The 288,358-nt window shown below is 39.7% G+C and overlaps 3 protein-coding genes and 1 long non-coding RNA gene across 15 annotated transcripts; 1 reads left to right on the top strand and 3 right to left on the bottom strand.

The window, feature by feature from the left end:
• Positions 1-36,064: 36,064 nt before the first annotated feature.
• On the bottom strand, positions 36,065-120,330 carry SLC36A4 (solute carrier family 36 member 4). 3 transcript variants are annotated; one of them, XM_083816371.1, is made up of 11 exons: positions 119,136-120,330; positions 105,524-105,647; positions 104,709-104,799; positions 103,427-103,515; positions 102,350-102,445; positions 100,678-100,762; positions 93,370-93,597; positions 92,120-92,218; positions 81,803-81,972; positions 76,290-76,459; positions 36,065-40,246 (listed from the first exon to the last, which is right to left on the bottom strand). In XM_083816371.1, exons 1-11 carry the CDS (start codon positions 119,161-119,163, stop codon positions 39,945-39,947), a joined length of 1,482 nt encoding a protein of 493 aa, XP_083672497.1. In that variant the 5' UTR covers positions 119,164-120,330; the 3' UTR covers positions 36,065-39,944. The 3 variants fall into 3 exon arrangements, with proteins under 3 accessions (XP_083672497.1, XP_083672498.1, XP_083672499.1); XM_083816372.1 differs by lacking the exon at positions 119,136-120,330 and adding an exon at positions 118,603-118,646; XM_083816373.1 differs by lacking the exons at positions 104,709-104,799; positions 105,524-105,647; positions 119,136-120,330 and adding an exon at positions 103,722-103,906.
• Positions 120,331-136,571: 16,241 nt separating this feature from the next.
• Positions 136,572-185,089, bottom strand: LOC310889188. Of its 3 annotated transcripts, XR_014576429.1 has the most exons (15): positions 178,184-185,089; positions 174,602-174,727; positions 173,466-173,588; positions 170,720-170,880; positions 169,886-170,002; positions 169,563-169,793; positions 166,004-166,959; positions 162,812-162,943; positions 160,400-160,499; positions 158,016-158,225; positions 149,246-154,160; positions 148,852-148,953; positions 142,933-148,160; positions 139,094-139,654; positions 136,572-138,327 (listed from the first exon to the last, which is right to left on the bottom strand). It is a non-coding gene; the product is annotated as an uncharacterized lncRNA (long non-coding RNA). The 3 variants fall into 3 exon arrangements; XR_014576431.1 differs by lacking the exons at positions 139,094-139,654; positions 142,933-148,160; positions 170,720-170,880 and having other exon boundaries at positions 169,563-170,002; XR_014576430.1 differs by lacking the exons at positions 139,094-139,654; positions 142,933-148,160; positions 170,720-170,880 and having other exon boundaries at positions 148,852-154,160; positions 169,563-170,002.
• A 237-nt stretch (positions 185,090-185,326) lies between these two features.
• On the top strand, positions 185,327-233,869 carry DEUP1 (deuterosome assembly protein 1). Of its 7 annotated transcripts, none has more exons than XR_014576436.1 (15): positions 185,328-185,390; positions 186,452-186,519; positions 193,996-194,167; positions 195,500-195,595; positions 200,074-200,208; positions 203,121-203,234; positions 205,590-205,802; positions 209,554-209,690; positions 210,316-210,421; positions 211,946-212,143; positions 213,190-213,276; positions 215,271-215,470; positions 221,135-221,432; positions 226,971-227,364; positions 229,247-233,869. XR_014576436.1 is itself a non-coding variant. In XM_083816312.1 (14 exons), the coding sequence occupies exons 1-14, from the start codon at positions 185,352-185,354 to the stop codon at positions 227,139-227,141; spliced, it is 2,031 nt and encodes a 676-aa protein (XP_083672438.1). In that variant the 5' UTR covers positions 185,327-185,351; the 3' UTR covers positions 227,142-233,869. The 7 variants fall into 7 exon arrangements, 5 of the variants coding, with proteins under 5 accessions (XP_083672438.1, XP_083672437.1, XP_083672439.1 ...); XR_014576437.1 differs by having other exon boundaries at positions 226,971-230,912; positions 231,990-233,869; XM_083816312.1 differs by having other exon boundaries at positions 185,327-185,390; positions 186,455-186,519; positions 226,971-233,869.
• Positions 233,870-235,313: 1,444 nt separating this feature from the next.
• On the bottom strand, positions 235,314-262,640 carry SMCO4 (single-pass membrane protein with coiled-coil domains 4). Of its 2 annotated transcripts, XM_083816394.1 has the most exons (5): positions 262,454-262,640; positions 241,131-241,296; positions 238,143-238,205; positions 237,988-238,054; positions 235,314-236,429 (listed from the first exon to the last, which is right to left on the bottom strand). In XM_083816394.1, the coding sequence occupies exons 2-5, from the start codon at positions 241,182-241,184 to the stop codon at positions 236,122-236,124; spliced, it is 492 nt and encodes a 163-aa protein (XP_083672520.1). In that variant the 5' UTR covers positions 241,185-241,296; positions 262,454-262,640; the 3' UTR covers positions 235,314-236,121. The 2 variants fall into 2 exon arrangements, with proteins under 2 accessions (XP_083672520.1, XP_083672521.1); XM_083816395.1 differs by lacking the exons at positions 237,988-238,054; positions 238,143-238,205; positions 241,131-241,296 and having other exon boundaries at positions 262,454-262,631.
• Between the last annotated feature and the right edge of the window lie 25,718 nt (positions 262,641-288,358).

Below are 288,358 nucleotides of genomic sequence, written 5' to 3'. Positions count from 1 at the left end.
AGATCTGCAGAATAAAGACCACCTAGGTGCTTGGAAGGGAGAGAAGGGGAACACAAAAATTTTTTTCAGCTTTAGCAATGACATAGTTTTGTAAGACTAGGGAGAGCCAGGAATATTTAAGAAAGTTGCTCAAGCTTAGCCTATCACTCTTCGTACCCAAGCTACAAGTCCAGCCTTATATATTAAGAGAAATAAGTATGGGAGAGTTATCTGGATTCCAAATGCATGAAAAGGTGTTGTGTATTCTTGGTGCAGTTTTTCCACAGGTGAGATCTGCAAAAAAAAAAAAAAAAAAAATCAGAACTTAGTTGGAAACAATAATTTACTTCCTAAACCCCTGCAGAAAACTGTGATGGGCTGGTTAGTCAATTGAATCCCTATTCTGCTGCTCACACCGGGGTGTGTGCCAATTGTCTTGTTAATTCTGTGTTCTCTCCAGTACTATTTAATTAGGAAAAAAAAAAAAAATGACACTAACACATTCTGAGTGGAGAAAAATAAAGAGTTCTGCAACAGGAGATCTTTTCATCTGGGATTAATGTTTAGGATTTTAGAACTTTCTAGAAGTTTCCAGCATTATCACTGTACACAGGGCACATCTCAAACAGCAAACAGATGGAGTTTATAGTGCTTGTCAACTTTTTAAGACTCTTATTTGTGGAAAGTCAATTAGAAACATTTTATTTTCCATTGCAATGCACAGTAGAAACATTTGCAAATTACCTTTGGAAGATGCAGGTCCCTGTAAGACAGAGCTTTCTTTGGGACCAGTTATCCTAGGATAATTACTTGGTTTGTCCATCTTTTTCCTGTATTTAGCCCAACAATTACCTTGGCAGTATGATATTTTTAAGCCTTTCTTTGGGAAACTTATTGTTGTCTAACTGAATCTGTAACGAAGATATGCTAATATTTAAGCTGCAACAAAGATGTAAGGGGGTTAATGATTTTGTAAGTCTCATTTTAAAAAAACAACTCCTTGTCCTTGATGTACAATGGCATTTTCTAATAAAAAGATATATTTCAAAATGAAAAGAATATATTAGGTTTATCAACCTCACATCAGGACAAATGCATTTTTTTTCAAGAGCCTGATTTAAAACTTAGTGAAGCTGTTAGGAGCACTTCCATTCACATCTCACTTGGCTTTGGTTCACGCTCTCACATACAGCAGCAGAAAGCGATTCTTGTGATGTTTACCACGCATCCGCCAATGGCCGAGCTATTGTCAGCAGTTCACATCTCCCCCTCGTGAGACAGGACATAGGCAACTTCTGTTAGGGAGAAGGAGAATGGGAACAGTCTCAAAGCCTTGTGTTTGTGACTGGAAAGTTTTAAACGCAAGCACTGTTAAGTAATAAGAAATTGGGCTAGGCAAGAAAGTCAAATGCCAAACCCATTTGTCTAGCCATTTTTTGTCTCTAATGCCTACAGCTGGCTTGAGAAGCTTAGATTGGAGAGCAATCTGAAAGTGTAGTGCCCGTGTTTAAGTAAATCACCTTGTGTTCACTTTGTAACTGATAAACAGAAATGAGCACCAGTGTGAAACACTTCAATTCCTCCTAAATTAGACCTCTAGACCGGAAAAGATGAGCCTTGATTTTGAAACATCTTTTACATATCGATTTAAAAAGAGGGCCCAAGGTGACTAGCTTCAGTGTAGACATCTGCACGGCCCATATGGGAAGCTGTGAGGTGTGTTGCATACTTCTGTGTGCTTGAATTTCTTTCAGTTTGTCCTGAAATCCCCTTTAGATTATTCAAAAGCAAATATTTTTCCTGCTTAATTTTCATTATACTATAGCTCAGGTTTATATGGCAAATCAATTTAATAAGGCATAATTAAATCCTTATCTATATCATGATGTATAATTACGTGTATATTATGTACGACAATAAAAAATTACTACAGACTCTTGAGGATTCTAGTGCTTGAGTGTCTCTTGGTAACTTCTGGAAGGGTTGTTGAACAAAAGCACTGCTGGAAAAAAAAAAAAAAAAAAGGAAGCAGAAAAAAGAGGAGGCAGCCAAGTGGAGAAACCCACAGAAATAGCAGAGAGCTGATGGAAGAATACAGCAGTCAGCATGGTATGTGCTGCTATCAGCCACACAACAGCATATTCCACCTTGCTGAATCCGCAGGGTTTTGGCATCTTGGGACACCAGTGCTAGTCAGATTGGAAACTATAACCTCGGTTTCTCCACTGGCAAAACCTACTATACCAAATGCCCTACAAAAATAGGTCTTTGCTGCTCAAAGTCAGCAGAAAGGCACTCAACCACTTCCTGCAAGTCCTAGTTCATGGTACACAACTGTGCCTCATTTCCACTGGTTCTTATTACCTACCAGTGAGATTGGCTCCTGCCAGAAGGACACCCTGAAGATGCCGAGGGCACTGTAGGTTCCCCAGGCCCCCGTTTCAGCTAATCAGATTGGGAGGACATTGGTGCAGCTGATTTGTACAAGCTTCCAAAAGGAGAGTAGTAGAAGCTCTTTTCTTGCAGGTCACAATTCTGCCTCCCTTCTGTTAGCTCCAGATGTTTAGCTACAAACAGAAAAATCTCAGATGATGCACAAGTCAGGTCTGAGACATCTCAAGAGAGACTGCAGCTCATATTATGATGGTTGAGCACAGTTACATTGATAATTGCTTTTTAAAAATTCCCTCTTTAATGTTTCCTTATTTTCAATTTTAGCCATCTTAGTTATTTTTTATTGTGGATTAACTAATTTGAAAAATAAGAATAATTTATCAGAAAGAGATTCATTAGACTCTAACAGAAAATGATCATGCCAGCAAGATTTCATGTCCAAAGACAAGTAAAAATATTGTTAGGGTTATCACTTTGCCAAGAGTAAAGTGCCATTTGATTTAAAAACATGAATTTTTTTAAGAGACATGACTGCAACTTAAAGACATCAATAAACCCTCAAAAATAAAATACAGGTCACCAAAGGCAAATGAAATAATAGTGTTCAAGTATTTCTTATTACTGACTGGATTGGCAACAAAGGCTGTGTTGGCTGTCACAGAATGCTTTTACTGGGAAGAAAATTTGTCACAATGAAGGCTAAAATTTTAGAGACAGAGAGTTTGTATCAGCACGCTGACATCACTAAATCATACCAATCCACACTGTTTGAGAATCACACTTCGTGCTTATCTGACCTCCCTATATGAAATCAGAATTAATTTTGACAGCAATGGTGATTTAAGGAAGAGTTTTTAAAATGTCTTAAGACCAAAAACAAAGAGAGGTTGTTTGGGGGCTCACATAACTCTTAACCTAGGATGGAAAGGCACGCAACACTTTTTTTTAAGCTAATGGTAGGATGTGCAATTCTACTAAAGTTTTGATTAAAAGAGTCCTCTTGGGCAGTAAGAAAGTTGTGTTTTGTTTTGTTTTGTTTTAAATTATGCAGAACAATCACGAAGCTGTTTTTGTTTTGACTCTGCTCACCACACTGTACCAATTTTGTTATTCCTCTGAGCCTCTCATCTCCAGGCTGCAGCCATATGTCACTTGATATTTTGCCTATGAGCCTTCAGCCAGGGGCAATCATTGTCTTGCCTGTCCCCACAGCACCAGGGAGGATAGGGTCACCAATGTCACCCACCTCCCATCACTGGCAGCCTTGAAAATGATGCTTAAGCAAGGGGGATCCACAGCAAGTCTACCTCCTATGTCCACCTGTAGAACTGCTTGCAAAGCACTCCCAGACCCTTCAATGAACTTACAGCCTGATACCAAAAGCCATGACCCATGACTTTGCTGCAGGACACATGCCATGGGTTACTTTTATAAATGCATGAATTCTTACTGAACCTCTCAGAGGCGTATTTTGCTCATGACAGCAACACCCATAACTTTTGCAGAAGTAGCAGTTTGGGCTGACCCATAGTAAGTCCTGCTGAACCCCCAGCACAGGTGGCAGCTCTTTCCTGCATCTATGTTGGGTTAAGTCCACCAGTTCCTGGGCTCTGTGCTGCTGCTTTCATTTTTTTCTAAATGTCTGATACCTGTTGGGAAGGAAAATGTTTCCCTGCTTTCTCTTTAAGGCCAGTTCTTCTTTTTCTTCCTGATCTTCAAGACAAAGGCATCCTATATTTGTTTTCTATTCAGTTTTCCAGTTTCTCATGTTTTTCTTCTCTCAGCAAAATATGACATTTTGCAGTTTTCTGGGCTGGAGAAGTAAAATTGATTTTTGCCAGCAGATCAATTTTATTCTCCATCAAAAGAAATTTTTCAGCTTTCTGACAGATGACAAAGCTACTATACAGAACAAAATGCATTCCACGACGGAGGTAAGCAAAAGCTATAAGATTAAACACAGCTTGGTATATTGCTTTTGTTGAGAATGCTACCTGTGTGCTCACCCTGGCTTCCTGATGGACCCACAGGAGGAAGAAACACCGACAGGGAGGCAGAGAGCAGCTTTAAAGTTAACATTGCATTAAGATGGATGCGAGTTGTTTACCACCTTGCAAGAGTGATTCTTTTTATTTTCTTCTATATATTATAGATGGGATATTTGTGAAGTATTTTATGACAGACAGGGAAAAACTGAGAATGAAATCCTTCCTATGAGTAATGGGGTTTTGCCAAAGGCTTTGCCAAAGACTTCAATTCTACCCAGAGAGTTTCTAGGTAGGTACTTACCTAGGAGTCAGAAAATCTGAATTCAGTTCCTTACTTTACTGCTGATTTTTTGGCTTGATGCTAGTATGCCACTTAAAACTTTATTTTAGAGGCCATCAGTCTTCAGCAGTTTTAAGTAGACCTGCCATTTTGTTCAGGTCCCTGAGAGATAATTCACAATCTTCTGAAAATCCAGCTATTAATACCTGCCCTCTAGTCCATCATCTTTCATAACTCTTTTGATCCCACATTATAAGTGATATGTCTCTTCAGATTACAGGACTTTTTTGTTCCTTGTCTCTATTAGGATGAAAGAACTACACTGAACATTTGTCCACTGTCCATTATTGTATGGGGCCAAGGCTTTGAGTTATTAGGCTTATGATCAACACAGATGGTAAATAATATAAGCTGTGTCAAATTTTTACTGCAGCCAGTGAATACAGCAGCTTTTGTTTACTCAGAGTAAACGTAGAAGTGAGGGAGCATAACAGCTGAAAATGAAATGAAAATGAAAATGAAGAAGAAAGCAAGCTCTTTGGGAAAATCTACCTGAAAAGACCATTGGGACTTTAAGAAAATGTTTTCCTTTGTTTGAAACTTGAATATTCTGGGAGACAGGGGCATGAACAGTCTTTGCTAATAAATGAGGTTGAAGTGATTAAATATTTGTTTTCAGTATCAGTTCTACCTCCTAACATGTAGGACTCTAAACAAAAGGGAAAATAATAGTATGATAAATATGTCATTGGGTTTAAGCACTTATGCTGTGCTTAACTCCAATCTATAGACCTTCCCATTTGTTTAAACAGTTTACTGTCTGTTAATAAATTTTCTCTTGGAGCTCTAGAAAAAAAAAAAGAAAAAAAAATACTTTTTTTTTCTTTTGTTCCCACAAGGAAAAAAGACTCAATAAATGTTCTAATAAATTTTAAAAAATTAATGACTTCATGTGTTAGAACATTGACAAGGAAAGAGGATACTGTTTGGCTGTGGGATTAATAAACAATCTCTGCAAAAAGTAATTGTTACACTAGATCTGGAATTCCACTTCCAGGTTTTGGCTTCTTTATGCTAAAAATTCTCTGACATACAGGCTTGTGTCCATCTGAGGCCACAACAGTGGTTAGTGGACAGGAGGACATGGCATGAAAAGACACACCAAGAGAACTGGGTTTACTTGGCCTTAAAAAGAGAAATCTAACACAGGGGCAGGATACTTCTGTCCAGACTATCTAATAAGAAATACAGAGAAGAAATATCCAGGCTCTTTAGGAGGTTAAGAGTGATAAAACAAGAAGCAACTGACAAGTTGGAGCATGAGAAATTCCAAATAGCTAGACAAAGGAAAAGAGTAAAAATAAAAAGAATGCCTTCCCCATGAGGATGGCCAAACGCTGGAATAGGCTGAGGAGTCTTTATCCCTGGAGATATCCAAAACTCAACCTATCAAGGTAACCAGCCTGAACTGGCCCTGCTTTGAAGACTACCCAGTCTCTGGAAGTCCCTTCCAATTTACGTGGCTCTGTGAATGGACAGGATTTCAAAGGACGGGATCCAAGCACAGGACAGAGGTTGCCGTAACCCTTCAAATACCCAGCCTGCTACTAAAATGCTAGCACTGCTGTGGGAACACTGATATTTTATTCAAGACTTCACACCTCCATAGAAATCACGGGAATGTCAAGGTTGGGTTGGCTATAACTGGGCAGAAAATTAAAATCAGCTTTCTACTGCTCCACGTGTCCCACACTGCTTTCTTCTTGTCACCTACCTCCCTGTAAGCATATTCTAAAGGGGCTATAGGGACATTTCCTCTGACTACAGCTTTTACATGGCAGTGCCACATAGATGTCACCATTTTAAATGCTACCCACAGTGCTACCCACTACTGAACCTCCTGCTACTGGTTCCTTTTTGCTCTACGGCTCTTTTCCTTTCCTTCTGCTCAGCTTTTGGCTCTGGCACAATTATTTTAAAACTCCTTTTGAAAAGTTAGTCTGGAAAATGCTATTCATTTTACTACCGACAGCAGGGTCATACCTTCATAAGCACTGCTGTAGATTACAGAAGGTCACTAACTTTCCTTGATGAAATGCCTCACAATTTTTTAAATGGCTCAAGGAAAAGACTGTCTTGGCTCTTTCCCTCCTCTCTCCAAAATGGTTAAGGCAAACAAACAGATGTGTAGAAAGCCCTGTTCTAGGCCTACTCAAAATTCCACACAAGTGTTGCAGAAAAGTACAAATAACATCTCCTCATTGTATCTGTGAAGGTGCAGAATAAATCATCCATCCAGACACAGAAAGCATTGCATATTTCTGCTACAGAAACCAGACGTGGCTTGTGTGCACCAGCTAAGGACGGGCCTGATCTTCTGAACTTACATTTGCATATCAAGAATGAGTTTCTGATCCTGTGCAGGAAAGAAAATAAAGACATCTTTTATACCACCTCACGTTCAGCCACATACTGCATTCAGTGTGATCTATTCATGCAAGGTCCATATTCACTTTAATCCTATATAAAGGCAATGCTTTTACAAAATTGTTTATGGCCATTCCGTAAACAAAATTATTTTCACAGAACAAAAGCAGTTGCTTTGGTGTCATGCAAGTCTTATGTCAGCCCTGTGGGAGAGGCTGAATGTAACTCTGGCTTAGGTTTGCATGAATGAAGAGCATCCTAATTTGCTGTCTGAGATGCTGGCATGAGCTCTGTGGAAGAATGGTACATCTGAATGTGCAACATGGGCTGACAGGCAGCTGGTAACACCAACAGATAAACTTCCAGGGAAAGAGGTACGGGAGACGCAACAATGCAATCGTCTGTGCAAGCCATCCAAGGATGAAATGGACCACGTCTAAATTAATTGGGCCAGAGAAAAAAGACAACAGGTTGGCAACTGAACATTGCTCAAAGTGATGCAAATTTCAGAAAGAAAAAAAAAAAAAAAAGGTTGCAGTACAGTGCCAATAAATTTAAGTGAGACAACCTATTTCCACTGGACTGCAAAACTGAAAGAGAGAGAAGAAGGTCTAAAGGAGGGTCAGAAATGCTAATGGGGAGGGTTTGTGATAGATCAGAAAGACTGATAATAAGAGAAAGGATGCAGCACCTCTTTTTAGTAAAAAAAAAAAAAATCTTGTACCCTTCTTCACACAAAAACAAAACAAAAAAGCAAACAAACAAAATAAAATTAAAAAAAAACAACAATAGAAACATTATTCACAACAATTGCCACTAGGGCTCCAACTCAGAGCTGTAGCAGAAGGCTGGGAAGGCTTTTGGAAGCCTTTTTTGACATCTCTTTTCAGGGGAATGACTGATTCACGTCTAGGTCTTTAGTCAATATGACAACAAAAAGCTCTGTGACAATTTGCAGCCTTTTCTTCCCTTATCCCCTTATGACCTCAAAGCAACATAAAGTAACAAAACCTAATAACAAAGCAGAAGTACCACTTCTCTCTTGCAGAGCGAATAAGGGCTGATAAGTCTTGTTCCCCTCCAACAGGGGGATGTCTCCAGTGAATGGTTCCCATCTCCATAGATCACCTGCAGGGATAAAGAGTTTAGGACTGGCCCCAGCATCTGGCTCACAGACTGTGATGCCATTCCCACCAAGAGAAGGAGTTCAGACCTTCAGGGAGGGAAACAGCGGTTGTTCTATTGCAGCTGTTCCTTTCCCAAGCAGGTAAAGAAAGAGTACCAGAATACTTGGCATGAATCGACAGCCCCCTGCCTGGTTAGCTGGAGATGTGCGCTCTGCTGCCTGTCCATTAGCACTGCAGAGCAGAAAGGCCCTTACATCAGTGGCTGCAGGCTTTTGGCTAGAGGGAGAAACACATCATGGTTTTTAAATTTGCCTATTCCTGAAGTGTTTCTCATTAAAAAAAAAGGCTGTAGAGAAAATTACTACTCTGTAAAATTTTCTTTTTCAACATATGAGCAAAAAAACAAATGATTTCCTTAATGCACTAATATGATATCAGCAAATAAATATGAGATAAGATCTGAAACAAAGTCTATGCTGCCTAAAAAAAATCTGTGGAACTCTGATGAGAAAATTAGGCAGACAAATGCAAAAAATAAAAATAAATAAATAAATAAGCAATTTTGTTCAGATGCTATATCTAAGCTAATTTGATTTTTATTCCTTTTTACTTTTCTTTCTTTTTCTCCAGTGAATAGTTTTTTCATCGTAACATGGGGCTTTGCCAGGACCTGGTGTTATTAAGTAAAAATCCCTTACATCTGAATAAGTGTTTTACTAAGCTGTTATGTAAAAGCTGGGTAGTATAAATACTGCCCTTACTTTCCTGAAAGGAAGATGGTAAAATGTCTGTAATTAAAAGGATGATAGGTGCCTAGACCCCAAGACAATACAGGATACATTCAGTCTCCCTGAGATGCAGGGATACATTCAAAAGAACTGGTCATCAGGGTATAACTGGGATAGCAAGCACATTTTTCTCCTCTGTGTTACACCTCCCTCTGCTCTGTGAATTCCTCCCAGGGACAGGGATGCTCGGTGGTGCAGGAGCACCTCAGGCCTCTCTCTGCAGGTCTGGCTGGGAGAAGTCACACAAGGCTATAGAGAAAGCCTGCAAAAAAGCCAGAATCCTCATTGCTTTAGAAGTACCAAACTAGATCTGTGACTATACTAAGTGGGAGTCACTTTTGGCTTCTTACATACTCACAACTACTTGAAATGCAGTTCTTGTGCTTTCTTCTCATCTTCTTTTTAACAGTACCTCACTAAGGACCTTTGCAGTGCTATACCCACAAAAAAAAAAAGGGTCTATTTAACCTATGTGCTACAAACCCAGTACCTAATTCTTTAATAGTCTAAGCTCTTTAATAGCATACGTACAAGAGAAGTGAAAAACTTAGGTAGCGATTGCTTGGAGGGTAAGTCTCAAACCTACTCTTCTATGAGGGTAGGAAGCAATCCATCATAAGAGAGAAAGTATGGACTGAAGTACTCTGATTTTAGGGTAGCTTAGGCTGTTTTTCTTTGAGCCTTGCCTATTTTCTACCTGAAAATCGTGTTTGCCACCTGTGCTTGGGACAGCCTTGCTCCCAGGACGAGGATTCAGCAGCCCTTGTAGAAGCCATCAATGACTGCTGAGGCATGGCCCTAGTTTCTGTCACATTTTAAATTAAATGCTAGGAGATCGCTGCAAATAGCGACAACATGCCTTCTGCTGGCTTTACAAAAATCAATGACCATCAAACGCTATTGATTGCATGAAAAGATGCTCTAAAACTGCTTGCTAATTGCCCACTTTTTGTAAACCTCGAGTCACTGCTGGCTCCCTTGCTGCTGCTGCTTTGACAGCAGTCAGCAGCCTGATAGCTGCAGAAGCAGAGCTGAAAATACCACTTGCTTTGTGATGGCACAGTACTCCTTACCCAAATAAATACCATTCATTTTTATTTTCAATAATTTCTGCTACTTGTCTCTAGTTTTGTAATGGAGGTTAAGCATCCCAGATTATAGGCACAACTTCATATACAAAATGCATTGACCACCCAACATGATGTGACAGGGACTCTCTATCCCAGTGTGATGGCTGTCCTCAGTCACACTTCAGGGCTTTCTCTGTTCACCCTCTGAAGAGCAGAGTGATAGAGAGGAACCAAGGAAAGACACAAGCTAGCAAGACCACAGGTACACACAGCTATGAAAACCCAGAGCAGGGCATAGATCAGATGAGAGTAATCCCTGTGCTGTGCTGAAGTTAACAAGCCATACTTCGCCACCACACTATGCCAGTTTCTCTCTTGCACTAAATCTGTTTTACCTAAATCTAGATTTTCAGCCAGCACTTTTAATCTGTGGAGTGAAACACCCGTTCAGTTCGGGGTTCCTCTGGCCAATTTCAGTCAACTGCTTTAGCATGAGGTGCATCAGGGCCCATTTCTCTCTAGGGTGTATAGAGACAGCCTCACATGACCTGTCAGATGTGGGTATCTAGGTCTGGTCAGTGAATTACACTCCCTCAGTTTTTGTATTGATTTAGCAGACTCTGAATGAGAGGTTAACATTTTGTTCTGATAGGGTTAACTAGTTTTGGAGACTTCAGTCCTGAAAAGACACATTGCACTGCAGCATTTCACACCTGAGATGAGCAGCGTCCTTTAGCCATGCCACAAGACCCAGGCCCTTCTGCCAGAAGATGTTTTCTCCCTATTGCACTCATTATAGTTGTATCAAATTCACTGCTCTTTTTGATATATTTTTCCTGAAGTTTCAATTTTCTTTTTTCTTTTTTAATTTCAATTTATTTGCCTCCTCATTCTCGTTATGTTTCCCTTTACCTTTTTCAGAGACATATCTTCATTGAGATCATGTTTTCTGTCCCCATTTTCTTATTGCTTTCATGTAATCTCATTATTTATTGTTTTTATCAACTATCCATTTTTTTTATCTGCTCCTTAAACCTATACTTTTCCAAAAGCCTTGGAATAGAAAAATCAGATTTATTGTTCTTCTTCTACAAATCACCAATTAAGTGTGTCAATATGCATTTCCCTTCTAAACAGAATCATAGACAACACATACACTTAAAGCAGAAAATCCTTTACATTCAGACCATCTCACACAGAAAGGTAAAACCTTTCTGAAAAGTACACACCCCAAAGGGAAAATAAATGACCATTCCTTAACACTCTATCACTTAACTTTTATTTCTTCACTCATAGTCACACTTCCTTCTATTTTTTTTTTTTTTTTTTTTTGGTGATACAGCTCAGCTCAGCAACTCAAAGCTCTTAGAAATCAAACCCACCTTCTTTAGCCTCTCTCCAGTTAAAGCAGTGTTGTGGTTTAACCCAGTAGGTGGATCATCATCACATAGCCATTTGCTCATTCCCCCCAACCCCACAGTGGGATGGGGGAGAGAATCAGGAAAAAAAAAAAAAAAAAAAAAGGTAAAATCTCATGGGTTGAGTTGAGATAGAGACAGTTTAACAGGACAGAAAAGGAAGAGGGGATAATAATAATAATAACAGCATATAGAAATTAAGTGGTGCACGATGTAATTGCTCACCACCCACTGACCAATGTTACCCCCCCTCCCACCCCAAGCAATGGCCCCCTATCCCCCAGCCATCCACCCTATATTTATTGCTGAGCGTGACACCACACAGTGTGGGACATCCCTTTGGCCAGTCGGGGTCAGCTCCTGGCTGTGTCCCCTCCCAGCTCCTTGTGCACCCCCAGGTACCTCGCTGGCAGGGCAGCACCAGGAGCTGAGCAGTCCTTGGCTCTGTGTGAGCACTGCTCTGCAACTGCTAAACATCATTATGTTATCAGCATTATTCTCATCCTAAATCCAAAACACCACACCATACCAGCTACTAGGAAGGAAATTAACTCTATTCCAGCCAAAACCAGGACAAGTACAGAGATCCACCTGATCTAACGCTTGCAAACCAGCTGCAAGACTTTATGAAGCATGGAACTATGTTTCATAACCAGTGGGGTTATAAACAATTATTAGTTCTGTGTATGGGGTACAGAATGCAGGACAACATTGCTCCTGACTAATTAAAGGTAGAGACTTGGACACAGGGCCTGTGGGGAGATCTCCACCCCACAGACTGTGGAAGATCCCCAGGCTAACTTCAGAAAGGTGCATGCATGAGTCAGCAGAGCTCTGCTGCTTCTGGCATACATGCAGACACTGAGTTTTGCCACGAAGATACCCTAGCTCACTTGGCACCACCTCATCTTTCCCTAACCAGGGAGCTGCACTATGCAGTAGAAAATATGGCCTTAAGTTGCGGCCCATTGATGGCATTGATGCGAGAAGAACAAAGAACCTCCTGCTTTTCCAGCAGCTATATCTCTGTCAAAAATGGGCTCAAGTATTTTCTAAAATGATAAAACAATATGTCAAGAGTACTCTTAGATCACTGCTAAAGAAGATCAAGGGCTTTATTATCATCTGTGCATTTATGCACTTGGAGCCTGCTATAGAAAAGCACACAAGTGCCTGTGTCTGGAACTGAGGTCCTGACTAAACCCTCTTGCAGCAACTGCCTTCTCCTGCTGCTGGCTGCACTCTCCTGCAGCTCATTTTCAGCATGTGGGCATTAAATAAATAAATAAATAATAATAATAATAATAATTAATAATAATAATAATAATAGATTAACACTGACAGCCCAAGCTCCCACCCAATCCCAGACAGACTGTTTAGCCCTCTTACCTGGCGAAGCCTCTTCACCTTTTCTTGTGGGTGTTCGCCAAGCACACCTACCCAAGACATCCTACCTAACATTGCCACCCCTCCAGTACGGCACTCTTCATTTCATGCAGCTGCTCAGTATCAGGGCAGGGAGCTGGAAGGAGGAAGGCTTGCTCATGAATCTCACACCTACCTTCAACACGGCCCTGGAGCCCCACTTCACCCCACTACCCATTTGAGCAGCTATGCAAAAGCAAAAAAAAACGCTTTCCTGTTGACCAGCATCTTCCTGTTGTATTTATTTGTAAGACACTGCCTGAACTTTAACTGGAATCCTATGCTTTCTGGACACTGGGTATTTGAATATCAGAAGTCAGTCTGTGATCCAAAGTATTGAGGCACTTCTTTTAAACCCCTGGTAAAATGTAGGTAGGCACCTAAACTGAAGGATGCAATCTCAAAAATCTGTATCAAATTTTAACCAGTGAATTTCCTTAGAAGCTCTGAGTTCACTCTGACAGTCTTGAATCCAGCACAAGGTGTAGAAGTAGTGAAAAATGCTTTCCACTGAAATATTGCTGAGACAGGCCTTCCTTATAAAAACCTTAATCAAATGCAATTGTCGTGTCTTTTTTTTTCTTGGAATCAGCAAGGCAAAATGCTTAGCCTTCACTTCTGCTTTCTACATCTCTCATCATTGTTATCATTGTTGTATTGGCTCTCAATACTGTGTGTTTCTTTTTAAAAATGCACATCTGTACATTAAAAACATAATGTCAAATTTGGCCTGAGGCCAAACCAGCATGGATGAAGATAAGAATAAGAAAAAGAAAAGACTGCTCAGCTGCCAGACCTTGCAGATGGTGTCTGGGAGAGCACATCTCTGCACAGCTGTCACACCAGCTGCTTGTGATAACTTGTCTCATGCTGTCCCAGATCCTTTCCTTCTGGCCTAGTGCTTCACTATTTTCCCAATTCTTTTCTGTGCATTATATTTTCTATTTGTCCATTCACTTCCCTAAGCAGTCTTTTTTTTTTTTTTTTTTTTTTGGTTAATTTCATTTTGTATCATTGATTTCAGGCGATTTCAGGCTATTTTTTCTAATAAAAAAGACCTAGGAATTCCAACCATGTTTCCAATAGTGCCTGCAGCCATTCCTGGGCAAGTGTCATCTGCAAATTCAAATTAACTCCTTAGGCCATTGAAAAAGATGATTAAAATCATGGGGAAACCTTACCTGGAAGTCTTTCAAGTTTCTGGACTCTTGTTAATGTCAACTACAGTTTATCCACCCTATAATAAGATAAGGTGGCTGTATTGCCTTCTGTAATAGGGGAGTGCCAAAATTCTTTCCAAAGCCAGAAGATTTAATTACAATGACTTCCTTCCTGCCCACTAGGCCAGTTACATGGAAAGACAGGAAATTAGCTTCATTTGACTCAAATTGTCATTGACAAAATTGTGTCGTCTCTCTCTTATCTCCCTTCTCACCTCAGAGATTGACAAATTTATAATTTCATTATTTGTACTTTCTGGATTTGTCTTTCTGGATTTGAAATGAGGCTACCTCAAATTTATTCCCCAAATCCTTTTCTCTTTCTCTTTTTTGGCCCTGTCTGCCCTCCACAACTTCTCTGAACTAATCAGTCGAGATTCTGAGATTGCTTCAGCAATCAGCAAACAACAAATTTCACCAGACTGATTTGTCTAGCACATTTTACTGACTGCTTTGGTATGTTTAACCTGTCTCATTACCCTTCCGCCTTCTCTTCTGCTAGTTTGGTTTCTAGTCTTAATTTTGTTTTGTTGATGCCACGTTAAGGATCTAGTCACAATTCATTCTTTTCATGAAAATTGAAGCAAACTAGGTCTTGAAGATTTCAAACTCCATCATAATTTTTCAAATTTGTGCACCTATTTAAAGCTACCGAGACTCTGCAACTCTTGCTCCTGCTTTTGACCCATCCTGTCAGTCTAAGTTTGAATTTGTCTTGTTTTGATTAAGGCTCTCAGGGAAGTGATGACTAAATCTGAGTGACAGCAGCATCAGCTGTTTATTACAGTGCCATTTGACATTCAATCTCTCATCACTAATCAGGCACTCCATCTGTATTAGCATCCTCATTGGAGCTAATGCCATTTACTAACACCTCCATCCAGGTCAAGTTCTTAAGGTTAACTCTGCTGTTGCTTTGCAACAGGTCTTTAAAGTACAAAGAGATATATGCATGGAAAGAGAAATTAAAAATCTATCTTTCAGTACCTGAATGACTTCAGTATCCTGATGGAAAAGACTACCTTATATTAAAATAATAGATTCAGATATTTTAGGGTTTCGCATCAAAATGTTGCATCACCAGTGCTAATATAGCACTGAGATGTCCAGATTCCCCAAAAGATAGATATGATGTAAAAAGCTGAGACAAACAGTAAAAGTAGATTGCATGTGCATACCCTTCTCAAGGTAAAAATGAGCTGCTGTCTTTCAAAGAGGGGAAGTGGTTACTCACAGTAAGAAATCATTGCTCATCAGAAGGAAACAAGTTAGGAATTCCGTGTCTATGTAACTTTTGTTAGATTCATTTTTAAAGGTTAGGAATGTCACCAGGACTTCAATAGACTAAAATTAAGAGAAATCAGAAGATAAAATACATAGCAGAAGTAGCATTCTGTCACAGTGGTCATTTCATACATCCCATATCTAGTTTGGGAGACACAGGCTGAGTTCTTTTGAAAACTGTCCAGAGCAATAAATAAAAATCATTTTCCTTGTAGCTTTGGAAGGACGATCTGCATTTTCCAGCAGCAGACGGCTTTTCCATAGCATAACAATTTATTGGTGAACCTTCAATATCTCCAAAGTTGTTTCAGTAACACTGTTAAGTCCAAAGCAGAAAAATCTAAGGCTTACGAAGTTGTTTCATTCCTCCAAATAACCCATTCCACCAGCCTGACATTTACAACTGTTATTATGACATACAATTATAGTCTTTTTGTTGCATTTATTTTCAATACCATGGTAATCACCTTCTGCAATGCAATTTAGTTTTTGTTTCCAAGGACATTACAGCAGCAACATAGTCATTGCTAATTCTCTGCAAAGGACCTGAATTACAAGCATGCTGGAGCTATGCTTCTTTCCTGAGCGTGCAACATACAGCATTGAGTACTTCTCCTACTGGTACAAAAACAGCTGGCTTTTCTCAGAGACTGCTGCTTCCCTTCCTAGACTAGTCCCTTCCTCTGGAGAGGCAACAAGGGCTGTTTTTGAAGATAGTCATCTTCAAGTCAGTGAAAAGAGTTTAAAAAAGGCACATAGCACCTTTTTTCCTGCTCTTCATGCCAAATAGAGAGAACAAGTGTGGAAAGACTTTTAGAGGGCATCTCTTTATATTCTAAGAGTTGGGAGTAGGAGAGGTGAGATGAATCCTTCATCTCTGATGATTTTTTTCTCTCACCGTTGGCTGCACAAGGGGTCTGGGCATCTTGCTCAAACCTGATGGTTGTTTTCAACTAGGTGAGTTAGGTGAGGGTAAATGCCAAATCTGCTACAGCAATCACCAATGTCAATAGCAGTCTTTCCATTGACTTCTGCTCAGAACTGGTTGGCTGAACTTTGCAAGAATTTGACACTTTCTGAAGAAAGTTTATGAGCAGTGCTAGGAACTGTGGCAGTAGTTAAGGTAACTCATAGAAGTTGTTCAGTGCCTTGCAAGAACAGCTTAGTGTGAGGGTTTAGCAGTAACAGGGAATGGAAACTGTTGAGTTACTCTTCTGACTTGACCTCTCACTCTGCTCTCTCAGTACAAAACTCTTGGAATCATAAATTTAAATATATTTATTTATTAATTTTTACATTGATTAAATGTTCCTTCCCATCAACGAAGGCCTTTGTTCTGTTTTGGTCCTATACATTTGATCAAAATTACACCATCCTAGGCACTTGGCTATTATGTAAATTTTTGTGTATTACGAGCTGTGTACATCGGTCAGGTCTCCCTTTCTCCAATCAGTATTGGTTAAAAGGGAAAAATCATGGTAATAGTATTCCCCTCTAAGCTGTTGGAGTTCAAAAGCTCATTCAGTTAGTCCAGCAATAGTACAGCATTTATTTAAACTGGATACCAGATTAGCTCTTCCTTTTGTAAGATTTGAGGGTCCAGAAATTCCCATTGACATTTCTCAGTTTTGTACAATGCAGAGTAGAATTTTGCTTGCATTTTGTACATCTGCTCACAGTTGTCTGCACTTTCCTTCACTGAATGGAGAGAAACAGACACCTCCACAGACTTGTCTCACCTAGGGGTGGCATTAATGGCTTTTTAAGGGGCCCTTGTCTCTGCTGATAGCAAAGGGAGACTAGTGATTTATTTTCAGATGGCTGCCATTAAACGAGCTGAAATAAATGAGCCCATAAGTGGCTTCCCTTTTCTATATCACTGCCGGGACATTGCTAGACTTTATTGAACATAACTTGACTAACTTGTCCTTGTAATGATCCCAGGCTGCTGCACTTTCTTGTTCCATTCCATTGCCCAGACTGGGGAGAAAATATAATGCCACACGGATTGGTGTACCTTCTCATACTGCTTCTACTACGTGGCTGACAATATCACTGCAGAGCAGGAATGATATTTACCTCAAAAAGGGTATTCATGTGGAACCTACTTATATTAATGACAGACTAGAGTAGAGGGAATATCTGAGACCCTGCTCAAGTTATGAGAAACTGTTAATGCATGACCTGTATCTTTTCCAATTTTTACAAACTGAACATTATATTTCACAAGGGAAAAATTAGGTTGCATTGATAAGAGGACTGCTTGCACCAGTCTTACTAACAGCAACTACAATACAAAAGCAGCAGTTTCCAGCTTTTATACAGCATTATATTTCGTTGAGGCATTTGAAGAGAAATTATTCGAGACAATGGAAAAAAAAAAAAAAAGATGTAGGAAGGTGAATCACATTGGAAAAATAGGAAAAAATGAAAGTGGGAAAAAAGTTTCTCAAGTGTGCTGTGTCACCACCAGTAAGAATTACTTTAATACCTTGTATCAGTGAAATACTATTAACTCCTACTTGGTTGGACATCATGCATGGTGTAGGAGGGAATATTTCAGACAAACTGAATGGCAGCAATTTTTGGAGAAAGAGAATGACTCCCACTACTTTTTTTTTTTTTTTTTTTTTCTGGGAGGGAACTCATTAACATCTTTGCACCTAATTCTTACTGGCAACCAGTTATTGTGCATTTGCACAACTGGAGCCAAACTCCATGACTCTACATGCTGCTAGTCCTGCATAGTCCACTTTTCTAAGACCAACAATAAGTGAACAGACCAGGGAGAGAGTAAATGATTTGGAGAATAGGTCAATGTCACTCCAGTCTTCAAAAAGGACAAGAAGGAGGATCCAGGCAACTACAGGCCAGTCAGCTTCCATCCCTAGAAAGGTGATTGAAGAAGCTTGTTCTGGAGGTCATCTCCAAGCACATGGAGGCTAAGTTGATCAGGAGTAGTCAGCATGGATTCACCAAAGGGAAATTATGCTTAACCAATATGATAGACTTCTATAATAGGATGACTGGCTGGGCAGATATGGGGAGAGCAGTGGAAGTTGTCTACCTTGAATTCAGCAAGGCTTTTGACACTGTCTCCCATAACATCCTCATAGACAAGCTCAAGAAGTGCGGCCTAGATGAAAGGACATCAAGGTGGATTGAGAAACTGGCTGAATGGCTGAGCTCAAGAGGGTTGTGCTCAGTGGCACAGTCTAGATGGAGGTCTCTAGCTAGTGGTGTCCCCCAGGGGTCAGTACAGGGTCCAGTTCTGTTCAACTTACTCATCAGTGACCTGGATGATGGAATAGAGTGCACCCTCAGCAGGTTTGTGGATGACACAAAAATGGGAGGAGTGGCTGACACCCCAGAGAGCTGTGCTGCCATTCAGAAGGAGGGTTGGACTAGATGAGTTTGGAGGTCCCTTCCAACCTCAACCATTCTGTGATTCTGTGATTTGGGAAGTTCTGCCAGAAGCTGTCCCTTGAAAGCATCACACAAACCTTATTGCACTTCACATCTTCTAAAGGGCCTTCAGAGGTTTACTGAGACGTTAGTACACAAATACACAGTACTTCTTTCAGGATAACACCTAAGCTATTTTATGCACTGTATCTTTGAATTGAAAAAAAGAAAATGCTTCCGTCTGAGATGTGATTTTAAAAAATATGTGGATCTCAGGCGGCTCCACCCATTAAGCCCATGATAAAAAGAAAGAAAAAGAAAATCAACAAAATAAGGAGGAAGAAGGGAGGAATGTAGGAATGATTACAACAGTATTTTTGGGAGGTTTTATGAGTACTCTGGTCAGAATATGGGGCAGCTTGGGAGGGATGTATGTGTGCACGTATCTGTGCCTGGAGAAGAGCAGGCTGAGGGGAGGCCTCATGGTGGCCTGCAGCTCCCTCACGAGGGGAGCGGAGGGGCAGGCGCTGAGCTCTGCTCTCTGGGGACAGCGACAGGACCCGAGGGAACGGCATGGAGCTGGGACAGGGGAGGGTCAGGCTGGGTGTTAGGAAAAGGTTCTGCACCCAGAGGGTGGTCGGGCACTGGGACAGGCTCCCCAGGGCAGTGGTCACAGCACTGAGCCTGATGAAGTTCAAGAAGTGTTTGGACAACTTTCTCAGAATAGGGTCTGATTTTTGGGTGGTCCTCTGGGGACCCAGGAGTTGGACTCAATGATCCTTGTGGGTCCCTTCCAACTCTGATATTCTATGATTCTATGATATTATGTTAATACCAAAAGAGAGAAAAAAATATAAACTTGAGAGAGGCCTCACATGATTCTCTTTTCTAGCTGTCTATCAAAGGTCTCCATCTTCTGACTTGTATACTATCCTCTTAACACTGACTGTAATAATGGAAGAAAATACTCCTTCCGGGCTGCTCACACACACAAGGAGAGGAGCAAAGGCAACTGTACTGGTTTATTTATTGTTTGTGTTTCTCTCTCTTTTTTTTTTTTCTTTTTTTTTTTTTTTTTAAACAATTCATTAGAAGGTTGTAAAAAGATCAAATATGTTTACTGTTTTAAGTTACACACTCACTCCTGGTAAAATATTTCATCCCTTTATGAAGCACTCTGCAGTTTTGGGAGGTGGATATTTTGTGTTTCCCCTTTGAAACTTGGTGTGGCTGGTACAGAAATTATGACACCCATTTCTTTCTTCCTGTATTCAGCTTGTGGAAGAGAACAGAGGGAAGATCGCTTCCTTAGTCCTGATGGCCACACTATCGCTGATACGAGCCAAGATGCTGTTGGCCTTCTTGGCCACCTGAGCACACTGCTGGCTCATATTCAGCCAACTATCAACAAATACTCCCAGGTCCCTTTCTGCCAGGCAGCTTTCTAACCACTCATCACCCAGCCCGTAGTGTTGCATGGGGTTGTTGTGCCCCAAGTGCACTTCAGCTCGTTGAACCTCACAGAGTGGGCCTTGACCCATTGATCCAGCCTATCCAGATCCCTCTGCAAAGCCTTCCTACCCTCAAGCAGATCGACACACACACCTAACTTGGTGTTGTCTGCAAACGTACTGAGGGTGCACTTGATCCTGCCATCCAGATCACTGATAAAGATATTACAGAGAACTGGCCCCAGTACTGATCCCAGGGGGACCCACTTGTGACCAGCCTCCCACTAGATTTAACTCCATTCCCCACAACTCTTTGGGGACAGCCACTAAGACAGTAGTCTTCTTGAGTGGCCTGCTCCTTCTTCCAAAGGTCATAAACTCTCTTTTTCTTTCTGAGCTGTAGCCACAGCTCTCTGTTCAGGCAGGCTAGTCTTCTTCCCTGCCAGCTAATCTTTTGATGCATGTATCTTCCTTGGGTCCATTCTTTGTATTTTCTGAGTACTTCAGTAGCTGGATTCAGAACACAGGCACCATCTTTTCATTGCCTAACATCTCACAACATTTACTGGTGCCCTGATACATAGTCTGTCAGCCTCTAACTGCCACAAACCACCTCAGACTGAATCTTTAGCCTTCAGCAGTTTTTAGTTCCATTATTATACTTTCTCCCTTTCCTCCTCCTCCACAATATGTCCACAATAACTTTTACTTCTGCTCTCTCGCTCCAATCTCCATCTTCAGCATCTCTGTCTTCACCCAGCTCCTCTCAGTGTAGGACGTTCAATCACATTAATACACGTTCTTCTTTTCCTTCTGCATCTTAAGGAAGACATTACAACAGAAACTGGCTTATCATCTCGCTCTGCTAAAACTATCACCCTTAGTCCTAACCTTTTATGTTCTTCGTTTCATTTTCAATCCCAGGAGAGCTCACATTCAGTCTTATCTGAATTCTTTTGAGTGTGGGATTTTGAGACACTGTATTTCATGCTCAGTGTTTAATGAAAGGATTTGCCATAACTCAATGGGGTAATAAGCTAGATCAACTGCTTTGTTTTCAATTATTATTACAGAAATCCTGCGGGGAGAAAAAAAAATAATCCAGCAAGATTTACTCTTTATAAACATACTCATTTTCTGCCTCATGCTTCTGGAGACCAAAACATTTTCTCTGTTAGGCTAGTTACCTATTCCTCTATTAGGCTGGAATACTTCCATCAAAGTAAATATCATTATGCCAACTTTGCATGAGAAATTTTATCAAAGTTTCTTCTTCTTTATAGCCAAGAAGTTCTAGATACAATATTCATCTGTGTCAAAGATTCTTTATATGACCTTAACCATTTTTTTCCATTATTTTCCACCTTGACATTTCCTTGTTTTGGAGTTTGGCTACACATTTTGAGACATCTTGGATCTCTTTTGCAAGAATATTGACACTTGTGGTAGATACACAGAAGAACTAACAATTTTTTTAAAATACAAACTTTCCTCCTTCCTGTGTAAACTCACTGTCCTGAAATACAAAACAGCTTTGCTATCATGAAGGTATATTATAAGGAAAAATATGTTACTGTAAATTAAAATCTCAGATAGAGTGCTAGTGAAGAACATACTAGTAGACAGCCTCACAGACATAATTTATTTATTCCTCCCTTCTATTACCCTATTGAAAATTATTATACTTCAGCTGTGGTTATATTACTGTTGTTAACACATGAAATGCCACTTTTCATCATTCTATGTTTTGTCCTTCACAGACTCAGGATGGTCTGTTATCTCAGAATAAATCACTGAAATAAGAAACACGAAGAAGATAACATTTAGGCAACACAAACCTGACTCAAAATACAATCTACCCCTTTGTGCCATGTAGGTCATGTACGACTGCAAAATACACCCACTGTAACAGTTGTGATTTTTAGTTTATACTTGATAGGATAAGAAGCTTGTGTGCTTTTTTCTGGTGCTTTTTCTTCCATTTTAACCAGCTATTGCAGGTCTTCTAAATCCTCGTCTTCAAATCGTCAATTACCCTTGGACTCCAAAAATACAAAAATCTTCCAAACTTGAATCAAATCCAGACTAGATGTGTTTCAGTAAATTAAGCTATAATTGCTTTGATGCAAAACACACCTTTTGGGAGCTGTACATTAATCTCAGAACAAAAGCTCTCTTCTTCATCTGATATTTGCATAAATACTTCAAAAGGTGACCGGACGGATGACCTCAGCTCAGGAAGAAGAAACTACTCTGAACCTTCCAAGCCCCTTCTGAGAGGAGAGTTTTTATCCAGAAGAGCAGATATCCAGAGATGATACACACAGCCATAAACTAAATCAAGTATATGACTTTTAAGCTGCTAAAACAGATGCTAAAAATATATACATATATTTTAAGTTTAATTTTGTCTGTCCATAAAATTTTAATGTTTGTGCCATGGAGTTTACATTTATGAGTTGATACTTCTTGCCATCAAGTCACATTGTGGAATATACTTTATCCCCATGCATCATTTGAAAAATAACCCTAATTCTCAGAAAACCAATCAATTAACATGAAGCCTGCTCTGTAATGAACTAATGTCAAGCCTTCCAGACTTGCCAGCCTCTGGCCTTCCCATCAAGAGCAACGTTCCAAAGGCAGTCCAGCAGTTTGTTCTGCAAACATCACTAGACGTGCAGAGGGCTTTCTAGACTTTGTATCAATCAGCAGAAGAAAGACCACCACCACTCTGTTCTGTCTGTGTGAAATTAATGGCATAAACCAGTCATTTTTACTTCAAAAGCTGCAGCCCAGAGAGTTCTCTGACAAATTTCTCCACATTTCTCTTCTGGTTTTGTGGTAATAAGATCAAAGCCCTGAGACGTTACCAACATGAGTAGTCCTTTTATTTTCAAAACCAGATTAAAAATAATGAGGTGCCTTCATGTTCTTCCAGGCATATTTTTTTTTCTCTGAAAAAACACTTTTCTATTTTATAGAATATCCGTTCCCTCTTTCCAAATGAAAGACTATAAATGCAGATAGACTCTGGAGAGAGATGTGAGAACAATAAAAAAACACCAACTAAACTAATTAGTAAATGAACAATTCACCTTATCCTCTTAGTTGATCACAGCTGGTGTTTGCCATGTGAACAGGTTGCATCATGGAGATCACATCTAAGGAATCCTGATATAACTCAGGTCTGTGCTTAATGACACTCACGGCCTCTTGCTTCCTTCTTTCTTTAGCAAAAGTCCCCATTCATCTCCCAAAACTGAAGAAGCAAAAGATGCCTTAAGCTGTAGCTGCTTACAAGGTCTGGGAGCAGAGCCATTGAACCACCACACTTCATGGGGAAGTGGGCTTGTCAGAGCGGATGATAACCATACCCACACAGGATTCATTTGAGTCCCCTTCCCAGAGTCAGAGTTTTGACAACAATTTAGACTGTCAAATTAGTGATGGCTATGCCCTCTGCCAGACTGATGAATTAGCCAGAAGGTGTCAAGGTTAGTCAAAAGTGATAAGGCAAGCAAACATCCATGTGTGCAACTGTGTAAGTCATTGACTTGGCATAACAGGCTAAAAATCTCAAAATTTGCAGAGGAAAATTTCACCAGAGAGTAAATAGTTCAGCCTATATATAATCTACAGAAAGAGAGCAGAAATCTTACATATTTATGTATCAAAGAAAATGAAGTGATAATCCAGACATGATTATTTCACACCTCCTTGAGGAATGGATGCAAAGCATTCTCTCTGTGACTGATGAACACTGTAGCAAGACACAAAGGTTATGGACTGAAGCTAGGACTATTATGTTGGAAATAAAATGCAGCTTTTAAGCAGTGATAAATAGCTTAAAAACAGCAATTGACATAACACTCAGAGCAGATGCAGTGCTGAGAAGGCAAATTCTCTAACATAGCTTTAAACCAAGAATCATTACTGTTCCCAAGGCCAGCTGTGGGAATTACTGGGTATGCAGGACCTTCCATGTTATGCTAAAAGCTCATTTTGACTGTAGTAAGGCTGTATTTTGGCCTTCACATCTAGAAATACAAAAAACAGAAATACAATTTATTTCTCTCTAAGAGCTCATATTCACAAGGGATTCTGTGTCATTGCACTTGTCTATGTAAACATCCAAGGCTTTAAATGGTGCCAACACAAAGCCAGTTTACCCTACTTTGACCTTACAATGGTTCAAAATTCTCCTGCGGTGGCCATAGTCAAAGGCACTCTGACTACGAACTCAAAGCACTTGGATATCCTCTTCTTTTTCCTACAAGGAACCTAAGGAACAAGGGATATAGGAAATTTATCCAAAGTTCCCCCACAGATCAGTATTGGAGTTGAGGATTAGTCACGTTCTCTGGACTCCTTTTCTGGTAGTATATTGCTGGAAATCCCTTAGACCTTCTCTCCCTAATGGTGGCTCTGGGAGAGCACCAAAGACCTTAATGTCCATGCAGCGATACTCCCTGGTTTTTGGCAGCAGTATCATCCTGTAACACTACCCCAGGGCTGCTTCTCACTGGCTTTCTCACATATACCCCAAAAGTCTCCTGACTTGGGCCTTATTGCAAACAATCCAGAGCTTCTCACTGCCTTGTCAGCATAAAAGTGCTTTAGCTGTCACAGCTGGCGATCAATATTAGACCTGGCACTACTCAACATTTTCAACAACGATCTAAAAGTAAATATCAAATCACTGCAGATAATTTTTGTGAAGTTGATGGTATAAAACAAACAAACAAACAAACAAAAAACACAACAGAGTGGAAAATAGTAGTGGAGACATGGCATCACTCAGAGCAAGCTGGTGTCAGGGAGGTGATTTCATTCAAATGAAAAGCCGTATGGACATTGTGCTGGGCAATCTGCTCTGGGTGTCCCTGCTTTATCAGGGTGTTAGACCAGAAGGCTTCCTCCAAAGGTCCCTTCCAACCTCAGCCATTCTGTGACTCTGTGAGGTAAGTGCAAACCCGTATGTCTGAGAAAAGGAAATGCAACAATGCACCAAAGGGAAACGGCACAATCTGTAAGGGTTAGAGAGGACAGGCAGTTCAATGCGAGCACACACCGCAGATCTGTTGTGAAAAGCTGCATAAATAAAAGATCACAAAAGGTTATTCTTCATCGAGAGACTTAAGAGTTCAATCTGTTTTCAAAAATAATCAATAAACCATTTGATTCAAATGTAGTAATACTGCTCTAGGAGAAAATACAATGTCTTAATTCCTGAATGGCTCTTTAATATAGCAGGGAATAAGAAAGCAAAAACAAAACAACAACAAAAAGATGGCTGAAAGCACAAAGGAGACAAACAAAAATATAAAGCTACTGCCAAAATCCTAGCAGTGAGGGAGACTAAGCTCTTAAACAAAATGCTGCAGGAAATATTGAATTTTCATCCTTTTGATGTTCTCACGTAATAACTGATGCCTTTTTATTTAAGGGCTGAGGTTACTGGGTGTCAAGTAACACTCTGTAATGCATGAGCCTCAGGTATGCTGATCTGATTCATTTTTCATCTCTAAGTTTTATGAATATGTGAATATTGTTGCCTTTACACTTATGTAGCTGCTCCTTTTCTTGTTTCAGTCACTAGCCAAACTGAGAAATCCAATACCTTTTGCCCAGCCTTACTATGAGCAGTGCTTATTTTATTAATATACATCAATTTCTGCTGCAACAGTCAAATTCTACGGTAATGAACAAAAGGCTTAGTTCCTTAATTCTACTCCTGGGCTATACACTTTTCCATATTTTTTTCAAATACCGCTTAAAGTCTACAAAGTATGAAGTGAAATAGTGAAATCAAATAAACAGAAGTTTATTTTGTATATTTATACAGAATTTTCACAAATATATTCCAAAATTTTTGTTGTTGTTTTTTTGTTTGTTTGTTTGTTTTTATATTGCCTGGGAGGCTTTACAGCAGCATGTCATTATCCTGAACTGCCTTATTTCTTGCAGGTATTTGTATGTAAAGGTATTATAATACCAATCAAAATAGACTTAACAGAAGCATTAAAATAAAATAAAATAAAATAAAATAAAATAAAATAAAATAAAATAAAATAAAATAAATAAAATAAAATAAAATAAAATAAAATAAAATAAAATAAATAAAATAAAATAAAATAAAATAAAATAAAATAAAATAAAATAAAATAAAATAAAATAAAATAATAAAATAAATAAAATAAAATAAAAGTTTAAATTTGCAAGCTGAAGGTAATACAGTTATTACAGGGGAATCTGAATATATTTCTCTTTCTCAAGCTCCAGTTAAAGACATGATTTAAAAGGCAGATTTATAGCAGCAGTGCTCAGTGAGGTGCTGGAAGATTCACGATCAGGGAGGTGGAAAAAGAAGGTTTAGCTCAAAAGCAGAATATATTCCCAACAATCAACTCAACCAACCCTAATCAGGAGCAGCTGACAGAAAAAGGTATAGGACGGAATAAGAGCTTCCGATCTTTCAGCTTCCAGATATTTAATCCTAAACTAGTCAAAGTGGGGGTAAATACAAGCAACGTTTAACTGCTGGCACAGTTAAGCTAGATACCTTATGTCCCTTCTCTTTCTTCTTTCAAACAATATTTGGATACACATGTGACATTACTAGTTCATTTGGTGAAAACAGGAAAGAAGGAGATCTGAGGAGGAAAAAACAGCATCTCAGGACCAGAGATTACTAGATCTTGTTGAAGACATGGGATTGCATACAGTCATAAACTTATGTCCAATACTTTCTTCAGCTGGGGCAGGAAAAAGCTCCACAAAAGCCTTCAAATGTCTCCAAGGTGACAGCAGAGTCCAGAAAAATGACCACACTAAACAGAGAAGATCTCTCTGTGGTGAAGTAACGTGAAGTGAGGCATTGCCAAAACACAGTGCAGTGTCCCCAAACAACCTGTGTTCTTGCTAAGAATTAAGCCCTAAAAATAAGATTTAATGTGCAGGCTTTGCATTGGATCTGAAGCAAGAAGCAATCCTGCCTAGGTGGAGAAAACCGAAGAACACAAAACCTCTGCAGAGCACATAGCACAGGTGGAGGGCAGCATAGTAGTGACATCATCGGGCACCCCTGTCTGCACCTAATTTTTGCCGGCACAATCCAGGCCCAGAAACTGTGCTTGTTGGGTACCCCATTTCTTCCTCCATAATTTCTTTCTCCTGTATTTACACCATATTTTTTTTTCACACGGGAACTACTTCTTGCCAGGAACATAAGGCAAAAAAAGCCATCAATGCATCATGGAGCCACCTTTCTGCTAAGGATTTTGTAATATCCTATGTAGACATTATGCTGAAAACACTACAGTTCTGAAGCAGCCGTATCCTAAATAGTTGAATAAACCACAAAGGTGTAGACTTCTTGCCAAACAAGGCCAGGAATAGCCGCACGGAAAGACAGTATTTGAGAACCCAGTGAATGCATCTGCATCTGCAAACAGCTGTTATTCATAGATAATCACAAAATAAAAGAAAATTTAGCTCACCCATAAGTAATAAATTTACTTTGCTCAAAATTAATAGCTTAGGAGGCCATACATATTTATGAGAAAGGAGAAAGGAAAATAGAAAAGAGAACAAGCAAAATTTGTAATTTGTTCTTTGGCAGTAATGGATAATGAACAATATAACTGCTTGTGAGTGTTACCCTTTTCTACCCTTCAGATATTACCTTTCAATTCCAGAGTCTTCTCTCCATGTCTCCCCAGAACAGAAAGCCCACATAGCCAAGAAATGATATATTACATAGACTAGAAGATTTTTCATTCTTCCAGCATTTGACCAATACTTCACGGTGTGGAGTGTCCTGCAATATGCTGCAGGAGAGCCTTCTTGATTTAAAATGTTTTAAAGCACAACTGTACTAAACAAAGCACCTACTTACCCAAGTACCTGTAAGTTAGAAAGACACAGTGCCCTTCTTGCATTACCTCTGTTCATTGCAATAAAATGAGGTGAAAAGTTCTGAGTCCTAGCTGGGATTACGAAGAATAATCAAGCCAGCAGAAGGGAATGTTTGACACATGGAAACATCAGGTGATGGTTCCTCAGGATGATCTAGCTGGAAGTTTTGTTTCCTAATACATGTATTTGCATCTGCCATGTGTGTTGTACAGAGGGAAAGAAAGAGAAAATGACAGACTGAGCTCTGCAGGTATTTGGTCCATATATGCTTGGAGCCCATGGTGTTGTAATGCACTGTTTTTGCAGCACAAGTTGAAGCATTCCCAGACATTTCAAAACTATAGTTAAGCCCGAGCTCTTTATATGGCTGAAGATAACACTGATTATTCATGAGTTAAGTAGACAGTAAGCCCACTTAATTGCTCATGTACTAATTCACAGGGAAAATTTGTTCTAAAAGGAAAAGCCTATAGTTTACAGTAAAGATTGCCTGAAGTGAGCTACACATATCTACATCTATGTATGTAGAGCACTGAACATCTGCCATAATTATGTTCTGGATGATCCCTTCCTAATTAAAACTGTGTCAGCATGAGACAAAATTTTCAAAAGTAACTAGAGGAATTGAACATGTTGCTTGGGTGCCCGACTTGAGATTTTGCAAAAAAAGAGCCTCTGTTTCAGACAGTTCTGGGTAATTGCCCTTTACCCTTGATCTTCTGATAGGAATATATTGTATGATTATTCTTAAGTGTCTTCCTTCAGCAGCAGAGGAGAGAAGGAAGGTGACAGATACTGATAATTCTTAACTACTTAACTGCCACAGTAAGCCAAACCCTCACTGAAGCAAGTACAAATCTGAATCATTTCCTGCAATCACAGCATCCTGGAGATCCATTTTACGGAGGTGCTTTCAAGATAATTCACAGGGAATTAAAGCTGTTTATAGGTGAGAACAGTGACGACTTTAGAGGAGGTACAAATATGAACAACTTTTGCTGGCATTGCAATATCTGTAAGGGTTCATTTCTTATTGAGTTGGACAACATGGCTGTCTCCAGCAGTTCCAAAATTCATACCTCTGTTCTGTACAAAAAAATGAAGAGCATTATAATTCAGGACATTGAGAAAGGTCACCCTGCTGTATTTTAATTAAGAAATGTAGCACTTACAATTTAACAATGGAAAATAGTTCCATATTATGAATAAAACATCTCCAATGTGAAGGTCCAGGACTCTAATAAAACGTTTGACAAGCTTCTTACTAACTACAATATTTCCTCCAAAACAAGAAAATGCCAGCATTTATAAGACAAAAGCATAGTGGCTGTAGATATCATCTGGCATTTCATGCGATAGTCCAAGGCAAGGCATGTTACATAAACAAAATGTAACATGGCAGAAATACGTTTATAAAGAGAAAAGATAATCAGCTGAACTGGCTAAAACTGATGAAAACATAAGATGTGTGCTGAATAGATAGGGAAGGAAATCACAGGAAGAACAAGAGCTTAACTGCTCAATACAGATTTTTGTGGATGAAGCAAGATCCATAAAATGCTTAACAAAAAGGGAAAATGAGTTTGCAGCAGCAAAACTGTGTATTCTGAGGCTGCAAAAGAAAATATAGGTTGGAAAGAAAGGGAGTCCAAAAACAGCTTGTAAACACTTTAGGGAAGCACTGGGGCACCTCCTTATTGTTGTAGGGTATTCTCAGCAGCAAATCAGGTCTTGCAACGTACAGTCGCTATGCACTGTCACCATGCATTTTAACTACATCCAAAAAATGGGATCCAGAAGAGCTTTTCAGCTTCTAGCCCAGGACTTCTCTCTGCTTTCTCAGCTGCATTTTGGCTGTGATATGTGTATTGGGAAGTTCCCCTGCGGCCCGTGGAGAGGCCCCTGGTGGAGCAGGCTGTCCCCCTGCAGCCCACGGGTCCCACACGGAGCAGATCTCCACGCTGCAGCCCGTGGAGGAGCCCCCGGTGGAGCAGGTGGATGTGGCCTGGAGGAGGCTGCGGCCCATGGAGAGCCCCCGCAGGAGCAGGCCCCGGGCCGGAGCTGCAGCCCGTGGAGAGGAGCCCACGCAGGAGCAGGGGGTCTGGGGGGAGCTGCCGCCCGTGGGGGACCCGTGCTGGAGCAGTTTGCTCCTGGGGGATGGACCCCGTGGTACGGAGCCGTGTGGGAGCAGTTCTGGAAGAGCTGCAGCCTGTGGGCAGCCCCCCAGGCTCAGTTCGGGAAGGACGGCATCCCGTGGGAGGGACCCCACGGGGAGCAGGGGCAGAGAGGGACCGTGAAGGAGCGGCGGAGACGAAGCGTCAGGGACTGACCGCAGCCCCCATTCCCTGTTCGAGGGGGAGGTGGAAGAAGGTGGATGGGGGGAAGGTGTTTTTAGTTTGCTTTTAGTTTCTCACTGCTCTAGTCTGTTAGTAATAGGCAATACAGTGTATTAATCTCCCTTATGCTGAGTCTGTTTTGCCAATGACAGTAATTACTGAGTGTTCTCTTTGTCCTTATCTCAACCCTTCAGCCCTTTTCATCATATTTTCTCCCCTTTTTCTTTGAGGAGGGGGAGTGACAGAGTGGTTGTGATGGAGCTCAGCTGCCCAGCTGGGTAAAACCACCACAATATGGCCCATGCCACTCCTATTCTCCTACCTCCCTAGAACCAAATGGTGTGTTTTCCAGTACAGAGGCATGGTCCAGTTTGGTATTCTAAGGAGAGTTTATGGTGAGTGCACCTGAGACACTCCTTGGGCGATTGCTCATCTCTCACGGAGTCCTCAGCTAAAGATCTCCAGGCTGTCTAAGCCAAACTTTTTATTTGTGTCTCAGTTTAGTCTATTTCAGGGCTTGCCAGGATGTTATCTTTCCTGTCCAGTGCCTTATGCAACACTTCAGGACTTGGTAAGACATTTAGTACCCATGCTGTTGGCAAAAATAGCTTAGTTGTGAATACAGGGAAAAGATAATTAGGCATGTATGGGGGGGGGGGGGGGGCGGGGGCGCATATACAAAACTGAGCTTCTGAGCTCTGAAGCAGAAGCCTGCAACTTGATTGCTGCAAGTTGGCCGGATGTAAATCTCGATAACAGATAAGATAACAGAAGAAGGTGAAGACCCTTGCAGGAGAAAGGATCCTGAAAGTGGGGAAAATCCTGAAGATGGAGTAAATGCAGGGAGACAAACACTGGGGAATGCTTCGGGACCTCAGCCATTAATGCCCGAGACTGTGAGCACTGACCAATGAGATGCTGTTCTCATGATTTTTGCAACACCATTGTTAGTATAATCTTTGGCACCACTGTAACAGAAAGGGTACATGTGGTTCAGGACCACAACAACAATTGTATATACCCTGTTTCTTAGATAGCTCCATCAAATGTGAGCACGTTCTCTTATTAGCATCACTGCCAAATGAGTCCTTGAACTTCCTCTGATTCTCATCTTCTAAAATCAGCTGTGCTAACTGAGTTCAACAAAATACACAGAAATTTGAGATTCTGGAAGACATTTAATTCAGATATGGACTTATGATATATAGGTGTTTTGAATGAACAAAGCAGAGCATAAATAACAGCACACAGCAGGATGACAACCAGCATGACAGTTTAAAATTGAGAGCCAGGGACAGAGCAAGCCTTGCATTTTAAATCAGGAAATAGCACTGGATGCAGGCATAGCAGTGACTTGCAAGAAAATTGCTTTGACAGGAAGATAATGTAGAAATTTAATAAATACATATGAAAGATACATATATATATAAGCATATGTAAATTAAAGTCTTAGAACCAGAGACTATCCCAAGTTGGAAGGGACCCACAAGGATCATCAAGTCAACTCCTGGCTCCACACAGCACCACCCAAAAATCAGACCCTGTGTCTGAGAGCACTGTCCAAACACTTCGTGAACTCTGACAGGCTCGGTGCTGTGACCACTGCCCTGGGAAGCCTGTCCCAGTGCCCGACCACCCTCTGGGTGCAGAACCTTTCCTAACACCCATCCTGACCCTCCCCTGTCCCAGCTCCATGCCGTTCCCTCGGGTCCTGTCGCTGTCCCCAGAGAGCAGAGCTCAGCGCCTGCCCCTCCGCTCCCCTCCTGAGGGAGCTGCAGGCCGCCATGAGGCCTCCCCTCAGCCTGCTCTGCTCTGGGCTGAACAAACCAAGGGAACTCAGCTGCTCCTCATACATCTCACCCTCCAGACCCTTCACCATCTTCGTAGCCCTTCTTTGGACACTCTTTAATAGTTTTATGTCTTTCTCATATTGTGGCACCCAAAACTACACACGGTGCTTGAGGTGAGCTTGCACCAGTGCAGAGCAGAGCAGGACAGTTCCTTCCCTTGACCAGCTAGCAACACCGTGCTTGATGCACCCCAGAATATGGTTGGTCCTCCTGGCTGCCAGGGCACAACGTTGACTCATTTTCAACTTGCCATTGTCCAGGATCTCCAGATCCCTTTCTGTGGGGCTGTTCTCCAACCTCTTGTCCCCCAGTCTGTACATACAACCAGTGTTGCCCCATGCGAGGTGCATAATCTGGCAGTTGCTCTTGTTCAGCTTCATGATATTGGTGATTGTCCAGCTTCCTAGTTTTTCAAGATCTCTCCACAAGGCCTCTTTACACTTGGCAGAGTCAACAGCTCCTCCTAATTTAGTGTTGTCTGCAAACTTACTTCGTAAACCTTCAAGTCCTGCGTCCAAGTCATTTATGAAAACATTAAAAAGAACTGGACCTAAAATAGAGCCCTGAGGAGCTGCACCAGTGACAGCTGCACCAAGCTGACAGCTTGATGTGACCCCATTTACCATAACCCTTTCAGCCTGACCCATTAGCCAATTGTTCACCCATCATACTTTGTATCTGTCTAGCTGTATGCTGGACATTTTGTCCAGACGGATACTTTGAGAAATAGTACTGAAAGCTTTACTAAAATCCAAAAAGATTACATCAACTGGCTTCCTTGGTCAACTAGGTGAGTGGCCTTGTCATAAAAGTAAATTAAGTTCTTTAAACAGGACTTTCCCCTAGTGAACCCATGTTGGCTTAACCTTTCATCCAAGCCAACAGTAGTTCAGCAATAACAATAGAAATATGGAACTTTGAAAAGAAGAGAATTCAAGCTAAAAATTAATAAAGTAAGGGATTGCTAATTGACAGTTGAAGCATTGTGCTGGGAAATCACGAAAGTATCTGTGGACTCATGGGACTCAGGCGTGCAAGCGCTCGTCGTATGCAATAACCCTGCAGTGATAGCATATGCACCACCTGCTCTGATAGAAGCTTGGGACAGCAAAGAGCTGACAAGTGAGAGAGAAAAGCAAGTATCTGAATCTGATCCAACTATCCATGCAAATATTTTGAGAAGTCTGAGAGAAGTTATAGAGATGAAAGTAAAGTAGTGCCTGTGTTGTAAAACCTAATGCATACACAGGAAAACCCACATACCGGGTACCCTTTCAAGTGTGGTTTGTAAGACTGATGAGATGAAGGAGGTCAAGCTCTTCCTTGGCAGACTTATTCCCTACATACAGCTGCATTATATTTAATCACTTCACTGACAATAAGTCTGCTGAGGCCAGGCTGATGTCCTCCAGAGCCTGCCCAGTTATGGGAACGGGCTGATCCTCACCCTCATGAACCAAGAGAGTTGCTCCACTAATTTGCATTAACATGAACTCATTAACAGCAATAGTGTCATGGGCTTTGAAGAAGATGGTGTAGCACAAACAGTGCTAAGAGACTACCTAATCCTCACAACAAGTTTATTAACCGTGATGAAGTTTGAAAAGCAGAGAACTGCCCTTGGCTTCCCAGAACTCTGGTTTCTCAGGTATGGCAGTTGGAAACAACAACAAAAACAGTTCTGTTCTGCAAAGCAAATATATTAGATATGAAAGTGGTAAAAGGATCAATAAACTCTGAACATTCCAATGTGTTTTTATGCCAACATTCAATGGAAAAGATATTTTTAAAATATGTTTTATTTGAACTTTGAATCGCTTACAGTACCATTTTGGAAAGCTGCTAGAATGCAGAACAATCAATTTTCCCTAAGCATCTGTGCACCAAGCATTAAAAAAGGCAAATATATATAGGGGTGCTCCCAAAACAACACTTTGTTTCTGTGTGCATGTGCTATAACAGAGCTGAAAGGAGTTAATTGGCTTCAGTAATTTGAATTCATGCCCTCATAAACAGATTAATCAAACCAGGAGTTAAAGATTGTGCTTGCCCTCCTTGCCGAGCACAAGAACAGGTATGTGTGCAGTACCATCACGCTACCCCTGTGTGAGCATTAGAGGAAATTCACTATTGGCATCTGTCCTGGAAAAAATGGGCCGTGCCATGTGTGGGCAAAAGATCCTATGCTTGAATACTCGTATTGATACTTCCTAAGTTCTGTTCAACAATTCTACACTACTTTGTCTATATGCATCAAGCTCATTGCAAGATTAGGGCTTCAAACTGGAGAGAGAGGAAAATTATTAAATGATTTTATTCCTTAACTTCCCTCCAATGTACTACGTTTAGTAAATATTAATTTTCATCTTAATAAATAAATCTTGAAAAAGGAAATCTGCATTCTTGGATTCACTTCATGTTTTACACTTGTGAAGCAGCGGTTTTGTCTCACATATCTGAGACATACAAAATAATACAAAATATGAGTTTATGGCTGTAATGTGCATTTCTTAGTAATTGCTTGTTCTCCACGTCTTAGAGGAGAATAATGGAATTTAGTGTTCTTGATAACTAGTCATCTAGGGCCAATATTTTAAAGAAATAAACAGACACAATTATTGTAAGTGCTTATAAAACTTAACCGAAAACTCAGGCTAAAGTTCTGACTAGTCCTGAACTGAAGTTCTGGACTTTCAGAAGTGGGAGTGTTGCTGAAAGTCAGCTTCTAGAAATACACATCATTAACAGCTAGACCCAAGAGATAATTTGAGCATATGTCTGCTTTTGCTTATCCTTTAGGGAAACTGGGATTCAAATTCTTCCTCACTGCAGGGAGTCTGAAATCCATCTTTCCAGTCTCTCTGCTGGTGTGAAGGGAGCTTCAGAATATTCTAGGTGTCTTACTCATAAAACAGTTGTGGGGATTTTTTGGTGGATGACTCCCAGGGACATTTGTACACAGTTTCTGTCTAAATTGTGTTTATTCAGGCAAGTCGGTAATAGGTTGAATGATTCTGGATGCCTAACTGAACACACCTTTGAAATGCCTTGTATTATAATGGGGAGCATAAGTATATTTGCAAAATGAGAACTGCAAATTTGTGGCTGACAATCGGAGAGCACACGAAAGCTTATACTTCTGATTTTGTTTCCAACCAGTAATTTCAATTTTGGTTAGAAAGTTCAGAACTTTCACATTGATCTCTTCCATACCTAATTATCCAAAACTCAATACTTAAGCAAGGTTAATACTTCAGTGAAGGCCAAGTACATACCCAAGTATGATAAGGGTTTGTCCTATTTTTTTTTTTTTAATTTTAAAAAAAAAGGCTTTTTCTTTGCAGTTTTCAGAAGTGAACTAGAATTTCAGTGGAAACTCCTGTCTGCCTTTCTCCAGTTAGGAATTATCTCATTTACTAAAGCGCTTCTGAAAAGATGCAGAAACGTACATGAAGATGCTAAGTGTGCTTTCATGAACAACCTTGGAGTGGAAGTGGGATTATTAAGGAGTGCCCCTATGACTTTGAAGTGAGATTTATTATCAATGAACCTTCACCTCTTGAGCATGTCTGACAGTCCCATGTCAATTGCTTGCCTTTCCTTGGATAACTTCAAAATAAAAACAAAGGTAAATTTTGCATTAAAGCAGCTATTTCTTCTAGTGATGTAACATGGTGATATCCAGGAAGAGTTACCAGAGGATTATTATTGTTGTCTTTATTGATACAGAAGATTTAATTTACAGAACATTAAGTGAACCCACCCTCTTCCTCGCCCGATATTTGAAGATGAACAGTTACAGACAAGAAAATGATCCAGTTACTTATAGCGCAGCTAATGATTACATTAAAATGGTTAACAATATCATGCTGTAAAATATAAGTGCATGTTCAGTATATAAATACAATAGCTTTCTGTTCCTTGTCAAGAACATAAGCCAATCACATTCTTCAGTTTAATTTACCTTGTGCTAAAGTACATTTCCTTATTAAATATATATTAATGTAAACCATACCCATTAAATCTGGAGTTTCACCCCTTGCATCTTAACTTGAACTTTATATTACAGTACTTTAAAAGCTGATTGAACACTCTTATTATTCAGAAGAGGTTTCTGTCAGATTTCCCATCTTTTAAATCTTTGGCAATGTTTCACAGGAACACTCTTATTATTCAGATGTAGTAGTTCTTCTCTAGTTCTATTAGTGACATTTTAGTTGCATCCAGAGCAAGATATTCTGATTCCTCACTCTTTCTATTTGAAAGAGCAGGCCACACAAAGCCCTGCATGAGTGTTAAAGTAACGAAAATCCTACACTGTAGGAGAAAATCAACATTGTATAAAATATATTAATAAACATTTTAAAGATGCAAAAGATACACCATTAAATATGGCAACAGTGACCCACTGCATAAAAACACTACTTCATACCTGGTCAATCAATGGCAATACATCTGTCTGAAAATCTGCTCCTTGACAGGCTGCTCCCCAGTCAGACATGGTAGTAAGATCTGTAAGGCTTCGTATTTGGGCCAGCTTATCCAAAGTTTGATGGCTCAGATGAGATTCCTCAAACCTATCAAGCTTCTAAACAGGTGGCCTGAATTTCAAAAAACCGCTGCATTCACCTATGCTATAGGGACCCATCTCAGCAAATCTTCACGTCATTATTCCCTTGCACCTGTCAAAAATTACCACCAAACTCTGAGCTGGTCAACTTCTTCTGCACCCAGGCAGAAGGATTTTCTCAGAGGTGTTCACTAGGACACAATCACTGAAGAACAGATGATATGAATGGACTTGACAATCCTTTATTTTCCAAACACACGTGGGTAGACAGATGCAAATCGGGAAAAATAGCTTTAATTTAAATCCTATTGGTCCCATTAAAAATGTTCCATGTAGAAATATTTAGTATCAAGTGAAATACGTTGCACAGAAACACAGTCTATCAGTGTGTAGTGTATGGTTTAGGAACACAGCAGGTTTATTACCAAGCAGACTGAAACATTTATCTTCAATGTGTTTCAAAACAGCTTAAAGACTAAAAAGCCTTGAAGACAAAAAGCTGAAGTTACCTTTTGTCTCTCTGATAATTACCTGTGTTTGCTCCTCAGTGACACTTTCATACAACAGGTTAATACCGTAGCATTAAACCAGCTGAGACTCAGCCCTTCAAAGTGCCTGTGAAGTATTTAACTTTGTCCACGCTAAAATAAAAATAAGAACATTACTCAGAACTATTGCTTGAACAAGGACACGCAGTTCAAACTACAAGCTGTAACAAATCCCTATCAGAAATGCCTTCAGTGGAGATGAAAGTGCTCATATACAGTCACCACATGGTAGATGACTGGAGAAATATTCTGAAGAGAAAATATAAATATAGATATATCTAGCTCTATATTATTTTAGCACTGTAATGCAAAATGGTAGATTACCAAAGGGTAAATTTCTGAGGAATATACAGAAAGCAACCAAAATATTATATATATTCTTATCTTCATTTGTATGAATATAATAAAGAGGTTTTGGCATACCATATGTCTTGGAGGAACATTATAATTAAATATATTCCTTAGAAAAAGGAATTTCTTCATAACAGAAAGGACTATGATAAATACAGTTCTATTATTTTACAAAATATAGAGTGTTTTTAGGAAACAAGACCAAAAATATAGCTTTGGCATTTGGAGTGAAAATCATCTTTGCAGTGTGAGCCAAAAAGTCAAATATGAGCCCTGAAAATCAGGATTCTGGCTGGGGACTCAGCACGCAGGCTTGCTGAACAGACCTCGTTTCTACCCAATTACCAACTTATCAACATGTTCTTTTTTCCTTCCAAAATGGACAAAAGAAGCAAAAATTAGCAAAGGGCATGTTAGATCCCATTTAAGGCAGAACATAAGCATGCAAAAATAATTGTTATATGCTCCAGTAGAAATATAGTTAGTCTACAGACTTAGCAATATGTACATAGCAATATGTAAAGGAAAAAATACCATTTTATACATTTGTACAGTTGAAATTAAGGATAAAGTAATAGTGTAAAAAATGGGTTAGGGCAGCAGTTACCAAAATGTACAAAAATAAACTACTTATATTATCTTTTGTGGTGTTGAATGTTTTTTGCTTCATTAAAGAAAGTAATATTGCTCTAATAAACAACATTTTGTAACATTTCCTTCAAAATCCAAAGGAGATAAATAATTACTTGCTAAAAAAATATCATTTTCACATGTATGCCCTATATCTCATGTAAGCTGTACCTCTCTACACAGTACCAGTAATCGAAAGCAAGTCCTGAGACAATCCACACCTTCAGACAGCCTGCAGGCAGGTGGGGCACTCTAGGGAAAACAGGCTTCAAAGCAGACACCCTCTGTGCCCCCCTGCAACTTACAGTGCTGTGAATTATAAGTTTCTTCACAGATAACCCACAGCTTATATGTGTGAAAGTATGGCGTAAGCTCCATTCTAGAAAGTAATGTTTCATCCTTTTCTTTCTCCAGCAGAAGTTGCCATCATGAAACCCGAAGCTGCTCGGGACAGCCCTACCCCTATGGCTCTGCAGAGCTCCATGGATGCCATTTCCCTGGAGCAAGGGTCTGGCCATGCTGAGCAGCTCATGGTACAGAAACAGATAGTAACAGATCAAGCAAGATGGCAAAACCACTCCTACCTGGCTCTCTTTTGCTCTAATAAAGGATCCAGTCTTTACCTCTAAGCCTTGCCCCTCTGTCAGTCTTGTACATTTTTCAGCTTAAATGTTCAGACTGTCAGCATGAAAAAGTGCCTTTATGCTTACTGTCATGTAACCCACCAACTGAAGTGGTCTGTTACACTAGCCTGTACTAGGAGGGTTTGGTGCTTCCAGTTGCTTAAGAGCTCCCCTTGGAGCCAACGTGAAAAGACTGAGCAAGAGTGCCTGTCATTCTGCACAACGCACCGTGATTCCAGACAAACCAGCTCCCAGGGACCAGAGCTACACAACTGCAACCACCCGGAAGTTTTTCCAAGGCAAACATCAAAGTCCCCAGAATGGAAATAAAAAACACAGGTCTTCATTTCTAAAGCCAGTGTCTCTGGTTCACTGGGGTGCATCCCACTAGAGACAGCCAAGAGAAGGTCCGTGCATCACTGAACTCCCACAGGAGCCCTTAAAACAGAGCAAGAGGGAAAACAGTAGTGCCTAGACTTTGTGTAGAGATATGATGGATGGACTGACTTCCACCTTTTCTGAGGAGGAAAGCATCTTGACTTCCTTAGGAAAATCCTTCCTCTGTTTTGCAAATAATCTAAGATCGTATTACCTTCCTGTATCATTGTATGTATTTTAAATCCTGACACCAATTCAGTTTTTCACTAGATGAGCACAGAAGATTGAGAGCAAAGGGGTTAATTCAGGTAGCAGATCTGAAGTAATGAGAGAAAGAACAAACAACAGAGTGAGAAAGGGCTGCATGCAATTTTTCAAGAATTCACTTAAAATCCACTGTAATTTGTCCCACGTGCAGGTCTGCCATCCATCTTGGATTCTCGTTAAGGAACAAAATAGTTCATGGCATCTGGTTGTTACTTTTAGCCAACCACCAAGTCTGTAGCATTTAAATCAGCAGAGATGCTCTCAGTTGTGTTAGTTAAAACCATGGATGCAGGGTAAATGATTTCTTCAACCGTCACATACGTCCCTGTTAAAAAGCCAACGACTCCAATGACAGCTATGAAAAGGTCTTTGAATATCGTCCACAAACTTAAGTTTTCCTTGTAGAAAGTGAGGATTTCAACCAGAGGTGGCAGAATCAGTGCCAGAGTGCTGCTGCTGACAGCTCCAACGAAAGAAATCACCAGGTCCAGGCGAGGGATCAGAACTGCTACAGCACCTAAAACACAAGAAGAGCAATATTGGCTGCACATTCAACATCCTCATGAAAAACAAAACTGTGACAAATACATAACTTATCATTCACTATTTATCCAGATACAAGTGGTATAGATTATACACACTGCATAGATGTATGTATTTATTTGTGAGTAAGGTACATTTTCATGCCCATGTGAGATACCCAGTTTTAATTTTTAATTTCTGTATGAGCTGACATAGCTCTAAGTTAAAGTTTTCTAGTACTTACATGGTAAATAAACTTGGCCCACTAATTACAGAGAAATATGAAATTGTACAGAGACATTTTTTACTTTTTTATGGTTTTTTTTGTAAGCCAAAAGAATAAAGTTCAGGCAGAACGGTGGAAGGAGATGGTGAATGCTGTTCAGGAGATACTGATAAAAAATACATCACTATTAATAACACGAAATGACATACAGGTCTTCAAAATGGACACAAAACCTACTGGCCACTCGGCAGCCTCAAACATTTCCATCACTTATCTACAGACTTGTCTCTGGAAAACTCTTGGTCTATACAATTGCATTCAATGTAAGAAATGTCACTGTACTAGTTGGTTAGCTGAATGAGAACTTAGTTCTGCCAAGATACAAGTCTGAAAACAAGGCCCACTAAGCCTGGTGGCACGGCATGGCCAGCCTCACCTCCTGAAGCCAGACCCTTCTTGGAAACAGCCCATCCTTACAGGAGGAGCAGAACCACTTCTGGTTTTAACCCCTTTGGCTGGCAACCCTGGGCAAGACACCCTAGTATTAACTTAGATATGCCAGTGAGTCATGTAACGTTTTCATTTCTCTGTTAGAAAATAGATTTCAAAGGCCAGCTGAGCACAGACCCCAGTATGATCGAGAGAAGGAAGCAATTGGAAAGAAAGGGAATGGGGAAAACTGCTGTAAACACCAGAATACCAAAATTAGCATATAATATATTTTGGTTCTTCCGTACCTTCCTTTCTTGACTCTTAAGCCATACCAAAAACATGTTTGGCTTTAGAGCAACTCCTCCACTAACTAAATATTTTGGAAATAACATTTATGGTGATAAGCAAATGGCCTAAGCAGGAAGGAAATCCTCACATAACACGCAAGGATGAAAACTAGAAAGTGTGTATTGGCTTCATAATTTCTCAGGCTGAATTTTCCATTTGCAGAACATCTTTGCTGGGGGCCGATTGCCACTGACTGCCTCAAATTCTGACAAATCTGATTATGAAAGGCAACATAGCCAAATTATGTTATTGCTAATGCTCTCCATTGAGAATATCCAACTTGAGGAAATCTGCACTGGCAAATACGCTCGTGAAAACAGAAACACGGTTTAGCAAATGCCCGTACCGCAGTGCAGTAGCAAATATTTTGGCTCCCGATGTGGTACAACTCATCATCCCACCTATTTTGCTAAGAGCTCTTCCTTTGCTGTACCAAACTTCTCTGCACTTCCAATTTTGAAATGACCATGAGCCGAAGGAGTTCAGTCCTGTCTGGTGAAGATATAATCAAATTCACTTGCACAGCACAACAGCTACCTGCTGCTACCAGGTAGCTGCCACAAGGCATTGTGGCACAAGCCACCATTTGCTACACATTTTAATAAAAACCCTTGCTACAGAGATACCACATAAAAAAGAGGTATGGCTGAAGGTACAAGACCACAGAGGGATAAAGGATTCTCCAACCCATCCTATTTGAAAGAACTACATAATGCACAGATCTGGCAAGAAAACACTGTTAACTTGTTATTGTTTGCCATGACTGTAGTTCATGAACTCTTTGTGATTCCACAGAGATATGAGAGACACAATGAGGCCAGAGGAAGCTTGGGTAGAGACGGAGGTATCCTTTGGGAACCCTTAAGAACACCATGACACTCAAAAATTGATGAGCCAAAATTTTAATCCCACTGTTATGATAGACCTACTCAATGACAAACAGTTTCTTCCACTGCATGAGTATGACACTAACAGACTGGAAACATCAAATGTTTACACATTATCTAGGACAAAGCTGAATAGAATGACAAAGGAATTACATCAAAGTTAACACAATACCCACCTCTATAACTTTTGTGGCCATAATTCTGCTCAGGCCATCACTCTGCTGCACCGATACTTGCACAGCAAAGCACAACAGGTAAGTAACTGAAAACTGCAGTTGAAGTACATTTGCAATGACTCTCAGCTAATGAATATGCTTAATGTGATCTTCTGAGGCATAGGGGAGGGCTACACATTTATTATCTTGCAAATTTGAGTTGCTGGTGTATTCATCAAGCATAGATTTTCAATTTTTGTAATAGACCTCTTTGACGTCTACATGTGTCCAGAATTCAGAAGGTACTGATTAATTTATAGTTGTTTGCTTTGAAACATTCTACTTTATTACAAATAATGAGAATATTTTTCATACTTTTTAACTGGAAAAAAAGACAAACTACAGTTTATAATTGCTTCAGATTATGGAAAGCAAAATGTTGTGTGTTGGTTTGGATCTTGTCAAATGTTTGACTTATATGTATTTGTATGAATCTGGGTATTGCTGTGGGAGGAAGTTTGGAAACATGTTTCAAGGTCCTATGTATTCTCTAACAATCCAAGGGAAATGCAAGTCCTATTTATTATCTACCAAAGAATGTCCTCAACAGTTAAGAATGGGGCCAGTTTCTTCTCCCAGTTTCCAGGAGAAGTATACAAGGGGCATTTCGACAGGCACAGAGCCTGATTTTCCCAGCCATACATAGGTTTCAAAATACCAAGTCAAGAAGAAATTCTGAACATTTATCAACAGTCATGAAACTTTCTGGTTTGGAAGCTCTGGGAATCCCAACTGAAAACAGAAGCCCTACAATATTAATGTCAGACTTGGGTTTTGGCCAACAGTTAAAATGTTGAATGAAAGAAAGCTCTAATGAAAGAGCAAGAGCCATACGAACACAGCATCTCACAAAGATATAAAGGATTTTAACACATTACTTCTACTTTAAACTCTGCTGTCTAATCTCAAAAACTAGTATTAATAAATTCTCTAGCCTGTCTCAATCATGTAGTAACACGTTTGTGTCAGCTGGGGCTTTGGGGGACCCAGGGGAAATATAGCAGAATGTTTCTATTTTCTTAAGGGACATATCAAGCCAGTGGAAAGATAGCATTAAGTTTATTCTGTTCATTTTAAAGCACTTCTTCTTTTACTAATTTCTCTCCCCATTACAGAATCAGTATACTAATAGCCAGACTTGCATGCTGAACTAATTTCAGTGAGATCTCTGTGGGGAACAAAAAGTTTCACCACCTCTTTACTACCGCTTTTCCAAGAGCATTGATATATTAGAAATGGGTGCTTGACATAACATTTTCAGGACAATTGTCCAAAAATAAATTGTCTTAAAAGTATAAAACAAAACTGTTTTTTAACAAGATAGCTGCCTATGATATGTCAAGGAATGAGTCCCTTTCAGGAGGAAAAAAAATGCCTACAATTAAATGTCTGCCAAAGAATTCTGTCTGCAGGCAAAATGGCACTTTAAAATACCAGCCTGAATCCTCCTTACTATTTTAATATCCCAGCCTGTGCTCCCCCCTCATATAAAGAATGCCTTCCTTGAGAGCTCCGCAATGGAAATGAAACTATTTTGATACGTATATACAAAGGAACACAAAACCAAGTAGAAACCTGTTATTAATCTGAAGAGAAACTGTCTAATGCAAATAATTAAAGCTTTTGTGAATAATTTTCAGAGCTTTGCACACACTTAGCAAAAATGTACACATCGGTGGGTGAAGTTTAAGAAAAAAGGATTTAGATAAAGATCCTGGTATTACATAATTGTGAATTAGAATTTTTTTTTTTTTCTGGCTAAAAAAGCTAATTAACATAGAGTTTGAGGTGCTCTTTGTTTTAGCTGTTCTTTGAGACATCAAAAGACTATGAGGCATACAGAAAATGATTTTTTTAAAAACGTTGATTGCATTTTCACCAAAATCATTTTCTTAACACAAGTTCTTTAAATGCATGCTTCTAAACAGCAGTTCAATCTCAAAACCAAAATGAAACAAAACAAAGGAGAAAATGAATTGTAGTTGTACTACAAAGTGTCAAATTCTATTTTCACACTGGAGAGAAAAAAGGAGGCAGCTCACGTGCAGGAGAACCACACACATCGTGTGGTTGGGCTTTGGTCCCTGTAGAGTGAAAAACACGATCATTATCCCTAATGAGAAGGTCCTTCTCATCTAACCTTCCATTTGCCCTCTCACTACAATTCCCTGTTTATGATTGCTTTCCTCATGCTACTTGGAAGCCCTAGAGTCATCCAACAGAGGATGGGTTGAATAACCGTGCCCTTCACAACGAGAGGTAATAAAGGACACTGTCTTGGCAAAGAGCAGAGCCCTAACCACCTGCTCCATTCCAGGGGCTCTATTCCTTCCCCCAGCCCTCCACATTCATATCTCAGAGGTGCGGAATTCATCTTTTAGAGCACTTTGCAGCACAGGCTTCAAAGCTGTTTACAAGAGCGTAGTAACTTATATTCTCTTTATTCCTTATGCAGAAAGAAGCTTAAAGAATGATATCGGAGATAACTGCAGTTTCCAGGACCTGCAAGCAATTTTAAGCAAAATTTAGTGTCACAACAATCACATGCAGGAGGAGGCATAGATTTACAGGGGCAGGGGAGGAGTGGCAGCGATGTGTCTATAAGGCAATTCTTCCCCTGACTCACTTCCTTAGGACCACTTAGAGCAACTTGCTTACACCTAGTAAAATGCCAAAGTAGTAGTAAATACATTTCTCAGCCTCCTCACCCCGTTCACACAGGGGTAATGTCTGCCCTTCATCAGATCTTCAAAGTTTATGTTTTCACTTGAGCACCCCTTTTGGATGCCAGCATGGAAGGCAAACCAGGCCGTGAGGCCCTACGAAATCCCTCGTGCTGCAGTTCGCATGGAACTGCAACACCAAGCGGCCTTCCTGAAGCTAACGTGCAGAGGTGCTTGGCACAGCACACTGAATTATCTGCAAAGGTATTTCAATGTTCAGTGAAGAATAACCCGTGGGCTCACAAACGACACCTGGCTAGACTGCTAGATCTGAGATGTTGCATTTATTCATTGGTCTCTGCAGTAAATTTAGTTCAGCTTTGCTACTGGTACTTACAAATCTCTTCAGATGTACTTTAGCACAACAATTTAAGCAAGTATAATGTGCAGCTAGATTCAACAAATGAGTGTAAAGTATGCAGCAGAATACCAATATTGAGCTCCAAATGGATGATCTGATACAATTACAGTACTGACACTGCTCCCACTGCCGATCAGTCTCTTTCAGGCATCTGATCTTATAGATCCACTAGAAATAAATTTGCTATTAAACTGTCCCCTCTACTTCAGTCTCTTAAAATAAATTGCTACTCTGAGACAGCTGAAGGGCTCCCAGCAGCGCAAGCAAAAATGAATGTTGCTCATTCAAGGACAAGACATGTTTTTGTCATGGGAAGCAGAGGTAAAGAAGAGAGTTGGGAGCAGCAGCAAAGCCTTGAAGAATCACTCATGCTGCTTCCAGTGGTGCTGGAAAGTTGTATTTCCCTCCCCTCACTGCCATCAATCACTCTATATTCCCCATTTTTTTCCTTGGCTACACTATGTATATATCAAGGGGATTTGTGAATCGGGGTCACTGCCCCCCTCCCCGCAGATGGGCTGTGACACATGGCTACTTTGCCGTCTCATGCCAAAAACAAGACCTGGGAAGTTAAAGTCTTTTTGCATAAAAAGCAGCTTTTCTTGCCTTCACCCTTGGAAATAAAAAATTCACTATATACCTCCTGATTACTATATGAACTGAGCAAAAGCTGGTATTTGCTTTCAAGTTTCTGATACCTGTCTTCAGAACCCAGTTTTCAGTGATGATAACAGGACACGTGTGAGACCAAACACATACGATGCCAGAAAGTATGTCCAGAAAGGCTGAATGAGGAGTTCGTACTAAGGATGGCAAAAGAGATCACAGAGATCTCAGGCAGAAAACGTTCACTCTCCTCTTTTTTCTTTCTCCTTCCCCCCAGCTTCAGAGGTATCTGTTCCATTCCAATACAGACTAAAACTCTAGATCAAACCCTTAAAACTTTCATGAAATACAGTTCTTTGTGGTAACCTCTGACACTGAGTAGGATTTGGGAATGACATCATGGGAATGGACACGGCTGTCTTTCCTCATGTAGAGCTTCTGTGGAATTGTTATATCACTTCAGCTGATTTCCACAGGAAAGAAAATGTGTTCACATAGTGCTGTGGATGTCAGCGGTGCTGCAGTAATGAAGCAAATGATCGGATTTTCATGTTGTTTTTAAGTATCCAAATTTGCCTGCTTATTTTGGGGGTATGAAAACTGAGATTTGTTTTGGTACAATCAATAGCCACTGTGCATGAGTGCACTGTATTATTCCTGACATGCAAATAAATAGCTTGTGAATTCACTGCCACATATTAAAACTAAATTCAGAAATTGTGGCCATAAAAAGACAACCATCATACTGACCAATGTATTTTCAAAACAATGCTTTGCAACAGCTGGCATTGCAGGCAAAAGCCAGTTACAGCCTGCTGTGTTGATGGATGAGGATATAGAAAGACCAAGCTGCCAAATGCCCCGGCCTCACAGAGAGAACCACGTGCAGGTTCATCTCACTGTGATCACAGGCTTAGGCAGATGAAGTACTAAATTATGGCTTGCAGGCCATAATGCAGTCGTCTACAGATGTTTTTAATCTTAATTTGTTGGCATTTCACCTCACAAGGTGAAGTTCAGAGAACAGCTTGCTTCATCATGTGGGGAAACCTGGCTGCCAAATGTATAGCTGTCCCCAGACCAGGCATGGCCGTGTGCCTGCAGCTCTGTCCTCCTCCAGAGTTAAGGAAGGATGACCAGATGCTTGAAGGTAGTTGGATCTGGTACCTGAATTTCAGATGGTTGAGGTTTGGTGAGATGAATTACACCTTTATGGTCTCATTTGGAGTTCCCAGTAGGATTTTCAATAATAATACAATGGTAATTCAAAGAAAAATCAAAATTATCATCACCTTACACTCTGATCACCTACCCATTGTAAAACTGGCCAACTGGCACTGCTGTGTTTGAGCAAACACCTCTGAATCAAGCAATCCCTGCACAGGCATGGCCAGAGCAGTACACCTGCATGTTAAGGGCCTTACAATACATCTCTTCTCACTGCACATGCAGCTAATTCATATATTCAAACCTCCAACAGGTAAGGGACTGCACAAAGGACCACCACAGGTTCCTGATCTTAGTAAGGCAAAAGGAGTTTGCTGTTCCCAGACTCTGCCCTTCCGGCACAGAGGCTGTGCAAAGCTGTATAGTTTTGTCATGTAAAGAGAGGTAAGCTTCATTTCTGTTTCACGATAAGTTTCCAGATAGCTGCCTTAAGTGACTCATATTTAGTAATAGTTAGAAATTTCTTCAAGAAAACGGCACGATCTGTTAGGACCTGAATAGAAAATCGCAGTAACAAAAGTCTAACCTAGAACTATTTCATATGCATTTAGGAATATAATTATTCCTTTCTCCATGGAAATACAAACGTTACTCTTCACAGACGTCGGAAGCCTTGGACACATGACCCTTAAGAAATGCACTGGCATCAGAGTAACCTATCAGCATTTATAACTTCCCAAGATTTGTTGCTTCTTTTGGATTTTTTTTATGATTCCTCCCTCCCCTATCTTCAGCATATTCCAGTTACCATCATCAGAACAGAAAACAAACAAACAGAGTTTCCACATGTTCTGTGTGTCTGCTTCGTTGTTTTGTTTTGTGGTTTCTTCGCTGTTTTTGTTTGTTTGCTTTTTAATAATCAGTGTCTAATTCAGGACTACTGACCTTTTAAGTAATTGTATTTCCTCAGTTCAAAATTTCACAGATAGAAATTCTAGCATTAAAACAGAAGAATACAAAAAGATAGAATGTTTCCTACTAAATAAAAGATAAATATATATATATAAATCTTTGAATATGTTAATTATCAACATTCCACTTTAATAGCCACTGTCTTTCTCACAAAATTATCTCTTCTGATTTACTTCAAAAGCCAGGCACAGAAACTCATCCATTTTTTCACAGTATCATCAGTATCTAAGAAGAAAATGCCTACTAAACTAACAATGACAATGACCTATCATGTGACAAACAGCTAACAGGTACAATATCATTGCTATGTCATCTTAATTTAGGTAATTTCTTTTGAAGTCTATATTCACTTAATTATTTGCATGAAAGTGAATATCAAGTATTTAATTTCATTAAAAAATCTAAGGGGTTACTCTGAAAATATTCAGTTATATTACTTAAATGCACCTTAAATACATACACCTATCCTGTAACTGGACCACTTTATTTACACTTGGAAACAAACAAGCAGCAAGGTCACAGAAGCGTAACGTTCTCGTTATCTACATTTTTCCAAAAAAATGTATTTTCCTTTAGCTGTATATTTCGTGAAAGTGAATTGAATGCATCAACACAACATTTTAATACTGAATTATTTCTTTTTATGGCAACTTCCATCATTTCTTATGAAAAACATGTGTTGTGGCTGTTAAATGCCACAACTTTTCAAAGAAAATTATCCATTAACTCAGGTTTGGAACTTAAGAAAAATAGGGAAAAATATAAGTTCACTACGGCTGATGAAAAAAATCCCATTTTACTTTAATGACAAATTCTACAGAATTTATATTGGGGTAGAATTGGTCCTAAGCTAAGCAACAGTATTCAAGATAACTGTTCCTTTATCATTTATTCATTTAAGAAATAGTGCAGGTTTCAAAAACAGTATCATGTTTGTCAAAAAAAAGATTGTTTAAATGAGAATTTTTTTTTTAGGTTTAAAATTTAAACCATCCCTAATTTCCTTATTGTCCCTTCTGCCATAAATTGTCCCGTGATGAGTTAAATATCCTTCCTGAAGAAGGTACTTGTAAGAGCCAGTGATGTGACAGATCTGCATAAGATATGGTCGGGTTGTTCAGAAATAAGGGCTTGTTTGGTGCTCTGTTATCTGAAAAGACAGCAAAGAACCAGAAAGCACCTAGACAGGAAAATGAATATTCTCTTAGTCTCTGAGGAGACAAGGAATGCAACTGGTCTAAAGAAATGGTCAATGAAAGTGATTTTCAATGCTATAAAAGTACCAGAACATAATCTCTCAAACAGCTTCTAAATCCCCCATGGCTTGGGATTGTACCTCCTGGAATTTTGTGTCTCCATAAGCAAAAAGGAAGGCACTGTAGCCCTAGAAATAAAGCTTTAAATCTGTGCTTAGCAAACTTGTTTTTAGCATATTTCACTTGCACAGGTCTGTTTAGTAGCTTTGGGCATACCCCTTCCCCTCTCATGCTCAGCTTCCTTATCTGCAGGATGGCAATAAGAATAGTGAGCTCCTTTGTAAGGCACCCTGACAGTGACAGATAAAAAACAATATGAAAGTAATAAACTTTAATATCACTGCAGTAGCTATTAGAGCTTTAATACCTCCCCTGGAACTCTAATATCAAAGAGAATTACTCGTATTCGTCCATGTGCCTACATGGTATATGAGGAACTGAGCTCCTGTTACGTGAATCAGACACCTCTCTTGGCTATCCTCAGATGCTTTGCATTTGATTTTAGGGATTGTATTTTCCAAACTGTACCATAATGCTCTTGTAATGCTTTTATGTGGACAATGAAACAGCTGTGAGTAAATACGCTTTGTAAAGCAGTATGGACTCCCACAGGATAAAAGGCAATACTAAGATATTACTGTATTACAACGCCATCTTTTAATCTGCAGGTATTGCAATCTCTGCTGCCATCATCCTTGAAAGTATCAATTACACAAAGTAGAAATGGTGCCTGCTGGTGGCATTCCAAATAAAGATGTGAAAACCTGGGAAGTCTAGCGAGCATGCCTTCAGTTATAGCTTATCCGAGATGAGAGTTAAGCATGGTACTGATGTCTAATCATTATCTAACTTCCCACAGGGGAAAAAAAAAATAATAAATTATTTTTCCCCACCTGTTACTGTTGGGTCAATCTTCCTTTTGTTCTCAAAAAATAGGCATCAAAAGGAAGCAAAATTTCAGATGAAATAATTAAATAAACTTAAAATCTGGTAGCATGTTTTTACTTAGTTGCATAATGAAGAAATAAACAGATGATTAAGGACAATAGGACTTTGTTTTTCATCGCGTGAAGTACTGTTACCCAAAAGTTGTGTGATGGTGATACCAAGGGACAGCACCGCTCATTGTGAAGTCCTGGCAAGCTGGGACAAAATCCCAAAAGAGGAGCTGGTGTTCTGCCACACGCAGCCACACGTGTAACTGACCTGAGCACCTACAATCTGGTTTCTCATGGGGATTTGGGATCCTGAATTCAGTCATCTCCATGTTTATGCCCTTTCCAGACTCTGAAAGAAAGATCTATTTTGATAGTGCTTAACGTTTTCCTATATTGCTGAGTCCAGCACAATATCCACGTCTCAGAGAAGTCAAGCTTGCCAGCTCCCATACCCCAGGAGACTGACAATCATCAAGCCAGACTGAGAAAGAAGTATCATCTTCCTTCTTTTTATACGTGTCATGAAAATATGAAATACAAAGGGCATAAAATCGAAGTGATTTCCCAGGTGAGTCCCCTGACGTCCGAGGCTGCGTGTTGGATGCTGACATGGCACTGGCAGATGCAGCACAAATGGAATTACTCTACACACTCATTCATGCAAAACTGTGTGTGTGAGCACCTATACTTGATTCAGCGAGAACTTAAGAGGCTCACACAGAGCTGAACGCTATCCCTGCTGAGAGGATGTGCTGCCTGCACAGGTGAGCCAGCTCAATTACCCTCGTCAATGAAAATTTGCATTTTCCAATATTCTAATATGAATTAGTGTGATTTCAGCTTAAAGACAAGTAACACTTGGTATCTGTTTTTGATGATCAAAGCTCTAACCACTAGAAGTCCCCTAACTATTCACTACAGATAACACACTGAACTTCATAATCCTCCTTCTATCAAAGATATTTTTCATCGTTTTCTTATATTGTATATTGTTATTAAGATGAACATTCCTCTGCCTGAAAAGCATAATGAGTATGCCCTTTCCTCAGTCATGGCACAGTACTTGGAGCACAGCTTCAACCAGTTAATTAAATGACAAAGTCTTATCCATCCCTTCCATTTATGGCATGAATTTATCAAGTACATCCACATGAGCAGATCATACAGTCACTCATGAGCATCTTCCTTTTCAGAGTGAGCTGCAATATTTCAGTAAGTTAGAGAAAGGAAAATCATGTAAAACGAAAATAAAATATTCATGTGAAAAAGTAACACCACAGGGATGTAGTAGGTTAAAACATGCTATACATTTTTTCATAATTTTATTAACAAACAGTAGTTTCATGCTGGTTACTCTGATGTGTTAAAGCAATACAACTTAATTATGACAACAGATCTTCAAAGTCCTAAATCTCCTGCAGGCTACTGAAGACATTATAATTAAGCCACGGAGGATTTCGTTCTCATACGGTTCCATATGGATCTCAAGACTCAAAGTTAATTTTGCTTCTCATTGTACATGGTGGGGGCAGAGGAAATGAAACAAATAAAACTTATACAACTGCTAATTTTGACCTACAGCAGTTCAGAAGAAACAACAAACTACCACCACCAAGCCATTTCCTCTCCAAACCTTTAAAAAACATTAGAAAGACATTTGAAAGCCTGTTGCGAGGATCAGCTTATCAAGCCACTAATCATGAATAACATTGAGGCACCATTAATATTTTAGCTTTTATGCTTATTTGAAGCACCAGCAAAGAAGATGCCTGGAGTGACTAATTCCAACTATGAAAAAAAATTTAAGAAATAATTTGAAAGCAAAGAATTCAAAGCAATGTTTCACTTTTAGTGAAAAGAAAAAGCAGCACTAGGATGCCAGTACACAAAGTGGCAGAAAAGCTGTAGTTTGATGGCCTTGAGTATTTTCTTTATTGCTAATTGTTTTCAATACAAAGTGAAAAAGCTCTCAAATATTTTCAAGATACACTGTTGCTACCTGTATCTTTTACAGTCTTCAAAGGCTTACCTTCTATCTGCCTATAATTTCTGGAAGTTTGAAAGAAAAACTCCACACTTTTGGCATATAAATGCTTTTTCCTTATCTCTAAATTAGGAAATTATTTTGAAAATAAAGGGCTTTTCTCATTAGAAGTCTGCATTCAGGACCTCCTGCTAGTTGCAACTGTCATGCTAAAACCACCCCATCCTTAGCAACAGATGTCATGCTGGGGCTCATTTTAAGAGATTGACAATCAATTTCTGATTATTTTTTTAATTCAGTATTTATTAAATGTGGTATTTTGCTATTCAAATTTTAAATGCTCTCTTGTTAACCTAGCAATACGGATGGGTAAGAAGAGCTTACACCCCTTTTTACATGAACTCACACAAGACTGCAATCAATTTGTGATGCTGATTGGGAATGTGCTTGCTCTGTACAAAGTAGTGTTGCTAAGGGAGGGTAATCACTCTGACCCCCTGCCACTCTTCCATTTGGATAAGACCTTACTTAAATGCCCGTTGTCACTTGACGGATATACAGAATGGCACATGCTTGTAATGCATAGATGAGTGTCAGTTCTTCAGTTAGCTCTGTGTAGAGTCCATTGCAGGCAATTCACTGGACCACACTGCCCCTGCTGGAACTGCAGCTGAGTATCTTGCAGGTCTTCTTATACGTTGGAAAAATAAGTACCACTAAGCTAAAACAAACTGTCAATAATTTGTAAACCAAAGATGAATCTAGGTATGTTGAGCAGAGTCAGCTTCTTCTTGCCTTGCAGTAAATTTGTTCCATGTGCTGAACATCATTGCTTGAAGCATTTCACTCATCCATTAGCTCTACTGTTCATTTTCTTCCACAAGCCTATTGTGAGGACAGCACATCCAAAGAGGAATGAAACCCCATAGACAACAGGTTCTTTACCGGTCCCTTTTCCTCTTTTTTTCCTTGTTTGAATTAGCACTACTCCAAAGCAGAAATGTTTTTTGTATATAAGTGCAAAGACTGGTAGCAACGGTATCTCTTAGCATTTTGCCCCACATTTTATAGATTCCTGAGGGGAAACATAAATAGTTTCCATGGTTTTGGTAGTACATTTCAGTTTCCTTTCCACATAGAATTACTTTGCTCCCCAGTCATATTACTTCCCTTGCTTAGTAGCATGCTTGCTGGGTCTTATTTATAGCATGCATCAGAAAACAACTTGGAATTGTACCTAAGTGACCTTCAAAAGTATATTAAATAACATATTAAGAGTCCCTGCTGAGTTTTGCTATACTTCATTGTCAATTAGTCAGAGGAATTTATTTGAGCAAATACTGGGTGGCTGGTTTTGCTGAATATTTTTCAGCAGACTGACTGGATGCTATTCAGGATGCAGACATAACTTCATAATTAAGGGAAGAAAATATGATAAATCCCAATGCAACGAGGGAACGACATAAAAGTTGTGTTTCCCTTTTCTTAAGCCATTCTTGTAAGGGGATACTGCAAGAACCACAGCTTAACTCAGCAGCACAAGTCAGAAAGGGTAAAGATAGATGAGATAAACCACACCTAGGCAGGGTATTTATCCCTAAAATTCCTGGAATTTTAGGAAACAAATTCTTCAAACTTTTCTGCTATGCAGAGAAAAGATAAAAAAGTATGTTTTCTTTAACAAGACACCTTTTAAAAAGGTAGGCTTATTTCATTTACTGCTCTAAAACAGAGAAATCATCTTATAGACAACAGAACAGGCTCGTTTGTTCATTTGCTGTAAACTGGCTTCTACAAAGAAATGGGCACATTCTGTGAAAATCTATTTTCAGTCAAAGGCAAATGAATTTTTAAGAATTTTTGAAATGTAAACTTCCACCAAAAGGATAACGAAGCAGCTGGGAATGGGTAACAAAGCAGAACAAAACAAAATTTAAAGGAGGACTTCTGTCATGGACAAGTTATCATTTTAGCTGGCTGCTGCTCAAATACTAAACGTAAGGTATTACTATGTAAGACATATCACAATGATATCTTTATATTCAGATTACACTTCTTTCATTGGCTTTTTTTTCCCATTATTATGGTATTTTTATCCTTATTAACGATAGTTTAATTTTCTCCAAATATTAGCATTTCTTCAAAACCTCTGCATTAGAAAACTAAAGTCTTTCATTTTCGTCTTTAATGCCCACACCAAAAACAGTTCAGCACAACTTCCCCCTGAGCCACGTGCTTTAGCTCTGCTAAACATGAGAAAACAAGTTTTTGCCCCAGAATGGCTTTAACTCTTGCTACAATATTTATTTTTTCTAATTAACGACAACTTACTGCTGTACAATTACCAACTTATAACTATGGTAGACTTAAAAAAACCTAACAAACCAAAAAAAAAACCTACAGATCCTATATTTTTTTTCCACACTTTTTTTTTTTTTGTAAACCTATTACTTTCTGTTCTTAGAAAAGCCCAAATATTCAACTCCAAAACCCAGAACACCTCTAGAAGAATGACACAGTGCAGGAGAGCAGTGACCCTGAGAAGTACATACAGGTGACGCAAACTGTGACCTACTGGCCCAGGCTTTAATAAAGGAAATAATGAAGCACACAACTACTCAAAAGCTATGTCAAGGGAAGAGTTCAGAGGTTCTTAATAAAGAAGGCTTGGGTCTCAAGCAGGAACGTCAACAGAAGTTTATGTCAGATACTTATTCAAAGTGACTGAACATCTTATTCTTAGTTGTCACACTGCAAACAAAATTACAACTTTTCAATGGGAAACACAGATAAAAGAGTTACTCTTACAAACTAAATCACTGACAACTTAAATCTTTAAATAGGCCATAAAAGTTGCACTAGGCTTCTAACACAGCAGCCAAATTTCCAAAACCAAGCACATCCACTTAAGCTGCAGGTGGGCAACAATATGTCTTTGACCAGCCAGCTTAAATTCTCAGAAGAAAATTTAAGGGAATGTGATAAAAGCCATGGTTGAATGTCCTCCCTAGGCAATATGCAATCAAAAGAAGATGCAAGGAGAAAAAATCTGAGGGGGGAGTTACAGAGGCAGAAAGATGATGCACCCAGAGAGCCAGTCGAGCACTGAATCATACAGCTCTATTGCAGTTTAAATAGCTTTCTGCTCAAATTTTCCTCAGTGCTAGTAGAGAGGCATTATTTCACTTTTTCATCTGAATTGACACAACTTTTAATACTTACAAACTTCTCACTCTCAGTTCAATGTACTAAATCAAAGAGATACGAAGCTATTTCACTATGAGTAGTTGAAAACAACCGCGCTGACTGATTCTGGTTCTTGGCTGTAATACAGCTTTTCTGGAAGCCCTGAATTAGCTGCAGTAAAAGAAATGGAGATGGAAAGAGGTGAAACAAAAGAAAAAGTAATGATTCTCAGGAAAAGGAAATATCAGAGTAATAATGAATGCAATAGTAAGGTAAGACGCTGTGATGATTAATATTTGGACATCTATAATATTAACTATGGCAGGAGCTTGCCGTGCTAAGTGCCAGATAAAAACACAATTGATTTTATTTCATACAGACTATTTCCTTTCAGCAAATCTCTTGTGCCTTGAGGTGAATGAGAATCTCCCTTTTGACTTCAGAACAATTTGCTTGTAAATAGATATCTGAGAAACATGGAAGGACTGCAAGAAAGAGCCAATTGCATTAGTAATGTTATCATTGGATAAAATCGATGGAGAATCTTTTATAACCAAAATATGCAGGTAAAATAAAATGCCATAGTAGCACTTCAGGACAAAAATAACTGCCTGCTTTAATGCTAAGCATTTTTACATTTTGTTAGGCTTGTACTATAGTGCCAGAAGTAAAAAGGCAGTCTATTCTACATTATTATTCAGCTGCCCATAAAATTGTACATTAAAAATGAAACCTTTGAGAGATGACATTGAAAAGGATCCAAAACAATTACATTTCTCCATCTAAGCAAGCAAAAATCAACTTAAAGAAAATCTTTTCCTGTATAATACTACCATCAAAGATGTTATAAAATAAAACCTATCACAGTCTGAAATTGAGTGGTGTTGCTGGAGACCCATACTTTTAGAAAATACTTACTTTAGTTAAGTATAGAGGAGCAGCCTGAAATGCTTGACAAGGTGTAATCAACACGTTAAGAATGCTTAGTTATGTCTTAACCGTGAGGAATGCAATGTGTGATGTAGCAGTTGCAGGATGGTGGCAATCAAAAACTATGTAAATATCATACCAGTGGAGTATGAGGGAATTGTGTCTTGCTTTCTGAAGATGAATTCCATATTTGATTAGCTGAATTCAGCCCAAAGCTTAATTTACAGTGTTGATTAGATCTCTACCTTATATGATGGAGTCTATACAACTAGCTCGTTTGTAGGCATCCAGATTTCGGTGAGAAGGATACAATTCTGTTTGAAGGTATCTGCCTAGGTTTCCTCCATGGGATGTGGAGAACTAGCTACCTTCTGTAGACCTGTCTTTCCCCATTAACTCTATTCACCTAAGAATCCTGAGGAAACTTAGTGCTAAAATGCAAAACCATTTCATTGTGTGTGTAAAGTAGTGCCAAACTGCTTGTGTGTCTTTGGTCTGGCCAGCTGTCAGTAGAACTTGAATGTATAGAAAGGATCTAGCTGGGATGAAGATGGAGATCAGACCTTGAGAGTAGCTGAATGCCATGTCACTGGTGGGGAATGGTAGAAGGACCTTACTAAGATGAGAAGCTGGCAAATAGTTGGCAGATGAAATTCATTTTAGATAAATGTTAGGTAATGCATCAAGGGGTAGATAATTTAGTAGCACTTACATAGTGCAGGACTTGGAAGTACCCCTTAAAACATGAGAAGGGATCTTGGAGTCATTGTCAACAGGCTTCTGAAACCATACTGGCAACAAAAACTGGGATACTGGCAACAAAAAGGCCAATGAAAATGTCAGGAAACAAGGCACAAGGCATCATTTTGCTGCCATGTAAAACTCGTTTCCCCACAATTCCTGGTGCATTTCTGGTCTCTGTATTTTGAGAAGAATGTTCTGGAGTAAGAGACGGTACAGAAAAGAGCAGATTTCAGCCCAGGTTCAGCTCTGTGATGTTAAGTTTCTTATTAACACATGCTGGCAAATATATCTTACTTTAAAAGATATTCCTTGGCAAAAAAAAAAAAAAAGTCTAATACTTCCGAGGAAAAATAAAGAATATGGCAACTTTTTTCATGGTCCTACTATAATTTTTATCGGCAAGTATGGGAAAAGAAAACTCATTTTCATTTGCTTTTTCATTTTTTGTACAGTGTTTGTTTTTTCTTAAGTAGATGGTTGAATCCCAAGGAAAATACAGGTTAGGTATTAAATGGTCTGTACATGAATACTTTTGAATGCTTTGCTCTTGCAGTGAGAGAGCTGGAATGACAGTAATCACAATAAGAGCAAACACAGAAAATATAGTGAGCAATTGTTTTAATGCAAATAACTGTCATCCCATATAATACAAAATAACAGGGGGTAAGCACAATAGAAATAATTGCTGTGATTAAATATGAACAAAGTGCTTGATAGCAAAATAAAGCAACATTGCTACTGATTTGGTTACCAAAGTGCAGGGTAGCATTTTACATTCGCTAAAGATAATCAATCTTCAAGTTATTTGTAACAAAGGACTGCATATAATAAAACATAATGTAATATGTTTTTGCAAAAAAACTATCATGGTCTCTGGGGCTCTTGGTGCAGCAGGCTGTTGCAGGTTCTTGCATCTAAAAGCCGCAAAACTAGTAACGTTCATGGAGTGAGTTCAAATCAATTCACAATGCTGAGTATTGCCCATCTTACTTGCGGGGATATGGAACTTAACAACAATACTATCCTTAGGCAAACAGGATAGATAATGCTTCTACTTGGTACTCAAGGTGCCATTGTAATGTATACTGTTATACATGATCCTCCCCTTGTGAGTTTAAGCTCAGCCTTAATTCATAAGAGAATAAGTGTTGCACCCATGCACAAGATGATACAGACACCGCCCATGAGAACTTACATGCCAAACAAACTACAAAAGCGCTTTAAGAGAAAGGGGGGAGATCACACAAGTTCAGAGTGGTTTCTGATGCAGTTGATGCCAATGGAGTCTGCTCTGAACCTACAAGAGGAGCTCTATTACACTATACAATACTAAGTATTCTGAAAAATCATATTTTACATGATTAAAATTGGGCACTTACAACCACAGGATATGGTTGTCCTCAGTTTTTGCACTTTAACTCTCACCATTCACTTTGCCTACACTAAATTCCAAATACACATCATAATGTATTTAAAAACTAATGTAAATAGAAAGACCTTGGAAATTATTTAGTTTCCAGACTACATTTGAATGTGAAATGGATAAGATTAGGATTTGCAGCTTGTTAATAAAGCACCATCCACATTATTCCCAAGAAGAGGGAAAAATTCTGTGGAAAACTGTCAAAATTCCAAGAGTGATGAGTATGGTGGAGTCTGAAAGGAAATTAAAAGTAGCTGTGTTAAATAAGGATACCTATGTAGAATCAGAGATGACTGAGTCTACACATGCAACAGAAGTAAAATGTTCACCCAGGTTTGCTTACCAGAAAGACCACAGAAGTCTGGCACAGGGCATGGCTTTTACTAACTCACTTATTGGAAGCTAAGGGCACAGCTATAGTTGCAAGACAGGCAAGCAAGCAGTACATTATCTTATCCATATTCTGCAGTATGTATTACTAAATGCATCATAAACAAAAGGAACAAAAGAGGAATAAAAAATACTATTTTTTAAAACACAACAGTATTATTCTTATTATTCTCCCCTAATACCTCATAAAATTGAGCTGTAAAGGTAGGCCTTTATGCAAGAATTTAATTTATAAATATACTAGCAGATGTCAGGGCTGAGAAGCGATATCTAATTTACATTTTCCTGGGGGCAGCATAAAACCGGTTTGGAACATCTGACAGGACAAAACAGACTTGACGTGAGTCTTAGACACAACAATACAGCAGGGCAACAGTCAGAGTGAATTAGAGTTATCATTATCATAGAGTTATCATCAAGATACGATGAAATTTCTGGAAAGTAGTAACACATCAAACTCACCAGTAATTCTTTTTCACACTATAAATAGGTAACTACACCTGATACTCTTAAGTAATTGTCACCAATAGATGTTCGGTAAGAATTATTTATGCCACTGATTAATTAAGAAATATTTACAATGGGCATTATTTGAGAATATATCTGGAATACATAAGAAAATGGTTTATTCTCAGGACAGAACATGGTGAGAGAGATGCACAGTTCTTACCTACATTTATGTGAGACATGCATCAGCTCAATACTCCCGACAAACACACAGTTATGGGTTAGCAGTACAGTTTTGGTGCTAGACATACTACCCATAAACGAGCTAAGTGGGGCTGGAATGGCTTGACTTTATTGCCTTGAGAACCAGGGCAGCTACACAAGTGAACATGAAGCCAAAATTACAACCCAAATTGATAATGTGGCCATAAACATGGGAGAACATTATTAAAATAGGGAGGTTATTGCACTGTACTGAAAATTGTTTCTGATCTGGCAGATGTGAAAGAGATTGTGTGAGTGTTAAGAAAGAATTCTCTTATAGCCTGCACAGAAAAGGATCCTCTTAAACAAGGAGGGGAAAATGCTTCCTACAATCAGTCTATTTACTTCACCAAAAAGTATAAACTAATTGTAGTCTGCTTGCATTAACAAGTGGGGAAAAAACACTAAAAAAGGATCCCTAAGTCTAGCAGATAAAAGATAAACAGATACAGTGACTACAAGTTGAAGCTCTATAAATGCAAAATAAGCAAAGAACAAATTTTAAATATACAAACAAAACAGTAAGAGTTTTTATCTTTATCATTGAGATTGATATGCTTGACACTTCAACCCTTCTTCCCTGCTGTGAAACAGACCAGATTTACACAGGATGTTGGCTCCTTCTATCAATAATACTAAAAGAGCTATAAAGAGAAAAAGGCCTTTCTAAAACACTTATTGACTCATCGAAATGTGCACAAGAGCCAAAACACGAAGGGCACTGGTCATTTTTTCTCTGTTGAACAACTCTCAACATTGCCAAGCAATTCAGTTTCCAATACTACAATACTACCACATCAGGCTGCTCTGCCCCTGGGAGGCAGGTTATTTATCAGTGCTCCATAGATAATTCAGCACAAAATTGAGTAAGAATTAGACCTAAGACATCCATCTCAACAGAGTCACGAAACTGAATTATTTTAGTTTTCATTCATAACACTTTAACCTCTCCTTAACCTCAGTTAGCTGCCTTCCAATTTTAGCCCAGTAAATATTATTTCAGATTTCTTTAAAAAATTACTTCACTGTACAGACAGGACTTGAATTTAAGCGATAATATCCAAAATGATTACACTTCTTTTCCTAAGAGTATCAAAACTGGAATATGTACTCATGCAATCAAAACTCATTCAAGTCTCTAAGCAGTACATTAATTCTACTGGCCATGTTCAGAGAATATCCAACTTCTAGGTGACAACCTAGAAAGAAGATCAAAATTTTAAATGAGACCTCAAATACAGTTAGCACGTACCATTTTACCTTTAACTGAACAGTAAATTCTTTTAGCCTAGCTTAGATTTCTAAGCACCATGTCTTAAAATTAAACTGTTACCATAGTCTCAGTGGTGCACTTGCAGCAAGTATTTGCAATCGTTTTGCCTCCATATTCCAATAACAAATATATTCTGCAACTATCAAATAGGGATAATTAAAGGAAACACAAACCACGTAACTGTAGCTCTTAGCCAAGCCACCTCAACTTCAGAGCTGTAATATATTCCGTCAAGCTGACTACATGTCACAAAATAATAATAATGGCTCATTCAACGCATTCAAACTAATAATCCTCTGGCTCCCTGTCTGATATTGCAATGAATTATGACATACAATTAAAGTACAGACAAGCATAAAGTAAAGGAAAAGGCATAAGAATAAAGATGAAAAAATAAATTAAACCCAGGAAAGTTACAAAAGGATTCCAGGTACTGTATGAGCAGTAGATTAACACAGAATAGACTGAGTGGCTTTTCCAACAAGCTGCAAAAAATGTAGGTAGAGATCTGAAAGCTTAAGGAGGATGCTATGAAAAAGCCCATAAGCAGTACCAGAAGAGTGAAAAAGCAGTAGTTCACAGAAATACTGCTGAGATATGCGGAAGAACAAAAATGTAGCATCTGAACTTAAACCTGCAAAGACTGATGGATCTAGCAGAGGCTACAAAGGAAGAAGCATGACAAGGAGACAAGATTTCTGCTAACCTACTGCAAGAGAAGCATCATTGGGAACCAAGGAAGAAGAGCTGTCAGTGTGAGATTATGATATAAAAAAAAAAAGTATTTATTCCTAACAAGAAGGCAATCAGACTTTTTGTGACATATCTAAAATCACATCTATACAAAACAAGGGGCTGAAAATTGGCAATGGAAGAACAAAAATCTGAATACGTACCACAATGCATATAATACAATATATAATACATATATATGTGCTAGTTATGATATTGCAGAGTATCGCTTTCATTCTGTGAATGGCTATATTATATTTTAATATGTATTTTTATATATAACACATAAATATATGCATTACATATACATTATATATATATTTGTATATATATATATATATATAAATACACACACACTCCCTAGGCTGTAACTGTTAGAAAAAGACCTAGTAAGTCCCAGCTGCACAAGATGCACTCCTACTAGAAGCAGCTGTCAACAGATTGTACAGGTGGAAGAGTAACCAAAAAGGTAATGAGTAGCTCTGTAGATTTAGCCAGTGATCCTGACCTGCCACACTCACAGAAGTGTCAAAAGGGCAAAAAGATGCACGAAGATCCTCCTCTTCCCTGATCTCAGAAATGGCAGCTGCAGTAAGCAGGCTATATGCAATAATTCTCTGTTAATGAGGCACCATCTCTGTCTATTGAAATACCCTGATTCAGAATATAGTATCACAGAAGTAAGCATCACGTTAATCACATCATTAAGACTTACCCAGAGAAGAAAAAAAAAACGTCCCCAGCCTCCCATTTCTCCGACGCTCCCTTCCCCCAGCATGCATGAGCCATTCTGAAGCACAATTTACATCAGAGGGTCTTTGGATTCAACAAGATATGGTGAAATCCACCTGCTGAAAGCTTGCCAACCATATGCATAGTTAACGCTACTACATCACATAGGTTCCAAATCTACTGCATATATGCAGATCCAACAACCTTTCTAGGATGTAGTACTGTCTGTAGTACACAAGCGTACACTGCTCTAAAGCAATGAATTATCTTCCATATACTTTACTAACCATTTGAAACCATTGGAATGGAGCTACTTACATTAAAAAGAAAAAAAAAAGGCCTAAATGACAAATTCTGAACAAATAAGTCACTTTCTATAACTTCTTCCCTTCTCAGATGTCTTTGTTCAACAATAACTCACTGATTTACTTGACGCTGGTATTAAGTCCATTTTACGGAAATAATTGCATTTGCATAGGAGAACAGCATAGAATATTTTGTTGTTGACAGTCTAATAGTATGATTTAGCATGCTTACAGCACTTTTCATCAGACTTCCAAAAAACAACACACTATAATTCCTCTTTAACGTATAAATTATGAGCTGAGTTTTCCTTATAGGAGATATATGCAGAAGTAGTCCAACATGAAACAAGCTGTCTCACTATTTTCCTCAAAGAAGATTCTGTGCGTTGCCCTAAACCTTCTCATGTATTCCCTCTTTACTCCCCCAAATTGCCTCCCTTGATTTCTCTTCCACATGTCCCCACTGCCACACGCAGAAAAACCTCATGTTTTGTTGGTTGTCCAGAATTAAGCATTTAGGCTGAATTGCTAATGCTGAACATAGCACACAGTATCAAATTCCACTTGTCTTTCCTGCACTGGAAGCACCTGTTTCTCCAGCCTTAAGGCAAATTTTATGAAAAATTTGCATTAATTCATTCATTATTCAGACCAGCATCCTTCTTTCAGAAGTGGCTGAAAAGTTTGAAATTAGACTAACTTTGAGCACAAGGCTGGACTATGTGACTTTCAATGGTCCCTTCTAACCTTAATTTTATCTATTAATCTATGATTTTAAGTGCTGCTTATAAGGGGTACATAGGTGGAACAACTGTATACACTTAATTCCTTAGGAAACCTAACTTTACACCCACTAGTCTTCAATAGCGTGAAATTATGTCTCAAACTAACCAGTGCATACCTGTAGCTAAATCTTATTTGACATATTTTCCTTGAAAAAATATGATTATTTTTTATTAAATTGTTTCACAGAGTGAAGCAAACTAAAATAGAAATAGCTCGTTAGAATTGAGGCAAGTGATTCTACAGCAAATAATTGCTTAACAGTTTATCTGTCCTGAATTCTTCTTTACAATACAAAACAACCTTGGCATTTAATACATCCTTCTACTTCTCCATTATTTTTATAAGCTACTAATAAGCAGGAACATAATATCTGACACTTTAAGTTGAATGCAACTGGCAGGAAGTCATCACCTCTGCAAATCATTCACAAGATTACAAAGTTCAAAATTCAAAAAAAAAAAAAAGCTAAATGGAAAAGAGTTGTGTGATAAGAAAAATTAAGATACCAATTCTAACACGAAAAAAGCTGGTTACCCTCTCAAAACTTAAACACAAGTATTTACAGATCTAGATATACAACTCCTGTCAGTCTTTTACCTCCCACAATTGTCATGTTACTGTAAATATCTTAACTGGTTGTCAAGTTCCACAAAATCATGAAACCAAACAAAAAATCCATCATATGGTCTGAATTCTCATTTTTGGGTGGTGCTGTGTGGAGCCAGGAGTTGGACTCAGTGATCCTTGTGGGTCCCTTCCAACTCGGGATATTCTACGATTCTATAATTCTTCCAAGAATGTTTCCTTTTCTATCCCTGAACAAGTTGAATTTTCTTCTTTATAGCATGTCAAAGAAAGTAGTAAGCTGATACACAGAAATTGTGTAGTGTTTAGAAAAAAGCCACTCCACAGTCATACAAAAGAAACCAAGTGACACCTACAAAATTCTTAAGACATTGTGAAATTAAATGTCTCCAATTTTATTTCAAATTTCAAGGTGGGTAATACCAACAAATATTTCATGGAATCATGGTAATCATAGCATAATTTCTTGTATTTCCAGTGCATAGCATTGTAATGAAAGATTTTATTATCCAGAAAGAGAATATTTATACAAATGTACCAATTCATCTATTAATTGCATTGCAGTGGTACAATAATGCACATGTGCACATGCAACTGAAAAGGACAGCAGACAGCTGAAATAATTCAAGAGAAATAATACATACAGCACACCTTTTCATCTCTAATTTTACACAGGTATTGGATTATACGCAATAAATAACACTTATTTTATATGGAACTTTCACCTCTTCGCCTGTAACGAATTACTCCTTAAAATTCCTTAAAAACATTACCATTACATCTAAAAAACATTATCATTACATCTATACTGATTCAGATGGAAGAGGTTCTTAAAATTCATAACCCTTTGAGCCCAACCCATCAGCCAATTGTTCACCCATTGTGTCATGTTTTGGACATGTATGTTGGACATTTTGTCCAGAAGGATACCGTGAGAGACAATATCAAAAGTTTGGCTGAAATCCTAAAAGATTATATCAACTGGTTTCCTTAATCAACTAGGTGCGTGGCCTTGTCACAGAAGTAAATTAATTTTTTTAAACATGAACTTCCCCTCGTGAACCCATATTGGCTGTGACCAATGGCTGAATCATCTTTCAAGTGTTTTTCCATAACTCCCAGAATAATCTTCTCCACAATTTTACCAGGCACTGAAGTGAGACTGACAGGCCTGTAGCTACCACAGTCTTCTTTCTCAGCCTTCTGGAAAATTGTAACAACATTTGCCAACTTCCAGTCTACTGGGACCTCTCCAGTTTCCCGAGACCATTGAAAAATAATTGAGAGAGGTCTCGTGATGACATCAGCCAGCTCTCTGAGCACCCTGAGTTGAATTCCATTGGGCACCACAGACTTATGTGCATCCAGCTGGAGCAGCAAATCCTGCACAAGTTTGGAACTGGCTGGGAGTTTATTGTTCCCACAGTCACGGTCCTCCAACTCAGGGCTCCAGGGGTCCCAGGGCCCATCATCGGTGTTAAAAGACAGAGGCAAAGAAGGCATTAAACGTCTCCTTATGTTCCTGTTTGTAAACTGACCAACTTCATCAAATAACAGACCAATGTCACCTCTGGTCCTCCTTTTGCTGCTAACACACTTAAACATGCCCTTTTTGTCATCCTCCATGGTACTGGCAAGCTTCAACTCTAACTGAGCTTTGGCCACGTCAACTTTCTCCCTACAGTGGCAAACAGCATCTCTGTAGTCCTCCTGTGCCTTCCTTCCAACATCCATTCACATTTTGTTTCCACCTGAGCTCTAGTAGAAGAACCCTGCTCAGCCAAGCCAGCCTTCTGCCCCACTCACTTGAGTTCCAGTATTTTGGAATTGCCTGTTCCTGGGCTTTTAAGAGGTGGTACTTAAAAAGTGACCAGCACTGATGGACCCCAACACCTTCAAAAGTAGTTTTCCAAGGGGACTTTCCTAACTAGTTCCCTAAGCAGCCTGAAGTCTGCTCTCACCATATCCAGGGTCAAAGTTTTCTTTCTGTCACCAAAGATTTTAAATTTGACTACTTCATGGTCTCTATGGCCAAGATGGTCACCAGTCACCACTTCACCCATGTTTGCTAGCAACAGGAGGGCACCTGTCCTAGTTGGCTCCCTTCATACCTGTACCAAGAAGTTATCCTCAAGGTACTTTAGGAATCTCCTGGACCTGTTTGTACCAGCTGTGTGCTATTCTCAGTTAACATCTGGCAAGCTGAAGTCACCCATAAGGACAAGGACAGTTGATCTAGAGGTATCTCTTAGTTCCTTTAAGAATAAATCGTCGGTGTCATCATCCTGTCTGGGTGGCCTGTAATAGACTCCCACAATGATATCCTCTATATTTGCTTGTCCCTTAATCTTTACACAGAGGCTCCCAACCATGTCACTGCCAACTGCAGGCTCCGTACGGTCCAGCCCCCATCCCATTCAGGGATCTTCTGGGAAGAGTCCAGCGGAGGGCAACAAAGATGAAACGGGGCCTGGAGCATCTTCCCTATGAGGAAAGGCTGAGAGACCTGGGTCTGTTCAGCCTCGAGAAGAGAAGACTGAGAGGGGATCTTACTGATGTTTACAAATATCTTAAGTGTGGGAGAGAGGAGGATTTGGCCAACCTCTTTTCAGTGGTTTGTGGGGACAGGACAAGGGGCAATGGCCACAAAATGGAGCCCAGGAAGTTCTGCACCAACATGCGAAAGAACTTCTTCATGGTGAGGGTGACAGAGCACTGGGACAGGCTGCCCAGGGAGGTTGTGGAGTCTCCTTCTCTGGAGATATTCAAGGACCGTCTGGACGCCTACCTGGGCAGCCTGCTCTAGGGAACCTGCTTTGGCAGGGGGTTGGACCCGATGATCTCTGGAGGTCCCTTCCAACCCCTACAATTCTGTGATTCTCTGATTCTGTGATTACATAGAGCACCGCCCGCCTTCTGACGTGGCTTTCATTTAAGCTCCTTTACTAGAGTCTCTGTGAAATATTACCCTCAAAATCAGCCAAAATGGTACAAAATTTAAGGTACCTGAACCTCAGTGCAGAATTGAAGCACTCAGTATATCTACCAAACAGCATGAAGGCCAGATGAGGCAAATTGTTAATATTAATCAACAGCTCCAGTCAGGAATTTACAGAAAAGCATCTTTTGGAACCCTCTAGTGCTTCAGGCACCCAATCTGCAGGTGGTCTGTTCTTAGACATTTCATCAAAACTGCCCTCTGATAACACGGGGTATCAGTAGGTAGAATGTTCAACTGAAATCCTGTGGAATATATTAAACTTCAAAAGGAGCCTGTTTGCAATTTTCAAGCATACAAGTAAGAATGGACTGCCTAATGTTGTATAATTATGGGTTAATCATTGGTTATGCACACTTTATTCTTCCAGAGAAATGACTTGCTAATGAGTTACCAGTTTACAAAACAGTAACGTGAGTCAACGTATTTTTCACTTCAGTAAGAAATACAGCCTCGAGAACCTTACCAGAAAAGCCTACATAACATGAAAAAGTAATTTAACTTTGCAGAACAGACACAGAATTTATATTTTGATGTGTTGCAGAATAGCTATGATCAGTAATTACTGCAAGTCAAAACACAATACACTCCGTCATTTGCTGAAACACAAAATATGCAAAATATTTAAATACAAAATGTGTGGTTTTGTGCTGATCACTGAATCCAATCTGCTCTTTTCTGATGAAATGCCAAAGCCAGCACAAGGAAGAAGATGGAAGCACTTCATGCCACAGTAGGATGGAGAAAAGAGTAAGATATCCTGTGTTTGTAAGTAGTAAGCTGTTAATTTGACTCATATCATAAAATCATACCATAACAATACTCCTGTTCTTCCCTCCATCTCCCACGCTGTAGAATACCACTCCTCTGATTGTACCTGCATAAAGGTCTGAGTGCCACAATGCACATCAGGTGTAGGAAAAGTTCCAGATTAAAAAGAAAAAAAAATGCAGAGAAAGGGGAAAAAAAATGAGGACGCTTTTAGGCCAGATCAGTTCCCTGAGCTATTTCACAGCATGATCCCATGAGCAATTACGCCAGCAAAGCAACAACACTGCCAATGGATATGCCAACTATAGGTATAAGCAGGGAGGAATCCATACAGTGCACTTGCAGTTAAGGAAATAACTTGTCAATCAGCAGCCTCATGGGTGTTAGCTTTCCTACTGATTCACAAGTTCAGCTCCGTGAGCAAGTAAGTTCACAACCCTTCAAGTCTGCTACAAGTCATTGCAGACGTACATACTGCCTCAAAGCCAATAAGCGATTAACAGTAATGATAAAGCAATGACTCCAAATTATTCATTACCATTCTTCCATGTTCAAGCGTCTCCCAAACTCTGCAGCTCTATACTCCTACATTAGGGATTATTTAGATTTATTTTTTTTTGATGCACAGCAACAGGAAAGAACATCAAACAGATGAATCCTTGAACATCATTTTGAAAACAGAAGGATTAAAAAGTAAATGGGATATCACTTGTGATACTGCTCTTCAACTGTACATGAATGTGGCTTGTTATCACTATCTCCACACTGTGGGACCCTAGCAAGTGAAAAAGTGCAGATAAATATTCAGTAATACTGCATTCAGATCAACAAAGTAAGCATATCATGATATCCTATCACTTTTGGTATTCCGATTAACACAATACACCTTTTCAACTCTGTGTTGTTGCATATCAAAATGGGGGAAGAAAAACATATGTCACTTTCCTGAAAATAATGGGGAGATTTTTGACAATGTCAAGCACCATTACCTGTTGCCTCTGAACTAAGTGCTAGGAAAGGGGTGCTTTTCCACCTGCCTTTTCCCTGATTTCACCCTGTGGAATTCTTGTATCTTACAGAGATTTCAAGTCCTGCTGGACAGATGTGAAACGGGCAAGGAATACATGGAGAAATAGCCACTCCACTCAATGAACGTGACAGAAAATCACTGGCTCCTGTTAAAGAAGGCACCTCATAAATTAAATTCCCTTCTGAATCATACTATGCATATAAACCAATGGGCCAAAATAACAAAGTAATGAATATGTTAAAAAAGTTGAGTTTTGATCGGCAGTTCCTGCTAAAGAACTTTATATATATATATATATATATATATATATATATTTGTTATTAGGACATATCACCATTTCATTTTATTTGTAAACACACAGATGGGAAATATGAAGTGGAACAAAAGACAAAAGTAGGCTCGATGCTTTTTAAAATTATTGCTAGATAAGGAAGACAGGATTGAACTGCCAGTAACTGAGCACGATATTCAGCGTTGTTTCTTCGTCTTCCTGAGAAAGATTCATCACAACAAATGCTGGATACATTTCTCACCTTTCAACAGACCAAAGAAAGAAAGAATCACTTCTTTGGCCCAATTCAACTCATCCAAAAGGAAATATCTAAAATAGATCAAATGAATTGTGTTCTTCCTTGCTTATAAGGAGTCTAGCTAGGATGACCATTTCAGGTGCAGAGGTCTACAGAACAGATGTGAGGCCCTGGCACAGGCTGCCCAGAGAAGCTGTGGATGCCCCATCCCTGGAGGTGTTCAAGGCCAGGTTGGATGGAGCTTTGAGCAACCTGAGATAGTAAATGATGTCCTTGCCCGTGGCAGTGGGGCTGGAACAAGGTGATCTTTAAGGGTCCCTTGCAAGCCAGACCATTTTATTATTTTATGTTAAAAAAGATGACTCTCAACTCATGTCGCACCTTGCACCTTATGCCATGTATCACCTAAAACCTTTAGAGCACAGACCATCACTTAGTTTTATGATGTAGATGGCATCACGGATTTTCAACCTGCACTTCACACTAAGTGTTACTGTAGCTTAAGTAACTAAAGTATTTTAAATTAATATGTATATATAGATCTTAAAATTCTTCCATTTTACTTATGCTTCAGCTACTCTAAATATTTTATTGGCACCATGCCATTAAATGGTGTAACAGATCTGCTGAACATCATGTTATCTTTTGCCTAGCTGTTTTGCACTGAGAACTGCTCTTTTTTAAAACCAAGTGGAGTTAAAATTGGGAAATATTTAGACAAGCACAACTGATAAATTCAACTGAATAATTAATTTATATGCTTAGTAAAATTACACAGCAAGCTCAGGCTAATTTTTTAATGGACAAAGCTCTCTAACAGCTCAGTTTATGCTCAGCTGGATCAGCCATTCAAATTTGTTTCATTTCAAGCTAACAATCAAAACAGCTGACAATTCCACCAATATCTCCACATCCATATTCACATGCAGTATTTCTTCATTGTCATTTTTATAGGTGCACCATGGCTTCTGGAATATAGCCCTAAATTAAGCCATACATACAAATATATATATATATCTTTATTTCTTATATGGATGAAAGATATTCCCTCTCAACTCCAGCTTTACCCATTCTATTTGCTGATGCTCTTCAGCAGCTTTTATCAATTCACAAAAAAAATATTTTACTACTGTCTAGAAATAAATAAATCAAGAGCAACTTATTCTTTAAAAACTAAGTACTGCTTAAATTTTCTTCTCTATTTTATTCCTTCACTTCATGGATTTGCTGCCACCATTGACCAAGGGACCAGCATGAAGCTACGACAAGGGAGGTTCAGGCTCAATGTTAGGAAAAGGTTCTTCACCCAGAGGGTTGTCGGGCACTGGGACAGGCTCCCCAGGGCAGTGATCATGGCACTGAGCCTGAGAGAGTTCAAGAAGCATTTGGACAACGCTCTGAGACATAGGGTCTGATTTTTGGGTGGTGCTGTGTAGAGCCAGGAGTTGGACTCCATGATCTTTGTGGGTCTCTTCCAACTCAGGATATTCTGTAATACTATGACCCAGATGAAAACTGTTTTCTCAATACTTCACTTTCTTGCAATTCTTCCAGCACCTCCAGCAAGCACAGTTTAATCTTTAATACTCTTCCAAGGTAACACAGGATTAAGACTTTGCTAGACATTAGGCAACAAATTTACCTTTACATTCATCAAAAAACATGTATATTTGCTCTATCCTAAATTTATTAATCACAATTGCAACAGAGAGGTATCAAAAGAAGTTAATAAGTTTGATGCTAGTTAGCGTCAATATTGACTAATGCTTGGCAGTTGAAGCAGATGATCTCAAGGTCTCCTATCTGTGAGCTCAGCTTATTTTCAAGTTACTAATACAAGAGAAAGAACTGGTTAGGCTCAACAAAACTTCTCCAGACTGCCCCCTTCCAGAATTACCATGATTTTAGCACCAGGTAAGAATGGAAGAGTAAAATACTTTCATGATACAACAGCAACTCATTTCAAGCCATTCACTACACAGGACTCATATGGGTAGAAGGTTTTTGTCTTGTTCTTCCAGACAAACTGGTCTCTCAAAAGTTACACAGCTCTATGTAGAGATACTAAAAAGAATTACAGAGCTTTTTAAAATTCAGCCAGGATAGTCCAGATTTTTCAGAAACAAACGAAAAGACTTCACACTCATATGGTCAGTCCCAATGTCCAGTAGCAGCAATCCCATCAAGTAAGAAGCTCAGCCAAACCATGGCAAGATTTGGGCAGGGAGCCCAACTTTTATCCAAGCAGATACAGCAAACACAGACCCAAGCTATCTTCGTGATGCATTTTAAAGATGTAAAATCACCAGGAACACTTTCACATTATAAAAATTCCACCGCAGCAAATATTTCAAAGAGAAAAATAAATGAAAAACATTTACACTTCAAGCAAAAATACAAATGAAACGGCAACAGAACCTCCTGAAACTAGATGGGTGCAGTTGTACAATCTGAACACGATCAGATAGATTTTCTGTCCTCTTACGTCTTACAAGAAGTGTCCCTGAACTATCAGGGGTGAGCTGAACTGACTTACCAAAGGACAACAGCTGGCAAGTCTCCAGGCAGGGGCTGCAATGCAGGCAGCTTCTGGAGATCCTTAGGCACATGATGACCTTCCAGGCATGAGGTGAGGGCAATCCACACAACACTGTGCCCTCATATTTGCTCTCAGTGCTCTCCAGTCCTGTGTGGGCTCTCATCCCACTACCTCTGTATTTGTTCTTAATTTCTATCTTCACCCCACTGCAGTGATGCTTAGCCCAGCTTTCAGTCATATTCCTGCCTACCTATCCACACAACCAGCGCCCACCTGCTTTCAACAGCGACCAAATCTAGTTTCCAACTCCACTCAGGACTTTCACCTGAAGTCCAGCTCATCCCTCCAGAGCCTGCCAGTGCACAAGGTGCTCATCTAAGTGAGGAGGTGTACATCTCTTGCAAATGAAATGGAGAGAAGAGTTCAATATCAAATGAAGTGGAAATCTTTAAATTATTTAAATTCAAGAGTATCTGACTTGCATTTTTACCCATGCAATTCTAAAGATACTATTTTCACACTAAACTAAGTTGGAAAAAAGGAGAAAAGCAGTAGGGAACAAAGCCTGCCAAGTCACTTGCACTCACTGTGTCATCATTCAAAAAGCAAAAGAAAGTATTTTAACTAAAGGAAAAGTATGCCTTTGACACTCTCCCAGCAAAAATACTCCTCAGTATTTGCTTTTATCTTGAATAATAGTGTCTGTCTCAAACATGCTTCTAAGAACAGATCTGAAATTTCAGATAGCTACAGCTAAAATTGTTTTTAAATCAATTTATAACTTCCTTTCTGATATGGTTTAAAAAAAAAAAAAAAAGACTTTTATTAAACAGCTTTAATTACCAATTCTGTCTAGAAAGAGAGTCAAGGTGATCTCACTGTTCATCAGGAGCTGCTCAGTTTGCAAGGAGGAAAGAATGACCTGCTCCCAGAGTGACCAATATCCAACCAGCCATGCACTTCCCAGCAGCTGGGTGCATTCCTTCCCTGTCCCAAGCTTGAAGGTTTGGTTCAGATGGGCCACATCAGGGGTGAAGTGTATGTTGCACACTTCAGATAAGGTCTCTTTTGTGAAGCATGAGCAGAGGAAATAGAACAAATGAATCTAAAAACACAAAGCACGTTTGTGACCATCCTCCTCCAGTAGTAGGTGTCACAAAGTGATCAACTAAATAATGAAAAACCATAAGCAAAAGGAAATTTTTTGGATGCACACTGCCTCTCTAGTAATTTGTCAAGTTCTTCCTTTCTTACAAACCTCACCAGACCAAAGAAAAAAACCTTCAGAGTATGATTTTCCCTAGCAAATTTTATGATATACTGCAATAATAAAACCATGACCTCATTGATTTTTATTTGAGAAATTCAGCCCCCTCTCCCCCCTAAAATTAACAATAATGAAAGGCTGACTGATTTTTCAAATCTGCTCTTAAGAGGCTAGTGTGTTATTAGTAACACAGCTGAAGTTTCTCTGTTTAGATATATATATACATATACATATATATTTTTAAGCAGGCAGAGTCCGTTTCATCAGTGCATAACCTCTGAGTGGTCCAGACATTACAACAGCTTCTGTCACCGACATGAGACTGATGTATCACTGAATTCTCTTCTAAAATTCAATTTCAAAGGGTTTTTTGTTTGTTTGTTTTTTAAATACAGAAACACTTCCTGAACCTTTTTAGGAACCATGTTCTGCATTTAGTGAAAGTGAAGCATTATTTAAATCAGTTTTGGTTTAAAACCAGAATTCAATGAAAGTGAAATTCAGTGAAGGATGGGAAGCAGAAGGGGAGTGTACGCATGGGAGCTTACACACAATATTGCTGGTGGAAACAGAATTATAGGCAGTAGCCTGCACAGAATCTGTATGAGCCACTTGGTAAAAAATGAAATGCCAGCTAGGATAAACACAACAGACCCTACAACAGGCTGGTAAATATAAAACATGTAAAAGTAAGTTTTCAGTCGTACATTTCAGTGCCTTGCAGTAAACAATTCAATACTTTCAGATATCCCAGTAACAACTGTAGCAGGTCCATTTTACAGAATGGCATTGCAGATAAGATTCATTGACAAAAATTAGGTCCAATTTTGCATATTTTTTAAACGAAATAAAGATACAGCACCCACATTATATTTAATCATTTTAAAGTATTTATTTTGTCTTCAAAAAAGAAAGACTATTAGCTGCTTCCTTGTAATGAAACAATCAAGTACCTGAAAAAATCACAACGGACAACTGTCTGAAAATAAAAATAAGAAGAGAAAAAGAATAGATGCCTACATACTTCTGGGAGAAAGGGACCCACCACCATCCATGCTTTATTGGATTCTTCCTGTCCCAATTTACCCAACTGTAGTTAATTATACCCAAAGACAACCACTCCATTTCCAAGTCTAGCTCATAAGATTACCCCATGCTTATTTGCTCCTATTTCTTCTCACCTTTCACAGAATCCTCTTCCAGATTTTAAAGTTAATTCATTTTCTTTTTTTTACTTCCTTTTCTTTAAGATTGTTCCCCAGTTTTGCCTTCCCAGATTACCCATTAATAACAGAGCTCAATAATAAACTTGAAAAGAAAAAAAAAAAAACCAACACGAACAAACAAACAAAAAACCTAGGGCTAAATATCATGGAGTCATTCACAATTTTCCCCAAGTCAAATAGACACATGTACTTTTAAACCTATTCACCACACGCTTTGCTTGCACCTCTGAAAGCATCCTTTACCTACAAACTCTCAAAACCTACATCTGTAAACAACTGTTTAGATCTGCAAGTGGTTTAGCTTTTTAAATACATTGTGCTATCTTTATCAGGGAAAGCTGTAAGGGACACATAAAGAGCAATAGGTAATGAGTGGAAGTTGAGGGCTACAGGACACCAAGATATAGTTAAGACCAGGGAGTTTATTGGGGTGGAAAGACACTAAAAAACATTTTGGAGCTTGAAGCATTTTGATCAAGGTGTCTCTCAAGTATTACAGGAGCTATTCATCTATCCTCAATCTTAAAATTTTAAAAGTTCCACTACACACCATGAACACTAAGTATGATATAGGCTATATCTTGCTTCAGGAAATCCGCAGCTCCTTATTCAAGAAAGTTTTCACATTTTTTTAATGTATTTCACATAGCAGATGTGTTTTCAGAGCAACACGTTATTAGAACAATGGCATTTCCCTTTGCTTATTGCAGTAATTAAATTGCACCAACATTAAACAGCTTCTCTCAACAGGCTTGACTTTAAGAAGGTCTCACTGGACGTTCAGGTTCCTTAGACAACAGAATTATTAGATGCTGCCCAGTACATTAACCACTGCTTAGTGTTCACCAAGAGAACAGAATGAAAGCCTGAATTTGCCTTTCCTATCAACATTTTCTCCTCTGAAAAACAAGGTTTAGCATTTTTTGATTAACTGGAGATTTTGGTTCTTTTTGAAGTAAGCATCTGGTTTTAGTAAAAATGGTGGAGTCATGAACTTTTACTGGAAACAATTTTTTATAACACTTCTGAGAAAAGCTTCAAATGTTATTCAGCACTTTTGATGGAAGCTGTAAGAAAGAACTAACTTCCTCCTCAGTTCAGGAAGGTTGACATGAATGAGACCAGGCTCACCATTCAGTGAGCACTGCTGATGACTACTGCTGTCTCCAGTACTTAGACTAGATGTGACAGAAGCACAGATGCAATAGGAAGGATGGGAAGAATAGGGGGCAAAAAAAATTACAGACACCGAGGGCAGAGATGCAAAACTACTTTAGAGCACTATCTATGAAAGTTAAGTGGCCCTCCATGAACTCTGATCAAACATCTATATTTGCCAGGGATATTTAATGGACACAGGGTGGCACACCGTAGGCTTAATCCTGAGGCTGACAAAGCAGAGAAAGGATTTCTCTGTGAGCAGCACGTACTGCAGATCACATAGAGAAATGTTGACATGAAATAGCCATGTGTATTTCTTTGAAAAGTTATTCTAAAAAAAATATTTTCACATTGGCAGCTTATTATTGGCAGAGTGTTGTTGTTGGAAGATACTTGGTTGTCAAATTGTTGGTCTCACCTACTAAGAACGGTGCACTTAAAATATAATACAGCATTAGATTCACATGTTCATGAAAATCAAAACATACTGAATCGTTGAAAAAAAAAATCAGATTTGCTAGCCTCCAGCAAATATGTAACAAAATAAGCAGGCCTCAGCAACACACAAGAGCAAGCTTTTTATGGGTATTCTGTACATACTTACAGGTCGAGCAGACTAATAATGTTCTCACCACAAGTTCACAGGGTAACTTCCACTTCTGCTCCACTTTGGAGGTAACAGCTGGAATGAGGATCTCTGCAGGAACGTAGTACTGGATCGAATAGGTCACAAAAATCCCAAAGGAGTACAGAATTTTTACAGACTGATACAACCTGTTCAAAACATTTACACACATTCAGGTAAGTTGCAAATTCTTCATTAAAAATATCTCTTTTTTTTCCCTTTAAGTAATTTTGTAACGTATGAATTTGAGAATTCATTAATAGTTAAGTAAGTAAACCCTCATACTTTTAATTACATCCAGATTCCTTATCTCCTTAAGGAATCCTTATCAGGATTCCTTATCTAAGGAATCTTATCAGATTCCTTATCTAAGTTCACCATATTTAACAAGCTTTAAGGCCTAACAAAATATATGCATTTTCTCTTCAATGTATTTTTTTCTCTTCATTGTAAGTTTTACCAAAAAAATCTCCACAGTTGTCAAGTTGTCAACTAAATGCACTGGTAAAGTGGCTATAATTTACCTCCCCAGGGCTATTCTTGGTTAATGACAGTGGTTTTTTTCTAAAAGTGTATATCAAAAAAATACACGACAAGTACAATAACTGGACGTTGTAGACAGAGTGTTCCTAAAAAGAATTTTCACGCTGGGGAGAGGACATCTCAGGAAATGTTATTTATTAAGATTTGAAAAAATACCTCCTAAGGCTGGAAAATATCCGTAAATGAAATTTTCTTGCTGTCTACAACCTCCTCTTCAGACTCACTAGATACAGAACACTATTAAATTATCGTGCCATGTCAGAAAAGAGAAATAACAGTGAGGAAGTTTGGCTTAGTATTGTGTCATATATTATGAGCTGGTGGAAGTGTAAGTAATGGCCCTGATATTGAGAGTCAATAATGTAGGAAAAAAACTCTGTTTTGTATCAGAGTATCATCTGTCACAGGATTTCATAGGGTTTATAGCAACACAAAGGGGTACCAAGTTCTACTGTTCCAAGCTGTGCCAAACGTATGCCAGTAGCGGATTGACAGCATATGTTACTACGGAAAAGAAAATTAGTTTGATCAAAGTAAATGTTTTAATTTATTTTTTTTAAATAAAAACCTTCTGAGGTAGCTTATGACCTTGACATTTCTATTCTTGTATTCTAACCTGTCTGTAAACCTAATAACTAATCAGGAGCCTTGCAAGCATTAATAAAATAAACTTGACTGGGAATGGCAAACAACAGCTTATACATATACAGTGAGCCCTAAGCAAGGTAATTACATCTCCTTGATGCAATTAGAGCTTGTTCTAAGCTATAATATGAGGTTCAGCATCAGAAGTGGAAAACTGCAATGTTCTTCCTCCCAAATCTGCATTGCAGTTCTTACAAATCAATGCTTTTATTAAGGAAAGCCCTGATAAAGAATATTTATCACACAGCTCTGGGTAGTAACCATACACAGCTGCCAGCAAGCATATGAACAGATGGGCTTCAAATTCAGAATGACCTTCAAAAACTGGAAAAAATATTTGGAAAAAAAATAGGTTATGATTCCATAAGGAGACGTATAAGTCTTTACACTTAAATTGAAATGAAACCTTCAGAAATAGTGGGTGGGTAACAAACAGCACTGCTGTTATATTTACCTTATTCACAATATCTCATGTTTGTAAGGAAGAATACCCAAAACACACGTGAAGTGTTCAGCACTAAGTAAGCCCTGGTTTGATAAAACTGCACTTAAAAAATATGTAGGTTATTTGAGAACAATAATGTGACTAATTAGAGGTTTAGAGAACATGACCTATTGGGAAAGTTTGTAGATGAGGACTGTGTAGTCTAGAAAAGATAACGCTGATGGAAGTTATAACAAAGATCTTCGGATACTTAAAAGATTGCTGTACAAGGTTGGCACGCTGTCCTCCATGTCCAAACAAAAGAAATAATAGCAGGATTAAACAGCTGCAAGTGAGGCTTAGTTCAGTATTGGAAATGGCCTTCAAAGAGAAGAGAACAGTGAAATGCTGTCACAGATGACTACCTGCGAGGTTACAGTCTCCATCATTCAGCATTTTGACGGATGTGCTAAACACAGTAATGGTTTTGGTATACTGGCATGGTTTTGAGCAAGGAATGCAGCTGAGCTTTAATAGCCCTGATGGCCCAAATTTCTGTGCTTCTCCCCTCACATCTACAGGAGAGTTCGGGTTTTCTTTTGATTTTTGACAATACCAAAAGACTGCTTACAAGAAAAAAAGAATTAATTAGCTGAACAAATACAGAAGTAATTAAAAGTGTATATATGAGGAAAGAAGAAAAATACACTGTATTTTGGCTAACAGGTCCTGAACTATTTGTATGAAAAATTTGACCATCACTGCACAGAGCTCCATAAAGTCCTAAAGGCATATTTAATGGGATTGAAAAAACTACTGCACCATTAAGTCCCCATGTAAAGCAATATAGATAATTTAGGAGCCACTGCTTTTGTAATTCACTTCTTTTTGGTTGCTCAGCAGCGCAGTAATTCAGAGGACAAAACAGAGTGGCCCATTTCTATCAGCCCTGCCTCACTGTCCAGATTCCATAAGCTTGGATGCATATTAGCCAGTTAACAATAAAAAAAAAACTTATCAGCTAACCCCAATTAGCCTTTAATCCTCAGGTTTCACATCACCCCAAAACTTTACAATAATAATAATAATAATAGAAATTCAAAAACAGGATTCAAAGCTTTAAAGCACCGTAGTTCAAAGCAAGTGTCTCCAAGACACAAATTTTTTAGCTCTACAAGGATTCAAATTGTTCAAATTAGGAAATATTTGTTCATATTATTAAATTAACTTCACTGATAATTTGCTACTATATTCCAATCAGGAAAAGATAGCTCCCTTAAAAATGTTAAATCATTTATATGTGCTAGAAGAAGTTAAAAAAAGGTCTGCCTCTCCTAAGTCCACATTTTAGATTTTGTTGAACCTCTTAATGTGAAAATTGGAAACTAGTTCTTCTGCATAATTCTAAGGATATGCAACACCATTACAAATGTATTCCAAACCAGATAAATAACTGGATGCAAGAAAGAAAAAATATTTGATGTAGTAAAATAGAATGTTTTTATAAAGTTGTTGTTGTTAAGGAAAAAAAAAGAGCTGAAAACCACTCTATTTTCATAAAGCCAATTTTCAACGTATTCTAATTAAGACATTATGCTGACCAACAGTTTGTTCTCCAAAACACTTTCTAAATTAGAACTGGAGCAAGTCTCTTATCCCAAGGCTCTGACTTTATTATTTTTGCAGTAGGAGCAGTCCTCTGTTTAAGTTAAACTTAAGGACTTAACTGGTCTAGGGTCTGTATATGCCTTCTGATCAATTCTTTTATGAAAAAAAAAAAAAATAACCAGCAGCAGAATTTTATTTTTATTTATCAGGAAAGACTTATTTGTAGAACAGGGATTGCCCAGCTGGAATGTTAAACACATAAGCCAAATTTCATTGCTTAGCTACATCCCAGGCTCTTTTGTACAATTACTTTCTTGTGAAAACTTGTCTGCTCCTTGCATCTCTTTAGTCCAATCCCGCCATTTACTGGCTTTTTATGTGAGGACCAAATAACAAAATACTGACCTATGGATGACTGGAAATTTGTTTTGATAGCACAGCTAATTGCACGTATTTGCTCAGCAATACTGTTTCAAGTAGACCCTCAGTACCGCAAAGCTATAGATGGCATCGTGCATCATAATCCACGGGTGTACCACTGAGCTGCTTCTCCTAATTCTGGGTGGTGCTCTGGGGTACCATCCAGGGCGAGAGGAAAACAGACTATTTGTTATCTCTACATATGTGCTCTGAGCAACTGCTCTGAGGTTATTAACTTATAATGCCAATTCCCCACCTTACAGAGCACCAGTTTCCATCTCTTTTATTATCTCTTTCTTTGCATTAGGTCTACAAAGGCATCAGGATAAATGTCATCTTATCATCACATCTGCACCGTAGCCAACAGCTCTTTGAAAATTCATATTTGAACTTAGACAGCAGCTAATAAACCTCATCCTGTTTGCATGAGCTCAACAAAATGCAACAGAGAAAGACAGTGAGCGACTTTATTCTACCTTCCTCTTCTTCTCTTTTAGCAGCATATATCATCATTGAATCGTACCATTGAATCATGAGGGTCGGAAAAGACTTCCATGATCATCTGGTCCAACCATCCCCCTACCGCCAATGTCACCCACTAAACCATGTCCCTCAGCACCACGTCCAACCTTTAAAAGGATGGTGTCTCCTTCGAGCCGGAATCGAACCAGCGACCTAAGGATTCCCACGGGTGGTGCCTCTACAGTCCTCCGCTCTACCAGCTGAGCTATCGAAGGGACCTGCCTGCTGCCTTGGGCTTTGACACAGGAATCCAGAGCTACCATTTAAAACAAACTTTCCACTAATTTTATCAATTATGAACAATACCGTGTAATATCATAAATGGAAGTATTTTCCCTTTCAGATGCATCACATAGACATAAAGGGATGCAGTAAGTGTTTGAAGACTTCTGTTTTTTTTTTAATGTATATGTCTGCTGAATTAAAGTTCACAATTGAATATATATCATAAGCAATACGCCTCAAAAAACAGAACAACTCAAACAAAATAAAGCAAAAACCCAACCAACTAAACAAAAAAACAAACGATTAATGGGAATCCTAGCAAACAGAAAAAAAAAACATTAATCTTTCAAGACATTTTATTATCATTTCATGTATTTTTCACTGAAATCAGTCAGGCAATTGAACAAAACTTTTGAAAAATATTAAAACAGCACAGTGACTTTAATACCTACCATATGCATGCATCCATAGATGGATACAGAACAAAAAATGCTAACCAGATGGAAGTCTTTAGCACTTCAGCATGTGACATGTGGAGCTCCCATAGCATTTAAAAAAAAAAAAAGCTAAATAAAAATTATAACCCCAAGACACTGGCAAGTATAAGCTTCATTTTCCTGATAGGAAGCCATTTTAATACATTATACACAAACTTGTGTCTAAACTATGAACCTATTCAGCTTTGATGTCTTCTATTCCAGTTGTTTACCTTCTAAACTCAGTCATTCCTCTAAAAAAAAGGTCACTATATCAGGATATCCACTTTAAAACTAGCTGGTTTCAGAAATATAATATACTGTATATGCAAACTGTAGGTATCATCCTTCTATACCCCGGGAACTAGCTCCTGCTGGAGATGGAATCCTCTGCTACAACAGTCGTTGATCTGATCATGCTCAATTCCTTCTAATGTGCAAGCAATTGCTGACTAGGGTCACTGTTAAGCCTTAGAAGGCACAGAGATAGTATGTACAGTGTAATTTTAAAAGTCTGAGCACCTATCAATTGTAAGCAGGGAAGCAGAGATGCATTGAACAACACTTCACATGCAATCTTTTTTTTTTGCCTTCTAGATTAAGGATTTTAAAGCCACATTCTCACTTACCACTTATCTTGTGGCAGGTTTAAAGTGATGCTGCCTTTGATTTCATCCCCAAAGCGCAGATACCCCAGGGTGGCTAGTGAGATATACAAGGTCATAACTATCCCCATGCCGATGTTCAGTGCCTGTGGGAACCGCGTGGTGTCCTTCATTCTGTTTTCCAATGGCAGTACCTGGAAACAGAGGGAGAGCAGTTACATTTTATGTCCTCACGGTACAGAATAAGAATGTTTTTCTTCTTCCTTTCAAAGTCATTTTCTGAAATTTTAGGGGTTGTTATTAATAAATAAGACTACTCTACAATAATGTTTTACAGCCTGGAAGATCACAGTGTTTTATATACCATATAGAAATGCTCAGTCAATTACTGAAGAGCACCAACCAAGAAATGGTTGGAAAACAGCATCATTTTGAAAATATGAAGCCGTATTCATAGGTTAGGAAAACTAACAAGAGAAAATTATGGTGCCTGGATGAAAACGCATATGCAACGTGAGTACCATTAATTTTTTGCAAAGGATTATGCTCAGAATCCCAGAGTAATTCCCCAGTTTTTATGAGGAAGGTCTGCACTGTCAGTCTCCATCACAGACAAACCTATCACGCAGGTGGTTAACACGCAAGCTGAGCAGTTAGCTCTCCCTGGAGGGGAAGCTGAGCCCATGAACTCCACGAATATGGAACTGTGCTCTTAGTGCTCGTATTCATTTTGCTGACACGGGTGTGGCCAGGCATACTAAGCAGTGCTTTTCCTAAATGTAGCATGGGTGCTCTGAGCCTGAACTGTAGCCAAGAGAGCTTGCTGGGCTTACCATCACTTCAAAGCGAGGAAATAGGCACTGCAACCATTACTGCCTGCAGCCTGTTGGAGAAATTCCTTTCACATATATTATATAGAGTACAGAAAAATGTGTTTAGCAAGCTCCAACAGAACCTTGTAGTCACCAACACAGAATTTCAAGTCAGGGCAGGAAATCCAAGCAACGAGATCAGAGTAAGTGGCAAATAGTGCTGCTGCTCTCACCTTGAGTTTCATCAGTGTAACAGAGCCTTTGATGTCTTAATGAAGACGCAGACTGAAGGTATGCAGACACATGGCTACAAGTATTAAATTTACTGCCAGGTAGGACGGACAGATTCTTTTGTCCTCAGCTGGGATTAGATTGTTTTAACATAACACCTTATTAAGAACCTTGAAGAATGTAAATTCCATGTAATTTCCCCTTAATTTGGAAATTTCCCATTCTTGACTTGCTACAAAACATTCTGAAACAAAGAATCAACGGGTAGCATTTGGGCCTGAACAAGTAATAGATATACTCATTTGGTGCATACACTCTGATGGTTATAAATGCAATTTATAAATATTTTCTGACTAAGTTCTGCCATGTTCTACAGCTTCCAGGAGTCCCAATAAGCATAAATTGTTACAGTAAGACCTTATTCCAAGCTCCATCATCCCTGCAGAGCTTTCATGGTAATTCCTTGCTCAGCTTACAGATATGAGGAGACTCTTAATAAGTTCTCAGGCCCTGAGATTTGATTTCCAGAGTCTTCAGCATTCGTTTCCTATGTTCCTGGCAGAAGGGCACTGAACTCAGACACATATACCAGGCATGAAAAACCTGGGGGTTTCCCACCAGGACTGCTGGCAGGAAAGAGATCCTGAGGATTGTCTGCCCCTCTGAAGGGCAGCAAAAGCAATCTGTAGGAGACTACTAATGGGGAAAAAAAAAATCCTGTGGCTTCACTGTCAGAGGGAGCTCAAATCTAAGACCTTTTACTGGCACCACTGGACTGTTCATTATGATGCCTTCTTTCAGACAAAACAAAAAAAAAAGCCGTGCTGATTTTTTGGCAGGCTACTCATAAAAAAATACAAGAAAGAAAGAAACTGCTTCCTTTTTGGCTACACCTTCAATTAAATAGCACAATATCGTATATTTATGACAAACGCTGGCTATGGCCATTCTAAAGAACATTCAAAGAAAAAAGACATTTACATGACTGAGCAGTCCAAGACAACAGATTTTATTAAATAAGTATGATCAGTAATAACATTTCACATATATATAATGCTTATTGTAGAATATCTTCCACTCCCTGTCCAGAAAACAAGACAGAAGTTCAAGAAGGTGTGACATGAGCTAGGGCTTGTTCTTTCTATACCACTGCTGGGCAGCTGCTGGAGAGATTTCTCATTCTGAATTTCCTTCAGTGCCTGTATAGTCCCAGTTGCAATGACTTCACGTAGCCTAATATTTTTAACTGACAGCCGTAGAGGTAAAGCTCTTTCTAGGGTTTTTTTGCTTTCTTTTGGAACACCAAAGCTGAACACTTTTCTTGTCCTTTTTTCGGGAGCCAGAAATTAATTTCATTCTCATATTATTTTAAATTATTTTCTTAAAAAGCTAAAACCCTAATTAGATGATTGAATGGCTTTGAAAGAACACAAACACACCTCCTGTTTTCTCTATCTGTCCAATACTGGCATCGGAACATATTCTCTCAAGAGAGACGTTGCATTAATTCAGTATCTCACACCGAGACTTCGATGCTGCTCTATGCTATTCAAACAACCACCTCTGCTCTAACAGGCAGCATTATCAGCCTAGTCCAATGCCTTCCACACTCTTCAGACCTATAAAAAATCACCAAATATATTACCATTGCACAACCTAGTGATGTGAAATACTACGTTGAGGGAAAAGTGTGGTGAATAATCTTCCCTCCCAAGCAAGGTCACCAGAGGCAAAACACAGAACCATGAGATCCAGAAAAAGAGTTAAGTTTCAGAGTCTGGGGGATTTATTTTGAGAGGATTTTTCTCTGCTTATGATTTCCATGCTCTGTCTCTTCACGGTCTTTCTCCCCCAGTCCACACTAGTCCTCTGTCATAGCTCTAAACACCTACGAAATTAGTTTTTAAACCAAAACCTATCATTTTCAAAAATTCTTTTTTTCCATCATTTTTCTCTCTCCTCTACTGATAAATTTTCCATCTTTTCCTGTCACCTGTTTCAGTGAGATATTCCTATAATTTCTGAGACATGGGCACATGCTGCTACTATCATCTTCCTTAGACCTTAAGACTTGATTCCTTCAGTAACCATCGACGTTTGGTTTCTGAATTTAACGGAAAGTAAGTTTAGAAGAAATCCATCTCCCCTTAATCCACCAAACGATTAACTCAAAACTACCTGTAATTTACTGGCAAAGCAGCATCAGCTAATCTTTGAAACAACCTGGCTAATCTACCACCACACATCATTTAAAGTATCACCCCTTTCATCTCAAGCTGCTTGCAGTACCTGGAACCACCCCCCAGTAACAACGCTGTCTCCTCATTACTTGCCTTGAATACCCTGGTTACAATTAGACTGCTTTTTAGATGTAAGCTCCAGGGGACTGTCTCATTCTAATTAGAAATCTCTACCATACATTTTTTTTATTACCAGACCCAAAATAACAAGCACAAGATAATTCAGCCTGCAGATAATCAGATTGATTTAATTGTCACTGCCACTGAAAACTAATCTTTTAATGGATAACTCAGTAACAGACGTGTTTAATGTTTAAATATATATGCTCATCTTCTCTTCTTTCACAAATTGCCACTAAAATGACAAGAATGAAGCAATCCTCCTCCTTTATATTTTTTGAATAAGTATTTCAGGTAAAAAGGGATAAGGAGCATGGAAAACAGCTGTGCAGGCTCCAGGACTGAGACAGTTAAAAACTGACAGGACCCCAGCTCAGAAGCCCTAGCAATATAAAGGTTTTTGTGATTCACATCTGACATTTTAACATCATAATCATCAAAAGGAGTAATGATCCTATTCTGAAAAATTAATCCACCTGAAATAGGAGAAGGAAGAGAAGACACTGACCCTTTTTTTTTTTCTCAGAAGAAGAGAAAGCATCATACGCCTCCATTTGAAATGATGGCACAGCACCTTGACATCTGAACTATTTAGCTGTTTTTTTTCCTGTGAAGCACTAAAACAGCTCAAATACAAGTTTAGGAATACACAACACTCAGCTTTCTAGTATAATCTTCAAATGCCTTCATCATTATGACACTTTTCTTTTCTACGTCTTCTATTTCCCTTACAATTTTCTTCTACTGCTCTTGACAAATCTCCTCTCCCAGTGTGCAACTTGTAAGGCATAAAGTTTATAAGAGAGCCAATACTGAAGCGTGACAGTGTTCAACAGTGGATGACTAGGGCTCTTTCGTATTCCAGCAAAACATGTATTAACAAAAAGTTCTGGATTTAGGAACTCTATTCTTCAGGGAACGTTCAAGAAGATTACTGAATTTAGAAGTACTTTGACAAAACCACGTTTTAAGCCATATAGTAAAATCACATACTTTTTTCTTTTTAGCTGTTGTTTATATCATGCTTGATCTGATAAATGTAAATGGTTTCAGGACATGTAATAGATTTAATTTACAAAGTAGATACACTGGCAAAGTATTTAAGAGGTAAACTAGAACTTCATTTTTATTTATTGTTATATATACATGCAAGCACACAAAGCAATGCAAAACACTGTTCAGATGGGGGGGAACGATTACAGCTGGTGAAGTTACGATGAGATCAATTACACAAAAGCTACCAAAATCTAAGACTAAGAAAGCAAACATTTATTCTAATTAGTTGCTTACTCCAGGAAAAGTTACTAAGAGTTTTGTGGCTTCGCAGCTATATTTAAAAGAATAGTCATACAATGAAGACTCATATTTAAATACCAGTTAGATAATTCAATCCACTGCAGATCAGTCCTCACTCATAAGATACTAGAAAGGAGGAAGATACCTTAGCTAAGACAATTACAAATAAGTGCAAAATAGCAGCAGCTCAGAACAATTACTGGAGAATGGGCAGGGAGGATGAAAAAATCTGACAAAAAAAAAAAAAGCAAAATAAGCCACAGAAAATGCTTCTACCTGAAAGTAGTTCTTACGCTGCCTAATTATGTGTGTAAGTCTTTCTCCATCTTTACTGCACACATACTTAACACAGAGGAGTCTTCCATCTGAGACAGGATCACACCCAAACAGAATGAGCTTTTGTGTCTCATGGAAGTCGTGTATCATCACACCACTAAATCTGCTTGCCACGAGCTGGCAAAGCAGAACACGATGGCTTGGCACTCTGTTACTCTTCCTCTCTTCCCATTTCTCAAAAGTCACAGTATCACTCAAGGCCTGAGAAATGTTTAAGGTAAGCAAGCAGTATATTTAAATGCCTTTATTTTCTTATTTGTGCAAATGCATGGGTGTCTTGGGTTTTCTAAAGGAAAAGAAACATTTGAATATTGCATGCATCAGGTATGGGATGCTGCCTAAAAAGCTATATTCTGGAGTCTTCTGTTTCTATTAATCAGATACGCCATAAATGTAAGAAGTATTAATGTTACAGTATGAACAAGATACTGGCTGGAGGCAAACAAATAGTTTTGCAGGGTAAAAGGAAATTCCTCCATACGTATGAGGTGCAGGATATAGGTAAGGAATATTTAACTTGATAAAGATGTGCATTGGGCTTATGTGGCAAGGCTGGCATGGGGAGAGGGGGTGGCCTCTGTGAGCACAGCCCAGCAGCTGCCCCAGGTCAGAGCAGAGCCAGCTCCAGACGGCTCCAAAAGGGACCCGCCGCTGGCCAGAGCTGAGCCATGAACAACGCTGGGTGGGCCTCTGGGAGAGCAGAGTGAAGGAAGGGGAAATCTGCTGTGCTACAGCAGCTGGGAGAGAGGGGTGAGAACTGAGAGAGAAGCAGCCCTGCAGCCCCCAAGGTGAGTGCAGCAGGAGGGCAGGAGGTGCTCCAGGCACGCAGCACAAGTTCCCCTGCGGCCCGTGGAGAGGCCCCTGGTGGAGCAGGCTGTCCCCCTGCAGCCCACGGGTCCCACACGGAGCAGATCTCCACGCTGCAGCCCGTGGAGGAGCCCCCGGTGGAGCAGGTGGATGTGGCCTGGAGGAGGCTGCGGCCCATGGAGAGCCCCCGCAGGAGCAGGCCCCAGGCCTGTCGAAGTCCAAATACTGACATTTTTTAAATGGTAATCCACTTAGTTTTCTCACTTTAAATCTCCTGGTTAGATGGTGCTTAATTGGATTCCAGAGCCTGTCTTCTGGTATACAAACACAACCCTACCTCCTACTGCAAAGCTCTGATATCCAAGTTTAAAAGTGGTTTTAGTAGACGTCTTCAAGAAAAAGGCTAAAATATCAGAAGCCTTACATTACAAACCTGAAATTAATGTTAAGTAACATTTTCTCTCTGCTAGGCTAATCAGTCTGCAGCACTCAACAAGAAAAAAAGAATGCACTGAATCCTATGATTTTACTTAACTGAGCATATTTATATGCAATACAGAAGCCAAATTATACACCTTGTTTAAACTTTATGAATCTAATTTATCCTCCTACCCCCAAAGCTTGTATTAAAATATCACTTCCACGTTTGGATCTGTTTTTATACCTCGAAGAAGAAAGTCAAATGGAATTTCACAGCAAAATATTCATTAATTATAACCATGATTGTGTAGATAAAACATCATGCAAAGTTATCACATGCACACAGTCATGCTACAGACATATCCAAGTCTGAAGCCTCCAGTGTTTTACCCTTCTGAAAAGTATGTCCAAAAGTTTTAACTGCATCTTAGGCCCACTCGGCAGCAAAATCTGAAGCTACTTTTTAATTCAGTCACAAAAATTTCACATTCTTTATAAAAACAGACCTATTCACCAGTGGAATATGAAAGTGGCTCTCAAACATGGTTCTTTAAAAACAACTTTACACATTCTGTGAACACTTTCATTGTATGTATTTCTTGCAGCTCCGGTATTTAAAATGTACGGTTGGTACCCTCTTCTCTTCTGTGGTCTGCATACCAACCCTGTGACTTCTGAGGTAGCTTTATCCAGCACAGGGAACCACAGCCAGAGAGAAGCTAAAGCATAGATGGAAGGCAGCAGGAGAATGTTCTCCCATACCCAGCAGCACATTGTCCTCAAAGAGGTCCACTGAGGGTTAGAACCATAGAATATCCCAAGCTGGAAGGGACCCACAAGGATCATCGAGTCCAACTCTTGGCTCCACGCAGGACCACCCAAAAAATCAGACCCTATGTCTGAGAGTGTAGTCCAAACACTTCTTGAACACCAGCAGGCTCGGTGCCATGACCTCATCCCTGGGCAGCCTGTCCCAGTGCCCGACCACCCTCTGGGTGCAGACCCTTTTCCTAACACCCAGCCTGACCCTCCCCTGTCCCAGCTCCATGCCGTTCCCTCGGGTCCTGTCGCTGTCCCCAGAGAGCAGAGCTCAGCGCCTGCCCCTCCGCTCCCCTCGTGAGGGAGCTGCAGGCCGCCATGAGGCCTCCCCTCAGCCTGCTCTGCTCTGGGCTGAACAAACCAAGTGGCTTCAGCTGCTCGTCATACATCTCCCCCCTCAGACCCTTCACCATCTTCGTAGCCCTCCTTTGGACACACTCTAATGGTTTTATGTCCTTATACTGTGGCACCCAAACCTGCACAAAGTACTTGAGGTGAGGCCGCACCAGTGCAGAGCAGGACAATCCCTTCCCTCAACCGGCTAGCAATGCTGTGCTTGATGCACCCCAGGGTATGGTTGGCCCTCCTGGCTGCCAGGGCACGCTGCTGGCTCATGTTCAGCTTGCTGTCAATTAAAACCCCCAGAGCCCTTTCTGCGGGGCTGCTCTCCAACATCTCGTCCCCCAGTCTGTATGTATAGGTAGGGCTGCCCCTTCCCAGGTGCAGAATCTGACACTTGCTCTTTTTAAACTTTGTATTGTTGGTGATTGCCCAGCTCTCTAATTTGTCTAGATCTCTCTGCAAGGCCTCTCCACCCCCAGCAGAGTCAACAGCTCCTACCAATTTAGCGTCATCCACAAACTTACTTAGTATACCATGACCTGTGTCCAAGTAATTTATGAAAACATTGAAAAGAACTGGCCCTAAAATGAAGCTCTGCAGAAGCCCACTAGTGAATGGCTGACAGCTTGATGTGACCCTCATCTCAAAAAAATCAGTGTTAGAATATTTCCCCTACAGTCTATTATTTGGTTCAAAGAAACCACGCAACCAACCTTTCCACACTGTGTACTGTCATTATGAATTTACAACTATTCTCTTTCTACATTAGCCACTTCCCTGCTACTAACAGCAGAATCAATTAAGTCTCTTTAAAAATAAATCCTCCTAACTGTATTAGCTGAGGTGCAGTATTTTGTACTGCACCATACAGATTATTTATTCCTCTGTTCAAAAGTTATGTATTCCTAGAAGGAAGACCATTCTACATAGAACGACAGTGGTAGAGAAACCACACTGAGGGCATATTTCCTCTCCTGTCAGATTCTACATAAGATAACTGAACTTGCCAAAAAAAAATCTAAATTTCTTTTGCTTCCATATTCATAACATTAAACAATCTGGCTGTTCTCAGATGAATACAGTGAAAACTAGTGTCATGCATGTTTCAAGCCAAGAAAAGAAAAAAAGTTATGGCCTCCGAACTGTTTAAGGCTAATTTATTGCATAACAGGAATCAACCATAATAAAGTTATCTGATAAAACTAAGACATTAAGACTTCTGTTTATAATGCAACGTTCAGGTAACTTCACAGAAGTAAATGTTACTTGCAAGACATTCCAGAATAAAATCTAATATCATGTCTCTAAAATAAAAACCAAGATTAAGGAATCTTGATTGCCTGCAATCAGAAAAGACAATTTAATAAATGTTTTGGGTTGTTTTTTGCTTTTTCCTTTACAGAACAATCCAACCATATGAGTATCAGAAGGCCAGTAATTAAGACAGAGTAACACGTTATCACACATCAACTATACTACAGCAACTGACTATGTGAGTATTCTTAATCCACTGCAAGCTGGAGCAAAATTCATTAGCTTAGATCTCAGTGAAAGAACTTTAAACTAACATTTTTCACTTCACATATGCAAAAGGTCACAAACATGCATACAAATCGCAGTTCAGTCTCTGATGGTAATTTATTGAGCTGTAATAACAAATTACTAATTATATCAATGACCAAGAATTGTATGAAACATTAACTATGTTAAGTGGAAATGTGTTGATTTGCTTTGCTCATCTTTTTTATTTTCATGCTTAAACAATTTTACCAGCACTAAATGAAGTGCTAGCTCTTCAAATACATAAAATCTTTTTCTTTCTTTTTTTTCAAATCTTCACTATGGTGCATGCAACTTGAGTCAGAGCTGACAGTTCCAGAAATGAAAAGATATTTGAAATCTCAAAACATGTTATGCCAATGAAAGATAGTAATCATTTCAGACAAAGTGCATGCTGGTTTGGGTGTATAACATTTTGGGGGGCAGGGGAAGGGTTGCTTTGTTTTGGTTTATTTGTTTGGTTTTGTTGTGTTGCTTTAGCTTTAAGCACATAATAACACCTGCTGAAGTATGTGGTTATATTAGTAAAAAATAAAGTGCATATAGTAATTTCCCAAAAGTTTAAAGACATTATAACCTACCATTCCCAGATGCTTCTTTGGCTGTTTTTAAAATTGTAACGTGAAACAAAAGTGCTAACTAACTTGCAAACTTTGCTACTATGAGATGCAATCAGAAAGTCCTTAGATGCAGTAGGATGTGAATATAAGAGATTAAAAAGAGATTAAAAAAAGATTCATTAAAAAAAAAAAAACACTTTAGGAGTGATAAATAACTGACTTATTTCAGGAAACAATGAGGAACTGAAATTCATTGTCAGAAGTCTATGAATCAAAACAATATTCTGGAATTTCAAGCCTTTTTCTATCACCATTGCTATGAAGCCATCTCTATAGACAAGTTTGAGGCAGAAAGAATAATACTTTTTTTATAAATCACTTCTGTCCTCTGTGATCCCAAAGGAAAAGAAAGATGCTGAATATGTTTCTTTTTTCTTCACTCATCACTTCAGACTGAGCTGCTGAATCATCATAATTACAGAAACATATTATTAGCTGAATAGTGAATTATGATTTTAATCTATTTTAAAACTATTTTTAATCTGTTTCGATGAACTACTGACATCCTTGTAATTGGGAAGGTGCTAAGTGTTCAAGTAGCAATCAGTATTCACTAGAATACCCTTTGACAAGGATGTTCTGTCCTCAACTTTTGCCTTAGATAAAGTAACACATTTCATGACTGGGAGATTAGTGCTTCAACAAGAAAAAACTAAGTATCAACAAACTAAAAACTGCCTATATTTCATCATCTGTCACAAACCCAGGTATTCTGAAGAGTCAATGATAAAGACTTACCACACCGATTCCTTCAAAAGCAAATATTGCTGTCCCAAAAAACAGAGGATATTTCTTCCAGCCAACCACAGGAGGCAGTTTTTGAGGATCTGCTATATCCTAAAGAAATCAAAGCAAAACAGTGCTATTTAAAGAATGTCAGCTGTTCCTACAATTTTAATTGCTGTCTAGGAAAGAAAAATCTGTAGGTGTTGACAACGAAGTATACACTGCTAGTTATACTCCATTGTTTTCCCCACAAGCTTATAGTCCTTTACACGCAACTATAGCTTCCTTCCCACTCACTCACAGACACTTGCAGATGTATTTATTCTAGGTTCTTGTTACTGACATTAGAAGTTTTCATATTTAAAGTGTTACTCTGGCGTATATAAGTGAGCATCAATTAAAATGAAAGACTCAGGCTTAACTTTCTAAAAAATTAGGCTCTCCTAAGAACATGCAATTTTCTTATTCTTCATACTTTACAAGTATTCTTCATAACCATAAGGGATAGTTAAAAAAAAAAAAGTATTTTTAACACAAGCTGAATTCCTGCAGAACAATTAATTGCTCTTCAACTCCCACAATATCTTTTGTGTAACTTCTACCTCCTCCCATAGCCGAGACCTCTAAATAATATCAGTGCAGACCATATATCTAGATACTGTGCATGCAGCAGAGTTTGCCATTTATACTTTTCAAAAGCTGTAAGAATGAAAAAATGTAGAAGTTCCTGGGTGTGATTTTTTTTTCAGCCTTCAGTTCAATTTGTTCTGTTCTGAAATGCCTCCAACTGTTAAAAACAGCAGCAACCCAGAAAACGTAAAAACTATTCAACTTCTCAGGAGATAGAAGTATGCAATATCTATTCTTAAATATGTAAGATAAATCTTTTTTTTTTCCCTGATTGTACTGGAAAAATGCTATAAACAAACATTGTTGTTGAAACTGTTCTTCTGTTGCAATGAAATGACTGGCCACAGATGAAGCCTTTGAACTTCTGGGAGCGACTCCTACTTACTCAAGGATTCAGAGACTTCAAAATTTGTATGCTCCGTATCTTAAGTGCAGTAATATTGCCATTTCTTTCAAAAATACCATAAAGGTCTCTTTAAAGCACGTCTCAAGTATTAAGACATCTCCTTACCTCAAATTAGAAGATAATTCTGACTTTCAGCCATTGTCAATCAGTATGTTTCAGAGACCAACTACCCCAAGCAACCACTAAGACATCACATTAAAACAAATTATAAACTTGCTATACTCACTCTAACAATATACTGGTAAATGATCACAAGGCTGACAGCCATGGACAGATTGGCAAGCAGTGAAAGCAAGGACAGGCTCTTAAGGTCACGAATAAAGACCAGGAGGATCATAAACGGCAGGAAACACAGCATGTACACTCGTAAATCCGTACTCCTTTTCTCAGAAGAATTGCTGGCGGCACTGACATTTATAGAAGCAGACTTGATTTCCAAGAATCCTTCATGGACCTGTAGAAAAATAAATAAATACTGGTAGCACTGAGTGTCTGTACATGGACACACTGCTGTTTCTCTAGGGTGGAATTCACCTCTTCACTTTACCTGCTGAATGTCAGGCATTTTGGTTTATCTATACTCTCAATGCAGGGAGGAAAACAAGGCACTGAGCAAGTGTTTCATCCTTGTGAAATGATGAAATCAGGCCCTAAAAGACCTTGTCTTTAATCCACCGACTAAGGAGGAAATCCACATGATCAGTTTAGATCAGATGCCTGCCTTTTAGAAAGCAAGCGTTCAGTCAAACAAATGTGGGCAAGATGGATTTAGGCCTAAACACTGGAGCGTGAATTTTCCTAAAGTAAGGAATGGGTTCATATGACCAAGTACTATTAATTGTTTGAAGGTTCAGTGCCTAATAACCTTATGCCTTTGCAATCCACATCATGTCAGCATACACACAGAATGATGGTAGAATATTCATCTGTCTTTATTTTAATTCAAATTATTTTATTCTTAACTTCACTTTTCCATTAATCAACTTTAACTCAACTGTAAAAGTTGTGCAAATAATAAAAACAACAATAAAATAAAATAAAAATAAATAAAACATAGAGCTGTATACATTAAATCAATATAAATTCATACTGGTAGATAAATAGTAGTACACAATGTGTAAAAGTATTAAATATCTTGTACATATTATTACCATAATTGCCCATAGTGCAGTTCAGAAGACTGAGCTTGGGACTATTCACAGCTCTCACTGGATCTTTTGGAAGAATGTTAATGTGGTTATAATTGGTTGGGCACTGGGACAGGCTCCCCAGGGCAGTGGTCACAGCACCGAGCCTGCCGGAGTTCAAGAAGCGTTTGGACAACGCTCTCAGACGTAGGGTCTGATTTTTTGGGTGGTCCTTTGGGGACCCAGGAGTTGGACTTAATGATCCTTGTGGGTCCCTTCCAACTCGGGATATTCTCTGGTTCTATGATAACTGCCGAAAACTATTTTAAGCAAACATATTCTGTGCTGTGTGTACACCATGACCAAAACATCAAGAGCTCGTGGTTATTCTGCTTGCTGCAAAATGAAAACAGTTCAGATCCACTTGTTTAAATCTTATGCCTTTTCCCTAGGAAGGTGTACTCTTTTTCCCTTTGATTGTATTAGCCATCTTATAAATCAGTATATGACTGTGTTTAATTTGTTCACACTACAGAAAGCCTTTGGCATGATGAGAAAAGATACCTAGACAGTGGGAAAAAATTGCTTCTTTGCAGTATAAAGTGGTTAAATAAAAATGGGAAATCAATATATATCAAAGCAAGTTAAGATGATATTCTGACCCCTAAATACTGACACCGATTAATTTATGGGCAATTATTTCAATGTGGTTTGCTCTCCAAAATGTCCATTGTTATCTGTGCAAGTGAAAATAACAAGATCATAGATCCTCTTTTAAAAAGTCAAACACATGAAGCTGCTACAATAAAAAGGCCAAGTATTACTATTACATGCAAATTTAAATGTAGTCACAAGAGTCCTGAGCAAACAGCACAATTACCAATACCTTATGACATCTATTTAATTTTATACGTCACAATAACTCAGGGTATTAATTTTCCAGCTTGAGGAAGAAGAGAAGAGGACAAGTTGGAGATACAGTAGGCAACCAAGCGATCATTTGTATTGTGAGACTTCCAGAAGGTAGAGGGAGTTATTTAAAAAGTTCTGTGGTCAGAATTCTATTTGAGTTCAGATCTACTGTGATCTCTACAGCTGCCAGGATGATCACCTCACACCTCCAGGTTGTGTTAAGTAGAGTGGTCATATGTAGCCTTTAAAATTATGTTTTATTTTCACAAAAATACTGAGGAAGGCACTGAGACAGAACATACTATGCCTGCTCATAAGCTCTCCACAACCATCATCAGGTGACAGATGTCTGTAAAAAACAGCTAAAATTATCAAAATGTGACTCCCCTACCCTAGGTTCTTACCTTCCACTTGCATGCTTCAAACATGAGTTATATTCCTATAACAAACTACAACACTGTAGTCCACTTTACAACAGAGTGAACATGGTACCCTTTCTTGCCACACTCTTCCCTGGCCCAGTATTCACCAGGGAAAGGAAATAGAAGTTAAACAAATTCTCTAAAATGTTATTATGTGCAAGAGTCTCATCAGGTCCTGTTTTGTGAAATACAGTTGAAAGGCAGAAGCCAGGGCAAAAACATTCCAGCTGGAAGACCCAAAAAAATAAAAAGGCAATTCTGAACCTGCTCCACTCAGATTTATATTTTGAGTAAACAGATTTGCAGTCACAGCTGTCTTAGTCCCAGTTACAAAAAGCACCTATTTCTGGTATGTTTTTAACTGAAAAGCTCCTCTTCCACACCATTTCTCATTTGAGTCACTTTACCTTGTCATCTCTTATCTAAGAGAAACATTATATTCCTGATATATTCTCCATTACATTATCCAAAAATGGAAGTTTGGATTCAGTGAACCATAGAATAATTCAGGCTAGAAGCGGCCTCATGACATAGTCCAGCTGCTTACCCAAAGCTCCATCAATATGAGGTCAAACCAGGCTGTTTCTCCTGAAAACCTCTAAGAATGGAGACTGCACAACCTCTACGGGCAACCTGTTCCAATACTCTCCTGTCTTAAAGTTTTGCTTTGTCTCAGGTCTGAAATTGCTGTGTTATTTAAGAAACATATAATTGGGAGTTGGAACTAGATGATCTTTAAGAGCCCTTCCAACCCAAGGTGTTCTATGATTTTTGGGGGGGAACAAAAAAAAAGAAAACAAAAAAAACTTTTGAACATTTCAGTTCAACTCTTGACTGGCAAGCCATTTTTATTATGTTCATTATGCACAGGTTTCTATTTTAACCACCGTGTCAGGCAGGGCAGCACCACTTAAGGGTTTAGGCAAGGCCACAGGGAACTTCCACACAGGTGGATTTTGAGGCATGACAGAAGAGTGATTCTGTACATTGGCTCAGAAGAAGTATCTCAGATGATCTTATGGTAGAGCTAAAAAACAGGCAAGAGAGACTGATGAGTGGAAGAAAAGTAAGTCTGAAAGTAAAATACAAAAATTAACCCCCCCAAAATACAATTCTGCCTGTGAGTAGATTGTGTGAGGTATGATGCTAAAGAGCAGCAATGGAAAAATCTAATGAAGATTAAATTATACTCATTTGTTCAGATGCAAGCTAACATTACTATCACTTTTGAAGTATTTTATTAGGTTTAAAAAAGTTTTATCAGGTTGAAAACCATTCTAACAAGTAACAATGTAAAGCAGCAGAAGTGTCTTCAAAAATAAAAAAATAAAAAGCCGTTTCTTATGCTGTTTCTCTCTCCTCTAAAGAAAGCAAAGCAGTCTGAAATACTATCTGAATATCAGACAACTTAGACAAATGTTTTCACTTATTCAATCAATACATCTGTGCTTGAAAAACGCATTCTATAAACAATCATAATTCAGATCCTCCCACTAAAGATCTGAGACATGGAAATGTACATTTGCCATTTAAGAATCACGGCTTCCTCTCTTAACCATAACGGAGAATGTCTTCCTATAAAAGTAATTCTGATTTGTAGAGAACAGTCATTAAATTTTACTGTGCCTGTACTCGCTCTGACTACAAAAGAGACAAAAACCAAGATGTAATAAAGTCTGTGCAGGACTTCATGAGCTGCTACACAGTACTTTTTTCTTTGTGTCACAGAGCTCAGTGTACGTTGAGCAACTTCTAATCTGAATACATTATATGCATTTTGTTCTGTGACTACCATAACTGTACCTGGGAGTTCCACAAACATTTCCCTAAACCACAAGGAAATATCACTACAGTTTCAGAAAGCAAGTAGTGACTACTACTTGCATATTGACTACAAGGACTAGTGTTGCAGACTACAAAGACTAGTGAATTCACAGAGTGACTTCATCAGAAGTCATTTTAGTTATTCAAGCATTAATTCACATGATGGTGTGGTGTCTGAAACAGCTTCCTTTACAGGATTGCTTCACTTAATGTCTCATTTACATACCCCAAGCACAGCATCCACTGCCCTCAGCTGTATCCATGAAGACCACAAATTTTTGTAAATCTGGTTATCAGATTCCTGATATCAGGCACACAGAAAATTGTTTCATTCAAGAACTACATCAGAAGCAACAAAGAATAGTTTCCTTAGTCCCTTCAGCCAAGTCCACTCTTGCCTACATCTCAAACCCTACTCTTTCTGTCATAGTCTGCAAACTTTTCAAATTTTTTATCTAGTAGGATCAAAATAGCAGTCCTGGAGCTGATTGGTTCCTGTAACTCCTTCCTTATTCAACTCAGAGCAACATACAACACAGGGCCCAATCGAGCACCAAAACAGTGTGTAATCAGGTGTATGTTGTATATGGGACTATACTGTAATCCTGTAATTATGAAGGAAAAGGTCAAAGCACGTTTCGCCTTTCATTTAGTTCTGGTATTTCATTATTACTCAACTTTGCAAACTACAAACACTTCCGTGTCTGAGTACGACTGCCTAAGTGGCGGGTTTGGTTTTTTTTAGGGGTGGTTCCCCCTCCCCCTGCTTTTTACAGAATAAAAAAAATTCAGAATTTACAGAATAAAAAAAACTAGAAAAATAAAAATTCCATTATGTAGCATCCTATTGATGGGTCATTCAAAGTGTCAAAGACGTAATAAAGTGCTCCCACACAGCAAGAACATGTTTTCATATTTTAGCTTTACCAGCAAACAATGAGAAAAATATGCATTTTCAGAGAACTCAGCAAATATTCATGAACAAGTAGACAGCTGCCAAGGCTCTTGACTTAAGATCTCCTACTCCTCAGGAAGCAAAAGTCAGGTAATTATGACATGAAAGGGGACCATCTTCTGGGCAGGTTCCTTTGTCCACCCCACTGTGATCCTGCTCCAATCTTGTTGAAGCCAAACTGCAGATCTTTGTGCCAACTTCATTCTTCTCCAATTCTAGTCTTTTTTACCTGTAAGACCCGCCCCCCCCTTTTTTTTTTTTGTAAATAAGACCCCATATCCAGAACTACACAAACCTGAGTTTCTTCGGTGAGCCAGGGAAGTATTCCTTTAGAAAAGCTTACTAACATTATTACCATGATTTTCCTTTATCTTAGTTCTCCACTCCCTCATTCCCTCTGTTCATATGCCTCATCCTTCCACTACCCAAAACAGATTTAAAGCTGTACCAACTCGTGTTCTTTGGTGCCCTCTACGGGACAGATTTGTGCAATATAAGGTTGCCCAGATGGAAAGAACCTCCCTCCCAGAGGAAAGAGCACAGGGCAATGTAAATCAAATACACTTGCAAATAGGACTTCTCTTCTGAATTGCTAATGACTTCAATTCATTCAGAGGGTACATGCCATGGGTTTCTGCAGCTACTGCTTTTGTAGAGGTTGTTTTCTCTGTAAGTTCTGCTCCCTGCTTTCAATTCTTCAAGACAGCAACAGTGGGTTTTCTGAAAAGGTTTCATTTTTTTCCAAAATTGATAAAAGCCAAGGCAAACAAGTCTTTGCTTTTGCTTAAGGTCGAAACATATATATAATGACTAGTTGGTCATATATTTGTTCAATGGGAAAGGTTTCAATTCAAACTTTTATTACAAAGGATGCCATAAAAATTCCTGCTTCAGAAGGCCAGCAAAAGGACATCATATATAAATTAGGATTTTCAGATACTGAGATAGACAATGGGACTGTCATAACCTCCCAGTACACAAATTACAGAGTGTCCAGCTTCTCTACACACAGATTCTTCTCACCTTGATGTTTTTGTAACTTGGAATACTTTTTAAACATAATACAAATACCTCACAGGGAGCAAAAAAAAATGTGCTTACTACATACTAACTGACAATGGGGACACGTCTTCCTCAATAACATAAATTAAGCTATTCAAAGACACCTTTATTCTACCTTTCGGGTAGAAGTCCATATGGATGATTAATGCTTGGCAACATGCCATACCTTATTCCTCACCTGCCTCACTAATTACAGAGACACGTTTTCAGACAAAGATCCATATTCATTCTCAAAACAGAAAAGAACAGCACAGATTATCTTGAGTCAGAAGGGACCCACAAGGATCATCGAGTCCAACTCCTGGCTCCACACACCACCCAAAAATCAGACCGTATCTTTGAGAGCACTGTACAAACACTTCTTGAACACCATCAGGCTCAGTGCCATGACCTCGTCCCTGGGCAGCCTGTCCCAGTGCCCGACCACCCTCTGGGCGCAGAACCTTTTCCTAGCACCCAGCCTGACCCTCCCCTGTCCCAGCTCCATGCCATTCCCTCGGGTCCTGTCGCTGTCCCCAGAGAGCAGAGCTCAGCGCCTGCCCCTCCGCTCCCCTCGTGAGGGAGCTGCAGGCCGCCATGAGGCCTCCCCTCGGCCTGCTCTGCTCTGGGCTGAACAAACCAAGGGACCTCAGCTTCTCCTCATACATCCCCCCCTTTAGACCCTTCACCATCTTTGTAGCCCTCCTTTGGACACTCTCTAATGGTTTTATATCCTTTTTATTCTGTGGCACCCAAAACTGCACACAGTACTCTGGGGGTCCGAGAGACCCATCACTGATGAGTAACTGTGAGACAATTCTGAAAAATGGAAGAGGTTAAACAAGAACACATTCAAAAGAAAGATTCCCATGACACAAAAAGGGTAAAATACTCTCAGAAGGTCAGGGAATAAAAAAGTCAGCAGCAAGTCCTGGCAAAAAGAAATGTTCATTGACAACTGGATCCCAGACCAGTTTCAACCTTGTTTCCTATAATTTCTGCAATTAATTTTTAAGTTCAACAAACAAATGAGAAGGCAATGAAACTATAAGCACTTCCGCAAGATGTGAGTTTAGATCACCTTGCACATTGCTCCCTTTTCCAAGAGCTCTATTGTGTAAATCATGGCAGAACCTATTCTGTGCATCTCTCAGCTTCATGTTTTACAAGTTCTTTTGCACTTTACAAGGAAACAAAAAAGTAAGGAAAAACAAATCTAAAACCGTAACTCTTCATACAATATCTTTACTCACTTGTTTCACATTTTCTGCCAAGAACACAACATAAACACTACAAAATCCCAGCTGCGTTATCACTAGGAAAAAGTCCACAATATACCTGAGGAAGAAAAAATAAACATACGTTATACTTAGGATCCAAACGATTAATCCATTTCTACCTAATACACAATTACAACTCCTTTTCATACTAGTCATAATTTTAGATTAAAATATCACATTAATCTCATGAACACTGGAATGCAAGTTGCTCTCCTGTCAAAATAAGGTGATTGTATGTTTTTTGTTGGTTGGTGTTTTCTTTAAGGTAACAGTAAATAGGTATGAAAGTTTCTCAGAAAAAAGGTATATCACATTTAAAGTGGCATAAAATGAAATTCGAAGACAGCAATGTGGTACAACTATAAACAATGGACATATATACTCAATGTGCAAATAACTTCTGCTGCAATAATTTAGCACTTTAGCATAGCCATTTTCCACTGAGACCAGAGATGAAATGTCTCACACAGTTAAGTTTCAGCAATTCAAGACAAAAAACATTTTCACAGCTAACTGGCTCTATGTGAATGTATCCAAATACACATTCAGACACTGTATCTCTTGGAAAAAAAATTCTGAAGTATGGTTCATACTGTTTTTGAAAAATAATACACATGATGGTGACCTGAAGACGCACCATAATGAAACTCTCTCAATAGTCCAACATACAACAGAGAACTGCCCCAGAGAACAATCTTGCTGCAGCATGATGCCTCGGGAAATAGAATTGTCATTTGTGGCTTATAACTCTTTGGTGCATTACAGTATTTTCATTCTACTTCCCCACAAACAAAAAAATTTCCCTCTAGTACAGCTCCAGTCCATTCCTACGAAGTCATCAGAAAATATCTTAAAATATTAGCTCATCTTTTTCTTATCTGAGACCAAGTGATAGCCACAAACGACACAAGATGCTGTATCCTTGAAAATAACAGGGCAAAAATATTCTCTTCCTCAAGAGAGGGAAAAAAAAAAACACTTTAAAGTTAACATTGAACAACATCTCAGGTTTTCAGTTTCATCACTATGTAGTCATACTGTAAGCTCCATAAACAGCTATACAGCAACGGATGGCAAAAAACACATAATGGTCTTTTTTAAAAGATGGATAAAGCACTTAAGAGCTACAACAAGCTATTAATATCTGCAGGTCATTATTGCAAAAATCTAGTAAATATTTCTCCATGATCTATACTTGGTATTTCAACAAATCAAAGAATGCTTTGTTTCCTTTCAGAAAAAAATAAAGTCATTTGTGTTTGCAGTATCAGTCAGCTTAGAGAGTGAACTCTGATGCAGTGAGATGTGTTTGTAGTAAAAGCTGACAAAAACTTATACTACACAACACAGACTGCACTTCTGGTTATACAACATCTCTTCCTATATTATAGAAGAGAATTCTTTTCTTCACAGCTCCTGTAGACCTGAAAATTGAAGTTCCTGACAGACACACACACTCCCTAGTCCTCCCCAGTGTCACAAGTTGACCCCAGGAAACATTTTTATGCGGTGCTATTTGTTATTTCAAGCACAGAGAATATACTCTGGAAACTAGTAACATCTTAGTAAAAAGTAAATGTCCTAACCATTCCAAGTGTAGACATCAATTTTAATAATTAACTGCAAAACTGGACTGCAAACTTACCTTCCCCAGGAAGATTTTTTCTGAAGAGCAGTCAGAGGCCCCACTTCCATGGCATAACTAACTGTATCACTATACCCCAGCGAGGACTTTTTCAACCTGAAATCAAAGCGCGAAGAAAGAATAGAGTTACTAGAAACTATGAGAGCCTACATCTCTACCCTGAAAATGCTTATACAGGCTTACATGCTTACACAGGCTTACATGCTTACACAGGCTTATACAGAATCATCTGTGACACCATTCCGCAGCTGCTGAATTTTAGAAGTATAGTTTAGGCTTCTTGGGCTTCTTTCTTGGAGGAAGGGCATTTGGAGGGAAGCACTCTATAAGCATGTAAACCACAATTGCTTCCCACTAATTCAACAGTACTAAATCAGGTCTGGTTTGGTTTTTGTTTTGTTTTTTTTTCTTAATAATAGCTTTTCCAGCTACAGGGACACTAACAGCTTCATGTTACTGTTCAGTTCAGCAACTTTATTGCACTTTTAAAGAACTTTTATTGCACTTCTATTGTACGTCTCACTTGAAAGACTATCTAACATTAATCTGCTCACTATTATCATCTTACCACATTCCTTAGCACCACATTTTTTAAGAACCAAGTTGTCACAATCCAAAGAGACAATCACAAAAGACATTAACAGCAATTCTTGGTTGTTTCTGTAGTCCTATAAAGTACTTACAAACTGGCAATTTATAAACTGAATGTTTTTCAAAGCTATGAAGATTCAAAAGTTATGAAGATATAAAAGGACTTAAAGACTGAAGCTAAGCAATTAAAACTGCACTGAGAAAGATCTGATTATTTCCCAGTTACGACAGGGAATAGGACATTGGACAATACAAGTTAAACCAACTTATTTTTGTGTAGAACCAGAAAAGAAATACTTTTTCAATGTATTAACATACTGTTACTCAAACCACAGCTATCATTTGTAGCTGCTCCATAAGAACATGTATTCCTTCTTTGAAGTACAAGATTCTGACCTGAAGCAACTGCTACAGCACTGGGTCATTCTGTAGGCCAAAACTCAGAAAAAAAAATCTCAGCAACAAAATGAGTAGTTCCACATTTACCTCTGACATAGACTGTGGCTGCAACGTACCAAGATGTGCATACAATGGACAGATATAATTCCTATGAACACAAGGCTGATTGGTCCAATCTGGTGTGGAGAAAAAAGGGAGAACAAAGGATATAAGCAACTGAAGTCACGTAAACAGATTTTTTCATGAAAACATTCCGGGGAAAAATCTTTACATGCAAAAGTTTCATATTTTAGCACATACATAAATTATAGGAATTAAAATTTTATGCAACTTTTTTCCCCTCAGAGGAGGACTCACTACAGATTTCTGCTGCATTCCTTACTTCTAATTGATGGCTCGACTGAAGGTTCCTCAAGGGTGATCAAGCAGTAAATAGCAAGTGGACATGCACAACTTCACTCTCAGAGCATCTTCATTAAGATATTTGCCAAAAAATTGTCATGAGAGAAGACCGCACATTTCTAAGCAATGGTTTGGACCATTTCATTGTCATCAACACTGTCATTTTAAAAGCTTCTTTCCATTACATTAGAGCACTTGATGATGTTCAGTATAGTAAAAAAAAAAAAAAAAAAAAAAAAAAAGCCACAATCACTACCCTGACAACTTTTACAAGTTACAGATAATCTTTTGAATTAAATCATTTGTTTTAGAACAGAAGTTAAACCAAAAGTTTTCACAGAAAGTACTTGCTTTTTACATTGTAACTTTCATCCTTAAACTAAACATCCTGTAATAAAGAATTAAATTTATTTAGTCTTAAATTTAAAAATTCATTTAATGAAATTTACATTGCCTTAGGAAATGCTTTGTTTATATCCCTGTATAAACTAGACTGTGCTATATCCTGTTGCCCCAGAAACAAAAGACTGATTTAAAAAGATGACAGTGCATCCTATGACATTATCCAGCTATAGTGACGTCTGGACAAAGATAAAATAAACCCAAAAAAGAATCCCATGTGCCATCATAGGAGTCTGACTGAATCAAAAACTTTCTTTTTTCAGAAAAAAAAGTTTTCCACAGAAAAATGCTCTGGCTAAGCAAAAATACAAAACATTCTATAAAGTCTTCAGAATGACATAGTTAAAAAAGAAAAAAAGGTTTGGTTGTTGTTTTTGTTTTTGTTTTAGTTTGTCTCAACCTTCAGCAATAACTTCACCAGACTGAAAAGAAAAAATATAACACTATTCAAAGTAGGTAGGTACAACCAGCAGGCATCAAGAATTTAGTTTTTCAGGCTCAGTCACATATCTGTATATCTTTCTAGATAACGTTTCTAATCTAAGAAAAACAACTGCATTCTTACCACAATGCCAGCATTTTTTATTGCAAGTGGAAGACCAAGAAGCCCAGTTCCAATGTTTCCTTTGAGGAGGTGGGTAAGTGTTTGTATAAACCTGATGAAAAAAACAGAAAAAGTCCCATTAAAAGCACACCCTCTACAATTCACTAACATACAGCAACAATTTGTGAGCAGTAACTACTTTGAACTGGTCCCGCACATTCAAAGGACATTCTTATTAATCTCTAAATATGAGTTCCATCAAATGGAACGTACAAGTCTGATTGATCTTCATCTCCTTTTCCCAGCTTGTGAAAGGCTACTTTCTGTGCAATTTTATCGTTTTTTTTGCCTCAGAAAGTGTCAAAGTTTCATCAATGCTATTTTAGAATCAATAACATTCAAAACAATTACCAGTTACAAAACACAATTCTGACAGCTACAGCTTTAGCCCCCCCCAAAAAAAACCAACTCTTTCAAATACAACTGTAACAAATAATCTATTTCCAAAGTCTTAAGTTCCTTTATTAAAAAATAAAATCAATCAAACCCCTTTGTAAACAATGCCTGGATTCTGAGCGACCCAATCACTTTATAAATGGTCACCTTGGAATATTTTACAGCCAGTATATTGTCAAGCTTCCAAAAACCAAAGAACCTACTCAAAATGTGCTGTTTTGTGGTAGACGCATGCAAAGCCCTAAATTAGAACTATGCAAAGCCCTACAACACCGTACCATGGTAGCAAGTAACCCCCCTGAGAGTTCAGTAAACTACTCATGAAAAACAAGTTGGAGGCAAGGACTTTTAACAAGCTGATACTTAGGAGTAATACATACGTAATGCCTTCTTCATTTTCAAGTTGGTAATGCTTCTCAACTGGCAGGATGTCATTTTCATGCTCCTCATCTGAGACTTCGTCTGAATTCTGTTCATCAATTAAAGGCTTCATTACTTCCAAATCTATACAACGGAATTAACACAACTTAGTGTTAGAAACAAACGTACAGTTTAGAAGTAAAAGGTGATTTTGAAATAATTTGCCATTTCATGAGATTTATTTGCGTTACTAAATATAAAGCTGATTTAAACACAGTTACAGCACAAGTCTGCACAAGAAATTCTGCCTCGCTTTCCAGGGGCACACATTCACATTATTCAAAACAGGCTGGTTTACGGTCAAACACTAAAGTTTGCCATTAAGGAAAACAACTTTGTATCATCAAAATGTTGATGGTTTAGACCATTTTGCAAGCTAATACAACGTACAGCCAAACGGAAAAGTCATCCAGTGTTAGGAAAGGATGAGATTCATCTTAGGTGCTGTTAGCTGTTTCAATGCTAAGCACTTAGCCTATTACTAGTGGAGAGCAAGGGCACCCCCCAGAGCCATCCCATCCTAAAACTGAGAGGTACAACAGAAGATGTCTCCAAACACTGGTAAGAAAACCAAGATAACTGATTTATACTACATGCTTGAGCTGCAATTTCATGAACTTTTTTAAGTAGCATAAACTGCCACTGCCGTCAACAAATGCAGCCTTGCTATCCAGCTAAATAAAAGAGCTAAGCAACAGCAAGCAATGAACAAAACTGGCTTTCAGGCAAACCTTGCAGCTTTTGCAATTTAATGTTGATTAAATTATAACCATTTTTAAATGACTACAGTTCTGTAAAACAAATCTTGCCAAAACCAAAAAGATTACCTGCCTTCTGCAGTACCCATTCATAAAATCAGTTGAATAAATCTCAACCTCTGCGGTTTTCACACACACAAGAAAATCCTATTCTTACGTGATTTTACGCTGCCTTTTTCTACTTATTTTTAAAAATTACTGAGTATTTCTAAGAATGCAACAGCACATCTTACTAATTTACCGCATTAATTACAGAACTCTGAACACATTAAATAAGCATTAATTATATCAAAACATGCTTCACTTAAGAAAGCAAAAAAAAAGAAACAACACAGTTTGAGTGAACTTTAAATACCTTAGCCATGCTAAGCTTATTCACTTCATAAGAAAAATAGGGATGCTCACTTCACATGCGTGAAATTTTTAACACCAGTGAGACTGCAGAAGCATTTAAAAGAAAGCAGCAGATACAATGCTTATTTGGGGACTCTTTATGCTCAATCTAATAAAATTACTACTTATTGCGGAAACAAGATATGTGCACGAAACCTGATCAGAAATGCAGAACACGCTGAAAATCGGGTGTTCAACAAATCCTTAAGGTCTTTACAAAACCTTAACGATGTCTAACGCAGCAGCAAGGCACTGAATACAGTCATAAGCAATAGGAACTTCAAAGAACAACCACAAAACAAGCATTATATATCCTATAAAACAGAAGAAGGCTTATCCAGTAGATAGATCGAAGTATACTAAAGACAGCAACGGGTCATCTGAATTAAGTTTCGATAAAGCTGAAAGCCAATAATGAAAGCACTTGACAAAAGCAAAAGGTGCCCAGTGGAATACAACGTCAGAGGTCACAGACCCAACTGGCAAGGCCAGTGTAAATCAAGTTTACACTCAGCAATATTCCAATTATACAAATTGAGATAGATTAAATGTTTTGACATGGAACAGAACAAACTAAAAGTGTGCAAAGTCTGTGACAACATGAGATTCAACAATATACAGAAGAAATCATCATTAATTTACTTCTCCTGTTTTGACTTACATTTTGTAGCAGTGTTTGCAAAGTTAAGCAATAGTGACAGCGTGTGCAGCAAGTGAGGTTCCTATCTAGGAGTATGATGGACCCAACAGTGTTGAGATAGAATTGCTTTAATTTTCTTCTTCAAATCAAGCACCCCAGAAAGACAGGGAAGACAAGCCAGGATCACGAGAACGCTTCGCTACTTTGCTTCTTAAAAGAGATATAACTAAGAATTGGTTGGATAAAACCAAAAATGATAAAAGCGTTTGTAAAGCCTTTTTTCACTTTCTTTCTAGCAGCTCCAGATGGCATCAAACTCTGTCATCACCCCTGGGATCTCCTGCAAGAATTTCTTGCTTTTGATCATCTCTTTGGCCCAGCTGAATACCTGCTTTCATCAAGAAGCCTTTGCTGCAACGCCGTCGTCTTGCCGCGTCTCTTTTGCCTCTCCCCCTCCACCGCCTGCCCGTTTTGGGGGTAGCCTCCCTTGGGACTGCTCCTCCAAGCACTGCGGGAAGGGAGGATGCAAACAGCAGCCCCCCAGTGCTGCCCTGCTACATCACTTTAAAGGTGCCTAACAGCCTGTATCGTGCTCCTATACAATACAATTAAAGCAGACGCCTGGAGGAAATCTAGCAAAACTACTGATGGAGAACACTGCTGCTATTGATCACTAGTAATACCAGGATTTGGGTAGTTCTGGTGCAGGTTCCACGTTTCCTAGGAGGATGTGGCAATGCTGAGGATGTGATTCCACAACCAGCGCTGTGGAAAAATGGAGACTGTACACAAATTCACGTGCACATGGCTGACTACACAGGCAGAAATACAAAAAGCACCAGTCTAATCCCGCTCCCCTCTCTGGCTGAGCGGGATGAAGGTCCACTAGTGGGAAATACGTGGTTATTCAACGTGGATCTCTCCCGAATTGGGTTCAGACAGCCTACCCAGCGGCTGCCCCTTCATCCCAGTCTTCCCAGTCACTGATAACCAAGCACAAAAGCCTCCAAGGCACCTGACCCCCAGGCCTCATGGGGGTCTCTCTCTCAAGGAGTTGCCCTTGATCCCCTGATTCTCCAGTAACCAGAGCCTGGAGGTGCTTCTCGTGCACACACATCCAAAAGGTGAGCCTCTGAGCCGCTCCCATTGACATCTTGACTGGCTTCACATCTGGATCAGGGCACTGGAGGTTCTCCTGAGACAGCCCTGGGAGGAGGCTGGACAGGGTGTTTGTTCCTCTGAAGTCCACAATCTGGGTTCCCCACCTCTGTTCCTAGACTGTTGCTAGATGCTCCTCTTCAAACCAACTTCCATTAACGCTTATTTTCTCAGGAACAATGCTGCCACAATCACCCTTCTTGAGGAAACACTTCTAGTCGATAGGAAGCTCACCTGAGTTGTAATTAACTAACAGTATTTTTGTACTTTCAGAAGCCCACTCCTTCGCAGCAATCCTGAAAGAAACACCTCTGGCAACCAAAAGCTAATTTACATCCACTGTGCCTGCCACACTACGGTAAAGGGATCACCCACGAGTAAGGCAGAAGAGCAGCACAAAGCAATGTTTTCATCTTGGTGTTGAGACAACACAAAACTCTTGGATATCCCCTTGCAGCTAGGAACACTTCAATCTGCATGAATTATAGTTGTATTTTTAACCTTTGGCCACACACTGTATTGTATGCCAATTAAAAAAAACAACAAAATATATATATATATATATATATATATATATATATACACACTTATTAGGCTCAGGTATTGTCAAGCATCTTTCAAACCCTTGGTGTAAGCAGCTCTGCCTCTCTACCTTCCAGATGCCAGCACGACTTTCAGGACCAGCAGCACAGCTGAATGTCAGGAACTGCTCGGCCAAGGGAGAAAAGTGAATTTCTCTTCTTCCATTCCAGTCTGACACCGAAACTTCAGAGATGAGCACACACAGAGCTCACCACGTAACTTTCTCTGGGATCCCTCTCAGAAGACTGCAAGTTCTATAAACATCCCATTTCACTTTTCTCCCAATTTACTATTTTTTCTGGTTGCAAACACAGTTACTAAGAACAGATTTAGACATACGCCAGCGTTCCCCTCAGTTTTTAAATGAGAATTTTTCTAAAACAAGCTTTTCCCTCGAAAATTCGTTTGTCCGTGCCTAAAGCAATCTCAGAGTCAATGTTACCACTATCAAAGCTCTGATAATTGCTTAACTGACTGCTAACTGTGGGCCAGCAACCGCTCCACAGAAACATAAAGAAAAAAGCCTTTGCCTTAAAGAGTTTAGAATCTAATTACCTTCAGTCTAGCTAGGATTTTTTTCTTAACCATCATTAACTTTTTGTGTGATGCAGTTATGTAGCTTACTGAAGGATGGTCCAAAAATAAAGAAAAAATCCTTGATTTTTTACATTTTATTTCATCATCAATGTAAAAAAAAAAAAGTCATGATTATTTCAGTACATTCCACAAAAACATAGGAAATATCATACAAAATAAGCCCAAAGCAAGATACACATATTTGCAACAACTGGTAATTTAATTCATACCAGAAACATCTTAAAACATTTTTAAAGTACTGCAGAGTAAGATTTCAGTATCAAAATCTCTATCAACAAGCAATACAAGCAATTCCAGTTCCTTGGGCCCTGCCAAATTGCCTCCCTGGCAGGTCTTAGGTGGTTACGTCCCCCACGATAACCAGGACCTACGAGCAGAAGGCTTCTCCCAGTTGTTTAAAGACAGCTTCATCCACCTCTTCTTCTCTTGGTGGTCTGTAGCGGACACCAACACTTCTGTTCCCGTGGCCGACCTTACCTCTGCTCTTGAGCCTTAAGCTCCTGTGTCCCAGCCACCTTTCTATTCCGCAGGTTTGTTCACAAAACCATCTGTCCCACACCGCCGTTGACTGATATTGACAACGAGCAAAGCTTTTTTAGATGTAAGAATTAAGGGAACAGAAGGAAGATATATGCAGGTCATACAAAATATACTGTCTCCTTTTATTTAAATTCACTGCATTTGCCATGGAAGCCCCAGAAGAACAGGACGACAGATAATCTGTGAAATGGAGGTGCCGACTCTCCAGAATGATTCATCTGTTCTTTGTCTGGGTTACCTTACCTTCATTCAGGACTGGTACTATGGCAGCAACGAGAAGATGGGCGTTCTGAACGAGGCAGGGAGAAAGCTCACACTGTAAAGTTTACATCAATGACCACTCCGAAACATCAGCCTCTCCCAGCTGATGACCCTGTTCCTGCCTCTCCATCCTTCATACCATTCACATTGCCCTCACATACTTAAACGTTTAAGCCTGTTCATGCACCGCCACCCCCAATATAGTAATTCTAAGGGGGGAAAAAAAAATCTTTGCTATTTGGATCTGCAGGAGGTCTGGCCTCTTTACAGAGCCTGCTGCCTTGGATCAGGGATGTTACCAGGAAACTTGTTAGCAAGCAACATCCCTTGGAGTATCACCCACTTCTCCTCTTTTGTGTCGGTACCAAGGAGGTAGCTACAGGAAGCCTGGGGTCTACCTAGAGATTTTGGAGCCATGGGAAGATGACTAAAGGGTTCAGGAGCACAGAGAGGGTTTTCCTCAACCCTCCCGGTAATGGGGAGAGACAGGAAATAAACGGGTGAGCTCAGGTCATCAATGCCTGGCTCCAAGACCAGTGCCTCCATCAGAATTTGGGGTTTTATAATCATGGAAGAGTCTTCAAGACATCAGGCCTGCTGGGGCCCGAGGGGACCCACCTGTCTCAACAGGGAAAGGTTTCTTGGCTCGTAACCTGTCAGGACTGACTGAGAGAGCTTGAAACCAGGATAGATGGAAGGGGATGCCATTAGGAAAAATGAGGTTAAGCCAAGGGCTGGTGCAGCACTGCCTGAGGGTGGCAAGGCTAACAGGAGCATTTATGATGCCCCAGGGAGCGCTGAGGGTTCAGGAGCATGTCCAAAATGCTTGTATACCAACACACACAGTATGAGGAATGAATGGGACGAACTGGAAGCTTTGGTCCTTTCCCAGAGCTATGATACCATTGCTGTCAGTGGGACTTGGTGGGATGAGTCCCACAGCTGGAGTGCTGTTCAGGAGGGACAGGCAGGGCAGGCGAGGTGGAGGTGTCGCGTTGTCCAAAAAGGAGAGATGTGACCGTACAGCCCTTGTCTTGGGGATGATGCAGCAGAGAGCCTCTGGGGCTGAATTTTTGCTATGAATTATTTTCTCATCATACTATTTCCTAATCTTTTCATTAAAAGATTTTCCATATTATTGATCTTCAAGCATGGACAACTTTGACAACATGTTCTCTTTCTCTTGCAGACATTCTCTTCTGGATCCATTAAATTATCTCCAAGTCAAAACAACACAAATACTTCAGGTTTGATTCATAGAATCATACAATATCCCAACTTGGAAGAGATCCACAAGTATCATTAAGTCCAACGCCTGGCTCCAATCAGCACCACCCAAAAATCAGACCCTGTGTCTCAGAGCGCTGTCCAAATGCTTCTTGAACTCTCTCAGGCTCGGTGCCGTGACCACTGCCCTGGGGAGCCTGTCCCAGTGCCCGACCACCCTCTGGGTGCAGAACCTTCTCCTAACACCCAGCCTGACCCTCCCCTATCCCAGCTCCATGCCAGTCCCTAGATTATTTTCACCTTTGTGCACTTCCCTCCAAGCCAACGTATTTCTCCTCAGCTTCAAAAGTACTATTTTTTTCTGAATACTTTTTTTTTTCCTGAATTTGTACTGTATACCCTACAAATGTGTTTAAGATCTGCTCTGTAAGTTCTCCCTATGCCTTTTAGTACACGTTCTGTACTTGAGCCTACTTCTCCAGCCAATCTGCCATTTCAAGATTCTTTGATGAGATTCGAGACCCATCAAACTGCCAACATTCACAGCTGAATTCTCTAAACTACAGCACACAACCTCATAAGCAAAACAAACGACTGTAAGCATGTGGTCTCAGCATATTAGCTTATTCCAACTTTATAGACTGCTTCGAGTTTGCGCTCCTTCATCACTGCAGAGTCTTCCACAGTACACAATCATCTGAACCCAAAAGGAAGGCAACACTGAAATTAATACGGCCCCCAGATTTTAACTACTTGGGGAAAGAACGTGACCATCCTTTCAGGGAAAACGCGGTGTGTAAACATGTGTAAATACGTTTATCATGGTGACTTCAATATTTATTTCCAAATCCTGTGGAGGTATAAACAACAGGTTTTTTTAGAACCTGTTCTCCCGCATTATTGTGCTATTTTATTCACGTCACTTACGCAACAGAACACCCCAATTTCATAGTCCGTCGCATTCTCAAGAGAAGGCTGTGAACTACTGCTGATAACAGAAAAGATACGCATCATAAAAAAAAAATATTTACTTTGAAAACCACATTAAAGTTTTATTTACAAAGTGTCTTGATGCGCAACAAGTTTCACATAAAACTTGAGTCCCAATAGCACGGAACCTGGTTTGCAAGGAGAGGTTGCTCTTCTGCAGTCGCAAGATGCCAAACAAACCAAACTTCTTCTGCATACGTAGCACGTTCTGCTGCATAATACATCACCTACACTCTGCTTTCAGTATACCTCATGCTAAGTTGTCCATCATCACTGAAGAATTATAGAAGATGAAATGAAGGAAGGCTTGAATGTCAATAGAAGTTAACAGAATGATGGGGTGTTAGACATTTCTTTAAACGCGCTTCTTCCAAACACATCCAAACACCAGAAGCCAGCCAACATTCACGTTCCAAGCTGATACATGTCAGAGTAGTATTCTTATGCAGATTTTCTTTACCTGAAGAATATAGCACCAGCTGTTCTAGAGAAAGGAGGAGATTTCACCTTGAACACTGAAAATAGGTTTATTTGACCACAGAAAGAAGACGATATTCTCCCAAATGTCCCACTAAAACAAATGTAAAGCTTTATTAAAATCAAACAAACATCTGTATATGTTTCTTTCCTGCAGATAGTATCTGCTGATGTTCACTTCATACTATTTGCATTGCGTAACTAATTTGGATATTAGTTTGCCACACTGCTGTACTAAACAAAACTTCTTAAATGCTGATTAAACAGATAATCCTAAAAAGAAGAAATAGTTCATCTAACGCATCTCAAAAATAAAACTAGGCTTTCCAAAGCTCCACGGCCACTGGTAGCTGGTCACAAGAACAGGAAGATTGCACACAACTAGAGCACAGTAGGAGGCTTTAACTAATTACCCTCTATGACTGGCCTCCCTTTACCAGAGGCGAGACATTTTAACCCAGTTATTATTATGCAGACATTTATTAGCCTAAGCACATGCCTGGAAACAGAGAATTTTTTCTTAAAAAGAAGTCAAAAGTAACAACTTTGATATTGGCAACGTAGACAACCAAGAAAAATGTTACTATCATTAAATGTCCTTCCCCATAAAACAGACATTGAAGTTGTATGTCCTTTATGCATATAGCTCGTGGGAAGTCTGGAGAAACTGTGTACAGCCACAAAAATCTCTCACATATATTTACATGTGAGAGAGGAAAAAAAAAAAAAGTAAAAATCCAGAACATACAGATTAACCTCTGAAAACAAATTCTCGAGTGGAAGAATCAGATTGTAGAGTAAGCACCCACTAAAACATTGTTTGTAAAACTCACAATTAGAACAATTAGCACTTTCCAATCTACATCTATTTATGTACATTTATGTATATTTTTTGTCTCATGGGACCCATGCATAACCATGATAACAGTACACTGAAGTGTCTTCAACCACCCCTTAGCATACCACTCCTGGGCAACAGATACTGAGAGAACTGCAGTAGATCCAGTCAGTTACTCATCCACGTTCTCAGAAATAGCTAAAATGAGAACTCTCAACATCTGTTTCTTATCTGTACACCCAATCTGACAGTTCATGTCCTATTTTAATATAGTAACTCCTTCGAGAATAAATTCCACTAGAAGAGATTTAAAACCCAGGTAACAGCAAGTAACACCAACTCACATTGTGATGATGACATCTATTACAGGTTTCCCTCGAATATTATGTTACGTAAAGCACTCCAACAATATTTGGCTACTGTTCTAGACAATAAAAACGTTCCTGAATTACTACTTCTCCCCATCATTATTCCTTTATCCCATGGCTAGCATATACCCGGCCCTAAAATATGTGAACCAGTTAACAGTAACAGTAGTGAGACATTATATAAATTTTGAATCATGCAACTTCTAAGCATGGGTTTCGTTTGCTAATAGATTTCAACTGTTGGGTACTGCAGCTGTGTCCCAGCTGCACAATCTGTACTCCCACTGACATCCAGATTTGCATAACATCCAGATTTGCATAACATCCAGATTTAACGGATTCAACCTTGTGGTCCAGAGCATGCCAGCCAAGAAAGCTGAAGGCTTCTCTACCCCATAAAGGAGGTACGTACCCACAAAGTAGAAGAGCAAGTGCTTTGCATCCTTGGATCTAGCCTGAAACTTTCTGTTCTGAGAAGTCCACAGCCATGGACAGAAAACCAGCATGGAATACACACATTCACGTAGGTTTCTTCCTAGAAAGGTCCCGTGTGCATAAATAGGGTATGACACTCCAGCCACAAGAGCAGCACAAGCATGCCATACCTGAATCGGAAGTGAGGCTGGCTGACTGCTGTCTCACAAAGCACACACCTTAGCCTACCTTAGGTCCGTGCTCCACCAAGCTGTCCCAAATGTATACAAACAGCACTATTAAAGATCCAGTCCAGTTACGGTATTCACCAAAAATTTTGTCCAGAGAAGTTGTGGACCATCCCTGGAGGTGTTCAAGGCCAGGTTGGATGAGGCTTACCTGGTCTGGTGGGAGGTGTCCCTGCCCATGGCAGTGGATATAAATGATCTTAAAGGTCCCCTCCAATCCAAACCATTTTATGATTCCATGATTTGCATCATCTTTCATGATTCACCACAATTCAGAATGAGGCAACTCACTCACATGCATGCTTTTGTTTTTACTTAGCCAAAGCACCAAGCGATTTTCAACCCCATCTCTCCATCACCCCATACAAATCTCTCTTCTCCTTGTGCTACCACAAAATTCTTTTCAGACAACATACCCCATCCAGACTGTCTTTACCAGTTACTTGAATATCTGTCATTGTTTCTGCTTTCTTCTGTGAACACCCACCTAAGAAGGATGCTAAAAAAGCTCTACGAGTACCACTACTATCAGTGAGGCGACACAAAATGCTTATCTTCTCCAAGAATTAGCACTGCAACGTTACACTGACTCCTTAATGCACTGGAGAAATCACTGATCCATTACAAATACGTGTCACACTACAATCACACAACGCTCTACCCTCAAAGACGGCTTGTGGAACTTCAGTCACAAGTCAATCACTCGTTATAGAGTGGGGGATTAAATTATAGTGTTTAAATTGTTCTGACCAACATTTCCAGTTTCGTATCTTCAAGTATATTTGACAGCATCTTGCCAACATTTATGGACATACTGACAAAGAAATTGTTGAACTGTAACTAAACGTACTTACTTCTAAAGCTGGCTATAGCATACTCAAGTAACCCTTTGGTTGGAAAGCTCTGCAAGCAAATTAATTTTCACTGAGAACTTCAGCTTTTCTGTACTGCTCAAGCAATTAGCATTTCAAAAATTATCTGAACCTATTATCACCACACAAGACAGAACTAAGCTTGGTCATTTCGGGCTGAAACGGAGACAAAAGGATGAAGCAGTTCGCCACAGCTGCCTCACAAGTTAAAGACAAAGGAAATACTAAAAACAGTCAAATACAATCTGCCATTGTTCCTTCTGAGAAGGTCACCTCCTAAGCAAATTCCTGTCTAAAACCTGTTTTCTAAATCCAATTTAACAATTTGTTTTCTTTTTTTCCTTGAGGGCTTTTGAAGTCAGTACAATCTTACAAAGAACTGGATTTGACATGTAAGTATAAAGTGCTTGGGGGACAGGATATAGCTTATCATCACTTACACCAGCTGGTTTTGCTCCGTTTATGGGAGAAGGAAGACAGATCTTGCTGGAGCAGCACTTTGAATGTGCAAAATGCTTTGCTAAAGCATTAATCAAAGGGGGGCTTGTAGATAATTCAGTTAGTCACAGTTTCTACACAAGAACATGCTAACATGGCCAGAAACAGGGCAGAAGATTCAGTCCCGTGAAAGCTTTATTACCTCTCTCTGTAAGAGGGACACAGACCCAATTTAATTTGCTGTTGCCTTGACTGCTGCACAGAAGTGAAAATTAGACCCACTTAATCTTTATATGAGCCCCAACAGGGTTTTATGCTGGTATTTTCTCGCAGGGTAGAGTGCCATACTCATAACTTACAAGCATGCCTAGAGGTGCTGTCACCTAACCAAACCTGCAGGCTTCTCCTACGGGACAAGATTCGTGACTAAGTCTCTGAGCAGCTGATGCCCTGCAGTGAGCTCCCCTGGTCTTTAACACAGAAAACACACCCACATCAGGCAACAGCCACCATCATGACAAGCACTTGGCTTGCTCAGCAACCCCGTTCAGTTTACAGGTGGTAAATTTATCATCTTAAAGCTGTGGAAGAGGTCTTCGATTCAGCAGTCTGAACCGAGGCTCTAAAAATTTAGTTCCAAAGAAACACTCATTATTTCCAGAATCTGCAGCTGGTTCAGTAAGCAACTCACAACACAACCCTCAGTTAATCCTTTAACCACAAATACGTTCCTCCACTCCCCAAACTTCAGCCTGTGAAGAACCTTCACAACACTTTTTGCAGAAGCCAAACTGTAAAGCACTCTCCAAACACTGGACTCCCATGGGATGTACCCAGTTACTCAGTCATGTGCTCCCACAGCGGACGCAGAAACTCCTGATCAACATGAAGTGACAGTGAACAGAAGTGCCAGGGGCAGGACTGCCTGGATTGGAAGTATTTTGAGTCTATTTCTAGTTCAAGGGGCAGCTAACAGATAATCCCATTCAACCACACACAGATCATCTCCCTCTTATTCTCCACAACTCTAACTCCTACTGGATGCAAGAGAAATAAAAAAAATAAAATAAAAATAAAATAAAATAAATGCATTTTCCGGAACGAAAATTAAAAAGGAAATCTCATCTGTTTTAAAATAAATGTGGGGTTTTTTTAATTGCTATAAAGTACCACTAGATATATTTTCCAGAAAAATACTGTTTCACATTACCTTTCGTTGGCTTTGTTTCTTTGCCATGAACTCTAAAGCTATTGCAATGTTTTATTATGGCAGACTGCAATGTAATAAAGTCAATTTATCCAACTTTATGATAGCATTCGTTTATGACTAAAAGTTATCAACATTAATAAATGTTGAGAAGTCAATAATGTCACTCAGTAAGCAGGAAGAGCTGTCTGCTTTTGCATCATAACCCCCCAAATCCAGAAGACTAATAGAACAAGACACTTGAATTATAAAACCAAAGGTCTTCCTAGCTTGTTATACTTGCTTCTCTCTCAGAGAAACATTTCTACCCCAACCAACAATGGACCATTTATGTGGAAAAAGATTAGTCTTAAATAATCCACTGTCCTGTCCAGAACAAACTACACATTTCTACATGATTAACACACTGCCAATTGCTAATTGACGGTCTGATTGATAGCATGTTCACTGATAGTTTATCAGTAGGAACTTAATTTAAGTCGTCAATACGACAGAACCATGTAAAAAGCTTCTGAAATCTTATCAGGTCTTTATCTGCATTTTTAAACAGGTAAGCCTGTAAAATAAAAATAATCTGGTTCTAGGTATTCCACGACCTCCGGCAGGTCTGTGAACCTGAGCAGCTGACAGGGAAGCTAAAATTTCCTCCTTTCGCTTTAGTCCCTAGGTAGCAATCGCTCGCTGCAAGACGGATCAGCCTGAGGGAACATAAAATCCGGTCAGCCTCCTGCTTCCACCAGCAGCCCTGGACAGGAGGAACTCTTCGGATTACAGTGAAACACTTGAGGCGAGACCCCCACTCCAGCCAAAACTCAGCAATACCGGGCACTAAACCAGCTCCATCGACGAACATACAAGTAAAGAGGTGAACATACAGGTACCCACGCACACTGAGAGTAGGTCTGAGGAGCAGTCTGCAAGAAATACAGCTAAAATACCCACACACGGACACACGAGACACGGATTTTGCCATGAAAAATTAAAGCAGTGAACGGAAAGGGTTTCCATAAACTTTTAGCCAAGATCGTAACCTCTTAACGAACTCCAAAACCAGCTGGGGGAGGCTTGGGGGGGAGTCGGGCTTTGCGGGGGGAGGCTTTGGTGGGGGGGAGGCTTTGGGGACGGGGTCTTTAGGGCAGGGGAGGCTCTGGGGGTCTTCCCACCCCTGCAGTGGTTCCCAACCCCTTCGCCTGCTCCCCTAACACCCCCGCAGGCTCCTTCCCACCGGCTCAGCCCGGCTGTTGGCTGCGGGAACCGAGCCCCCAAAGTCCTTCGAGCCCCCAAAGCCCCCCGAGCCCCACTCCCCTCCCCTCAGCCCCTTCCCGCAACCCGCCACCCAGCAGCGACGCCCCCCCCCCCCCCCGCCGCGGGTGGGATGGTTCGACCCGCCCGCCCCGCCGCGCCGAGCGCAGCCCCCCGCGGGCCGAACCATTCCGCCTCCGGGGGGAGGGAGGAGGAAAGCGGCCGGCGGCTCCTCGCAGCCCTCCCCGCTCCGTCCCGCGGCCCGCTGCCGCCCCGCTGCCCCGAGGCTGGCCCTGTCGGCGGGCGGCGCGGCGCGGCTCACCCAGCTCCTCCTTGCCGGCGGCGTCCATCTCCGTGCCGGCCTCCTCTCCTTCCGCCACGGTGGAGCCGGCCGGCGCCCACAGCCGCTGCGCATGCGCCTGGCAAGCGGGGGCGAGTCGCAGAGAGCCGGCGGAAGGGAGAGAGCTGAGGGAGGGAGATCGGGGATGGGGCCTCCTCAGCCCGGAGCTTGTGTCTGTGCCCCAACACAACACCTTCCTGCCACTGAGTGCCCTGTGTCCCAACGCAACACCAGTCACAGAATCACACAATGGCCGAGGTTGGAAGGGACCTCTGGAGATTACCCAGTCTGACCCCCTGCCGAGCAGAATCACCTAGAGCACATTGCGCAGGATGGCATCCAGGCGGGTTTGGGTTATCTCCAGAGAAGGAGACTCCACAACCTCCCTGGGCAGCCTGTCCCAGTGCTCTGTCACCCTCACAGTACAGAAGTGTCCCCTCATACTGAGCCAGAACCTCCTGGGCTTCAGGTTGTGCCTGTTGCCTCTAATCCTGTCACTGGGCCCAACTGAAAAGAGACTGGCTTCACCCTTTCGACACCCTCCCCTCAGATATTTATATACATTGATGAGGTCCTGTCACTGACTGCCCTGCTAAGCTCCTGCCCTTTCAAATACCCGAGTTTCTCCAATTTGCACAAGTGAGGCTTGTCCCTGCTTGGGCTGTGCTGCAGGTCAGGGTCAGCGCTGCTGGAGGCCTCCCCTTGTGGCCCTCAGAGCTGGCCCAGCCTTTCCCTCAGCCTCCCGGGCCTCTCAGGGTGGCCACCTGTGGTGGCCGTGCACGGCTTCCCTGTGGCTTCCCCACAGCACCCTGTGGTGAGGGAGCTCCTGCCTCCACCTTGTAATCAGCCCTCAGGGTCGCGTAGCCCGAGGCAAAGCTCGCCCCTTGTGTACGCAATGCCTAGTACACTTTTGCCTTCCATTGCTACCGGAATTAACTTGCATCCACTTTAATCTCCTTTATATCTTTCAGGAGCAGCTGCTCTTAAGCCAGCACAGGCTGCCTGATGGTTCTTGTGTCTGCTGCAGTCCCAGGTCTGGTGACCCCATAAAGTCCCGCTGGCACAGAATCATAAAATCATTAAGGTTGGAAAAGACCTGCAAGATCACCTGGTCCAATCGTCACCCTGCCACCAATGTCACCCACCAAACCATGTCCCTAAGCACCACGTCCAACCTTTCCTTGAACACCCCCAGGGACGGTGACATCTGCCACCCTCTGTGAGGGTGGGGAGCCCAGCTTCAGGCAAGGCACTGCCGTGACAAAGCCGTAATTAATAAGCAAAGACCGAACACAAGGTGGAAGTCAAGAATTCGGTAATGCTTAACAGATCTGTTGGTGATTTGCGATTTGGCTTCCTGAAAGCACACCAGCTCCAACAATTTCAAATTGTTTTCCCTATATGAAAACAAAAAACTATTCAAAAAAAAAAAAAGGATATTTGGAATAATCACAGTTAATTATGCATCAACAGCTGGAACAAGAAAAGAGTTTCTGATATGATACGTTATTTATAAGCAGTTGTTTCTTATGAAGTTCCTCACTTTCTGAACTTCCACAGCAATACTGCATTTTCTCTGTGCTCTCCTGTAGATACGAGTATGATTTCCTAAGAGCTTCACTAATAAGCAAAATAAACTTCAGGGAAACATAGAAAGTGAAACAGTTTGAAGCAGCGCACTTTAGGAAAACTTTTGCTTATTAGCAAATGTTTCTATCCATATTAGGGGGGGGGGGAGAAAAAAAAAGTATTTTCTGTAATATTTATCATTGTCCAAACAAACTAGCATTATTGATTTATTTATTTATTTATTAATCTTCGGAAATCAAGTCTTTCAAGGTGTTAAAACAAATTTCAACTATAGTCTGTAATCAAAAATGTAATCAGAACTCCAGGTCACTCTGAAGTAATATTCAGAATCCTTGCTCCCTGAACCTTTACTCTGAAATTAAGCATTTTAAGCAGTGTACAATAAAAGCTTCTATAATTCCATGAATTTTTATTTCCATGGTTTGAAGACCTTAATATAATGCTATTTGAGGATACAGAGGTAAGAGAAGAAGGGAATGGAAGGTATGGTATTTTACCTAAAAGAAACACACAAAGCTCCAATGATTTTCAGCTGAAATTATGCTATCTAGCCTAACAGGAACAGCCTTTGATAAAACCTTCTCCAGTCAAGCTTACTCTATTGACACTTTTCAACACTTGGAGACTGATCTCCCACTAATTTGGCTCCCATACTTTAACTAGCATTTGTGCTAGTTGCTCCCAGAATAACCCATTGGTATTTTTTTATCACAACTTTTTGCCTGTATCTATGCCTGATATGATTTAAGTAATAAAGTTTCCAGTTGTCAGTTTCCTAAATCAGAGCACTATTTTTTGCAATGGGAGTGTACAATGAAATAATTAGTTTTTTCTTTCCTACCTAGGAGAGATGCGAGAATCTTCTGAAGCTTCCAAGAAGCTTCAATTATCTTCATACAAGCATCATTAATTCAATTATCTACAAAGTATAACTTCCAGTAGGAAAAACATTGACTTTCTTTTTTTTTCAGTTTTATGTTTATTTCATAGTATCATGCTTCTCCAAAGTTTCATTACAAAAATGAACTGTGCATGTGAGCTGTTGGCTTCCTCAAATTCATTTTGGAAAGGGGTCTCCATAGGCAGTCTGTGACTGCATGTTATTGATTTAAGGAACTGACTTGCTAATTACAATTTTTGAGTCAATCACTTACTTAGTATATATTTTTTTTGTTTATATTCATGGACATTCTATATTCTCTGCTGTTTCTAACACCACCAAAGTTTGTTGCCTGCAGAAAAGTGTATCCGATCATTAATTTATATTAAAAATGTGTATTCAGCTAAGAGTGTTCATTCCTTCTACTTTGTCATTGCATTTCAGGACTTAGCACACAATAAATCCTTCATATGTGTTGAAAAGATTTAAGGACATAATACATCATTATTTCACATCCTATCCAGAGGAAAACCATTTGTTTCTACTACTTGCCACTATTTGCATCAGAGATCATTCCTCAGGGAAGAGGTTTATGATCTGTTCAGGGAGATTTTTGTAGTATGCTCCAATAAATGTATCAAGTACCTGAGCAGCCAGTGGTGATCAATAAATGTTCAGAAAATTCACGAGTCTATGCTATGATGGATATTCGTGAATTTGTAATATTTGTCTTGTTTCTCTTTAACAAGGACAGGAAGATTTGCTTTAATGCAAACATCTGGTTTATTTCTAGTCATTCATCCATCAATGCAAATTTACTTCATGATGTGAATATTGCAGTCACCAAATGCTTATTTACCCTAAGTTCATATTCTGAATAGCTTATAAAACTTGCCTATTAGAAATCACGGATTCTGTTCATGTTGTTTTTGTTGGTTCAGAACAAGGCTGGGTGGAGTAGGATATGCAGCTTCTTGGGTTTTAAATTTTTTTATTCAAAGTTAACCCTGAAATCCTCAAAGTATGTTTTCAGGAAGAATTGTGACTACTAAATGCTCTTTATTAGAATAGTTGCTCTGCTATGTCTTTCTAAACCCACATTTAATTTTTGGCTGAACTTCCAAACATTTTTTAGGGGAAAAAAATATAAGAACAGAACAAATAGACAGAAATATATTATTTTTGTATGCCTCCACACAGATCTCAGCTAGCTTTAGGTTAGGGACTTCTTAAGTCTTGGATTTTTCTCCCATTTCTTCATGGAATCTTTTTTTGAGAACCCCTATGGCAGTAAGTTCCAAAGTTTAATTATGCATTTTGCAAAAATGTGTGTCCTTTTGAGCCTGCTACCTGATATTTAACTGCTAACCTGTAGTTTAGTAATGTAAAAAATAATTATTTGTTTACATTCTCCAAGTCATTCTTGGTTTACAGATAACTGTCATGTACTCTCCTATCTTTTTCAGACAGACTCCTAGCCTATTTAACCTCCTCTCGCAGAGAAGCCATTCAGTGTTTTTGATTATTCTTGTCCCTTTCTTCTGTCTTTTCTAGATCTTCTGTGTTCATTTTCATTTGGGGACGTCAGAAGCGCAGACATACAAACAGACTAAAAAGCTTTCCACCTACATCTGACTGTTTCTTACTTCTTTTTATGACAGTTCACATTTTAACTTTTATTCAGGTACTAAGTTACAAGGCGATTACTTTGCATGATGTTTTAATGAGCCAGTGGTAGCCTTCTATTATGTTGCCATCTGTTTGCCAGTGGACTATAATCCTGTCTGACTGGCAAATGGTTGGCATTGCTCCAAGGTTCATACCACTGTTTCATATTTAAGAGCACACTTTGAAATCACCTTGAATACGAATACTGCGTCCCCATTTCACTAGATCCCAAATAGCCTATTGCTTACCCATGTCTCAAAAACCAGTATCTCTGGTCATTTTACCACTGACCTGAAAAAAGATATATATACATATATATATTTACCTTTTTCAAATTCCCTGGTCACAAACGTGAGCTTCCTTTCATATAAATTCCTTACTTTCTTTGTTCTGGTCTGTGAAGGCCCATTTCCAAGGATTCCTATTTTTGCTTTTTCTCAGTACAAATATCAAGCACTGAAAATCCTAAACTGTCTGAAAATGTCAGCATCTTAAAGGTCAGTGTTACTCAAAAAAAAAGTAATAGATAGCAGACTAAAGTTTTTAGGGGGAGTTAGTTTGATGTGTGTTGTCTCAGGGACTACTTTGTTACACCTTCTTGCTATGAAGTTTCATGCTATGCATGGAACAGCTTGCCTTCCTTCAACATGAAAAGATTTTTGAAAGAAAGTCTGGAGGTTGATTTTCCATTGCATTTAATAGATTCATGGAATCACAGAGTGGTTGAGGTGGGAAGGGACCTCTGGGGTCATCTGGTCCAACCACCCTGCACAAGCAGGGCCACTTGGAGCCAATTTCCCAGGACTACATCTAGACTGCGTTTGAGTATGTCCTAGGAGGGAGACTCCACAACCCCCCTGGGCAGCCTGTGCCAATGCTTGATCACCCTCACAGTAAAAAAGTGTCCTGATATTCAGACAGAACCTCTTGTGCTCCAGTTGGTGCCCACTACCTCTTATCCTGGCACTGAGCACCACTGGCAAGAGCCTGGCTCCAACCTCTGTGCACCCTCCTTCAGGTGTTTATAGACATTGAGATGAGATCCCCTGAGCCTCCTCTTCTCCAGGCTGAGCAGTCCCAGCTCCCTCAGCCTCTCCTCACAGCAGAGGTGCTCCAGGCCCTTCATCATCTTGGTTGCCCTCTGATGGATTCTGTCCATCATGTCCAGGTCCCTCTTGTACTGAGGAGTAGTACAAGAAGTACTTTGTGGCTGAAGATTGCAGTCATGTTGTCAATGTCACCAGTTAAGAATACAAATCTTAAAAGGACCATTGTGGTCAACAGCTACGCTTAAAACTCCCAAACTGCTGTTCACGTTCGATTGCTACAGCTGAGATGAACACAACGTTTTAGATGGAGCCCACTGTAAAATACAGCTGTTGATTAACAAAAAGCCTGTTAAAAGCCTGGTGTGTGTTGATTCTCTTTAAGCTTTGATGAAGAATAAATATGATTACAGAAGATGCTGCAGCTGTCAAAAGTGCTGTTGGTGGTTCACACTTCAAATAGAAACTCTCAGCACAGTTCAAATATCAGAAAAATATGAGAAAACCACCAGGATTTATCCCAATGTGAATCATCATCATGTGGCCTAAGTAACATATTTTTCTGTCACTTAATGAAAATAAAAGATCTATATTTTCATATGTATCTGTATATACTGAGACTTATCAGTCAAGCATTGCCAACATCAAGGTTCTCTTTTGTTTTTTAACTTAGTGGGCTGCCACTGTCAATTTCTTTTCAGTACAGGTCAAAGTCAAAGTGCAGCATCCCTTCAATAAGTATCATAGAATCATAGAATCATTAAGGTAGGAAAAGACCTCCAAGATCATCTGGTCCAACCATCCCCCTACCACCAATGTCACCCACTAAACCATGTCCCTAAGCACCACGTCCAACCTCTCCTTGAACACCCCCCAGGGATGCTGACCACCACCTCCCTGGGCAACCCGTCCCGACGCCTGACTGCTCTTTCTGAGAAGAAAGTAGGTCACTTGGGAAAATACCATAGATGTTTAGATGCTTGTGAATCTTTGTAAGTTCTTATATCATTCATCTTAAATATTTAAAATAAAGATAACCAGATATAGTGCATGACAAACTTACTAAGTCACGCTAAAGGAGATCATGTGATAATTTGGGGTAATTTCTCAGATTTGTAATGCTTTTCCACACTATCCTACTACCTTTACCTTTGTTACAATCTGAAGAGCAGTGCTTGAACTCTGCAGGTGTCCAGAAGTATAACACTGTTTAGTCTGAACATCTGTATGGACCTACCTTAATGCTTGTGAAATTACTTAGGTGTCTAAAATCTTGCACATAGCCAGAGATGCTTTAGGCCTTGACATCGGTCTCCAACTTATGGTAGGTTGTGTCTCGTACTACTCTAATCTTGGGAGCATCCATGCTCCTTAATAAAAGTGGTCAGGACGGTCTTATTTTGTGGCCCTGTTCTGGACCTCTAATCAGAGTTCTGCAAGACTACGGCCAGGGACTGTTCAAGGGACAGTTCCCTTAAAGACTGCTCCGAAAAAGCACTGTGGACAAGAATCCCCGTTTCCACAGTTCCCCAGCACTACTCCAGCAGCCTGTGCACCTTCAAGCAGCCCACACGTCTTCATGCAGTGTTCCCTGAGCATTTAATACATATACAGGAATGGAAAATAGATGACAGAAGAAAGAAAAGGAATCACGGTGTTGTAAGACAAATCTCTCCCTTTTTAAAAGGGAATTCCACTATTCCTAGTTTTCACAGCTAGACAATACATAAGCCCAGAACTCTTTTGTAGGCACCGGCTGTGATATCACAAGGAGACGTGGTCCAGCAGCAGAGCCCCAGGGTGGCTGTCAGCCACCCTCGTGCTCCTATGATTCGTGTCTGCTTTGAGAACTAGCATAGCCTATGGCACGAAACATTACTCTTAGAGTCTGCTCTAATTTAAGAAAACCTCCAGAGAACTCCAGCTCAGAGCAACTGAAAATCCACACCGCCACGTGCACTGCGGGGACTCCTTTCATGCGTCTTGTGGGAATTCTCCCTTCAGCTTTCATGGCCCTTATATTCCTCTGAAGTAGCGTTCAAAGTGGAGTGTGAAGGGAGAGAGGATTATCTGCCTTATTGAGCTTCCTGAAGTAAAACTAGTTGGAGGACACCGTAAAATCATAGCCTGTTAGTGATTAAAAGATGTTAATGGAAATATTTTTAAAGCTACAGGAAACGTAAATAATAGAAATTCAAAAAAAAAAAAAAAAGGTTACATAAATCATTTCCATTTAATTCAGAGGAAGAAATTAATCCAATCAAACAACAAAACAATCAAACAGCTATTTAGTGCATCCTGGAAAGAGCCAGGAAGATCCTAGGAAATCTATAATCAGACAACTGAGCACTGCAGTGAGCACATACACAGAATTTTTCCAGGATCAGTATTCCCTGTTCTGAAATTGGTCTGTATGCACAAGACTTGCAGTAGCACTGATTTGTTCAGCGAACATGGTGATCCAACTCTTTTTCATCTGCTCTTAGATTTATTTAATGTTCGATGAAAACTAAAAAGTCTACCCTTTGGCATTTATTTTAGAAATTCAGGTTCAGCAACACATCAGGAAGCATTTAGAAGCTGTCCTTCTATCCACAGAATTTCTATTAAATTTCTTTTCTATTAAACAGGGTAAAAATCAATCACACACATTGTCTTTATAGCCAGACCCAGTGTGAGTAATTCAGAAAATGATTGATGACCTGTTTCTGCCTGCATAATGTATTAAATCTGCGAGCAAGCAATAGGCCATCTGCACCACTGCGATACAATCAAGAATAGCCACCACTTCTTCTCCTTGCATGCACACTCCTGTTTGTCAGTGCATAGGCACTGATTCAGGTTCCGTTCCTTTTTGGTTCCTGTTGGAAGGAACCTCTGAAGGTCAGGTTTGGGGCTGTTCTGCTTCACATGGTGTAGGTAGTGCTGGGTCCACACACCGCGTGTGCTCAGAAATCTTCACATTATCCACCACTCAAACAATAATGCCTGAAGGAATGCTCTGACAGAGCACTGGCACAGGTTGTCCAGAGAGGATGTGGAGCCTCCTCTCCTTGGAGACCTTCAAAAGCTGCCTGGACGTGGTCCTGGGCAACCTGCTGGGTGTCCCTGCTTGAGCAGGAGTTGGACCAGATGGACCCAGAGGTCCCTTCCAACCTCAACCATTCTGTGGTTCTGTGAAGGTAGGAAGGGAGAATAGGCAATGGAAAATTATTAATGTTTTTTTACTATTCTAACTTAGCTCCTGTGACTGCCAACCAAAGCAATCCCTTTCCCTTATGCTGACCTTAATCCGAGATTTTACTCATGTATCAATCCCATTTTCAATAACTGAAGGTGCTTATAGGAGCCTCTCTCACTGGTGTGCTGTGAGATTTTATTTGTCCACCTACATTCATGAGTACAGTGAGATGAAATTAAACCTCACAGAATCAATAAAGCTACACTGAAGCAAACATTATAAAAAATAATAATCAAAAGACATCCAAGGTATGTAAGAAATACTGGTAGCCAGAGCAGAATGAATGGAAGTGCACAAGGGACAGGGAGAAGGAGAGCAGTAGAAAATTCACGCACTTTTCATGCTATAGCCATCCCATTTGATTCACGAAATGCCAGTGTTACAAGTGAGCTGCCATCATCTCAGCTTTTGGTATAAACACAATGAGGTGGTGTCTTCTATTCACAAAGTAGTGCTGCACTGTAATTAGAAATAAATCGTCCTACGTCCTGTCACAAATGTTTTTCACCCTAAGGATCTAGTTCTCGCTGGAATGCTTGCTTCTGGATATCAGCTCCATAAATCTGCGTGTCCCAAACCCCATAAGTAAAGCCTTTAGAGGAGCAGAAGAATGCACTAACAACAGTTGTCATTTTCTGTAATACTGACTTTGCATGGCGTTGCCTTTATCAGTACAGTGACCACCTCCTCTCCCATGTAGCTGGGTCAGTGGGATATGGAGATGTCCCAAAGGAGCTGGTGTCCTCTGCAGAGCCTGTGAAATCCAGAGAGGAGGCAGTCACCTCTGTTACGTGACCACCGTGATGCTAACACAGGAGCCTTACCCACTTTGAAAAGCCTTCTGTGCCCTCTTATCAGTACAGAGGTTCAAAGTGTTCGTGGAGGACTAAGTAGCATGTAAAGCCCTCGTGTACTGTGACTAGGAAGGAAGATACCCTTTTGTCTCTCCTCCTGGTTTGTAAACCAGCTTTATTATACCCTATAGACCCAATTTATCCAGGATCATCTCTTAGCCCAGCCATATTTCATCTCCTCTGATTCTGCCCTCCCTCTCCCATGTTATCAGCCTTTTATTAGCAAAATTTCACTTCAGTCCAAAATGTCACAAACTACTGCATGCCTAGAATACACATATACAAATGAGACCTTGCTTATTTGGTTCTCTCCCCTCCGTTCCCCAAGGAGTGATAGCCTTTCTTCATGGAGCCTCAGGTTGTTTCATGGCTGGGATTGTCCCTTAAGAGCTAAAGTGTTGTGCTGAATAGGGGAACAAATTGCACAACACTTTCATTTGTGAAATGCTATTGAACGGCTAGTAATTATAACTCTGTAGTGGTGGAGAGATTGACCCAGATTGGATGAAATGAGCAGAAATCACATCCGTGCTTTCCTCAGAGCCTCCCACTGCTGTGCTACCAGAACCAGCAGCTGATAAATGTCTGCTGCTAATATTTTTATTTCCATACCACCTTAATTTGCCTGAACAGGCCAAGGTAAAAATAACTGTGACCTATTTTCACCATGGAATCAGGTGCCATGGAACAAGCTATTACCAAAAAAAAAAAAAAAAAAAAAGGCATTACAGCCCCTGTTTCTGTGTACTGGCAGAGAGAACTGGATGCAGGAAACTCTGACCTCTGTTTCTGTGTCCATCTGCTACACCAGAGTTGGGTAGGCTGTAACTCTCGGTATGATGCAGAAGATAAGCTTTGACAATGTAGACAATGTTATCAATGTCTCCTCTTTTGGAATAAAGTTCATGTCTTTGAGGTCGCCAACCTTTCAGTTCAGATTTGGTTGACCTACCTGATGGTTGCAGTACAGCTAACAGATTGCACAACTAGAACATCATGCTAAAAACTAGCCTGTAGTCAATCTCTGCAACGAACCTACAGCGTTATGCTTCATTGTCTATCTGTTACAGAGGTTAGAGCCAAAGCAAAAGGGGAACTGCTTGTCCGAAGAAGACTGTGTCATCATGGGGCATTGAGCTTTAGAAGCCCAGGTTTGTTTCTGGTCTGCCAGAAACATGCTCCTGCTTCTCCAAAGTACAACCCTCCTCCCCCATGTATCATATTTAAAGCATAATTCCAATGGCAGGAATCCAAGATCTGTGAATTTTCAATCTTTCCAGTCCAATGTCAAGACACTGCCAAAGTTGGCCAAGGTGGAGAAGAGGGATCCTTCTGTTCCCTCTCTCTGAGTGAAGATAGTGATATTCCCAAAATTGGGACTGTGAAAGTACACCCATGTTGCAATGTGTTTCAAGGTCCTATTGGGGCTCTACAGAAGTCATTTGTCAGAGGCGTTAAATTACAGTTCTTTTTGTCTGTCTCAGTATATTTCAAACTTCAGCAAAGGGTTTGGACTAAATCTGCCTTTTCTTTTGTTATTTTATTCATCTGCTAGTCTTAATTTCTTATCTGACCAGTTTAGTCCAGTGAGGACTCAATCCACGTCCCTTTTGGTTATTAGATGTAACCTGAGCACAGATTTTATCTGAGAATGGTGTGTCTTTTAACTTAAATTATTAAATGAGTTTTTACATATTATTTCATGCAGCAGGGTGGAAAAAATGTATTTTACCCTGGCTAAGGTTAAAACATAAGGAGCCACAAAACACCAAAAACATAAAATTAAAAAAAAAAAAAACTGATGTTTTCTTATTAAAAAATATATCCACAAATTACTCAAAGACATTTCTGTGTTTTACAGTATTATGATAGTGCAATCTCTATAGTGTTTATCTCCAGTGGGGAAGAAAGTTCCATTATATGCCACTTAAAAAAGATAGTGGAAAAAATAATAGAGAGAGAAGCATAGGAAGAACTAAAATAACAGAGGAAAAAAGCAGCTTGCCTGAAGCTACACTGAAATCTGTGACGCTGTAAGGACTTGAACTCCTCTCTCTCAACACATAGACTAATACCACTCCTGCTCCATAAAAGCTTTTGGCAGATGTATTTTTAATAGTCATCATGTAGATGAGATAATGTGAAGGACGTTCCTTTCCACCAGCACTGCCGATGAAAGTGGAGAATTTCCTACAGCAAAGCCATTTAGAGGCAAAGAATTATCACAGTTATTTCTGAAATACCTTACTCCCTCAACAATGCATCACCACCACTGCCGATTCATTTAAATAATAACGATTTTTAAAAAAAGCTTTCCAGTTCAGTGAATAAGCTTCTTGTGTACACTTACACAAGTGGTCCCAGATGTATCAGTGTGGCGTGTCGCAGCTGGCGGTGGCAGCTGATGAGAGCTCCCGAAGCGCATCCAAGCTGATGCTCCCAGTTCCTAACCAGCTCTTGCCTCCCATCTAGTGGCTACATTCACACACCAAATATTTCACTGATTTTTTAATTAATTTGCTGAACAAGTACTTGGGCTGTAGGGCAAGTGATTTTTAGCAGAAGTGACAATTAGATTGTTTTTCTATAACTAAACGAACATGCGATGAATAACTTCTTGTAATAGGATAACTTCAGTGGGCAGTGTAAGGCAATAGCCCCATTTCTCAGAAAAGAACTTTGCTATGTATCAATAAACCCAATTATTCAGATATTGTTGTTTCTTCAAGACATCTTCTTAGGAGAGGGAAAGTGAGGAGATTTATATACATATATATATATATATATATATGTTGATATATATATATGTTGATTTCTTCTGTTGATTCCAGGATTTTGAGCCTCCTAAGGAAGCTGTGTTCGCAAACTTTCCACTGCCACCATCAAAACAGAAAGCTTGCTTTTCATCTTAAGATTCAAGGCTAAAATCTTGTGAGGAAAGTTCTCTCCAGAAGACCGTAAGAAAAAAATAAGGGTTTGAACACCTACAGTAAAACCTTAAATGAACACAAAATTTTAACTTTACATCCTTCCCTGCCCTAGCTGAGGCCTGACCTGAGGCCAGAGCCGCAGCAAGGACGCCCCAGAAAGGATGCTCCTGGAAAGCAGCTGCGTGCCTGCAGGAACCTGGCTGCCAGACTTCATCTGGGCGCTCGTGTGCTTGGGATAATGACCCAAATGAATGCAACTTTCATCAGACATCTATAAAGAGTAAGCATTCGCCCTCTTGAGGAGTGTAGTGGGCAGAATGCAAAGCAGGGAATTATCCCATGTGAGAATATGATAGTTAATAAATAACTAATTCTAGGTCTTAAATAGGAAATAACTCCTTTGGGGTTTATTCCAACGTAGGACCTATCCATTTCTGAATTATATTCAGCATCTAAGCGTGGCTCAGAATTGATATCATCTGAGGCACTTTGTATTACCAGTATGTACTACTATGAGCAAGAATAGTAAATTAAACAATGCCAGGGCACTAACAAATTATAGTTTATCCTATTTAATTGTTAGGATAGTGCCTGGGGTATTTTTATGCTCAAAGTTTCCTAAACAACTCCCAGGCATAATTTAGGACTTGGCACAGGCCATGCACCATTCTCAATTAAACAGTCGCTCGATTTGGGAGGGAAAAAGAGTTTGGAAGTTGGCCCCAGTGCTGGAGAATGCATTTAATGTGGTACTGCAGACATTGCCCTTGGCTACATCCATACTGCTGGGAAATAAAAGAGGCAGACTGAAAATTTAAATAATATCATTTTACATACATAAATTCAGAGTTTGGAGAGCTTCTTCTCATCATGGATTGCAGAAATTTGATTTTTTTGCTGAAACAAGCTGCCCACAGAGTCCAAAATTGCTAAAAACTTTTGGAGCTGTTGCATGTAAATATCCTCCTCTTTCCTGAGAACGTAAGGAAATAGTTAAATTTCAATTTAGATTTAATTTCTTATTTGTACTGATATTCTTTAAGTAAAAGACAAGAAATCCCTTGGCAGCGAGTACTCTGCAGTAAGGAGCAGTGTTCTGGATCTTTACTGAATAGTGATATGGGGATGTATTTCTTTTATAAGGCCAACAGTTCAGTTCAATTCAGTTAATTTATTTCCAAAGATGTTTAAATAATAACTCTGAGAATGTGTCCAACATATTTAACCAGTCCTTCTGCAGAAAATAATTCAAATAGCAAAGGCTGTATACCTAATAAAGACCATACATAGGAAAAATAACAGGCTTATTGCCTAGAGAGTTGCAGGAGCGACTGTTGTGTCGTAGATGTATAAAGAACTAATAATGGGCAATTATAAATGAACACAAGAAAAGTTGGAAATTTGCAAAGTCCTCTATTTATTTCCACTTCAGTGCACCAAATATCTTTTAAAAATACCATTTGAGGTAGAATTGGCCAGAAGAGAATCAAGTGTTGAAAATGCTATGTTAAAATTTCTAAGACTCTGTAAGAAGTCACCTTGTTAAATTTGATTCCAAAATCAGCCATTATATTTTTTCATTCTGAAAATCTTGCTTGATCTATTTCTGCTTTCAAAGATCAATGGCAGCTTTGTAAGTGGATAAAACTAACCCTTAGTCTCTCTTCCAACCCTTATTCTCTTTTACATATAACATTATCTAAAGGAGCTTCACCATCAGCAGTCTGATCCAAAGCTCATCTAAGATAATGCAAACCTTCCTACACCTTCAATAACTTGAATGTTGGGCCCTAAATACCGGCAGACCCAAAAGACTGAGCTACTAATATGGGTGCATCACTTAATTCAAGAAGAATTTTATACTTACTGAGCCCACCGATTTTTAAAAATAGCTCTAGGAGTAAATATATACTGAGGTAATATTTTGAGCCATTTAATTTAGCAATAATTTCCTGCATTGCAACTAATGAGATCCTGTTGGAATAAATATCATCATAGCTGATCCAAGACAGAAGTGTAATCAAGCAAGTTTGGGAAAACAGCATACTGTTATAATACATGTCAACCAGATTTGTCTAATAAATGATACTCCATGAGGAGTGCCCAAAACAAAATGTCCTTAAAGCCCAGAGATTCTTGAATCAGGTTTCCACTAATAAACACAAATCAGTAACCTCTGTAGTAATGAAAAGCCAGATCTAGGTGTGAAGATGGTGCTTGGAAGAAATTTCAACAGCCTGTTAAAAATGGCTGCGGTAAACTTTCCTTTCTGCACTGAAACCACGTGTTCTCCTAGAAAATGAGTTGCTCTAGACAACACGCTACAGTGGTGGCCGTGGTGTGATCGGTGCTGTGACGAGGTACAGTTTGAAGCATTATTGGCTGCTAAGCCCCAGCTGTCCCATTATCTCTGCCAGTAGTTTTGTGTTGAGAATGATTTGAAAATACAAAATCCTTGCAGTTTTCAGCAAATTAGTGTTTTTAGCGTGATGTCTACGCAAGGCTAACATGCACCTATCAAGCTTATTTTCACATCAAGCCCACTGAGTTTCTATCCAAACCATACCGTCTGTTATGTGTTGATGCCTGTTTAAATGGTACTTGATTTTCTAGTGATGATAATGGTTTTGTGCTGTGAACTGCAGTGGAAATATGGATAAGCAATGCTATTTCCACTGAGAAGGAAATACTTCACTATGTTACACTGCTATCCTTTCTAGCAACATCTAAGCAATTAATTCAAAAGACTTTTTGATTCCTTTTGTCTATATAAAGTCATTCTGTCCTTTGCTTGTGTCTTGGTTGCATACCAATTAATTCACATTGCATTCCTGGGACTCATTGGCGTTGTTGGCACAGGAGACTACCCAGTTTCTCTGGCATAAATATTGAGATGCTCATAGGCTTTCATGGGTTTAGGCTCCACCTTGAATAAGTAAGAAAAACAATTATCACCTTTAGATATTAAACCTTATTATAAACTTTAAATTAAGCCTTTAACCTTTAGATGTTAAACCTTATTATAACCTTTAGATGTTAAAGCTAGAGATTAACAAACTGAGAAGAAAAAGCAGAAATCTGGGAAACCTCTAGAATCTGAGACTTTGTGTCATATGCAAGTGATCCAGAGTTTGGGCAAGGTAGTAAAATATTTTCCTTATAGAAGCGTGGTTTCCAGAACTGAGTTTTATGTGAACTCAGCATCATTAACTGCTGTTTCATCAGCTATTTTTTGTATTTATTTAGCAATATGCAGGAAACCAGAACTCTGTTCCTGAGCACCAGCCCAGCATCTTCACAGCCAGAAATCAAGCTCAGGAAATCAAGTTCAGGTGAGCTCAAGATTTTGACACAGACACGAGGTGTGTTAAACCACAAGTCTGTGCAAGCAAGCCAGTGAGAAGAAGCCACAAAACACAATTCTGATTTCTGCTGCAGAATAATTATCGAGTGCTTTGTACAGCTGAACCAGCTACCTCTGCTGTGTTATGGAGATTTAGGCTTTACCCATAAAAGACAGGACTTTGTACCAAAACAGCTCTTATCTGTGCTGTTTGCAAACACAGAGCTTGCCTGCAGTGATGCAGGTTTGGTAGGCAGTGTGTGAAGAACTACACACATGCCCTTCTTAGTGCCTTTCTTCTGCTGGAAGAAGCCTACTTCAGATGCACACACGTTCTGCAAAGAACATCTACATCAAGGAACTGTACACTTCTACACCTTGAGATGCTCCACTGCAAACTAAGGACAGGCAGAGCAGTAGATAGAGTTTATAGGTAGACAAGTAACACCATTAATTAGCTGTATCTCTTTTAAAATATTTTCTTTTGTCACAGAAAGATCCCTTTGCTACGTGCATGCATATCCATCCAGTTCATTTTAAGCAACCCTGAAAAAAAAAAAAATCAGGCCTTGCCTGATCTTGGAATTAGTTTCCATTCAGCAGCTAGTTCTCAGTATTAGAAGTAATTATGCCAGCTCACACCTCACAGAGAAGTTACAGACACTCTCAGGCTTGTAAGACATTGTTGGCTTACCATTTAATAAACTATAAAAATTCCATTATGTCTTTACCTATCACAGAGAATTGCTGGGCACAGAATATGGAGGTCATTTCTAAACAGAGAGAAAAAAAGCTTAAATACTCCCAAATACTGTTGAGATACAATGAGGCAGGATAGTAACAGCACACATTTTAATATAAACCAATAGTGACTCCAAAGCCTGTGTTTGGATACTTTTCTGGAAGAAAATTAATCAGTTCCGATGGTATTTGCTTAAATAAAAATGAGTTTGCATTTATTTAAAGGTAAAGATTTATTCTGTGGTTCCTCATGGTTTGTATTAATGTTCAGTCATGGCTAAGCCAGTTTCATCAGCGATACCTTAACGGGTTTATTCTCTATACAAAGAAGATACAGCCAAACAGTAGGTAGGACTTTTTGATCTTAGCTGCTATGGCCGCTCGGTAATCTTCTGCTCCTTGAGGAGTTCATTGTTAAGGAGTACTACTAATGAAATACTGTAATTGCTCCCATTGCAGGAGTTAAACTGTACAAATTAGAGCACAATGGCAAATGTCTCATGTGGAGGAAAACAGCTGCTAACAGTATTGCTCTGCGATAACATTTGGTGACAGCAGTAAACTGAGTTACTGAGGGCCCAATTCCCTTGTCAGCCAGCCAATGTAACTGCAATGGTATCATCAGTGTAAACGCAAGTTTATTCTGAAGTGCTAACGGGATGCAGGTGCTGAACCATAACAAAACTTACCCCAGTCAATAGAAGATGCCTTTTTTTTTCCTGATTCTAGATTTTTACTTTTTTGTTTAAGTGGACTAGGGGATCCAGCAGCACATTTGGGCTGCCTGCAATCATGGGACAAACTTATCATTTAATGCCATTCTCAAAGTCATCATTTTCAGTCATAAACTGGTTAGATTTCTTCTCTTCCCTATTCCCGCGGGAGGATTGCTCCACGAGGCTTTACCAAACTTCAGTTATGAAGGAAATCCTACTCCATGTGTGAGGACATGAAGCATTGCACAACAACTAAGAATTTTTAGTTAAATTTATCTAAGAGGATCCTCAGCTTTTCCAAGGATCTGATCCCTAAAATCAAATTAATCAATAAAAGGAACCGATCTCTTACATCAGTGAAATCAGCAGAAGTAGAGAAAGCAACATTACCCACAGTAAGATAACATCTTTTTAATTTCATACTTAGCGTACTGAAAAAAATGTCTATTATTTCATTAAGGAAAAGAGTTTGTACATTTGTTTTTAAAAGAAAAGGTAGAAGAATCTACTTTTAAATCAAAATATCTCCTCTGTAAATGCGAAGATGGTGTATTTAGCATGCAGACTGGAAAGAATTCTTCCTCACTCTGAATTCCATTAACTTTGCACATTTTTCTCTCACATACTCACAGTAATGTCAGGATCTCTATGGGTGCCTTCCACATGCACAGGTGCAGAGTGCAAGAATTTATACAGACTATTCCCTGTCTTCAGATTCTGCCTGCAAAGTACTTCTGAGTGGCTCACGTTTGGAATGCCAGCACTATTAATCTAGTATTTTTGGCTAGCAAGAAATACAAATTCATCTCATCCCTCTGCCTTCATGCAGCACCTTTCTCCCTTCTAATCTTTAAGCAAAAGTTTTGTTTATCCTTGCCTTCCTGCAGGAACAGAACATCAATTAGAAAAATGGCTAATTAGTAATTTTCAACAGAAGGCCTCAACTTCTTAAATATATAACATCTCAAAACTTATGCTCCATCTTCAGTTTGCTTCGCTCTTACAGAGTCACATATAGTCGTTACGGTTGACTTTTGCTCCTGCCCAGTGCTCTGGCCAGCCTAGCCCACCCTGGACAGACAGGGCTTGCTGCAGCAGGCACAGCACTCTCCGTGGCAAAGATAGTTTTCCATCAAATGCTTTCCTGGCATGCACATCCTCACACTGGGAGAGGATGTTAAGTCATTTAATGATTACTTTCAGTTATTTATGTGATTTCAATTAATCTACAGTTTTCATGTCCTCACATCCAGATTCAGCTTCACTAAAAATAGTTGTCCTCAGATGACTGGGAAAAGCAACTGAGGGATGGATTTAAGTAGTCATTAAAAACAAAACAAAATAAAAACAGAACCCTGTTGTTTAAAAACAGTTCTTTTAATCAATTATCAACTTCAAAGTTTGTGTTTGCAGGCAGTATGTCCTGTGAGAGATTTTGTATATGTAAGATATGTGTACGTTTGCATGTGGACATGCTTAAAGTCTGTCCTGTAAGGATCAGCTAGCTGTTGTAATCAAGAGCCAGCTATTACATGGCTGAATTTCAAACACAGAGGTAAGTTAAATAATGTTGAGGAACGATCCACAGGAACTGTCCAACCCTCACACATTCAATTAATTTGCAATTTACATAACACATACTCCAGCCCATACCGACCAGCTCAAGTCATAGCTTTATGACTGGGATATTAACTTGGTACTTTAATCAACTAATTTTAGACTTTTTGCATATTTGTCTTTCACACGCCACTGCTGTGTAATGGAATTCGTAATAGGTGACAAATCCCAGCTGGCTTTCCAGAGGTAATGTTTTATATTACTCCTACCTGGCAACCTTGCAGCAATGCAACACCATTCAAAACATGAAAAATCAGTGACAAAATGCCACCACTTATAACCCTCCCCCCTTCCCAAGTGCTCCCGAACTTTTACAGGTGGAAGTCCCTGGTTCCGTCTTGAGCTCTCCAGTGTAAGGCCACCACAAATGTCTCCAACATCTCTCTTCTGTGAGGGAAGAGGTTGCTCCTGTACTGCCTTTCTTCATGGAGCTCATCCCACCTCTTCTGTGTTTCCAAAAGATCTTTTCAGAAACTGTAAGTGTGGTAAATCTGACACAGAAAAATCCCTTTGGAAAAAATGTTTCCCTGGTGGATATTTCACACACTCTGTGGAGACAGAAAATGAAATTTACTCTCCCAATCTACTCTCAGTAGCAGGAACGGTCATTCCAAATTAAATGGGACAAATAAATCTTGGGTTTATGACAGAATTTGTTGTCCACCAACAGATCTGCAGTAGATAGGTCATGATAACCTAGGCTTTTGCCTCTGTACTGTGACTCGATTTGGAGTTAAAGAGGGCAGAGGGGACAAGTCAGAGATTACTGATGACAGAGCAGTGCTGCAGTGTGCTGTGCTACTCAGCACTCAGCATTACGTTTGAAAACTACTTATACATTAGAAGTAGTTGAAACACTCCTTAGAAGTTAGGTGAAAGACCAGTTCGACAGAAAGTATTTTTAAAATATAATTTTTCAGTCATGTGGAACGGGCAACAAGTACTCATGTAGCTTAACTCTATTCTGCTCTTGCCTCCTTTATGGAAAACAATGCATTTATTACAACACCTTCCACATAATCTTATCTCTCTCCGTACCCAAGAAGAATGCAGTTTTCACTGAAAATATTTAAATTTCTGTTTATTTTCACAAAATGTTTCTCTGATATGATAAGCCATATTATTTTGCTGCACAGGCTTAAACCCGAAACAATTTCAATGGAGTTCCTCTGGGGATAGGGGAATGGAGAATTAGGATCACTAATTGCGTTTCTAAATATATCTCATAATAGCCTAACAGGCTGTAAAGAATTCCGATACCTATTCTGTAAGAAAAAGCTGTACAAAAATAGTCTTATTGACCAAAGCCAATACCTGGCTAGTGCAGACGAATGGCAGAAATTTGCCGATAATAACGGCTCTCAGTGTCAGAGTCAAGTACGGGAAGGCTGAGCCCAGTCTCCACGTGGTCCTGTGCATTTCACCCCGGATGACCTGGGGCTGCCTGCAGCACCCCAGAGCGCTGCGAGCTCCCATTTAGCACTCGGGAGGCTGCAAATTGTTCTTACCACAAATCACGGCACAAACAAAAAGCCAGCGGACGTTTTGTGGAAGCGTGCCCGCAAGGGAGGGCCTGGAAAGCCCTCCGAGATACCTGGCATTTCCCAGGCGCTGTGACACGAGTACAGCCTGTACCAACGGGCACTCCACGGTCAGCGTGATGCCTTCTGCTCTTTGTGTCAGCGGCAGGCAGTGGTTGCTGATGTCTTGCAGAGCCAGAACTAATCAGTTCCCAGCCCATCCACTAAGCGAGCTCAGTTTCTCACGGCAGAACCAACATCCATCAGCAGAAGTCCCTTGGCTCGCCTGAACATCGACGTCAGTTGTTTTGTTCAGATCCTCTGAACGTCACAGCCCTTTTTAGCACGTGGCCTCCTACACGATAAACGATTGCCAGAAACCATGTTAGCCAGCTTAGCACAGCTATAAAATGTCAGCTGGGTGAGATTTCGTGTCTGTAGGCAGCAGGAGCTGTTTAACCTCTCCAGCTGTACTGCTTCCCAGAGCACCTTCTTTCCCCTTCTGGCTCACAGTCCCACCCTCTTCAGCAACACTGTGTGTTTGTTTGCTTACAAACACTTCTGTAAGCAAATAAATAATACCAAAAAATGTATGCAATATGATAGAAAGAGATGCAAGAGATCATCTTGAGTGAAGAAAGGATTACACTGAGGAAAAGCACCAATATGACTATCCTGGTCAGATTTAGACTTGTTAAAAAGACAAAAATTGGTCTTATCTTAATAAATCTAAGAATAATCCAACCTTACCTATGGTTAACCATGCTATACACATGCCAAAAAGAAACAAAAATACCTAATATTCCAATTGCAATTAATATTTGTGTTATTATTCACCATATGATGTTGAAAACCAACCCACAAAAATGAAGGGCATAAATAAGACATTCCCTCAGTAATAAACACTAACAAATGGATCCTATCAAGCATTCAGAAATTCTCACAGCACAGCAAATTTAACTTTGAGTCAGAAACTGTTGGGTTATTTTAAAGATTGTTTTTTGCTTATGTGAACATTTTTGGCAAAATTCCTATTTCAATACACTTGTACTTTAGCAGTATATTTTCCAGTAAATTGATCGAAAATGATTTGTATGTAATTTAGTATCATAAAATCAAACTCAAAAGCATCCATTTATAGCAACACAGCCTCATGCAGTTGGAAGATGGTCCTGGGGCTCACCTTTCTCGTTCTTATAGACTTTGAGTAAAGGCAATTTGCCAGCCCACCCAGTGCTTCATCATCCTCACCAGCAAAATACTTCTTTTTAACTTCGGTGTCAATCTTCCATGCTCAAATGCAAGTGTATTGCTACTTGTCATAGCAACTATTCCCTTAGTTTTTATACAATGTATGGTTGATTATATATGTACAATGTATGTAGATTATATAAGTTTAGTTTATATATATATATATATATATATATATTTCCACCTGTTCTAGTGTTCTAGTGGAAGGTGTCCCTGCCCATGGCAGGGCATTGGAATTAGATTATCTTTAAGTTTCTTCTAACCCAAACCACTCTATGATGCTATATTTTTATATATACATATATAGTATATATTTGCGTGTATATAATGCATACTATATATGCGCTATATACTGTATAGTATATCTACATTACATATATTATATACTACATAATGTATACTTTGTACTACACTATATATTCCATATCGTACAGATACATCTACATATTGTCTAGCTATTTGCAGCTATCATGGCAATAAAGAAGCATAAGGCATTTGAGAGCAGCTGAAGATCCTGATAGTTATTTGCTTCTGTTTTCAGGCACCTAAGAATGTGGTTTGAGATTTAGGTTTCTGGCATGTTAAGCCCATTTGAACCTGGAATTGCTGTAGGATATGCAACAGTGAAACTCTGCATAGCACAAAAAGCAAAGGCAAATTTGTTATAGTTTATTTTTCAACTGGGCCTGGCTAGATGGGTCTACTGCTGCTGCATTCACAGGGTATCATCCCAGAGTGGACAGCCACAAGCACCTAATTACCTTGGCAAATAATCTGGTTTTAATATTTCTTTTTTTGGTTAAAACTCTTCCAATATTAGTTCTGGAAAACGGTTATCTTGCTGATTATCAGAAGATAAATGCAATGAAGATAGCTGCAATATTTCCAGATGCAAATGTGTGGTCAAGTTCACACTAAGAATGATAATGAGACTCATCTGATACATAGTGACCGTCTTTTTAATTATCACATTCTCTTCTCATTTATTATCCTAACAAAACTGTTTAATAAACCTCATTTTAAGACTGGAACCAATACAATTAGAAATATCAATTTCACTTTTAACTGAAGTCACCCAATTAGTAAGTGCAATTAATGGCAATTTTAAAATCAGTTCCCATTAGAATATGATGGGACATAACTCTCCCAGGATCAATAACAATTTTCTGGTTTTCAGTAACCAGTGCCTGGAATAACACAAGGCAGAGCAAGTCAATAGATAGTAAGATGGTCTGAGTACTGGAGGCTTGGAGTTTCCACAAAATATATATTTTAATGTCATAGTGGTCACTCTAAGTGTGAATACCCAAACAGTTTTTTGTTTTGTGTATTATCTAGTACACAAGACCAGCACACAAACCTTGCATATTGTCTAGCACACAAGACCAGACTTTCAAAATAACTTAACTTCCCTTTAGGCTCAAAATATATGTTCAGGTATTTTTGGGTGCATCTCAAGTGCAGAGGTTTTTTGAAACTTTCTGCTTATTTTCATGCCTTTCTTGCAGCTCGAAGATTTAAGTGTTGTGTCTCTGATTATGGAGCTAGTTCTGGGCTGCCAAAAACATTCAGAAAAATCTCAGCTAGCTCTCTCCAATGCAAGACTCGAGTTTAACCTGGGAAGAGCTCACCTCCAGGGCAGCTCCCAAAGCACAGCATGGGTGAGACTACACCAGTTCTGCCTTTGCCCAGCACTACTGCAGAAAGACCACACACCTCCCAGCTGCCTTCCCAAGAGTAAAAACCACACACCAGTGGGCTCAGAAACAGCTCTTACGACATTACAGACACCAAAAAAAGGCGTCTGTATACGCGGAAAATCAACCTCTTGGCAGGGCTGGAGGGGCACCAAATGGCATCCAGAGGAGACTGTGCCCAAGTGCACGGCAGTGTGGATGCAGATGGAGAGCTTGCCTCAAGCTGTGTGGACTTGGCCCAAGGTCAAGGCCCACACTCATCTAATCATGTAGATGTGACATCACCACTCAGTCTGGATGGCATCGAGATTTAGGTTTCAAGACTTCAGCTTTATTCACAGCCTGAGGACATCTTTGATGTGTACTCTCTAGTTAGCACTTGGAAAAAAACCCGCAGGAGCAAGATCTACAACAATTGAATCATAAAGCATGATAAAACTGCCAAGTTAAGGTTGCAGCTTCGGTTTTGGAGTTCTGCACTGTTCAACTGCTTTTATTTTCAAACATATTCCTTGTTCAGATGGTAAAGCTCTCAAGAGCAAAGAAGATTGTTTTGGTTATATTTGGAGAGAGGGCTCTAAGATCAAAAGTAGCACTACATAACATAAATAAAACATTTAGAGTAGCACCCTTTACTTTTACTGATTTAATGTATCATTTATGCATAAAGCTAAGTAGCAATCACCTCTCATTTTGTTTTTGGTGAAGTTTCCAGGGTCAGATTCTGTGCCATTGGAAAGCTCCATTCATTCCCCTGAAGTAACCGGACCTCTCCTAATGTACACCAGCTGCTGCTTTCATCCATTTGTAGAAGTACAGCAATTTGCTAGACATATCCATGGTGGATAGTACAGGTCTTTTATGAACTAGCCCATCTAGTACTATTTCTTCCTTGTGATTTCTTATTTTTAGATCAATACAGTAAGTACCATTAAGTATTCTCTAATTTTAGGCTTTTATGCCCCATTATGTTACTTTTAAATTGTCATCATGATGATATTACAGGCAACATGATGGACACATCAGGCACCAATTAAGATTTAAAAGCTAATAATGATCTAAAAATGTAGGTAATTAGAATTGCCTGAGAATAGTTTTCTCAGGGCATCTCTTGACATGTGTAGCTTTTTTAACCTAGTAGTAAAGGATCTTATCCTCTGGCTCTCCTGCTCTTCATGAGTGCAGCTGAAGGTCAGAAGGATATCACAGTTTTGAAAGTCTGAGACCATTGGAAGCCCTGGATTCCTGTTTTCTCACTAAAAGTAGGACAGAGATTCCTTCTGAGTCCTGTTTGTTGTGTGTTGATTGGAAGACCCCTTACGTATCACTCCTGCACGAAACAAAAATAGGGAAGTTGCAACAGGTAGAAAAAAAGACTGAGATACACACTGAGACTTTCATCTTTTACATCTAGCAGACAAAGCCTAGGTCCTAACAGAAAATCCAGACAATGAAGACTGGACACGCATCTCTGAAAGATCTCTGATCTCAAGTTTAACTGTGCTACAAAAAGTTTGTGACAGTGTAAAGGACTTCAGTTAAGCACCTTCTGACTTCCAATGACATAAGTGAGATCTAGCTATTCGTGGTAATATTCATTTATGATATTTAGTTTCTGAACAAGTATTTTTTAAATTTATCTGCATTTTCTTTTTTTTTTCCCCTTACTCTCTTTTCCAGCATTTTTAACTCATGGGAAGGTGGGGAAAGACAAGATTTTTGTTTTTCTGGCCAAAAGATCCAGTGAAATAAAGCTGCCCAGGATTTCTTAATGTTTTTCTTTCTCTTTTTTCTCTTTTTTCCTTTATGTAACTTTATAATCTCTGTACTTGGAAGAGATTTGTTTCCCTTTGCCAAGCTGTGTCGTTGTGTTGGTTTTTTTTTTCATCTATTTTCTTTGAAGTTAAAAAGTGCAAAAAAGAAAACTGAGAACTTGTAAAGTTTCATTCTATTGCCAAAAGAGGGGAAGGGAAGAAAGAAAATAGTATCTAAACTATTATAACTTCTAACATGGTCTGTTTTTAAAAGTTGAACAAATAAGTGTTTGTCTGCTTCATTTAAAAGATCAATAGAAGTGTGCCTGAGGAGAGAGAGAGCACCCTGAGCTGAAGGAATCCAGCTGAGAATTTCCATAAGAAATGAGGCTGATACTGAGATTCTTTGCAGTATTTCTGTTTCTCTGGCTAGAATAATATAAAGATATGTCACTCTGAAAGGACTTTCCATCAGCAGAAAATAGTCTATATTGTGTTTAATTGTAGCTTCGATATTCAACCTACCAAGAAATTATTAAATACTGGCTTTGGGCATAAAACCACTATAGCAGTCAAATAAAAGAAATTTAGTTTCAAAAACTTCCTACCTGTAACTTAGGTGTTTCTCATATCTCAGTCATTCATTGTAAAGCCACCTCAAAACCTTTTCAGCCCTATAAGCTGGAATACTTCCCACAAAACAGTAAGTCATAAAGTAAGCGTTTAGGCTACTTAGGCTATTCCTGAAAACAGAAGAAGAATTCTTTCCAGAAAATAACTCCCCAGCAGGAGATTTCTAAGTGTGTGTGTATGAAGAAGACTCCCATCTGACAAGAAAATTGCTTACTTGGTGAAGAAAGACTTAAAAAATACAGGGCTTGCCTTGCTGAATGACTCTGAAAAGCTGAATGTCATATGTAATGTTTTGAAAGCCATGAAGTATGTAATTTTGTGAGACAGTGAAGCCCAGATTCTGCCCATGTATGAGAAAACAGCCTGACAGAGCCCTGGATAAGAACTATTGCCATTACTCAGAGCTACTCTCAGCTTGCCTTGTCCCATTTCATTGCTTGTTCCCTGAGACAGCAGGGATATACAGTCTGGATTTCAGTCTGCGTTAGGCAGTGGTGTTTGAATTGCTCTATTTATCACCCATTTACAGGTCTTATCGAGCAACTGAGGAGGTAGAGAGTCTCTTCCCCTTTTATTCTTGAGTTGCTGTAGCAATAAAGCTGAATTGTCTGACTGCTAGTTCGAGATTGCCACATTTTCATACACCATCTTCTTCTTCCAGCTCCCCAAGACCACTTCCTTTAAGCCCTTCCTCATTAAGTGGTGAAGCCCCACAAAATACTAGGGGTGGATAAGAATTGTTGTGCTGAGCTATACAAATGGTAGGTGGTGCAGTAAGCATCAGGGCACATCTTGCTTTGTGGAGTGGCTGTGAAGAGTGGTAAAAGCCGCTCTGCTTACCCTCCAAAGAGCACCTCAAGACTCCTTATTTCTGTTCATTTCACTCAGAGGGACGGAGAACTTGTTTTGCCCTCGGCTTGCTTAATTAACACGACGAGATAAGACAGGGCTGGCTTAGAAGTTAAACTGCAGAGCAGGAGAAATATTTAAGGTGAAGAATGTGTAGCTGTAACTAGTTGTGAATAAGTTTTAGTCTTCTGATTGAAAGAATGTCGGAGGCTGTAACAACCACAGATAGGATTAATAATGGAAGGAAAGGAAAACTATTCTTCAGGTTTGCCAGTTACAAAAAGGATGATGCCTGATGGCTTCCTGTGCTATGAGAACCTGGACCCAGAGATCCAGGGCAGCCTTTCCCAGTTCCTGAGCTGAATTTAAATTCCTCTGCTGAATTTAGGAACAATATATATATATATACACATATATATACATATATATTCACAAATATGAAAACCATAAAAAAAATCAAGGTTCAAGAGACCTGAGTGTTTAATGTGGAAAAAGTTGGGGATTTATTGTATTTATTTAAAATATATATATATGAGATTTTCTTTAGTCATTGGAAGAGCAGCGTCTAACCTGAATGCCTCTGCATTTCCAATTCATGCCAGAATTTCAAATCTTTGTAACAGTAACTAAAATCTAGCCATGCTACAGACTGCTGCTACCCTATAAATAATATCAAAGATCACATAAATGCCTGAATGAAGATACAGAAGGGTCTAATTAAATTAATGACTGCAATAATATATAAGGAGAAATAATTACGTTTAAAGCACCCTGTACTAAATAACAAAGGAAAGCTTTAATATATCATTCTTTTGATTTAAATAACAATCAGATGATACCCAGGAAAAACTCTTAAATGCCTTAACGCATAATTAAACTTATAACAATACGATGGTATTCACCAATTAGCAAGAGATATTCATGTGAGAGGAATACTTCAATAGAGCCAGCAGCATTAAAAAACCATTTATATACAACAGATCAAGCCAGGCAGTGGAGCAGAGGAGAAAAACATGCCTTTTCCTGGTATAACCCTTTGGAACGTGCCACCAGCTTTCCTTCAAAGGTGATCGCCTCTCACTGCTCCAGGGGATAGTTTGTTAGAAAAACCCATTACTCTACAGCCAGCACAGCTGCCCAACGAGCACAGCCTTCTGCAGTCTCACATTAATTTTGTTAATACTTCTTGTACTAATACTTCCTCATGCAAAGTTTCACAGCAGCTGCTACCAAGAAAGTTCAGGCTTTAAAAGCTAAACCTGGATCAAAGTTGCCTGCAAAGCGTGGCTGTAAAAGTTACTACGTGTGTAATAAATTTCCCAATAAATGGTTATTTCAGCCAAAATGGAGGGGATTTTGTGACCCCAGAAGGTGAACAGCTTGTCCATGACTACAGGATATAAACATTTTTGATGTGCCTGTGCTTGATTTACAGCTGTAATATATTTGTAACAATTAATAATGTATTAACCCTTTAATAAGCCCTCAATTAAGAGAATCTGAAGCCCTAGGCAAGTTTAAAACTCAGACACTCTTGGCTGTGATAGTCACACCAAAGGCTTGTAACATATTTTCCAGATTCCCCAAAGACTAAAATAAATCATGATTCATGGAATTTTAAAAATTCATTGTGCGCTGCAGTCCTAGAATACTTTTAGGTCAAAAAACAGTGTGTCCAAGAGACCACAGACAGGTTTTCTCACACAGACAACACTATTCATAACCCTGTCTCAACAGAGTGAATAAGCAATTCAGAGTTACCGGTGACTAGCACAGCAGGTACCTTTAGAGTGCTGAAGTTAATAAACCACAAATGAACATAAAAAAAAAATAAAAAATAAAAATAATTTAAAAAATACAAATAAAGACACCAAAAGCAAATAGCTCACAGTCCTGAATGTCACTGCTATTCCTGTTAATTCCCTCTGTGGCCCCTACAACAGGTGAAACACCAAAGACCTGTTACAAACAGAGGTATAACTGGACAAAGAGTTATATGCCCACCTATTTACCTCCTTGATTTCTGTAAGAAAGTTCTTTTTATTTGGGCTTTATTTCCTATGGTTTGTGTGGTTTTGAAGAAATGCAAGATAATAAAGAGTCATATTGAATCTAACTTCACAAAGAGCAAACATTTTCAAAAATTGGCTTGCAAGGGAAAGCAGTCAGTGGGCTTTCTGGGAAGTGCTGATTTTGTCCACCAGGATGTTTCCGTCCTGCTTTCCATTAGAGTGTGTCAAGCAGAGACCAGTGCAGCTGATATTTTGGCTTTTTCTTTCAGTTTACAAAATAGATATATTTACAATGATGAATAGGTCCGTCTTTTTAAAAACCGTTCTTTAGCCTGGCAAGAAAATGGAGAGCACCTAATTAGCAAGGGCAGACATTTCCAAGAAGATGACACTAATGCTGAAGTCCCATTTTCAGATGGGTGTCTGACAAGACTTGAAAACACACTATTTCTCTTAACAAAACCTTGGAACAAAGGCAGAAGGGCAGCTTCCACTGCCGCTCTCACGGTCTGCCAGGTCAATTCTGGCCAAGCCACGGCTGCTGGGTGACCTGCGGGCGCTGAGCGGGAGATGGGGCTGCAAAAGTCACAGCAGCTGGTGGACCTGCCCTGATTTACAACAGATAAAGTTTTCTTCCAAAAGCTGACTTGTCTCTTAGGAAACACCTGCAAACATAGACCTAATTAAAGCACCGGCTTGCATACAGAGCAGTGATTATCTTGCAGAAAATATTCCTTCTGTGTTTCTCTGTTTATTCTCTGAAACTCTTCTCTTTCGATTTCTTCTGGGGATATTTGCCTGAAAACAACTGTAAAGCCATCACTGAAAACTGGTTCAGTCTCAGACGTGATAAACGTTTGGCCACTTTCTATTTACAGTAGCACATAGGAATTCAAAGCAAGTCATCTGTACTGAAAACAGGCAAAACTCACCTGAAATCTGAAATATTTCCCCAAGCCATTTTGTTTTTTCAAGAACATGGGCTTGAGTTCGAATAAATCTGGTTTCATGTACAGTGTCAGTGGTGGAGATTTCACCGCTTGTAAAAGGCACTACATTTGTGCCCCCCAGTTTGGAAAACAGGCAGGGTTCTGGTGCTTGAGCCTGAAATACATTCACGCGATATCGAGTATTTTTCTTAAAACCCATTTCATCGCTGCAAGCACTAACTTGCTTCCATTCCGTCATCAATAATGAACATAAAACCGTAGTCTCATCAAAGTTAAGATAATTCCGAGTGTGTGTAATAGAGGAGAGCTGTGGGATGCCCACCGGAGCGGACCCCGTGCTGCGGGCTCTGCTGCCATCCAGTGGAAATCAGCACAAACGCGAGGGCTCAGATCTCACCACCCTTACCCAGCCTCAGCTGTGGGACAGCGGTCCTAAGAACGGAGCCCCCGCAGTCAGCAGATGTCCATTGTGGCTGATGGTGAATCCAGCTCGCCAGAAACGCTGCACCTAAGGGCAAAGGGTGTCATCATCATAGAGAAGTTCAAGTCGGCAAGGTCGTTCCTTGCGCGTACGTACGGACACACCTAAACCCACCTACAGATTGAGATGGCCATCCTGCATCAGTCCAGGAGCAGCTGCAGGGTGATGCCCTGCCCGACGCGGAGATGTCCCGCAGCACCCAGCCCGCACACCAGAGCAGGGCTGGGGACCACGACCAGGGTCACCAACAGCCCAGGGGTGGCTGGACAAGCCCACAGGTCTCAGTCTGGCAGGAATTCAGCCTGCATTTCTCACCAACCTGAGCAAACAACACAAGTATAGGCCCATTCCAGCGATGCCTTCCCTTGAAGCTGAGCCGCTTTGCAGCAATGTGTTCGTGGGCGCTCGAACCAGCAGTACGGAGTGTTTCCCTCTGCTTCGACTCCCTCTGGGCACATGGATTTCTGCTACATCACCTTGTTAGTGCAGAGAGCAACTTCTCTGCTCGTTTGTACCATTAGCAGCACGTGGAGACCTGCCTGGCTGGTTTCTGTGTGCTACAACAGAGTTACATTCACCCCACATCTGTGAATTAGCAAATATAATGATAATAATAAAAATAATAATAATAATTCTGGGTTTTAGACTTTTGATGCTATTATTTATTACATATTGCCACTACTGAAGAAGAAAACATGGTTTTAAGGACTGAAAATTGCATGAAGATCTTCTCTAGACATCAGCCAATGTGTGCAAGTAGACCAGAACAGCTTTTCTGGTTCATGCTTGCCCAGGATTCAACTCATCTGGGATTCAGTCCAAGATAAAGATACATTTCAGCAAAATACTCACACATACCATTACTGACATGCTGCATGGCAGTACTGCTATGATCATTAGACCCATCTGAGGCTCGCTTTGTAGCAAATGTTTAGCACTGAGAGAATTGAACCCTTACACCTCCGTGAAATGGGTACAAGGCACAAAAGAGTTCCAAAATTCTGCTTTTATATATTATATATATAGTTATATGTATAATTACATAAATATAATTCTGCTATATATTATATAACAGCTTTTTGGGCTGCTATATCATAAATCATAAATCTTTCATAAACTGGTCAGCTTCCATCCTAAATATACTTCTCTCTGTTCCCCTTAGTTTCCATAAATTTGCTTCTCAGATAGTTAGAAACTTTCCTACCTAAATTATTTCACATTATGTGTTTTTTTTTCTTTTGTCAAGCTTGTCTTCCAGTTAAAATCATCTTCACTCAGTGAATATTGCTCCCTTCTCTCGCACATCTGTCCTGATGTACTTATACACAGTAATCACATTTCTTGCTAACCTTTGGTTTGTAAGGTTATAGAAGCCAAATTCTTCAGTCTTGCCACGTCTTTCTTCATTAGTAATATCAAATCAGAATGTACTTACCTTCCATTGCACACACATAAATTATCAGATATAAAAAATGATAGTTGAAAATGAGGACCAGAGTTATTGGGGAAAAAGGAAAGCCGCCGAGAGCCCTGTAAATAGAGATGGGCATATGGCAAACTTCTCTGTTCCAGAGCCATATGGAAAAATCATAACTATAATTTAGTCTGAAACAAAATATAACAGCATTTCTGTCCAAATGGTTTTACTACATAAAATGGGAAGAAAAGCTTTGGTCTAAGTGGGAATCTTTTATTCAGTCCTAAATGAAGTGTTTCATTTGATTCTTTTTTATTATAATTCCAGTCTTTTTTTTGGTCTTGTTATCCACTTTTCATGAGCTCTTGTTTAGAAAAATAAAGGTCTTTTTAAATGCCATTTAAAAAATCCAAAACTTTGTAGGTTTCAGATAGATAATGTCAAAACAGAGCATTTCAGCAATACACAATACTTAATAATACTTAATTCTGAAGATGTTAAAATGAAATGTTTTGGCATTTCCTCAATTTATCCTCTTTTTTTTCTTTCTTTCTTTTTTTTTTTTTTGTTTCTCCCAGTCTCAACTGTTTATCAGATTTGATGTGACCTCACCATTTGCTTAACTGAGATTTTCTATTTTGGCGAAGTTACTAATCCTCAGAGAAGAAAATGGCCTGTATCTATCTACTGGATCTGCTTCATGTTCCTCTTCATCCTGGAAAAAAAAAGGTGATTGATACAGGTCTGTGCAAAATGAGTAGTAAAATGGAGGTGGTGAACTGGGTTCAGTTATCCTCTGATTCTCCCAATATTAAAGCCAATAAATATCAAATGCAGGTAGCAGGTGGCAGGTTAAAAAAAAAAAAAAAAAGTTTTACTGCAAAATTCCTTTCTAGAATATTTTTGAAGGCTTACATGGGTGTGATGGATACATTTATGGAAAAGAAGCCTTAGAGGATGACTTAAAGCTTAGATATCACTGCTGGCTCAGGAAGTCCCCAAGCTGCAAACTGTTGACGACCAGAAGAATATTTTGGCAAATAATCATCATGTGCTTTCTCCACTCCCTGTGGATGTACTTCTGGAAATGTTATGAGGAAGGATACTGAGTGCCATGGACCTTTGATCTGACCAACTCATCTGCTCAGCAAGTAGTGCAAATAAACAAAATTAATGAAAGAACCAAGCCTGGCTGCTCTGCCTGTTGAGCACAGCTTCAACGGTACAAGCTCTACTAAAAACGTCACATTTGATGTCTGAAATGCTCTTTCGAGTTCCTACTGAAAAGCAAGCAGCTGCCCTTCTGAGAGGCTTTAACAGGCCAGATATTACCTATTTTATTTCCCTAGAGGTAAGCTTATGATAGCTTGTCCTATCAAGCTGTTTACTGTACCATAGTAGTCTATTTTATTTCCTTTTGTCTTGTGTAGGGATTCAGATTTGTTGAAAACACGGCATCAATAAATAAGGAAAAGGCAACACGATAAGATCTTAAAGCAAAAGAACAGACGTGGAGAGGGGAGAAAACAACATAACTTTGTTTAGACATTAGCTCAATTGCTTCAAGCCCATCAAACCCAACAGTTTATATTTCCCTTCATTCTGCAAACACTTAGCACAGCATGGGGGTGAAGCTGCTCCTCAAATGCAGCTTTCCCCACTCAATCTCAATTTCAGTGCCTCCATTACAGAATGCTCTGGCAGCATTATTCTGCCTTCTCTTTTAAGATGAGAGGAGCAATTAAACTGATTAAACTTTTTCTGAAGCCTCAGTCCTTTAGATGGGTTCTTAAACGTCACAGTGACAGCTGTTGGTCTCACGCAGCCTTGGAAAAGTACTTGAAAATCTGCTCTGTTATATATAAGCACCATGTGGGTATTGCTGTGTTGGTGGATTTGAAGAGCCAATGCATGGAGCACTGCAAGAAGAGTCAGGCTAAGCAAGGGAATCTCTGTTTTTGTAACACTTATGAGAAATTCTTCATTAATTATTACTCAAAAGAATAATTATTTGTGCCACTTTCAGGAGCATATTAAGAGTCTTTCCAAATAAAAAGCTGATAACTTCGTAACAAGTGTAAAAGTGAAAGAGGTTCTCAAGCCTTGGTTCATGGACCACTTGTTAGAAGGTTGTAGAGGTAAAATGGTATAGTCAGTACCTTCTTCTGATTCTCAGCTTCATTAAAAACTGCAAATATTTTCCAAATATTCTACATATTTCCAAACAGCTGCTGATCTTGTGAGTGGAATGGTAGGGTACTTATTTGGGAGGTTTCTTGACCATGATGGTAAAAGCAGTGACAGAATTCCCAAGAGATTACATGAACCACATGACAAAAGCAGGGTAAGGCTACAAAAGAAAGATTATGCAATGACTTGTGGCTTAAGGACTATGTTATTACAATATTAATCAGGGCACGAGGTGTCATAGAGAGAGCTGCTAAGCTCACTGAAATTTGTGGCCTCATTTATAGCTACAAACCACTTGCAAATGTGCCCAGTGAGACAGAAAACATGATGCCGAAGGACCTGGGCATCATTCTTCAACTCAGTGCATGCTACTGCATGGAGGGAGAGAAAATGAGAAAACAAAGTCAGAATGGAGAAAAATGGAAGAGAATGATATACATCCATAAGCATGTATTCCTTAGGAAAATGCTACTGTTAAACAAATAGTGAGAGAGGGAGAGTTGTGGGGAAAGAAGAGAGGTGGCCACTGTTAGTAGGGAAGTGCCAGGGAAGGGGCAGCCAAAAGGAAGGGTGAGCTCAAGACAAAGCAGTCCACTATTATCCTGTCCAGCTGCAGTCCGTCCCTGCCTCTAGGCAATCATTCTCCTGCCACGCCAACCACCTGGGCTGGGCTTCCCCCAGTAAGGCTGGGATTTGTTTTCATGCTGAAGAAAAGGTCTAAAATAAGTTGGGTGTTGGAGGAACAACACTTGAGCCAGTCCTGGTGGTTTGTTCAGAGGTGGAGGGCTGTGCCGATATGGCTTGCAGGAGGTGTTCAGAAAGTCCTACCTGGGTCCCTCGTTTCACCAGGCCCCTTCTCTCCTCTCTGGTCCTCAGTTCTCATTCAGGAACATGCAAACAGCACTCCACCTTCCTAAGAATTTTGTGACTAAAAAAACACCTGGACATTTGGAAATGACTGAATGACATGAAACAGTATAAAAAGCAACACGGAAAATCTCAAAAGGAAACTAATGGTTTTGTTTTTAGAGCAGGTTTTTCATGTTTTACAGTAATACGGAACGGGGATCACTCACTGACAGAGGGAAAAGCAAGGTGAGGCTGCACCTGGAGTACTATCGTCAGTTCTGGGCCACCCAGTACGAGAGAGACATGGACTTACTGGAAAGAGTCCAATGCGGGGCCACCAAGAAGATGAAGGGACTGGATCACCTCTCCTGTGAGGGAAGGCTGAGAGAGCTGGGATGGTTCTGCCTGGAGGAGAGGAGGCTCAGAGGGATCTCACTGATGTGTATAAATACCTGGAGGGAGGGTACAAAGAGGGCAGAGCCAGGCTCTGTTCAGTGGTGCGCAGCAATGGAACAAGAAGCAATGGGCACAAACTGGTACACAGGAGTTTCCCTCTGACCATCAGGCAGCACTTCAGTGCTCTGCGGGTGACAGAGCACGGGCACAGGTTGTTCAGGGAGGCTGTGGAAGATCGCCTTGGAGATCTTCAAAAAACACCTGGACGTGGTGCTGGGCAGCCTGCTCTGGGTGTCCTTGCTTGGCCAGATGACCTCCAGAGGTCCCTTTCAACCTCAGCCATTCTGTGATTTTGTGATACTGTATTGCTGATGTAGAAGTCCTGCAGAGAAAGAAAAAGTATTTGATAATACATGTGATAATTAAAAACTACGTAGCAGTGCAGGTGGACAAGGTCTGACTTATGATCGCGCTCTTTCTTTTCATTTTTTTAGTGCTAGTCTAGCAATTTTAATAACATTCATTTACTTCCGGCTGTGTAACACACATTAAAGAGAACTCAGATCACTAAACAACAGAGCGTTCACTCCTTAATTGATCTAAAATATGCAGTAGGTCTTCGCATGTGGTAAGATGTGAGAGAAAGCACTACAGATTTCCAACCACATGCAAAAAAACATGTTTAAAAGTAAGGAAACAGTCTTCTTAATAGCATAGAGGAGTTGGCACTGAGGACCACGGTGATCAGCAGCAGGACCTGTGATGGTCAGTACACGCACCTTCATCTGCAAGCAGCAGAGCAGGGTAGGTAAGGCTGGTGCCATAAAACCGGTCAGAACAGCCAAAGCAAGGACTGACTGCAAAGTCACCGAGGTCCTTACAGTCCTGAGTGGCTGGCAATGTAAAAAACTTGTCAAGTGAAGCATAGAGAAAGTAGCCATTAGCAGAGGTCAGTGGTGCCTGTAAGACAGCTATATTCTAATCAGTGAAAGCACAAAGGTCATGGTTGGGTACGACGCTTTTATTTTTTAAGGTGCTACCAAATACTTCAGAGATTTTTTACACAAGTAAGCATATTGGGCGCTGAAATTACTGTTTGCTTCACTGTAGTTTTGTGCACCAGCTTTCTCACTAGTAAAAGGGTAGAGTTGATGATTCCATCTCAATTTTTCTCCTATGTATGCATATGTATACAAACAGGCACACAAACACATGCATGCATGTGCACACACACACACACACACACCCCTCCCTCTGTTACTGTAACTCTTTGCCAGAGTCTCTCTCATTCAGAGTATTTCAGAGTTTCAAAAGCATCTCAGTGATGTCCTTCTGCACTTTAATTCTCCTTAAAAAAAAATGTTTGCCTTTGCCATTTACCCCAGTTTGGTGGCGTCTGTAAATCTGTCAAGAGGGGACACTCCGTCACCTCCTCCAAATGCTGGTAAAGATGCTGAACTTGACAGACATCACCCTTCAAGCCAGCCATACAACCAGCTTTTTACCCATGCAGTTTTGCAGCCATCCAAACCATACTGCTGTGACTTGAATCACGCGTTCCTGCTGTACACGCTCCTATACACCAACATCAAAAGTCTTGTGTAACAAAGGTGTGTATAGGAATTTGTGTTCTCCTAGGAGACAAAGTATATTGCGTCCTGAAAATTGTCCTTACATTAACCATAAGTAGTCTTATTAATGAGATGATTGTAAGAATGCTGCGAGACGGAAAAAAATATCCAAGTTCACACACACGCAAAAAAAAAAAAAAAGGCATATAAGAGGGTGATAGTCATTAACAGAGCCATTGAAAGAAAAAGATTACTGAGAAAAAAAAAAGGTAGTAAGTGATAAATCTCTGCTGCCCATCATTATTTCAGGGAAACTGGACTCTTTCCAAAAGCAGGCACTTTGTGCCTAGCTATGCAGCAATGAAAGAGCCATTTGGGGTCAGCACTAACTGTAAAATAAATGGACAGCCAAGGAGCCCCTCATTAGTCAGCTTGACTGGAGACAGAAGAATATTTGATGATCACTTTATATTCGGTCCCTGAAGGTGAGCACAATTAAGGCAAGCCAAAATGGTGATGGCTAATGGGACGCCACTGAGATTCAAACATTGTGTAGACTCCCATGGCATGTGAAATCAGAGCCAGTAACGCAATTCTGTGGCCTAATTAAAAAAAACAACGGAAATTTAATGAACACTGTGTTAGTGCAGTGAGAAACATTTATAATTTTTTAAAAAATTGCCCTAACAAGAGAAGATTGAACATTTGTGAGATTTGAAAAAAAACCAGGTGGCCAAAGGATCAGAAGGTCAAACATATTTCACTAGTGCTTTTAGTTTCCCGTAGGAATTATAAACAGAAGGATCTCTGAGAAACTTGCTGCAAGAAAAATAGCTTTAGCAGCACCTGAACTATAGCGAGCAAAGGTATTTCAATGGCATTCATTGTAGCCTGGAAGAAGAAATTGCTCACTTCTCTGGGTGAAACGTATTAACCTCCAACAGGCAATGAGTCAATAAAAATGACTTAAGACTCCTTTCTGGCCTTAAAGTCTGTGAATCTATGAATACCAGAACAACACCTGTGTGAAGCCAACTGCTTGTCATTCATACCATGAGCTTCTTTATGTTTCCTGTCATATTAAAAGGACAATGTTCTTCACTATTTTCTCACTTGCACATCTTAAAAGACTTTGTAATCATATGCCAGAGACTTTGTGAGTTGCTTCTACCCTCTGGATGACCTGTTTGGAAGCTGGGAACTTGGGATACGTGTGCAGAATCGCAGCTATGCTGCTACCGGCACCTGATAAATGTGATGACACAAATAGGCCCAGGCTTTTTTGTTTATTTTTACCAAATCATACCCTCCAAACCAGAGATTTCACATAAATCCTGAATGCAGGTCTGTAGCTCCCACAGCTCTGTCAGCAACGGCTGCAGAAGGTGAGCCCTCTTTTTACTCGCATCACAAGACACAACAAGGCAAGAGCATCTTCTAATGAAACTATTCCTTAACCATGAAGTTTTGAGCACGTACTAACATAAAAAGCTCTCCTCGGAGGTAGGAAGCAAAATGTCAGTGCCCCTTAGGGAGGCTGTAGGAGAAGAAATGGTTTTCCAAAAGCCAAGGCAGATGGGAGGGGAGATGGGCAGAGAGAGGAGGTGGCTGAAAAGTCCTCTCTTGGTGCTCAGGCATCGCTGTCAGGGAAAGCAGCCCAGGTCTCTCCCTAACCGCAGCAAGCAGTCACATCCCTGGGGGGTCAGGGCAAGAAGGGGTTCACTGCTCTGCTGTAGCCCCACTCACAGGAGTGCCACAGCTTGTGCAACAGCAAGGGCTTTCTGATTGCAACTCCACAGTCTGTCCCTTGCAATGCTGCAGTCTGCCAGCCGCTTTTCCGGGTGGCCAGTCACCTTCTTACCTGCTGGGGCAGAGCTTCATACCCCTGTATCCAAAGCGCTGCCATCCTCCTGGCTTTGCACTCCCTGTTCCGGACCACAGTCATGGCTGTTGCATCGGATTTCTTTTGAGAAGCCATTGCCAACTCTGCGTGAACCACCTTTTCTGGCATTCTTTCCCTCTTCACCCTTTGTAGGTTTTTTGTCTTGCCTGAAATGTCTGTTCCCACACGAGCTGATGTCCCTCAGTTCTTTATATCATCAGTCATGTCCAGACATACTTTTCATAAAACATCCACATGGATGGTGTTGGATAGAACAGTGAGGTAATCATTCACTTTGGTGATTTATTACTGGTGCATAGGGTGCCTAGGGGGCTTCTGTATTTAAAGTTTGTAATAATTTCCTCTGAATTTATGGCTACCAAGCCTAAAAGATCTTGATTCTTGTTGTCTCTTCTTTTTGCATTTCATCCACAAAACGTTGTATCTTTATCTCTAAGACAGATATTTCTACTTTCAAAAAAAATGGCTTCTCTGCCTCTCTCGCTTTCATCTAGCAGCCTGGAGGATACCTAGGGGATCATTACTGTCTCAGGAGTGCTACCCTTCTTCTCTGCAAACTGTTTTATTACCCAAAATCCCTTAAGCACAAGGTTTTAGAATAATTCCTTATAGCATCTTTGGGTGATGAAACATGTGGCAAAAGTCTTTCTTTATTAAGTATGCTTATAAAACTGCAATATTTTTAATATCATCTCAAGACTCTACTGTACTTTACCAAGGCTACAGTGGGAGGCAGCATGCAGTTGTAAACAAGGCACTATACCTTGATTCAGGACTGCTGGGGTCTTTTCTGTCTGCACGTCTCCCTGTCCTGTGGTTTTGGGCAAGATACTCCTCCTCTGGGCCTCAGGTTCTTTATCAATGGTAAAGAGCGCTGATATCAGCTTCCCACTGCTGTCTGTCAGGTACAGATGCAAAGAGTATGTCATGTGGATACAGTCTTTTTTTTTGTTAAATCCATCCTTTTGACAACCTATATGAATAAATAGGTCCTAAAATTAGATCACTGTGATGTCAGTTTATTTTATTTCATGAAATCTAGGAACTTAGTGAAAGCAGAGGAGGGAATCTGCTGGAAGATATGTGGAGTGGTATCCAGTCAGGTTCTGCTCCTGTTCTTTTATACATTTGACGTGAATGGAGCATTTCTGGTTCCCAGCTAATTACTATGAGTGTGATTTATCTCACCTGTTATATCCACACAGAAAGTAGGAATCTAATTCAGACCTCTAAGTTCCCACTATAGTTGAGAGACACAGAGACTCCTTGAAGAGCAGTTCATCCAATAGTTAGAACACTACACATGTACAATGGCATCTTTATCTGCTACTTTATCTACTAAAGATATTACATCTTTATCTACCAAGGCTGATCAGGGCAATTAATGCAATTAAGGCCTTACATCCTCAGATTAGATTTTTATAGTTGCATTTCTTTGGTTACTCATAGTCTTTCTGTGAAAAAGTAGTCTGCTAAACCCCTTCTTCTAAGTTGTTTTCAAGTGACATAATCTTGGGTAACAGCAGAAAATCTTTTCATTATTCTTTAAATACATGATTTGGCATTTTAGGCTGTTGATTTTTTCCCCCACTTCTAATACTTTGAATCTAAAGATCATCCATTTGTTTCTTGTTTTATATCTTCTGACTCCTTTATATCGATCACTTCTCATAACACAATGTCATAGGTAGGTTTTGTCACCCCATTTCCACATTTAATTTCCACTTTTTAAAGTGAAAATATTTTAAAAAATCAGTCACTGGGCTACTTTCCTCCAGACAGCGCATTCCCTTTCAGAAGTACTTACTGCTGTTTATTCTCTAACTAACCCCTTATTCACCTGAAATTTCCTCTGGTAATTTCCATCCTCTGCAATTTCCCACATGGCATGGAAGACCAGACAGATGAAATCTACGGCATTTCTTTTATCTAGAAAATCAGCTAGCAAAGAACAGTCAGGTTATTTAAAAGCGATTTACATTCTGTAAACCCGAGCTGCAATTTATCTCATTCTCCATTTTTTCATTCTCTCAGGTTTCTTTTTCCATTAAGACGTCAGTGTCCTGAGGGCACTAATAGGCCTTAATTGCCCTGATCAGCCCTGCCTGAGCCTCCACTCATCCTTTCCAGCTCCTTCAGGAACTGCCAGCCTTCCCTGTTCCCTGACAATAGGTCCTTAAATTTCTCATACTTCTGAGACCATAATAATGGGCCTGTAGTTACATAAATAACACTTTTAACCATCCTTAAATACCATCACTGAATTTTCATGATTTCCCTGACTTGAGATATGTGTTGGAAGCACTGCTATTAGACCAATAACTTCAGGTCTTTGAGAAATCTTTAATGGAGATGACGCACTCTCCCTGATCTGAACTTGTCAATCTCTCTGATGTTTTTGTGTGCACCTCACTTCTGGTAATTTTTATTTCTATATTCTTAATCACAGAGCTGTTCTGCCTTTGCCCATATGCTCAGCAGCAGCATCTTCGCTAATGACTGAGAAGTACAACAACCATGTTTCATCAGAAAACATCTTTCTGTAGATCCTTATTCAGTTAGGTTGTTAAGTACATGCACAGTTTAGTGTGTGGCCAGTGGGAAAATTTGCATGTTTAAGCACTTCACTATATTGGACACTTGCACCCAATTGCCAAGCTCGCTGTCACAAGATTAGTGACTTCTGCACTTCAACTCACATCATGTAGTCTTCAAGCATTTCAAGGAGCTGACACAGGTGTCAAGAGACACTTGCTAAGGCTAAATATTGGAGCCTGCATTTTAATACGGTACTTTATTACAGGCAAGTATTCCCCTCTAGCAGCCGTGCACCATATGGTTATCTAGTTTCACACATATTGCTAACCCCAGACTGCCTTAATGCAAATAAATCATGGCATTCTCCTAATATATTGGCGACAGCATCTGTTATCCTGCACCTGTCATTGCTGCAGCAACAGAATGATTTATGGTTCTTAACTTCAGCTCATTACCAAACAGCACATGGATAGCCACACATGACACCAACAGTTTGGGGGACAGGTGGAAGTGGCAGCGTCATAGACTTCACACATTATTCCCTGACAATGTCAATGCTCTCTGATGGACAGTTCATCTGAGAATCTCATCTAGAAACCGGTTACTCACCAACATCTGTACGCTTCTTTGATAACTGGAGCATAGCTTAACATCTACTCATTTCACTGGTTATACGTTACATGAGCATCATCCAAAATACTTGTCTGCACTGGAGAAATGAAGGTCAGTACATGGGTTTAGAGTACAAAAGAAAATAAGTCTTCTAAATCTTTCTTGTTTTCAACTTAATTTAAAGGTGATTTTAAAATATTTGATTGTATATATATATATTGTATATATACAGTGTGTATATATATATACTATATTGTGTGTGTGTGTGTGTGTGTGTGTATATATATATATACACATATAGCTGTGGTGGTTTCACATTGATGGGCAGCTCAGCTCCACCATGCCACTCTCTCACTCTCCCCCCGAAAAGTACAGGGGGAGAAAAAGCAATGAAAAAAGGCTCAAGACCTGAGGAAAGGACGGGGAGATCACTCAATAATTATTGTCATGGGCAAAATAGACAGCGCAGGGAGATTATTGTAATTTATAACCTATTACAAATAAACTAGAGCAGTGAGAAAATGAAAACTAACTAAAAACACCTTCCCACCGTCCACACTCTTCTACAGACACTCTGCCCCTGCTCCCCGTGGGGTCCCTCCCACGGGATGCCGTCCTTCCCGAACTGAGCCTGGGGGGCTGCCCACAGGCCGCAGCTCTTCAAGAACTGCTCCCACACGGCTCCGTACCACGGGGTCCATCCCCCAGGAGCAAACTGCTCCAGCACGGGTCCCCCACGGGCGGCAGCTCCCCCCAGGCCCCCTGCTCCTGCGTGGGCTCCTCTCCACGGGCTGCAGCTCCGGCCCGGGGCCTGCTCCTGCGGGGGCTCTCCATGGGCCGCAGCCTCCTCCAGGCCACATCCACCTGCTCCACCGGGGGCTCCTCCACGGGCTGCAGCGTGGAGATCTGCTCCGTGTGGGACCCGTGGGCTGCAGGGGGACAGCCTGCTCCACCAGGGGCCTCTCCACGGGCCGCAGGGGAACTTGTGCTGCGTGCCTGGAGCACCTCCTGCCCTCCTGCTGCACTCACCTTGGGGGCTGCAGGGCTGCTTCTCTCTCAGCTCTCACCCCTCTCTCCCAGCTGCTGTAGCACAGCAGATTTCCCCTTCCTTCAATCTGCTCTCCCAGAGGCCCACCCAGCGTCGCTCATGGCTCAGCTCTGGCCAGCAGCAGGTCCCTTTTGTAGCTGTCTGGAACTGGCTCTGATCTGACATGGGGCAGCTGCTGGGCTCTGCTCACAGAGGCCACCCCTGCAGCCCCCTGCTACCAAAACCTTGCAACACAAGCCAAATAATATAGCTTAGAGAAAACAGACCTACTACTTCTGTAAGAACAAGTAAAGAAATATATTCATAACTTGATGAATAAAAAATGACTGCAATCTTGTTTTAACAGTGCTCTTTATTAAAGACAGGATGAATTTCACCTAACCTTATCAATGTCATACACATGTATGTCTTTTGTGGCCCTATGGACAATGAAAAGCAATTCCTCCTGTTTTAAAAACAGATGTCAGAGATAACTGCATCTTAAGGAAGTGTGGAAGAACTTTTTACATTATATGCCCAAATTTAATCATGTACAAGGAGATCAATCCCAACACTTTTCTCAACAATAAGGTTAGAAATTAGCAGGCTTGCTCAGACGAAATGAATAATCTGTCTGTTTTCCACATTTTTTTTTTCAGACGTTCCTTGCCCTAGCTGCTAACTGTACTGTCGTATGTTACCAAGAAACTCTTATTGATATCTGGTCATTTCACAGTGTTTAAATAGAACAGGAAATAATTTCACTTACAAACTGTTTGAACACTGTGAAAATAATTCAAACAGCCTGTAATATTACCAAACACCTTGAAAACGTTTGCTTGGGAGAGTCATCTGTTTTCTCCTATTATTCCATTTCAGCTTTCAGAAATACCACACTATATGCTTGGAGGCCAGCAGAACATGGTTTCCTTCATTTGCACATAACTATAACACCTTGGACAGCAAAATGAGCTGGACCAAAAGTGCATTTCTGCATAGTCCTTCTTCTCTTTCATGACCAAATTGGAGCAATTGAATTTCTAGTGCCTAATAATTTTATATGTCAGTACAGGCATCCAAAGGGCAGACTGTCATTGAATGTGCTATTCATTCATACCAAGACTCCACAAATGACACCTAATCTGGTCAGAAATTTTCTGTAACAAATTGTTGTTGTGGAGTCTTTCATTCACATCACTTTCATAATTGCCTGATTACGTGCCAGCTTGCCTGCTTCCACAGCAGCCCACCAAGAGATCCAAACTTCGGAGGCTTCTGCTCTTGATCTCTGTGACTACAGAGGATTAAACATGACAGCTAAACTCACTTTCTTCAAAAAATTGCTAGCTGCCTAATTAAAGCATACACACTTGAGTATTTACCTCTCCATCAGATTCTTAGCAGCTCTGTCCTGTCCCAAACAAGAAGTCTGCTGGATCTCCAACTCCAAACCTCTCAGACTCTTTCGTAGGTCGCCAAGCTGTATATTGTGAAATGGGATCCCTGGAGTGTGCCTACAATTAAGTATTGAGGAATTTTGGCTCCATGAAAATATCTTGGGTATTAACTTTATGTCCCAGTTCTCAAAACATTTTTTTTTCATGGATGTAGAATTTGCTTTTTCAGCAAACTGTGTGAGATAGACACCTTGCACAAACAGTTCACTGCAGTTTTTATATTTCTTTGATGCTGTACTACAAGATTTTCAAGCTTTTTAGATTTGCAAAATTGCAATTAGGACACTTAATAGGATTTTCAAAAAGGCCTGTAGACATCTAATTCCGCTGATTTCAAATGTGTTTTCTCACTCTGCATATTGAAAACAAACATTTATGAAGTTAATTTCTTATCTCTGTGGAAAAGTGCTCTGTAACAAAGGACAACAGTCCCTAGATTGGAGTTTTCATAGTCTATATATTATGAGAATTAATGATGTTCTAAGGTTGTGCCTTAGAGCCTAGATGATATTTAAAACATAAAATCATTGTCAAATTGTTAACAAAATATTGCCGTTTCCTAAAATTGCAAATGTAGATTCCCATGGATGAGTGGAAACTGGTCTTTTGTTCCAGATCTTTTGGTCTTTTTGATCCAGAGTGGATCTGGATCAGATCTTCCCGAAAGTCAAGTCAAAGCATATGGAAGACAGGGACGTGATTAGAGATACACAACATGGCTTCACCAAGGGCAAATCATGCCTGATTGATCTGGTGGCCTTCTACAAAGGAGTGACTGCACCAGTGGACAATGGAAGAACAACAGATGTCACCTACCTGGACTTCTGTAACACCTTTGAGATGGTCCCCCACATCATCCTTGCCTCTAAATTGGAGAGAGATGCATTTGATGGATGGACCTCTAGATGGATAACAGATTGGCTGGATGGCCACTTCAAAAGAGCTTCAGTGGCTCAGTGTGCAAATGGAAACCAGTAATGAGTGATGTTCCTCAAGGGTCCATACCGGGACTATTACTACATACTATTTAATACCTTCATTAATTACATTGATAGCAGGATTGATTACATTGATAGCAGGAGAACACCCCAGCAAGTTTGCAAATGACACCAAGCTCAGTAGTGTAATTGACATGAGAGGTGGAAAGGATGCCATCCAATGGGACTTGGACAGGCTTGAGAGGTAGGCCTACGTGAACCTCATGGCCACAAGGCCAAGTGCAAGGTGCTGCACCTGGGTCAGGGCAATCTCAGACATCAATACAGCCTGGTGGATGAATGGATTGAGAGCAGACCTGAGGGGAAGGGCTTGGGGGTTCCGGTGGGTGAAAAACTCAACATGAGCTGGCAATGTGAGTTTCCATCCCAGACAGCCAACTGTATCCTGAGCTGCATCCAAAGAAGGCATGGCCAGCAGATCAAGGGAGATGATTGTCCCTCTCTACCTTGCTCTTATGAGGCCCCACCTGGAGTACTGCATTGAGCTCTGGGGTCCCCAGCACAAGAAGGACATGGACCTGTTTGAACAAACCCAGAGTAGGTCCCCAAGGATGATCAGAGTGCTGGAGCACCTCTCCTGTGAAGACAGGCTGAGGGAGTTGGGATTGTTCAGCCTGGAGAAGAGAAGGCTCCGGGGAGACCTTATTGGGGCCCTTCAATATAGAAAGAGGGTTTATAAGAAAGATGGAGAAAGATATGGCCTGCAGTAACAGAACATAGGACAATGGTTTTAAACTGAAAGAAGATAGATTGCAACTGGATATAAAGAAAAAATTATTTACTATCAGGGTGTTAAGGCATCAGAACAGGTTGTCCAGAGAAGCTGTGGATGCCCCATCCCTGGAAGTGCTCATGGCCAGGTTGGATGGGGCTTTGGGCAACCTGATCTACTGAGAGATGACAGGGAGGTTGTAACTAGGTGATTTTTAAGGGTCTCTTCCAACCCCAACCATTCTATGATTTTGTGGTTGTTCATTTATGTCAGAACTATGCTGAAACAATTCCACTGCCTTGCAATAAATGATGGAAATGAGAATGTAGTCCATCAAGTGTGGCATTTCTATTTCTGTTGCCATTTGCCCTTTGTCACAATTATAAATACAAATTTGGTGTTTCATATGTGTCTTATCAGATTGAGCTTCCAGACCGTACAGTTCACTGAAGCTGAAAGTAGAATGCCTCACTAGGGAGACCCAGACTAAATGGAAACAGTAAAAGGTCACCTGAAAGGTATTTTACTTTCTAAACTGCATGTGGAAATTATATTACTTGTGCAGTACCATAATAGGATGGATCTCCGTTTAAAGAGGTAACTATATAGAAACCTCATTGTGCTAATACTGTCTTTCAATAATGCAATTGCTTCATTAAATGAAGCACCTGCTTTTTTTAGTTAACATTAAGGAATAGAAAGGATTTTAAAATGATTTATTTGCTGTCCACCTGCATATGCTTAGAGAAACAGAAACGGATTATCTACAGGTTAGGTAGAAAACTCATTATGGCAAAGAGTCTTTTCAGAGACAGTGATTTGCAAGTTTGACTTCTTTGGCTCTCATTCGATTCCATGCAGAAGATAAAACACCGCACTGAATGCTCTTATTAATGTACTCAGTTACTACCTGGGATGTTACACCGCCAGTCTAGACATACAAAGTGTTATGCATGACAGAATAGAAAATAGTTTTCTCAAAACAGTTTTCAGGGTTGTTTTCAAATAGGTTTATATAAATGAAAGTGTATCAGCCACAATTTCATTTTGGTGAATCCTAGTGAATCAATCTTTACTAAGTTTCCATTTAGCTGACTTCAACATCTTTTTGTCTCTTGAACAGTTTTCAAACTATATTAGGTTCCTGAATTACTGTTGCTAGACATTATCTATATCTATTGCAGCATAAAAATTAAAGATTAAAAGCCTAACACTCGCATTTGTCATTCAGTATGTTTAAAATTTCTTGTCACTCAGGAGTGATTCTGTTTCTGAATGCTTTGACAACTCCAGTTCCAAATTGCCCTAACAATGAAAGTATAACAATTCTTGGACAACATTTCAATATAAGTAACATAATTATTAACATTTCTACTGACAATTTAAGATACATATTCTAAGCTATACCTGAGCTCCTTTAGATTCAGCCAGCCATGTCCTGTTGCCTTCCTTAGCTGACCCTGAACCATCATGCTTCATCCTGTGTCGTCAGCCTATCATATAATTGCAGATGGAACAGATCCACAGCAGACAGGAACAGACCCTGGTTCCTCAGTGGCAGCTGAGTGCCTTTTGTCCACCTAGCTGTAAACATACAGGAGGCTTTGTCCACCTCTGCTTTGCCTCTGTTGACATGAATTAATGTGCAAAATAGTTATAGACAGTTACATGAGATCAATGGCTTTCAATGTGTACTCACCTGGACATATCTGGACAGCTTCTTGGAGATCCACATAAGATAATTAAGCAAATATATCTTAAGTGTCTTAAATTTGCTTCATTGATAACTTTTCAGTTGAAAACTGTGACAATTAAACTAGATCCATATACTCCTTTGCAAAAGAAAATGTAGGAAATCAAGAGCAGTGAGCTAACTCTGTGATACTTTTTAAAAAAAATGTATCTTTAAGCACATACTGGTGTTTATTATTTCATTTCTGAATTCTTTGTGACTTCTTTTTTGATATTGAGGTGCTCAGAACAGTTCATTGTTGTGGCAGCCTCTAATATCTAATAGCCATTTAACATCTCTGTGCACTCTGGTATCCTGTACCTTTTCACAGTCAGAGCTATTTTTTCTTCCTGCCCCAAAGGCCTTAAGTAGTCTGTCGTTCTTTTTCTCACCTTTTGCTCACTTTTTCTAGCAAGCAATATGATTAACGTCTCTTTGAGAAATGTCAGGCAGCATTCACTCCACTGTAAATCAACTATACCAGTTCTCTTCCAAATTTATTAAACAAACTGGCCCTTCTGTTACTGCCACCACTGTTAGCACTCATTAGTTGTACTGCAGGAACACTACTGCCTCAGCTTCATCCTGGTAGGCACTCCGCTAATGCGTGACAAATAATGGAAGCTATTATCTAGAAAAAAAAAGGGGGGGAAACAATAGATAAGACAAGTAAATAAGAGGAAGTGCAAACTAATCATAGGAAACAATTTATGCCAAATTTATTATACAGGGGAAGACAGACAATAAAATTAATCCTGACAACAGGTGAGCTACTCTGTGTATGTAATTACAAACATGATATGAAAAGGCAAGCCTGGAAAAGGCAGTCCATCCTGGAGTAAAGGGAGAGGGTGAATCCTTTCTCTGCTGCAGACAGGAGGGCTTATAGCAAAGCTTTCAACCTATTTGTAGACTCCTTTTACCTTACATTGTGATTTTAATTACCGGATAGCCATGCATTTCCAGTTCTTCGTACTCAGCTTGGTATTTGGATACTGTGATCTTGTCAAGAGCATGAACAGACCCCTGAATCCCTAAATGTCCATGTTGAAACAGAATTTCACTCGTTCTACTGTTTTCAGGAATTCACTCTTCTTCCTGTGTCCAATATCATATGCCCTCTGGTGCATTCACAATTCACCTCTGAGTTGTGAGCATGGTCATAATGACTGAAGCGCGGTAACATCCTGAAAACTAATATTCTGAAAAGAAACCTCAAATGGCACAGTGTGGATTCATCTTTTATTGTCTCATTGGTCCCTCTAATACAAGCTGTTTACTTTGGAATATTTGAAAGACCGCATTGTTATTTGTTCTAAAACTTGCTGTAGATTGATTTGATAATCATGCCAAGTCCTTTCTGTTTCTGATGTCTTCAGTCCTAATAATTCAACTCATTTATCAGCAGCAGCAAAGGAAAGGAATGCATCTTGCTGTGCAGCGCTCACAGAAGTAAGAGTGAAAGAATTTTATTGGTGTTACGTGTCCAGAAAGCGCTATGAAACACTCAGCATGGTTCCTAGATGGTGTACTTCTGCGTTCACACATCTGCAACCATTTTATTTTGTCCATTTTTCTAACCTTCACTGTACTTTCAGAGTAGTCTTTGAAAGAGACATGTTCAGACTGCTGAAGACACAATGTTCTAATGTTCACATTGAAAATCAGGTCACCAGAATTAGAATGATTAGTTTTAATAAGTTATTAATTATAAAACTTCGATTCTGCTTTTAAGAAATTAAACTTGAGGAAGACTCAAGATTGTGTGGTCTAGAAATCTACCTGCACATATTCCCTGCAAGATTTAAGTGATACTTCAGGTGAAATTGTAACAAACGTAGATAAAAAGAGCCAAGGCTCCTCTGGAAAAACTCATTACATGGTTACCATTTGCATCCATTTTCAAACTTCGCAGCTCCTTGATGAATTACTCTTTATATTGCATTGGACACATTCCGAAACAGCGTGACTCATTTTCCTGTGCTGGAGATCCTGGCATCTCACAAACACAAGAGCTACTAATCTCAGAGTCAATACACGGTTAATTTGGAAAAGAAAATCAGCTTGCCATATAACAAACTTAACATGGGGATAAACTTTGAAGAGAGCCTGAAAGAACAAATAGAAAAAGCACTTGATTGAAAAGAGCAGCTGATCTGGGAGAAGCTGTGCAAAACTAAGCTGCTAACACTGGAGTTTGCATTCTTAGAATTTGGTGTCACAAGGACATCATTATTTTTCAAGTTTTTTATAATAGAAGATAGTTCAACACATGACAAAACAACACAGTTACCAAGGTAGAAAATGCATTTCTGTAGTTTGGCTACGTTTATTTAGGTCCTACATCTTATATACCTATGTGGCAGAACAATTTCTGCTCTGCAGCAGTGGCAAAATCTACAGAAAATTTATTCCTTGTAGTTTTTACAAAATTGAAAAAAAAAAAAAAAAAAAAGAACAGCAAAAACATTAAGCAAAATGTGGACTCATAATTTTCTTTGATTTGTATTCCTTACTTTACCTACTCATCAAAAATGGGTAATGCTTTTTTCTTTATACTCACTATGCCTGTATGTTCATAAAGCTGGGAATTGGATGCAAATGTTACAATGTTCTTACTTGTATAGCAATTAGTATTCATTTCCTCATATACATATATATATATATGCTCATTTTTTCCTTTTCAGTCCTATTTCAGTGCTGAACACAGAATCAGATGTACTGATATAAAGTGTGGTCCACTATAAACCACTGTGAACAAAACAGTTGAATATTTTGATGCTTTCAGGATTTAGGGAAACTAAAATATAAATGCAAACTAAAGTTATGGACTTGAGCCTGGATATTTCCAAGGAAAGGGAAGAGGAGCTATCGTAAGCAGCAAAAGACAGTTGTCATGTTTGTGCACAATGTCACAGAAGATAAGGATCCTCACAGCCTTTGAGGGAATTCTTTCTTCACAAGTTGACTGTGACTGCTGATGCTACCAATGTCCTGTTTTGCCATCCTTTGTATAGCAGTCTGTTCATACTCTGTCCTACTACAAATAAAGAATATCCTGTAACCTCTCTTTTTTTTTTCTTTTTTTTTTTTTTTTGAACAGAAGCACCAGCTGAACATTCAAGCCCTCTGTACTCTCTTAGTTTCTCTGATCACAGCTGGGTGGCAATATAGACTAGACAGACTAATGACTTATAAAGAAGAAATATTCCCCACACGTTCAAACACATTTACCTATAATTTTGCCACATTCCCCAAGTAAAATGAAGAAATCCAGAGATCCTTTTTAGAAAAGCTCATTCAAAGGTGGATAAAACAGGAGCTAAAATCAACAGGCTCCATGTAGCTGTCATACTAATTAATTGTCATTTTCTTTCACATCTTTGTCTATTCCACCTGTTTAGATTGCACTGTACCACTGGACTGTCACTTCTTTATATTTAAAGAATATTTATATTCCAAGCTCTGTAATCCAGTGATAAGGTTTTGGGAAGTATTTTTGTATTTAAGTGAAATTTGTTAAAACGTATTAAGACAAGCAGCAAGGATCAGGATACAAGACTCTTCTCCTCAGAGCAGTCTTTTCTCACAGGTCTGCAGAACCCAGCTCCTGGTTTTGATTTCCTTCGGTCTCACTGATGTTGAATTCTTCTACTCACAGTGGCTTGAACAAGCTCCAATAAAAGTGATAAAGGATAATTTTAAATTACTTCTAAAATCCTCTAGCAGTTATATATATCAGTCTTTTTGTACACAGAATTTCTTCACCAGAAATAGGGGATAATAAACTATTACCAAAAGCTTCAAAATGCAATAAAATGTGGCAGCCATTGAACACAAAGATATGACCGTGGACTGTATGCCATAGAATATGGGCCTGGAAAGAAGAGGGGTCTAAGAGAAGTTGTTGTTATTCAAGGGTTACCACTTCAACCTCACGAAAAAGTCCATCCTGACAAGCAGGAAATCAAGTAAAGTTGACAGAAAGCCTGCATGAGTGAGCAAGGACCTCCTCACTGAACTCAGATGTAAAAAGGAAGTGTGCAAGAGGTGGAAGCAGGGGCTGGTGACCAAGGAGGAGTACTGAGTTGCTCTCTGATCACATAGGGATAGGGTTAAGAAAGCCAAGGACAGCCTAGAGTTGAATCTGGTAAGGGATGGGAAGGGTGACAGGAAAGCATTCTACAAGTACATAAGCAGCAGAAAGAAAACGGGAAAATGTGGGAGCACAGCTGAATGGGGTGGTCACCAGGAAAAATGGTGACAAATGACATGGGAAAGGCCGCAGTACTCAATGATTTATTTGCCTCAGTCTTTTCTGGTTAATATTGACCTTCAGGAATCCCAGGTCTCCGAGACTAGAAGGAAAGTCCGAAGCAAGGAAGAAGTACCTTCAGTGGATGAGGATCAGGTTAGGGAACACTTAAACTGGACATAAAAAAGTCCATCAGGTCTGATGGGTTGTATCCACGTGCATTGAGGGATCTGGCTGATGTCAGTCTGAGGACGCTTTCTGTTATCTTTTAGAGATTATGGCAACTGGCAGAGGTTCCTAAAAAATGGAAGAGAGCAAATGTCACTCCAATCTTCAAGAAGGGCAAATAAGATTCTCCTGAGAACTATAGGCCAGTCAGGCTCACCTCTAGTCCTGGGAAGATGGCGGTGCAAATAATCCTGGAAACCATTTCAAACACACGAAGGACAAGAAGGGAATTGGGGATGGTCAGCATGGATTTACAAAGGGGAAATCATGATTAACGAACACAGTAGCCATCTACAATGATGTTACTAGCTTGGTGGGTGAAGAGAGAGCAGTGGGTGTTGCATATTTCAACTTTAATAAGGCAAGATATACTCTCCCATAACATCCTCACTGCATGGCCACAAAGATAGTTAAGGGACTGGAGCACCTTTCATAACAGGAGAGGCTTACAGAGCTGGGGCTGTTCAGCCTGGAGATGAGAAGACTCAGGGTAATCTCATCAAAGTGTATAAATACCTGGTGTGAGGGAACGAAGAGGAAGTAGATGGGCTTTTCATAGTATTGCCCACTGGCAGGACAAGAAGTAACAAATACAAGTTAAAAAACATGAAAAAAAAAAAAAACCAACTTTGAATTCCTCCTAAACACAAGAAAACACTTTTTTTTTTACTGTGAGTGTGGTTAAACACTGAAACAGGTTGCCCAGAGAAGTCACAGAGCCTGTGATCTGTGGAAACATTCCAAAGACAACTGGAAATGGTCAGCTTGCTATCAGTGACACTGCTTGAGCAACAGGGTTGGGCTAGATGATCTCAAGAGGTCCCTTTCAAGCTAAAAGGTTCTGTGATTCTGTGACAAAACCGTGACAAAAATCAACAAATTTCTCCAAAAGTGAGTAAGTTCATGAATTAAGACATAGTAAAACATGCTGAATTCTTTGTTCTGGTGAAATTAAAGAGCAATTTGGTCTTACAGAAAACCTAGTATTGCAGAGGACTGAAACAAAAGCACAATGTTTCAACAGAAACACTCTGTAGCTCTGGAAACCAAAATCCTCTGTAGAATTATGAGCATCAGTCATCTTGAATCACATTTAGAACATACTGTTGTGAGAAAAGATAACAGACTGTTAAATCAAAGTAAGTGCAAATTCTGCTCTCTCTTAAAAGCCTCAAGAAAATTCAAAGCTTAAAGAAAGTATTATTATTGAAGTGAAAGATACCTAATGGTAACTGCCCAATGAAAATGGTCAGGTTGAGAAGAATGCTAAAAAGTATCCATTTTTAATGTATCAACATCCTATGATGTTTGTCTTAGATAAGCAAACTTAAAAAAAGTCTGATCTGTGAACTAAGAAGAATTTCTATGCCTTCTGGTTCTGTTTCTGTGTTTCTTGATTTAAAGGTTTATAGCAGAGATCTCTATATATTGTCCGAAAAATGAGGGCTCAGATCCTGTGTGTATCCTTCAGAAGCCACCACAACACAAATAAGTAATTATAGCATGGAGGGGACAAGGTAAGAAGGAGATAGAAGAAAGAAATAATGGAAATAAAATTTATGTGAGTTAATCACAGAATTTCTAGGTGAAAATCAATTTCAGAAGAAAATCTCTTAAAAATATTACATATCTAAGACAATTCATAGCATACTGTATAGAAGATACACCTCTTTCTCTTAGATCCTGCCTTGAGGAAAGAGTATTATGAAGTTTAGTCAGTCCTTCTGGACAGAAAAGGAAAAGCAAAAGGAATGGCAGGCTGGTGAACGAGCCTCAGGGGAACCATAGTATGCTCAGCCCCAAGATGGAATATCAGGGTAAGCCACGGAGCTGTAGAGACCATAAATCAGAAGGCAGAAATGATCTGTCTATCAACTTGAAACAGCAAAATACAGTTGGTTCTGTTTGCTGAGAACAAGCAGGAAAAAAATAAAAGGGGGTAGGGTTTGGGTGCCTAAATACCAATTTCTAGTACCATAGTAGACACCACTGAGATATCTGCTGACACGTATGAAACATACAGGAAAATAATCAGGGGAAGAGGAACACATACAGGTGAGAGAAGAAATCAGTTAATGGCACACACCTTTATATTCTTGGTACTACAGAGCTTCACAATGTAACGCAGAGCTCCTGTGTAATAAGCAGGGCAGTCAAAGAGGAATAATAATAGGAGAAAGGAGTATATACTCACATTAACATTGTGCCAAAAGGAAAACCTAATCCTTAATATTGTAGAAGCCAGTGATTATTCAAGATGGTAGAAAAATACTCATATGAATTCTTGAAAAAGAATCTAAGGATTAGGACAGAATTATCTAAGGTAATGATTATTGGTATGACTGCAAACTTGGCAGAAGATCTGACGATAATATAACAGAAAGAGAGTGACCCAGTGACCTTACCAGAAAAGCTATTACTGAAAATTTTCAAGTGAAGACTTACACAGAGCAATGAACTGTAGAACTCTGATGGATTTATTTCCATTTCTCTTTTAATTAAAAGTATTCCAAAACTATACAACAAGAATAAAACCTTCAGCTTCCAAAGTAAAGCATAATGGATAAAAAAGCTCAAAGTTCTTTTTACATAGAGAATGTATGCCTCAGAGTGAACATGAAATTTCAACAGATAGAGCTCAGTGTCCCACTCACCAGCCACTGTTCTCTGATGAAGAATGTTATTCTGGAAACAATGACATCCTGACGTGGTCCATATCATTCAAAGCAACCAATACCAAGTTTGCCAAACACTCAACAGGTACATACCAACACTTTCTGAAAGTATCAGAAAAGAGAATGTGAAAATGATAGAATGTAAAAATACCCCTGAGAAAGTCACACAACCCTAACTGCAACACTATCTTTTTTAATCAGAACTATAGTTGTGTGATCCTAAAAAAAATCTAAGCAGGGAAACTTCATTATCTGCTGTTTTTGAAACCATCCAGTAGTCTTAGATTTCAAAAGGATATGTGTAAAAATAAAATGTCAATAATTATCTGGCTTCAGGGTCCTTTGGGAGGTTACAGCTCTCTGCAGTTAAACCAAATAAATGAATGCTCTTAGAAGCATCACAAGGTTACTTTTCAAACTGGGATAAGTAGTTACAGCTGCCTGTTCTCCTGTATTCAAAAAGCAGTATTTTTAAAAAATCCAGTAACTCAGGGAATCAAAATTCTACTAAATCACATTTCTTCCTGCCTGAGACATTGTTTTGACAAGCTTCCCTACATCATTTCATTAGCAGCAGCATTTTTAACGAAAGAAATGTCACATTAAATAGCAGGACTATATATTTAAACTGCCTGCGCAGTATTTGCTGCTATTCTAATTACTTTAGTTGGTAGAAAGTATCACATTGATGTGAAGGGTGTTTCCGGAGCTTAGGATTCATTTCACTTAACTTTAGACAAATGTAACACAGAGTTTTACGCATGGACTAGGCATCCTAACTTTCCTTTACAATTAATGACAGAAATGAGGACTCTAAAGGCCAAATTCATCAACCCCATATTTGATACATGCATTAGGAAGAGATGAATTGGGCCTAGAAATGCTTGCCTCTTCTTATGGACTGCCAAGGGACAGAAAATCATAAAATTCAACTATAGACAAATGCTGCAAAGAGACTTGTATTGTCTTGAGTCCTCAATCAACTTAATCTGGTGTAGAATAATATAAAAGCAGCATTATTTAATCAGATTTGAAGAACATATGATTACTATTGCATACCTAAATGACATCTAGGTATTTATGTTAATTGGAGTTTGAAAGGTATACGTAGGTACCTTAAGCACTTATGTAGAACATCTTCATGCGCTGCATGCAATACATATTTTATAGAGTTGATATAATTGAAAAATTGGACACAGTTTGATTGTAGTCTTCTTCTTTACTTCCCGCATATTGTTTGTCTTAGATTCAAAAAGATAGTGGAAAAACAAGGAATTAACAATATGTATTATCATTATGATCTCTTTTTTTTCCTCCTTTTCTTGTAATTTTTCGTAACTTTTTATGGGAAAAATCTCTTACCAGGACCTTCCTGTAATTGTGGGTTAAACTAGCTTAGATAACTTCACATATGCAGCATATCAAGAACAAAAAAATTTGAATTTACAATGAAACAGCTGCTATACAATGAACCAGTTGCTATATGATGAAACAGACACTAGGTCTTACCTTGTTGAAATGTCTAGAACCCAACTTGGCACCTAGAACCTAGCACTGTAGAAAAGACATTTAATGAAATAAAAATAATGTAATTGAACCTGATTTGACTGAAATAAAAAATGATCACACACTTGGCTCCAAAGAACCATAAAACAGTTTTAAAATCTATGCTTGGCCTTGTGCAAGTTAAATAGCTACTTGCGAAATTATTTTTTCCTGTATTTCACTGCAAGGGATTATTAAGATACAAAAAGTGATATGGAAAAATCCTTACTGAAGCTAATGGTACAGGGGCTATATATGGAAAATGAAAGATAACAAAAAGGGATTTGTAACGGGGACCTCCTTAATAAGGAAAGAACGTATTAGCAACTGACCAGGATTCTTTCACACATGTTTTTTTCAAATGCAATTGAGTAAACTCCTTTTCTTGATTCAGAGATTTCACTTTAGGCAGCTTCTCTCTGCATTACACCAGCTATGCACGCTATAACTTACACAAACTATGCAGATATCAAACATGCTAACAACAGTAGCTGGCTTTCCACGCAGTAAGAAAGATGCAGAACTTTAAGCCTGAGTACTAAAAGTGATAGAATATAACTCAAAATGCACCACTTGAACAAGAACATATGACAAGATTTATAAATTTGAAAAATAACCTACAAGACCTTGAAAAGAGGCAGGAGGCAGAAACAGAAATGCTCTCAGATTTGGCTGCATGTGGCAGTAACAGATGACTAGCCATGTGGTTTGGGAGTTCTCTTAAAAAAAATAAAAAATAAAAATAACATTCACTTCCCAAAGCTTAAGGGAAGGAGAGCAATGTTGTGAATCTTTTTGGACAGCATACTGCAAATTTGCAAATATCGTTATTCTCTATGGGCTGATAAAGAATTCAACACCTCAAAAGAACAGATTTTTTTCCCAAGATTTGAAAAAATCGAAGGAAAACACAAAAAAAATCTTTATCAGTATGTCAGTTGACTCTTTGATTTTTTCCAGCAGAAATCTCTAAGGGAAGAAACTTTTACACTCTACAAGAAGAACCATCAAAGCAGCTTAATCCTAAATGGTCCAAACTGGCTGCTTACAAACACAAAGATGCTAAACAGCAATTAAGACCTATCTACAATGTTTCCACACAAATGAACTAGTATTTAAATAGAAGAAATGGAAAAGAATAGAAGAAAGAATAGAAAGAAATAGAAATAGAAAGAATAGAAAAATAGAAGAAAGAAATGGAAAAGCATGTTAAAAACATAATTTCCAGACGTGGCAATGCTTAAAAGCCACATAAAAAAATCCAATATCCCACTGATTCTGATAATGTGAATGCAATCCATAGGATCCCAATACACCTCTAGCAGTTGTGTTGTGAAATGATCAATGAAATGTGTGAACCTCTGTGGAAAACAGGATGAGAATGCGGAACACCTTTTTATTACTACATATTAACAGAAATGTTACTTTGTCTTAGAAGATTTATCTTTCTCTAGCAGGCAAGACAAAATTTCATGTAACTACTTTCGCTGAAGTGAGTAAGAACAATCTGTGAATGTAGAATGCATATGAATAATTAATGCCATGGCCCCTGTGTTATTAAATCCCAGCCAAGAGAATTCTTGGATGTAGCAGGACTTGCTAACCAAGCCAGAACTCTGTTTCCTGAATACTTCGTGTACAATAAACAGGACATGGTCATTGCTGCAATAGGCCAACATGATTTTTTTTTTAATGAGAATAAAATTAATACTGTAATTGATTTTCTATATCTGAAAATTAATCCAAATGATTTGCTGAAAGGCTTATGAAGCCTATGATAACATTCAGAGCTGAACCCAGAACTCATGAGTTCCCAGAACCACCCTCCTTCTCTACATGCTAATGGTTACGGCTGGATAGAGCCGGCCTTCATAATTTCTTTCTTCTTTTGCAGTAACCGCATATAACAAGTCCTAGAGTCTGAACAGACCAACTGCTTTCAAGCATGCCCTGATACTTTAGGAGATCAGTTATCCTACTGAATAGTTCTGTTCCGGGAAGTGAATGGTTTTGGCGTACCATCACTGTAGAAATACTTCAGAAAAAAATTGCTGAAACGTAGGTGCGGCTGACCCTACTGCACTGGTCTATACATTATGTGGGAAGAGGAATTTGTTAAGAGGGAGAAGTGACATGAAGAAAATGTTGGACAAAGAACCAAAAAATACCTACAGCAGTCAGCTCTACTTGCTTGTTGAAGAAAATCTCCAGAAGAGTGCCATTGTTTCAGTCAATAAAATCTAGCCTGGATATAAAGATCATTAGAAATGGCCTTTAAAGATCACTGTGGTCTTGAGAGAAGTAGGTAATGCAGCAGGTTCTTTATAATGCTGTGAATCGAGGGGGGAAAGCTATTTTTAGTCAGTAATTGTATATTTGGTTTTTCAATTTAAACTACTGGGAATGTGGAGAGCTGAAAATATTGGTTTAATATCTCCCCAGCTGTGGACTTTTTTTTGATAAGATGGAAAATACTAATATCACCTTATATGTATGCAGCTGCCTTTGTCCCAGAGGATCCCTAGGACCTCTACAAACTATTCATAAAGGAAAGCATATTCACTCAATCATAGATTGCAGCAATCAGATGTTGGGAGCAAAAAACAGTTAGCACAAGAGACTAAACAAGGGCATTTCGGACACTGATAATCTTATGCAAAATCCTGTGCTTATGGAGTAACATCGGACAGTATTTAAAGTCAACAGCTTAATTATTCTATAGTTGGATTTAAAAAGTGGCACGAGAAAGGGAACAAAAGTGCAGGTTTTTGAGATGGTAAAGGATGCAGAATACAGCAATCCTAGTCACCGGTAGTTTTTGATCTGAATGTTCCTGAAGAAGAATGCGTAAAAATCTGTGAGGGATTAATAGAGAAGATGTTGAAGAGATGGAACTGGAATTGTTCTAAAGCACAGGGAGAATATTCAAGAAGTCTGTGAAAGGATTGCTACAGAGCAATTACATGACGGTTCCCTTGTTACTAAACAACTGTTATCTAGCTATTCAGAAAACAATTAAGTTCTTAATGAACCACAATCTTCCCTGCAGAGCTATGTCCACAGTACATCTGTTATTAATGGAATGCTATGAGGGCAGCTAAGGAAGTTCTGGAAATAAAGAGCATTCACCATTCAAATCTTCTCCTCCATACCTGTTACAAAAGTTTGAAATGAGGGCTGATTTTCCTTTTTGCAAGCGCTCAGTCCTCTGTTTCAGCTGATCCATTACCCTCTCATGCTCCAGAGGCAGTGTACCTCTATGCACTAAAGACTCAACAATAACGTAACAGGTACATCATAAAACTGGATCACAAAACATAAAACATTGTACTACAGAAATAATTTGTCTTTTTAATGCTCCTTTGCCCTGCCCCAGGTTGTGGATAGCTAGCAATTAACATCCAAAGAGCCCCAAATATTCAAAGATGAATTTGGTCTGTACGAAATGTATTCTGTCTACCCTGTCTATGCCAGCTCAGCTCCCATTCCCCTTATCCTTTCACCTACCCAGTTTTTCCTCAGCCTTTCTCAGTTCTACCTTTAACCCAGGTGTTTTTCACATACCACTCTGATGTCTGTGGAGGCTGATACAGGTCCATCTTCTTTCTCAAGTCTTGTGTTTCATATAGGGAGGAGGAAGCAGAAAATAAATCTCTTTCCTCAAAGGCCAGAGAGAGAAAAAACAGGGCTGAGTTCTTTCCTGCTTTCTTGTCACCTCTTTTCAGCAATGTTATCAGCTTATAAAGTGTGCACATGAGAGAACAACAGATCTAATTGCTGTTTCCTACAAAGGGCAATGGAAAAGGCAACTGACCAGAGGCAGAAGTTCTTGAAATTCAACAGTGATGCTCCTTCTCATGCTATTGAACAACTGGCTCAAATCCTTGCCATTCAGGAGGGAAAAAAAATGCCAATGCTTAAGTAAAGTCGGCCTTTGATACTAGTGGTATTAAGAAATCTGTTCCCTGGAAATACACTGTCTTTGTTTTTTGTATCCTTGTTGCTTTGTCTGGAGACCTGGCCAAGGCTGGGTTGGAACATGCAAAGGGCAGAAGGCAGGTTTGAATGTTCCAGTCAGGAAAAACTGAGCATCTGGTTGGCAAGAGCAGCTGCTTCAAGGAGAACTCAGCCTAACATCCCACAAGCGTCCAGCTTGTTGCTTGGCCAAGCAACCCTTAAGCTATCCAAGGGCAGAAGCCAGAATCAGGTGTAGGATTTGCTTTGCTGCACTTACAGAGTTGGAAGATTGGATCCTTTGGGAGTCATTCCTCTCCAGCTATATTTTGCTGTGGCCAATAGCCCAGGTGTACAGGTGTAAGATTTAGCATGCACTTCTGTGTGTGTCTGTACACGTGTGTGTTTGTGTGTCTCTCCATGAATCCTATACTTTTTTTCCCTCTACTTTGATCAGCTACTCTCAGCAAAAGAATAAATGGAATGTGGCTTATATCTAACCAGTTATTATTTTGGATAACAGTATAATGCGCACAATATACGATTTAGTGATATCTGAGATGTAGTTGTAATGTGGTCTTAATGAGATGGTGGCGTCCAGGTCGTGAAGGAAGGTCAAGGTTAAGGCTCCATGCTTTGAAGATGTCTGGCTTTTCTGCTGAAGAGTGGCAGAGCACTCTAACCCTCATTTTCAGCTTTTAGAAAATGTAGCTTATTTGTTAGCTGAAAGCCTTGCTTGCACTTGCTTTTTCCAGCAAGCCGAAGCAAAATTTCCACTGCAGGTGCTGAAGTTATATCTGAACGCAGTCAGCCCTGCGAGAAGCACTCATATTAACTGAAGTTTCATCAGCATTAACTGTCAACGGTTAAGCAGAACTTGATATACAAGTAGGTGCTGTATTTGCTCAGCCCAAACACAGCCCTGAGTATGTAGACAATCAGGAGCCTGCAAAAGGCAAAGGAGAAAAGCAAATGTTGCGCTGTTATTTCTGCTATAAAAATAATGACTTTCCAGGTCAAAAGGCTCGCTTTAGATGTTGGATTGTTAAAAAGCACTGTTTTCTGTTTCTAGAGACAAGCAAGAGAGTGACAGAGCTATTACCACATCTGCCTGCCACCGAGTCTCCCTAAGCCGACTGACCAAAAACCCCTTTACAGTCAAGTCAAAAGAGGACTTAACTTTGACAGACAAACCAAATCACTTATCATGGGATTCTGTAGAGGGCAACATAGCTATATGTTTTAATTGCTCTACAGTTGTACCCCAGTACTAATTCTAAAAATAGAAACATTCAAGTCATTAGAAAACTAAATGCATGAGTCAATAGTAAAAGAAATAAACCAGGTTAGAGCGCATGATCATCCAAGCATAACCTGAAAATACCATCTTAATATAACCAATAAAGTATTGCACTCTGAGTGCATTCTTACGCAAGTGAGTAATGTGAGCTCCCATGTCATCTCCTCAGTTGCTAACTCTGAAACCCTGGAATGACATCTTAAATGTCAGCATTGTTAATTATTCCTCTGCAAGTTATTTCAACTGAATATTCGCTTCGTGTGCTTGAGTCAAAATACTAGGCTTGCTCCAAAATCAATGCAAGGTGACAAAAGTTCCAATTATCCACCCTTCAGCTGTCAAATTCAAATGCTACCAAAAGCTACCTCTACAATCTTCATCACATTTCATACCACTGAAAAACAAAATTGTAGGGATATAAAATAATTTGAATTTAAGATGAAACAAAATGTACAATTTGTTTCCTGTAATCCCTTCAGACAGTACAAACTGAAAATTATGCCTTGGGTAGGTGATATTTTTCTGTAACTTGCCTATTTTAACTAAAAAAAAGCTAATAAATCATAGCACTGAAGCAACTGTGGCATAATACATAGACAGAGATGAAATGTTCCATATGAAGTTTGTCTTCTCTCTTTTTTTAATTGCCACTGATCACAGACAAGAGATCATTTCATTTCATTTTTAAAAATAAAAACCAATTAACCAAGAAATATTCCTGCCTATAGAGTGCTAGAAACCATACCCATGTTGCTAAAACGTCAAGATTATTTTTATGCTGCAGTAGCAACAACTACAAAGGAAAGACTATGGCATGCTAAAAGATGTTACAGTAATGCTTGACATTACCATGAGTTTCTAGAAAAACACATAAGCAGAAAGCTTTAAGCAGATTTTTCTTTTGTGCATATATTATCTAGCATTATTTTTCATCAGACACAAAAAGATTAAATTCTAACTGTCACAGCAACAGGGCAAATGGCACCTTTAACCCCTTTCTGCATTCTCTCAGAGAACCCTTAATTATCTGATTTCTCGCTGTTATATGTTACTGGATAAATTCTGACAGTTCTCCACTTTTAGAACAGGTCCCAGCCTACGGTATGGCTTATCAACCAGTTTACCTGGCAAATCCAACTAAATCCAAGCTCTGTCTGTTCTTCCCTTCAGTGATCTCATAAGCTGCTTAAGAACAGAGTACTTTTCAGTTTAAACTTGAAACAAAACATTTAGAAACAGCGTTCTGCCTCTATGTCTCTATTATGCTGCCTCTATTACCTCCTGCCAGTAAATTAGGTAGGCAACGTCAGAATTCTCAGCCAGATGTTATGCCTAATTTTCAAAAACAAAAATCCCTCTTGCAAAGGTTCTTTTTTAAAATGTCATTCTTCTCTTATTGCTTATGTCTTAGGGATTTTGCCAGAGGTTTTATTGGCTCAGTGACTTGTGTGCATTTGTTGACAAATGGCCTATACTGAGCCATTCATTTTCCTTTCCATCTGTCTCTTCTAACAGAGCTTCTGTAAATTTAGTTGGTAAGTTCATAAATATCCAAACTGACTAACGTATAGAATGTCATTATTAAACTATTTTAGAGCTATGATGAATCCATCATGTAAGTTTTCCAGTGCTTAGAAGACAGCTGCATAGAGGACAGAGGCTCTCTCTTCACAAGGAGCCACATGGAGATGACAAGGGGCAACAGGTCCTGATATAGACAGAAATCTTAACAGGGAGAACAATCAATTACTGGAACAACCTCCTTGGGGACGTGGTAGAATCCACATTACTGGAGGTTTTCAAGGCATGACGGGATGGGGTGTTAGATAATTTCATTCAGGTACCCTTTTCCAGGAAAGGTACCCTCTTCCAGCCTGGGCTGTTCTATGATTCCGTGATTCTGGGTTCTAAATTCTCAGAATAATTATCAGACTAAAAGCATTACTTTAATTAGGACTTCCTTAAAAGCTCTTATTAGAATTTGTTGGATTTGTTAACGCAATTTAGGTTTCCTCTCTTTCAGCAATGTCTCCTAAACTAGCTACACGCTTCTCAAATTATACTGACAAAAGCTCAACAACGTAATGTAAAGCCCACTCCACTGACAAAATACATCTTGTACAAAGAAACTCGCTTTCCATTGTTCTCTCCAAAACAGGAACATTTGTGGCATATGCTCTGTTAGATGGACAGAAAGGACACCCTCCCACCAATAATGTGTTGCAATACGACATAAAAGAAAAAAAAAAAAAAGCTAAAAATAAATTCAGAGTTGCAGATACTGAAAGATCAACATTTCTTTTTATACTGCTTCTTGCAATTTTTCTACTAGAGCTGTTAGTCTCATCTTGGCGTATGAATCCCAGAACCAGACTGAGCAAAGGGGTGTCCTGTTGAAGGTATACAACCTTACACCCCCTGGCTTGCTACTCATTCCCCTTGTTTTTAGAAAAATATCAATGTTGTATCTTGTTTGCTCATATCCAAGTCCCTGCCCTGATTTACCTCCTTTGTTTCTACAGAATTGTGTTCATAGCTTTCCACTAATTTTAATCTGTAAACTGGTTTGAAAGTAGTTTCCTTTATTTTTTTCTTTTGCTGACTACCATAATTTAAAGCATGTATGAATACCCACCACAAAATCTTTAATTATTCTGTATTTATTATGCTTATTCTCCAGCTGCTTTGAATATTACTAATTGCCTCTCTAAAGTCAAAAAGTAAAAGATTTGGTTCTCATAAGACAAACTCTAGTCAAGAGATAGATGCTGATGAGCAAAAGCAAATAGAAAATGTCAACAATTTGATATGGCATTTTTTTTTAATATAGCAAATGAAATATTCAAAGGCACATCAAGGAGTTAGAAACACAACTCTAGTTAATTGCTGTGGGAATTTTCCTTCTAAAAAGCTTTGAAAACATTTATATGTAATTTTAAAATTGTGTTGTGTTTTTTTTTTAAGTTGCACCCCCAAATTTTATTTGGTCACGATAGATGGAAGCTAAAATTCTGAATAACTGATTACCACTGAGAAAGGATGAGATAGGGAGAAAATTAAAATATATGCACTGGGAACATGGCTGAAAAGTTAACTTCAGTTGCTGCAGATGAACAACTGGAAATTCACTGGCAGCTACATTACAAATTATTTCTACAACATAATATATTGAATCATTCTAAGTTTAAGTATTTTAAATAAAACATTCTAATATTCAGCATTAAAAAATCTTAAAACAGCATTCCAAATAGAAGAAATTATGTTTGAAATATTTCAGGTATTAATAATCAAATGTTTCAGCGTGACTTCTTCACAGTCATTCTACCACAGTAATTGAAGATGCCAGTTGTAATGAAGAAAATATTTTCAGGGCTCTGAGTGCAGTAACAGGTTCTGCAACCTCTTCCCCCTCTATCCCCCTGGGTTTGGCTGCTTGTCCTCAAGGCCAGCTCTAACACGGTGCAGCGATAACCTGGGGTCAAGGCTGCTTGCTACCAGACATAGCCATGAGACACTGTGCTGGGGGCTTCTGCCCTTGGCTCAGGAGCAGGATTTCAGCTCCAGGCCATGCCCCTGAGCCTTGTCTGAGCAATGCTGTAGCTGTGTCTGTGCTCAGAATGGCACCTCACTGCTCCTGACCTGCTGCTGACTTGCCTTCCGGTGTCACCTCAGACCTACCCATCACTGCAGGCTTGGCTGGCCACCTCTGGGCTGTGGCTGACTGCAGGCACCATCTGAGCAGCGCCGTGGCAGCGAGGGCACTGCCCTGCTCCCTGCCATCACCCTCAGCTCCCAGCTCACCTGCCCTCACCTGCTCCTGCTGCTGCTGCCTGGCGAATAAAGAACTGAAGTGTTCCCGGGACAGTTCTGCAATGAAATACAGCAATGAAAGAAAAAATGTAAAGCAAAAATAAAAACATTTTATTAATCTTTAAGGAAACCACAAAGGAAAATTACGGCAGCATTTTCTTGAGTTAGTACACAAACTTTATCAGGAACTTTCCTGAAACTCTCTGTATAACTTTATTTTAATCTTCCATTTTAAAAACATTTTCCATAATTCATAGGTTGAAACAATATTTCTGCTGACATGAAAACCATCTGCCTTAACACAGGAGGTAAGAACCAAGCAAAATAAATTATTCCCTAGAATTGACATTAAAAATGCAGTTCACTCAGCTAATTTAAGTAAACAGTCTAAGCAAAACAAAACAAAAGGTCAAAATTTGGTGTAAATAGACTAGCAGCTCTTGAAAATGCTCCATGTGATTTCAGGACAATAAATCCAAAGTGAATTGTGCTGCCCTTGGGGTCTGAAGGGATCTATAAACCCTAAGTTTGGAACAGCAAACTGCTACTGAAAGAAGTTGAAACAGCTGCGATTCTTCATGTTTTGTTGTTGAATATGACACACTGAAGCGCACAAGGATGTAAAGGTGTCACCCAAACCTGCACCACGCACTTAATAAGCAGAGAAACCATCTGAGGGAAGCATAGTCAGAAAGAAATGGGTAGTGATCACTTCGTGTAGTGATAATAGCATTTAAATAAATAAATAAATAAATAAATAAATAAATAAAACTGCCTAGTGTTTTCCTAAATTAAGTTAAATTTTCTTTATCCCGGAGCTGCCTGAGAAGGAGCTCCCTCCGGCTGCTTTCAGCCCGGGCTGAGGTGCCCTGCGTTGACAGAAGCGACTGCGGGGCGTCCCGGGGCCGGTCCCGCGGGGTCTCCCCGCTCCCTCTCCCCCTTGGCAGCCCTGTCACACCCCAGCCCCCTCCCAGCCACCCTCTCCTTCCCTCTCCGGTCCCCTCATGCCCCCCGCTGCCCCCTCATGCCCCCCGCGGCACCCTCCCGGAGCCTGCCCGCCACCGCTTCCCGCCCGTCCCCTCATGGCCGCCGCCCGCTTCCGCGCCTCGCCCCGCGGCCCTCGGCGTTGCCGCGGCGACCGGAGAAGCCGCCGGGCGCTGGCCGCAACCGCCGCGGGGCGAGGCGGGCGGGAGCTGGGGCGGGAGGGAAGGAGGGAGGGATGGGGGCGAGGGGCTGAGAGGGCGCACGCCTTGCTCATGGCGGGTGCGGAGGGAGCAGCGGGAGGAGCGCGGCAGGTAACGGGCGGGGAGGGGACGAGGGGGGTCCGTCGGTGCCCGTCGCAGCGTGGCGTGGATCGGTCCCCGGTGCCGCCCCGGTGTCTGGGACACCTCAGGGTGTCCGTTCCCTGTGGAGCCGGTGCCCCTGTGCATGTGTTGTCTGGGGTGCCTGTCCACGTTAGAGCCACAAATGACCCTGTGTCACCTCAGGTGCCGGTCCCCTGTGGAGTCACTGCACCTGTGTCGCCTCGGGTGCCACACAGCAGTGTCCACACACCTGTGCATGCAGGTATCCATCTCCTCGAGAGCCATGCTTTTTGCCCCCCAAGGAATTAGGGCTGTCTCATGGCACCCTCCCTCCTGTGCTTTGCCCTCACACACAGCCATCCATCACAGAATGGCCGAGGTTGGAAGGAACCTCTGGAGATCATCTGGTCCAGCCCCCCTGTCCATGCCCTACATCCCTGTCCCACCAGCCCCACGGACCTGTTCCAGGGTCAGGCTCAGTCTGGTCTTTCCTTGCTGCTAAGGTATGTGTGTGCTCCATGAGTCCGTGCTGCATTTGCCAGACAAGGGAACAAATAGTTCCTGTGAGTCTAAAAGTGTGTTTGGGAACCATTGTTGCCCAGTATAGGTTAATTAGAGTGTATGAAGGTATGGAATTTGGCCTCCACTCCACGGCAGTGGAGAAAACGCTGCTTACTGCACCCACGGATCTACAACAAATTTGCATTCATATATTCCAGAGCGTCTTGGTAAATCATTGACATTATGAGACAGAGAATGATCCAAAACAAACTCTTCCTCGTGGAAATCCAAGTTTATCCTTGAGTTAGCACCACTTCTAGTATCGCACTGTTGCAGCAAGTGCAAAAGCTGCTGGTGGAGAGCTGGGCTTACTCCAGAAGTTTTCATCCTGCCCATTCCAGGACGTAATGTAGAGCCACATTTCCCTGCTCCTGTTGTTTGCAATGGAAGAATTACAGAATTTGAAGGGAAAGCACCAAACGATTCAGTATACACAACTTCACTATGCAAATGTTGTGTAAGAATCTGAATTATTTGATTTGTTGTTTCAACAGGTCAAAAAGACTATCAATAACATGGAACAGTGCTTGGAAGTGTTTCAGGAACAAGCTCTCGCTAAGTAAGTAAAGAATATCTGAGAGTTGAATACATAACAGAATTGAATTTGTGGGTTTATTAAAGATGTAAAACAAAATATTAATGATATGAGAAGCAAACATTATTTTTCAATTTCTTTGGCTGCTTTCTCTGCAAACTGTGAAGAGGTTACTAATAACTAAGACAACATGGCTTATCACAGTAATACCCTACTGACTGTATCTTATTTATTTAATTTTTTTTAATCTGCATATCTAAACAAAAGAGAAACAATGAAACTATGCAGGGTTTTATTAAGATGTTAAGCAATTTTATTTTAAATGTTTTTCAAAAGTTGTTGCTAGGCTACAGCAGTATAAACACAGTTCTTAAAACATTCTGAAGCCTTAAAAACAGGGCTAATAATTGTTAAAGCTATAGTCTTATTTTTCATATGTAATAACCAAAATTGATCTATCAAGTATGAAGTGCACTTTTCCTCACAACACAATCAACTTTTTTTTTATATAATCCAAATTTAATTGTTATAGTGTTTTAGTATAGCACAAACTATGGGGGAGATTTAAAAGAGGGCCTCATACCATCCAGCCTCTTCAAGGAACACAATGATATGAAGAGTACGTCCTGATATAAGCTGAATAGAATATTTATCTATTATAATTTATGAATAAACTTAATACCTCCTTTTCATATAAAATGGTTTCATATATCATTATTACCAAGAAGCAGCCCTAGGTCATATGGCACATATTGAGTGTAAAAGAACTTAAAATAATAGAGACACACATATTCAATCAGACCTGGCCCAGGAAGGCTTTAATATGATTTGAAAGTGTGCTCTGTTGTACTGAAGAATAATGTATGCAGTTTTCATAATGGAACAGAAATAGCATGCAGCACTAAAATATATTCTGAACAATGTGGCCCTTTTTTGGCTTAGAGGGCCATTCTTTTTGTTAGTGATATGACTGGTAAATATTGTAATTAAAAATTAGAATTTAAAAAGATCAAAATATTGCTATTTAACAAATCAAAAGCTCATTTTAAGAGTTCACCTCCTGCTGGCTTTAGTTGTAATTGACATACGTGAAATTTCAGGCCATTGCAGATGGATCTAGAGAGTGATATGTCCTATAATAAAACAGGTATTCTAGACAACTCTTTATTTCCATTACCAATAGAAAGAATCTGGAAGAATAGTTTAGGATACACATCTGATGATAGGAGACTAATGTTTCAGTCTGTGCTGACAGTATTGCAGAGATAATGCAGATAGCTTTAAAATTTGGGAAAAGAGCTGAATAACGGTGGCAGAAATCACGACAATTATCTGCCAGCTGCAAGATCCCATAAATCACAAATTATCCATCCAAACGTGTATGACTGTGTATGGCTGATAATTGTTAAATAAATTAGTTGTAGTTCATATACACGGTAAAATGTATTAGTGGAGTGCTGTATCAATCATTTTATATATTTCTTATTTTTAAAGCAACTTTTAAGAAGGGAAAAGGAATTAATATTGGCTCAAGAAGATGGGTTAAGGATCAAAAATGAATTAATGTATTTTATTGAAGATGAAAATCTTTGTTTACATTGTTCTGCATAAGTTTTGCATGTGTTTTTAGAAATATGCTCATACATGTTTTTCTATTTGTCAGCAAACCTGAGAGCATGAACTAGATGCATGAACTAGAGACTGACAGTATGAACTAAACATTTCTTGAAATTTCAGTTTCTAAATTACAATTTTTTTCTAAAGAGTATGGACAAGAATATTCTTTCTATGCCTATTAAGATACAATCATTAAAATTCAGGTCTGTGCAGAACTCCAAAGCAAAAGGTGGATAAACAGAGCTAGAAAGATCTAACTAATGCAAAAATCATTTGTCGTGAAGGACTAGAGTTGGTTAAAATTTTTGTCTGGGTTTTGGTTTGTCCACGTCTGGAGACATACAGATGTTTTATGCAGATAGTTATTAGTGACCACAGAATATGAATCATCTTTATCTTCACTGGTATAGAAATAAGAGTAAAAGAAGGCTAAGAGTTTGTGTACATCACTGTAAAGATGAGTTACTTTTAAGTGTTTGAACTGTGTCAAAATCAATGCAACAAAAAGAATACATGCCACTTGTTAAATACAAGCCATCACTTCCATGTGGAAAGGATGCATTTGATGTATGCATTCAGCAATGTGGGAATGCTGAATGCATATGGGTTACCATACTTCTTCACTTCATGGGAAAGCTTATTCTTTGTGTGTTTATCTGATGGCATATTAAGCAAAAGATGCCAGAGTTTTTCACATTCTATATCCAGTGATCAAAATAAATTCTCGTGATTTTCATACCATATGATTGACCATATTCTGAGAGGGGTATAGTAAGCACTATTTTCAAAGCACTGAAGGGATTAAAATAATAGTCACAACAGCTCTTAGTACTTCTGTGGTGGTAGGTGGGGATAGAAGCCACATAAATCTTTACGCAGAACTATGTGTAATGCCACAGCCATGTTACGGATCAGTTCTGGTAGTAGAATCTACAGCTTCAGGAACAGCTTTCCTGTTCTAGCCTAGAGGATCTAGGTAAGGAAGCAGGCAAAGATGTGAAGGTGAAAACAGTAGGGCTGACAAGCTGTTTCAGAAATGTTTTTCCAATAAGAGCTCCCTTTTATATACTGGTGGTTCTAAGTTCAGAAAACGTGCAAGAACTGTTGAGAGAAATTTGTCCTTGAACAGCTGCAGAACTTGCCTTGTGGGGGTTGATCTAAAAGGACAGGTGAAACAACTCAGGAGTGAAAGATGTCAGCCACGGTGGATCTAAAGTGGTAATCTGATGATCTGGGATGGAGAGTGCATTTGCACTTGCACAGCAGTCTTTAGATGGTCCATATAAAACACAATGAAGAAAGTACCTACTTCTGAAGGCTAAAATCAGATAGCTGAGTCACTGCTCATTGCACACCAGTGTGTTTCCACCTGACAATACGTGAGCCTGGAAGGGCATTGGTGCTTAAACAGCAGTATCAAATGAAAGGTAGTCCTGATGCAGTACAGCTTCATCTTCTGTTTTCAAAATCCCGTTTCATATTTCCCCAATTCCCTGCAGAAGGAATCAAAGTTTGCTGCATCATTAATGCAATTTTGAGATGAGTTTCAGGCATTTCGGGATGTGGGGGAAACATTTTTGTTTTCTGATATGTACATCATGGTATACCACTTGGCTTGCATTTTGGTAACTATTATTCTATGGTTGATATTAAATGTTAAAGTGGCATTGCTAACAGTTTTAACATTAAAAGGCATTAAGATTTTTGTGTATTTATAAAACCTTTCCAAGCTTAACAGGTTTGCAGATTTGAGTTTCTGTAATAATTATCAAAACATGGCATATGCATCACTTAAGCGCCAAGAAAATACGTTCAATAAACATGTTTCCATGTTAAAGAACTCTTTTTTTTTTTTTTAACTGTACTGCACTTAGAAATTGAGCATGAAAGATATAATACGTGGAATGTGTGGGGCAAGCACTTCACCCGAGCAGATCCTACAGACAGGGGACTTCAATCTGTCTGCATGGGCACTGGGAGGGCAGGAAACTGGGAAGCTGGCTGAACAGCTAGGATATGGAAGATTACCAGAAAAGAAAGAAAACATTTTCCACAGGGGCATTTTTATCCACAGCATTTGTCATTTTGAACACGGTTGTTAACTTGAACCAAATGCTGGTGTTTACCTGAGGTGGTGGTATCAACCACCAGGAGTAAAACCTGTGAGTACACGTACTGTGTTCTTCAGCGATGTGCTGGCAGCACACCCAGCAGCTGAAGTCTCCCTGGCATTAGGGGTGTTACCTCTGAGTGCATGGCTTGCTTTGTGCTTGAATATGTGAGGTTCTGCTAAAATAGCATTCCTAGTCGCTTGGCACATTCGTGGTTGCAATGTCCCCCCCAGAAAATATGCCAGATTGTAACACACGTGACACGAAACAGCATCCTGTGCTAATTTTGGATACTGAAATCCTCTTCGATACTCTCTAGGATTGAGCAGTTACAGGCACGTTGCTGTGTGTTTTTTCATTAACCTTGTTGTACTTTGTTGCTACATTATGCAGATGGTGCACTCTCTTTTGTCTCCGTGTGACCATCTTTATGACAATTATTTCATAAATAATCAATTTACAGGTCCAGTCAGAAGGAGAGGAAGAAGAGCTAGGAAATACTGAAGAAATAATAAAAGAAATAGCTAAGGTCAGTTTAGCAAACCATCATGCCATAGAGGTATTAGAATGACTGCAAACTGATAAGTAATCATGAGGGAATTTGCCATACAGATGTAGGTACCATCAGCAGTCGAGGGAATATATAACTTTTAAAACTGTATAAATTAAAGCGCTATAACTGCTGACTATTACTCCTAGGATTTTTTTTTAGAACAGGTCAGTGAGATAAACAATATTTTTGAGAGGAAAATAGAACATGGCAAAACTCGAAAAAATGACACAACATTCTTAGTTTATTTTAAATGAAGAGATGTCTATCAGAAGGCTAAATATGTTATCATGAGAAGTAATAGGTTACAGTACATCTTCTACATCATTTTAGATTAACAAATTTATGAAAGAATACAATTGCTGGTTTAATCAACAGGAAATTCAATGTAGGCTTGTAACCAACCCCCCAGAAAAGCAATATGAGGCTTGAAAATCATGCAACGGTATGAGGAAATTGAAATTACATTTAGATTAAACTTTAATTGTGCAATGAATAAGCACCGTGACAGATTTAATAAAAAAAAAAAAAAAAGGTGAAGAGAAAACAGATGTACCACTGTTTACTAATTGCATAATCTATTAAGAGGGAGACGGTTGACACTGAAGAAACAGCACAATGTAATTTATTTGTACTTTCATGTAGGTGTGGTGGTTTCATATTTCATGTAGATATGATAGATATGGATTGGATACAGTAATCTCTAAATTGTTGTGGAGGGAAAATGTAGAAATTTTCACAATGATCAGATAATACTAGAAAATAATGAAGATTTTAAGTGAGGTGTTTTTTTTTTCGTGATCAAGATAAGATTGCAGTGACTAAAGATAACACATTTCAGTACTTTCCAGCATGTGATAAAGATAAGATAGAGGTAGGTATTCTAAAGAAAATAGTAGAGCTGTGTATTGGGGCAATTTATGAATATAATCTCTTATTAAATCAAACAAAAATACTTAAAAGCAATTAAAACTAGAACAGGAAACAAGAAGGGTATTAAAAAGTTATAAGAAGAAGCAGAAAAGAAAGTTTATTAACTAATATGAGAAGGACATATGCAAATAACAGATGCCACTAAAGAAAATTGTGAGGAAAGTAGATGTTTACTTGCTGAAAGTGAAGTGAAAGAGATGCTGTTCCTGAAAAGTTTAATGATTCAATACAGTATTCCACTTGTTAAAAACAATCAGCGAAAGATTTTCCTTCACTCCTGTGAGATAAATGCCACTTTTGGTACTTAGTATAAAAGTATCTCTGTCTCACATCCTATGGGCTCTGAACACAATAAAAATGCTTAGAAGTTGTGGGATTTTCAAAGAAATACAAGGTTGATAAATATAATTTCATTTCAAGAAATGACAAGAAGTGAGCATTACAGTGGTGAGTAAGTCTGCCAAAGGCTTTTATCAAAATACTGTCTTAACTATTTCTGATCTGGTATCTCAGTTTAAGTAAACTGAGGTCAAAAAGAAGTTTTTAATGACTTACAAATAATGATTTTTGGTGATGTGTGATTACTCATAGTGATAGAGGATAATCTGATTATTTTTTTCCTATATAACTTGATGAAAATTAACTTTTATAGAAACTTAATAGGCACTCAGACATAGTTAAGGAATTTGTTCAACAGCTAAATCTTCTTTATAGCAGTCCAAAACCAGCCTTGAGTGTTAATGGAATAAAATTCCCCTGCTTTATTATATGGAGAGGAATTAGGCAGGAGTGTACGTGGTCTCCTTTCTTTTTCCCAAACCCTAGAATCCTAGGTTAAATGGATAAGAAGCAGTAAGTCAGAAAAATAAAATAGCTAAGAACATTTCAATAAACAATTTAATTATCTTATGATTTACTTTTTCCTAACTGGAGTATTTCACTGCAAGTTTTATAGAACCATGAGTTCTAGAAAAATTCTGACTTTTAATGAAATCATTGCAATTCTGCAATGCCAGGTATAAATTCACAGATTCAGAGAAACTCTCAGTTCAGAAAACAATTGAGTTTATTAGGCAATAAAGTCTCCAAAATACTTACAGAAAAAAATCTCATATACAGAGAAGAACTGTATAATTTAGACGTAAAACAGTCATTTCTACAAATAAAATTTAGAGTGCAGAAATAATTGTGCAATTTCTTGCATAAAAAGTATCCAGAACCAAATATTCTATAATGTATATCTTTACTTCATTTTTTTCTTATATTCATCATCAAATACAAAGTTTGAATTTACATGGAATAAAGAAAGCTTCATATTATTCAGATGCTTTTTATGTATCTGCTAAATAGTGTACGCCATCTGATTTAAACAGTTTGACACTGTCCAGTGTTTAATTTTGTAAGATTAATATGCTGTGCCTCCATAAGGGTAAGTTTAAGAGGGCAGCTTTGACTGCTTTATGTTTCTGATATACCTGTATATTCTGTATATATTCTAATATATATATTAACTATATACCATTATTTTGATGCTTATGACACATCATATTCCTAAGGGAGTGACATAAAAAATATTCTATCACTGGCAATGAAGTTATGGTGTAAGGGATGTATTCCAAATTTAACCTCAGAAGTTTGGAAAAATTCTAATGTTTATGTTAAAACCAGCACGTGGTCTCCCAAAGATAAGTTCATTTTCAAAATGCGCTCACTTCTGTGGTTCCTAATACAATTAAACCTTACTAGTATTATAGAAGTTGTCTTTTTATTTAAGTCCATTTTCCACAAAGAGATTGGGAAAACAGAATGTAAAAGTAGAACTAGCAATCAAGAACAGTGGCTAGCTTTCAAGCCAACTGTTTAATAACTTCCTCCAGCACACTGCCTCCATCATTACTCTATCCTTAGTGGAAAGTCCTGTGCGCATGTGCAGCTTAATATTTGGATTGTCCTACTATTGTCCTTTTAGGTTTAAGCTTGGAAACCTTCTACTTAACTTATGCTCATTTGAGAGCTCCTACCTGACAGAGTGAGAGGATATCAAACAGCCTTTAAGCTAGGCAAAAGATCCACAGTGAAGTGATCCACAAATATTCTGATTTGGACTTCAGGCAAATTTAAGATTTAGTTTTTGAGGGCATCATTTAGCTTTTCCATATCTTTCTTTCTGATGTTGAAAAGTGATGATTTTTATCAGAAGTAAAATCAAGTCTTAGCAATATAAATACAAATTTATTTTCTGCCTTACTCTGTGTTTGAAAAAATAAATCTATTTTTTATTATTACTAGAGCCCCTCCGTGTGACACTCAACTTCAGGAGTTACTGCATCAAATTGACATCACAGTAAACGGCAAAAAAGTGGAATGGGAAAGAAAGATGAAAGCTTTGGAAGCAAAGATGGATATCCAGGATCAAGAACTAGCAAGAGCCCAAAGCAAACTGGATCAAAAAGGTCAAGAGGTATTTTAAAATGTCACATTCTATAAAGTATTTATTCTGAGAGGTAGTTAATAGTACTCTCAAAATGCTCTATAAGTAGGCTTGTTTGTTCTATCATGTAAAAATACCAAACACCCTTTAAAGGTCACTAATTACTCTTACCGTTTTGTTTTAAAGTGTGCTTCAGTTCTGAAAAGTGTTTGTAAAAATGTCATTGAAAGTCCCGTGATTCTTCTATTTCCCTGAAGTCTAAATCAAATAGTTTAGTTGTAAAAAGATAATGTGATTTTTTTTCTAATACTTCTAGTTTCATCAGAAATTTTAAAAGGAAATGTACAGTTCAAAAGTTTGACAAAATTATGTCTTTGTAATTCATGTTATACTCCATTTTTATCATTTTACACTCTGTACTGGCTAAACGTTAATTTTATTATTAATAATGGAGATTTGAATTATCACCACTTAGAATTGCTTATCAAACTGAAAACCCCAGCGTACCTGACGTCATCTGTACTTCCCAGTCATGTCTGCTGAATATTCATTCAGAAGTATTTGTGACTCCTAGCATGACATTCAGCTCTGGTTCAAGACGTCTGAAGTTAAGTGTTTACACATAGGTGTCCTCTTGTGAGCTAGTTGTCTAAACTGCCAGTGGGAGTCTTGAAAATGCTATCTCACTCCCTAATGAGCAATTACAGGAACTTGCCCTTTGTCATTGCAGTCAGAGGAGCCAAGAGAATAACTCAGCTAGCCAATCCTCAAAACATCAATTTATTTGCCCATGCACAGATGTTATCTGAAATACTTTAGCATATTCCAACTGGTTTCCAGCTGCCTCTCCAGAGAAACTTAGGTGTCATGTGTGCTCTTTGTCATATTTCTCAGGTCTTTGTGAAAATCTCAGATAATTCAAGATATGTCAAATAGCACTGTACTTAGGGAAATGAAATAGGTCTAAAATGTCTCCTGATAATTTGAACATAAGTAATTGAAAGTAATTTATATGATTATATAAACCATTCAAACAAAATTTTCACACTGGGGCACAGCAGTTCATTTATGTGGTTGGTTCAGAAATGCTTTCATTAAAGAGTCTTGACAGACTTCTACTGTATTATCATTAAATCATAATGTAAGCATACAATGAGATTTTTTACTGTAAAATCCCTATCTTGATGTTGCTGCCATCTGGGTTTGTGGTGTCCAGATTTATTATTAAGTTACTGAATGAATACATATTTTTCATACTTACCTTTTATGCAACAGTCTTTCAAAATTTCAAATGACTTTCAAAAATAATGTAGATTGGAACACTTCAGAAAAGGTAAAGGTGAATGCTTATTCTAACTGTAGGTGGGACTACTTCAGCAGAAACTGGAAAACTTACAGAAAAATAAGTATGAAATGGCTCAGAGTTATGAAACGCAGCTTCATGCACTGAAATCTCAAGTAAGGAAAATGTCAGTTTCGTTATCTTCTGATTGCATTATAAAAACTTATACATGCCTAATGGTATAGATTTTATGGATTTTGTAAAACATTTATGGATTTGGGAAAGATGAATTGTGTCATGCTAATAATGATGACTACAACTTCTTACCTGGCTCCATTGTCATTACTGTACTGACATGTCCGAACTCTTTGGACGGATCTTGATGTGATTATGACTTCTGTTATGAAGACAAGTATTAGATTTTCTGACTATGGACTAATAACCTAAAACCTTGGTGAATTAATAGAACAGATAATTAGATTCATGCTAATAAGACTGGGATGCACATTAGGGATTTGAAGACCTAAACTGCCCTCGTCACATCTTTGCTACAGATTTTTTCTCAGTTTAGTTTGCCTGCTTCACGGGGATTATTAAAGAGGCCTGATCATTTTCCATAAGGGAACATAGTATCAAAACTACAGTAACCTGGAATATTGTTACTGTGGATTTGTTTTGCCTTTATTTATTGACTGTTCGCTCTGTGCCTGTGCTTTTGTTCTTCGTTATTTTCCACTTCAGTTACAAATTTAAATTCTTAGCAAGCTTGAGCCTATTCTAATTCTCAGATTTTAACAAGTTAACATCCAAAATTCTAATTTTTTAGTTTGCACATATTACAGAGAAAGAAACAATGTCTAACATGGTTGTTGAGAAGTTAAGCAAGATACAATGAAAAATGGTGTGATGTTTTACTTATAAGTTGTACAGTGCCTTTAGCAGTACAAAACTGTCCCCAACACTGTAGCAGATTGCTCTTTCCTCATCCTTTGTCACATTTCCTGCAATATATTTCACTTCTTAGATTTTTTTATCTCATGCTAAAAATGTCTGCTTTTAAGTTACATGTTGTTGCTAAGATCTTCACTGTTCTTTATGAAATTTAAACTCTGGGTCATTTTTCATAAATCTTTTGATTTTGAAGTTGTTACTTACCCTACACGTCCTTCTCAGGAGCAAATACAATTTGTTTTCTCTTTATGTTTGTTTGTTTTTTTTGATTGATTGATTGTTTGTTTTAAAGTATCTGACACTTCCTAACCTTCAAGTTTCTCTCTGTGTACCTGGTTACACTTCTTGCCGATATTCTCCTTTTTAGTTTCCAGACTGACCACCTAACCTTTCTCTGAGTGCCCTGATTGCTTCTCCTTTTGTCTTTATGCTAGAAGTTTAGATTTCTGGCTCTTAAGAATATACATCACTTTCCCAACCGGTGTCACCCACCACTTCCTTCTCTTTCAGTCATCCTATTTTATCAAAGGTTCTAGCACGGATGCCATTTGCATTTCATTTTCCAGTGCCTATTCCTCCCTTCCACCAGCCTTAATTCTTCATGAGGTATCCATCCTGTACACAGTGACTGAAGAAGTAAACTGCAGGTGCCTAAGCTAGGAAACCTTCCTAGATTCTCAGTGAGATAAACAGGAAGTTTACCTGTCAAAACAATTCCAAATGCTTGTGTTACTCAGTAGGACTGTCCCACTCTGCTGTTCTAGCTTTCACCAAATCTCCTTATTAAGTTTCTTTCTTAAATGACAGTGCTGCGCAGTCTTCACTATAGAATGACTTTAATGTCCTCAATTTTAGGCTGCACAAACTCATATCTAAAATATTGAGCTCCACTGAGAATATTAATCTTTGCCCTGTGTCCTTTGTCTCCTTTCTTTTGGTTCTTATCTTCACTTGAAAGTTACACCTCCTTCTACACTGTATATTTTTAAGAGCTACAATTTAATTTTGTACATATGGCATGTTACTGTTTACCCAGTAGCACGGTGTTTTCTGTGCAGATGTTTTCTTAGAATCTCTCACAATTTTTGTTCCACCCTGATCTTAATAGAAACAGTAAGGATTGCCTTTTCTAGCTATAAGAAGGTTAAGGCCATTCAGAACAAATTTCTCCATGATAACACTGCTTCTGTGGACCTCAGTGCTTTTTACCCTTGATACTAATAAAAGCAGCTGTTTAATGAGTAACATTCCCACAGAATTCATTATGTGCTTGCCGAATGCAGTAAAACCTTTTCTTTATTATTTTTTTTCCTATTAGGGAAATAATTCCTGCTATGTAACCTGAAACTCTTAGGCCACACTGTTGCATTCATCCAAATATACAACATTTTGTCATAATTAAAAAAGCAAAAATTTTAGGGGATTATCTCTATTACTTCTCTCCCTTTTTTTTTTTTCTATAGAGATACTTAGTAGTCAATGACGTTTTGAAAATGAGAGAAAACCTTCAGCAAAAGAAAAAGAATCCATTCTTGCTCTAAGAACTTTAACAACTAAGTGCATTTAAAAGTTAAATGTCTAAGTCTGAGATACCTCAGAATCGATGGAAGGAATTGGACACCCCTAGAATATAATGCATTTCAGTGTCTGATGAGAATTTAAGATGGCTGAAATGTCTAAGCATTTGGAGATAGTTCTTTCTAACTCAGAGTAGCTCAAGCTTGGAAGTCTAACTTTCAGAAATCTGAACTTAGATGAATCTCACCCTAGAAGTCACTCACTCCTTCTCCGCTCCCCAAATGGGAGGATTCTTGGCTTTTAGTCTAGTTTCTGGTCAGGATAACATTCAGACTATAATCTTTCTTAAATATCCACATTTAATGAAATTAATCAAATATAGAAACTCATTTTTTTTCTCATTTTGTGTGTTCCATTTTCGATTGATTTGCTGAAGTGTTGAAGTCCTACATTTCCTAGCCTTTTTAGCGTGACCAATCTAGTACCGGTCTTCATGCGGGTTTGCTCTTCCCAGGCAGTTTCCATATGCCATCGTATACTCAAGAGCAGAACTCCTGTTAGTTGAAAACAGATATCTTTCTTCCAAAGGCAGTGAGTTCCATGTTATATGAGCTTGGATAATCTGACATATTTTAAATCTCACCCCTTTTTCCATCTCACCTGTATTCTCTGGCAAGGTCCATTTCAAATATAGGCAACATCTCTGGAAGACTTTTAATTTCATTAAAAGGTGAGCTTTCAGCTCTGTAAGTCCATGTTATAAGATTTCTATTCAGAAATTCCAAGTTGGTCAGATCTATTCCTGGATCTCGCCATTTCGTGACACTTCCTAGTTTACGACTGCCTACCTGCTGGTCAGCTTTTCAATTCTTTTCACTATTCCCTATTACAGGTTCCTCAAATAATCTCAAATATCTCTAGGGGTTTTCCAGATGATTTCTTAACTCCCATTTCTGTTCTCTGTATTTTCTGGACCTTCTTGGCCTTCTGTGCAGACCTCAATTACTCATTCATTGGTTCAATAGGATTCCATTGCAGTTTTTTTATTTTTCCCCTTTGGGAGTAATTTCTTTTTCAGACAGTAGTTCACCTTAGAGCAGAACAAAAATACGAAGTTTTATGGATTTTGTTTGATTAGGCAAAAAAAAAAAAATCATGTTAGAGTGAGAATTTTTAAAGTAAAGCCCTAATTATTACCAAGAATATAAACTGTCATATATAACCTGAATTTAAAAGAGCCAAAAAACAAGAGACATGAGCAGTATTCATAGCTGTAAGCTTCTTTTCTAGTCAACATTCTTTGCAAAGTTCTTTCACTTAGCTTTCCTCAAGATCATATATTTAGTGTTTCCTTTGATAATGTCCTTGGTTTTCTTTTTTTCCCAAACCAGATATACATATCTTTGAGCAACCTGATGTGGTGGGAGGTGTCCCTGCCCATGGCAGAGGGGTTGGAATTAGATGGTCTTTAAGGTCCCTTCCAGCCCAAGCCATTCTATGATTCTATGATCTCTACCAGACAATGGCAGTTTCTACTATATCAAACCTATAAATGTCCACTAGCTTGTGTAGTGCAGCAAACTGTTCAGAATGGCCATTCCTCTGAAGAGGCTGGTACCTTCTGAAGAGGCTGCTACTTCTGCTGGTACCTTCCCTTCTTTTTCTCTGACTCTGAAGCCATGCTTTCATGGTAAGATCAATAGGCAGAACAGTATTTAGGGTCCAATTCTCATAGACACTCTTTGGTGCTTCCTGATTCTGGAAGAAAACAATCATCTGATCCATAACATTTCAACAGTTTTTGCAATAGAAGAGAAACATTCAAGTTTAAAATATGTTAATGATAATCCTTCATTCTGGTTAGCGAAGCACCCTTTAAAAATGTCAACACAAGATGGCAGTAAACAAGTGTAAAACATTTCATATAAACAGCAGAGGAAATGACACTATGGATAATAGTACCATAAAAAACTTCGGCAGAAGTATCTGTCAGATGAACCCATCTGAACAGTTAGTTAACCTTTATGTGAGATCTTAGCCGTGTTCATCTAAGAAATTAATTTTATTAATTGATTCTTTGTTGTATTGATTAAATATTTAGATTGTTGAAGTTGCATAAAGAAAACCTTGCCCACATGGTCAGCCTTGACAAATTCTGCATGTTCACTTCTGCTTTCATTTTTAGTTTTCAAAGCTGACACATAGTTATGAAAAGCTACGGTTACATCAGTTAAAACAAAAAAATCTTCAAAGTAGAGGAAAATGTGAGGAAAGCCTAGAGACACCATTTGAATTGAGTAACTTAAACAAGAAACTGGAGGTAAGAATATTTTGTCATTATATTCTACTTTTAATATCCATTTAGAATTAATTTGTTGATTTCAGTCAAAACTTTAAATTTCTGCTTATTCTACAAAAGTTATGAAATTTTCTTCAACTGGCAAGAAAAGGTGCATAGTTTGATATCCAGGTATTGTTCCTTCACTCAAGTTTTAGTAATGTTTTTAGTAGCTTTGAGTTAATAGACATAATTTGCTTCATAAATGTATCTACATACATAGATAAATTTTACTTCCTTCCTTATTAATATATTTAAACTGAACAATATCCATTGAGGCTTGAGAGTTTTTACATATGCAGGATATTGTCACATGATACCTACCATTAATTTAGGTTTGTAGACTTCAGGACAACTTTGTGTAGGGCTGGATAGAAAAAGGATTTAGGATTGAAAAACTGCTTGTTATACACATATCTTGTCAGCACCTATGTGCCTGAGGCAATCCACAGCCTAGGTCTCAGTATCTGATTTCCCTAGGTCACACATTAGGAAGGATAAGGCACTTAAAAATACAGTCCACAGAATCCAATATACTGAGTGAGGGACTAGATAATATGTGATGCTGAGGGTAGGATTCAGTTACATTCCCTATCCATCCAGACACAGAAGGGATTTTAGGACTTATTCTTGGATACAAGAAGACGGTGATCTCTGATCAGAATTCCCAACCATGACTTGTCATAGTTTGAGTTTACGTTGTGATCTGTGGAATAATCAAATATTTACTGGGCCAATAGGAGAATTAGCTAGCACAGAGAAATGGCATGTATAGGCTGTGCCTCTGTATGGTGGCTTCTCCTTAAATACGCATGGGTACATTCGCTGGCTCAGAAACTTGGATCCAGTCTCACCTCTGATAACTGAGCAATCTAATCTCTAGCTGTACTAATTTTCCTTTCTTCTTCCTTACTTATCCAACATATTTTCTAATATCCTATGCAAAGTGAAACTTCAAAAGGAGGAATTCCAGAGCCTGATGAAAATTAGTATATAGTTTATTATGCAGAAAAATAACCTGGGAAGACTCTGGTTCAGATTCTGTTTGAAGAGATGTTGGAAGATTATTAAACCAAGTCTTCCCCATTTTAGGAGAACAGTCTAACCACTAGTCTCATGTAGCATAGAAGGATCAGAAAAAAAAAAAAAATTCTCTGGCTATCCTTTGCAGAGAGCATGATGAAGTACTGTGTGCTTCAAGCATTTACTACACTATGTCCTGTAGGGAAAGTAAGCAGAGGAAACTGGTGGAAACAGCGTGAGCTAGTTACTTAGCTATTAAGCATTTTGAAGACTTAGAGGCTCATGATTTAGATTTATGTAAATTTATGCTGTAGATAGTTCAAATACTTAGAGAACTTCTCAATCAAAAAAAAAAAAAAGATCTAATAGATTTTAAGTACTTTCATAATACTTAAGCTGCAGTTAAGCAGGATTTTAGGATCTATATTTTGAACTTGCCTATCTTCTCTGTTACGCTGTAGGATATAGGACACATAAATGTTGATGTCTCTTCCACATGGAAGAGTCCTTGTCATCAGAAAATCTGCTAGGCCTTGGACTTCAGCATAGCTGCCAACATGTGCTACTACAAGAATAATAAATGGGTTATACATCCATTGTTGACTAAATATATCGCTACTGTGAAACTGTCTGATCCAGCTAATTTGAGAATGACCTTATTCAAGATTGAAATGTGAAAATAATGTAACACAGTGCTATCATTTGATTAATTATGCAGTATGAAAAATGAGTGCTTGGAATATATACAGCAAATTCTAGTATTCAGGAAATAATTACGGTGCTGAAAATCTACTAAGCTCAGCAGTGCTTTAGTAAGGCCTTGAATCTGCAGTCCTCATTTAGTAGTCTGAAAGTCCTTTTGTATCACATTTTGCTAAAAGGGAAAGATTTTAGTTGGTTTAAAGTACCAAAGCAGATATTAGGAAAGCTAAGACTTGTATTAATGTGTGTTAGAAAGCATTTGATTTTATTTCATTTGCAAAGAAATTCTTATTTTTTAAAACTCAAGGAATGTGCCAATTTTGGCATAATTATAAAAACTCATCTACCTTTTGGGGACCAACAATTCCATTGTGAAAAAGGAAATTTTTATAAAAGCTTATAAAACAGTATACTTTTATTTTGGTAACTCTTCATGCAAACAAAAAGTGCAACAACTTAGTAATTGTGGAGTTCTACTTATTTGGTAGGATACTGCCTTTAAATACCAGTCATGAACATGCAAGGTCTGATATGATACAAAAGGAAATTCAGATATAGTGTAAATAGGAATATAAATACAAATACAAGACCTGATATACTAGAATTTGTTAAACAAGTTTTTATTTAAACTAGGTGAACTTAGGTGAAAAATTTGGAAGCTGAAGCAGCAATTGAAAAGAGAGCACGAAGTAAAATTTATTCACTGTAGCTGCTGCCCTCCTTGTTCAAGAAAAAGAACAAAAAAGAAGGCACTCAAAACATTTGTCTGAATATTAAGGGTTTGATCAATGCTGATTATTCTACTTTACTTTAAACTCACAGGAACTACCCTCCAATAAAATTGGTTGTTTACTGTCACAACTCTAAGATCTACCCTGATTTTAAGTGACTTGAAATATTTTATCATTTCTATTCAATGATTATGTTTACCACTCAAATTTTTCAGATTAACAGCCCTTAAGAATTTTTTTCTGGTGAGGATGGCTGGCGGCTGGATGGCTTTTTTCGTATAACTGTTCTTTTTATCTTCTTTCCAAGATTATGGAAAGACTATGTATTAACTATAAAACTGCATTTTTCTTAGAACCATACAAGTTACAAAATTATTTAGATTAAGGAAAAGAAGTAATTCTACCTCTATTCAGTAACTTTGTTTTGCTGTCTTTCAGGAATTTAAAGCAAAATCAAGAGAATGGGATAAGAAAGGGACAATCTGCCAAAATCATCTCATTTATTTAGATGCTCAGCAAAAATTATTGTCTGAGAAATGTAATTTATTTCAGGTAAAATAAGAAGCTTTAGAAGGAAGATGAGAATTAAATGAGCTGTTAGTTCAGCTAGTATTATTTAAAACTTATTTTTAAAAATTTAAACACTAATAAGCTTATAGTGAGTATCAAAAATTAATATGGATACATTGTTTTAAGGCAAATCCATACTGAAAGATCTGTTGATACATAAAGTTATTTTTATTTTATTTTTCTCATTTAACGTGAATAAATATCATGATGAAAATTAGAATATTTCTGATAAAGATAACTGCAAAATGCAATACACATTCCTTTTTACTTTTTCAAGTATACTATGGGCATACTTTTATCTTCTATGCTATCTATTAATATACAATTAATTGTGATGACAAGTTATTGATAAGTATCTTACAAAGTAAGCAGTACATGCCACTACTATGTTGGCTGAAATATAAATTTCCCTCAAATCTAAGGTATCCCTCACTTTCTGAAGATCATAAATAAACAGTATAATTTATACAGAAATTTGAATTCCTATGTGCTGCTCCAAAATCACACTTGGAAATGTTTGTTGGATCACTTATCCCTTTTTGATCATATTTTTCGGCTTTCAAGTTACCATGGCTGGCTTTGTGATCCTTTTTAACTTGCCAATTTGCTTATTACTTTTTTTTTTTTTACATTGCCTATTGATCTAGCGTATTTTTATTTTTTTAATTCCTTCCATTCCAGAATAAAATATTGATTTCATGGTGTCTTGATAACATACCCTGCTCTGAAAAAAAATCAAGAAATAACTAAAAAAATAATGGGTCTACAAGACAGCTCAATAATGAAGTACAGGGAAGCCAATTACGTTGCTGACTGGTAATCCTCTTTTCCACTGGGACTAAGCTCATTGGATCTTAATCTAGTGAAACACTTTCTTAATGATTCATATGAGACTCTTTACCCTTATTCAGCATTTCCAAGGATGACAGTTACGTTTCATTTACAGATGCTGAAAGCACTATATTGCAATTATTGAACTTTCATACAAATGTGTGAAAAAAAAGCAAGGCTTTGACTAGACAAATCTACTGACTGATGTATGTGGAGGTGATTATATAATTAGACGAGTCAAAATAGATTGCACAAGATGATCACATCTTTCTTTCAAGGCTCACATGACTGTCATCAGTGAACTTTCTTTGAAGAGAGCTTTCATTGTAACTGCAACATCACACTGGCTAGTATATTAATTACAAAGCTGATGAAGTGTTTCAAAAGCATTAATTTGTCCTGTGTCTTTGCCCCAAATTCCTTTTCTGTGAGGTTTTTGATTTCCAGATGGAGACTTGCACTTTTTTTCACAGGGGACCTTAATTTATAATCTGCATAAATTAAAATTACCTGCCAATTTCTTTAGGCTTTTTATTTAATATGCAGCCAGTGGCCACTTCTACTTATGTGTTCAGCCAACACAAATTATGAGAACTTAGTGAAATCAAGAGAGTCTAAAGAACGCTTTTTTGCAGTCCCAAATAAAGTATTTGTAGCACGACTACTTATGTTTAATGTAAGTTCTCTTGCTCAACTTGATCTCTGCACATGATATATGTTTTGTAGGTTTTATTTTGTCATCATTTTTCAGCTAATTCTCAGTCTTCTGAAAGATTACTGCTACTGTGTCCCAGTAGGAGGATCCATATGGGTTTTTTAAACAGTTACTGTAGGTATTTTGGTTCTTCACAACGCCCATGAATTCACAAATACCACCAAGACCAATTTTCTCAAGTTTTGTTTTTAGGACTCTTTAATCAGTACAAGAAACTGAATGGAGTTTGTGACTGCTTCCAGAGATGCCAAATGTGCAAATGATTTTTCCACAAGATTAACGATAATGATATCAAGGAAGTACAGTTACTGTAGTAACTGAGCTGTTTATACATAAACTATGTACTACTAGCCTTCTAGTCAAAGGTTAATACCAATCCTGGGGCACATACACACAACTCCTACTGAGTTCACTGTATCAAAGAGCAACATTTCTCCCCAAAATTTTTATAGTTAACTGCTTTGAGTTAGGTCATCGTAATCACCCTTTTACATTTGGGGCTAATTAATATTAAGTGCTAGGAAAAAACACAACAGAGGAGAAAAATCCTTGAAAAAGTCTGCAACCTCGTAAGTTTCTGAAACATTCTCATGGAAGGTGAGGAACTTGAGGCTCAAAGAAGATGATATCCTTTTGAGAAGTAATGCAAACTGTTCTAATGGTGCCATCTTTTCTGAGAAAAACCTGGTGAAAAAGATGAAAATAGCTTCATGATTTTAGTAGTAATGGTTTGACCTAACAATATAGATGTAATTATTTAATTTCATTTAAAGGGTTTTATTGTTTTATAGAAGCAGACCAAGAGTTATCAAGTCCAGATAAGCAGTAAGAAACAGAATCAAGAAGAGGTAATTGCATATGGCCATCCTGCAAGTGAAAAGGATGAGTTAATTACTGAAAAGCTAAAGGCAGCTGTGGATGAAATAACAATATACAGGAACAGACTACAAGAGGAAAATCTGAAACTCCAGGAGGATCTAAAAATATTCCAAAAACAGTGCCAGGTAATGATAGTTTTTCTTTTCTGTAACTACTGTAGTAAAAATGTTGGAGCATTAATTACTTACAAGTATACTTTCAAAAGTGGTACTGGGATGCCTATATAAAAGACCTGTACATGCATCATATATAAATTTTTTGCAGGAGCACAGAATGAGCTGTGAACAGTAAATTTTTATGAAGTAATACATGAAAACAAAAATGTGTGATATATAGTAGCACATTTTATTCATATCTGTTTATCTAGATTTTTATACCTTTCCTATACCTGTAGCAGACGGAGAGTGAATTTTTTAATTCACTTGGTTCCTTGTATAAAAATTACTTCTATAAAATTTCTTTATCTGGTTACCTCTTTTTGTACAAACTGTCCTATACCTACTAAATATTTATATTCAAAAGTCTATGGTATACCTTATTGCTGTAAGAATATTTTTCAGTGCAATGAATTTCTAAGTTGCCAGGCATGTGAAGATCCATCAGTTTTTATCTTATCTCTAGTTTACTGTGGTTTTTTTTTTCAACTGATATATGAAGACAGCTATTTGGGCCTCTTCTTTTGTTCATAATCTATGAATTCTGACAAGATTGAGATAATACAAGATCTCTTCAGACTTTTTTATTAGTGAAGTTTGAAACAGATCCGGAATAAGATTCTCATTTCTATATTTTTCTGGTCACATACCTCTGCTTATTTATTTAAGCTCTTCAATATTCAGTAATATATAAAGAGAACTATAGTGACTTTAACTCTTTCTCTGGAAAGATAATCTATTTCTCTTAATAGACAACCTTACTGAGTTTTAACTTCAGTTGCAATATGCTTTACAGTAATTAACATATACGTGGTGGAGATTATTTTCAGGTGTTGTCAGAACAACCAAGTTTTGCACACATGACGTTTATACATTTAATTCACACATATTTAGAGTGGAACAAAACATGGAGAATGGAGCAGGGGGGTAGATGTTGTAGAGAGTACATTTAGAGAGTAGACGGCATTGTCTGTGATGTAGCCTTCTTTAAGAAAATCTTTAGGCAACAGTTTTTTTGGAATTGTGTGAACAGAATGTGAAGATGTTTTAGTTGGAAGTGAAGCTAGGTACATGTAACGCTATTGGCTAAAGAGCAGAAAGGTACAGAATAACTGCGGTGTTCTTGTGAGATAACTGCTGTGTTAGTTTGAAAAGCTGCATTTGCAAACAGTTGCAGAAGGGGACATTGTTGTAAAGTTGATATATGGTGAAAATAATGTCAGTATGAGCTAAGTGCTAAGAGCTAGGAGACAATATTTTTTAGGAATGTCTGTATGAGAAAGAAGGAAATTCAGGGCCTGTCGTCAGCCAGAAGGAGTAAGCAGGTTTGCGTGAAGGAATGCTGGGTGGAAGTTGAGGATAGCTGGACCTGCTGTGGATGAAAGAGGGAGGAGTAGATGGGCATCTTGGTGGGGAGAAGGCTGGTTGCAATGCCTCAAGTCTTCTTTGCCTGCAACTATTTCATGTGTGCTTCTACCTATTTTTCTCATACTATTGATTAGCAAGAAAGAAGTGATAAAGTGAACTGTATGGAAGACCAGTTTGCTGGCTCTACAGAAAATACAAACTTAAGAAGATTCAAACTGAAACTACAGAGTATTTCTTTGCCGCGTGAATTGTCTGAAAAACTTGATTGTAGCCATGCACGAGAGGCAGCTTGAGAACATCACACAAAACTCAAACTCTGCATTAAGTCAGTGGACACTAATTTATATAGAAATATAGCATATGATTGTATTAAAAAGGTTGAACAGTGTTGAGTACAATTAGAACAGGAGCTGATCTCAAAAATTTTGAGACTTCCTTTTGATATCAAACATAGCAATCTAGTTAAGGAAAAATGTTCACAGAAGAAAAGAGAACATTTGGTAATTTTTTCAACTTGAAACAGTCTCTGAAAATGTAATATTTTATTGGATATTTTCTAAACAAAACCTTATCTTTTCTGGTTCAAAATTAATCTTAATTTTGGTATTTTAACAAAATGCAATAGATATTTCTGAAAATAATAAATGGTACATATCTAATTGATTTTTTGAAGTGATATATGAAACTCTTGACCTGAAATTCTGTTTCAATTATTATTGCTGCTGCTGCTGTGGCTGCTGTTATTCCTGGTACTATTGTAATTCATAGAAGAAAATACAATTTATGTAAATATGCATGTTGACTGCAGCCTGCCACAGATGATTCAACTTCTACCACACAGTTGTGCAGCATTTCCCTTATCCACCACATAATCCAATCGGAGATGTACACACACGCACCCTAAAAATTTATATATTATAAACTAATTGTGGCTGTCTCTTGAATGTTAATGTCATTAAGGTGATCATAAGGAAGTTTCTGCAGAGAATTTTAACAATTTATTACACTTTATTTCACTAGAATATGGCCACACTTCAATTTCTGAGTTTAAAAAGCTCTCTCAGCCTTAATTTAACAGAGGATGTGATGACTGAATCTGTATTTGCGGCCCCTAAAGAAAAAAAAACGAAGTTTCATATCTGTCTTCAGCAGCCCTTTCAGCCACAGGAAAACTACAGGCTTCTTGGAAGGAAGGTCATTCTAATATGAGGTTCTAAGGGAAATAAACCTTTGAAGTTCCTTGCTTGTGGAGTCATTTCTGGATTTCACTTTTTAGAGTTGTCTTTTGTTTAAAAGGTTTAAAAGCCTTATTTCTGCTTTTAAACATGGAAACTATATTAAAATAAAATGAAGAAATTACGATAAATACTAGTTTTTAGTGTAACAATTTTAAAGGCAAAGGATCAGCATACTTGGAAAATCCTTTTAACTGGAACATGCTTTTGGATCTTGGGTGAGAGAAAATAAATGTTCTCTGGGTTATTGTTATTGCAAGAATCTGATTATTGCAAGAATCTGATTATTGTTGCCACTTTTGTTGTTTGGCAGTTATAGTTCTAATTTCTTATCTTTAGTATGATTTTAGTGTATTTTTTGGTAATTGCTATAGGAAAGTAGATTTTATGATGTCAAATATAACGTGACAGACAACTTGATGATAGATCATCAGTCAGAAATGAAAAGTAAACTAGAGATGAGATTTGTGGAGTCCCTAAGAAAAATATTTTTATGATTGTGTGAAAATTTGGTGATGTTCATCTACCCAGGCAATTACCTCCATGGAGACAGAACATGGAGATAGAATTGTTTTGGAGATGATTGAGCGCATACAATATGCATACTTATACATATGTGTGTAAGTCTACAGGTATCTGCTCCAAACTTCCAGGCAACATTTAATGAAGATATGCACCTAATCCTGCGTTTCTATAGCTTTGTAGTTTCATGGTTTTAAAATTGGAAACGCTGTTATCAAAATGCAACATAAAAGTTACTTACGGCACTAATTCTTACATATGAAGCATGTTCAAGGGTGTAGAAGCTGTTTAATCAAGCAAACTATGTATTTTAGATGTATTTTGTGTGATAAAGAGCTTCTAAGTGGTGTCTCCTATGATAGTTTCAGAGACACGCATCGGAACTAAAGAATGTTCAGTATCTGGTTTTTAGATGGCATTTCTGGAGAAAGTAGCTGACGTGGAAGCAATACCTTCCTCAGAAACAAAGCTCAGAATACAAGCATTTATATCCTTTCATACACATTACACAGGTGTCAGAAATGATGCATTAAAATACAGCATTTTGAGTTACTACTCTCTCATTTGCCTATTTGTGTATTTGTTTGCTTCTTTAGAGCATGGAGGCCAGCTTTTTAGAAATGAGAAAAGAGCTGCAGTCACGCGATGCTCTCTGGAGAAGGATACATCTGGAATGCCAACAATTGCATACAGAATTATCGAAAATCAGAGAAATGCAGGAAGTTCAAATAAAGTACGTGTGCTAAAGAGAATGTTTAAATTAACAAGTACTACTAAGATAATAACTTTTTTTCTTGCCTTTGATTTAAATTAAGTCTGTTGAAAAAGATAGTTGGGATTCAAATGTCAGACTATTAAACAATTTTTGAATGAACATTTTCATATATGACGACTAAAGGCAGTATGTGCATTCTCTGTTAAAAGGCTTTTATATTGCGTAGATCTTTGCAAATCAATGTATTTAACCTATTTTATTTATATGCTTAAAGTGCCTTTCTATTTCTTGGCATTAAAACACTGAAAATCGTGCAATTAAGATTCTTCCTAATCTTCTATGAGTAAAATGTTCATCTTGTTATGGTTTATCTAATCTACCGTAACTGTCTTAGAACACATGAAATACTAATCGACAAGAAATTTCAGGGTTCTTTCTGCACACACTTCCCTTGTCCTTAATCTCTAGAAATCTCCCAAGATCCAACCTGATTTAGGCCAAATCTCGTGTTTTTTGTTTTGGTTTGATTTGATTTTTTCATCCCCAAACAAGTTCCCAGTTTTACACTGAGGAGAAGATATTTTAAGTTAAAGGTTATTACACATTGTGCTTATTTCATATTTTGTTTGCTTCTTATTTGAAGACATCAGTCATCTTCTGTGCAACTTACTGAGCAACTAGAAAATATAAATTCAGACTTATTACTACCGGCACAAAGTCAAGAAAGCCAACAAGAAGTGCTAAACAAGGTATGTCATATTGTTAAGTATTTCCAGGTCTTACACTGCAGTTTAGGATTTAAAAAAAAAAAATCAAGGTATTGACCTTGGACATGTGCAAAAGAGAGCAGGAGGATAAACTGAGGGTTTAGGAGAGTATGGAGTTTTCATACATGGACAAAGTTCTCATATATGGTTGCATTCCTGGAGGTAATTGTATAGCTGTGCAATTGGTATTCTGACTCTGCGCACTAACAACTGAGGTTACTACTTTGTGAAAGTAATGGAAAAGCCCAGGCCTAAGTATTACTGTGATTAGGTAATACCTTACAAGTAATAAGTCCTCCAAGGCGATTGGTAGTTAATAGGCTGTAGGAGGTAAGTAGCAGTTTGTCGTTGGTCTCAGACATAAGATGCTAACAGATCAAGCAATAAAATTACTATGGCTGGTACCCACACAAAGCTAAACATAATCAGTCATCTGCTGCACAATCCAGGGCAGTGCTTCTTTGTTTGAATTTTGCATCATATTGCACTGCATGTTTCCAAACTGCTGTGTGCAAGCAGTTGTGGCATGGCGCTGTGGAATGACATATGGCTTGGCTGGTTAATGCTTTGAGGAAGAGTGTGTTTTTTGCTGAGTAGCAATGTAAGCAGGCACATCTGGAATTGGATGCAGCTGACTTGGATGCTGCAGCAATTTTGGCATGATAATCATGATATAGCCCTCAGATTTTTTGCATCTATATCTATTTGTTTACAATTCTAGTATTTCTGTGTAGTTTGCATAAATAAATATGAAATGCCATCTGTTACTGATTATGTACAGTACTGTAAAGAATTATTAAAATGCATTCAAAGGTATTTTTGCTGTTTTTAATAGTTATGTTTCTTACATAATATGAAAATCTATCAGTACTAAATTTTTGGTTCTTAGTTGAAAGATTATGAAAACAATCTTTGAGTTGATTCTTTGAAGAACCCTTTACATAGGAGATAATGCAGAAATCTTGACCTTAAATTTTATATATAATGGCAGAAAAATTCTCATAAAGTGGTTTACCATATATATTCTCTTATTTCTATCATAGTTTCTCATTAAAAGGCCTCTAGATTGATTTATTTATATTGCTCTGGAGTTAATTTCGGTTTAAGACATGTTTAATGCAGCCTAAATTAACTTTGGAGCAATATAAATAAATCATACTTAGGTTTAGTGAAAAGATATTTCCTTGGATTTTCTTTGTCGTAATTTCCAATTCTTGAAATTAACATTATTATTATTGCATTCTTTTTTAATATAAATATTTTATATTCTGTTCATTTCTAATACTAAATTAGCAAATGAGAAGGGTTAGAAAAGACGTAAAAATAAATAAGACTGTGCACTGCCTCGTGAAGACATTTTATTATAAAATCTCAAAAATGTGTGACTTGGTTAGAAGAGTTGGTATCTTGGAAGCAGACCGTAAAAAAAAGTCAGTAGTAGGTGGTTAGTGATTCAGTCATATTTACTGCACAACATTTTTTCTTATTGAAACGTATTTGCTACAGATAAGAAACCATCTTTATCGAGAGGAGCAGTCCCATCGCTCTGAGCAGGAAAGAACAAGGACAGAAATCTCTGACCTGACAGAAGAGCTTCATCAGAAGGAGATCACTATAGCAACTATCATGGAGAAAGCTAGTCTTCTGGAAAGACAGTTAAAAATGGAGTTACAGATAAAAGACAAATTGTTAGCAAAACAACAGGTATGCAAGCAGGCAAAACCAGCCTAGGCCGTTTTACTCCACACTATTGATGATGATACATTATCTGTTAAAAAAGACATTACTTTTCTTTCTGTAGTTTTCATCTTCATCAGCAGTGATGTAGTAGTATTTATTAAATAGTACAGTCAAATATTGTAGCAGCCAAATTGATGCTGGAACAATAAAGCACCACTAAATGTCAACTGTACATCTAAATTGCAAATCACCCTGACCATCAATTGTAGTCACCATTTTAACATGCAAAAGATCTCAAAAAGTTCAAGTTTGTTGTTATTGTATGTACTTTATCATTAGAATCATTTGTTACATTATCTGGAATATTTCATAGTTTTTAAGCTTTTTGTTAAAGCTTTTTAAAGAATATTACAAATATGCTCAGAAAAGCGTGGCAATTTGAAAGCTGAAAACTGTAAGATACTAATTTTTTGAAATAGTAGTTTTCATTTTTTAAAGGAAATGTTCTATCTCCATTACTTAAGTTTGTAAACCGAAAGAACCTTGATATTTATCAAGGGTATAAAGGTATCTCTAAGTTTTCAGAGAGGTTTGGTACATATGAAAAACTGTGATTGGCATAATACTTTATTTTTGACAATAGGAAAGTTAGTGTTTGGGAAAATGTGACACTGCTGCTGTGTGGCACTCTTTACCAGGCCATATGCTAGATGGTATCATTAAAACAGTGAATGTGGTTCCTAGGCTTCGTGACTAGGGTTTCAAACAGTTTCAGTGGTCTGCAAGGTCTGTCCCTCTTGGTATTTTTTATGTCTAGTCCCTTGTTTTCTTAACTGATTATTTCTTTCAAAAAAGTAAATAAAACTGGCAGCAGATCACTTGTATGTCTTTCATAGATTGTTTAATATTTCTTTCTGGTTTAATACTGATGTATTTTTAAAAAAAAGTTTCTAATAGATTCATAATTACTTATGTATGCTTTGCAAAATTAAACTTATACCTATAGTCAGTATTTTTTCAAATTATCAGTAATATTCATATGTCTAACTAAGAACTTAATCTTCTTCTAGTTGTTGGATTTCAGGTACAAAGTTATCAAATCTGAAAACACACATCTAAAAGAGATGGCGGAAAATCTGGAGTGCAAAAGTTGCATGGTAATTTTTGCTTTTTTAATTTATGCAATAGGAAGAACAGTTACTTATACTTACTGTAAATGGAGATTGAGATCATGGCAGATTTAGAAGTTTCTGGTTCATGTAAAATAAATAAAAATAAACTGTATGACATAGTGAAAGACAGGTGGTATTCATGCACAGCCTGAAGATGGGTATAGCTAGGAATAATTTTTAATTTAATTGTAGTAAGCTAGAAGTAAACTAGACTCTTCAGCTATTTTGTCTAGATACCAAAAAATTCTTGGAGCCTATTTTTGTAACTGACCACTTATTTCAGAAAATATCTATTTTTAAACAGTTGTCATTTTCACAGATACAAAAATATGTCTGTTTTTACTATTTTCCCCTTTTGTTCATCTGGCACTTAAATAATGGTATAAAAAAAAAAAACTGACACAACACTTTACCCCACCCAGCGTATTTTCAGAGTTTAGTATTTATTTCTCTTCAAACAGGATATATAAATTTTAATTCATAAAACCATGTGACAATATAATGTAGAATTACAGTTTATACAGATGTAATAAACATTTCATACACTGTCTTCCACAAAGAGCTTTAAAACCTTCCCTGCTTACAGAATATCTGCAGTTATTGTGTGTGTCACTAGAAAAACACCAAAATGCAGTTTGTAAATACTGCTGTAAATACGTCTTTGGGGGTTTCATAGCCTGGTAATTGTCTGACTGTAAACTGGCAAATGTCACCTTTTTTCCATACCCTTCAAATGGCATATCAGGACATTATTTATACATACATATATAATGTTACAGATACGCGTGTGTGTATATATAGCTGTCAGCTCAGTTGTGGGCTTCATGCCATTATAACTGCACTAGAGCTGGTTCTAGAGCTGTTAGTTTTAGGGTGACTTAGCAGCCACCTTTGCCTGTTCTGCCTCACCTCTCCGGATGAGAGACATAGCTGAGCCACTGCCTCCATCCTTGGACAAAATGTCAAATTTTTTATAAACTTTCTGGCACTTCCATGCCAGCTTGGCTCATAATTTTGCCATAAAACTAGCCAAGCAAGGCAAGGAAGAAATAACATCAGACCAACTAATCCAAAAAACAGGTAAGCTTTTGGGTGCAGGAACCCTAGTTGTGCTAGCAATGTGCTAAAACCAAATCTTTAATGCTCATGGATTGCTGGGTTCCAAAAGAATAAGGTAAAACTAGAAATATATGAAAGCACTTCATAATAAAATGTATGGGGTTTTAGCCTTTTGTGTACAATCTGAGAAGTCTTTTGAGATAATTTTCTGTTGGTGACAGCTTACTGCTATTGCTAGTCAACCATCAGAGCTAATTTTTCCATTAATAATCTTCCACTCTTGGCATCCTAGTGGATGGGCCTCTTCAGCCTCTGGTTGCAGTGCACACGTTGTTTGCACTTCCATTATTTTGACTTGTATACTCCGTGGGTTTACCCAACTAAAAAGCAGGATTTAGTAACACAGGTGGAGACCACAGTGATAATGTGGCTCTGCTGTTTCTGAAACTGAAGGTGACTGTCTATCAACACAGATATTAATTTGTGCCTGTAGACATACACTGTATCTAATATAGTAATGAACTTACGTAATTTGTCTTGTTATTTTTGGTGCAGTCATTACTGGAGGGAGCAATACAGTCTATAGCTATAGCTGTTATGGTTGCTTTTATGTCATAAGTTTTACAATGCAAGTGATGATGAATTTACAACAATAACATTTTGAATGCACTGTTCGTTGAGAAATTTTAATTTGTTTTATTGTGTTGTAGAGGCTGTTATCCTTTCTTTCCCATTTATCTACAGTGTTTTTTTTCTGGAGGCAATTCTTTTGGTTTGCTATAAGTGCTGCATGATTATATGTGGTAGCTAGGTCTTTCTTTAGCATAGAACATTGTTTTGTGTTTGCTTGTTGAAAATACTAACACCCATTTATTGTGGAAAATATGCCTATTTAGTGATGGCTTTATCTCCTTTCACAGAGTATAGATTTATCTAACAAAGAACATGGAAATTTCACAGCTTCCATTCACAAACTGGAACATGAGAATGTAAGATTTCAAAATAGTCTTGTTAAACTACAAAATGACACAGAAACATCAATACTGGGTGGCATGGATATATATGGAGAAACAGAGCACAGTTACCAAGCCGGTTCAAAGATGCAGGAAAAGGAAGAGAGGTAATATTTAGTTTGTACTTATATATGAAACTTTCTATAAGCTTTCTGGAAGTATGTAATTGGACCAAACTTGTAAGGTTTTTATTTTCTTTTCTGCTCATTCAGAACTCCCACCAACCCAAATATCAGACCCAGTTGGTATATTTGCAAGGTTTGCATACATTTTTGTGGCTAACTGAATTTTGCAATAAATGAAGTCCCAGAAATGTTTGCCTATTTTAATATTTTTCAAGTGAAATAGTTTTAAAACCTTTTTTACACTGCTTAAGTTATTCTTAGCTCCAGGTTTTGCAAAACAGGACAGAATTAATTTTTACTGCCAAATAAAAACAAGACAAGGAAAGGATATACAAACCAACATGAGAGGTAAACTGCTCCACAGGAGGTTATCTTAATAAGCAGTTTGAACTACAGCTCCTGCTGGAAAGGTTTGTGTCCTACCAGTTCCATTTGTTGGAAGTTTCATTAAATGTATTTTAATGCCTTGTGAAGTTTTGGTGTTCTTGGGTGATCTGATTTTTAAAAGAAACATAAACTCAGATGCCCTGAATAAATTGTTACCACAGTGAACTTGTTAGGGAAAAGTAATGTGACTTAAGAATACTCCATCTCACAGAAAACGTATGGTACTGATGTCTTTACTTCTTAATTCCCTGTATTCAGTGAACTACTGAAGGACCTTCAAATGTGTTATAATCATGGCACTGCAGTAATAAAAAGAAAATTAAACTCTCTGCTAAACAATATTTCACAGTACAGGAGATTAAAAATTAATAGAAAGCTAAATATTTTGATCATTTATAACAAAGAACTTATGCAGTAGCACTAACGTAAAACAGTTCTGTGGAGCAAAGTTTAAATAAAGTGCAGCCAAATTTGTACAGGTTAAGATTTCAAAGTCATATATTCAAGTTTATGGCAAACCATGAAGTGATTTTCTTCTGTATAGTAGAAAAGCATTGCATTATCTGTTGATACAGTCTTGTCTAAAATTTCCTTTTAAATATGACGTTTAGTGATGGAGGTAATATTCACATGGAAATAAATGTATATATGTGTATCTGTGTGCATATACACGTATATACATGCACATACAGAGATATATGGAAGCAGCTGGTATGTCTGTTCTGCTACTAAACTTCAAATGATGTTGAAGGCTTTGCTGAATCAAAGATTTACAAATCAAGGTACAGACTGTTGTGCACCTGTAGATCTCACACTTCCACCAAAGATTGGCCAGTGCATTTTTTGCGCATGCTTCCACTTTTAAGTGAGCAAAAGTAAGATTTTCCCATTTTATCAGTAATTACACTTACTGTACATGAGAAACTGTGAAATTTCATTCATGTGAATTAAGTGTAAAGAGAGTTATGCAGGTAATTTGCAGGATGTTGATTTCATAGCCATTAAAGCCTGATGTTAAACCAAAACAGGGAGAAATAAACCTTCCTCACAACAGAAATCCCAGCCACCCCTACTGAACACAAGTTATATTATGATTCTAATTATCTGATGAAACTGGTGTATTGGGCCTGTTTTTCAAGTTCTAAAACATGCATTTAAGTTCCTAAGTTAAAGGCTATTTATTTTTAAAAAAAATCATATACAGATTACAAAAAAAGGGCAAATTCCATGTGCAGTGTATATATACATCAACCGGCAGTCTTTTTAAGATTGAGCCCTATGTATACTGTTGGTTCTCTGTTCCCCAGATGGGGAACTACCCCAAGATTTTCTCAGAAAAAAAAATTAAATTTTCAACCACCAAATGTGAGCACATAAACCAGGCAATTGATGTTGGTTTGGTTTAACTCTGGGGTATGTTTTATTTTATTGTGAGCATAAACCATGTTATTTCTGTTTTAATTTGCAGTTCTGTTTCCATGGTAATTATGGTACTGGAGAAAGGGCAAAAAAGATATTTTTTTTACATAGGAAAAAAAAAAAAAACAATGTTTGTGCAAAGTAGGAAGGTTGTGCTTTAAGTGGTAATTTTCAGAAGCTGTACTCTTTGTTTGTCCTTTGTGCTTTCAGAAGCCTAGAAATATTTGCACAATGGACAAAAGTGTCTTTGAGTGTACCCCGTAATATTTTTCTCTCATGATCGCTACTAGAACCCTAGGCTTGGGCACAGAGAGATAGGAGACCTCTAGAGAAAATACAGAAAATTGCAGGAAGTTAGACTGGTGATTTAGAAAGAGGTATTTCTTCTTTCTTTAGGTGTGCAGTGAAATTCTAAATATCACAAAGTAGCACATGGAGAAGTAGCATCTTTGTGCTAAAAAAAGACTGAAGCCACATCCTACCTATAACCACTTTTAATTAATTACTGTTCTCGTATATGATCATTGATTTTATTAATATTAAAATAAGCATTCTCTACCCCCAAAGTTTTAATCCCTTGTTCATACTTAGTACACATACAGTTGATTTGAATTTTGGCCTGATTGAGGAGGATTTTCTTTGATGAAGCCAGTGTGCTTGGCCTATTCAGAAATTAAAACATGCACGTGAGTTCCCATACAAAGTTACCATAAACACATACACAAATTAGATAACTGGCCAAGCCCAAGTGCACTTTTATCATGTGGAAAAAGTGAGGGGTAAAGGCTAGGACTGAATGCCTTCTGAGGTAGCTGGGAATCTCTTAAAGGATGTGTTGACAGTGGCATATCTGTCATGAAGAAGTCTTCACTACCCTTTGGAAGTCCTGCATTCTTAGTCGTACTCACCGCTGTATCAGTTATTGCAGCAGATAAATTGGAAGCTGCAAAAACTATCTCTTCAGGAAAATACTTACTAGCAGTATTTTAAAATCCAGTTACCAGTTATTCTTGCAAGGTAAAAGCAACAACACTAATCCCGCAGACATCCTGGTCTTTAAAGATCTGTTGTTCCTGTCCTCAGGAATAGGTATGTCAAGCAGCACGAGCTGCGTAAGGAGTTTGTTTTGCACCACGGAAGTCGCTGATCTCATGGGGACCTAGCTGATTTTATATATATCTGAGTATGGAAAAATCTATTCTCTCTAAAATTCCCCTTGTGAGGACATTGTTCTTTCATTCTTGTCCCATATGTCTCCATGCCAACAGTGACATTATTTTTGTGAAGTATGTGTATATGTTAAATGCTCTATAACCCCAATAAAAGCATAAGTTATTCAACTGCAATTACAGTGAATTTGCATTGCCAGTATTAACAAATGGTCATTTTTTTCACAAATTTGCAGATATTTGCCTACCTTTACATTTGTATTCAACCTAGAACTCTGTTTTTCGATTTTATTTTGGACCAAACTAGCAGAAATTTAAGCCCCAGCTGTGAAATTTGTCTTGAGTGAAGGCATAGCATCTATATCGAAACACCTAAGTGTAGGTGGTATGTTTTTCCAAGATAGTAAACAGCCCCAGCAATTTTATGGAATACAATAGGAAGTAGAGCCTTTAAAAAATCAGGTTTTGGTGGTGTTCTTTTCGGGGGGGGTATGTCTTTTTACTATGTGAAAGCTACCATAACTGTAGGCACCCAAGTCTGAAAATTCTGGTCTTAGTGAGGTAAGCTATAAAATAACAGTAATAACTGTTATTAAATACATATAGAACCAGTTCTGTGGAAGAAAATGAACACAGATCACACAGACTTTACTAGGGGTTTTCAGAGGAAATTAATTCCAAAAAGGTCAGAACACAAAATGAAAAAAAAAAGTCTGTGATTTTGTAATTCGTTACCATCTATCTTCAAAGGTGTCAGTTTTTTCACTGTGCCCTTCATACAAACAATAGGCAGAATAGATTTAAAATAGGAGAAAAAAAAATAAAATGCATTCTTCTATGCCTAGAAGGACAGAGTATATTTATTTTAATGAAAAGCATGAAAGAAAAGAGAAAATTCTGCCCCCCAAAAGATAAACATTTTAGGTCATGTAGAGAACCGGAAGGTTTGGTAAATATTTTCAGGGAGTTTTGTCTTTGAATGCATATCAGCAATATCACAGTAATAATAATATTATAGCATCATGCTTATAATTTGCTTTCTTGTAGCATTCGGAGTAACAATCACTACTACTTTATAATCAGAGAAAATATGTTCTTCATCAGGTTTCTGGGTTGTCCTGCACAGCCCATTTATAGAGGACTCAGTCTCACGTTTCAGCCCCGGTGTGCTTATGTACAAGCAGGAGCCATTAAGGCTGCACAGCTACCTTCTCCCAGCACTAAATATTTAAACCAGCATTAGAAAATGATGGTGTGATCTTTCTGCAGACAGCACTGCCCTTTCCCCGTGCTTGGCAAATTCTTCCTTTTTTATTAAAAATAAAATCTGTTTTCCTTGGATCTGAGTAGCACTGCATAGTCTTAGATACAATAGTAATCACATTTTAGTGGCAGAGAACTTGATCTTTAAAAGCTTTTATAGCTGCATTTCAGATTAGCAAAGCGTTTTAGGATCTTTTCAATGATAGCATCTTTTCAAACATCTATCATGTTTAAGTACAGTAGTTACCTCCCAAGAGTGAAATTTCTATTTCATCATAAGCACAGGCCTCCCTACAGTGGCAATTTCTACTATAGCCAGAAATGTTGTCACAGAAATGTAATAAAATCTGAAATAATTGAATTGTCTTTTTTTCATGTTTTGGTATATAAAACAAGTAAAGATCCAATTGAAAATTAGTCTAATTCAGCAGACATCTGGGCAAGCAAGTCTCAAAATTTTCTGCTCTTTAATCTATGTAATTTCAGAGCTATTTGGTTAACTGTCAGAAGAAGAAATTTCAAATGGGAAGCAAGGAGTTTCCTTTTTTTTTTTTTTTTTAAGTTACAGTTAACCATAAAAGTTTTTTGCTTCACAGAGCTACAAATGAATGCAAATATATGCTCATACATCCATTCTGATCACTATAAGCGGGATTCAAGAGTTATGGAACATCATAATACTTAAAAATTCAATAAACTTGAAGATTTTCCTTATTGTTACAAAAGCATGTTCTTGTATAATTAAAAAAAAAAGTATTTTAAAGATTTCATCATTTCCCTTATTAATTTCCAGTGTATCTTCTTTTATTAATTTCCAGTGGGTTATCATTAAATCAGTAGCAAAATTAGTGTTGCAGCAAAGATTTAGGATCAAAGTTTCCTGTACTATTCTTTTATTTAACTGATTTAAACATTTATTCTAATTTCTAGCTATTCAAATATAGTTCTTTAAAGTTATATTAGATCAAAACTGACTAATTATCCAGACGACAAATAATCTCAGCTCTCTTATAATTCGACATTTTATTTCTAGTATTTGTGTGGCTTAGTTCTATCTATTTCCCATCATACTGAAGCAAGTTTGTGGTTTAGATCCTATCCTGCAAAATTATATGGCAAGGTTACTCAACTTAAGTTCCGATGGGAGAGTTTAAATCAGTGTGATTTAAGGTACAGCTGAAGCAGACAAAGAATGCACACTCAGACAATCACAATAAGTTAGGTGGAAAGTGTTTTTGCTGCAGCTTGGTAATGCGTAATCTTATGTCCATACCTGGGTGCAGGAAGCAGTTTGAACAGTTGAGTAATCAAAATCGCACAAATGAACAAAAAGCATGGCTTTGCTCTGACAGCTTGGGGTTTTAACTGGTTTTCATATTTTGATTTTATATTTTTATTGCTATTTTAGAACTTTCCAAAATGAAGATGAATGGCACATGAAAGCTCAACAGACTGCTCTGCTCACAGCCAGTGGATGCCACAGAAACTGTAGCCCCACTTTATATGGCCAAGGCAATATTACTGGCTCAAAAAATGGTATCGCTTTATCTTATAAACTTGACAGAGGTCACGAAAAGGAACTGGATGATAAATCTCCATCACCACCAGTGGGGTATCCTTTGTGCTTTGGCGGGCTGTTTTCTGAAAAAGGCACAACAGGCGGTTTACTAAGCCATGCTTATGATGCAGAAGAAATCAAATTATCAGTAAGTAACTGTTTTTCTATAACATAGATATTTTCAAAGCTTCTTTTAGTGGTCCACATCCATCTGTGGACCAAATGCAATCCTGAAGGAACCAAAAATCAGATTATTCCTGTTGTCACTGTTATTTATTCAGTGCTAGCCCAGCAAAACTGTAAATACCTTATCCTAACATAACCACAGTTTTTCTGAAGATTAAACATCCCCTACTGGGCCATATCTCTGTACTAGTAACGATGGTGATAATTACCTGCCATTAGGCGACTGCAGGAGAGACTTCTACATTTTAGCTCATTGCCTTCTATATTGGGGCACTCTGCTTCATGTTGCCTTCTGTAGGGGCACTGCTTTAAATGTCTTTCCATAATACCTGCAAACTTATGCTTTAAGTGCTGTTAGACAAATCCGGTTTCCACAGCATTTGATTGATGGATGAAATTAGAGGAATTGCAGCAACTATTTTCTGTGTGTTAGCTATTGTATTTGAAAAGGAACAGAAATGATAACTGCTGTAATCCTTATTTTTCTTGAAATGAAAGAGTAATAGTGCAGCATTCTTTCTTTCAGTCTTCATAGGGTGCAGATTACCAACCTCCATTGACAAGTGGGATAAATCCCACTTTGGCTCTGGCAACTTCTTAGGAAAAACTTTCCAGAATTCTTCGACTTCAGCTCTCTTTAAATTTGAGCTTTACACTCTTCCTTAGTATCTTTTTTCCATCCTTAGGCATCCACTACAGGCCCCTATTTTTTTTTCCACTAGAAGATTTAGCACTCATTTTCCAGACCTCAAACCACACAACCACACCAACTTTTAATAGAATTTACAGATTAGTAAGGAATGGACTGTGGCCATCTCTCTGTCCAACAGTGATATATGCATCTTCGTACCCAGGAGATCCCAAACTGTTTGTGCCTGAGTCCTTTTGAGAGAAGAAAGGGAAGACTAATTCAGCTTTTAATGGGGAGAACCAGTAGGCAATGTTCTTGCCACATGGCACGTTAATTAGGACAGAAGAGGCATTGTGACACCAACAGCCATCTTCAGGCAGGTTGCATTGGTCGTGCCCCAGTTCTTTTGTTCACTTCATAAATGTGCACACATCCTTTTCTATCAGAGATGTAGCTGCTGGAAGATGCTCCAGAAGCTCCCGGCCGGTGAGCAGCGACATGCTGATTACCTGCCTGGGAAGCGGGAGTTGCAGTGCAGCCCTTCACTGCCTGTGCTCCCAGCAGCTGTGTCCCAGTAGTCAGAGTGAACCAGCTAGTCCTGGGTGTATGACCTCATTTCCATTTTTACACCGCATAGGAATTTTAAGTAATTGGCTTTTGGTTTCTCATTGGCTTGGAAGTTTTCCTCTTTGTACTGCTAGTAGCAAAAAGAACTGTTTGGACTTTTTCAGGAAAAGTCTGGTAAACAGCAGTTCTCATCCTCTCTTCTGTCAGAAGTGTCAGACAGAGATAGCAGGGCACAAAGCTTCTATTTCCAGCCAGCCCAGGGAAAATGCCCATTCTGAGACAGTTTTGCAAGCTGCAGGGAAACTATTTCCCAGCTGGCACTCAGGACAGGGTCGATGCCAAGACAGTTGACTAGATTGAAAGGAAAACATTTCCAGCTGGTGTGTGGGCAAAGTACAGAATGAAACTATAAAGCAAGGGATGTTTCTAATGCATAGTCTAAGTCCAAATGAGAGGGATCAAAGCAAGTAGGAGTTCAGAAGATCAACAAAATCAAATCGTCATTTATATACATATATATTTATTCAAGAAGATTATTGGCAGGTTCAGAATTGTCTATTTCTATATAATTTCTCTATATTAGCTGGAGCAAGCAGTTATGTTCATTGTGCTTCCCAACCTGGATCTTCATTTGTGACTTTTAGTCAGAAATACTTTGTCATGTTTCCCTTCATGATGGACATACATCACGTGTTCTTGCTTTCAAAACTTAGTAGGACAAGAAAGACTTAGGCTGTAGCAAGGAAAATTTAGTTAGGCATTAGGAAACTTTCTAACTTTAAGGATGGGAAATGACTAAATGAATAAATAAATTACAATGGATCGTTGTGGAAATTCTAGCACTGGACGTTATTAGGAATGATTCTGACAGTCTTGATCCTACCCTGAGGAACACTGTGGTCCATGCCTTTGAAGTAATACTGTTACCTACTTACTAAGGTATTTAGGTCTTCCAAATGCATTCCTATGTGGCTTGAAGTTATCCCAGGAATTTCAATTTTCATATACAAACAGAAGCACATTCTTCTGAGAAGACAGTCATCTGTACCTGCTGCCTAAGATGTATTGCAGTGCAGGGTTAGAGGAAACTGCCCCCAGAAAATTGAAATTAGCCAGATCAATTCGTCGTCTTGGTGTGACAAGAACTTTCCTGAGAAGTAGAAGGGCTAAACATGAGAAGACTTTAATGCTCTTGGGAGCACGATTTGACCACTAAACATTGCACTATCCTGAATGTCAATGTTTTCTTGCTGCGCTGCTAAATGTGCATCCAGGAATGTTGGGACAATTCATGGGGCAAGACAGAGATTAACACTAGTAAAGTTAACTAGGCACTCTGTGAGAGAGAACAGACCTGGCTTCCCGGAGTGCTTCTGCCCAGAAATCCAGTTTCATAACTCATAAGCATTTTGAGCAGTTCCTGTTTAAGGAAAAGGCATATTTGACATATGTCACATGTGGAGATATGCATCTGTATATCAGGTGCCCTCCTTCATTTCCAGCAAATGATGAGGCAAAAGGGTGGCTCCCATTATTGGTGTACACCAAGGAAACATGGGGGGAGCTGACACTGTAGTAATGAAAAAGCAGAGTCCTTGTTGCCTCACTACCCGACCAGTTAGGCTGAAAGCTTACCAATGAACCCATTTCTGCGCAGCTCCAGTTAGAAAACTGAAGGATATAAAGGAGGTGTTATCTGAAGAAAACAAATTCAAAACTAGGGACCATGAGTCTCATCTGAGACAGGGATTAAAGCAGTTTCTTTATAGTTTTTCTTCCTCAGGCGCAGAAAGTGAAGATAATATAGGACATAGTGAAAGAACAGACCAGAGGCTGGGAAAACAAAGCTTACTTGCTAACAAGAAATTTTGCCTTTTAGACCTGTTTAGATACAACCTTCTCTCAAAGTGCATAAACACAGTGCATTAGGGACCTATCTAAAATGATAGTCGGTGATGTCTGACCCTCAGGGTAAGAAGCTGTAAGGAGCCACGATCTGCTTGTTCCAAGTGGTAAACATTCTTCTCTCCTCTGAGGAAATTCAGAAATGTCTCATTTGGGGTTCACACTGTATTTCAAGAAAAACACATCGAAGTAAGTACCAATTGAAGCAAAGGACAGTAGCATTTTAGGAAGATAGCTTCATCGCGAGGCTGGTATGTTTCTACTGACAAGTCAGCAATTGTAAACACTGTTGTAATGAATCTCTGAGAACCTCTTGTAACTTGATGTAATATTTCTGAAGACTGGCACATCTGCCTGGTTTCCTTTGCTTCTCTCTGGAAGTGTTTTATTTGCTCAGTATTTACTCAGTGATTTTGGAGTAAGTGAAACATGGTGTTGCTTTAAATAAAGCCTCCACGTACAGTGTCTTCTTCATAATGCAAAGCTATCTTAAAACACTTCAAAGTAGTACCGCCAACTCTATCGCTGAATCCAAACATCACAAGAAAATGTTTATGTGACCTAGCCCATGAGAGGGGAGGAAAAATTCACATGTAGCCATAGCATTCAAAATCTCAGGAAAATCTCTTTCTGTGAAAACAATGGTGATTTATGGGTGGGGAATCATGCACGTGTTTCCAGGGAAAAACAAAAGGCGGGTGATTTCCCTCCAGAGTTTCTCAAACATTGGAATATCCCTGCTAGTGCAAGAAGAGTGTTGTGGGAAAAGGTAAACCAATACCTTTAGGTTCCGTATTCCTACCTGGCAAATTAAGTCACTTTCTTCCCTGCCCCATTAAAACACTTACTTTTGAGGCACTGAGTAAAGGAAAATTCTGCTTTATCTGTGAATTTCACTTTAGGAACCCCGTATGTCCAGAAAGCCTGGCTCAGCCTAGAAGGGTGGTATTACATCCAGAATTTATTTCTTGCTGTACTGTGAAAAGTAAGGGGATTTCCTATGGGAAATCCCTAAATTTCATCTCAAGGTCTGCTGCAAACCATTTGAATAGAATAGTGCTTTACAGCATTTCTATATTTTCTAGTTAATATCTTCTGGCCTGAAAAGCTGTTAAGGGCAGTTTTAAAGCAGGCAGAAGCAAAAACCGAATCTGCCTGTAGTTGCTGTGGAAATAGGGAATACCCCCTTCTGATATAATGGATCCTAGAATAAACATTTACAGGTTTAATAGAATTGGCATTTTCTACAAGCCATTTGGATATTTAAATTATTTGAGGCCCTTCCTATTTGATGTACCGGCAGTCTCCTTTTTATATTCTAGGAAAAACAAAATTAGAGATTCTACACTAACAATTCTAACAGTTATTAAAAATATTTCAACGCATGGTTTAATTAAGATAATGATTTCTAATATTCTTACTCAATATATGGTCACATAAAGACAGAAAAATATCTTTCTCTTAATATTTTACAGATCCTGTATGAAGTTTTTTCTCAGTTCACTGTTAAAAATTCATGTCATAGAATCATATTTATCTTTACAAATAAACATTGAATATATTTAAACAAGCAAATTATCTTTAGACAGAGAAAAGGGTTTTTTTTCTTTTTTTTTTTGACAGACATTCCAATGAATGGATCTTAAATATTAGCAAAAGGAATTAACAAAGAATGCTGCTTACAGTTTTAGAACTCATTCCAGCAAAGATTTATTCATGTCCTTTGCTTTATACAACTCTGAGTCCCATGACAACCATTTTAAGACTGATTTTCGTATGTTTTATGTCTCTGTCTATTAAATGTTCATTAAATGGAAATAAAATTTTTCAGTGAACTACTTGCAGTGAATAAAGTTTAGTACATTCTCCGGAATATCAGGACTTGAAGTAGACAGTGCTGAACTTAGTACAGTTTTTCTTCCTTTCCTAAGAAAGCATTTCATGAGATGGAAGAGAGGCAGAGGGAGAAAATTACAGGAGGCAATCAGCAGTACCCAACACTAGTTATATTCTGTAGTTCCAAATAACAGGTTATTGTCCTCTGTCCTGGTCTAAATTACACAAATGACTAACATGACCTTTAGCTGATCCAAAGATTTAAGAGGTTCTGAGGCAGCTTAATTCTGTCTAACAGGATATTTATATTTTTAATGGCAAATCTACATCCCAGTGCTGTGAATGTCAGAGGTGTTTAAACATCATGTTCACATTATGTTATTTAGCTGCCTGAGTGTATTTAAAAACATATGCCTGAAGTCATATTTTCTTGGAGATGTATAAAGCATTAAAGGGTTATTAGCTGCTCTGTGTTAAGATGTGTTTAAGTTTAAAAACTGATTATGCAAGCACGTTGTTGAACTTTCTGTTTTTTACTATTTCTTTCTGTGTGTTTCTTAGTCTTCTCCTGAGATGTCCGTCCTTGCAACAACAGAAAAGTTCCTTCAAGAGGAAGAGAAACACACAAAAGAGTTTGAAGAACGTTTAAATTCACACCTTGAAGAACTGCAGAGACATTCTGAAAACACTCTAAAGAAATATGCCATGCTACAACAAAGCAGGCATACTTAAGCCAGTCACACAATCAAAAAAATAAAACCACACGTAACCGCTCCAGAATTTCTTAGAACTAAAATCTGCACCTATCTTCTTAATGTCTTTAGGCACATCACGAATTGCAAGTATTTTAACGTGAAGGCTTCAATAAGATAATCATTATCCTGCAGATTTGGGTATATTGCAACTGGACTACGCTACAAAACGTTGTACTCTAGACGTATTACAAAATACACAGGTTAGCTTCACATAGTTAAATTGAGACCCCGTTGTAGCACTGTAAATGAAGACACTTTCAATTCTGTGATGTACAAAGGGCTAATAAGTGGAATCATTCCCTCGAAAATATAATCAGCCAAGAGAAATTCTCTAGATCGCAGAGAAGAATAATAGGGGCCTTTAGCCATGTGATAGCTCCTAGCATAAAGAGCTAATCTTTGCTCTGGTTATTCTTGGCTATTCTATAGCCCTTGGGACGCTTGAAATGAGAAATCTGAGCTTTTCATTTTTTATGGTGTAAGCCATGCCATTCTGTGGGAGGAACACAAGCAGACAAAGCACAAACATACTTTGAAGCCATCCCTATTACTCCTTTTGCCAGACCCATAGACTTCGCTTGGGACAGTGATCTTGGGTGCTTTCTATGCTTTACATTAATACTTATGATTTTTAAATCCCATCTTCAAAAGCACCTCTTTTAATAGTACGTTGGCACATTGTTTAACTACATTGGAATAGAGAAAAAAACTTACTTCAGAAAACTTGTGATGAGTCTTAGGAAAGGGCCTAAATTCTTTATATTTTTCTGCAACATAGGAAAACATTGTAAAACTGAACAGAGTTAGTTCAGCTCTATATGCTTTACTGAGAGCAGCCCTGAGGAGAAGGACCTGGGCATGTTGGTGGATGAGAAGCTCGGCATGAGCTGGTAATGTGTGCTTGTGGCCCAGAAAGCCAAACGTACCCTGGGCTCCATCAAAAGCAACATGGCCAGCAGGGTGAGGGAGGGGATTGTCCCCCTCTGCTCTGCTGTTGTGAGATTTCCAAAGAAATTCTTCCCTCAGAGGGTGGTGAGGCCCTGGCCCAGGCTGCCCAGAGAAGCTGTGGATGCCCCATCCCTGGAGGTGCTCAAGGCCAGGCTGGATGGGGCTTTGGGCAACCTGGGCTGGTGGGAGGTGTCCCTGCCCGTGGCAGGGGGGTGGAGCTGGGTGGGCTTTAAGGTCCCTTCCAGCCCAAACCATGCTGTTGTTCTGTGATTCTTTGCTGAAAAACTGCATAATATTGAGATTCCTTTTATTTGCAATTCAAACTGGATTCTGTTGCTGTGTAAGCAAAACAAATTACAGACAGTGTTGATGAACCACCAATTTCAGTGAAAGAGATGCTGAAGTGCTGCTTTCCAGCATGTACTGTTGCCAACTTCCTGGAAAAATCTAGATGAAAATAATGCCAGACTGTCAAACAGCTCCAGTGTGTGAGTAAAAGAAGTCTCATTAATATTCAAGACCACAGCAAAAATGTAAATTGTCTTTGGAAGTTATATTTCCATTATGACAAAATATACTACATCACACTTACACAAAATACCAAGATTTTAAATACCAGTTTGGCTCAGTTTGCAATAAAATGAGCAATGAAAATGAGGACATCAAAGATCCTTTACAGGAAAATTCAGGGAAATTGCTAGACTCAGCTGGAGGAATAAAGGCTGAATAAAAAGATGATGAAAGGACATCTGAACAAACTAAATATATATGTGTCCTCAGTCTAAGGAGAGAGGCATCTGGGTGTTTTAAAAGGACTAATGAGGAAATTTAGGAACCTCTGTAAATAAAGCTTAATTTTAAGATCAGAAAGATTTGCAGCAGCAAAAAGACAGCAAAATGTTATCTTTCAGAAGGGCAGAAGAAGAAAAAAAATGATATTAGCCAGTTAGCCGGATTCTTTTGCTGCTGAAGACTTAAACAAGCAAGAAGTCAGTATGCCCCAGAGCTTCAAAGAAATGTGTCTGAGTCCAGTTAACTACCCAAGGATCCCTCTCGTGATACAGGGCTGTGTGATTATGTAGAACGAATGATTGGAATTATCAAAAAATGAATAAGATTTTTTTTTTTCTAAAGCTTTTCAAGACCTGCCCAAGCTCCTGACTTTGGCTAATGAAATAACAGAGGCAGTTTCAGCCTGGCTTTTGTGTAATGCCGTATAATAAACTCCACGTGAGAAGCACCGAAGCCCCAAAGCACGTGTGCCCGAGCAGCCGCCTTGTTTCCCGGTCCTTGCTGCATGGAGCGTGTTCCACCGAAAACGTGCAGAGTCAGCACGGGTCACAGGGCTGGCTTGTACCACCTGCTCATACCACCTTCCCCTTCGCTGGCCCAAATCTGCAGAAGTTGCTAAGCTAGCAGCTACGTTTGTACAGCCTATGTTAAAGAATATGTTAAAGAATGATGGACGGTAGAAACAATAAAGACTGAGAAATGATATACCTGCAAACAGGGACTAAAGATGTAGTGTCAAAAAAAAAAAAATCGTCATACAGCTCCAAGGCTTATAAACGCCTGAAAGTACCCGTAAAAATGAAAAAGAAATGAATTATTAATTGTAAGTTCAGTTGACAGGACAAGGTGCAGTGTTCTGGGGCTACGGATTAGTCAAAAGATGGAGAAGGTTTCTACTTTGTGAATAGCTGGCAATGGAAAATTCTTGCAAGCTGCTGGACCTCTTTTATAATTTTTCAAAGCTTCACCAAAAAGCATTTTTTTGGCTCCCGCTTGAAAGGCTTGTTTTAAATAAAGAGCACAATGGTTCAAACTGCCACCAGCCTTTTGTTGCTGAAGCAAAACCAGAGGTCACGTACACACAGTTGCCAACATGTTTCGGGAAGATATAATTTCAGAATAGTTGGTGGGAGATGAGCTGCCAGGCCACTGCTGCCCAATTTGCTTCCCAAAACTTGTGCTGATGGGGCTGTCAGTGGAATGGCAGCGAAGAGAAACATGTAAAAGTGACTCAGGTGAAAGTTGGTTATTTAGTACATTTCCTTCCTACTTCATTTCTTACTCTCTTCTTTTCTGTGTGGGAAATTTAGGAAGGGAGGAGCAGCACGGAGACCGTGGGCACGCTGAGCAATGCAGCGAGGGATGCAAACAGCAGCGACAAAACGCTGCCAAATCAGCACAAAAATGGGCAAACGTGAAAAATCACAGGCACGGTTTTCTCATTTTTCCAATGTGTAGACTTAAGCAATGGCTTAAACTTATCCAGTGAAAGGAAGATAAATTTCTGCTGTGGTCAGAGACCCCAAGAGGGCCTAAATCCCCTTCTCGCTGCTGCTTTAGCGGCGGTGCAGCAGGGCACAGAATCGAGCCCTCCACCACGCAGTCATTCACAGCGAGACCAAACAGCGGTGGGAGGGAGGAAGAAGCCATAAACAGAGACTGTCAGATGAGATGAGCCCCGGGGGAGCTACGTCCAGGGTATGTCATGGCAGTCACCGAAGTGTTTTGGATGCGGCAGCCCCGGTTTGTGCCATGCTCCATTCGGGAGTCGGTCCTGCTGCGTCCGCCCGTGGCCCCCCAGAGGAAGGACCTGAGCCCCTACGATACAGATCATGGGATCATGTTCCCATGCAGCTTTACGACCTCCAGCAGCCAATTCCATCATTACAATCACTTGTTCTCACAGAATCACAGCATGGCCGAGGTTGGAAGGGACCTCTGGGGATCCCCCTGTCCAACCCCTGCCGAGCAGGATCACCTAGAGCACGTTGCACAGGATGGCATCCAGGTGGGTTTGGGAGACCTCCACAACCTTTTTCATGTCTTTCCATGCAAAACAGCTAATCACTAGATTTCCTGTCAGCTGTCTTGTGCTAGCAAAGCTCTTCCCAGAAAGCGGGCTGCTTGGAAAGTGCTAAGTTAAAGCTTGCTCCTGGTGGAGCTCATTTGAATTGGCCAAGGTGATGTGGGAGAGTAGTGTTGGCTTTTCCTCACTGTAGAGTTCAGATCTCAGTTATTTAATCACTGTGTCTGAGGTACTGTTTGATCACATGGACACCCTCAAATCGAGAAATAGGCTGTAATTTAATGTACCACATCTAAATTCCATTAGTGGGTTGAGCAACACCCCTAGACACTGACACGCGGTGCTCCAGACTCACTTCCTAAACCAACAAACCCATCAGTTTGTTCCTATTATCTACTCCTAGCCACAATGCTAGGGGCCTTAAAACAGATTTATCAAAAACGTGTTTGCCCGCTTATCTTATGAGAACCAGTATTTGTGCAAAAAACAGTCCTAAACCATCCTGTCTCTGAATTTCCTGCAACAGATGTAGAATTTACTGTGTTCAGCCCTAGGGAACCCAGCATGAGAAGGACATGGAAGTATTAGAGCAAGTCCAGAGGAGACCATGAGGATGATAAAGGGGCTGGAGCACCTCTCCTGTGAAGGCAGGCTGAGGGAGTTGGGGTTGTTCAGCCTGGAGAAGAGAAGGCTCCGGGGAGACCTTACAGCGGCCTGCCAGTACCTAAAGGGGGCTACAGGAAAGCTGGGGAGGGACTCTTTGTCAGGGGGTGCGGTGATAGGACAAGGGGGAATGGCTTTAAACTAAAAGAGGGGAGATTTAGATTAGATATAAGGAGGAAATGCTTCCCTCAGAGGGCGGTGAGGCCCTGGCCCAGGCTGCCCAGAGAAGCTGTGGATGCCCCATCCCTGGAGGTGCTCAAGGCCAGGCTGGATGGGTCTTTGGGCAACCTGGTCTGGTGGGAGGTGTCCCTGCCCACGGCAGGGGGGTGGAGTTAGATGATCTTAAAGGTCCATTCCAACCCAAACCATGCTGTGATTCTATGAATTTACTTACAGGCTTGGCATGGCTGCTTGTACAATACAAAAAGAGCAACAACTTCTACAGAAGTCCTGGGTCCTTGGTATCCCACCTAAGTACCAAAACAAGAATTTTTTACTTGAAACTTTTCCACCGTGTACAAATAAAGGTGGTGCACAGAAGACAGGATCAGCAAAACCTGGACCCATAGCAACGATGCCGACACGCAGCTGGGCAGTGGATGGCCGGACCCCGGGTGGTTTGGTGCCGCCGTGTAAACTGGGATCGCACACCCAGAGCTCTCCCAGTAAGGAACTTTTTCAAGATGCTTCTCCAGAACTCAGATTGGAAGTGCGGGCCCTGCTTCACCTCCGCCAGCTCCAAGGGGGCATTTGAGTCTGTACCCGTACCGGCTGGGCACGCAGCGGACATGTTCTGGAAGAAGGACAGTGCGCCGTATTTCCCTGCTGTATTGCAGAGTGCTGGTTTCTGACCACGGGCATTTGAATAAGCAAATATTTTCTTGAAGTTTGATGGAAACACAAGACCGATCATCGGTTTCTCTAAATTCTGAAAACAGATGTAGATCTTCCTTCAGAGCACAGGCAGCGTCGCTGGCTTCTGTCACTCGCTTTTGGGGACTCGGGCTCATTTGTAACACAGCCAGCCCTTCACCCATGGTGGGAACGTTTGACACAATTCCCTTATTTTCCCAGCATTTTGCAGACATGCATAAATCTCCATTCAAACCTTGATCTCTGTTTGACTCAGACGATTTATGCTTTGAAAAACTGGTCTTAATAAATTGCTTCCATAACTTGATTTATCAGAAGGCAATGGCAGGTTTATAATGACTTCACCTGATAATGAGCACTCGTGGAAAACTTATCATAAGCCACTGCTGAAGAAGCATCTCAGCATGAGTTTTCTGGTAAAATGCTTGTAATAAATCATTCAAGTTTGCCCACAAGCTACTGTATGCTGGGAAACGGTTGGAAACTCTATTTCTAAAACACTTCTGAAGACAACTGACACTTGGAGTAATACATACAGTTAAAAAACAGACATGGTTACACCTTAAGCAGAGAAGTTAACTAGAGTTGAGATTTGGGCAACTGCCATTAATTTACTTCCTGATTACTTCCCAGTGATTTTTGACAGTTTCTGTCCACAGAGGCTTCACACCACTTTTCCAAATGTGCATTCTCCTATGCTAGCAAAAGGGAACAGGGTAGAAAATGTCAGAATCCAACTTCATTATTTACTAGAGAAAAAAAAGTTATATATATATATTTATTTTTTTTTAAGATTCAAACTGTGAAACCAATTCTAACTCCTGCATAATGAACAGTTCAGAATATGCAACGCTGTTCCTCTCAATTAGTACTCAGCAAAATTGCACATTTCAGGGGACTGAAGCACAGAGTCTCTTATCAGCATTAAGCTCTAGGTTCGTACTAATAAACATTTGGCTCTGAGAAGATGATTACTGTGACCTGAAGAAGCTGTGGATGACAAGAGACAAAGGAAAAGCATAAGAAAAGCAGAAATTAAACATCTAATTAGAGAAGTAATCTTAAATATTATCAAGTCCTACTGACCTTTTACCTATTTTGTTGTTATCAGCTGGTTAATTGCTCTTACGTGTCACAGACTCAACTCTTGCAGAAAATGAAGGGGGGATAAAAAACCATAATGACTCTGAACAGCTTCAAGGAAAGCTTTGCAAATCTATGAAATTATTGCTTGGGCTGATAAATAAAATAAAATGAAAATAAATGAAAATAAATGAAATAAATGAAATGAAATGAAATGAAATGAAATGAAATGAAATGAAATGAAATGAAATGAAATAAAATAAAATAAAATAAAATAAAATAAAATAAAATAAAATAAAATAAAATAAAATAAAATAAAAAGCCCTACAGGTGGAACTGACTGAACTAAACCTGCTCCTGAGATGGGGAATTCACAAGGAACTTGGGTAAAGCCTACAGAAAGAGCGTCATGGGGCAAGGAGGGAAAGGAAAATGTTGGTGAGGAATCTAGGGAAGGAGAAGGTGAGGAAAAGGAATCTATGGAAGAGGTCAGAGGAAACTTGGCCTCCATTCACGATGCCCAAGAAGCCAAGCACCCTGCAGAACACGCGTATTTGACGTACACACAATTTTGTCGACTTCCTCGGACACACGTTTTAGTCCAGCTGAACGCCTCCTTTCAGAACCAGGCAAACTCTCACGTCTCCATTGCAGCCGTACATAAGGATAAAATAAAAATAGGACAAAAGGCATTTGGTGAATGGGAGAAGGGTTTGGTGAATGGTTTTGGGAGAACAGAAACAACTGGGAGACAACCCAGACTGAGCAATGACTTTTACAGATTGATCACTTTGGATCTCTCCAACTGGAGGAAGCAGCTCTCAGTACAAAAACACAGAACATTTTCAGTGCAGCAGCGTGCGGCTGGGTGACCATCTTGTCTGTGTCACTTACTGTGCGGGTATCCCAACTATGCTGCCAACTGCGTGGAAAACAAAACAAAACAAATCCTAACAATTAATCCAAACTCTTCCCTTTAGCTTTAAGCAGATTCTGTATCTCAAAAACAACCTGGTCTGCAGAGCCAGTTTAATTCTAGGCACTATTAACAGCAGTGGCCATCCCAGCATAACTCACTGGCCATGCGTCCCCTCCGGAACTGGGTTGGTTTGTACCTGGTCACAGACTCACCCCACTTCAGGGACGTTTGCCTTTGGGCAGAGCCTAATGCAGGGAACTGCATTTGCTTGCCTACGTTTGCTGAGGGTTTTTTGCAAAACAGCTTTGGCTACCCATAGCACCCTGCACAGAACAGGGCACCGGGTTAGTGCTGGAAGCAAGAGCTGAGTTTTTCGCAGGCAGACGTACAAACAGTCCCACCGAGCTCACTGGGACTGCTGGAAGGTGGCACCTGATGCAAAGATCAGCGTGGTCTTTGACTGCCTGCTCAGGAGCACATCCTGCTACGCTTCCACGTGTTGTAGCATCGTTTTCTTTCTTGCTTGGTCTGTATTTAAGCAAGAGTCAAGAGTTCTCAAATTCTTTCCTCCCAAGTCTTTCGGAACTTAATGCTTACTGAGTGCCTTAAAATATTTGGACGAGAAAGGGCTGTAGAAAAATGCAGAATTACTCAAGCGTTTTAATCAGAATTTATAGTTTGACTTCTGAGGCTAAAACTGCCTAAACAGTGCTTGCAGCTCCCTTTAAGTCAGGGGAAGAAGGGGATTTCACAGGACAGCGGCTCACTTAAGTAAAGAGATTAGAGTTATACCATCACTTTTCCTTCCTTTATGAAACATTAAAAAAATGGAAAAAATAACCAAGGGCTTTATCCAAAACCACCTTTTATTGCCACTTAATGGATTTAAATATTTAACATTCATATAAACAACTCTCTGTGTTTACGTAGTTACTAGCGATTTCACCATAAATGGCAGAAATGGTAGAATCTGCTTTTCCAACTTTTCTGATATTCCTGGATGTGGTGGATCCTGAAGTATTCACTTTGCATATTCTCATCTCATTGCAAAGAAAGAAAAAAAAAAAAAAGATTTTTTTTGAGTGAACTATAGTGTTTAATGAAAAAATTATTACACAGTGTAGGCTTTCACAATTAAGCCACATTTTTTTTTTTTTGCAAAATAACACTCCAAGTAAGACTTCTCTCTTTTATTCAAAAAAATAAATATATCCTTTCTGAATCAAAGCATTTCATATGACATTAAGTACAAAGAAGAAATGTACTTCTTTGGAAGTTCTGAAATAGACAGACAAGAGCTCATGGGAGCAACATTTTCCATAACAGTGATAAAAGCTGAAAGCTGATTTTTTTTACAAATTTATAGCAGAACAGAATTTCCTTTTACAATATAGAACTTCAAACAGATTTCAGAAAAACACCATTTTAAAAGTCTGAAAGGCACATGAACTGGACCATAAAACGTACTGGCACATTCACTAATACGTTTTATGTTACATTCCTAAAGAGAAACTGTGGAACCCTAACCAAGAGAAAAGACCGAAGACACCAGCAAGTTCTTTTGTAAAGTATCAGGAGTGGCAGAGAGTTTCTTTTGGCTCTTGATAAAAGCATTAATACCCCAAAGGTAGAAAGTCTGAAGCGCCGCATCATTCAGTCGTGTTTGGACGAGTTGCTACATAAACAAACACCACAATCAGCAGTACTACGACGGCCAGCGTGGGAAGCACTACGGTGGTGATCTGTTGCCGGGCCTCTTGCATCGCCTGTTTCCTCTCCTTTTTGTCTTTGGAGGTCTCTTTTTTGGGCTTTCCTCTTAGCTGCCTCATTTTCCCCTGAGGATATTTTGGTTGCCAAAGCAGAGGAGTGAGGGGAGTTGAGCTGCAGAAGACGGGCCAAGGTCTCTCGAAGCAAGGGGCTGAAATATTCTGTCTCCTTCAAACGGCTGGCTGTGCAACAAACTGCAAGAGAAGGGGGAAAAATGCAAGTCTTTTGAGCAAAATCTATATATATAATAGAGTTATTAAAACTATATCCAGCTTCACTTGGTAAAGCTTTTCCCTAACCGGCATCAACTCACTCAGCTTTTCTCGATGAAATTGAATTGCAGCATGTTCGTTCATCATAGAATCATAGAAACATTAAGTTTGGAAAAGATCTCCAAGATCATCTGGTCCAACTGTCCCCCTAGCACCAATGTCACCACCAAACCATGTCCCTCAGCACCACGTCCAACCTCTCCTTGAACACCCCCAGGGACGGTGACCCCACCACCTCCCTGGGCAACCCGTCCCAATGCCTGACTGCTCTTTCTGAGAAGAAATGTCTCCTCATTTCCAACCTGAACCTCCCCTGGCACAACTTGAGGCCGTTCCCTCTAGTCCTATCACTAGTTACCTGTGAGAAGAGGCTGACCCCCAGCTGCCCACAGCTTCCTTTCAGGTAGCTGTAGAGAGCAATGAGGTCTGAGCCTCCTCTTCTCCAGACCAAACACCCCCAGTTCCCTCAGCCGCTCCTCACAGGACTTGTGCTCCAGGCCCTTCACCAGCTTCGTAGCCCTGCTCTGGACACGCTCCAGGACCTTGATGTCCAGCAACACTTTCCCCAGAATAAACTACAGCAGTTTGTCGTGGTGTGTCCATTCGCCCAGGAGCACTGAACTTGCCCTGTATTAAACTGGAAACAAAGCCCATCACCATCCATTTTATCCTCCCAGGCAAACAAGATAACACAGCTAAAGACTTAATGAAAATAATATGAATTAGTCTTGCGTCAACACAGAGCACCAGCTGCCCCATCTTGTAAGAGCAGCAGGCTCCCAACCAAAGGTCTGTGGCTCCCCACAAATCTGCAGAACCAGGAAGGGCAAGCATGCAGCCTGTCATAAGGAAAAGCATTAAGCATTTATCATCCACACCTGGTATTTATGGGAATAAAGGGTACTCTAACAGGAAGGAACGTGGGGAAAGAGCTGCTTAATTTACAGAACATAGCCTAAACCATAACGTGACTCAGTGCTGTCGCTCTCATTACAGCTGTCATTTTTCTATGGGAAAAAAAAAAACAAACCACACACATCCTAAGTGCTAATCAGCCTGCTGACAAATCGCTGTCTTAGACAAGCAGTCATTAATAAGCTAGTTGCTCTGGAGCATCAACCGCACCGGTTTAGAAAAGCAGAAGGATCTCTCAGGCAGGATTAACAAAAACACCGCACCATGTGAAGCCTTCCTGAAAGAAGGAGCATTAGGAGGTGCTTGTACTCCCGAACCCAAGGGCGCAGGGAAGTTTTTCTCTCCCCCGACACTGCCTGCAGCTGCGTAACTCACTGCCTGGGCTGGGGGAGGGAGAGGGCCCGCCGGCTGGCTCTGTTCCTCCTTGCCATGTCCCCGCTGCCGCCGCTGCATGCGGGCCACTTGTATCTGAGCACAAATTGGGGGTGGAAGAGTTACTGCTGCTGTGCAGTTAACTTTCGGTTCAACTGAATAGGAACTGATGGTTTCCCATCGCTCAGCATACCGGGAATTAAACTTTTGAAGAAATTAGTGGGCGACTGCAACTGCCTCTTTCCTTTCTCTCTTTTTTTCTATCGCAACATAAACCCGATGTTAGCATGCTGCTGCAGGTGGTGAGCACACGGCAACAAGCAAAGCTGCATCGCGCTCGCAGCTCACCACGGGCACGATTTCTTCTTGATGCGTCATCTTGGTCAACGTTACAAGTTGTCTTACGACTGCCTTAAAAAAAAAAAAAAAAGGAAAAAAAAAGTGGTTTTCACTGAAAGTGAGATTCTTCCTGCTGATGTTATCACTCAACCCTGATCGTCAGGCTGACGACAGAAGCAAAACCAGACTAAAATGCCCACGTCCAAAACAAGAATCCCCACCTATCTGCTAGGTGCAGTTGCAGAAGGGCTTTCATCCTTTCTTTCATCCCTTCTCCTAACAGCAAGCTGCCTGTTGTGAATCTCATCCAGTCGGTTAGGCTGGCGAGATGTTTCATCGGTTCGGGTACGATGCGGAACAACTCCACCAACCCAAAGCCACGGAAGCGACCAGACTAGCAGAACGATCCTGTGGCGTTGGGAACCCACCAGCAAACCAGCGGGTCTGTACGTCTGTCTGTCTGTCTGTACGAGGTCCTCCCTGGGTGCCATCCAGAGGAACAAGCCCAGTGTGAAGGACCCATGGGCAGCTGGGGTTGCTCCTTCAGCATCCCATGTGCACGCCTTGCCAGCTTCTTCTGATCTTAAACTCCATAAATTCAACCTGGCCTCCGAGGCAAAGAGTTCCCGTCAGTGTTGATAAAGCATAAAAGGGAAATTTGGGTGGCTGGGGTGATTCTCAAAAGAGGAGACAAAGTTCAAGTCTTAGAAAGTCTTCCTTCCGCCAGCTGCAGCACTAGAGTTGAAATGCAGAACGTATTTAGAGACCAGAAGCGGTCAGTGAACTTCACAGCGAGGAGGCAAATAGGAAAGGGATGGAGCAAATACACCACACCCTGTTCCAGTCTGTTCAATCAAATAGGACTGCCTGATTTCTAAACGTTACCTGTTCCTTTCGTCAAATCTTCATCTCTCTTATTGATTCAGGAGAAAGTCTTTGGTATTGCAACTTCTGCAAACTGTGTTTTGGGGGAAGGCTGGTTTTTTTTGTTGTTGTTGTTGTTTTGTTAATCAGTTCTCCAACTTATTCTTAGATTTCCTCTGGGGAAAAACAGATCTCTGTTTTTCTCCTCCAGTTTCCATTTTCCTCCTACTCTGGTCACAAGCTTTGTTACCGAACTCTGGAGAAACTACTATGCAAAACAGAGCTTTACATTCATCCCCTGGGATAACTAGAGATGCGTTTCACGTATTTTCATATTGTTTTCTGTCTCTACTGTTAGCGCGCGTCAGTGGGTTTCATGTCTGGATTACTCACAAGACCTAAGAAGTGATGGACAGTGAAATCCTTTGGGACTTTCTGCGTACCATAGTAACAAACAGGAGTTGCCATGAAACCAAGCTCTCGAACAATAAGCGTATGCCTTGCTCTACACAGCATCACTTGCTACCCAGACATTAGAAACATCAAGTCTCTTTTGAATATTTCATTGTGAAGCAAAATGATACCAAGTTAATTACATACGCTAGCTAGCATCTGATGGCTTGGAACATAAAGCCTTCCTGCAAATGTCAGCACCACTTGAGTCGCAAGCTGATGCTCTCCAGTTTGGGAATCTGGCATCGATCTTCAAACACGCTTCCAATAGACCGGGCTACTTGGCTTTGCTACCAGCGGAGATGGCCTTGTGCAGAAACCAGCCTACAGTTTTTAGCCAGATGAGCCTCGGGGTCCATCCTACCTAAACCACAGAAGGGAAGCAGCCAGGCTCTGCAAGCTGCTGCCAGGCTCCTGCTGCCTCTAGGAGACCGTGTGGTTTCTGCAGGAGAATTCACCCACAGGAAAGGTCCAGGACATTGTACATGTACGCGCAGGTGTATTCCTGCTGGTGCAGAGCAGTGCTTAAAAACTGATGTTCAGCTGCATAAGACATAATTTTGTGGCCCGTGTTGTGCAAGCAGAGTAAGGGCGGTCACAGCCGTCCTTATCCAGTTCCAGGCCTCTCACTAGCCACACATGGGTTTCACCGGCCACTATTTGTCCCGCTTGCCCACTGTAAAGGCCAAACTTGGACAAGGAGTGGAAGGAGATAATATAGCATCAGGATGCCTGTAATTAAGAACCTAGTTAGCACTGCCTGTGTCTCAGATCAAGCTGCTCTCAGAAGGGTGATGAGAAAGCAACGGCCTCGGTGTACTCCAGTCTTGTGCAAACTCATTTCCAAGCTCAGTGACCAGCATACTCACTCTGCAGGAGAGCTGGAAACTCGCCTTTTCTCCTCAAACAGAAGCTGTGAGTCTTCTTTCCCCTCCAAGTGCTGTCACACGCTGTATGCATCCCCCTGAGGCTGCCTCTCATTTCTAGGAACTGCTCAACCCAGCCCAAGCACCTCCGAGGCTGGAAATGAACACCAAACTGGGTCAGCCAGTGCTTTTGCCGGTCAGTGACTCCTTCAGCAGGGACATTTGCAGGAATACCAACAGAAAAGATTAACAGAGTCCAGTAGAAGTGGAACATCTGCAGTCCACAACAGCCTGTCTTTAACTTCACCTTCCTTTTATGAATGGCAAGCAGTGACTGGGTGTAGCTGGTTGGAACATCCATTTCAGAGGCTGCCTCTTCTCTCTGATACTGCAGTGCTCCAACTTGACCCTGAAAAACTAAGGTTTCAAGCAGAACAAAACCTGGAAAGTTCAAGCCAGTGAGGACAAACCTAAAAATGTTGTTCTTCAACATAATAACAACTCACAACTTTCCTGTCCTGGCTCAAAGTCTAGCCAGTGCAATTACGCTCCTCTCTGCCCATCATCCAAACTGCTTTTTACATGTAAAAATGTTCTTCATTCTAATTTCTGGGTTAAATTGCTCTGAACTGGTTTGCAGAGCTAACCTCAAAGCCTAAGAGCACAAATCAGTAGGCTTGCTGAAGTTACTCACTCCGATGCTGGAGCATCTGGCAACAGCTTAAGGCAACTCAGATGTGGTTAAGCAGGGGCGAGGCTGTAGTAACACCTACGGGGACTGACAGCCTTCAAAACACATCAACAATCTTCCAACCTGAATTTCTGGCAATCCGCTGCCTCCTTTTGTTGTAAAATTAACCCTGGCCATTAGTGATCTGCAGGTAGAAGCCCCTCACACGGAGGCTCCCGGGCGCCAGGGAAGGCAGAGCCGACTCCGGCTGCGCGGGTGCTCGCTGAGTACTGCGCTTCTGGATCTCCTCCTACAAGCAACATGCACAAAAGATTTCGTTTATCTGCTCTTAGTGTAATCACACGTCTAGACATCTGAGGAACTTATTATCACTGCTGTTACAGCATGAATGTATTAACCACATTAAGCTGAACAATTTCTCTCCAAATCCAGAATTACAAGCGTTTGTGAGCCACTTTGGATTAACCTGGCCCCAGGATCCTGCTCCTGACACTGTAACATTTCTGGGACGGTGAATCATCTTGAAATTCAAACAAACAACCCAACAAGAATTAATTTTTATCATTTAAATTTTCCCCTAGGGCCACGTATGTTACTGAGCCATTACAAACAAACAAACAACAGAACAGGAGACCAGGAGGACACGCTGTATTCAAATTGCTTGCCAACGGGAGGGAAAAAGGACACAAGATATGTAAGCAGACAACGCTCTTCGCCTTACTGCAGCGTCAAAAAGCCCCTAAAACCAGTAGTTCCCAGTCACTAGAATACACCAGAACCAAAAGTAAGTCAAGAGGAAGAACCCAAACCCACAAACCTATCGCCTTGTTCCTTTTTTCTGTAACCAGACTTGCAACTTCAGGGCACTGCAGTGCCCTACAGGCTGGAAGAGGAGCAGAGCCCCAACGATGGAAAGATGGAAAGAGGCCACCACCACGAGGAGGTGGCAGCTCCTGACAGAGATGAAGGAAATGTGACACGGGGACTGGCCACCACAGGGTGCCTGTGGCCAGCAACTTGGCAGAAATAACAGCACCACGGTTCCGCCTTCGTTAACGTCTAGCTGCTGCTTAGACCCCACTTTATTTCCTGCCTTTGAAACCACACAGATGATTTATTTATTTTTTTTTAAATGATTGAACTGTGTGCGACGTTGTTATACAAGCCCCAGGTAAAATTTAATAAAAGAAAGGTTTGCTTTAGACTACCCCACAGAGCACAGATTTACTCCACAGCTGATTTCACCTCGAGGTGAAATACCACATTTTGGCCAGGGGATTGGCTTTCCTGCAGCTCTCCGCTCTGGCCATTGCTACGACAGCACCGGCAAGGTCACCAATTTCTAATGTGATTTGGCCAGCTTAAGAGATACAGCTAAATAGGAATTTTAAAATGTATTTCAGCAGGAGCTCAGGACAGATTTCCAAACAGCAACATGTGTGTTCAGAGCTCTGGATGGGGTCTCCAGAGACCTCGGGTCTGCACGCAGCCTCTCCGACCAGCCAGGCCAAGGTCCAGCTCCGCCACTTGTTTTTCTTGTGCTTCGGTTTTCACAGGTGTAAGAGAAAAGTGAGAACCCTTGCATCTTCCCTTCATTCCTTCAGACAGTCAAGACCTGGGTGCCCTGCGGGACTTGCAGAAGAACTCAGACCTGCTAACAGCCAGCTCCTGCAGTCACAAGCCAAAACTGCTCCTGCGTTTTTTGTCCAACACCAGGCACCACACGCTTCTGCAAACCTGACTCTGAGGGGAGAAAAAAAAAAAAAAAAGAAAAAAGCACGATTCTAACAGTTTTTATCCAACTGTAGCACTCACTGTCCGGCTATACTCCCAACCACGTCCAAGCACAATCACACTACTTTTAAAACACTAAGTGTAAAATGATAAGTTTCGAAACCTTTGTTATTTGACGAGCTCCGAAGGAGCAAAATGTTCTATGCAACCCTTTGTGTGGGTGACGGAGATGGAGAGAGCAGAGATCTGTCAATTTGACTGAAACAGCTGAACCCTAAAGAGCGGGTCTGCCCAGAAGATTAACGTAACGCTTTAATCCCCATCACACCCTCCCTCCCTCCTCTCCCAAACTCACTTCCAGCAACACAAAAGCAGCCTCGCGATGAAGCAAATACTTCCAGTTGCAGGACAGTTCCTCCTGGCCCTGATGCGCAGCTCCGGGGGACCATTAACATAGAGAAACAACCATTATGTGCTCAAAAAATAAACTTTTAATTCGTACGAGCTGTCCCCCTACTGAAACAAAGGCAACTGAGTGAGGAAGGAGTGTGGGAAGAGCTCACCGCGACACGGGTAACTTTGGCTCCTGCGCTATCCGATGCTCTGGGTCACCATGCCCACAGCTTCCAGGCAGAAGTTACGTGGCGGAGCTGGCGAGTAGCTGAAGACAATACTTGCAGTGCTAAAATTGAAATCTTCATGTTTCAGTGACGCTACCTGTCATGATTTCGGAGTGCTAAAAGTGAGGAAAAGCATTAAGAGAAAAATTTTGGCTCTGTGAAAAATAGATTTTCGCACCACGGCGTGAAGCCGATCCTTAATACCGTAAGAACCTACCTCAGCCTATTTCACTGCAGCAAAGAATTAGGATTAACAAATCAAAACAACCCCCTCTTCGAGGGCAAAAGCTTTTAATTACGCACATAACGATATGGAATTATTAAAATGCTGCTTGAAGTCAGTTTAGCATTATTTTTTAGTGAAAGTTGGGGGGTGAGTTTTTTGGTGGTGGTTGTTTTTACTTCTTCTTTTTCACTTTTTTTTGCCAAATTACCGACCTAAATCTGAATTGACCCGTCATTACTGCAACATCACATTTACTGCGAATGTAGCTTTGAGAGTCTCCAAACTACTCGCAGCATTTGGAAAATGAAAGCCATCACTGAGTACTGCCAGGAAGTCAGGGAGTGCAAGGCCGTCAAAACAAAAAGCTGTTTCAATACGATTTTCACAATTCCGAGGACTTGGAGGCAGCGAGGAACCTATATTAGAAACAAAAAGCCGCGGATTTCTGCGTCTGGGAAGGTGTCGTTAAAGAGAGACGAGGTGCTGGTATTTTAGGCACAGACATCCAGTGCAGAGCAATCCAACCTGCCCTGAGTACGGCAAAGACACAGCAGAGAACTGAGTAAAAAATGAAAAGGCGAGTGCTTTTGCTCTCCGAACAGGGGGACAAATAACCAAGATTTTTCCGTGTAGATAAAGAATCGGTATCAAGACAGTTTCTGCAAGAGGCAGTCCAATGACGAAGCGGGAATAATATTTACTGAAAACACGACAAAAACAAACATGTAATTTCTGTCTCTGCACGATTTCAGTTCCCAAGGCAGGGCTGGAAGAGAAAAGCCTGCCATTCTCCGCATCCGCAGCCACAGATGATCTTGCACAGAAGGGCAGCAAACCACAACACCTAGCATATGACTCCACATCATGTGTTTGCTCAGCCGTTTTCTTGAAAACTAGCTTTCTCAGCTGTTCCTGACAAAAATCCGGCGGACACGAATCATTTATCTTTCCACTGCGTTTACAGAAATTCAAACTGTTCCTAAATAGCCACGTTAAATAAACACAATAGCCACCGGTGTCAAATTCCTTCAAATCCATGTGCTGCTTTCCCAGGTTAACTCCAAGCGTTCGGCCTCTGTGCAGCAAAAGGAGTACGGCATGAAAATGGCGTTTTGTTTTCCACTACAACTGCACCAGGGCCAGCAGCCCACCGAGCCCGGGGCTGTCCCAGCTACCTCAGCTCCACAAACTGAGCTGCCGCCCCAGCAGCACTCATCCTCTGAGCCGGTGATGGGAAACTCTACATCCTAAACGGGAAATTCTCATTTTTTATGTTCCAGCACGTGCGTTCTGGTTGGCACTCCTCCGGTCCAAACTACCGGCTTCCCAACAAAGCCACTCCGTGAGACGGCATCGCTGCAAATAGGTTTGAAGCAGATCCTAAAGACACCAGTGAGGCAGAACGCCTGCAAGTCTGAAGGCTGACGTTAGGGTTTTGTAATGCAAACACGGGAGTTGAGGGACTGTCACTGCTTTTCATTATAACTCTGCTGTCATTAAAACTTTGGCACTGAAAATTCAGTCCCGACTAAAGCTTGGCAGGGAAAAAAATCCGTGCCCACAGCAAGAATGGATTGGGGAGCCTAAAACCACAAAAACCCGAAGGCAAGGGATGAGCTTGAGGTGGCAGCGGGGCTGCTGGAACGATGGAGACTGACCAACAGAAGAGGAAAGCTGAAAAACAGCTCCCGAGACACCAGGACAACATCTAGAAACAACATGTGTGCTTCCTGACCACAAGACAATCTGTGAGTGCTGGACTCAGATTTCTTGTGAAACAGCCTCCTCGGAAGGCACAAAGGGAAATCTCCCTCTTCTGGCTCAAGTTACGGAACTCTCCACAATAACAGAAATCAAAACTGATGTGTATCTGGGCTCCTGAAAGCCTCCCGAGCCAGTCCTGCAGGGGAAAACGGACAGCACTGCCCTGACAGTGAAGCTCGCCGATTTATGGAGTGCCCTGGAACTGGATGCAGCCGAACAAGGGGTTCTGATCTCAAACTCACCCGCTTCAGGGCTTGTTTGAAGTTCTGGTTTTTCAAGCTTTTCTTGGCACAGCTGGTTTTTCAGTAGGAGGCTGAGGAAAGAGTGCTGGCACCGTGCCTGTCTCTCCCTTCTTGCGCACATGCCAGGGGAGGGCTGCACGACAGGACAGAGGAACTAACACAAGTCAACCCAAATACAGTCGTTGAAGTGAGCGTGTGTGATAGAGGAACCTCTTTCCCATCTCCGCAGGAAAGAAGCCTCCCTCAGCCCCTTGTTTTCCAAGCAGGGCAAGCGTCTCACGGCGTTTTGCTTTGCTGTGGCGTGGCTGAGTTCATTTCCACCTCCGCTGCCTTCTGTGCTCCCTTGTTTGATCCGGGTAATCGAGTTATCAGTGAGTGAAACAAAACCCACCTTGCATTAGAACAGCACCACTGGTGAGGCTGGAACTCCTCGGACAGCCAGAAACCTGCAGTTTCCCCAGACTCCCTTCAAATTACAGCAACGTGCTCAAACATTGCGACAACAGTGCAAGCAGGACACCTTTGGGGGGAAGGGAAGGTAAGGACTGAGACTTGCAACACAGGATGGGTGGGGAGTTTTGTCTTCCTATCGGTGCTCTCATTAAAATCTCATTCTGTTTACTTCCCGGCTTAAACCTGAAGCCTTATTGCATTTCACTAAACAATCCCACGTTATAATAAAGCAGCAGGCTCCCCTGCCACGATTGATAGACTCTGCTTGCAATTATTTAAGGAGAAGGCACATAATTACATACAGCTGGATTAGGCTGATCAAATCCCTGTTAGTGTCCGTCAATTTGCACATAATAAGACAGTGTGACATTAATGTAAACTAATTTCAATGCAGAAAGTTTAATTAAGACCTAAAAAAAAATAAAAATAAAAAATTAAGAGATGGATGAACAAAAAGTTTTGCACGCTGGAAGCAAAGGGAGTTTCCCAGCAGAGCCATTCCCAGACACAAGCCTGGTTTTGCCTCGGCAGTTCTGCAGCAGTGGCTCTGGCACCACCTTTGGACGTGCCCTCTGCCAGGGCTTTCCATCTGCTCCAGACGCTCAAGACAACTCAAGACAGAAGCAAACGGCGTGGAGCTGCGTGCGTAATGGAAGTCCATCACAAGCAAGCACAGGTAGTCAGAGGAGGGGGCCTCGCAAGTCCCTCTCGGTGCTCAGCAAGCAGCTATTGATTCAACACCAGAATTCAGCCACCAGAAATTACGAGTGATCTTCTAAAGCACTTACCCAGACCAAAACACGATATTCCCTACGTAACAGTATTCATTTGCTCCCTTTACATTTATTCCTTTCCGCTCAGTTTGTTTTTCAAGTGCTCTGCTGTGTTCTCAGTGCTCTCAAAGTCACCGCCGATGCGCCCAGCGCAGCGTCCCGGCTTCGTTCCCCGCTGAGCCAAACTTTCCCAAGGCAGTCCCGTTCCAGAATTGCTAACCACAGCTAAATCATTTCAAGGGGTTAGCGTGGCACACCAGCTGCTTCAGAGGGTGTAGGGCCCAAGGAGATCTGCAACACCGTCCCGCAGCACATCTCATCCCCCCCGGGAGCAGCAGGATCCAGCATCTCACACAGGCCAACTCACGGTTCCCAAACATGCGGTCTGATTTTCCCACGCTGCAATTTCCTAGCATGCTCCCTGCCAAATTAAATCAATTTGAGCATCTCATTAAAGAAAAAAAAAAAAGGCAGGTTTTTATTCATTTTTAATGGCTTCTCTGTCAGCCGAGCCTGCTGCTCTGAGCTGGTTTACTTTCTTAGCTCAGCCACCTCACTGTGGAGACCCTACAGGGTTTCAGTAGCTTTAGAAATGCTGGATGACATATAACCCTCACCAAAGCCTTATCCAAAAAGGCAGCAAACATCCTGAACCAGCCCGTTTCCCAAGCGTGAACGTTTCCCACAGAATTAATTTTGGTCAGCTAGGGGAAAGGGAAACACGGAAAAACTTGAGAAGCGTAAGCTCTAGAAAGGATTACGGTGCAATCTCCTGGAAAATACATTAAAGCTCAATACCATACTAAAACCATCCAAAAAATTAAGCCCTCCACTGTTCAATCACATCCCTCCAAAGCTCTCAGTCACCCTCTCCTTGGTGGGGACAAATCGCTGCTAGATAACCTCTCCTGCACAAGCCTACCCGTTATTCTAGCTCATGTTCTGGTTTCTTTGGCAGCACAGCTATTTAAGCCACCCTCCTAAGCCAGCTCCTGCGGTAGTTTTTCTGTTCCTTTACAACTCTTCAAAGCATCCTAAAGGCAAATCGAATAAGCACCTCAGTTTGTGTTGCTTTCTATTTATAATACTGCGGGCACCTGCTGCTGCTGAGACCTGAGTAGGCATCTTTCTTTCTTCCTATGGATTGATGCAGATTAATCTCAAGAGTTCCCCATTTTGGAGCAACTTCAAGAAACTCCTCCAAGCTGTTGGGTTTGTGGGTTTTGTTGTTGGGTTTCGGTTTTGTTTTGAGAGTGTTTGTCTTTTTTCTTCTCGTTTTTATCAACATCCAGCTGACCTGCTCTCGAAAATGCAGCTCGCTTTGTTTCCTCGCTCACCTCGGCCACGTTTGGTAGGCTATCTTCTGGTTAAATGCAAGGGCAGGCATTCAGCAAGCAAATCACTTCAGGTTTTCCCCTGAACCTGCAACAATTTACATCTGTAGGGCCCGTGGGCGGTTTGGGAACGGTGGGTGTGCAGGGAATGGCTGTTGGAAGGAGCCTGCCCATCACCCTGCAGACACAGGGCTTGGATCCCGTGTAATCGGACCTCTCAAATCAGAGATATATTAGTTTCCCGTCTCCTCAAAGCGCCCGTGACCACCAAGAGGCAGCTCAGGCTCTGCAGGACAGGGTTAAGCCCCGGGTCTGACCTTTCAGAGGGAGCCCCAGCCCCAGGTGCCTCTGCTGGGTCAGCTTCCGCTGCTTCCAAACAGCGCGCGGAAGAAAAAGCTGTAAGGAAATTAAATAAAAGATGTGGATGGGCTCCAGGTCATTAAAGAGGGACATCAGTTATCGTTCTCATCTCCGCACCGTGGATTTTCCCGGGGCAGCTGTCCTGTGAGGTCTGGAATTCTCCTCCAGCTCCCGCCGATGCATTTAGGGGCGGTGTTGCAGGCTCCTCCACAGCCTGCCAAGTGGTCTCGCAGACAAATTCACAGGACAGCCCGAGGAAAATTTCATCCCAGGAGTGACTCTCTGTGCCTCAGATCCTCCTCCAGAGGGATGCTGTGGTACTTGCCTCTCTGCAGTATTTAATGTGGGCCTCAGAGGGGAAGGATTTTAAGCACTCCCTTTAAAAAACGTGCAGCTTTCTCAACCAAAAAATAAAAATAAAAAAAATCTTGTTGCTGTTTTTAATCATCCCAATCTTGCAAAGAATGCTGTTAGCTTAGAAAGCCACACAAAAATGTGTAAAGTGAAGTTTTCAAAACTTTTTTTTACTGCATTTCTTGAAAAATTAAGCAAATAAAAAGGCTCAGAGACGCAATAAAACACCTCTGTAAAGTACTCAGTGTGGCGCTCTCCTTCTCGTTCTTACTTCTTAACCATACAAACTCAGTATAACCATTATCTCAGGAATCCAGATTTTTAACTCTGTACCACCACGAAAGAGATAACACAGACTTCCTCAAAAACTAAATGAGGCACGGGGACCTTGCGGGTCATTTAAGAGGCACTGTTATATATTTTTCAGCCTCTCCCTGCAGCTTCCAAATTACTGTCCCCAAACTCCTGTAACCTTCCCGTGTTCTCATCCCCTTCCACAGTCACTTCTTACCACGCGGGGAGGTTTGGAAGTTTTACACCAGCTACATTCAGGAAATCAGCTATAAACGGGCATGCTGTAGATCCTCCACAATTCCAGGCTGATAGCTAATCACGGTTTTTAGCCTTTCAAGCAAATAGGACAACTTAAAATGGCAAACATTGCTCTATCAGCCCATCCATAAATTAGGAGTGACAATAGCAGATTATTACTCATTCACTCAGTGTTTGTTTGGCCCTGAGAGAACTGGCTTTATTCCAGGAGCTGGCAAACATTGGTTAATATACATGTAAATGTTTTATTTCTCTCAGAGTAGGCAATTTCACGAAATGAAATACCAAATTAAAGACGACCTTAGTTTTTTCCGCTGATGCCTGCCTCGGATGCAGCGCCGCTGAAAGCCTTTGCAAGCGTTTTCACACCAAATCACCAGGGGAAAAGCCACCTTTTCTTTTGAGAGTGAGGCAGTTTCACTGTGGAAACATGAAAGCTTTTATATAAATATTAATCACCTCAGTTCTCCTTGAGGTAAGTGGATGGAGACCGGCTTGTGTGAGGTTCCAGGGCTGACTTGATACGTACTGAACTGTCTTCACAAACTGCTCCACACAGGCTGGTCCTCAAGGTAAAAGCTGTGCTGCCTTGGGACGAGAGCTGCAGTGCCAAAAGTAGATTCAGAGGCCCCAAAATTTAATATGAGGGCACTTCAAAATAGCACTTCTCAGCTCCTAAGAGTGAAGATGGGACATTTTGTCATTTGAATTTCCAGTAACACGGAAAAGGAAAACGTGATTTCCCTCAAACAAACTAATCTGAACCAGGAGGAAGAAGAGAGACTGAGAAAAGTGATGGATGTTCGGCACGGAGATAAATAAACCATTCATCTGGTCGGAGAACCAGGCAGTGGTTTAGCAGGGCTTCTTGCTAACCACCAACCCAGCACCCAAATGTGCTAAATTAAGCCAAGGGAATACACCAGCTTTCAAACAACTGGAGATGGTAGCAACAAGTCAGCATTGCTCACAAACCTCTGGACAGAACGGACACGGTATTCACGTCTTTCAGCAGAGCAAGCTTAGAACGAAGCACAAACTAACTTAGCACTGGCAAAGCTCACAGTAACGTGATGCAACTCAAGAGTTAAAAAGTGTACAGCACTTAACCAAAAAAGAATCAAGGCAGTCCCTATTCCTCTCCTTCAAGTGGAAGACAGAAGATAATCAAACACCGATGGGAAGCAACAACTACCAGGAGAAGATACTTTCAAAAGATACAGGGCTATGCACGTGTGGGAAGAACTGCAGATGAAGGAAGCAAAATGAGTTCATTTCCAGTCTGGCAGCTTGTCTCAGTTGGTACCCACAGGTTTCAGGCAGGTCTCTCCCTGGACACAAGCATCTGCGTATCCCAAGTGGGCTGCAGATCCCTGGCTGAGGGAGGCAGGTACAGCTGACATTAGAATTACTCTTCTTGATACTCTCCATTTTAATAGAAAAACAACTTACACTTTACAGGCTATTTCATTAACTAAAGCTACTTCTGAACTAGAATTTTGGGAAGTAAACACAAGAACTACGGATTTGTTTTAAGCTGCAGAAAGTCACAGAGACGATCACAGCTGCAGCAAGCACACCGTCTACTGTTTGACACCACTCTGCTTTGAACCTTGGACCTCACGCTGCACTTTTCCTTGCTGCTCTCACCCAAAGCACGCTCTCCCTCCTCTCGAATGGCGCTGCTTACCCGACACTTCTGGAAGCTCTCACAAGGATATCTGCTGAATGGAAGGGCAACACAACAGAACAAGGCAGTGCCGGGTTCAGCTCCGTAGAGGATTTTAAAATTTATTACAGGGTATCACTTTAGCACTCGACGTGGCTGAAACGAATGCCCTCACCTCTCTATACGAGGCGACAGCACTGTTACCAGCCGAGCCGCCGGTTGGATTCCCTGCTAACCGCGTTGGACAGCGATTTTAACTCATCTGGAGAGCAGACGGCTAATCGGATTTCTGAACGGGCTTCTCTTGCTTTCACCGGGGCTGATGCATGCAGCATATAGGATTCGGAAACAGATTTTCCCCCAGATAGCTCATACAATTCTGCTGCAGCATTCCGTTATCATCTCGGCTTATGCTTACGTAAACAGCGCGTGGAAAGGCAGCAGTCAGGTGAACGGTCACAAAGAGGTTAATCATTACATTCAAGCTTTGCCAGGGCAGCAGCAGAGCTGACCTCTTGAATAAATTAAGCTTGGATAAGGCAGCATCGATTTTCCTAAAGAGGTTTCATTACTTAACTCCAGGCTTGTGATTTCTTGTGACAGGACAAAGTTAAGAGTTAATCCAAATTTACTATTTCTTTTCTATCCAAACAGAAACCAAGTCAATTAAAATGCAGAGACTACCATAGACCTCCCTCCCTTTCGGTGTTCTCCCCCCTCTGAGAGAAACTGAACTTCACAGGACTTCAAACCTCGTGGAAAAAATGAAAAAAAAATAAAAAATATAAAAAAGCTCATCTTTATTCTACAAGCCTTTCTTCCAGCGCTGAAAACCCAATGCATATTTTCTGCCAACTACTTTTATCTCTGCATTGTTCTTAACACTTTCCTAGAAAGGAGATTCTTCAGCACACAAGTGAATATCGTTAATTTGGTGAGGGGACAGAGACTGCTTGGAGCCTAGCCGGTTAAAAGAAACGAGGTAGGAATGCGGATGCATTATATGACCTCCAAATCTTTCTGACACATTTTCTGCTTGACAAATCAGAGCTTCCTATATTCTTTTTTTCAAAGATAGTTACATCAGAACCAAACAGCTGGCCATTACAAGCTATTCCATTCAACAGAAGAGTTGCTTCTTTACCTCCTTCGAGTACGATAAGAATCCTCCATAAAAGCAAAGTCATCTCTTTCTGATTTCTCGCAGGTGCCCTAAAATGCTTACTGAACCACAGCAAGTGCATCCATGACAAACAGGGTGTCTCACAGACTTGGGGGTTTCCTAACTTTCTGAAATTACCTTTCTGACTCACTCACATCTCTGGGAACATGAAACCTAGGTTAGGTAAGGTCTAAGAAAAAGCAAGCAAGATTAGAGAGAACAAGTTAAAAAGAAAAAACAATCACTAACCTTTGAGGGGAAAAGATATCATTTCTAACTCTCCTATCGTAAAAGCCCTGCCTCTTTCACAGTTAAGCAAAGTTTCCCCAAAGCAGCTATCACCGATTGCATTCACTTGGAATTTTTATATAAACAAGTCTTGGAATATGAAATGCAAAGTTAAAGTCAAAAAAGGATCTCAGATCACAGGATGTATACATCCCAGCACCTTGTCTGCATCTCTTCAGAAAGCAAGAACAAAAAAATAATTGAACATGAAAGAGAAATAAAAGTAGACATGAATTGAAACCTGAAAAGCTTTTTGCTTAAGGTCCCTAATGTCTAAGAATTTATTAAGAGATGATGTTAGAGCACCTGAATTTCAGAGAATTACTTCGGAGATGGCTCCCATTGCAGCTTTTTCTGCTGGAATATTTTACCCTGGCTGCCAGCCAAATCTTCGCTATGCTGATGCCAAATAAATGATACCCAATTTCAACGACAGATGCTGTTGTGTTGACACATAATTGATACATTTATATTCAGGGCTCCCTGGAATTCTGTAACAGCAACACTTTATTCACAAGAAATATTACCGGCAGCAGAATTCAGAGGGACTGGCACATAGCTGATGCTGCTACGCTGCTGGTAGCGTGAGGCTGGAGGGAGGAGATCTTCAACTACCCAGGGTGGTGAGGACCTGTGGAGACCACGAAGCTCCTTGGGCGGTGGAAGATGAGAAGGGCCCAGCAGCCAGAGAGAAGTGGCTCAGCCAGAAACCAGCGTGCTCGTAAAAATAGGAAACCTGAAAGTTTTCAGCACAAGTTGCATATCCCTTTCCTGCAGAGCCTGTAACTGCGTAGGAGATGGAAGTCATAGAAACGCCACAGCACTCAAGTAACAGCTATGGCCATACCCTCCTCGCCTTGACTTCCTTGGTTTCCCAGGCAGGAAACAGATTAGCAGCCTTTAAAAATATATTCGGAAAAGGTATGTTCCAAAGGAAACATCATACACCCCCCACCTTGCGTGTTCACTCTCCCGTAGATGACTTGAAAGAAACTTCCATAAATAATATTTATTTTGGAAAGCAACTGTATCTCCCCAAGACTAACAAAACTTCAGTCTTTACTGAAATTATTACTTGAAAAAAAGTAGGCGACAATACAATTCATGCCTACAACCTAACTTCTCTTTATTTTTGGTAATGCAGCATCGTATTTTCACATGACAAATGAAAACATTCACAGAATGAAGATATTCAGCGAAAAATGCATCCCCATTCAATTCCCAAAGAAAACAACCCTGCAACAACTAAAATTTGGCACAAAAGACAGCAGCAAATAAACAGCAGAGAGCAAAATTTCTTGTCATTTATCTAGCTAGCATATGTGGTTCAGCAAACATGCAATGTGGAATATCCTGCCATGATGCCTCTTTTTAATTAAAATAAGGTTAAGCTTAAAAATACTTTTGAATCACATTTTATGGGGATTATCAAATGCATTTGAAGCTTACAGATGAACAGGAATCACCACCTAGAAATCTCTTCAGCCCCCGGAAAACACATTTTGTTGGCTGTTTCTTAAACTGTATTTTAGAAGATTGAGCACAGCCCAGAAAGCTTCTGCTGCTTGTAGGGCCTTATCTAGCTCTCTGATTTCATCCTCAGTCAACTTTCTCCTTACAGCACATGAAACAGGGACTGGAAATACTGATGGTAATTCTTCAGACTCTGCACACTGCAGCTCTTCCTCTTAATTCTTCCTCTCCTGCTCTCCTGTGCTTCTGAGGGCTGCTAAGGCCAAAACCTGTCAGAAGACCTCTTCGTGCTGAATTTCTCCTTCACGATCGCGTGGCACAGAGCAAAGATAAAGTTATACAGAGAAAAACACACATTTATCATCAAAGCACACACCTTTCTCTCAATAAATAAATAATTTATTTTTAAATGTCATTTAGCTCAGCAACACAGGATTTGTAAAATATCCAGGACTGTATCCTTGCAAAACCACAAAGTGATTGAAAAGGGCAAAGTGCATGAAGTAGAAAAGCTTTAGGGGCCACCGGGTTCTTTTTACTGATGCAAGAGAGGCATTGGAAAACCAATCTTTGCCAAGAAAACGCATCCAGGCATTAAAAATGTATGCATCAAGTGCATGGGTACCTACCCATTGGCAGCTGGGCACCTCAGGAGCAAGAACAGCGGATGAGGAAGGGACACAAACACCACCTAGCAGCTTCCCAAACTTACCAGCCGTGAGGAACGTCTGGTCCCAAATTTCCTCGCTCCCGTTCAGAGAAGATCCAAAGCAAACCAGCTCCAGTTCAAAAGCTGCAGCAGTTCGTTAGAGAGGTGCTGTGCCTAAGCTAAAAAGGCCAGTCTCTCAGCGCTGCTTTTTAAATTGAGCACCGAAATAACAAAGCTAGGTGGCTTACAGACAAGATCCAACTCCTATCTAATTATTTAGGAGCGTAGACAGAAGTGGAGTTCCGTCTGCAAGGCACTGTAGAGCTACATGCTGTCGGTGTTGGAAGGGGGATAATTAGCCCTGGAGGAACTTCATGTTAATAAATACGGACCGACTTGAATATTTGAGCCCGTGACTGAATTTCCTGCAAAGATTTATTCCTACAGGTTTCTTTGGGTGCTTGAAACAACCCCTGCTCCCCCTTAAACACGCAATAAATGTAATACCGCTCTTTAAAACCAAAAAAAAAAAAAAAATCACACCACTTTCAATAGCAATAACCCATCCTGTTATTAACAAGGGCAAGGGTCCAAAAAGTCAAATGGGTTCTCACTCCAACTGCTACTGCTGGCTTCTGCGTTTTACTCTGGACACAGAACAGAAAGGTCTCACTTTCTGATTCTCCCACTCAGGAAGGCAGTTCTATAGCTGGAAGACATGGACAAAAAATAAAATGCTTGTATTCAAATCTTTCTGTCCCTTTTCCCCAACTTAAGTCATTAAGGGAGAAAAAAAGGCAGAAGTGTTTCTGCTAGAAGGTACCATATGAGTTAACATGCTAAATAAACTAGCAACAGAAAAAAGAGTAAGCCAGTTCCATTTTTTAAACAAATAAAACGCTTAGAAGTAGTTCAAGGCAATCAGATTTCAGGGCAAATCTTACTTTTACAGACAGTGTTTTCTATCCTGTCAAATGTTTCTCTTACCACTCTGGGAAAGATTTGAACAATGGAGGGAAGCTGGCTAAGGCTTGGTGTGCAGACTGAAATAATCTCAGTTCTGCATCCAGGCTCCTGAGAAGCAGCCCCAAACCGAGACGTTTAGGCAAGATGTTGACCTGCACCCCCTTCCTCCAGGCTAAGGCCCTTCCGCACAAATAACTCCGCGCCTTCAAACACACCTCACAGATCATAATACTGCAGCTACAGGCCACTCCTTTAAAGTGTCAGTTCAGTAAACCTGTTTTTGTAGCGCTATGCAGCGTCGCCACCTAACCCCCTCCAGCCATTTAAGATCTGCAGTTTCTGTCCTAAACTACCCTGAAGTTTAGCAACGTGCTTTCCCACTGCTAGGGAGGTGGCACTGCAGTGCCAGGTGGGGGGGGGTTGTGGAGAGACCCGGTACAGTAAGTGCAAAGGTCTCTAGGCAGACCTAAGGTCATAAAAATGACCAACTACACGTGTATTCCCCGAGCCTTTTTGTGGCACAGCTGGGGGATAAGAGCCGTACTTAATACTGGCACGAGTAAGATCTAAGAAGAGTCTCTGGGATCTTCAGCGTTCTTTGTATGGCAAGAGCCATGCACCCAGCTATGTTTGACGGTGCCCTTTTATACCTAAAAGCTGCATCCCGCAGCTTCATCTGAACCATTCCTTATTTCTGTCATCCTTTTACTTGGGTGGCAAAACCAAGCACAAAGTCTTTCACGACACAAAGCCGCTACACAAAGCGAAAGATGCTACAGCCATCTAACGACTAGTAGGCAGACAAGCTAGGAAATTAACTTTTTTTTTGAGGCAAAGAGCTTCAGTGAGTTTTAATAACGCATTTGTACAGCACGCCTCCTCTCCAGGCCTGATACGAAGCACCGTATCATGGTCAGAGAGCTGCTCTCTGAGTATACAAAGCCAAGGTGTCAAAAAAAAAAAAAAAAAAGGCATACGGTGAAAAGGCAGTGAGACCAATTTATAAATAGAAAGCAGTCTGAGAACAAGATGAATACACCCTGAGGTTTGGTACATCCAAGGCGTGATTATCTAATACCTGTAACACGGTACAAAGGCCCACATCTAGATGGGCTGAACACGAGGGTTTTATAGGTAGCAATACAAGGCTCAAGGAGCCTTATTAAAGGCCCTTAGACCTTATCAGAGAGCCTAACTGAAGGCAGGTGCTACCTAGAGTGTTAAAGCCCACCCTAACCTGCTTAATTTTTTCCCCCAATTATACCATCCTGCAGCCATAGCTCTTCAGCTCTTTACCCACAGTATATTTGCACTCTTAATATTTTTTAAGAGCTTTAAGGGTTTTAAAGGTCTTATTTTTAAGGGTCCATCAATATTTTTAAGGGTCCACCTCTTAAGAGTCTTGTTTTTAAGGGTCTTTTTTTTTTAAGAGCTTTCTAAGGGTTTGCTAGTGCCAAGTCCAAGGGGTGCCCACGTAAGCAAATCCAATGCCCCAGCATTCTGCACTCCTCCACGCCACCAGCTCACTTCAGCCTGGAGAAGTCACTCGTGCCTGCAGCAGGGCCGGCCACATTTCTGCTCTTCATGTGACAAAGGCGCAAACACATCGGTTTAGGCAGAAGCAGCTTTTGCACTGATGTTGCTCTTTATTTTCCACTCTTTTTGTGAAATACTGAGACAATTTCTGAGCAAAGCCTTTGGGGAAAGAGCTCTACTCAAAATCACTAGTCCTCTGTCTAGCACAATGAGAGCAGAGAATGCAAATTAGTTTCAATAAAAGCAGCTGGCAATCAATACAAAAGGGCTGGTCTCCAAAAGTAAAACTGGTTCCTCTAAGGATGAGAGTTAAAAGGGGAAAAATATAAGAAGATGAAAGTAAAGGAAGAACCAATGTAAACAACATTGTGGGAGGGAGACACAGAGGGAGGGGAAAAAAAATCTAACGATACGACTAAAAATATTAGACAAAGTGACAAAAAACAGCTGGGAGTAAAAAGGGAAGAAATACAGAGATAACTGGAGTGCAAAGAAAAGGGTCATTAGAAAAAGTCTAATGGCAAACATGTGCAATCCAAACAGGAGATAAAATGAAAATTGTGAAAGGGAGCAGAGAAGAGGCTAGCTGGCACTAGGGCTTAAGGCAACAGTCACGGGTTCATGTTCCAGCCCGGCTCCCAGGCACTGATGAGTCTGATAATGAGTTTCAGCATTTCTTCCACTGCGTGTCTGGCCACTTCACAAAACCTTGGGCTTTCGTCTCCTCACCTTCTGCCATAATTTTCTAGCAGCCAATACCCACCTGAGTGGGCCAGAGCCCGCCCACTCTAACCTGCATGCAGAGCCCTTTTTTAAACCCCTTCACCTCAGAAAGTCCACAGGCAGCTGTGAAGGACAGAGAAAAGCCCAGCATTATCATTACCACCTGTTTAAAGAAAAGAAGAGTTCCTCAAGATTGACACTTTCACTGAGTCTCCCTATTATTTTGTCCAATTTTTATAAGCCGGTTAGAGAAGGAATACATTATGGTCACAGAAGCCTTCCCTTGCAGCTATTATAGTGAGTGCTTGATATAAAGGCAAAAATAAAGGTATTTTTGGCACTGTTAGCTACCTCTACTCAAGAGAAACGAAAAAAAATGAGCTTCTCGCATATTGCAAGGCAGTGTCACAAATCACTCTCAGTCTTCCATGTATACACCTAGTCCTGGTTTCACGAACCATTTGGTCTTAGCAGAGAACTAAAGCCACTCATTATCTTGCACGTCTTTAATATTGCAAATTAGCAACAAGAAAAAGGTTAGTTTGCTTGAAAGACTTTCAGCCCCTAGGAGTATCACTAGTTAACTACACAGAACTCCTTTGACCCCAATAAAGGTCACACAATAATTACACAGGGCAGACAGCGGTGTCTTCTGCACTCACACGGAACTGCAGGGAACATCCTATCAGTGCAGAGTATTTATTTAGATTAGGTTTTGACCGGAATACTGATGGACCAGGCAGAGAAGTTTCTGCCAAGTTGCTAATATACTTAAAATTATGCTTAGCCCTTCAGAACTTTAACACAGAACAATTCAATCGGAGCATGCCCTATGCTTTGAGAAATTCTCCAAGATTTCTAATGATAACAAGTGGCCAGAAACTTCCAGTCACGTTGACATCTAAAAGCACAGAGCTCACCTTTTAAAGGGAGAAAGAAGCGACCAACTTCTTTGCAACTAAAAACACTGTACAAGAAATCAAACGAAGCAGGATGGAGAAGAATAAAAAACCCTGAGACCAAACCAGGGGTAGGGCAAAAGACAACAAAGAGAATATTATCACACATTCTCATCCCCTCAAGATACACGTGTGCCTAAAGGGCTCACAAATATCCAGTCTCTGGCTGTCTGCCACATCCAGTGTGCAGAGCCTCCTTCCTCTATTGCCTACAGCAATTATTTCAGGCTTTCTCTTAACAAGTAAAATTCTCTCTTACAAAGAAAAAACAAAAAGTAGGGGTGGAGGCCTGCGCTGTTGCAGAGGTTTACACCGACAGCCTCTGGGACTGCCACTACTGCTAAGACAATGCCAGGATTTTAACAGCACCTTTCCCTAAGGTAGCAGCACTTAAGACCTTTATACACTGGAAGAGATGCCCTTCCACATTAGCGTGGCCTATTAGCCACAAACAGGATTAAGAGCTCAGCAAATCCTCACAGAGCTCACATCTGTCAACATAACTCCTTCCCATATGGGCTGAAAGGAAGGTAACTTCTCAGCTTTACTGAGCACTTACAAGAAAGCTGATATTGCAATGGTTATTAAAAAAAATAATAATAGTTGGGGGGTGAGGTGGGGGGATGGACACAGGAAATCACGATCAGGGAGGCCCCTCAGGATGCCTTATTTTGTGATAAAAAATGTCATCTGGTTAAAGAACTTGTGGTCTTACAGGGCAGCCCTGCTGTTGCCTTGGTGGCCCTGTACAGCAATTAACATCAGGAGACCTCCTGAGAAGACAACAACCAAGATCTCTTTGCCAGATACTACAGAAACCTTTCCGTGCTGTCAGAAATCAAACTATTATCACAAAAAAATAGAGCAGCTCAGATCTGCACGCGACACAAATTGCTATGGGGACAACAGGACATCAGTGAATCCACAGATACTTCTTGCAGTGCATGGAGAGTCTTGCAGGGAGACAGACAGATCATTTTGCTCCGGAGCACAGAGACCTTATAGCTGAATCAAGAAATGCCAGATCCATTCTCGAAGAGCTCAGACTCTTTGGGAGTAGCTGGGACACACAGCTGTAAGAGTAAAAAAGCAAACCCAGCCAATTCAGCAGAGAGAATTCGTGCTCAGTTCTCTCAAGCCCTGATACCACTGTGAAAGATAAATTAATCTTCCTTTAAGTGCAGTCCCCATGACAGCACTGCTACCTGCTGAACCAGGGCAGGTCTCCTGCGACTCTTCGTGGAGAGAACTCTCCCTTTTCAGCTTCTCTACAGCACTGCTTCTAGGTAATGCACACAGCACCAGGCCAAGTCTTGTTGGGCTTCAAAGTAACACGCAAGGGAGAAAGACCAGGGAGAAGGAAAATTTGTAACAAAAAATAACAAATAAACTGTTACCTTACGCATTGAGTGCCATAGCCAAAAGATTTACTGTGTAGTCTATCGACCATCCCGTGAGATAGCTCATACCACCTAATTAGCATGTATATTGTATAGATATGCAAAAGCACTTTACTGCCTATTTAATGCATGGAAAAACATGATTAGTTTAAGTATATATATATTATTTTGCTAGCATACTGATAAGGCAGTGACCAGGAGATCGTCTACTCTCTCACCTGTTGCTGTGCACACCTCCAAACGAGCAGTCAGGAATGTGACTGAGGGCAGCTGCCTCACACAGCGCAACCTCCGCTCAAGCCCAGTGCTCTGGGATCACCTCACAGCCCAGGTGCTCTTCCACAGACACGCTGCCACTGCTAAGATCTTGTCTCAGGCAAGTCAGTCACAGAGTCACAGAATGGCTGAGGTTGGAAGGGACCTCTGGAGATCCCCCAGTCCAACCCCTGCCGAGCAGGATCACCTAGAGCACACTGCACAGGATGGCATCCGGGCAGGTTTTGGGTATCTCCAGAGGAGGAGGCTCCACAACCTCTATGGGCACCCTGTGCCATTGCTCTGTCACCCTCACAGTAAAGAAGTGCCCCCTCATATTAAGCCAGAACCTCCCATGCTTCAGTTTGTGCCCGTTACCTCTCACCCTCTCATGGGGCAAAACAGGGACAGTCCTGTTGGCCTGCAAGCACTGGTCACACCCCAGGAGGGTGTTCTGCTAAGGACTCCCTGGAAACAGGGCTTTCCGACAGCCACTCTGGCAGCCTCTGAAGATGCCCAGAGCTCTGTAAACGGCTCATTTTTACCTCTGTATGTATCAGTGCTGTCCATGCTCTTCTATATCACTCTGCATTTGCAGTCAACAGCTTCGCCAAAACCCTCTTGAGGAGCAGAAGATAACAGTTGTGCGAGTCCCTGCTGGAAAGAGCACTAAAGAAACAGGTAGTTCCTAGAATTCCCTACATTATAAAGGGTATTTGACAACCACACTCCAAATCCCTGTTGGTAAACGTCCCTTTTACATTTCCTGCACATCATGAGGGAAAGTTAAAACTAAAATTGCTATAACAACGAGCTGTTCATTTATCTGACAAAGATGAGCGAAATTTCTAACTACAAAGCTTAAGAACAGTCTAAAACCTGCTTTCTTCTTAACTTCAGTCTAGGAGGTCTGCGTGGTATAAATAGGCCACTAAAGGCAGTTAAAAGAGAGAGAAAAAGTTATTAAAAATGCACTAATTAGAAACTTTTTTTTTTTAATAGCATGTCAGGGAATTTCTGCAAGACTTTTGTTTTATTTAAAGGAGACAATTTCAACAGACCTAAAAATAACACACAATCAGGTTTTCCAAATTGAGAGGATCACGAAAATCCCCAGGAGGCCCCAACACAGCCGGGCACCGCTCGAGCCCACAAAAACCTGACACAAATTTGGGGCAGGACCACGGAATGTAAATCTCCATAACATGACAACATTTATTTTCCCTACCGTCTTAAAAGGTGTGAAGCATAACGGCTTTAGAAACACAGCAGAAAGTAAATTATTTTTTAAGGTACCCAACTGTACAGAGAACCGAAAAAAGCTACAAATTGAACTCACGGCAGCACACGGCAGGGACAACACACGAACAAATGAATTCACTGCGCTTAAGAAAGAGGTAAAACCAGCATATTTGCATTCAGAACGGATTATCTTATTTTTCTTTCCCCTGGGTCACCTTTTAATGCTTTCCTGAGCTTACTTCCCCCTCGGTCGGCTGCTTAAACACAAGTCTCGGTCCTTCCTCACACACGATCGTCCTCGCGACTGAGGAAGCGAAATTAAAGAAATAGACGCCAGATGAAGAAGTTTCGAGCCTTTTGAGGAGATTTTTTTCCTCATTTCCAAGAGTTATTTTCCTCACGGATCCCCCCAGCAGGGTCGCCGTTCAACACCGGCGGGGCCGGGCCGCCCCCGGCGCCTCACAGCCGGGTCCCTCCTTCCCGGGGCCGGCTCCCTGCTTCCCCTCACTTCAAAACTTTCCGCTTTTAACCACCCTGGAGCACTCGGAGCCCCCCTGGAAGTCCTCGGGAAGCCGGCCGGCCCGGAGCCCCTCAGCTCGGCGACTCCCCCCGGGGGGAGGACCGGAGCGGGCTCCCGGAGCCCCGACCTCTCCCCCCTCAGCGCTCCCTTCCCTTCCCTCCCCTCCTCCCCGGGACAGCCGCGAGTCCTTACTCTGAGCTGCGCCCTCCTGAGAGCAGGGACGGGCGGCCAGAGAGGGGCAGAGTCCGGGCTCCCCGCCGCAACTTCCCCGCTCCGCCACACGTGGGGCTGAGTGAGGCGCGGGGCTGGCGCCGCTCGGCGCAGAGGACGTGGCAGCTCCCTCCTCCTCCTCCTCCTCCTCCCCTCCCTCCCTCCTCGGCCGAGCCGAGCCGAGCCGAGCCGGAGGCTCCTCCCGGCCCCTCTCTGGCGGAATTCGGGGCGCCCTCTGCCGCCCGCCGAGGGTCCCGCTGCCCCCCCCAGCTTCGCCCCGCTCCCCTCAGGGCGCCCCTGAGGCGAGCCCTGAGGTGAGGGCGGGAAGCTGAGGGGCCGGGAGGCCGCTGCCTCAGCGCTGCCTTCCCCGGGGGGGCACCGGCCAGGGGAGCCCCTCGGCGGCTTTTCTCGGTAGAAGAGGGTGAAGGGACCCCCACTGGTCCCCCACCGGACCCCTGGTCCCCCACTGGTCCCCCATCAGCCCCCCCCCGGCCCCCCGCTGTGTCTGGTCATACGGGACAGGTGCACGGCAGCCGGCTGGAAAGGCCGGCGCAAAATCATCGTCTGTTCCTGAGGAGATCTCTCTGTCTGGTGTTGCAATAAAAGGCTTATCACAAGTGCGTTTGTCCATTCATTAAATAAGGGAGTGCGAAAAGAGGTGGAATTAGAGTGGAGATTACTGACATTACTTTCTTGCATAGCATTGGGAGGGAAGCGCTTGTTACCAACTCCGAAATGATCGTCCCAAACACACATAGAGAGATGCCCCATGTCCTCCAAGTGAATGGGGACAGTGGGAGTGTGAATTCACTGAGAAACCCTATTGCACCCACCCCAAGCTGCTGCCTGCACCAGCAGGACCCCAAACATCTGTAGCTGCTGCATGGTCTTCATGGCTTAGGCTGGCTCCGCCACGGAGATGCTCTCCTTTCTCACCGAGAAGAAGAAATCCCTTGCTGTGTTCCTGAAGAGACAGTAGCTGCAACTGGTAGGCGATAAAAGATCTCGGGCATCTGTTTGCATTTTCCCCTTTGCCGGGTTGCGCTTTGAAAATAGGAGACATCACCTGGGCTCCGCGGTTTCCGAATGCCTGGCATGGAGGTTTACACTGAAAAGGTCAGTCGGGAGGGATCTCCCCCTTCTCCCAGGTTAATAACAGCTACAAAGCTGCTCCCGAGCTTAATGGTGTCATCCTTCTCCTAATGCTTTTCTCAGAGTTCAAAATGTTTCCTGCAAGAGCATTCTCATCAGGCACCTTCGTGTAACCTTAATATACCTTCTAATTGAGTGATATTGGAGTGTCATGTTGTTACTTCCTATTGCACTTCTTTCTGCTGAAAACATCCATTTCTTCCAGTTGTGGGCAGATTTTTTAATCTCGAGGTGTACTGCCAATTTGAGATTAGAATCTGACTTTGAAGTTGTAAGGAAGTGCTGTTCCTGATGTTCAAATAACACTGAACTGCTTAGGGCTAAAGCAGAGAAGAAATAAAATTGTGTTTTTCTAAAACATCTCTCACACTGTGGTTATCTCAAAGGGCTTTATGAAGTAATGTCAAGTAAAGGGACACCTTTAAGCAAAGCAGCAGTTCTGTGCACAAATGTACCTTCGGACATAGAATTTTTTTGGCCAAGACACTAAAGTTATCCATAATCATTTAATAGGGCTATTATGTATGTTTAATGATCACCTGCAATGGCATGAGAAATGTCCTATAGTGGTCATCACTTAAAACCATTAAGGAAAGATGAAGTGTGCATATATCGAATTCATCCTTGGACTGATTGGACTGTGTAACAACATGCAGTTCAGTCACATTAGGATTACAGTGTACGTGTGAATTTTTCCTGCATACTCCAGTAAAGCTATTACCCTTATAAAGGACATAATGTGTTGGCTATTAAGTTATGCATGTATGCTGAAGTACCTGAACAACAAACTACACCTGAACTTGTTGCAGGGAGAGATCTGACCCGCGCTGGGTGGCAGGCAGGTAATTGCTACTGTAATCATTCTAGCTTCAGGACTACTCTGTAACAACAGGACATTGCCATTTAGGAAACAGTTTCATTTCTAACCTTTAAGCAGAAGGATGTATGTGGACCATACAGGATTTTCCAATCTGCATCTGTCCACAATAGATATGATTAAGTGCATTTTTGTTTAGCTATTGATTTATTCACCTGGCTTCCTCAAATGTCAGATATATGTATGGTTTTTTGTCCAAGAAAAATAGGGTTGTTTGGAGTATTGATTGCAGCAGCGGAGTCTGCGGTACAGCTCAGTAGAAGGTTTGGTTCACATTTTAAGACATTGCACTGTTCTTTAATAAACCTGCAACTCCTTTGGATGTAGATGTAAAATCTGCTGCCAGGATTATATTGTAATCTTTATTACTTTATTTTTAATCTAGGAAAAAAAAAAAAAAAGTCTTTTCAGATTGTTTTGAATTATCAGTGTGCAGTAATCCTCCCTTAAACCTGCTTAGACTTTATAGATTTTATATGCAGTAGCATAAAAGGATGGGAAATGTTATTATTAAATTCAGATTTTTTTTTTCTTTTTTGGTATTCTACCTCTGTGATGGTAGCAGCTTAGTCTTTTAATATATACATATGCTTTTAAAAATCTGTGTGTATGGAGAGAAAGAGAAAAAATCACACATAAACAGTAATCAAATTGCAATGACTCTTGTAGTAGTTACAAGTTCAAATACAAACTACAATTTTATGGGTGCACTATAAACGCTACAAGAGTCTTTTCATGGAGAATCTTTTCCTTTTCAGAGACCTTACAGTGGCAAAACCTTCCAGATAACATCTTTTCCAGCTAAGAAACAGATGTGGGTTGTCTAGACTCTTTGGATTTTATTTTTACCGACTACAGCAGTTCTGAAGTTCTTTTTCTCCAAAGGGTGAAGGAGCAAGAGCAAAACCACCCCACCTCTAGGCAGTTCCACCTCTGGGTTCTGCTGGTGTCTTTACCTTTCAAATTATTTCAAAAAGTCCTTTACCTTTCTTTGAATTCTTTCTGGTTCCACACTTTCTGCAGGTTGACTCTGGACTCTTGTTTTCTTTACTCCATTCATACCATACTCCTGTGGGATGCTCCCTGAAGCACATCATCAGAGTCTTCATTCTCTTATGTTAAACACATTCTATCTCTAAGCATCCAGGAGGCCTCCTGTATTCATATCTGATACCCATGCAATAGGTGATATTCAACTGAAAATTTTAGGATGGGAGGGCTACGCCACAGAAGTGCCTGTAAATATTTTCCTGGTTATAAAAAGTACTCAAGAAGTGGATCAGATTTTGACATTTAAAGCTGGGTGAGATGAATTCCATCTTATGAGACTTCTCTGTCACTAGTGAAGCCATAGACAAACTCTTACTAATTTCAGTAGTGAAAGATAAGGTCCTGAATTATTTTTTGACAGGAGGTGTGGTTAGCACCTGAGCTGATGTATAACAAACGCTTTCTTTTCCAGCTCAACAGCTACCTCAGAAGGCAAGTGACCATTAGCCATTACTCTCTAAAAGTAGTTTGGTAGCCTCTGAAAAATGAGAGAATCCACTTAGCTCTTCATCTATATTCTCGAAGATGAGTTCATTATAAATGTTGCTCACTGAACTGTCCCAGAGATTACTTTACTCTTTTGCTGTCTTCTGGAGAGAAGACACTTTTGGAGCTCGATCTAACGGTGGTAGACCAAGTTTATCAAAGAGATGCTTGAAGTAGTGAACTGGCTGTAAGCTGGAAGTACCTATGTGGGGAACAAGACTTCAGAAACAAACGCTTCAGGCTCTCAGATGAAAGTTAAAGCTAAATATATTCACAGTAAGAATGAGATTAAAAAGAGGTAAGCAAACATATGAGGAGAGAAATATACAAACCAGGATGACTTGAAAAGTTCTAGCAATACCAACAATGGATAAATTCCAACAGGATGTTTTCCTTAAAAAATTGCTGTAGATCCAACAAAAATTGAGCCCAGAACTTGGGATGACCTCTAAATACAGAAAGTTGGAGTCAATTATCACAATGCTGTCTTCTGACTTTACAAACTATGGGATAAGTTCTTCAAACAGAAAGTATGCCCATATTGACAAGGACAAGAAGTGGTTTGCACTGTCACCCTGCTGCAAGAACTCTTTTCTTCTGAAGTCTGGAAAACAGTTTCACAATCTCTACAGTTTGCTCAGTGTAGAGACTAAAATAACCTTTAGAAGAATATGTCAATTGTGATAGAAAACAAAAGACTGGATTCATCTGCTGCTATAACTTGGCATGGCTCCACTTAAGTCCATGAAAATATATTGATTTATACAAGAAGAAATTCTGTTCTATGAACATTTGAAGTTAAGACTGAAACAAACTGAGATGCTATTTCTTTTCCCTAAAAGTCCTGTTTACAGCAGGACAACACAGACCCTTTTTCATTAAAATAAAATGTGTAAAGTTCTGAAAGATACTACAGAAAATTGACATCACCAGAACTTTTGCTGATCTTATCTGAAAAGCATTAAAATGTTATTCAGAAATTTCTAAGAGCTAATTTACGTTTTATACATTGGATACACTACAATAATGATTATCTTTCACAGGCTAATTGTGCAGTGCATGTTTAGTCTTTTTACATTTCTTTTGCTGTCAAAAGTGATCAAAAGACAGGAAAAAATTTACTTGATAATAACTGAGCATGTCATCTACTTTCAATGGCTCAAAATTCCAAAGCTAAGATAGACTGAAAGACCAGAAATGTATGATGTTACATTATGCTTTATCTTCCAGGTAGCTAAATATTGTGACTAAAAGTCAGATTAGACAGTTACATCTGTACCATGTTTTACAGAAGCAGAGAAATAAGTCCTGGACATTGACAAAGCTTTCTTCAGTACAGGCTATTGATACAAACTGTTTAGGAGCTCTGCCTATAATTTTTCACACTCTCTCTTGTTTTGGCACTGAACTATACGACTTTTACAGAAGCAGCTCCTCCAGCTCTCTAAATCACAACCATTTTGAGAGTTGATGTCTACGTACAACATTTCCACAGTCAGTCATCATCAATATATAAACAGTTACGTGACTTGTGGTGAATCCCTGTAGATGAATGCTTGATAAAAGATTTTCTTTGCTTCAAGATTTCCTTCTTTCTGAAGAACCTGTCATACCAGCCAGACTTTCAAAATCTGCACTATAAACACAGTCGTGTAGTGCTGAGCGACTTCCTCCAAGTTACTAAAAGCTTTCAACTCCTGTTGATCTTTAGGAACTTAACGCATTCACCTATTTACAGGAAGAATTGAGACTTTTAAAGAATCAAGTGCAAATGAATTCTATTAACTTACATATTTGTGGTTACTTTGGGGTATAGTTTGACATTTTTTATTTTTTTTTGACATAAAAATATACTTAATGTGCAAGCACCTACTGTTGCTTCTTTTACGACTCTCACACCAGTCATCATCTTCTTCTGTTGTTATGTTTCCTTCAGTATGCTATCTTCAGTGTCAGAGGACAAAAAACTTTTAGTTTTAAAAGTTAACGTGCAGTTCCATGACTTTCAGCAGATAATTTGCCTTCCTTATGTATATAAACATAGTAATGCCGTGAGCTTTTCTGTATTTTTCCTAAATTGTAGCAGCCAGATATCCGAAAGGGTGATTCAGTTGAGGACTTTTTCTCTAAACAATCAGCCTAATTCCAGGCCAGAGCTGTTGACTGCTCAATGATCTGTTGAAAGGTCCAGTAGCATTTGGCGCACAGATACTGTTTACAGCATGCCCTTTATTCTTTCTGGCACATTATGGAGCCTTCTGCTTCCTCCTGCTTCACTGATGATCATCTCACAGTGACTGGGGAAGTAAAATAATATAATTAGTGAGTGTAGGTATCCCCAGATAATGTTAGAAAATCACATAGCGATATTATCCAGCTTTGTCCTTAGCATATTTAACAGAGAGATGGGTCGTGTGCTTTTTTTGACGTAGATGTCACTATAATTCTTTATGACAGCCCTTCACATTTGATGACATAGCAAAATGCAAAAGCTTTAAGTCAAAGTGGGATCGATTCAACCTTGAAATAAAATGCAATCTGTGAGAATAATTAAACAGTAGGATGCCTTAGCAAGGAAACCGTAGATTCATTATAATTTAAGTTTTTTAAAAGTGTTAATATCCTTTTTATAAAATATGCATTAGTCATCTGGAAGAAATGTACAACCTGCGTGCTGGGGTTATGAGCTGGAGATATTGCAGTTCCTTTTGGTCTCAGAAAATATGAATCTGGGGAGTGTTTCTTCATGGGTCCTTACATGGTGAGCAGAAATGTGTGTGTGGTCCTTGCTGTGCTCATGGTACAGGGTAACTAAATCTCATACCTTGGATCTTGATTCCCTGAAGTGATCAGGAAGATTTCTCTTCCTTGCCCCCTCACTTGCCTGTGCGGAACTGAGCAGATGTAGCTTTATTTTACTTATCTTTATCTTTACTTTTTGTTTTACTTATCTTTTCCTCTTCCATCAACACCATCAAGGGTGAGATGCTGGATTGCATGGACTGGAGAGGGAGCCCATGGGAAATGATTTCAGGCTGGCTGGTTGGTACATCTTTACCACAAGCCAATTTTGGACTTAGGAAGAGGGATCATTCAGGCTTGGACAGCAAGGTGGATGTGCGTGTTTCTGTCAGAAGGGAGGGTGCCAGGAGATTATGCTTGCAGTTGGGTGGAGGAATGGAATAGATTCTGGCTGTAGATCATCTGCTTCTGGAGATATCGCTGATGATGGCACCATAAGACACCTACATACATATAATGGTAAAGACAGAATGTCTGGTTCCTGTTTAGCTCCAGCTGAAGAGAATTTGGTGAGTTAACCAACCCCTTGGTCTTTACCTTCCTAACTACCACGTTTCTTGAAAGCTTGGGCGGTCTGAGGGTTGTTCTCTTGTGCAAATTGAACTAGTCAGTAAAGACCTGTCCCTCATAAAACTATGCAAGTTTAATTCCAGACTTAAAACCTTTTTATTTTTTAATGTCTGACTTTGAGATTTTAGGAAAAATGTAAGAGATTCCATCTCATTTCATCAGTTTTGCCTGAGCTCATTTCTAAAGTATTTCTCCACATTATATCATGGTTATAATATCTGATATTATATCTGTGGATGTTCAGTCCTGAGAATCCCAGAGTCTAAGTCCATAACCTTTCTTCCCTCCAAGGTTTTATATTTATAATGCAAAGATAGATACTGCACTTTATTGCAATGTTGAGAGAAATGAAGGGGGGAGATACTCTTAAATCCCTTCTCCTTCAATCTAATAACTTGCATGAGTAGGTGCTACTCAGCTACAGGAGCAATCTCACAACGATGAGATGGGCGTGAAATGCTGTTTTGAAACTAGACCCATGTGGAAACTCACAGTCAGGTGCAAGGGTATTTGAGATAGCACATTCCTGACAGTTTCAGATTTGTAGTTCTTGTTTGGGATCTTTTCCAGCGGAGTTAAGTATGATGATGCACCCTAGGAGTTGAAATAATCTCTGGTTACATTTAGATTCATTGCTACGTGTGTTCTTCATACAAAAATATTAGAGATTAGCTCTTTTCACCTCCATCTATGTAGCAGTAGAGTTATGCTGTGTTTTTTTCTCTATAAAATTCAATAACAAGAAAAAAATCCAATGCATTTATACTCACAGAAAACCAGTCATGCAAAGCATTCATTTATGAACGAGATATGGTTACTCAGAGTCAATACTAACACAATTACCTACTTGAACAAGCTCAGCTACTCTATGCATTACCTAATTCTTTCTCTTTGGATTCTTGCTGTTTTTTTGTTTGTTTGGTTGGCTTGTTTTGTAAGGTTCTTGTCTGTATTCTTTTATTCTTGTGCTTTCAAGAACCACCACTACCAGCTAGAAATGTAGAAGTGCACACTGTTGTCATGGAAAACCTGACTTATCTATCTATACAGATATCTTGCCATCACTATAAACAAAAAACAGATGCAAGATCTGCAAACTGTATTTACAGCTCTGAGACACAATAGTCTATTTCATAGAGTTGGCTGGGAATTGCTTTTCTCAGTCTGTGTAAACCTAGAAGGAAACTCTTCTTTTTCCCTGTGGGACAGAAGTTTTCTGTATTCCAAGAGGGATGAGGGATTTTTTTTTTAATTATTTTTTATTTTTTGAGCAGCAGGGAGATGAGGGGGCTAAGAATTGTCTCTGTTAAATTGTTAGATAAAAATAAATTAATTGATTAATTGTGGGTGAGTTTTGATGTCTTAACTTAATCAATTCCAAATATTCTATTTCAATTTAAACTTTTCTTATATAAGCTTCGTGGCTAAATGGCAAAGAGCATTGAAGATAAAAATCAACGTGTCTCATTTGGAGAATATTGAAAGAGGAAGATTTCAACTATTTCCTAATAGAAATTGTTTTGAAATTGATAGTTTCACATAAAAACTCCACTTCTGTAGAAATGGCACTTCCCAAAGAAAATTGTTTCAGTAAAAAAAATGTAACTAGTCTCATCTATCACTGATTCTCAAAGATGAACTCTGCAGGTTTGGAGTGGGTAATTTCTGTCAGCCTCTGAAATCAATAGGAATCTTTTACTAATTCCTGAATATTGAATCAATCATTTTTGCAAAGTGTTATAACTCAAAATACTTGTGTCAAGATCATTAAAAAAAAAAAATGGAAATAGGTTTCACTTTTTAGAGACCTATTGAGATTTGCCATATCCTGCTTTCACTGCCCAGCAATGTAACAGGAGATAATTTAAAATGCTTAAACATCCCCCAGTGCATCCAAGGAGCCTGTAGCTGCCTCGTTCTTCTTTAGCTGTAGTCAGAGGGAGGTACTCCACCACCACACTGACCATGTGCTGTTGTTCTTAACCCTACAGAAATGGGAATTACCCAGGAGCGTTGCACTGAACACAGTTCGAAGTTACTTCAGAAGGCACCAGGTCCACGTCAGAAAAGCAAGTAGAAAAGACGCTCCTTTACCACAGCAGTTTGGCCTCGAGTAGCGCTATGACCAAATTTAAGCCTGTGTCATTGTACATTTCCTATCTAGCATTCATCATAAATGTTCAGTCACATACTCAGTAAATTAAAAGTCATACATTCCCTGGAGAACAGACAAGAAGCCCCATCCCCTCTCCAAGTGCCTACCTCAATCACTACGTTTCAGAGCCATAGTTTCTCAGATCCCAGTGAATGTTGATTATCCTCCACCAAGAGGAACAGCAAAGGTGATCAAGAGAGACACTCAGAGTGCTCTGTGACCTGGTCATTACGGCATTTTGTGGGAAAACAACCTCAAACCTTTCAGCCAAAAGAAGAAACTGGGCCATTTGTGTCCTGGACTGCATTCAAATCCAGGCTCCTTATCAGAGAGCTGTTAGCTAGAATGGACTTATCAGGACCATCCAGCAGAGCTTAGCCTTGAATCTAATCTAAGCAGCCTCCCAGCAGTACGTTAGTCACAGGACCACTGCTGACATTAATATTCCTTCCTCTGGTGTTAATCGTTATTTAGAAAAATCACTGCAGTATTTTTTTTTTCCAGGCAGAAGGAATGAGGGTAGAGCGCCCCTAATGCTTGTAGTGTCGCGAGGGGGATGTGAAGCAATAGCTCTTTGGGAAAGCACACTGCTGGCAGTCTGCATTGGCTCCATCCCTCTGCAGCTCACAACTGTGAAATGGCCTGTTTTGTCGAGCTTGTCAGCAATCTGCATCATTCCGTTGACAACACAGAAAGCTTGGGTTGGCTCACAGCACAGCAATTTCCAGTTGACGAGCTGGTTCGATTGATACATTCACTTTGGGAAATAAAGTAAGAATATTCTCAGTTTGAGCGAAGCTAGCACTGCACGAGTATCCCCCTCGTCTAAAAGAGAGACATGATGACAGCGTGTACAAGACAAGGCATGATTAGCAGGAGGGAGAAGGAGATGCAATGTGTCTTTTGGAGGGAAACGTTTCATTCAGTTTTCCTTTATCTTTTGAAAGGAGATGTTGTTTTCTTTATTGGTCATACGTGCCATTTGAAGCCAATGAGAGTCTGTGCTTCCACCCTTTCCCCAGTTCCCCTTTTCCCACACACACTTCATACACCGCCCAGCTCAGGGTATAACCCAACAGCTGTGTGCACACAGGATTTCTTCTCCAAAGGAGAGGGATCATCACTTTGTGAATATAGAATTAAAGACTCAGGAATCAATGACTTTCTAGAAGAGTCAAAGAAGTGCAGCTGGACACAGGAGGGACCGATCCTTGCAAAGTTGCAGGGTACCAAAGACAAATACAATCTCTAAAAAAAGATGCAGAAGAACAGTAGTCGGGGATCAGAAACCTAGCAGTAAACCTCACTCCGTTGCTTGCATTCTGGCACCTTCCAGAGCAGGTTGCTTTTGAAGTTGCATGATATAGCATTAATAAGAGCAATTCATGGTTTAGCACTGCTCTTCTAGGCACTACTTCATCATTTTTCCGTGCAGAGAAAGAAGGAGATCATTTTTTTTAATATTATTTATTTATTTATTACAAATGTGGCATGCACAAGAGGAATTTCTCATGTTTTATGTAATCTGTTGCTGCTAGCTTTTTCTGCCACTGGCATTCATTCTCCTTTCTTATTGCTACATTTGCCATAGGTCTGAGCACATCATAACAATGCAGTACATGTCAGCAAAAAGATCAGAGTGGCCTCTCACTGTATAACTTGCTGGTACAGCTGCTGCAAACCCCATCTTCTATTCCTGTTTCTGCTTGGCAGAAAACCTCTCCTGAAAACCTTTAAATAAATTAAACATTCCCAGTGTGCAGCATTTAGTGTCAAACTTTCCTCATTTAAGATGATTTTTCTCCTTCAACTTTGTACAGGGTATGTATAATTGGTAGTCTTACAGTCCTGCAGTGCTAATCATACCTTGAACACAGTAGGCTTATTTTGCTTCTAGTATAGATACTGATCCTTAATTACCCCTGCATTGTTTTAACTACCTCATCGCATCCTTATCTGTGTTGATGCACTTCGTTTCACATTATATATTTACAGTTGGAGTCTTGACAGGAGGCAGAAGCAATCAAACCATATTGTCTGGCATAACGGTGGGGAAACTGCCATGCCTCTCATGCAAAATATTAATAACAGACCCGTGTGCTGCCTTTGTAAAACAAAAAACATGTCATGTTTAAACCGCTTAAAAGTTACCTCCCATGTGATGTTGTCAGTATGGGCGCCCAGCGTCAGACATCTAAAGGAGTTTTAATCTTTGAAGAAGCAGCTTTTTTTCCTTGTAAATCACACTGTAAATCCCTGCTGCTGATCTCAGGGCAAGATGCTTACATTAAACTGTTGCTGCAGATAGGGACAAACTGTTGCTGGGCAGAAGATGAGAATCAGCTCACATGGGAAGGGAACAGCCTGCTGCTTGCCAGACGAGGGAGCTGTTTAGGTGCAAGCTTGAATTTTAGATCCAGACTGTCTCTGTACTGTAAGGAGCCTAAATGCATTACTGCTGTTCTAAATACCTGTGGGAGCCACACACTTAATTGCTAGATCTGGCAACAGCTAGGAAATACCTACCTAGATGCTCTCTCCCTCTTGCTGAGCTTGATCTGAGGAGGTAGGGATACATCCAGGACGATTTACAGGAAAAAATAGGAAGGTAGTAAGACTTAAGAGGCAACAGAAGTGTATTTAAAAGCTGTATTCACAGAGTGGTTAAGAGATACTTCAGAAATATATGAAGCCAATTTAGGGACTGATTTCCATTCCAGAAATATAACTACCCCATATTGCATTTCCTATGATCCATCTTGGCCTAAGTATTTGAATCAAAGGTAATGCAGCACAGCAAGCCTGGATTTTATTAATCTCACCAGAGGAAAGAGAAAAGGCTAAACAAAACAAAACAAAACAAAGATTGCAGGTGGTGGGGAATAGCAAGTCCTGGCAATATGCATGCAGGGCGTAATCTTCGTTAGAAAATTCAAAGCCCGTCTGGTTGGCGTGAATCCTAGCCGTGTAGCAGTTTGTTTAACGGTGCTGGATTGCTCGCTCTACATTAATTCCTAATGGATTATTGCAAAATGTTCTGTAATGATGACGTGCTTGAGCTGTTAATTGGTTATGAAATGCCTTAAGAGCTTTATGAAAAGTGTGAGGTAAAATTATTACTGGATCATGCCACTCATTAGCTTTAAAGAAAATAGATGTGCTTTATTTCCAACTAGCCCCTAAATCTCTTTTGTTTGGAAATAGATTCATGTCACCCTCCTTTTCTCTGGTAATATCAATACCTGCTGCTTGTTCGAATGGAAATGTGTTCAGAGAGATTAAGGGCCTGAACCAATCTCAGCGAAGTCAACTGGAGTTGATCCCACTGACTGCAGAAGGAGTTGGAGCAGTCCTTGTTTGGTTTGCCCAAGTACAAACAAAGGTTCGTAGAAGAGCTGGGGTTAGGACCCGCATCCTCTGATTTCCCTGCCTGCACAGCAGCCATGGGACTCTTCAAATAGAGGGGATGTGAAAGTTCTTGTTTCTGGATGGGAAACATTGCTTTATCCTAGAAGAGTTTCAGGCTCCCAGCCATCTTTTGTTGTCGAAATAAATTTTACCTAAATGTCGAGACGTGGGAGATTAGGACCACATTTGCTGTGATACATTCATTTGGCTGCTACTGCAGCAGTTGTGCAAGCAACCATCCTAGAGCATTTTATACGAAGGAATTTGTAAGATAAATTCTGTAAGGAAGCTCACCTTGGCAGCTCAAATTTTGCTCAGTTCCTGCTCTGTGCTTTTGAAAGCCACAAGGACATCTACAAGAGCACACTTCTGGAGGAATCCAAATTCTGTACTCTTGGTTAAGCACTGGCCTGATTCTGTCGTCTCCCAGGCTGACTTGCCAGTTTATATTACGACAAACCCCTGCAAGAAAGCAAGCTTAACAGGAGGCTGAGTGCTTTAAGTGTTGGGTGAGTGCAGCCCCTGGGTTATTCACACTGCACATCTGGTGGTATGCTGAGCCTGAAAAAGGATAGTCTGCTGTGATGTCGGGCTCTTAGCTGATTCACCCCGTGCCTCTGCGAGCCACGCCAGGAGAAGGCAGAGAAAGGACAGAGTGGGATGGGGTCACTTCCCCACCATGTAAGACTGAAGTTCCACGTATAAATCATAGATTTTCCCTAGGGAGAATTTATCTCATTCTCTGTATCTCAGTTTTTAGCACCTAAAACCTGTTGTGTTTTATGAGTACAATTAGTTAGAAATAAAGGTGAATAAGCAAGCATCAGCCAATGAGACAGAATTCACCTTCTGGGCTGTTTAACTAAAACCAGGAAATCCAAAGGCTTTCCATACCATTGTGTAGCAAGGTTGTCATTACTGTTTACAAAGAAAAGTTTTCCACACAAAATTTTAGACTTTCCTGCACCTCTCATGCATTCAAGTGCTGCATACAAAAGAGATAAAAATCCTACCTGATGATAAGCTGTATTAGGAAAGAGACATCTCTGATAGAGAAAGAAAAGCAGCACTTACGGGTGATAGAAATAATGAAACAGTGGTAAGTATTTTCCAAAATCCCTTTACAAGTTGAGATTTTGAATATTAATTATTATTGTAAGTGAATACTTTGGCAAATTTACAGTAATTGTTACTTACATGACTATAAGTACTACTATACGTAAGTACTACTATAAATCAATACATACTTTTAAAAATGCTGCATTTGGTTTTTGAGATTACTGGGGTTTTCATAATTTCTGATTGTCATCTCTGCAAAGTTTTGGAAATAGACCACAGTCTCCAGAGTTCTGCTAAAATTTGAGTGGATTTAATTTTCTGACTCAAAGTCGGTCGTGCAATGACTTCAACATAATTCGTTTTCTTGTAGACTTACCTTTGGAAGGAGTTTAATGTGAGAAACAATGTCTGAATAAATAAATGTTTTATTTCCTATTTAGATTTTCTGATTCTAAGTATCAATAAATATAAAGAATATTCAATCCAATTGAAATATTAATTTGAATTTCAGCAGACCAAATTCTGTATAAATTTACATATGTATAGTCACTGGCGTCACTGAACTGTTTCATACAATTTGGCCTTCATGTTGGTTTCTGATGCAGAAAGCAATTTTGCAGTTTGCAGATCCAGTATTATTTCATCGCAAATGCTCAAGATTTGGTTACAGTTACCTTCCTACCTAATTTCAAGAAGGAATTTGAATGCTTAGGGTATGACTTGGCCCTGGCAAGGGGAGCAACCAGTGCAGTCTTTGACCATTCAACCCATAAGTGCCCCTAAGAACAAGAAAAATAATCAGTAGGACATAACCTTGCTTTGAGTAGGGCTCATGCATGAAGCTGATCCTTGGTGTAAAGCTGAATTTCAGTTCTAGTTCCCAGACTTGTAGTGAGTATACTATAACTGACAGTTAAGCATTTTTATAATGTATAAATTGGAAATAAATTAACTAGGAGACATGATAGTTGTATTTGTAAGTGTTTTCAAGTTGTACTGCTTCACAAATAATGCTGTTACCACCACTCACTTGGAAATAAACAGATATTTTGCAAAATGGTTTTCTATTTTTGCAGAAACAGCAAAGACCCTTAATTTCTGCAGAGCACTCAGTCTAGAGGAGTCAGCACACACCCACTTTACTCCAGACCTCAAATGCTGACAGGTACCACCAGGGCCTGGAAAGCTGTAAGTGGAAAGTGAATTCTCGGTATTCATATGCAAATTGAAATAACTGATGTCCCATTGTGCTTTTGCTTTTGAAAAATGGAAAGGAAAAAAAAAGGAAAAAAAAAACATAATAAAGTATTTGCATATAAAAAGGCTTTTAACTCACATTCTTTGCTCATTGGCAATCTTCAGAAGCCCATTTTTCTTTGCTGCTGTTAAATTTACCTAGAAAAACATTCACATTGCTGGTCAAGTAGAAGTTCATGAAAAATAATTTATTCTTCCTTTATTTCCATAAGATGCAAACCTAGACACAAGGCAATTATTTCTAGGCACAAGTGGTAGAACAAGGTAAGATTCTGGTTTTGTTATTGTTTGTTTGTTTTTAAATTATCCTAGCTAAAGGTATAAAGATGCTATTTCAGTAGAAAATCTTATAATAACAGGGAAGGAAACACGGACGTCTTGTGTTTCTAATCCTGAGTGTGCAGCTGTATGGCTGGATAACCATAAGCAAATGGCTTAATCTTTTGGGGACTACTGTTAGTATTATTCCTACTGGTGTAAATGTGGAATAACTCCATCAGTGGAGTTGCAATGCTAATCCAACGTTGCTTCCTCATCTGTAAAAGAGGTTAATGACATTCTCCTCTCTCTGGGGTTGTGACATGGATATTTAGTTACGTTGACTCTTTACTGTGCAAAATGCTAATATGTTGTTATTTTAAATGTTAAATTTGTACAGTACAGGTGAAACAAACAGTTAACACACAAGGTACTCATGCTTAACCCACTCTGCTAAAGACATATTGTAATATATCGGCTTTCATTATAGCACCTCTAGCAATTTTCCCATGACTGCTTTCATTATGGAAGGAAGACTGGTCTATTATATTGGGAAAGCACCCAGATGCATATAAATAAATTAATACCAAAATATTACGAAGTGTAAAACGTGCATATATCCTCCACTATGCTCTTTGTTTGTGACAGGTCCAAGAGAACATCGTAACTTTAAAATAAGCAGCTTTCATTCTGCAAAGTAATTTGTTGTTATATATATGGTGAGGAAGAATAAAATATACACAGACTAAATGGTGGTCTGATAAATAATTACCGCCAGAAGCGATCTGCAGCTTTCAGGCAACCCTTTTAACGTTTTTCTGTCTCATTATTTCTGTATATAAATTAGAAACATCTTTGGAAGAAGTAGCAAGGATACCAGGCATAAAAGCTTTAGCAGGTACCTATCCAGTGCAAACCAGAATACAACTGTTTAATTACTACTACCTCAGAACTAGTAATTAATGAAGCAACCGTGGCCCAGGACACAATGCCTTTCTGTTATGAAACTGTCACAAAGCAAGTAGTAAAACTTGTGAAAGTAAAACTGCAATAACAACACTTCGCACTCCTGTTCTGAGGCTCATGCCGGTAGTTCTCAAGGCATTTTACAAGACTGGGTGTAGCATCGCTATTTTGCAGCTGTGGAAAGTGATCCCACTAGGACTAATGCCTTGTCAAAGCAAAGTACTGGGTGAATGAGCTGGGAGGAGACCAGACAGCCGAGTGAAATGAAGAGAAGGGTGGAAGCAGAGCTGCCATTTCCTGCAGCTGCCATCCCATGGAGCTGCTCCCATCATTGTTCTCACCACGGGAAAGTTGACCTGCCAGCTCTCATCATCTATTCACTGGCATTAGGTGGAAGGTGGAAAACCGGAAAGGTACCACATAAAACAGCATCAGCCCGCTAAAGAACCCCTACTTTTTAGCCACTGTCTCAAGCATTTGTATCTCCTTTTTCTTTCCAAATGCCACTCTTCTCACCTGTGTGCTAACTCTGATGTTTTGCACTGCATCTCCAACTAATAACTTACAAGTCTGCTTCTTTGTCCCCTCTGCTAGCACTGCAGTGACAAGGAAGCCAAAAGAAGTCTCTTATCTGTGTGGTTTTCCATGCTCTAACCTTTCCAGAGGTTCAGCTATGATCATTTGACTTACGTTTGTTGTACAGCATGGATCAGCTCAAGCTCATTTAGCTTGCAAGATCTAGTGTATTTGGACTGTGTGGCTGAATCTTCCTCATATCCTAGCCAGTACGATTGCGTCTAGTGAGATTTTCTTTTTTTTTTTTTTTTTTTTCCAGAGAATAACATCATTAAAACAGTCCTGTATTAATCAAGAACGTCTTTACACTGAAATCTAGAGCTGGCAGTGTAGTTCAAGTAGCTTGGGCACCAGCTGCCAAGTACTTACACAGGATCTCAAGCTGGTTTGTGCAATTCATTGCTACTCACATCGTGCTACTTAGCTTGGTTTTATCAACATGATATAAGAATATACTTGATAAGCTAAAATACACTTTGTTGCCAAAATGTTTTCATTAAGAAGCAAGGATACTACAACAATCACTGGAAATCGCACAATGGGAAAAGTTTTTATTTCCAACATTAAGTATTTGTATACTCACATGCTGAAAGAAAAAAGAAGCAACAATATTTCTTAGAAGGATTTAATTTAGGAAAGGAATCGATCAAGTGACTTTTACTGTAGCCTCTATGAATTAGCAATAGCACTGGTTCGGCCAACTTGTCCTGAAAATGAGCTCATTAAATCTAATTGGACATACTGTATAGCAAAGAATCATATGATAAAGCTATGAATTTTATGTCCAATTAGAAAAATACTCTGTGGCGTTCAGCACTTGATTCCAGTGGTGGATGTCTGCCAAGATACATTTAACTAAAGCGTATGTGTGGGTTAGATTAATACATTTTGAGACAGAACCAGCTCTGACAACAGGGAAGTCATTTATTAGAGGCACTAATTCAAAGATCACAGCAAAACTGCTTGTTAAAGGAAATCATAAACTTGGGAAAATATAAACGTTTATTAAAATTTATTATATCTTATTTAAATAGATGGCTTAGTAGAAGAGAAGAGGATTTTTTTAAGAGCTTCTATCTTGATGATAGTGAATCAAAGTGATTGAACATGTGCCTTGCAAGTAGAAAATAAGGCTTATATCTTTCTCTACAGTCAAAAGCAAAGGGAAAATACACTCTTGACGCACAGACGAGATGCAGAGCACCTATGTATGCACTTGTTATGGACATCACAAAGTCTGATCTCAGCGGGGTGAATTGAAGAACTGAAATTACACATCTAAGATCCATATTCTCAAAGAAAAGAATTAGACAATTCCCAGGGTAGCCCAGAATACCACATAAGGTCTTGGTGGCCAGCCAGGATGAAATCCTGAGGGTTCTGTGTCCGAGCACTTCCCTTCTCCTGGACTTTGGAGCTTCTGCCTGCTCAGGGTGCACAGCACAAAGCCTTCCTGGAGCAGCCTAACTGAGCACAGCTTATTCCTTCTAGAGGAATGTAATGGCTGAAGAACAAGCCTAAACTGTGATCTCAACTCCCTCATTATCTTTGAATGTTCATCTCATGCTTGCCTAATGCCAAATGCGTTGACAATTCAGAGCACAGCAGAGAGCTCAGTCTTTGCCTGACTCGCAGGTCCCCTCACCTTTTTCTCCATGTGTCCAGATCCTGGCAGCACTCCGTTTTCTTTTCAGTCTCACAGCTGTGAGTGGCTAAACCCCTAGGGACGGAATGTGACTCAGTGACTAAATCCTACCATGGAATAAGGCTCAGTGGAGATGGGCAAGTGTGATGGGCCCATGGAGCTCTGAGAATAATGGAGAGTGTGACTGGCCACAGCTATGGCAAAGAAGCTGGCATTGTCTCAACACAAAGGGGATCAGAGGGTGGCCTTTGTTTTAGATAAACAGCTGGTGGTGTAAACATTTCTCCCCAGTTCATCAGAATGCACACTAAGTTACTCTGTAGAGCATATAAAACTGGGAGGAGCTCTTGACAGGCATGAAGTTGAACAAGAGCAAATGCCGGATTCTGTACCTGCAACAGCGTAATCATGGATATACGTACAGACTGAGGGATGAGAGGCTGGAGAGCAGCCCCACAGAAAGGGATCTTGGGGTTTTGGTCAACAGCAAGCTGAACATGAGCCAGCAGTGTGCCCTGGCAGCCAGGAGGGCCAACCGTACGCTGGGTGCATCAAGCACAGCATTGCTACCTGGGTGAGGGAGAGATTGTCCTGCTCTGCTCTGTGCTGGTGCAGCCTTACCTCAAGAACTGTGTGCAGGTTTGGGTGCCACAGCATAAGGACCTAAAACCACTATAGAGTGTCCAAAGGAAGGCTGTGAAGATGGTGAAGGATCTAGAAGACAAGATTTATGAGGAGCGGCTGAGTTCCCTTGGTTTGCTCAGCCCAGAGCAGAGCAGGCTGAGGGGAGGCCTCATGGCGGCCTGCAGCTCCCTCACGAGGGGAGCGGAGGGGCAGGCGCTGAGCTCTGCTCTCTGGGGACAGCGACAGGACCCGAGGGAACGGCATGGAGCTGGGACAGGGGAGGGTCAGGCTGGGTGTTAGGGAAAGGTTCTGCACCCAGAGAGTGGTCAGGCACTGGGACAGGCTCGCCAGGGCAGTGGTCATGGCACCAAGCCTGACGGAGTTCAAGCATTTCGACAACGCTCTCAGACAAGTGTTCTGATTTTTGGGTGGTCATGTCTGGAGCCAGGAACTGGACTTGACCATCCTTGTGGGTCCCTTCCAACTAGGGAAATTATAAGATTCTATGATTAAAAGGGTAAGTATGTCACCCTGAGTTAGCTAGACCATCATGGAGGGGAGTGCATATCTGGTTCAGCCCAACAAAGAGTATAAAAACTAAACAGCTAGCAAAAGAATTTTGGAGAAAGAAACTGGCTTGAGCTGTACTCAGCCTGCATGGATTGAATGCTGGTGGAGTGGCTGGACCCACAGAGTAGTAGTCAGTGGCACAATATCTAGTTGGAGGTCAGTAACAAGTGGAGCATCCCAGGGATCAGTATTGAATCTAGTCCTATTTAATATCTTTATTAATGATCTGCATGATTGAGTGCACCCTTAGTAAACCCAGAGATGACACAAAACTGGGAAGAGCAGCTGATTCACCAGAGGGCCATGCTGCCATCCAGAGGAACCTCAGCAGGCTGGAGAGGTGGGCTGACAAGAATCTCTTCAACGATTACAAAATCCTGCACCTGGGGAGGAACAACCCCCCCCCCCCAACCGGGGGTTGGACCAGATGACCTCCAGAGGTCACTTCCAACCTCAACCATTCTGTGGTTTTATGAAACCTCTTTATCAAATCTTTAGTACGTGAACAGAATACTTCAGAATAGAGCTTAAAATACCATATCCAGTATGAAAGCTAGGAATCAAACAAGAAACTTCTGTTTTCTGTAAATCTAGACACTTGTGCATCTCCCATCACTACACTATCTAAATGAGTCATTACCCTTATATCTCACTGCTATTAACCTCATTTTATACTTGGGTAAACAAGGCTCAGGTTTTTTGAGTCCCAGCCGAGTGACTTCCACTAGCTCAGGCATTCTGTTCTTATTTAAATGTTGTCTTTTTTTTTCCTACAAATGTTGGTTTTACAGGTAAGAGAATTTAAAAAGAAAACCAAGAACATAAATGTCGTGTAATTCTGTCTCTTTTATTATGAAACAACTTCTTGTTTACAAGGAGTCAAATTTAGCTTTTAGCAGAGGACTGAGCAATAGACCTAAGCACTATAAGTGCTGATTGGTCTCGTGTGCATAAAATTTAACCTTGGTCAATCTCTTTCAACCAAAATGTGTCACTGTGTGATGCTGATTCATGCCTAGCTCTTCTTTGCCACCTGCAGTGGAATGAGATGCCTGGCCAGCCAACCCAGTCTGCGTGAGAGGAAGCTGATAGATAACGTGCTATAGAGGTTTATTTTTTCCCCAGTATGTGTTTACTCTGCATCACAGAAAATCAATTTGTCAAATATTAATTGAATTCTCCAACATTTGGCATATTTGCATAACTATTATGAAATAGAGCATTATCTCCCTTGGTATTATACCCATTTCCCTTAGATGGTGTCTCTTTGATCCATTAATCATGTTTCCTGTATACTCCCACAGAAGCTTAATTGCTCACATCCTGCAGAACCCCCTCACAAAGAAAGAAATTAGCTCTATGTAAATCTAAGGTTATTACCTTGCCTCTATAAATGTAAAACAATTAAATTATCCTCTAAAAAGGACAGTGATAAAAATCCAGATGAGCATTGATCACCCAAGGAAATAGATTGAGGTAATTTTATTGGGCCAGTGGGAAAAAAAATGTTTTTCCTTCACCAAGGACGTTACTGGGGCAAATAATACTGCTATCCATGTCTTTCTCCACTAATGTTTCTGTCCCCTTCACTGATTTCAGTATTATTTTATTATCTGAACCAAGGGGACTGATTCAATAGAAGGCTCTACTTTTAGGGCTGATACAGGATCAGGTGGGTACGTCTGCTTCCTGTGCTGCACCTAGACATTATTTGTAACTCAAGGTATGATCTAAGTACGTGAGAACACTTTTAGGCAGCCACTTAGAGCTGCAGCTACCTACAACTAGCTGATAGGAACTGCTGACAAAAGGAATATAGCTTAAATCCCACATCTCAGACCTGTAGGGACATACTTTTCCGAAAATACACCTCAAATCTCTACTAAATATAGGAATCCATGTCTACAAAAAAAGCTGAGCAAAGCTTTTTTTTCTTTTCCCCCTAAGAGGAGTAGATGGTAGGAACTGCATTACTTAACAGCAGTTTGGTGGCTGCAGCCCTTGTGGTGGGAGTAGGAAAGATTCAATATTTTTATTCAACGTTTTTCCATACAGCTCAGAGTCAACTTTTACAGAGATGTTCTAACCATCAGGTATAGCTCTTTCTAGGAAAGCAGGCTAGTGAGGATTGTCTGCCTTTTCCTGTCACTGTGCAAATAATAATGCAGTGTTAATTCGACCATGGAGAGATTGAGCAGATGACTCTGTAATCAGGTTTTTCAGACAAGAACGTGGAAAATGGGAGGCCTGGTCTCCAATCGCTTCTTCTGCCCAATCACAAAAGAATACAATAGCATGTTTTGTGCAGACCCTGTGCAGTTGAAGTGTTACCTGTGTTTTGAGTATCCTAGATGTCAACCTACATCAAAAAAAAAAAAAGTAGTTCCTGATCTTGTTCAAGTTTAGGTTCTGAGTTGTTCATCCCCAACTGAACAGTTGACATCAGAACAGCTTGAGCATATAAAGGTGAGCAAATCTAGAAGCTCAGGGACTTTTAGGATTAAAAAAATTCTGACTTCTTCTAGACTTCATCAGCTTAACTAGACTTTTCAAAATCAGGATTCTAGGACTCAGTTGAATTTATCAGATCAAGCCCTAAGAGACTAACCCAAGATTACATGCCCAAAAATCTACAGTATCACAGGAAACTGAAGCTCAGATTCCAGTTTATAAAACTAGCATCTAAGTCATAAACCAGCTTTCCTTCTACATTGTCTTCTCTCAGATTTTATTCTAAATTTACCTCTTTTCAGCCACTAATGACCCTTTGTTCTTTGATGCCTCCTTGGTTTCCCTATTATTTAGTAAAATCATGGCAGAAAATTGTCTCTATGTCTGTAGAGAAATTGGTTTCTATCAAAAAGAGCAAAATGGGAGCCAGAAGAACTAATATATCACTGTTCTATGTTCACTGATTTCTTCTAAATACTAGTTTATTCACCCTTTGCAGCTTTTTCCAAGTGCAAATTCATTCTCACTCCTTGTAAATTTTTCTTTACCAACTTTTTCTTTTGTAAGGTTCTCTTTGAAATGCATTTCTTCCATAAAGCCTCTTAATGACTCCATCTATATAATCAGTTTCTTTCTACTAAAGAAAACATCAAAGCTAATTTGTGATAGAACCATAATTTGGTACATCACAGGTCTGTCTGATCATATAGTCTGTTTGATTCAGACTGCAAAGGACTTGATCAAGCCAGGATCCACTCTTTTCACTGTGAATATTCTGCTGGTATTTCATAAAGAGTATTATGATATTTTAACAGATATCTGAGGATAATGTCATGTCCATTTTTTGAGAGGAACCCGTATTTTATATCTTACTTTGCCTGTCACTCAGTGCAGAAGTTGTCAGAGATGGCAGAAACCAGCAGTTAGGAAAAGGAGCACCTAGGACATAGTGCTAGTTGCTTTATGCCTAAATGACAACTGAGACCTCAAAAGCTATTCTGATTGAACTTTTTCTATCACTCATTATATTGGCAGAATTTTTTTTTTTTGTAATGATTTCATCCAGAACTTTTAACCTTTTGTTCAGCAACTGGTAGACTTGAAGCCTTAAGCTATTGTTCAAAGTGTTATTACATTAATTTTATTGTTTACTATACAGCATTTGGATGCACTTCTGAGAGAATCTGAAGCTTGTGAAAACTTTAGCAGACACTTTTCAATATATGCTCCATGTGCTGGACGATGCCAAGACAGAGTTCATGCCAAAAAACATTCTCCACTGGCTGTTTCTGATTGCTTTTGCTAGTCTTCCTCCGTGTAATAAACATAAGCAACTAAACGGAGGAGGCAAACAGTACAAATCAAGCCAAATTAGGTTAGAGAAAAAGTAATCCTTTTAAAATTAGAAAAAAAAATAGTTTTCTCCCAGTTTCATTTGTAGCCATTCTGAAAATATGCTGCTTACTGCTGACATAGGACTAAAATAAACAAATTTAAATAAACCAAACAAACATTTTTAATCATATAAAGAGGTCTTTTTCTGCAAGGTAAAAATTTAAACTATTCAAGACATCTTGCTGGAGTAGAATCCACTACTTAAAGAAAATACCAGAAAACACAGTACTGTTCTATTTTCTGCTTGAAAGTACCTGCAATAGAGCAAGTAATGTTCAGTGTAGGCTCAGAAATTGAATAAAAGTAGATATTACATGAAAAAACAAGTGAATTTTATCCAAACAAGATATGGCATGGTAGTTAGCAAAAACTGGCAAAGACCAGCTGTAAACTCATAATTGTCCTATTTGTGAACATAATTACTATGCACGTTATAACAACTGCAGAAAATTCTATGCATGGTTTCTATATATTTTAAAAGGTTGAACACAGATTACAGGAATTTTAGTAAAACGAATGTGCACGTACCAAGTTTGTGCTGTAGAATTCTGCATATACTGGTATTTCTGAGTAATTACACAGACTGGGTACACACAACAGTAAATACACAAAGTTCCTGTAGAGAAACCTGAATTCAGCTCTGTTCTGTTGGCTTCCAACTTTTAGATCATTTGTTTGAGAGCCCATTTTAAAATGATCTCGTACAGCATCAAGTTTCATACATGAAGAATGGTGTTCTTGCGTGTTTTTGGTACTAATCCTACCATCCCAAGACTGGCTCTTTTCCAGGATCCCAGACTGCTATGCCCATTTAAAAACTCTGGGTAAGGTCCCAGGGTTAGAGAATGGGCATTGCATAAGCTTATTGTTGGTTCTCTAATCATAGAATCATTAAGGTTGGAAAAGACTGTAAGAGCTTCTGGACTAATATCATAAGAAAGCAATTTTGTTTGTTTGTTTGTTTTTTGTTTGTTTTTCTGTAAGACAACACTGTTTATATCTAAAATCAACTCTGATTTTTTAGGCATTCCTTTGTCTCCTGTTGGCACTAATTTTAGGTTGTACATAGTATTTAATTGAATTACATGTGATAACCCTTTCAACAACTATTTAGCTTTTCATGTCTCATCTTTTGCTCTGTGGGTTTTTTTGTTTGTTTTTGTTTGTTTGTTTGTTTTGTTATGCTTTAACACGTGGCATCTTTTTTATGAATAGAAACTACAAGATGAGAATTTATACAGGCATGGCTCTGGGTATAGTTGCTTTGGTACTGAAAAGTGTAGCTCTGCAGACCACGCAGACATGGCATGGAGCATAATAATGAAAGCTACTCTTCCACGTCTGTCAAGAAAATTTATCTCCAAAAACAGTCTCAGGCAGAGACTATTATAGGCTGTGCTTGCATGGGCTGAACATAGTGTATTAGTCAGTCTCTAACATAAAGATCAGGAAACACCTGTGTTTGCAAAGCTTACATGTAAAAATTGCACCTAATGCAAACTGTTTAACAAAAGCAAACTGTGGTTTCGAGACCTTTTATCTGGAGGATTACAAACCTTTGTAAAACCAAGTCCTGCTAGTTCCCGGTGGTCATTATAATTAGACATCCATTGTCAGGTGCTAAAAGAGATAAAACAGCATGAGAGAAGCAATCGTGGATCACAACAAAATGAACCATAGGAAAACATTTAAGACCACATGATAATAGGCTATGTGACATTGAGGAATACTGAATGCAGAGAGAATGGCCAACTCAAACTGAGAGAAACTCTTATTTTATTCGGGTATTTCAGTAATCAGCAAGAAGGAGACAAGAAAGCTGTATTACTGCCTAATGAGGTGCTGGAGCGCCGGGGGCAGGGGGTGGGGGGGCTAGTGTCTGAATCTGACACCTTCTTTAAAGCTCTTCCTTCAGAGTTTATCAAGGAGAATACTTAATTCTTGCAGGGTGCCAAGTCCTGCACAAGGGTGAGCTGTCAGGTGGTTGCACTGTTCCATTAGTGGATCTCAGCAAACCTATAAACCAGTGCTTTCCTGCTAAAGATACAGAAAAGCCTGCAAAGCCCATTCTTCCTCTGTAAAAGCGAGAGACAGGAACATCCAGCAAGGAATTTCTTTCTAGTGAAGAAAGGAACAAGCGCTCCCGGGTGGCAGTAAGAGATGTGCAGGTGCTGGTATATTCACCCTGCCCATAATCTATTCAACTCAAGGCAACTCCCTTCTGATTTTTATTTCCAGACAGGTCTTATATGCAGACACAACAACCCAGAGAGCAAACCAAGACAACATGCCTGTGCCAGCATCTCTCACAATGGGTCATCTGCTGATCAAACAAGCATTCTCTGTGACAGGGAAGAATGGACATCCTCAAGATTTTTGAGGATTTTTTGTATTGTCCTTTCAGCTCCTGACTACACGCTGCAGGCCGCTTCAGCAGTGGACTTCAGTCATACAACCCCTCTTCAACTTCAAACACATGAAATAAAAAAAAAACAAAACATTTTTTAAAATTCTGTTTTCAAGTAGATTCATTCTGTGCGACATTTTTTTACATACGGAATGAATTCTGTCTTGAAAAAATATTCA

This window comes from Anser anser (assembly GCF_964211835.1).
Source record: "Anser anser genome assembly, chromosome: 1".
NCBI classification, from domain to species: domain Eukaryota; kingdom Metazoa; phylum Chordata; class Aves; order Anseriformes; family Anatidae; genus Anser; species Anser anser.
Note: the sequence above shows the minus strand (reverse complement) of the source record. Positions and strands in the feature narration are given on the sequence as shown.

Excerpts from the sequence above, each read along its gene's own strand:
- SMCO4 (XM_083816394.1), bottom strand. The coding sequence starts at position 241,184 with ATGGCCAGGGTTAATTTTACAACAAAAGGAGGCAGCGGATTGCCAGAA. Across the intron at positions 238,055-238,142 it reads AAGAAGAAATCGTGCCCGTG|AAAAAAAGAGAGAAAGGAAA; the intron begins GTGAGCTGCGAG and ends ATGTTGCGATAG. Across the intron at positions 236,430-237,987 it reads CTTCAAAAGTTTAATTCCCG|TTTGTTGCACAGCCAGCCGT; the intron begins GTATGCTGAGCG and ends CTTCTCTTGCAG.
- DEUP1 (XM_083816311.1), top strand. The coding sequence starts at position 185,352 with ATGGCGGGTGCGGAGGGAGCAGCGGGAGGAGCGCGGCAG. Across the intron at positions 185,391-186,451 it reads CAGCGGGAGGAGCGCGGCAG|CAGGTCAAAAAGACTATCAA; the intron begins GTAACGGGCGGG and ends TTGTTGTTTCAA. Across the intron at positions 194,168-195,499 it reads TGGATCAAAAAGGTCAAGAG|GTGGGACTACTTCAGCAGAA; the intron begins GTATTTTAAAAT and ends TTCTAACTGTAG.
- SLC36A4 (XM_083816371.1), bottom strand. The coding sequence starts at position 119,163 with ATGGACGCCGCCGGCAAGGAGGAGCTGG. Across the intron at positions 105,648-119,135 it reads CGCCGGCAAGGAGGAGCTGG|ATTTGGAAGTAATGAAGCCT; the intron begins GTGAGCCGCGCC and ends TCCGTTGTATAG. Across the intron at positions 40,247-76,289 it reads ATTATTAGTCTGCTCGACCT|GTGCTGTAGCAGTTCTGATC; the intron begins GTAAGTATGTAC and ends CTTGTGTTTTAG.